Source organism: Ornithorhynchus anatinus, chromosome 1 (assembly GCF_004115215.2).
Source record: "Ornithorhynchus anatinus isolate Pmale09 chromosome 1, mOrnAna1.pri.v4, whole genome shotgun sequence".
Classification (NCBI taxonomy): Eukaryota; Metazoa; Chordata; class Mammalia; order Monotremata; family Ornithorhynchidae; genus Ornithorhynchus; species Ornithorhynchus anatinus.
In genome coordinates, this window is record NC_041728.1 from 86632311 (window position 1) to 86893237 (window position 260927).

The following is a 260927-nucleotide window of genomic DNA, read 5'->3' on the forward strand; positions in this document are numbered from 1 at the left end:
TTATTACAAACTCATGACACAGACACCCAAAGATGCAACATCAGACAAGCACATGTGGTAGATATTAGAAACCAGGGGATAGCTTTTGATTGTCTCAAACCAAATATCATCAACAGGCAGCTGTACTGGACCCTTTGTTAGTTCAAAGCTTATAGTGAAATTCTCAGGAATGGATTCACATTATCTCTAGGATCAGAATGTGGAAAATGATCCCCAAGCAGGAAAATGATTAAGGTCCCCCATTGGATATGCCCATCATTTGTGTTAAAGATCACTCTATCGTTGTCATAACCTCATGCATATTTGATCATACATGGCCCCTCAGGGCATTTCATGGCTTATGTTCATTCGTTAGGGTCTCCCCCAGCACCCATTCCAGCTCCCTACCATTTAACTACCACAGGAAGAAGACCAGATGGCAGAGGAGCCCACAACCAGCCAAACCCCCTGCTTCAAAAGAGAAGATCCTGAGCCTTGTGGGAGAAGTTTTCATTGGGATTTCTCTTCTGCAGGTTGGATGGAGGGGTCACCTTCCCTTAGGAGAAAAACCCGGGAGGCTGGGACTAATCCAAACAAAAGTCATATTCCTAGTTTTCCCTTGTCCAAGGCTAAAATGCCGGGGCCCCAACAGAAATCGGGCCAGTGTGCCCCTAAGTGGAGTCAACTCTCAACTGTACCCCAAGTACCACTTCTAGGGGGACAAACTGTATCTCCTTCCAACTGTCAGTGGGTACTTACTGTATGCAGAGCACTGTACTAAGTGCTTGGAATGTACAGTTCGACAACAGAGACAATCCCTGCCCAACAACGGGCTCACACTCTAAAAGGGGGAGACAGACGGCACAACAAAACAAGTAATAAGACATCAATACCATCAAAATAGATAAACAGAATCATAGATATATACGCATCATTAATAAAAGAGAGTAATAAATGATATATACAAATATACACAAGTGCTTTGGGTAGGGAGTAGGGGGAATGGGGAGGGAGGAGGAGCAGAGGGAAAGGGAGGGCTCAGTCTGGGAAGGCCTCCTGGAGGAGGTGAGCTCTCAGTAGGGCTTTGAAGAGGGGAAGAGAGTTAGTTTGGCAGTTGTGAGGAGGGAAGGCATTCCAGGACAGTGGCAGGACGTGGGCCAGGGGTCGACGGTGGGACAGGCACCAACGGGGGACCATGAAGAGGATAGTGGCAGAGAAGCAGAGTGTAGGGGATGGTCTGTAGAAGGAGAGAAGGGAGATGAGGTAGGTGGCAAGGTGATGGAGAGCTTTGAAGCCAAGAGTAAGGAGTTGGGACTAAGCACTTGGGAGAGTTCACTATAACAGAGTTGGTAGACATATTCCCCCTGCCCACGAGAAGCTTACAGTGCTCTGCACACAGTAAGTGATTAATTAATACCATTGATTGACTTTCTTGATGTTTGATTTTTTTGTGGGTTTATTACAGGATGTACCCAAAGCAGACTCAGAATAAAGTGGTTTCTCCCTCAGTTTGCCATATACCTATTTGTCAGATCAGAAAGCCTAAAATAATGTTAATAATAATAATAATGTTGGTATTTGTTAAGCGCTTACTATGTGCAGAGCACTGTTCTAAGCACTGGGGTAGATACAGGGTAATCAGGTTGTCCCACGTGAGGCTCACAGTTAATACCCATTTTACAGATGAGGTAACAGTCACAGAGAAGTTAAGTGACTTGCCCACAGTCAAACAGCTGACAAGTGGCAGAGCCAGGAGTCGAACCCATTACCTCTGACTCCGAAGCCCAGGCTCTTTCCACTGAGCCACGCTGGCTCACTCCAGTCTGTAAACTGTAGTTCAATTTTTAATAGGGGTTGAGGGTGATAAAAATGAGGAACTCAATCTATTTGCTCTTCCAAACAACCAGATATACCTTTCTAAATTGTTTTGCAGCCCATTCTTGAATTTCAGGAAATGGTCTTGTTTTCATTTTGAGTTGAGATGAATACAAAAGAGTAAATAGGAATCTGGCCCAAAAGTCAAGTAATTACTCATTTCTAATTATTTTATCATCTAAAATATTTATATATTGGGCCTGTTTGTTTTTCTACCTGTTTGGGGGAAAACAAAAGTCTCCCAAGTGATTTATCCACTGCATTTCAGTATACTCAGTCTGCTCTCCCAAATAGACCACAATGCAGGCTCGATGGCACAAAAATGTATATATCTGCTTCTAAACCCTATCATTCAGTTCTCTTCTGGACTAATTCATGTTACATTCAGAGAGATCTTTATTAAAGCAACAGTGTTTTCATTTTTTGCTCACAGACTGTATACGGTATTCAGCATATCTCACTGGGGCTTCAGCTTCCCCTACTACATTTTGTTATGGTAGTTAAGTGCTTTATTATGTGCCAGGCACTGTACTAAGCACTTAGGCAGATACAAGTCAATCATATTTATTGAGTGCTTACTATGTGCAGAGCACATACTAAGCACTTGGGAGAATATAATACAACAGAATCAACAGACATGTTCTCTGCCCAGGACGAGTTTACAATCTAGAGGGGGACACAGACATTAATGTGAATAAATAATTTATAATATTTAATTTAACGACATGCACATAAATGCTGTGGAGTTGAGGGTGGGGCAAATATCAAATGTCCAAAGATCACAGATTGAAGTACATAGATGACCCAGAAGGAAGAGCAAGCTGGGGAGAAAGGGGACTTAATCGGGGAAGGCCTCTTGGAGGAGATCAATCAATCAATTGTATCTGAGTGCTTACTATGTGCAGAGAGCACTGTTTTAACCATTTGGGAGAGTACAAAACAACAGAATTAGCAGACATGTTCCTTGCCCATAATGAGCTTATGCTCTAGAGATGAGCTTACAGTCTAGAGATGTGACCTTAGTAATACTTTGAAGGTGGAGAGAATGGTGGTCTGGCATATATGAAGAGGGAAGAGAGTTCCAAGATAGGGGCCAGGACATGGGAAAGGTGTTGGAGACAAGATAGATGACCCTGGGGAACAGTGACTAAGCTGGTGCTAAGGGAGTGGAGTCTGCAGGCTTGCCTGTAGCAGGAGAAAATTAGCGAGGTGAGGTAGGATGGGGCAAGCTGATTGAGTGCTTAAAGCCAATGGTGAGGGTTTCTGTTTGATGTTCATTCATTCATTCATTCAATCGTATTTACTGAGTGCTTGCAGAGCGTTCTAAGTGCTTGGAAATACAATGCAGCAAAAAAGAGAGACAATCCCCACCCAAAGTGGGGCGGATGGGCAGCCATTGGAGGTCATTGAAGAGTGGAGAGAAATGAACTGAGCATTTTTGTTTATAAATTATTTGTTCAGTAGAGAGAAGTATAGATTGGAGTGAGAAGAGACAGGAGGCTCGGAGGTCAGCGAAGAGACAGATGCAATAGTCAACATGGGCTAGGATAAGTGCTTGGATCAGCATGGTAGCAGTTAGGATGGAGAGGAAAGGGAGGATTTTAGTAGTGTTGTGAAGGTAGAACTGACAGGATTTGGTGACAGATTGGGTGGAATGATAGAGATGAGTTGAGAACAACACCAAGGTTACAGACCTGTGAGGTAGAGAGGATATGGGTGTTGTCTACAGTAATGGAAAGCTATGGGTCAGACAGGACTCAATGGCATAAGACAAAACAAGATAGTGATGGGAAAGACAGCAGGAGGATGGTTTGTGTAGAGAGATAAGGAGACAGGGTTTGTGTGGAGAGATAAGGAGTTCAGTTTGGGGCATGTTTAATTTGAGGTGTCAGCAGGACATTCAAATAGGTATGTCTTGAAGGCAGGAGGAAACAGGAGTTTGCAGAGAAGGAGAAAGGTCAGAACTGGAGTTGTAGATTTGGTAGTCGTCTGCATAGAGATGATAATTGAAGCTGTGGGAGCAAATGAGTTCTCCAAGGGAGTAGGTGTAGAAGGAGAATAGAAGGGGACCTAGAACTGTGCCTTGAGGAACCCCTACTGCCATAGCGTGGGAGGGAGAGGAGGTGCCAGCAAAAGAGACTGAGGAGTGTCAGAGAAGGTAGAGAACCAAGAGAGAACAGGGCTGGATAGAGTTTCAAGGAGAAGGGGCTGGTGTACAGTGTCAAAGGTGACAGAGGTCTAGGAGGATTAGGATGAAGAAAAGGCCAACAAATTTGGCTAGAAGTAGGTCACTGGTTACCTTAGAGTAGGCTATTTCTGTTGGGGCAGAAGTCAGATTGGAGGAGTTGTAGGAGAGAATTGGAGAATAGGAAGTGGAGATGGGATTTAAATAACTCTCTCAAGAAATTTGGAGAGAAATAGTAGGAGGGAGATGGGGTAATAATTAGGGGGAGCCAAGGGGCCGGGGGGTTTAGGATATGGGTTACATAAGCATGTTTGAAAGCAGTGTGGGAAAGAAGCCATTAGAAAGTGAACAGTTGAAGATGGCAGTCAAGGAGGGAAGAAGGGAAGGGGAGACTGTTTTAAAAGGGTACGAAGGGATAAAAAAAATTGAAGTGACTTGCCCAAGGTCACATAAAGAGACAAGTGGTAGAGCTGGGATTAGAACCGAACTCCTCTAATTGCCACAACTGTGCTCCTTCCACTAGGCCATGCTGCTTCCAGTTTTCTGTATACTCATCAAACCCTCCTCTGCAGGATGTGCTCTGAAATTGAGAAGCAGTGCTGCCTAATGGAAACAGAATAGGCCTGGGTGTCAGAAAGACTTGGGTTATAATCCTGGCACTACCACTTACCTGCTGTGAGACCTTGGGCAAGTCATTCAACTTCTCTGTGCCTGTTACCTCATCTGTAAAATTGAGATAAAGTCTGTGACCCCATGTGGGACATGAACTGTGTCGAACCTGACTAGCTTGTATCTACTCCACTGCACAGTACAGTGCTTGGCATATAGTAAGTACTTAAATACCATTTGAAAAATAAAAAAACAAGATAAGCAGCTGAAAATGTAGGGAAATGAGCAATTGAAAAGTATGAGATTGGGTACCAACCAAATCTTAATAAAACTGACAAAAACAAAGATCAGTGTACTCCCTTCTACTCACATCTTTCCTCCCTAGCTTCATCAATATCTTCTACTTTTGTTTCTTTATAGCAATTTCACAAGTTTTAAAATTTCCATTTGCTTCTTAAGTTTCCCCAATTATAGACAAGAAGAGTGATAAGTACCCGACTAAAATAGACATTTCTGCTTAGATTTTTCCATGTTTCTCTTCTTTGAGTTCTCTTTTCTGTCGACTCTGCCATCCTCACCACCTACACCTTTAATTCCAAAAATTGAGGCACCCATTTTGATGTTTTCCAATTCTTCTTTAAAATGTGAATTTTTAAATGAGCTTCCCACACAGATGTTCCCCCCAAATATTTTCCTTTCCCCCTAATTTCATGATCTACCAATTTAGGGAGGGCTTACTGCCAACTTAATTCCTTAATAAACAAAAAGTTACATGAAAATTCTGAGTCTCTGTGTTTGCATTTATTCCCAGAACTTTAGAGCTGAAAATTGGTGGGCTTTTTACCAAATCCTATCACTAAACCTTATTAATTTCAGTAGAACAAATTTCACTTCTCCCACAACAACTTTCCTTGTATGGAAGTTTTACTTCCTTATTATGAAAATAACTCTATGCTTGCATATTATGAAGAACAAAAGTTTGTAAACTGGATAGAATAAAGCTTGAATTATGATTAGAAACATACTGCAGTGCCAGACTCTTATTTCTTAGATTAGCCTCGCTCAATAAAAGCCCTAATGGAAGATGGGACAAGGTGAAAGCAAAATGGTAGGACGGACAAGTGGGTATGCAAAATAAAGGTATATAGCAATCAAAGTCTTCTAGAATTAAACACTCATTATGGCTCCCACATTCAACAACATGGTCTCCTATTCTACTCTGATTACTAAATCAGCCTCCTTCCTGATCTACCTCCTGTCTCTGCCCACTCCAGTCCATTCTTCACTCTGCTACACAGATCATTTTTCAAGGTAACTGTTCAGTCCATGTTTCTCCAGGCCTCAAGAATCTCCAGTGGTTGTCCATCCACCTCCACATCTAACAGAAACTCCTTAGTATTGGCTTTAATCCTCTTACCTTACTTCCCTGATTTTTTACTACAACCCAGCCTGCACACATCGCTCCTCCAATACCAACCTACTGACTGGATCATGATCTTGTCTTTATCTCCGCTGAACCCTAGCCGACAACCTGCCTCTGGTCTAGAACATCCTCCCACTTCACACCCCACAGATAATTACTCTCCCCACTTCATAACCCTATTAAGAGCACATCTCCTCCAGGAAGCCTTCCCCAATTAAGTCCTCATTTCCTCTTCTCCCACTCCTTTCTGCATCACCCTTGCACTTGGATTTTCATGCTTTATTCACCCTCTCCCTCAGCCCCATGCCTAGAGGAAAGAGCATGGGCCTGGGAGGCAGGGAACATGAGTTCTAATCCCTGTTCTGCCACTTGCCTGCTGTGTGACCTTGGGCACTTAAATTTTCTATGCCTCAGTTCCCTCATCTGCAAAATGGGGATTTAATACATGTTTTCCCTCCCTGTTAGACTGTGAACCCCTTGTGAGACAGGGACTGGTTCCAGCCTGATTATCTTGGATCTAAACCAGTGCTTGGCACATAGAATACATTTAGCAAATGCCATCCTCATCATCATCCTGCCCTGTATTTTTTTTTCTCCCCACATTCTTTCTTTTGGGTTACCAGGGATCTGGGAGGGAAATGCAATAGCTATGGTCCAATTAGGTGTGGGGATGAGGCAGGACTACCCCTCGAGAAATACTGCAGTTTTCTGCAAAAGGCCCTTTTTTTAAAAAAAAAAAGGTATTTGGTTAGTGCTTACTATGTGCCAGGGAAGCAGCGTAGCTCAGTGGAAAGAGCCTGGGCTTCGGAGTCAGAGGTCATGGGTTCGACTCCTGGCTCTGCCACTTGTCAGCTGTGTGACAAGTCACTTAACTTCTCTGGGCCTCAGTTACCTCATCTGTAAAATGGGGATTAACTGTGAGCCTCACGTGGGACGACCTGATTACCCTGTATCTACCCCAGCGCTTAGAACAGTGCTCTGCCCATAGTAAGCGCTTAACAAATACCAACATTATTATTATTAGAAGCTAATCAGGTTGGACACCATCCATTTCCCATATGGAATTCACAGTCTTCATCTCTATTATACAAAGGAGGTAAATGAGTCACAGAAGAGTTAAGTGACTTGCCCAAGGTCACACAGAAGACAAATGGCAGAGTCTGGATTAGAACCCAGGTCCTTCTTACTCTCGGACCCATGCTCTATCCACTAGACCACACCGCTTTCCCAAGCTCTGTATGATGTTATATTTTTTACTTAACCAGCATAACATGTGCTCACATTTAGCTCTCCTCCTCCCACCTGACCTCACTGATCTACTGCAACCAAGCCAGCACACTTTCCTTCTCTAGTTCCAACTTACTCACCATACCATGATCTTGCCTGTCTCGTCACCACCACCCCTTGCCCACACCCTCCCTCTGACCTAAAATTCCCTTCCCTTTAATACACCAAACCACTGCTCTGCTCCACTTCAAGGCCATCCTAAAATCATGTGTCCTCCAAGAGGCCTTCCTTGACAAACCCTTCATTTTCCCACCCTATTTGTTCTCCCCTCTACATTACCTATGCACTTGGGTCTGTACCCCCCCCCCCCCAAGTAATTTGATACTCACTTCACTTTCATTCAATAGTATTTATTGAGCACTTACTGTGTGCAGAACACTGTACTAAGCGCTTGGAATGACCAAGTCGGCAACAGATACAGACAGTCCCTGCCATTTGACGGGCTTACAGTCTAATTGGGGGAGACAGACAGACAAGAACAATAAATAGAGTCAAGGGGAAGAACATCTTGTAAAAACAATGGCAACTAAAGAGAATCAAGGCAACCCCACAGCACTTATGCATGTATCCTTATTACTCTCCTGCTTCCCCTTTCTACACTGTATTTCAGTGTTTATCTCCCTTACTAGATATAAATTCTTTTAGGGCTGGGATCATGACCGCTAATTATATTAAACTCCCCCATGTGCTTAGTACAATCATCTGGCCACAATAAGCACTCAATAAATACCTCTGATTGACTGACATGTAATATAATTACTTCCAATGCAGCCAAGAAGCAACTGGTTATATTGTACTCTCCCCACACCTAGTACAGTGCTCTGCACACAGTAAGTGCTCAATAAATACAACTGACTGACTGTTTTTCTCAACTACCAGTTACCATCCTAGAGGTGGATGCATGACAAAGTATAATCACCAATGATTTACAGTCAAGCTTGGGTGACATATTAAATGGTTTCCCACAGACACAGGCATCAGGACTGCTTCTATTTGATCTCTTTACTGACAACTGAAACAAAGACTCTGCTCACCAACTATGGGGCAAGCCCAAACCAATCAATACTTTGGAAGAAAGGAATAAGTTCAAAGCGATATAAACAAGTAAGTCTATAAGCAAGTTGTAGATTGGGAATGTGTCTGCCATCTCTGTTGTATTGTACTCTCCCAAGTGCTTAGTACAGTGTGCTCTGCAAATACGAAGCCCTTAATAAATACTCTTGATGAAGATGATGGTGAAGTGATTGTACCAAATAGTAATGGCTGTAATCTGAGTTCCTGATGTAAAGAGAAAAGTGAAATTTTCCTGGACATAAAGAAAATACCCCAAATAGTTCCCAGAAAAACACCTCTTAAACTCACCACAATAACACTGGCCAAAGCAGGTGTAGTTTAAAACATCTAAAGGACATTTTCCTCAGAACTGTACAACTGGTTAGTGTTGGTTGGTCTTGGAGGAGGCCTTTATCTATCCATGCTTTCATGTAGTATAAACTGCCTGTCCTTTGGACTGAGCAAAAAGTAAAGGTAATACAACTGTAATATACAGATCACCTGATCACTAATTGCTTCAGGTTAGTCCACATCACCTGTTCACTAATCACTACAGGGAATTTCTCTGGGCTTGCAGGACCAAACTCGCAAACCCCCAAATTTCATTTTCTCCCAATTTTGAGGCATTTAAATTGCATAAATTTTCCAGGAGTGTTAGTTTTTGCCAACAAGTGACATTGCGGATTGGGCTGTTGTATGCCCACAAGCAGTGTTTTTAGCTGCACTCGTTAGAGGATGACTGAAGAATCCCCGCTGAACAGGCAAACAGCAGCACCGGTTGCTGACTCAGTTGAGTTCTGTTTGATAGCATTCCTGAGTATGGTGGTTAGTTACCACCTCAGAACATGCTTTCAATCAATTGCATTTATTAAGCTCTTACTGTGTGCAGAGCACTGTACTAACCGCTTGGGAGAGTACAACAATATAAGGGATACTTTCCCTGCCAACGATGAGCTCACAGTCTGGGAAAATGGGGTACAGTGGGCAGGGTTTGTGAGGGCTAGTGAAGGGGAAGGATCCAACAGATCATCTGGCAGTCCATCTGAACCCTTTAACTTATTTTTCCAGGAAAACAGGACCAGCCTTAATCCTGGCTAGTCCATGAGTTCCACCCCGTGGGCTGTATGACACATGCAGAGCACAACATGATGATGTAAGGTAGTACTCATCATGTGACTTCATCTCATCGTGGTGCCCACCCTCACTGGGCACCTCCAACCCCCTCTCTCAGCTCTGTGGCCACTTAGTTCAGCCCCAGACCTCACCGACTCTGCACCGTCCACCGCTCTACTGGTCTTTCCCCGTTGGGGTCCAGTTCCCCCCTCCACCCCCACTGCAATGTTCAGCCTTCCCCTGCCCCCTCGGCACTGCCCAGCCCCCTCAACTCCTGCCATTGTCTACTTCCTGGTCAACTCCTGCTGCAGTCCACCTCCCAGGGCTGCCAGTGCCTACCCCACCCCTGTGGGTCCACCATGGGTCTCCTGCTTCAGACCCCCACTATTAAGCTGCTCTGCCCGGAGCTGAAAGGTTGGAAATCCATGATGGCTCCCACAGCCCTTAAGTAAATAAGGGAACAAATAAACAAGCCCTTGTAGAGGTAGAGAGAATGTAGACTGTCAGATATAAAGGAGGAGGAAGATCCAGACCTGAGGGGTGGCAGTGGAATAGATGAGATTGAGGTATGGTGAGTAGGCAGGCATTAAAGAAGCAAAGTTTGTGGGCTGGGTTGAAGAAATAGGTCAGTGAGGTTAGGCAGGAAAGAGCTGATTGACTGCCTTAAAGATGGTAAGGTGTTTCTATTTGATGCAGAGGTGGATGGACTACACTTGGGGGTTTTTAAGGAGAGGGAAGACATGGGTTGAGATTTTTGTAAAAAAATGATTCATCTTAGAATGTGCCATGCAGTGGCTGCCTCTTCATGGATCAGCAGACACTGCACCCGCCCCCCCCCCCCCCACCATGAGGCAATGGTTTCTCTCACTTGACGTCTGATGCCTGCCCTGCAGGAACCACCCCTAACCCCTTCCTCTTTTTTTAAATTGGTATTTTAAAATCATACAATCAATAGTATTTACTGAGAACTTACTCTATGCAGAGCACTGTACTAAACGCTTGGGAGAGTACAACCAACAAAATGAGAAGTCACGTTCCCTGCCTAAAATGTGCCAGTCACTGTACTAAGCACTGGAGTAAATACAAGTTAATCGGGTTGGAACTAGTCCATGTCATACAGGGGGCTCACAGTTTTAATCCCTATTTTACAGATAAGATAACTGAGGCACAGAGAAGTAAAGTGGATTCCCCAAGGTCACACAAAAGCTTCACACACAAGGTGGAAGCTGGGATTACAACCCAGGTCCTTCTGACACCCAGGTCCTAGCTCTACCCACTAGGCCAAGCCACTTCTCATTACTCCCTGTTTTCACAAATGGCACCAATCCTGCTTCCACCAATTCCCATGCTCCATACGGAGGCAATTGCTTACTTGATTACCCTCTGAAACCAGCCCTGTTTGCCACAGATGTAGAGTATATATTTGAAGCTGCTTCAGAAAGGCTGAGAAGGTAATATGAAACTCTTTTAAGGGCTATATACTGTAATGATAAAAATAACTACTGCTTGTTAATCTCTAAAGTCAGTCAAAACATGACAATATCAAATTAATTGTAATGCCTCTTTAAGAGTCTGCAGAAGTAGAAGCTTGTTCTGTTGACTGCTTTGGTGATTTTTCTACATCGTGAAGTAACTGTTCACCCGTCAGGCAGCTCTTGTCTGCATCTTGTAACAAGCTATCACCTAAACATATCTATACACCTTTGAACTCTATCTCCTTGATCACATTTATAAGTTCATCCACTTCCTCGAAAATATATGCAAGACTTCTAAATCCCAAGGTTTTAGCTGGTGGTTAGAAAAATGCCATCTGTTTCAGAATCTTGCACGGATCAATGGTATTTATTGAGAGCTTCCTGTGTGCAAAGCACTGTACTAAATTTGCTGAACTGGATGATTTTCCTGAGGTACAATTTAATGCATCGACCTCTGCATCATCCATTTCAAAATTAAGTTCCCTTCCCCCAGTTCAACAACCTCTTTGGTTATCAGCTCTGAAATCTCTTCAAGGCCTTGAACATCTGATTCACTGTGTCCTTGGGATTCCTCTAAGATCCATTCACTGTTGTTGACTCTTTAACCTCACCCGGTGAAAGCAGGGTAGGGAAGAATTTGCATTCCTGTTAACACTTAGTTGGAAGTCCGTCCCTGTTAGGTGTATGCATAGGGCAAGCTACCAAACGATGCAGATTATATCCTGCCTCCATGGGGTAAAGCATCAAACAAGACCAATTTTATCTTCCAGGTTCTATCTCCCAGAATTTGTCTTGTGGAGTGGCTGTTACCTGCACAAATTATATTGTAGAAGAAATATTTGCCTGCTGAATGTATGCAAAGATTCCAGCTGGCTGTCGTTGAAAGGAAATTATGGCTAATAAAGGAAAGCTAGCACCATACGCCTCATCTGGTAGGTAGACATTCAATAGTACCTCTTCTTCCACTAAGAGTGTAAGCCCAATGTGGGACAGGAGCTGTGTCAGTCAGTTATCAGTGGTATTTATTGAGTGCTTATTGTTATGTAGAGCACTGTACTAAGTGCTCAGGAGAGTACAGTAAAACAAAATTTGGTAAACACATGCCCTGTCCACACGAGCTTTCAGTCTAGAAGGGGAGGCAGACATTCATATAAGCAATTTATAGATATGATTATCTTGAAACTACCCCAGGGTTTAGCTCAGAGCTTGCCACTTAGTAAACACTAAACAAATAATAATGTTGGTATTTGTTAAGCGCTTACTATGTGCCGAGCACTGTTCTAAGCGCTGGGGTAGACACAAGGGAATCAGGATGTCCCACGTGGGGCTCACAGTCTTAATCCCCATTTTACAGATGAGGTAACTGAGGCACAGAGAAGTTAAGTAACTTGCCCACAGTCACACAGCTGACAACTGGCAGAGCTGGGATTTGAACTCATGACCTCTTTCTTCAAAGCCCGTGCTCTTTCCACTGAGTCATGCAGTTATTTGTTGGGTACTAATAGATTATTATCTGCTTTCTGGTAAACCTAATATTCTTTTTTAATTATGTTGGAATTGTACATGGATGAACATCATCCATCTGTTAAACTATAACAACTCAAGTGCCTGGCTTTTCTTGAATGGAGCTAAAATAATTAATCTCATCCTGTTTCAGTCATGCATAATAAGATGAAGCTTTTGGGGTATAGTGGCTGATTTTTCATTAGTTTAGAGTCTCCCCTGATCACTACCTTCAAATATTCACTCTGAGATGGCTCCTTCTCCACTGCCTTGAAACCTGCCCACATCTCTCATCTATAAAAAACAAAACCTACTCTGGATCTCATAATCCCCTCCACCATTTTCCCAACTCTCTCCCACTGCTCTTGTACAAACTCCTCAAATGGGTTATTTACACCCATTGCCTCCTCTTATTCTTCTCCAGTTCCCTTCTTGTCCTTCTACAAAATGGTTTCTTGGGTCACTCTCTTCTTTGCCCTTCTAGACTGTAAGCTTCTCCCTTTAGACTGTGAAGTCCTTGTGGTTAGGGAACATGTCTACCAACTCTCCCAAGCACTTAGTATGGTACTCTGAATACAGTAATCACTCAGTAAATACAATGTATTGACAAATCATACAGACTTTACCCTCATCCTGCTTGACCTCTCAGCTGCTTTGGGCTGTGTCCAACACGATTACCTTGTAACTACCCCAGTACTTAGTACAGTGCCTGGCACACAGTAAGCACTTTACGAATACCACCATTATTATTATTGTGGAACCACTTTTTTCTCTTAGCTGTCCTTCTCAGTCTCTTTCACTGGTTCTTCTTTGGCCTCTCTCACCCAAACTGTGAATGTCCCTCAGGGCTCTCTTTTTTAGGTCTTCTCTCATCACTTTACACTCACTTCCTTGGTCTCAGCAACCCCACCTCTGTGAATGATCCCAAGCCTACCTCACCATCCCTGACCTCTCTCCTTCTCTACAGTCTTGCATTTTCTCCAACCTTCAGAACATCAATGAATGATTGTTCCACTGATGCCTCAAGCTCATTATACTCAGAGTGAATTCTTTAACTTTGTCCCCAAATCATCCTCCACTTTACTGTCCAACATAGTTGACCACGTCACCAATCTACTTGTCTGAAACCCACAACCAGGGCACTGTCCTTACACCAGACACTTGTCTTAGCTCAGCTTGACTCCTGCATCAGCCTCCTCACAAGTAACCCTGCCCCCAGTCTCTCCAACCTCCAGCCCACACTGTACTACCCAGATCATTTTTCTAAAACATCTTTCTGAGGAGGAAGAAGGGGGGAGGAGGAAGACAGAGAATGAGCCACCTGCTGAGGTGAGCCCTGGCTTGCCCAAGTCTCTTGTTCGTTGTTGCTTTGGTGGAGGAGGTGAACCCCGGATCTCAAGCTGTGGTTAGGAAGCTGCAAGGATCAGGACCAGGCAGGTGGTAGAGGAAGTGAGATAAGCCACCCCAGCCTGTGGCCTTTCCTGGAGAGCAGGGGGAGGGGAAGAGAGCGGATGTCCTCCCGTCACCTCAAACGTATCATGTCTAAAACAGAACTCCTTATCTTTCCACCCACACCCTGTCCTTCCCCTTTCATTCATTCATTCAATCGTATTTATTGAAGGCTGACTGTGTGCGGAGCACTGTACGAAGCTCTTGGGAGATTACAATACCACAATCAACGGACACATTCCCTGCCCACGATGAGCTTACAGTCTAGAGGTGGGGAGACAGACATCAATATGGCTAAATAAAATTACAGATATTTACATAAGTGTTGTGGGGCTGGGAGGAGGTGAGAGCAAAGGGAGCAAGTCAAGATGACACAGATAGAAGTGGGAGAGGAGGAAAAGTGGGACTGAATCTGGGAAAGCCTCTTGGAGGAGATGTGCTTTCATTAAGGCTTTGAAGAGGGGGAGAGTAATCATCTGTCAGATTCGAGGAAGGAGAGCATTTCAGGACAGAGGCAGGATGTGGGCTACGGGTCGGCGGTGAGACAGGTGAGATCGAGGTATAGTGAGAAGGTTAGCTCTAGAAGAGTTAAGTATGGGGGCTGGGTTGTAGGAGAGAAGAGAGAGGTGAGATAGGAGGGGGCAAGGTGGTGGAGAGCTTTACAGCCAATGGTGAGGAGGTTTTGTTTGATGCGGAGGTGGATGAGCAATGGCTGGAGTTTTCTGAGGAACAGTGTGACGTGTCCTGAACGTTTGTGTCAAGAAATTATCTGGGCAGCACAGTGAAGTATGGACTGGAGCGGGGAGAGGCAGGAGGCTGGGAGGTCAGCAAGGAGGCTGATGCAGTAATCCAGGGGAGATAGTATGAGTGATTGTATTAACCTGGTAGCAGTTTGGATGGAGAGGAAAAGTCAGATTTTCACCATGTTGTGAAAGTGGCATCGACAGGATTTAGTGACGGATTGAATATGGGGAACGAATGAGAGAGAAGAGCCAAAGATGATGCCAAGGTTACGGGCTTGTGAGACAGGAAGGATGGTGTTGATGGGAAAGTCAGGGGGAGGACAGGGTTCGGTAGGAAGACCAGGAGCTCTGTTTTGGACATGTTAAGTTCGAGGACATTCAAGTAGAGATGTCTCGAAGGCAGGAGGAGAAGGGAAACTGGGGAGAGGGAGAGAGATCAGGTATCAGCCTTCTTACTGACCTCCCTGCCTCCTGTCTTTCTTCACTCCAGTACAGTCCATACTTTTTTTTGGTATTTGTTAAGCGCTTACTATGTGCTGAGCACTGTTCTAAGCGCTGGGGTAGATAGGGGGCAATCAAGTTGTCCCACCTGAGGCTCACAGTCTTCATCCCCATTTTACAGATGAGGCAACTGAGGCACTGAGAAGTCAAGTGACTTGCCCAAAGTCACACAGCTGACAGGTGGTGGAGCCGGGATTAGAACCCATGACCTCTGACTCCTAAGCCCGGGCTCTTTCCTCTGAGCCACACTGCCTCTCTAAGCATACTTCACTCTTATACCTCGATCACTTTTCTACAGAAACATTCAGGACAAGTTTCCCCACTCTTCAAGAACCTCCACTGACTGCCCTCCCACCTCCACATCAAACAGAAACTCCTTACCATCGGCTTGAAAGCACTCCATCGCCTTGCCCCCTCCTGCTTCACCTCGCTACTCTTCATTCATTCAATCGTATTTACTGAGCGCTTACTGTGTGCCGAGCACTGTACTAAGCGCTTGGGAAGTACAGTTCAGCAACAAGTAGAGATAATCCCTGCCCACAGCAGGCTCACAGTCCACTAGTCTACTCTTCTACTACAACCCAGCCCACACACGTCTTCCATCTAACACCCACCTTCTCACTGTACCTCGATCTCGTCTCTCTCCCCATCGACGCTTGGCCCAAGTCCTGCCTCTGACCTGGAAACGCTCTTTTTCCTCATATTGACAGACAATTAATCTCCCAACTTTCAAAGCCTTACTGAAGGGACATCTCCTCCAAGAGGCCTTCCCTGACTAAGCCCCACTTTTCCTCACTCCCACTCCCTAATGCGTCGCCCCAACTTCCTTCCTTTGCTCTTCCCCCACTCCCAGCCCCACAGTACTTATGTAATAATAATAATAATAATAATGATATCGGTTAAGTGTTTACTATGTCTGAGGTCTGGGGTAGATACAAGGCAATCAGGTCGTCCCCCATGGGGCTTACAGTCTTAATCCCCATTTTACAGATGAGGTAACTGAGGCACAAAGAAGTGAAGTGGCTTGCCCAAGGTCACACAGCAGAGGCGAAATTAGAACCCACGTCCTCTGACTCCCAAGCCAGGCTCTTTCCACTCAGCCATACTATTTCTCTACATATCCACATATTCTCTATGATTTTATTTAACTTGATGATTTTATTTTGCTTTGTTTTGTTCTGTTAGGCTTTGCTGTCTGTCTCCCCCATTTAGACCGTGAGCCCGTTACTGAGCAAGGATTGTCTCTGTTGCCGAATTTTACATTCCAAATGCTTAGTACAGCGTCCTGCACATAGTAAGCGCTCAATAAATACTATTGAATGAATATGTGCTTATGTGTAATTTGATTTACTTCTATTAACGTCTGTCTCCCCCTCTATTCATTCATTAGTATTTATTGAGCGCTTACTATGTGCAGAGCACTGTACTAAGCGCTTGGAATGTACAAATTGGTAACAGATAGAGACAGTCCCTGCCCTTTGACGGGCTTACAGTCTAATTGGGGGAGACGGACAGACAAGAACAAAAGCAATAAATAGAATCAAGGGGGTGAACATCTCATTGAAACAATAGCAAATAAATGTAATCAAGGCGATGTTCATTTCATTAACAAAATAGTTCTGTTCTACTAGAATCATATGTTTTTACAGTTAGTGCAGAAAACACCTTTTTACTTAAAATAAGGTACAGTCTTCTCCCTTGACACAGTCTTTGTCCACCAGTTTTCACTTGCAAAATTTTATTTTGAACATTAAGAATTCAAAAATCTCAAGAGGCACTTCCTAAATTGAGAGTTCCCATTAAGAACCTGGGTTCTAATCCCAGATCTGCCACTTGCCTGCTGTGTGACCTTGGGCATGTCACTTCACCTCTCTGTGCCTCAGTTACCATATCTGTAAAATGGGGATTAAGACAGAGAGCCCCATGTGGGACATGGACTGTGTCCAATCTGATTAGCTTGTATTGACCCCAGTGCTTAGTACAGTTTCTGGCACATAAGCAGTGTAGCTCAGTGGAAAGAGCCTGGGCTTCAGAGTCAGAGGTCATGGGTTCGACTCCCGGCTCCGCCACTTGTCAGCTGTGTGACTGTGGGCACGTCACTTCACTTCTCTGTGCCTCAGTTACCTCATCTGTAAAATGGGGATTAACTGTGAGCCTCACGTGGGACAACCTGATTACCCTGTATCTACCCCAGCGCTTAGAACAGTCCTCTGCACATAGTAAGTGCTTAACAAATACCAACATTATTGTTATTATTATTATTAAGCAGCACTTAAATACCATTAAAAAAATGGAATTACCTCCACTACCTCCTCAAATTAAGTATACTGCAATCTTCCCCACATTCAAGCCTTCTCTGACTCATTCTTTACTTTCCTGATCGCATCACTTGCATACATATGTTTAGTTTTGTAACTCTCCAACTGCTTACTTTTGCTCTTATCTTATCTACGCTCTTACTCTTTCATCTATTTCATATCTGGCAATTTTTATCTGCTTAGCTCCCTAGATGTAAGTTCGTTGTGGGCAGGGAATATGCCTGTTCTATTGTCTATTGTAGTCTTCCAAAGTGCTTAGTACAGTGGTCTGCACAGAGTAATCGCTCAGTATGTAGGGTTGGCTGATCAAGAGGAAGGTGAACGGCCGCTCCCGTGTGTGCTGCGTGTCCCGACCCCAGCTGGCCGCTTCTCCTGGGTCCCCGGAGCGGTGCGAGGTGTCCGGCGGGCCCGGGGCATTGCGGGGACTGGGGAGGGGAGGGTTGCAGGAACCGGCCGGCGGAGGAGAGCAGAAGGTCATGGAGCTGCATGGCTCAGTGGCAAGCGCTCAGGCTTGGGAGCCAGAGGTCATGGGTTCTAATCCCTGCTCCGCCAATTGTCAGCTGTGTGACTGTGGGCAAATCACTTTAATAATAATAATGTTGTAATTTGTTAAATGCTTACTATGTGCAGATCACCGTTCTAAGCGCTGGGGGAAATAGAGGGTCATCAGGTTGTCCCACATGAGGCTCACAGTGAATCCCCATTTTACAGATGAGGTAACTGAGGCACAGAGAAGTGACTTGCCCACAGTCACCCAGCTGACAAGTGGCAGAGCCGGGATTCAAACCCATGACCTCTGACTCCCAAGTCCGGGCTCTTTCCACTGAGCCACACTGGTTCTCTTGGCCTTCATTTCTTCAACTGTAAAATGGAGATTAAGACTGTGAGCTCCACGTGGGACAACCTCATTACCTTGTATTCATTCATTCATTCAATAGTATTTACTGAACACTTACTCTGTGCAGAGCACTGTACTAAGTGCTTGGAATGTACAGATAGAGACAATCCCTGCCTCAATGATGGGCTCCCAGTGTAATCGATGACCCGCCCTAGGTCACACAGCAGACAAGTGGCAGAGCAGAGATTAGAACCCATGGCCTCTGACTCCCAGGCTAGGTCAGCCGCTTCCCTGATCTATAAAATGCAGATAATGCCTGCTGCTACTTACTTCCCCACATCTTTGGGGAAAGAAAGCACTAGGGAAAAATACAAGAAGCTCACCTCAAACATGTGCACCTTGTTGGACAGAAAAAGAGATAAGATTCCACTCTAAGAAAAAAGGTTCAGAGAAGTAAGACAGAGACTGTTGTATCCCCCCCCCCAGCGTTGAGAACAGTGCTTGGCACATAGTCAGCGCTTAACAAATACCAACATTGTTATTATTTGAAAGCTCACCTCCTGCAAGAGGCCTTCCCAGACTGAGCTACCCCCTTTCCCTTCTGCTCCCCCTCCACCCCCTGCTCCTCCCCTCAGCACTGTGCTCATTGGTATATATTATTTGTTACCCTATTTATTTTGTTAATGAGGTGTACATCCCCTTGATTCTATTTATCATGATAGCGTTGTCTTGTTTTTGTTTAATTCTGTTATACTTTGCCGTCTGTCTCCCCCGATTAGACTGTGAGCTCATCACGGGGGAAGGATTGTCTCTATCTGTTGCCGAATTGTCCATTCCAAGCGCTTAGTACAGTGCTCTGCACACAGTAAGCGTTCAATAAATGTGATTGAATGAATAACGGGGAGGGGCGGGGTGCAGTGCAGTCATCTGAGAAGCAGTGTGGATCAGTGGAAAGAGCCCGGGCTTGGGAGTCAGGAGTCATGGGTTTGAATCCCGGCTCTGCCACTTGTCAGCTGTGTGACTGTGGTTAAGTCACTTCACTTTTCTGGGCCTCAGTGACCTCATCTGTAAAATGGGGATGAAGACTGTGAGCCTCATGTGAGACAACCTGATGACCCTGTATCTCCCCAGGCGCTTAGAACAGTGCTCAGCACATAGTAAGTGCTTGTTAAATGCCATAATTATCATTATTATTAAAATGGGGATTAACTGGGAGCCTCACGTGGAACAACCTGATTCCCCTGTATCTCCCCCAGCGCTTAGCACAGTGCTCTGCACATAGTAAACGCTTAACAAATACCAATATTATTATTATTATCATTATTATCATTATTAAAATGGGGGATGAAGACTGTGAGCCCCACGTGGGACAACCTGATCCCCCTGTATCTCCCGCAGCGCTTAGAACAGTGCTCTGCACATAGCAAGCGCTTAACAAATACCAACATTATTATTATTATCATTATTATTATTATTAAAATGGGGGATGAAGACAGTGTGCCCCACGTGGGACAACCTGATCCCCCTGTATCTCCCGCAGCGCTTAGAACAGTGCTCTGCACATAGCAAGCGCTTAACAAATACCAACATTATTATTATCATCATCATTGTTATTATTATTAAAATGGGGGATGAAAACAGTGAGCCCCACGTGGGACAACCTGATTCCCCTGTATCTCCCCCAGCGCTTAGCACAGTGCTCTGCACAGAGTAAGCGCTTAATACCAACATTATTATTATTATTAAAATGGGGATAAACTGGGAGCCCCACGTGGGCCAACCTGATGCCCCTGGATCTCCCCCAGTGCTTAGAACAGTGCTCTGCACAGAGTAAGCGCTTAACAAACACCAACATTATTATTATTATTATTATTGTTATTATTATTATTATTAAAATGGGGGATGAAGACTGTGAGCCCCAGGTGGGACAACCTGATTCCCCTGTATCTCCCCAGCGCTTAGAGCAATGGTCTGCACACAGTAAGCGCTTAACAAATACCAACATTGTTATTATTATGGGTCGGGGCGGAGAGGAGTAAAATGTGGGGCGGATCGGGGCGAGGGCGCGGAGTGGAATGAGGGGCGAGGGCGCGGAGCGGGGTAAAGTGTGGAGCGGAATCCAGCGACGGAGCGGACTGGAAATGGAGGGGGCGAGGGAGCGGAGCGGAGGGGGCGGGCTAAAGTGTGGGGTGGATTCTGGCCATGGCGCGGAGTGGAATGGGAGGAGGGGCGGGGGCGCGGGGTAAAGTGTGGGGTGGATTAAGGCCATGGCGCGGAGTGGAATGCGGGCCGAGGCGGACTGGATGGGCCGGGGCGAGGGCGCTGAGCGGGGCAAATAATGATAATAATAATAATGAGGGTATTTGTGAAGCGGGGAATGTATCCAGCTCAGTTACCTTGTATGCACCCCAGTGTCTGGCACATAGTAAGTGCTTAACAAATAACACCCTTATTATTAGAGAAGCAGCGTGGTGCAGTGGAAAGAGCACATGCTTTGGAGTCAGGGCTCATGAGTTCGAATCCCAGCTCTGCCACTTGTTAGCTGTGTGACTGTGGGCAAGTCACTTAACTTCTCTGTGCCTCAGTTCCCTCATCTGTAAAATGGGGATTAAGACTGTGAGCCCCAAGTGGGACAACCTGATTCCCCTGTGTCTACCCCAGCGCTTAGAACAGTGCTCGGCACATAGTAAGCGCTTAACAAATACCAACATTATTATTATTCTATTTATTTGCTCTTGATTCTATTTATTTGCTACTGTTTTACTGAGATGGTCATCCCCTTGATTCTATTTATGGCTATTGTTCTTGTCTGTCCCTCTCCCCCGATTAGACTGTAAGCCCGTCAAAGGGCAGGGACTGTCTCTATCTGTTGCCGATTTGTCCATTCCAAGCGCTTAGTACAGTGCTCTGCGCATAGTAAGCACTCAATAAATACTATTGAATGAATGAAGCGCTTACTATGTGTCAAGCACTGTTCTAAGCGCTGGGGGAATACAAGGTGATCAGGTTGCCCCACGTGGGGCTCACGGTCTTCATCATCCCCATTTGACCGATGAGGTCACAGGCCCCGAGAAGTGAAGTGACTTGCCCAAAGTCACCCAGCTGGCAAGTAATAATAATAATAATGTTCATTCATTCATTCAATAGTATTTATTGAGCGCTTACTATGTGCAGAGCACTGGACTAAGCACTTGGAATGGACAAAACGGTAACAGATACAGTCCCTGCCCTTTGACGGGTAATGTTGGTATTCGTTAAGCACTTACTATGTGCAGAGCACTGTTCTAAGTGCTGGGGGAGCTACAGGGTCATCAGGTTGTCCCCATTTTACAGATGAGGTAACTGAGGCACAGAGAATAATAATGTTGGTATTTGTTAAGCATTTACTCTGTGCAGAGCACTGTTCTAAGTGCTGGGGGAGATATAGGGTCATCAGGTTGTCCCACGTGGGGCTCATAGTCTTCATCCCCCAGTTTAATAATAATAATGCTGGTATTTGTTAAGCGCTTACTATGTGCAGAGCACTGTGCTAAGCACCAGGGGAGATACAGGGTCATCAGATTGGCCCATGTGAGCCTCACAGTTAATCCCCATTTTACAGATGAGGGAACTGAGGCCCAGAGAAGGGAAGTGACTTGCCCACAGTCACCCAGCTGACAAGTGGCAGAGCTGGAATTCGAACCTATGACCCCTGACTTCCAAGCCCGGGCTCTTGCCACTGAGCCACTTTGATGACCCTGTATCTCCCCCACCGCTTAGCACAGTGCTCTGGGGAAGCAGCGTGGCTCAGTGGAAAGAGCCCGGGCTTCGGAGTCAGAAGTAACGAGTTCGGATCCCGGCTCGGCCACTTGTCAGCTGGGTGACTGTGGGCAAGTCACTTCACTTCCCTGGGCCTCAGTGACCTCACCTGTAAAATGGGAATTAACTGGGAGCCTCCCTTGGGACCACCTGATGACCCTGTATCTCCCCCAGCACTCAGAACAGTGCTCTGCACATAGTAAGCGCTTAACAAATACCAACATTATTATTATTATGGCTCTGCACATAGTAAGCCCTTAACAAAAGACCACCCTTATTAAGAGAAGCAGCGGGGCTCAGTGGAAAGAGCACGGGCTTTGGAGTCAGAGGTCATGAGTTCGAATCCCAGCTCTGCCACTTGTCAGCTGTGTGACTGTGGGCAAGTCACTTCACTTCTCTGGGCCTCAGTTACCTCATCTGTAAAATGGAGATGAAGACTGTGAGCCCCACGTGGGACAACCTGATTCCCCTGTGTCTACCCCAGCGCTTAGAACAGTGCTCGGCACATAGTAAGCGCTTAACAAATACCAACACTCTGTTCCTCCCCCTCTCCCTTCCCATCCCCTCAGCACTGTACTGGTCCGCTCAACTGTATATATTTTCATTACCCTATTTATTTTGTTAATGAAATGTACATCGCCTTGATTCTATTTAGTTGCCATTGTTTTTAGGAGATGTTCTTCCCCTCGACTCTATTTAGTGCCATTGTTCTTGTCTGTCCGTCTCCCCCGATTAGACTGGAAGCCCGTCCAAGGGCAGGGACTGTCTCTATCTGTTGCCGACTTGTTCATCCCAAGCGCTTAGTCCAGTGCTCTGCACATAGTAAGCGCTCCATAAATACTATTGAATGAATAGGATTAGAACCCACGACCTTTGACCCCCTCCCGGGCTCTTGCCCCTGAGCCACGCTGGCAAAATGAGGGGCGGATCAGGGAGAGGAGTGGAAAGGGGGGGCGGGGCAGAGTAGGGGGGCGGGGTGAGGGTGAAGAAGAGGAGGAGGAGGAGGAGGATGATGATGGAGGCAGTCCTGTTGCAATGGGCCAACTGGAGCACGCTGCTGCTGTGTCTGCTCATCAAGGTCCCGCAGATCCTCGCCCTGCGGGCGGCGAGGTCCTCCGAAGGCCTCAGCAGAAAAAGTTTACTCCTGGAGCTGTGCGGGTAAGGAGGCGGGGTTGGGGGGCGGGGGGCTTGCAGCTGCACCGCGACGACACCCCCTTTTTGCAGGGGCGGGGTGGGGGGGGGGTCTTGCTGGCTGCGGAGAGGATAATCATCATAATAATGGTGGTATTTGTTAAGCGCTTACTCTGTGCAGAGCACTGTTCTGAGCGCCGGGGGAGATCCAGGGGCATCAGGTGGGCCCACGTGGGGCTCCCAGTTAATCCCCATTTTAATCATCATCATAATAATGTTGGTATTAAGTGCTTACTCTGTGCAGAGCACTGTACTGAGCGCCGGGGGAGATCCAGGGGCATCAGGTGGGCCCACGTGGGCCTCCCAGTTAGTCCCCATTTTAATCCTAATAATAATGTTGGTAGTTGTTAAGCGCTTAGTATGGGCAGAGCACTGTGCTAAGCGCCGGGGGAGATACAGGGGAATCAGGTTGTTCCACGTGAGGCTCCCAGTTAATCCCCATTTTAATCATAATGATAATGTTGGTATTTGTTAAGCGCTTGCTATTTGTTAAGCGCTTACTGTGTGCAGAGCACTGTTCTGAGCGCCGGGGGAGATCCAGGGGCATCAGATTGGCCTACGTGGGGCTCACAGTTAATACCCATTTTAATAATAATAATAATGTTGGTATTAAGCGCTTACTCTATGCAGAGCACTGTTCTAAGCGCCGGGGGAGATACAGGGGCATCAGATTGTCCCACGTGAGGCTCACAGTTAATCCCCATTTTAATAATAATTCATTCATTCAATAGTATTTATTAAGCGCTTACTATGTGCAGAGCACTATACTAAGCGTTTGGAATGGACAGATCGGTAACAGATGGAGACAGTCCCTGCCCTTTGACGGGCTTACAGTCTAATAGGGGGAGACAGACAAAAACAATAACAATAAAGAGAATCAAGTAATGTTGGTATTTGTTAAGCGCTTACTCTGTGCAGAGCACTGTTCTGAGCGCCGGGGGAGATACAGGGGCATCAGCTTGGCCCACGTGAGGCTCACAGTCTTCATTCCCATTTGACAGATGAGGTCACTGAGGCCTAGTGAAGTGACTTGCCCACAGTCACACAACTGCCAAGTGGCACAGGGGAGATTCGAACCCATGACCTCTGACTCCCTCTTTCCACTGAGCCAAGCTGCAGGATGCAAGGTCGGCGCAGCCCCGAACCTCGGTGTCCCATACCCCTCACCCCCATCCATTCATTCAATCATCATAATAATGTTGGTATTTCTTAAGCGTTTAATATCTGCCGAGCACTTTATCACCCTATTTATTTTGTTAATGAGGTGTCCAGCCCCTTGATTTTATTTATCGTCATTAAATTGTCTTGTTTTTGTCCATCTGTCTCCTCCTATTAATAATAATAATGTTGATATTTGTTAAGTGCTTACATGTGCCGAGCACTTTATTACCCTGTTTATTTTGTTAATGAGGTGTCCATCCCCTTGATTCTATTCATCGTCATTAAGTTGTCTTATTTTTGTCCATCTGTCTCCCCCGATTAATAATAATAATAATGTTGGTATTTGTTAAGCGCTTACTATGTGAAGAGCGCTGTGCTAAGCGCTGGGGTAGGTACAGGGTCATCAGGTTGTCCCCATTTTACAGATGAGGTAACTGAGGCACAGAGAATAATAATGTTGGTATTTGTTAAGCACTTCCTATGTGCAGAGCACTGTTCTAAGCGCTTGGAATGTACAATTGGGCAACAGATAGAGACCATCCCTGCCCAATGACGGGCTCACAGTCTAAACTGGGGAGACAGCAAAGCCAAACAAAACCAAACCAATACAAGACAGCAAGATAAACAGAATCAAGGAGATGTACATTTACAAAATTAATAGGGTAATAAATAATATATACAAATTCATTCATTCAGTAGTATTGATTGAGTGCTTACTCTGTGCAGAGCGCTGTATTATGCGCTTGGAATGTACAGTTAGGCAACAGAGACAGACAATCCCTGCCCAATGACAGGCTCACAGTCTAATCACAGTCTAATGAGAAGCAGCGTGGCTCAGTGGAAAGAGCCCAGGCTTGTGAGTCAGAGGTCATGAGTTCGAATCCTGGCTCCGCCCCGTGTCAGCTGGGTGACTTTGGGGCAGTCACTTCACTTCTCTGGGCCTCAGTTCCTTTATCTGTAAAATGGGAATTAGTAAGCACTTAAGAAATATCATTATTATGTCCCGAACACTGTTCTAAGTGCTGGGAGAGATAGAGGCTAATTGGGTTGTCCCACGTGGGGCTCACAGTCTTCATCCCCATTTTACAGATGAGGTAACTGAGGCACAGAGAAGTGAAGTGACTTGCCCAAAGTCATACAGCAGACAAGTGGCGAACTGGGGATTAGAACCCCCGACCTGTGACTCCCAAGCCCGGGCCCTTTCCACTAAGCCACGCTTCTTCTCAAGACGGTGAGCCCCACAAGGGACAACCTGATCACCTTGTATCACTGCGCCCACCCCACCCCCCAGTGCTTAGAACAGTGCTTTGCACACAGTAAGCGCATAACAAATACCATCATCATCATCACTGTACTAAGCGCTTGGAATGTACGATTCGGCAACAGAGACCGGCCCGGGGAGACAGACTGCAAAGCAAAACAGAACAACATCATCAAGATAAATAGAATCATGGAGATATACACCTCATTAATAAAATAAATAGGGTAATGAATAATATATACAAATGATCACAGTGCTGAAGGGAGGGGAAAGGGAAAGAGCAGAGATGAGGAGGGAGGGGAGGAGGAGCAGAGGGAAAGGGAGGGCTCAATCTGGGAAGGCCTCCTGGAGGAGGGGAGCTGTCACCAGCGGAGGTGGGACCAGCCCAGGGCGGCTTGGAGACCGTGGCCTAGTCGAAAGAGCCCGGGCTTGGGAGTCCGAGGTCGTGGGTTCTAATTCCGCCTCCACCACTGATCATCTGGGTGACTTTGAGCAAGTCACTTCACTTCCCTGGGCCTCAGTTACCTCATCTGGAAAATGGGGATTAATAATAATAATTATGGTATTTGTTAAGCGCTTACTATGTGCCAAGCACTGTTCTAAGCACTAGGGTAGATAGAGGGTAATCAGATTGTCCCACGTGGGGCTCAGATTTTTTAAATCCCCATTTTTACAGATGAGGTAACTGAGGCACAGAGAAGTAAAGTGACTTGCCCAAGGTCACACAGCAGACAAGTGGCAGAGCCTGGATTAGAACCCATGACCTCTGACTCCCAAGCCTGTGCTCTTTCCGCTAAGCCACGCTGCTTAAGACTGAGCCCCATGTCGGACAACCTGATGACCTTGTATCTACTCCAGCGCTTAGAACAGTGCTCAGCACATTGTAAGCGCTTAACAAATATCATTATCATTATTATTATTATTATTATTATTATTAGGTGCGTAGTACAGTGCTCTGCACACAGTAAGCATGTGCACTTGCCTGTTTGTTTTGTTTTGTTGTCTGTCTACCCCATTCTAGACTGTGAGCCCGTTGTTGGGTAGGGATCATCTCTTTGTTGCTGAATTGTACTTTCCAAGCGCTTAGTACAGTGCTCTGCACACAGTAAATGCTCAATAAATATGAATGATTGAACGACTAAGCGCTCAATAAATACGACTGAACGAATGAATGTGGGCAGGGATTGTCTCTTTGTTGCTGAATTGTACTTTCCCAGCGCTTAGTAGAGTGCTTTGCACGCAGCAAGCGCTCAATAAATACGATTGGATGAATGAATGACTATTATTCTTATTATTTTCCTGTTGTCCTCGTTGCTAGTCTCCCGCAGCCACTCAGAAAAGTTCTCCGATCCAGACAGGGAGGCTGAGCGGAGGAGAAGGTAGCAGCGGGAAGGGCTTGGGCTGATTAGGTCAGATTAGAGAAGCAGGGTGGCTCAGTAAATAGAGCACGGGCTTGGGAGTCAGAGGATGTGGGTTCTAATTCCGCCTCCACCACTTGTCTGCTCTGTGACCTTGGGCAAGCCACTTCTCTGTGTCTCAGTGACCTCATCTGTAAAATGGGGATGAAGACTGTGAGCCCCACGTGGGACAACCTGATTACCTTGTATCTACCCCAGTACTTAGAACAGTGCTTAACAGCACTTAAAAAGCGCTTAACAAATACCGAAATTGTTGTTATTATTATTCTTATCCCCAACCCAGGAGATCGCAAAAGTGGGGCTGGCCACTCCAGTGGGTCAAGCACTTAGAACAGTGCTTGGCACATAGTAAGAGCTTAACAAATACCGTCATTATTATTATTGAGGGTGGGGAAACTGAGGTTCTTCCAGGTGGTAAAGCACCATGTGCTCTGGGTGGTGGCCCTTGCAGCTTCCAGTACTGGTTGTCTGTTCATTCATTCAGTTGCGTTTATTGAGCGCTTACTGTGTGCAGAGCATTGTACTAAGCTCTTGGAAAGTATAATTCAGTAGCAAATAGAGACAGCCGTTCCCCACAATGAGCAGCGTGGCTGCGTGGAAAGGGCCCGGGCTTGGGAGTCAGAGGACATGGGTTCTAATTCTGTCTCTGCCACTCGTCTGTTGTGTGACCTTGGGCAAGCCACTTAACTTCTCTGTGCCTCAGTTACCTCATCAGGAAGCTGGGGATTAAGACTGTGAGCCCCACATGGGACAACCTGATGACCTTGTACCTACACCTGTGTTTAGAACAGTGCTTGGCACATAGTAAGCGTTGGTATTGATGCTTGTTTACTTGTTTTGATGTCTGTCTCCCCACTTCTGGACTGTAAACCCACTGTGGGCAGAGATCATCTCTGTTGCTGAATTGCACTTTCCAAGCGCTTAGTACAGTGCTCTGCACACAGCACTCAAGAAATACGATTGAATGAACTAATACCACTATTATTATTATTCATTCATTCAGTTGTATTTATTGAACACTTACTGTGTGCAAAGCACTGTACCAAGCACTTGGGAGAATATAATATAACAAGAAGTAGACGCATTCCTACCCACAACGAGCTCAGAAGCGATGTCGTAACGGTGTAGGCGCCAATTCATTCATCCTGAACGATGGCCGCGAGATATCTCTCTTTATTGCTGTATTGTACTTTCCAAGCGCTTAGTACAGTGTGCCGCACACAGTAAGTGTCCATTAAATACGATTGAATGAATGAATGAACCCTATTTTATGGCTCGAAGAACAGAACACTCCTGCTCTGGTCCCTGCTCTCCGGAGGATACTCACACATCCCAAGCTAGGGCCCCCTGACTGGTTTTAGAAGCCCTGGGCACTTTTCCCCCCCTCTGTCTTAGCCCCCTTGCTGTGGGGTGGCCACAGGGCCGACTTGGTGGTTTTACAGGTAAAGCCCAAAATGAACCGAAATACTGTAACCCCCTGATAGCCACAGGTCCCGGCACAGGCCACATTCTTTTCCTTATAAGAACAACCAGTCCATCTGCCCTCATTTCTCTTGGCCTGGTTCTAGCTCTGGAACTGCCTAGTTGCAGGGTTTAGTGGTACTTCCTGGAACTGAAGAAACCCAAGGGAATAAATAAATTCTTAATGGTGGGGGGAAAAGCAGTTTGTCTGATCCCATGGCTCCAGCAGCCAGCAGGGAAACAGAATTTGTCTATCAGCCCTGCCGTGTACGAAGGGCATTGGAAACCTGACCTCGGTACCGAACATCTGGGGTCCTTTTGCAGAAGCCTTGCAAGGTGTAAACCAGAGGTCCTAGTCTGAACCACAACCAAGGTCTCCTGGGCCCGGAGGCAGGCTTTTAAAAGGAAAGGTGGTGCTTGGATGCTTCTGCTTTGCCCAGGCACAGCTGGCATCTGTGGTTCCAAAGAGTGAACACATGTTCCTGTACACATGCAGCCCGCCACCAGTGTACTGCTATTTTACCAGAAATAAGAGTTTGCCCTGGCCAAGGCAAAAGAGGGGCAGATTTTGGTCACTGTGAGCCAAGCCTAGCTAGACTCATCAGGGCTCCAGAGTCTCAATGTTCTGAGTTACCTTGTTCAAAAAATTAAGTCGTTTTGCCCTACCTTAGTCCAGAAGAATACTCTGGCCATTTTTTTCCCCTCAAAAAGGTTCTGGGTGTCTGTGCACGTACGCGCATCTGTATGTGTGCGAATCCAGAAGTTTACATATCTGAAATGTTTGGGCAGAAGACCAAGTGTTGGGGAATAACTAAAGGAGCAGAGGTACCTCTATCCATTTGGATTCAGAGTGAAGTTTTAGGGGTGTTCCTTAAACTGTACCCCTCACTCTCTCTTGTGGGATGCTAAAAATAACCCATGTGCCACGTGGAGGCTGAGACTACAGAACAGGTTTGGGACCATTTCTGTCTCTGAGGTGAGGATGAAATGGGTAAGGCCAATTTGTGATGGATGAACCAATCTGTGTGGTATAGATAAAGATCACTCTTTGTGATGCAGTGGCATTTGCATCTTGCAGCTCCACAAGAGCCACCCTGTGCCTGATTGCTGGCCCACTCCTGCCGTCTCCTAACTAGGTCTTTACCCCTGTGGCTGGACATTAGCAGTGAACTCACCCAATACTTTGTTGTTACCCGTGTTTCACCCAGAGAGAGGTGAGATACAAAGTAGATTTCAGTGCACTCAGAGGAAAGAAACATAGTGCTTATTTGATCTATCTTTTTTTCCCCAAAATTTGGTTGGTTATAGAGATGAAAGATTTCAAGTCCTTCCGCAAGGTTTTTAAAGTTTTTTGAGGGCAGCAGACCGGCATTTTTCTTCTATTGTACTCTTTCCGAGCACATACTATCAATCAGTCAATCAGTCAGCGGTATTTATGTATTTTTTAGTTCTATTTTTTATGGCATTTTTTAAACACTTACTATGTGCCAGGAACTGTACTAAGCGCTGAGGTAGAGCAGATTGGACACAGTCTATGCCCCACATGGGACTCACAGTCTTCATTTCCACTGAGGCACAGGGAAGTAAAGTGGCTTAATAATGGTTATGGTCTTTGTTAAGCAGTTGCCAGGCACTGTACTAAACACTGGGGTGGATACAAGCAATTTGGGTTGGACACAGTCCCTGTTCCATGTGGCGCTCACAGTCTCAATCCCCATTTTACAGATGAGTTAACTGAGGCACGGAGAGGTGAAGTGACTTGCCCGTGGTCACACAGCAGACAAGTGGCGGAGCCGGGATTAGAAGCCAAGTCCTTCTGACTCCCAGGCCCATGCTCTCTCCACAAACCCATGTTCCTTCTCAGGGTTTATTAAGCACTTACTGTGTACAGAGCACCATACTAAGTGCTTGAGAGGGTACAGTACAACAGAATTAGTAGACATGTTTCCTGCCCACGGCGAGTTTACAGTTTAATATCAAATCAAATAAGGCCCGTGCATAGGATCCTGCTAAGGGAAGACATAAGTCCTGTAGCAAGGAGAAGGGATCTAGCCAACAGCTGTTCCCTCCTTCCCTTACCCTCCTGCTGCATTACCATTTTCATCTCATCTCATCCCAACTCTGACCCTGAGACTCATTGCTTGTAGCATCAGAGGCCAACAGCCATTTGTTTTGTTGTTTCTTTGTTGGCCCAAGAATCTCGGCTTGTCCTCATCTCAGGGAATCCTAGGAATCAGTCAGTTGGTTCCTCTCTCCTCCTCCTCCCTCCTTGCCTTTGTTAGAGTTAAATAAAAATAACCCAGGGTCTGGAAGATCTTAGTTAATCCACCATTTAGAAAAGGTTGGATCAAGATTAAGGCCTGAGACGCTTTTTCTCTTTCCAGTTATAGTTATCCAATTTTGAAGTGTCAGGTATTTTTAACCGAAACTGCCGATAGCGGGCTCTTAGCGTAACCCGCCCAGATTTCTTTTATTTGATTTTTGGGGCCGTATTTGGTCTGTGAATGAGAACTTCGGAATCTTAACTTCCAAGAGTTATTCAACCCAATTATGTGAGTGGGCCTACTTGGTAAACATGTTTATGAAACATTTATAGAAAAAGAAAAAAAAAACAACTTCCAGCTTCTGCCACAAAACATTTTTACATGAAAGGAGTTGGTCATTTTGTAAGTTATTCCTTAAATGTTACACACAATCATAGTTTTGCAACAGCTGCTTACAGAATTCCAGTTCTAAATATGGCCACTGAGGAATGCAAATAGTTTTACTATAAAGCAAATTGAATTAACTTTTTATGCTCAGTTTGTCCTTGCCTCCTAATTATTTCCTATCCTTCAGTCAGGAACACATTCTTGGAATCGTGCAGGCTTTTAAGCTCTTCGATAGGCAACGTATGGCCGCCTACCACAGCAGCAGACATGATGTCCGCAGGCAGTTATACTCACTTTTCACGATCCTCCTCCTCCTCCTACCCAGCCTCATCTCCCACTTCCTTCTTCATTGCCCTGACTTGCTCCCTTTGCTCCTCCCCCCACTCAGCCCCTCAGCACTTTTGTATATATCTGTAATTTTATTTATTTGTATTAATGTCCGTTTATTTGTATTGATGTCTGTCCCCTCACCTCTAGATTGTGAGCTTATTTTGGACAGGGAATGCCACTCTTTATTGTTGTACTGTACTTTCCCAAGGGCTTAGTACAGTGCTCTGCACAAAGTAATTGCTTAATAAATATGATTGAATGAATGAATGAATGAATTTAGCCAGGGGGGGAAAAAAACAGGAAGAAAGGGGAGATTCACTGCCAAAAGTCTGAGACTTTGGCTTTTAGCCAGGTGTCTTTTTCAGCTCCCATCTATTGCTTTCAGTGAAGAGAAGGGACAGTGATGATCATTTCTGACTTCACTGGATCCACCTTTCAAAATGTCCTCTCATTAAAAATCAATCTGACTTGGTCTGCCCCTCCTCCCTACCTCCCCCCTCCCCTTTAAGAGTGCATCCCTCCACTGGAGGCTGGCTAGTGTGGCTAGTAGCCTGTCCCAGGCCCCTTTGCTACTATCCAACTTCACGTTTCCGGTCTGCCCACCCATTTACTTCGACAGTTTCCACAGTCTTGCACCCTATCTATCTTTCTGGATTATTTCCCACTCTCCCGCTCTGCCTAGCAGTGTGGTCTTGTGGAAGGATCTCAGGCCTGAGAATCAGGGGACTTGGCTTCTATTCCCGACTCTGACACTTGCCTCCTGTGTGACCTTGGGCAAGTCACTCAACTTCTTGGTGCCTGTTTCCTCGTCTGTAAATTGGGGACTCTCTGTCCTCCCACTTCCTTCTATGTCACCATGACTTGCTCCCTTTGCTCTTCCCACCCCCTCCCCTCCAACCAGCCCCTCAGCACTTATGTGTATATATATATCTGTTTATTTATTTGTATTGCTGTCTGTCCCACACGCCGCCCTCCCTCCTTCCTTCCCCCCAGGCTGTGAGCTCATTGTAAGTGGGGATTGTCACTGTTTATTGTTGTACTTTCCCAAGCGCTTAGTACAGTGCCCTGCACACAGTAAGTGCTTAATAAATACGATTGAATGAATGAACGAATTAGATTGTAGCCCAGTGTGGGACAGGGACTGACTCCAACCCAATCTTGTACTTATCCCAGCATTTAGTACAGAAGTGCCCATCTTCATCATCTTCTTCAAATGCCATCAAGTTGTTTCTGACCCATAGTGATTCCATGGATACACCCTCTTCAGAACATCCGTCTTCTGTCATAAAGTCTTTCTGGTATGTGTATCCACAGAGTTTTCACTTGGTCCATAGCAGGTGCTCAATAAAACTAATTATTATTATTATTTTTATTTTTATTAGCTTTTGTGCTTTTGGGATCAACTGTTGGAGCCTGGGGATCATGTGTTTGTGCAAGAAGCTGGTGAGGGAGAGAGTTTCATTTTTGAGATGGGTCACTCATAGTTGTTTACTAACACAGGCTGCTTTGCTGGAGAGAGCAGCCTTCACTTTCCTACCTTAGGCATCAGACCCAACCAATGGGTAATTCTGAGACAGTGGTTTACAGATGGAGTTTAGGGCCATATTTGTTCCTGTCACCGTCTACGTGAACAATCGTATATACTTTCCTTGCACTTTGAGGGAGTATAGGGTCATTATCTGTCTAGGATCACTGTCAATCAATGGAATTTCTCGAGCGCTTACTGAGTGCAGAGCACCATATTAAATCCTTCGGAGAGTACAGTATAACAGTTGGTGGACAACTATCCCTACCCTCAAGGGTCATTAAACAGCTGTTTTGCAGGTGGCACCATAAGTGCAGTAAAACAGATTAAAATGTTGACCCCCAAATAGTATCTAAATTATTATAGAGAAACCCAGAGAGAGAGCTGAAATAGGAGGAGAAAACAGAGCACTTCTGGGTTAGAAGGGAAGAAGAGCAAGAACCAAGAAGGAGAAAAGGTGTAGGTAAGGTGAAAGGAAGAGCTGTTAGGAATAGGTGAGAAAAATCACATTTCATTTAATAAGGTTGGTATTTGTTAAGCACTTACTATGTGCCAACCACTGAGCACTGTTCGAAGTGCTTCCCCTCTAGACTGTAAGCTTTTCACCTAAGTGTAGAAGGAAGAGCCTTGTTTTTTCCTCATTTAGTTACTTAGTGACTATCTTCAAGGATGTGTGGGATTTTCAATGAGGAAAATACTGCCAAGTTATTCTCCCTCAGCACAGTGGATTAAACCTGTTCACATACCCCAACTCAAACTCTTGCCTCTCGCAGGCTAACCTTACTGTACCTCGCTGTCCTCTCCGAGCCATTGCTCACATCCTTCCTCCTTCTTGGAACTCCCCTCCCCGCACGCCTACTTCTGCCTCTGTAAAATCTAGTTGTTCACAGCATTTCCTGTGGGTGGGCTGGGAATGTGCAGTTGGATAGAGGAAAGAGGCCCAGGACAAGCTGCTGGCCGGATTCCAGGAGAGAAGGAATGCCCTCAAGGAATAACTTCAAGGCCCTGCCCAAAAAAACCTCTTTCAGGAGGCTCTGCCCAACTAATTTCCACCACCCCTGGTTGTGTCATAATCAGTCAGTCTTAGCATTTATTTATCAATTGATTTACATACTCCATTTATTCATTCATTTTTCCATACTTTGGTTATTGCCAGTGGTATCTATTTTTCCTCACACTCCCATTGTACCTAAACAATTTGCCAGTCTCCCGCATGAGAGTATAAATTCCTTGAAGGCAGAGAACTAAACACTTCTTAAGCACCCAGTACATGCCCTGCAAACAATCAATGATATTTATTAAGTGCCAACTGTGTGCAGGTGCACTGTATTGGGTGCTTGGGAGAATACCCTGTTACAGAGATGTTAGACATGTTAGCTGCCCACAGTGAACTCACAGTCTAGAGAGCACTGTCTGCAGTGTCCAATTATATGAATAAATATGAACGAATGAAACCAGAAAATAGGAACATTGGAACAGTATAAATTTTGACTGGAAAAATGGAAGGACTTCTTGGTTGTCAGCACAACCAAGCTCATAGGTTGTGAGGAAGGAGGTGGAATCTCTCTCTGAAGAGTTTTAAAAAGAGGAACACATTGGTCCTAGGTGGTTTTGTCAGTTCTCTGTGTGAGGCAGGGGGCTAGACCAGTTGGCCTTTGGGGAGAGATTAAAAAGAAGTGAGTGTAATCAAAAAAGAATTTGAATTCCCTGGAGCTTGCATGTTACAGCAAAAATGAAGACAAGAAGGGACCTGTAGATTCACTAGGCTGAATTCTGCATTTCTCAGTGAGTTTATATTAGCATGTAAGACGCGGGTGTGCCTGGTAGCCCTCCTAAATCAATGAAACTCTTAAATTCAGGCTATCAATCCATGCCAGTTTATCTTAATTAGGAAAGTGGACTCTAAGAAGTAATTTCCAGTAGCACACTACGAGGCTTTTCTTTCCTTTACATTTTCCCAGGGGCTGGACATTGTATGTTGTTTAAAAATGATCAGCCCAGGCCCTCTGTGCAAATTTACCTTCTTTAATCTAATTCTGTCCCTAACCCTGGAAACAAAGGGTGTTCACTAATCCTTCTGTTTAAAAATTGGGTCTCAAGTTTTCACATCCCCCTGCACCTTCCCTTTTCCCTTCCCACTCCCTCCCCAAACCCACTGTATGTATACTTCTGAACTATCAGTCTATTATATACACACACACACACATCCCATTCTCCCCACCCCCTCCCTTCAGGGCCCTGAGAACCTGTTTCCTCTTGTAGGACTACTTGGAGGTCACTTCTTGCTATATTTGTGGCAGAGGCATGAGTTCTGGGGAGTTGAGTGGCAGTGGCAGGAGCAAGAATGATTTCTTGCCTGCTCCGGCTGCTCTGTCCCTTACTGAGCTCTCTGAAGTTTTTTTTTTTATTCCATTGAATTGCATTTATTGAGTGCTTATTGTGTGCAAACTACTGTACTAAGCACCAGGGAGAGTACAAGAATAATAATAAACAGGCACATTTCCTGCCCACAACAAGCTTACAGTCTACAGTTTATGTCAGGAAGCCCAGCCAAAAGCAGCTCAGTAGTGTCAGAAAGTAACTCTGCTTCCATAACACCCTTAGAATATTTCATTATTGGTAAACACAGCTGCACTGGACTCCCAGGGGGTTGTGTCGCTAATTGACGGATTATTGGGGTCGCTGCCCAGAGGGGAAGTTTTATCCTGGCTCAAAATCTCTGGATTAAGTATTTAAAGGAAATTTGCATAGTTAATATTCTCTTGACAGGAGAGGGCTGAGGGTTTGTATTTTACATTCTGAGATCAAGGGTATAGAAAACATCTGTGCAAGGGGTCATGGAAATGAGATTGACACTGAACTTGGGTTTTTATTATATTTTAGGGCAGTGATATTTCTTTTAAAGGCAGCTGATGAACAGCCTAATTGCCATCCATTATTTTCCTGATTGATTTTTTTTTCATTTTACTTATCAAGTATGATTTCTACAGCCCTACTCCATTTGGTCCTAAAGACAATGGGTTTTTGATGTAATTTGCTTAGCTAAAATTTGGTACAATTAATAATATTGTCAAAGTCATACTCATCAAACCAATTTTGTAAAAGCTTAAAGACCTCATGTCAAGAGGACTTTGTTCACCAGCAGAGAAGTCCCTGGTTCTTTGAGAAAGTGGAATTGTACAACAGGATATGCAAAAACGATTCTGTGAACAGTCGGTATTTTATAACCAGTAACCAGGAAAAACCATAGATATGAAGAATACAGATCTTGATGATTCATTAAGGGCAACTCAATCCAGAAAAGTGGTTTTCAGTTCTATACTCAAGCAATAACTCACTTCTGACCTGTAAGTCCCTCATTTGGCCGTGCTGTCAGTTCACCAAAAGGGAATTTTTCCTTAATGCATTAGGAAAAGACTCTAATCATTCCAGGGTATCACCCTCTTCATCAGGTAGGCGAAGTCACTGGGGATTGTAGGAGTTCATTCAATAGTATTTATTGAGCACTTACTATGTGCAGAGCACTGTACTAAGCGCTTGGAATGTACAAATTGGTAACAGATAGAGACAGTCCCTGCCCTTTGACTTGACGGGTTTACAGTCTAATCGGGGGAGACAGACAGACAAGAACGATGGCAATAAATAGAAGCAAGGGGAAGAACATCTCATTAAAACAATAGCAAATAAATAGAATCAAGGTGATGTGCCTCTCATTAACAAAATAAGTTGCGGGAGTGTCTCACCTCTAAGGGCTATGTATTAAACCATGGTTTCCCTTGAGCTAGAGAAAGAGTCTTTAAGACCTGTGGGATACTCCCATAAAAATGTTTTTATTTGTATGGAATCCTAGCCTAACAATAAGATTTTCTTTTAAATGAGGATGCCCTGCAAGAGAAAAACCCAAACATTCTCAGCCTCAAACAACCAAGTTCAAAAGACAAATGCAACAGCCCTTAGAGCACTTGATGGAATAGTTGTAACAAAAATGTAGAACTTTACCTCTTCCTTCTCCCCTTACAAGCAAAACCTAAAACAGTTATGGTGACTCTAAATGTAAAGCATTATGTGTCTGGGATCTTTTCAAAGGTCCTGGCATGAATAAGGGCCTAGTCAGTGACATGATTCTAGGAATGGTTGACCCATACAGTGTTGTTCAAAATCCCCTTATCTGTGCTGATCAGGAAAGATGGGGCCTCAGTTGACCTGTGCTGTGGGACCTTGGGCAAGTGACTTCAATTCTCTGTGCTTCAGTTTCCTCGTCTGGAAAATGGGGACTAAATCCTACTCCCTCCTACTTAGACTGTGAGCCTCATGTGGAACAGGGACTGCATCCAACCTGATTAGCTTGTATCTATCCCCGGGTCCTTGACATTTAGTAAGTGCTTAACAAGTGCCATTATATCATCATTATTATTGTTTTTGTTGTTATTATGAAGAAGAGACGAGGCGACAGTGAAACAGGGCCCTGGCCTCAGACTTCTTTGACTGTAAGCCTCACTCTAGATAGGGACTATATCTGATTTTATTGCATTGCTTCTACCCCAGTGCTGAGCACGGTGCTTGGTATAGAGTAAAAGCTTAACGAATACCACCCTTATTTTTATTCTAGTGCACCCTGAAGTGGCCATATGTCACCCTTTGACCAGCTGGTGTGTAAGGATTATAACCACCACCTGCTCCTTCCCCTCCTTCTAGGGACATCCAGGGACCTTCGGGACATCTCTGTCTCTTTCTCTGGACTTGGTGGTCACCTTATGCTTCAGTTGAGCTTTCCTGGGGAGCAGCTGCCTTCTCCAAGGCCACCCTAGTCAGATCTGCCTGATGTCAGAGTACACTCAGTTCTGCCAGTAATAGTAACGATGGTATTTGTTAAGCGCTTACTATGTGCCAAGCACTGTTCTAAGTGCTGGGGTTAATATAAGGTAGTCAGGTTGTCCAACATGGGGCTTACAATAATAATGTTGGTATTTGTTAAGCGCTTACTATGTGCCGAGCACTGTCCTAAGCGCTGGGGTAGATACAGGGTAATCGGCTTGTCCCACGTGAGGCTCACAGTTAATCCCCATTTTACAGATGAGGTAACTGAGGCACAGAGAAGTTAAGTGACTTGCCCAAAGTCACACAGCTGACAAGTGGCAGAGCCGGGATTCGAACTCATGACTTCTGACTCCCAAGCCCGGGCTCTTTCCACTGAGCCACGCTGCTTCTCAATCTCAGTCTCCATTTTACAGATGAGGTAACTGAATCACAGAGAAGTTACCAAGGTCACACAGCAGACAAGTGGCAGAACTGGGATTAGAACCCACGACCTCTGACTCCCAAGCCATGCTCTTGCCACTAGGCCATGCTTTTGGCTATGATACAATGGTGGGATTAAAAAGGGTTCTTCCAACTGCACTCATCTGTCTGGGTGCAGCACGGTGCAGTTTCAGAAGAAATGGCTTTGCGCAGGAAAGCAGCATTGGACCGGGGGAGAGCATTACAACACAAACTGTAACGGAGAAATAGCCTGGCCAGTGGAAAGAGCACAGGCCTGGGGTTAGAAGGTCCCGGATTCTAATTCTGGCTCAGCCGCTTATCTGCTGTGAGACTTTGGGCAAGTCATTTCACTTCTCTGGGTCCGAGTTACCTCATCTTTAAAACGGGGATTAAGACTGTACGCCCATGAACTGTGTCCAACAAATAGCCTGTATCTACCCCAGCACTTAGTACAGTGCCTGGCACATAATAGGCACTTAACAAATACCATACAAAACAATTTTCCTTTAACGTGCCTTCCTGAAGGACACAGCCCCTGGATCATAGGAAGGACCTGGGTGTGCTTAGGAGAGCTGACAAGAACCAAGACTCCAGCAGTCCTGTGTAGAAGGGGGAAGACGCTTGAGAGATAGGGATGGCTCAGAGCAGATTACCCAGGGTCCCCTGCTCTCACAAATTCCTCTCTCAAAAACTTCAGTTCTTGTCACACGTCCACTGAAACCCATTACCGTTACTACAACTGGTTAATAAAAAAGGTCGAAGATTCAATTACCTTGCATTTCCGCCTCACTGCTGATCTTTTCTGTGTTACTGGTCGCTGAATCTAATACTGATGTAACCTAGTGAAGCTCCTAAGGTAATTGGAAGCCCAGTCAGAAGCAAGAGATGAGGGGAGAACAACTTGACTGAATCGGCTTGCATTTCCGCCTCACTGCTTATCTTTTCTGTGTTACTGGTCGCTGAATCTAATACTGATGTAACCTAGTGAAGCTCCTAAGGTAATTGGAAGCCCAGTCAGAAGCAAGAGATGAGGGGAGAACAACTTGACTGAATCGGCTTATTTCCAGCTTGCAAAAGCATAATTTCTAATTTCTGCTCCCTATTTATAGCCTGGGAGCCTACAGATGGTTATTGTAAAGTTAATGAGCTCAAAACTCCAAAGTCACCCCAGGGAATGCAACGGAAGCCTCCTAGCTGGAATTTGAAGACTTTGAGACCCAATTCTCCAGTTCAACTATTCCCACATTGTTTATGCCTCCGAGGGCACTTTGGCTGCTGGGAGTCAACTGTGTGGACTCCATTGACTTGTCCCATCCCTTGCCTGGGTCACTGAAGCCTGCGAGCAAAGATCGGATGTTGTCGATACATGGTCTTCCTTATGACACAGAGTCCCCTCCCTCCTAATTAACCTCTGTGAACTGGAGGCCTAGACTGGGAGGTGCTGATAGTCAGTGAAATGGCTGATCTCCTTCCTGCCCTCATTTGGTTATTCAGTCATTTCTGCTGTAACATGTGTTCAGATTTCACAATTTGGCTGGAATGTGAAGAAAGAATTAGGGAATGTTGTTTTGGCAACAACGGGAATCGTGTTACACCAGAACAACTTAGTAGATTTAGTGTAGGAAGAAATGGACAAGTCCATCATGTCAGTCAAGGTGTGATGCTGCTATGCTCCCAGCCCGTGTCTCAGTCTTACTGAACTGAATTTTGTCTTTCTTTGGGTACCAGCAACTTTGAGGGAAAATAACAATGAGTGGCATGAGGGTAATGCATTCTGCTAGTGGTGAGTGTAACAATAGTATAGGAATTAGTAAAGGAAAGTGTTGGTCATGAAGAAATCTTCCAAATACAATATCCTACTTTCTTAACCCATTAATTTATTTTCAGTCAAAAGGTGAGCCACCTCACTGCAATGGAGTGAAACAGTAGGAAATCAGGTAGTATCTGCTGGGTCTATGCCAGTAGTGATGATGGTTTCCCACCGAAGAAACACCTAGGGTGGTTTTTAGGAGGAATCTTGAAAAAGCTGTCTAATGAGGCTGGTGAGAATTGCTGTGGCTATTTACATGGCCACCCTGGCAACTGTTTATTTGGCTACGGGCCTGTGGCCCAGCTTCAGTACTATGCCACACTCACTTTGTGTGAAAATTTCGTGTGGGCCCTTCACAATGTGCAGTGCTCATGTGTTAGACCCACTGCTCCAGTGGGAACACAACAGTTCAAAACCACCCACCCCAGAATCATTTCCTTTGTGCAGGCTTTCCCTCTCTAGAGTCTTCATGACTGGACTGGGGCTCATCTGTCGATAAGACTCCCCATTATCAGTAAAATGTGACTTTCCCACTATCAGTAAAATGTGACTTTCCCACAACCGGAGGCTCTTTAAGAACACAGCCATTGTAAGCATGCAGAAATGAATGTTTCTGAAGTGCCTCTTCTTTTTTTTTTTAATGGTATTTGTTAAGCGCTGGAGTAATTACACAAGATAGGTTGGGCACAATCCCTGTCGCACATGTGGTTTACTGTCTTAAATCCCTTTTTACAGATGGGGTAGCTGAGGCCCAGAGAAGTGAAGTGACTTGTCCAAGGTCACACAGCAGACAGTGAAGCCAGGATTAGAGCCCAGGTCCTTCTGACTCCCACAACCATGCTCTAACCACTAGACCATGCTGCTTCTCTTCCTCCTGCATCTATGTGGTTTATTAGACACAATGTTGTATGCTATTAGAGGAAGGGGTGAGGGAATTCAGATTGAGCTGCTCCTCCTCATCCTCCATTCAGCTGCCCGCACAATTCCTGTCATTCTGTGGAATGTAGACTAGAACACAGCATCCTGCAGCTGTATCCTGAAGTCAGGTCAATCGGAAGCAGCATGGCCTCGTGGAAAGAGCATGGGCCTGGGAGTCAGAAAACCTGGTTTCTAATCTTGGCTCTGCCACTTGCCTGCTATGTGACCTTGGACAAGTCATTTCACTTATCTGGTTCAGTTTCCTCATCTGTAAAATGGGGATTCAATGCCAGTTCTCCCTCCTACTTAGACTGTTTGCCCCATGTGGATAGGGACTCTTTCTGAGCTGTATATACTATGTATACTGCTGTACTTACTACAGTGCTTAACACATAGTAAGCACTTAACAAACATAATTGTTATTATGTCTGTTTTCAGCCAGCTCTGGGGATAGGATCTGGACCAAGGGAGCACCAAGTGATTGGCCTAGTCTTGGATTATCCGTGTCTAAAGGGTCATTAGAAACTAAATTGGCCAAACCATTGTGGCGCACTGGAAGGAGCCAGGGGTGGGGAGCCAGGGAACCCAGGTTCTAGTCCCAACTCTGGCCCCTGACCTGCTGTGTGACCTTAGACCTGATGTGTAATCTTTGTGCCTCAGTCTGTCATCTTTAAAATGAGAATAAGATAACTTCTCTACTTACCTTTTACGTGGGAGCCCCACATGGCACAGGACCTGTCTGAACTGATTGTTTTATATCAACCCAGGCCTTGGGGCAGTGCTGGGATGCATAGTAAGCACCCAATATACGCTGATAAGACTCCATTATCAGTAAAATGTGACGTCCGCATAACCCGAGGTTCTTTAAGAAAAAGCTACTCTGAGCATGCAGAAATGAATGTTTCTGAAGTGCTTCTCCTTTTTTTTAATTTTTGCTAAGCGCAGGGGTTTACACAAGATAATCGCCCCCCGCCCAGACTGTGAGCTCATTGTGGGCAGAGATTGTCTCTCTCTATTGCTGTTTTGTACTTTCCCAATTGCTTAGTACAGTGCTCTGAACATAGTAAGCACTCGATAAATATGAATGAGTGAATGAACTGAATGAATGAATCTAAGGTTGAAGCCTCAGGTGGCTGTCCTGAAAATCCAGATTTACGTGATTACTTCTGGGTCCCATTTACCAACATTTCTGGAGTCTCTGAGCAGGGATTTCAACTGTGCCTTTACCCAAGAACCCTACCCCTTCTCAAGGAACCTCTGTTGACCCACAGTGAGGACTTGTCCCACACTTATAGGAAGAAGTACTCTCCTACTCTCCTACTACAACCCAGCCCACACACTTTGCTCCTCTAATGCTAATCTTCTCACTGTACCTTGATCTGGTATATTTTGCCACCAACCTCTTGCTCAGCATCCTGCCCCTGGCCTGGAATGCCCTACCTCCTCTTATCTGACAGACAATTATTCTCTCCCACTTCAAAGTCTTAATGAAGGCACATCTCCTCCAAGAGGCCTTCCCTGTTTAAGCCCTCCTTTCTTCTTCTCCCACTACCTTCTGTGCAGCCCTGACTCGTTCCCTTTATTTATCCCCCATCCCAGCCCCAGGACATTTATGTATATAGCTGTAATTTATACATATAATTTATTCACATGAGTAAATACATTCATATGAATGTCTGTCTCCCACTCTAGACTGTAAGCTCACTGTGGGCAGAGAATGTGTCTGTTTATTGTTATATTGTATTCTCCTAAGCACTTCCTTTATGGAAGCTTCCTTATGAACAGTAAGCACTCAATAAATACGACTGACTGAAGTAGTAGTATTTATTGAGCACCTACTGGAGACAATACACTGTACTAAATGCTTGGGAAGCACAAAACAAGCAAGTGATCCATCCCCCGCTTTCCAAGGAGCATATATACGCTAATGAGGGACACAGTAATCAAAACAACTAATGGAATGTATATTTGAATAAATGTCTATACGTAAGTGCTGAGGATGAGCACTAGAGAAGCAGCATGGCCGTGACTTTGAGCAGGACACTTCACTTCTCTGTGCCTCAGTTCCCTCATCTGCAAAATGGGGATTTGGTACCTGTTCTCCTGCCTAATTAGACTGTGAGCTCCATGTGGGACCTGATTAACTTATCTCTACCCCAGCGCAGAGTGCAGTGATTGGAGCATAGCACTTAAAAATACCACAATTACTATTATTAAGCATGAAAGTCAGTACCTAAAAGCTCAGAAATCAGGACTTGGTCTCCAGCACCAGTATCTTCCACAGTTTAGGCTTGAACCTATAGAGGAGGTGGTGCTTGTAACAGAGGGGCTGGCTGTAAAATAGCCTGTGTCTTAGGAAGAATTTTGTAGGACTGAACTGGGTGATGGAGGCCATCTCTGTGGTCACAAAATGGACTTTCTAGGCTCTGCTATAGTAGCCATAGCAAGAATGGACTTTCTGGTCTCTGCCAGAGTGGGGAGGGCCTTTCTGGGCTCCCTCATTGTGGTTGCAGTGAAAATGGACTGTCTGGTCCTTCCCATAATGGCTCCCCACTGTGGCAGAGACCAAAAAGTCCATTCTTGCTAAGGCCACTAAAGGAGAGCCCAGAAAGTCCATATTCTTAATAATCCCAGTAAGGCACGACTCACCACAGCTAACGAACTTGCATTTTTGATCATCGGGATGAACTTTCCCATTCTATCTCAGAGGTTCTCTGGCTGTGGGCTGGGGTCTTTCCTCTTTGGGATAGTTGTTTTTTCTGTCTCCATAAGTTCCACTCAAGTTCATTCCGATGCTCAAAAATGGAAGTTTGTTGGCTGCGGTGAGTGGTGACTTAATGGGATTATTATAAAGAAATTGAACTAGAGCATTTTTTTTCTGTTGTGTGAGCCAATCATACCCATGCACTTAAAGTGATGTTGGAACTGGTGGGGGAATCAGGGGAAGAGAAAGGTAAGTAATGAGAACAGTATCTTGGGATGCCTCTGAGGTGGTGGACGGCCCATTCCAGAGAAAGCAGAACACCCTCTAGAGCTTTGCTCTGAGACTTTGAGTCACAGCCACTGCCAAACCATTTGCGTTAGTGGCCTGCATCCTCTCCCTGTTGGTACCTTTCCAAAGAGGTCCGTCATCATTGAAAATAAAACTTTTGCTTTGTTCCTCTTTCAGATTCCTTGTGTTTTTAAGGTACCAGAGTTATTATGATTACCCTTTGATAACGTATCTGGAATACCCAATCCTTATCACACAAGGTAAGTTTTCCCTTCCAATCGGCATGTTCCCCCCGGCCTGGTTTCCTCCTCCCCCTAATTTTAGACTCTGTTTCAGATATCATTGTGTTGCTGTGTGTGTTCCACTTCGATGGACATGTGAACCAAGCAGTGCCGTACCTAGCTGGGTATCCTTTGGGGGTCTGGAAGGATTTGTGTGATGCCCATGAAACCCATACCATGGTGCTTTGCTGATTATCACCTCAGGAAATGAAGTAATCCTGGGCTCTGTTAGACATTGTCGGGCATTTTTCCCCAGAACTGTAGTATTTATTGAGTGCTTACTGTGTGTAGAACATTGTACTAAGCATTCGAGAGAGTACACTAAAACAGTATAAAAAACACATTCCCTGCCCACAGTGAGCTTTCAGTCTAGAGGAAACAGACATTAATGTAAATTACAAATATGTACATAAGTGCTGTGGGACATGGAGGGGGTAGTAAATAAAGGGAGCAAGTCAGAATGATGCAGAAGGAAGTGGGGAAAAAAGAAAGGAGGGCTTAGTCAGGAAGCCTTCCCGAAGATGTGCCTTCAATGAGACTTTGGTCTTTACTGCTATGGCCTTGCTGAAAAGACTTATATTTTGGCTGCCTGCTCGATTCAAACTCATTATCAGCACTCCATAATGAGCACTTCTCGTTAAAGTGCAGCTTTCAAGAGTCAAATACATCCCAAAGAAGAAGTAGCCTATGTGAATAATTTAGTAGCTGCAGCTGGGAAAGTAGACTCACCCCTTAATGGGTGACATGCCTACAGAGGAGACTAGGGATTTTGCAGACCTTCTAGCTTGGGTCCCTTCATATTTCCCTCCTCTTGGATGGAATGGAATAATCTCCACTGCCAGCTTCAGCAGCATTATCCATCTGTGGGGAAATCAGTGCCTAAAAAGCCCAGAACTGGAAGTCACAGACCCTGACAGTTCATAGCCTTTAGTCAGCCTCAGCTCTCCATTTAATATTGATAGTAATAATAATGATAATGATATTTGTTAAGTGCTTACGATGTGACAAGAACTCTTCTAAGTTCTGGGGTAGATACAAGGTAATCAGGTTGTTTCACGTGGGGCTCATAGTCTCAATCCCTATTTTACACATAAGATAACTGAAGCACAGAAAAGTTAAGTGACTTGCCCAAGGTCACACAGCAGAAAAGTGATGGAGCCGGCATTAGAACCCACGACCTCTGGCTCCCAGGCCTGTGCTCTTGCCCCTAGGCCATGCTGCTTCTCCATTTTTGCCTCAATGAAGAGAACATGGCCAGTAAAGCTCACCTCAGAAAATTAGCTACTATGGTCAAAGCACTTTGAAGAAGAGTCTTATGTAATTACTACATTGAATTTTTTTAAAAACAACTCTTCTTTCATGCAGTGGTACAGCTGCAAATTAAAATCAAACTCCAAGTTGTCTTAGAATGTCACTAACTTACCCACTCAAGTGTGGGGGCAACTGACAGCCGCTTTGGTTTTAGTGAGAGTTAGTTATTCACAGTGTGACAGAGTAGGTCGCTTTCCTTAGGCTGGCTGAGGAACCGTTATACCAGAGAATATCCCTGCAGCAAATATCACTAGTAGTAGCGGTCCTCCCTAAACTAAAAGCTCATTGTAGGCAGGAAACATTTATACCAAGCCCTGTTATATTATTCTCTCCCAAGCGCTTAGTACAGTGCTCTGCACATAGCATGTGGTCAATAAATATTATTGAGAGTGGTAGTAGGCAGCATGGCTGATGATCTGATAGCCTGGCTCTTCTGAGCCTTGCTTCCTTTTTGGGTCTCAGCAAGCCGGTTCTACCCTTCCTGTTTCTAAATTTCTATAATGGAAAGAATTCAATGAAATGACCATTCCTTGTCTCTAATGAAAAAAGTTAACCCTATCAAATCCTCAGCCAGAAATGGGCCAGCCTATTCAAATAGCTTAAGAAGAATCCATTGAAATGCAAAACAGATGTTGTGAACAAAAGGGCTAGGATATCTTACTGAAAATTGAAATGTCCAACTTCCCACAGCTCTGAATTGAGAGGTGTTAATTAGTTTTCATTGGATGCTTGTATGTATTAACTTCTTAAAGTAGCTATGAAGTTTTTCCTGTGTTCCATTGATGACTTACGAGCCTTATAGTGATGTGATGTTGTATTCTAGGGTCATAAATGTGTTGACCTTCTAAAGAGAACAAATTTTGGTTTGATTGCTTCATTTCCTCTCTTGTAAAAAGGGGATAATACTGTGGCAGCTCAGCACTATGATAGAGGCAAAGCAAACAAGAACAGTTACAGAATTTTCAGTCTGTAAACTGCTCTCAATTGAATTTAAAGGTGAGCAGATGTTCATAAAATCTGCTTTTTATCAAAAACAAGCAGTGTAATTGGAATCTTTCAGAGGAAGTGTCTTTTATGTAAGGCTTGCTTTTTTGTGTCCTTGAGTGAGGAGAAATTGGGTCTTTTAAGTCCCCAGTTCTGGGTGGAGGGGCCCCCTCAAGCACACTAGTATTTTTTTTTCCTTATGCAACTTAACACTTGTAGATTTTTGGTTGGCTGGTATCTACTAACTGTTCAGAAATGGATAATAGACTTGGCAATGGTAAGTTTCAAAACTGAGGAATGATTGAAATTGTAGTTTATCATACTGTTTGATTCTGTCTATGGAAAACTTTTCTCCTTTAAATATTCCCTGGAATATTGCTTTGTAGTCAGTTTTCCAGTACAATGGGTGACTTCAGATCCAAAAGGGCTACTTGTACAGTTACCCGTGACATTTGGAAATTCTTTTAAAATTCAGAATTGGTTCTTGACACTCCATGCCTATCACCTTGCTCCGGTTTGCTTTTCTTCACTAAATCTGTATGGTGTTCTAGCTACGATATCCAACCACTGAATGAAGGTGTAAACTAGACAGAAACTGTCCAAATTGGTTTCCAATTAATTTGACTTTGGGTTTCTGCCCCAAAGTACTTGTAGGGGAGTATGTGGGTTTTGGAAACTGCAGCTTAAACTAAAAAGATTTGCTGTAATAGTCTGGGTACCTCTAAATTAAGTGAAATTGAAATGTTATTGGTTGTGCGATATTAATGAAAATCAAAGCTACATAACCAGTGTCATTTATTGAATGCTTGATGTGTGCAGGGATTGTACTAAGTGCTTAAAAGGGAACACAAAAGTTATGTAGACATTAATACAGATTTGGAAGTGAAACCACGAACAATAGTAATGATGGATTTGGGGATTAATCCAACAGTCAATTAATGGTATTTAATGAGTGCTTAGTGTGTGCAGAACACTGTACTAAGTGCTTAGAAGCGTATAATACAACAGAGTTGGTAGATATGTTCCCCACCCTTTCTTCTCCCTCCAAACTGGAGGTCATGGCTGTACTTTAAGTAGTCACATACATGCTCAGGATGGACAGCCTTTCCAAACCCTTGTTAGAAGCCATTTCTCCCCATTTTAATCTGTTTATATGTTTATGATGCCTGTTTAATTTCAAAATGAAATAGAAATGTGGCACATACTTTCAGCTGCACTGGTTTGGTTCCCTGACACTGGAGTAGTCTTAAATGATGATAATAATAATAATGACAATAATAATTGTTATTTATTAAACACTTACCATGTGCTAGGCTCTATACTAAGTGCGGAGGATACCCTTTCTAAGGAAGAACCTTTCCAGTGATTGAGTTCTACAGTGAATCTTGCTATGACTACTACAGGGCTCCAGTCACCTAAAATGGGTAATTCTAAGCATCTGGGCTAGATGAGACAAAAAGAAGACTTTTTCCAGGGGAGTAATACTCTTCCTTCAATAGGGTGCTTCACCCTGAATTCTGATCCAGATGGTGGTATCAGATACGTACTATGTGCCAAGCACTCTGCTAAACATTAGGGCACAGTCATGATCATCAGAATGGACACAGCCTCTATTCCACATGGTTCAGCAGTCTAAGAAGGAGGGAGAGCAGGTATTTTACCCTATTTTTTTTGATGAAAAACTGGCACAGCAGAAAGTTAAGTGACTTGCCCAAGCTCACACAGCAGGCAAGTGGCAGAACTGGGAATAGATCTGAGTCTCCTGACTCACAGAACCCTGGGCATGTGTTAGGTTGTACAAGGGTCCATTGTAGGCAATTGGCTAATTCTCAAGGTAACCATTCATTCATTCATTCAGTCGTATTTATTGAGCACTTACTGGGTGCAGAGCACTGTACTAAGTGCTTGGAAAGTATGGTACAGAGGAGAGGGTTGTCCTGCTTTTATGGATGATGGATGCTACAAGTTGGGTCCAGCCTAAAGGAACTAAATTCTTCCTTCTCTGGGAAGATCCAAAGGCCACCAAGCTACTAGCTGTCCTGGGATGAAATATGAGGGAAAAGGGCTGAGATGGGATGTAAAGTATATAACTAATTTAATCTCCCCGTGTCACTGGCTAAATCATCTAATCCTGATTTCTCCTATAGTGGATAGTTTTTAATGTTCAATATTCTTCATTTCTTGACTTTAACTTCTGTTGCCAGGTAACTACTCGGTTCGTTGCCATGCATTGCTCAATTTGTTAGTTCACAGAGTAAAGGGATTTAGAGTGAACAGATTTGAACAGCCCTGATTGAATCCCTGAAAAACTCAGAAATCTGATCCCCAAAGGGATTCAGGGGAATGCCCCTAATTCCAGAAAATTTTCCCCTTCCCATTTTTCCTCCATCTGTCAAATGGAGAAAATCCTCTGACAGACAGCACTCTCTCTCAGTAAGTCTTCCTCTGACCAGTTGTAGCCAGAGGCTGGGATTTACCCAGGCTGATCAATTAGTCCCTTAACTTTATGCTCCAAAGTGGAACCCACTTTCACATGCTTGAGCTTCCTTGGTTGCTGTGAATAAAAGTAAATGATCTTTTCCCTTTGAACTTAGAACCTTTGCACTTTCATCAGTGCCGCCAGTAAATTTGCTCAGCTGCAGTGTCTGTGGGAGACCAGAGATTCCGGTGCAGTGAGTGCCCTGACCTGGGGCATGTCTGCATACACCTGTGCAAGTAAGAGAAACCTTCTCTTCTCACCCAAACCCTGTCCTCCCCCAACTTTTCTGTCACTGTAGATGGCATCATCATCCTTCCTGTCTCACAAGTCCGTAACCTTGGTGTTTTCCTTGACTCCTCTCTCTCATTCAACCCATATAGTCATCATTAAATCCTGCCAGTTCGACTTTCACAACATTGCTAAAATCTGCCCTTTTGTCCTTAGCCAAACTACTACCATGTTAATCCAAGCATTTGATCACCTTGATCACTGTATCAGCCTCCTTGCTGACCTCCCTACCTCCTGTCTCTCCCCACTCCAGTCCATACTTCACTATGCTGTCCGGATCATTTTTCTACAAAAATGCTCAGACCATGTTTCACCACTCTTCAAGTACCTCCAGTAGTTGCCCATCCACCTCTTCATCAAACAGAAACTCCTCACCATTGGCTTTAAAACACTCGATTACCTTGCCTCCCTCCTCCCACACCTCACTACTGTCCTACTACAACCCAGTCTGCAAACTTCGCTCCCCTAGTGCAAATCTCACTGTACCTGGAGCTCATCTATCTCACCATCTTCTCGCCCATATCCTGTCTCTTTCTTCTCACAAAGGACAATTACTTTCCCCCACTTCAAAGCCTTATTGAAGGCACATCTCCTCCAAGAGACCTTCCTTGACTTAAGCTCTCTTCCTTTTCTTCAGCTCCCTTCTGCATCGCCCTGACTTGCTCCCTTTATTCATCCCTCCTCTCAGCCCCACAGCACTTATGGACATATCTGTAATATATTTATATTAATGTCTTTATCCCCCTTTAGACTTTAAGCTCATTGTGGGCAGGGAATGCGTCTATTATATTATACCTCTGTTATATTGTACTCTACCAAGTGTTTAGTACAGTGCTGTGCACACAGTAAGTGCTCAGTAAATATGATTGACTTGCTGACTGACATTGTGATCATGCTCACTACATGGTGTCCAACACTTTCTCCAGATAAAGTTCAATCAGTCAGTAGTCTTTACTCAGGGCTTATTCTGTGCAGAGCACTTTACTAAGCATCTGGGAAAATAGAGTAGACACAAATACAGCCTTCAAGGTACTTGCAAATCTGACAGACTAATCTAAAATTACAGGTATGGGGGGAGCAACAGTTTAACAATGTGGACTGAACTGCTCTTGGAGGATGGGGAAGAAAGTTGTCAGTTTGCTTCACTTGACGCATTACCATGTCTGGCTGGAGTAACTTAACATTAGCTCAGCACTTCATTTATAATTTATAGTTCTTTTCAAGTATTTTGGCCTAAAACATTCTTTGCCTCCCCCCAAATCATTATTTAATCATTTTGAGTTGTAGGGATCTTAGTTTTTAGGAGTATTTGTCCACCTTGATAAACTTGCATCTGGACATCAGGAATTGAGAGCTTAGGGGCCTGGTTAAATATTTATTTATTGAGCACTTACTGTATGCAGAACACTTTTCTAAGCGCTTGGGAGAGTACAATATAACGAAATCAATCTTCATCTTACTCGTAACCACAGTCATAATTTGATCTAAGCTGTGATCAATTAGTGCCTTATCACTAAGTTTTAAAATAGATGTAGACATCCAAGTTCTGTCTACACAATTTGTTACCAAATTCAGTGGTAGAAGAGCCTTGTGTACTGTAAGTTTAGTTCTCTAAAACAACTATGAAACCGCAATATTCTAGCCATCTTTTAAATCCGGCCATTCCGCCTCTATCAAATCATGATTTTTTTCCCTGTAGTAGGAAGTGTTTAATGCTCAAGTCATCTTTACTTCTTGACTCCAACATCTGTTGTACAGTTGCTTCTCAGTTCAAGTGGCCACCTTCTGTTCAATCTGTTAATTCATAAGGAAAAGGGATTTAGAGTAAACAAATTGGAACAGCCCAGATTGAATCCCTGAAAAACTAGGATGGGGGGGCACGTCTCCCTGTCTCCCTATAAGTTGTGGTGTGGCAAATATTCACGCGAAGACATGCCATTTATGGAGTTGAGTGTGGAAGGAAAACTAGTCCTTTGCTTTCTGGTTGGGCAGGAATTTTATATAAGAATATCTTAAGCATTGGTTTTTTGTTCAGTAAATATCTGGTGATAGTTGGTATTTGTTAAGCGCTTACTATGAGCAGACCACTGGTCTAAGCGCTGGGGTAGATACAGGGTAATCAGGTTGTCCCATGTGAGGCTCACAGTTAATCCCCATTTTACAGATGAGGTAACTGAGGCACAGAGAAGTTAAGTGACTTGCCCATAGTCACACAGTTGACAAGTGGTAGAGCCGGGATAGTAGAGGTCAGGGTCCCATGTGGCAAAAGCAAAATTGAGGTGTGGTTAATAAAGAGGCAGAGAAGGTTTGGGGCTGACTGACTACTAGCCTCTCTTCCCCCATAACAAAGTGGTGTCCTACTGGATAAGGTAAGGGACTAAATCGAAGTTTTGATCTGGAGCAAACGAACAGCCCCTAGTCTCTGAGGTGAAAGCTGAGTAGACAGGATGGGCAGGGTGTTTAAGGTCACCAAATTGTGTACTTTAGAGGGGCTGGTAACCACACTTCCAGGAGAAGAGTGCCAGTGGCCATGGGGTTGTTTTTCTGAGAACTTAGACGAGTGAGAGGGAGTCATGTTTGTAGGGCGAGGGCAGAGCTGAGCTTCAGAACAGTACGATGTGGCCCTAACCTCACTGGCAGAATCCCTGAGTGAGGGGACCATGCATACTTGATATATTTGCATGCCAGTGGCAGTACCCTGCCAATTACTCTGCCCTCTTCCCGCAATAAAGTCGAAAACAAGGTCGGAGAGGAGTCCAATACTTCTGCGGATAGGAAGGGGAAGAGGAACCCTTAGCCCCAAATTCCTCCTAGCCCAACAGAGACTTGGGGGCTGGCTTGAGGCCGTTTGGGCTCTAGTTGGAAGTATTGAATATTTAAAAATTATACATGGTTTTTCCTATATTTTTTAAAAATCTCATCGACAGTGCTCGTGCAGTGCTCTGTGCTTAGTACAGGGCACTGTACTATGCTTCGGAGAATTCAGTGCAATAGCATTGACATGTTTCCTGCCCACAAGGAGCTTAGAGTATTAATTCACATTTTCTTTTACATTTGCAGCAAGAATAGTAACAACTTTAATGACCACAAAAGATTTGATGGGTAAGTGAAATGTAAACTTTGGTTTTGTTCCTTAGTAGCCTGCCATTTTCTGAAGTCTGTAATCTCCTGGAATGGGTTTTTGTCCTGATTTCTCAGTGTTTAACAACACATGATTGATCAGGTGGAGTTACACAGACTCCACATCCCATTTCAGGGTTGGAATGATGTGTCCCACCCAGACTCACTGGGGACAAACCCGTAGCGAGTTCCCTACCCAAATAGCATTCCAGTTGGAACCGTGGTCGGTTTAAACTCTAGACGACAATTCACGACTTGCACCATTTATTTTAACTTGCAAACTTAATAGGGCAGAAACAGTTCTTTTGCTCAATAACACCTTATCTGAACCTGAAATAGCACTGAATTCATGTCCAAAGGCTCAATTGTATTTTTTACATGCCCAATTTTCAATGATGCTGATGCTGGCAGAGGGATGTGTATAAGTTTTATAACAAGGAATTTAGTACTTTGTGGAAATAAGGCAACTATTAAATGAAATGCTTCTGTTTGGGAGCTCCGGAAAAGGCCATTTTTGAAGGTGATTATAGCTTGGCCAGATGTAGCAATTCCCAGCTTTTACATTTGGAAAACATTTTCTAATCACATTAGTTTTATATAACTAATAGAAGGCTAAATTGTCATTGCACTCAGGTGAATGAGGCTTTATATTTTAATTGGAGATTGTGACTAATAAAAATCAAGTAACAATTTATTATTCAGCTATCTTATATGTAAAGTAAATGAAAAATTGGCTGAGGGTGAGCTCTGTTAAAAACCAGCCTTTAAAAGGTATTAACTCTTATGGATGAAAAATAGGACAAGCAGAGCTTTAAAAGATGCTCTATGACTTCTAAATAAAATAGTAAAGGACAATTAAATTCAATAGTATGAACTGTTCCTTTAAACCACACCAAGTGCCGTTTCCTGAAACATTAGCTAGAAGCAAAGTGTAGAACAAGTAACTGGGAATGTGCTTGAAGGTAAATGGAGTGTTTTGCCATTTGATTTTTCTGTTTCAGGCCTCAGGTGACTTTGCTTTCTGACCGGAAATCATTTGATTATTAATATTTAACTTGTTTTTCCAATTTTAGTTCTTGTCCGGTTTGTAATCATGTTGGTTTTAAATATATGGGTGACTGCTACGGTCGTACGCTACAGGAAGACTACAACAAAAGCTGATTAAGACTGGTCAGCTCTCAATGAGATGCGATCAACCACCTGTCAAAGAAAACTCCAAACCTCTTCATATCTCTCTTAGCTGTACTAAGAATGTATGAATTAATTCTTGCAAGACTAAGGCAAAGTTGGAACATGTGTGGAATTATCAAGTTGGCCTGTAGCCTCATGTATATCATTACACATTTATCTACTAAGTCCTTAGATGACTAATTCTCATAACGTGACTAAAGCATAGGCCGACCCCCACCTCCTTGACTCATTTTATATAGAGGAACTGGTCTGGACTGCGGGATTTTGTCAGTCACAAAAGGAAGTAGGGGTAGAGCAGAGATTTAAACCAAAGGCTTGCTTCCTTTTAACCCCGATTCAAATGCACTCACCAAGTTGGCAGGGATCAACGCCCAGGCTAATCCCTCTTATACAGCCTTTGACTTTCACCCCCACATACCCATTCAAGACTGAAATAATGCATTTTAGCCATTTGCTACAAGGGATGAAATTGTCTGATATACCTTTAAATGTATAATCCTAACCTAGTCAGAGGCGGAACAAAGTGCCCACCATTAAAAGGACCCTGCCTGCCTGCCTGCCTGCAGTTACCTCAAGGAAAATTCATTGGAACCAGGTTTAATTTACCTGCTGAACAAGCTTTGCCACTTTATATTCAGGACTTAAATAAAATGAATGTATATTTCAATCTTATTTTTCCAGTTTAATGCCTTTTCTTCTTAGCTCAGCATCTTACTGTGGAAAAATGTTGTGGTGCAAAAAATGTTTTGTTTATTTTTATAACCAAAATAAATATTCAGATTTTTGAACCCTAATGGCAGCCTAGAACTTCTATTTATATTATATAGCCTTTATGTTCCAAACTGGTAACCCTTTTAGGATTTTATGGAGTCACTTAACAAAGAAGATTACAATACATTGGCAAAAATGGTGGCGGGAGATAGAGTTACTCATAAAAATGACAAACCCTTGTTTCTGTCCTTCCAAGGATTGCCATTTGTTGCAGTTCAGACCTCTGGGGTTAGGATATGTGTAGACAGAAAGTATTTGCCTTAACACGGTTTCCCTGGATGGCTCTCGCCTGACCCATTACTCTGCTGTTGGTGAGGAGTTAACAGTCCTGAGCATCTCTCCTTGGTCCCCCTGCCTGCCTGACAATAGCATGATGGGAGTAGTAAGCGGTTGGAAAGGGGAGGCAGAGCAGAGGAACTGGAGAAGCATGAAATTAATCCTTGTATATGCTGACCATCAGTGGTCTTTAATGTGTGTGAGGAGGAAGTCCAGGAGTACACAACTCCCTAATGTTTCCTATGGTCAACTTGATTTTCATTAGAGTGCTAGCGGTGCCAGATTTTTGTGACTTGCACTCAGGACAACTTGTCAAAAGAATGCATCCTTCTCAGAGACACATTCATAAAACTGATTTCCCATAATTGGAAGGGTAAGTTCTGCTCCATGGGGGTTGGGGGGGCACAGAGTTGTTCTGACTTTTGCAATGCCAATGGTTTCTATTTTACAAGTGACTGACCCTGTGTGACCAAAACTGAACATATTAATTCTAATGACAGTTTTCATTTTTACTCTAATAGATGTTTGTGTCTGTCACAAAACTATTGTTCTGGGGGGTGGTATCGTTTCTGTGCAGAGGTGCCAAACAAAAGTCTGAGCAGTTGGTGCACAAAGAGTCATTCGCAAAATTTAAGTCACATTCACATTACTTCATGGTCAATCTAATCATTTTAATTGCTTTATTCTCCACCCTTTCATATCAATCCCCTTCACTCAGAGCCAAGGGCAACTCTGTTTTACAATGCCCCCGTAAAGAAAACACAAGATGTCACATTGCACATGTAGTGATATCATTTGCAGGAGCTGTTTCTGTCAGTAGGGAAGGGAAGAGGAAAAGAAAGGAAGGGAATCACTCAGTGGTGTTTATTGAGCAGTTACTGTGTGACATGCACTGTTCTCAGTGCTTGGGAGAGTTCGATACAAGAGAAGGGAAGTGGTTTCAAACGCTTTGTATCCTTGAGTCATATTTGAGCCCAAGGAGGGCCAGATATGGCTTCCAAGTCACAAGGTGTGTAGCTTTAAAAAAAACAACTGATCCATGAACCAGTGCTAATGAAATTTTTCTTTGAAACAATTTACCCACCTTTGTTTCAGGACTGTGTCTAGCAGCGTGGCTCAGTGGAAAGAGCACAGGCTTAGGAGTCAGAGGTCAGGGTTCTAATCCTGGCTCCACCACCTGGCAGCCGTGTGACTTTGAGCAAGTCACTTAACTTCTCGGTGCCTCAGTTACCTCATCTGTAAAATTGGGATTAAGACGGTGAGCCTCACGTAGGACAACCTGAATACCCTGTATATACCCCAACGCTTAGAACAGTGCTCGGCACATAGTAAGCGCTTAATAAATATCAACATTATTATTATCAATCAATGAAAGAAACCCAGATTAGTGCAACCGGATACCATATATCCTACTACTAAAATGTCCTTGAGAGAACAAATAGAATTTGCTCTAGAAAGATTAAGACATCAGGAGATGATGGGATCTCAAAATTTCAAAAATTGAACGGCAAAATTATACTTGGTAAAAGTATTGAAAAAAAATGTAATTTTACTACACCAAGCATAGAAGGACCTTCCAGGAGGGAATGAAGAGGAGAACCTCCAGAGGGAGGGAAAAAAAGAATAGAATGGTTTTGGAAAATAAATAGAAATCCTATCCTTGAGTGGGTTTGCTATTTGGGGTAACACCAATGGATATTGTAGTATTTCATTGTCAGATTGCTTTCTAGGTGCCTGGCCCCAGCATATCTGTAATTTTATTTCTTTGTATTGATGTCTGAGTCCCCGCCCCTAGACTGTAAGCTCGTTGTGGGCATGGAATGTCACTGTTTGTTGTATTGTACTTAACCAAGTGCTTAGTACAGTGCTCTGCACACAGTAAGAGCTCAGTAAATACAATTGAATGAATTCAAGACAAAAAGATCTCTTCCTAGTAGCATATTGGATTAACTGAAAAATATTTAGGTGAGCAGTGAGAAGACTGTTGGTTAACACTTCATGTTGTGACTTCCCAGGCAACTGTCCTCTGGGTAAAGCCTTACCAAAGTTGAAAACATGGTTTTTATATCCATCTTTAAGGGGATAGATGGGGGGGAGGAAGGGGGAGACTCCTGTGGTGAACTTTAAAAAATCTGAATCCTATGGCATTCCAGAACCCTATTTTCACAGGAAAAGTATGAAAGGTGCATACTTATCAATTCATTTTATTTAGTTTTCTTGTCAAAAGCAGGCGTATGGTACAGTCACATTGCTACAGATATGCAACAAAATTTTAAAAAGGAAAATCAGGGAAATATTTTTTTCAAGGCATCTGATCAAATAATAATGTAATGATACTTAAGTCATGCAATTCATAATTCAGAACAATTCAAAACAAAATTTATAATTGGGTGGGAGAAATCTAGATGGGACTCCCACTAAGAAAATGACAAGACTGTTTTACAGTGCTTTGTCTTCAAAGTGTTTTATAAACATTGACTACAACATTTCTTCAGCACAACCTGGGGGAACTGAGGCCCAGAGACTTTGAGAGACTATCGCAAGGCATTAGGGAGTCGGCATGCCCAGCTCCCGCTGTATTCCCAACCACTACACAGTGCCTTTTTCTCATGAGAATCGTGCAAAAAGACAAGAATCTTATAATTGCTTTTAAAGCGCATACCAATAATAAAACAATGCAATATTTTAGATGTTTAATCTCTTTTCCCTCCAAACTACCAAGAGCAACATTGCCTTAAATGAGATTTTGGCTCTCCAAGAATTTGGCCATATTATAGGTTTTAGAAACAAGGGAGACATGGGTGGCTCATCTGAAGATGGATTCATTTCAATTATAGGATCAGACTGGATTGGTTTTTTTGGGGGGGTGGTGGGGGGGGTGGGGGTGTGTGTGTGTGTGTGTGTGTGTGTGTGTGTGTGTGTGTGGTGTCAGAGAGAGAAACATCCTGCTTAATGTCGACTTTTCGAAAGAAGCATAGAAAATGCTGTTTACTCATAAGTAGTATGGTCTGTTTCAATTTAAACCAACTTTCTTAAATCTTTAAAAAATTCTTCTTTGTGGATTTTTAAATACCTAACTCTGCTCTCCCAAAACAGTCCTCATGCTACTAGTTCCAAAGGAGGCTTGATGATTCCGGGAGAGAGAGGGAGGGAGGTAAAAAGGGAGAGCTATCCACCCAGCACCATGGAGAAGCAAATTTGATCATATAAATGTTTCACAGTCTGAAGAATGTAAAAGTGAGCATTCAAGAGGCCACTCTGCCAGGTCTGCAGGAAAAGGGAACTGGCACATTATCAGGTTGGTAAGCCAAGTCAACGTCACAACCAGTCAGGGCTTGGGGGGAAAGTGGGTACAATACACACGCTGCAAAGGGACAAACAGTAAACCTCTTAACCTATTTCGAAAGGGACAAAAAATAGTCCTCATTATTTGAGACATCGACCACAAAAATGTCAACCCCTCCCTAGCCAAATGTGGACGAGTTTGTTGCAAGGAGGTTTTCTCTCATACTAGCCAACTGCCTAATTTTCCACCATTTTCACAGTAATTTTTTCCTGTACGGGGAGATGCTGGGATTCTTCAATTTATTAATACCACGTTCTCTTAATTATACACAACATATGCCAAAATAATGTATACACCCACCTTTGCCTTCTGTATGCAAATATCTCATTTACCAATGTGTAAACGTCAAACTACTTCACCTTAATAAAGTTTATTAAAAATATATTTACTCTCCAATTCAGAATAATAGAACTTCCCACAATGTAACAAAATCTTTATATAAAATATTTATGCATTCAGTTATTTAAACGAGTTTAATGAATGGAAATATTTACTATATATAAATTTTACTTTTTTCCATTTTTTATGCTACTTAAAAATGGTGTGCTTCAAAACTAGAGCAGCACTGGGCAAATACCTCAAGTGAAGTGACATGCATATTCTAGTTTGAAGGGTGCACAGGAAACAGGGATACGGGCAAATTCAATAAATCACGCATTTAGAGAAAATTCAGTTTCAATGCATCCATGGGCCAAAAGCCAGTCTTTAAATTCCATGATAGTGTTCTACAATTATGGGGCTAACTTTCCAAACTGTCTCCAAACTGTCACTAAAGAGGGGATCAATGAAATGTCTACTTCCTTCACTGAAATGTTAGATCATATATTTTAATCATTACACTACCACACAATATATATGTGAATATATAAAGAGAGAGACCAGTAAGAGGCTACATAACTTTTTTTTTTACTGTCAATATGTTTAACATTTTAGCATACTGTAGCTGTCTAAAACATGCATTTTCTGGGATAATGATGAAAACAGCATGAATGAGCCCACATAAATTATACTTTTGTACAAAATCAGGTCAAACACAAAAATTACATTAAGTTCCCCAGAGGCCCTTTCTTCCCAGGTACACATTACTGGAACAACTTTCTGGATCTTCAGCATTGTGCTAGAGAACTGGATTTCAAAATGTAAAATTCACTGGCAGTATGTTTTACTTTTTTTTTTCCGAAAATTTGTAATGATCTTTGACATATTATATGTGAAAATGTAAAAACAGTCATGGAGGCTTTATTCCAGAAACAAAAACGTATCTAGGAAAGTACTCAAAAAACAAGGCAAAACAAAGTTTCATAGCACTTAATATGGGTAATATAAAATCTCTGACTAATACTGAGGTCTGTAAAAAGGCCTGGATGGAGAATTACAAATACACAAAGATATATTAGTTCCAATACTATCCAATATTGTTTCTGTAACCAACACTTTTTTCCAAACCATTTATTTGCTATACATTCAAAATAGGCTGACTCTGATATTAATTATTATGTGTAAAAATAGTGCACTCATTATTCTTCCACAAAGCAAATTTTCATCCTAAGAGCTGGTAAACACCTTTTTTCCTTTTTTTCCCCTAGAAAATGGGCAGAAACCTTGGAAAAAAATTAAATTAAGGCAAACAGGTAAAATTGCCTTGCCCATTATGAAGCAATATGAAACTGATATGATATACTTCCAACTTTTTATTACATTAGCTGCTGAATACTGACAGGCAGCTTCTGAAACAAGAATGGGTGAGACAAACTTCAACATTATGGCTTTATACAAGTGCATAGTTGCCACTGCAATAAGTAATGGTATCCGATTGATGTGTATAAAAAAATAAAGTGGAAAGTTTAAAAAACCCTCTTGCAGTATTACAGTACAATATATTATATACACAGTATAATGGTCACTTCTTAAAGATGCAGTCTAAACCACTTGTGGTACGCCTTTCCCACTCCCAAACGCTTCTCTGAGAACGTGCTGGTGACACTTCTGCTGCAGCTGAAAGACAATTTCTTCTGTGGCAGCTCTTACTCTTCTCACTCCTTTTGCGAAATGTAGTGTGTCTGCTGAGAGCTTTGTGGACCAACAGTTTAAAGGGGTTCGCGCAGTATCCATTTTCTATTAGCAATTACTCTTGGTTTCATCAGTCACCTGAAAGGACCGTTAAACATTCCCTCCCTCCGAGATTAGTAATTTATATTGCAGCAAAAAACATTGTAAACCTCTGATATCTATAACTCAGTCTCTCATGAAAATATAACTTTTTTAAATAAATTTGGGGATATCATAATTTTCAGTCTTGGTTTAAACAGGAAGAAAATGATCACCTTGGATACGGACTGCATTCACAGAAAGCAGTTAGCTGAAAAAGAAAAGGAAAGATTTGTTAGGATCTGCATGCAGTGACGAGGGCTTTTTAAAGACTCGAAACCATTTCTGAATTCTGTCACATCTTTAAAAAACATTATGCAACATAGGCCCCAATCCCAGCATTTACATAAAGCTAAAAGGAACAGAATGTATTTTATCATCATTCTCCTGCTTCACAAGTGTCATGACCCTCTTGCCCCAAAACTATACCTTACTTTCAGTTGCTTTTCATTAAATCGACAGATATACTTACTAACGTTATACAAATTTCGTCGCATCTGTTGTGCCTTTCTCAAACCTGCTTAGAGATATTAAATTCAGACAAGGCTCCCCATCAACCCTTTATTAATTAACTAATACTTGGCTAAATAGGCACATGAGCTGGGATCAAATTATGCTGGTCACCTATAGCATTAAACCGTAACCGATTCCAATTAGATACATTTTCCCTGCAAAATGTGTTAGGTTTAACCGATTAAAAAATGACATTTAGTGTAGAAACGCATTTTAAAGGTCTTAACTGTAGGTAACACATAGAGCAGGCTGACAACTTGAAATTGACACATTCCTCCAACAATTCCTCCAACACATGCAGATGCCTTAAACTTTAAATTATTTTACCCCAATGGGCATACTGTCTTTAAAAACAATCTGCCCAAACCCAACTCTTTCACATACTATAGCTGTGGTTCAACAAATACCTTCCGTGATTTGTCTCGAATTTGATCAGTATGATTAGTCAGCCCCACTGCACCTCTCGCTGACTCCACAAGCCTCTGCCTTTCCCAATCACACTGGAGGAAGATCATTAAATTTGCCTGAGAAAGAGCAGGCAGCGGCGGTGGCTGCTGCTGTTGTGCAAGTGAGTATATCTGAGCATGTTGTTCAGCAATCCATAACTGTAAAATCTGGGGATTATCAAGGGTTCTCTGTAAATCGATCCCTCTTGCCCAATTACAGTCTGTTCTCCTAGATTGCAAATGTAAGTGAAGGGAGCCCAAGTTCTTTGCCATTCTTAACTCCTTCAGAAGGCCACTTTAGGGATTCCCCTACATAAAACCACTAAAGGGGGTTAGAAACATTTGCTTATACTGAAAATGCACTGCCATCAAAACAAAACACAAAAAAACCCCAAGGGAGAGGGAGAGAGTCAAAGAGATAACTCAGACTTGTGAAAGCCTCAGGATGGCTGGGAAAAGTGAGCGGTGATTGGTATTTCTGAGTGGTGAAGGTAAAATTTGTTGAGCCCACACAATAGTATTCAGGACCTTTGCAACATTTAACTTGCATTCTTCTGCAAGTGCAGTTACATACTTAACACACAGCACTTCTCACACCACTGCAAAGAAGCCAAGTCACAAATGTATTCACAGCACCACTAAGAAATGCAAAACTCTTTCAACTCTTAAAGAGTAAACAGGAGTGGGGCACCGATTTTCTGAGATAAATGCAGTAGCAAATAGGAGAACACACCAACACACCAAACTGTCATTATCTTCTTTGAAAATAATAAAAGCAAGTCTGGCTCTACCGAATGTAAAGGAACAAATTCTGAAGAGGAGCAATCTGAGCAGGGCTTTTTTGGAGAAGCTTAAAAGTTAAATGCTTAATGAAAATAACTTTTGAAAATTCATTTGTCAAATCTTAGGTAACTTTAAAAAATGAACTTTCCAAGTTACTAAGGTATAGAGGAGATCAAATCCAAGCCACATGCTTTACTTAGAAATAAAACAATCCATTTCTCATATGAATTACCCCATTTCTTCAGAAATCAAAAACATCGTCATCACCATCATCATCCTCAATATCATCAAATGACCAATCCCAGTCTTTAAATGCCAAATCAAGCAATCTGTAATAGGAGGTTTGCATATTTAAATTCTACTATGCTCTTAAAACAATCCTGTCTGTGCCTTATAAACAGTTTCTTCAGAATTTGCCTTTCCCTAAAAAGGAGACAGTCAAAAAGATAATTATAAAAGAGAGTGCTGTTCTTACTTACAGCAATACACAATTTCTCTCTCCCTTTTAGGCTGTGAGGCCTATATGAGACTGTGTCATCGGATTATCCTGTATCTACCCCAGTGTTCAGTACAGTGCTTGGCACATAGAAGCAGCATGGCCTAGTGTATAGAGCATGGTTCTGGAAGTCTAAAGGACGTGGGTTCTAATCCCGATTCCGTGACTTGTCTGCTGTGTGTCCTTAGGCAAATCACTTAACTTCTCTGTGCTTCAGTTACCTCGTCTGCAACTGGGATGAAGACAGTGAGCTCCATTTGGGACATGAACTGTGTCCAACCAGCTTATGTTGTATCTACTTCAGCACCTAGTACAGTGCCTGGCATATACTAAGTGCTTCCCAAATATGACAAGGAAAAAAAGGCTCAGCCAATACCACAATTACTATGGAGCGGCACAATACAAACCATTCTCTTTAATTCCTATAACAAATGGAATTGACTGAACCATGGTGCAGAATAGCTGCAGGTACTACACGAACCACCAGTTAGTGAAACCTACTTAGAACCAACAACCAGTGCTCACGAAAAAGAGTCTTTCACTGCTTAAAATATTAAAATGTAGAGACTGCTAGTTATGCATATCCTATACAGTTTTGTGGTGAAATGAAGATGAAGTAAGCCTACTAAGCACACTTACTAAGGACACCCAGAGAAGCATCGTGGCTTAGTGGACAGAGCACAGGCCTGATAATCAGAAGGACCTGGGTTCTAATTCCGCCTCTACCACTTGTCTGCTTTGTAACCTTGGTCAAGTCACTTCACTTCTCTGGGCCTCAGATATTTCATCTGTTAAATGGCAATTTAAGAGTGTGAGCCCATGTGGGACAGGGACTGTGTCCAACCTTATTAACTTGTATCTACTTAGAACAGTGCTCGGCACATAGTGAATGCTTAACAAGTACCATAATTAATTATTTTTATCATACTTCAACGGGATGAATATGGGTGACTGAGCCCCATGGACTGGAGAGTCACAAATCTAAAGCATGAAATGACCGAGAGCCTGAGAACGTCAAACAGGCATTCTGGGTGGGAGGGACGGGAGAGGAGGCCAATAGCAACCACAAGAAGGCAACAAACAGCCTGGGCCGGGGCCAGGCCTGGAGGTGGGACCAGGGGGTGGGACCAGGGGCCACGTCCCTCCCAGATCGGGCCCGTGTGGGCGGGGACACACACACCCACATTGCCACCACCCACCGTGGCTGATGTGAACCCCAACCAAGCTTTCTGTCTTCACTATACACAGCATTCCTAGAAAAATGATACATGCAGCAGAGTAAAGTACACATTGGACAGGAGGTAGGGAGGCTGGCGAGGAGGCAAATGTAGTAATCAAGGTGGGGGAGGATAAGTGCTTGGATCAGCATGGTAGCAGTTTGGATGAAGTGGAAAGGGTGGATTTTATCAATATTGTGAAGATAAAACAGAGAGGATTTGGTGATAGATTGAATATGTAGATTGACTGAGACTGATGAGTCAAGGAGAACGCCAAGGTTATGGATTTGTGAGATTAGGATAGTGGCACTGTATAATCCTAAAAGAATAGACTGGGGCGAGGCAGTCCACTTTCTCCAAGCATCACTATTAAACAATCAAGTTTTTTTGTTAGCAGTTCAATTTAACCCCCCTAAAAAAGGATGCCCAAGCCCTACAAAATCCAGAAAAAAGTGAATACTGCACATCCCGTCATCATGTCATGGAAGAGTATAGACATCAAGAGCTTCCAAGGTATATAATAGTTCAACCAAGCTTTATGTCTTTGCTATATACAACATGCCTAGAAATTCTGAGTTACCAGCTCTCTTCTGGCACTGAAAAGATCCAAATTGCTGACAAAAAATAACCCCTCCTCTTTTAATAATGCCTATCTCTGGTGCTGTTGTTGCTGCTTTCCTAGCAGGACCTGAGGAAGGAAGACAACTAAAACCTACAGAAGGAGGTGGAGGTGTTGAACAACATCTAACTCCCCTAGGACAAAGGAAGGAGAAGTTAAAGTGCTGTGGATTCACCTTGAAAAATTCTGAGCCTTACAGCTGAGCTCATGTTTTTTTTTTAATGGAATTTGTTGAGCGTTATGTGCCAGGCACTGTGCTGGGAATAGATTACAAGCTAATCAGGTTGGACACAGTCCCCATCTAACATAGGGCTCACAGTCTTAATCCCCATTTTACAGATGAGGTAACTAAGGCACAGAGAAATGATTTGCCTACAGTCACACAGCAGACGAGTGGCAGAGCCAGAATTAGAACCTGATTCCTCCTGACTCCCAAGCCTGTGCTCCTTCGACTGTCACACTGCTTCCCTAATTTATGTACATAGCCTCACATGACCTTTTTTTTTTTTTTCAATGATTTGTATGGGTTACTCTTATTTGTGTGACTCATAATTCTAGAGGCTAAATCCAGGGGATCAACAGACCACTGTCTAACTCAGTTTAGAACAAGTACGATAATATGGAAGCCAAGCAAAATTATATGACTCTAGCAACTTAAGTTAATAAGGAATAAAGCCAAAAATATGCTTGAGGGGAAAAAGGAAACCAACCTAAGGTTGAAACAGAAAGGCAACAATCATAATGTGGACAAAAACCATGAAGAATGATTTCCTAAACGAAGTAAACAAAGTAACAGTTTGGAATTATCAGGAGGAAAAGGACAACTAAAATGTAGTTTAGAGACAGTAGACATTAGTGGATTCAAATGGAAGCCTAAGAAACAGAAAAATAATTTTATTAGCAACTCAAAAAACCTACAAAAATTGTAAGTTGGTTATTCATATAGGCTTAATATAGGTATGCTCTACAACTCTAAAGCAAGGATGTCAAATTATGATCTGGGCATGCACATGGCGGTGCCCAGTACACTCTGCCAGAGCAGAGAAGCACAACATAAGGTAGTTTGTTTCAGTTCAATCATATTTACTGAGCGCTTACTGTGTGCAAAACACTGTGCTAACTGCTCGGGAGAGTATAATATAATCAAAAACAGAACAATTCCCTACCCCAAAGAGCTCACAGTCTAGAGTGGGAGACAGGCATTAGGACATAAGATGGCTGAGGTGTCCCTTCCCTGCCATTTGCTCTGTTTTATTTAATCAAGCTAGGTTGTAAACTCAGGGCAACAATCACGAATCTACTAAATTCTACTGTTTTCTCCCTAGTGTTTACTAAAAAAAATTAAAAAAAAAAAATGTTGGTATTTGTTAAGCGCTTAATATGTGCCAAGCCAAGGGTAGATACAAGGTAATCAGCTTGTGCCACGTAGGGCTCACAGTCTTCATCCCCATTTTATAGATGAGATAACTGAGGCACAGAGAAGTGAAGTGACTTGTCCACAGTCACACAGCTGACAAGTGGCGGAGGCGAGATTAGAACCCATGACCTCTGACTCCCAAGCTCGGGGTCTTTCCACTAAGCCATGCTGCTTGTGCTCCTCACTCAGGAGGCATTCAGTGAGTACTTTTGACTGACTGATGGTCCTGGGATGGAGGGGTGAATGCATGGAGAGGTGAATACTGCTGTTCTTCAAGGTTCACACACTGGAAAATTAAGACTACAGCAGCAGCAGCAGCAGCAGCAGCAGCAGCATTGTTGTCCTTCCAGCCGCTGTTTGGCAGATGTTGGGAGGGGCCCCTCTCCATCTAGCCACTGTTACTGTCTGACCCTGCCCTCTCTGTCTAGGAGGAAACATCTGTGTGGATGTGTGGGTGGGTGTGGGGTCAGCTATCTCATGCTTGCGTCTCATCCTGCCTGACTCTCTCAACTATCTTCTCTGCTTTACTTTCTCTCCCTTTCCTGATCTCTCCCCCTCCTAATCATGGACCACTGATCCCACCTCCATGGAGGCCTGCCACATTAACACTACAGCTTTAAGAAAATAAAAATAATTCTACTCTCCAAGTTCACTGCTTTATTTAATGATAAAGTGGTAGGTTGCTTGCTTTTTTTTACAAATAATTCAGAGCTTTTTAAAAAATGCAACCTGAGGGATAACTGTTTATGTTGTGCACTTACCAAATTGAGTAGGCTTATATTTTTCACAGGCTTTCTTTACAATTGAACAATTTTTCAACTGTGATCTCCTTTCTCTCACACTACATAGGGCAAATCTTTGAAAATTTAATGTTTTACCTCTGAAAAACTATCACTGACAAGACATTTGCTTTATAAAGATGAGGTTGAAAACACATTTACTGAAGTAACTAGGCACTCCAAATTGTAACCGTATTTGTTACTTAAAACTTCAGAAATCTTAAAAAAGTGCCTGCTGACAACCTGTAGTCTTATTTAATGAAAAATACAAAACTACAGAAATCGGATACATTGATGATCCAACCACATCTCATTTGAATCCAGTTAAAAAAGAAAGGTTTTATAACTAGAAAACGGGAAGTGGCTCCAAGTAGTTTGTACCAAATATGATACAATTTCCTTGGAACAAAAATAAAACACCACAATTAAAAGCAACAGAAATATGCTTTCCGTTTTTTTTTAAAACAATTAAAACTTCTAATTCTTTTCTGGAGTATAGAAAAGAAAGAACTCAGTAGCTGCTATTTTCTTCAATGAAGAGGCAAGTTTGGGGAGGTTTCTTAACTTATTATGAAGCTACATTATTTTAAATGATAACAAGGTGCATGTGAGTAGAACTTTTGCTTACTACACATTAAGCTGTAACAAAGGTATTAGTTGAAGAAAAATGCATTCCATTGAAAGATATGTAAATCTACAGCATGTGAAATGAAAGCTAGTTTGCTAGGGATTCACTGGATTTTTAAAATAAGACCCCTCTTGGACAACAAACATAATAAGTTTTTGGAAGCAACTTAGTTAGCCATTCTCTGCTGAGGCTTTCATAATTTTAAAATCTAATATAAAGCTAACTCAGAATTATAGCTGAATCTCTCTCTCTCTAAGTTGCATTATTAGATCTACATTTTAGAGAACACAATTCTACCAAGATGTGGAATTCTCTTAACCCATTGCTTTGGACGAGAAAATGTCCGAGTGAATTATTTACAAATACAAATGTGTGAGTAAAACTAAGCTAGTAATGAAGAAAAGTTATGTTAAGAAATTAAACCAAGAATGCATGAACCTATAAAATCCAGAGAGACAAATACTTTAATGTATCTAATCTTCATCTGTAAAACTCATTTTGAGGATTTTGGATTTTTTTCCACATTTACATTAAAGAGTCACCCCAGGGATTTTACAGGTAGCTTGTGATGATTAGTTTTGTCAACATGCAATGCTGGATGGGAAGCCGATCCCTATTACTTACTGTTGCTATGATAAATGGTACAGAAAAATCAGTGAAGAATGATTCGAAGGGCAGGGCCAGAACTAAAAAAAAAATTAGTAATAGAAATGAAAAGTAAATGTGGTGTTAAAAATGTAATGGTGGTGCTGGATTTTTCTGTAAGTGTAGCAAAAGTACTGTTTAATCATGTAAAAGCACATGTAAAAAGAGTGCTAAAATTAGGAAGGAAAGCTTTGCTTGTGAAAATAAGAGAGAGAGAAGAGTTTTTATGTTTTAATGCTAACATTTACTGCCATATAGCTGAACGGAAGACAGTCATACAATGAGTATCAACAAAAGTGTTGTCACTTGATGAACATATCCCTAAGCCAAAAATCTTCTCTTTACTTTATGATGTGCTAAACCTGGAATATTCCAAATTTTGATTCTATTTAATGGCAATTCTAATTTGACTACAGGCTTTCAATTTTATTTTTCCTTTGGAAAATTGTTTTGAAGCTTCTCTTCATATTTGTTTTTTTATGGCTAGAATGGGAACTGATTGTGACACCAGCAAGACTGTATATAGTAAGGCGTAAACTCTTAAACTGATGTTCTGACTCAATGAACAAAATGGCTTCCTGAAATGAAGATAACTATCTAACATAAGAGTTATATTTCCCTTTCAGTTGAAGCCTAATATTTATTTTTTAAAAATTCCATATCTACTAACTCTCCCAATACATAGCAAGAACATAACAGGATGTGACCTAACACAAACTGAGTCCAGCAGAAGGAAATTTTCCAATGTAAAATGCTCTTTAGGAGAGACACAGACTTCAACAGTGAAAGAAATGACAGTTCTTCTGGATCCTGAAAAACTGTCAATGTAAGTTTTTAAAACCCCCTCTACTTTGAAGCGGGTAAATCCAAATAAAGTCAATACCAGAAATGCTTAGCTTTATAATGTCCTACAAACAAGTGCTCTGCAGATATCCAACTTCCTCAACCTCTCCATGATATCCCGCTTTGATTATGTAACTATACTGATGATTATATATAATATTTTCAAAAACTTGGATGATCCAAAATATAATGGAGCCAAAAGCTGCCCCTAAAGAACATTCAAAGACACACATATTAGCAATACAAATTACTTTAAAATTTAGTTTCAAAAATGACAAAATTGCCAGGATACATCACGTTCCTTTTGTGAATACAGATTCTTAATTGTAAAAAAGGAATTTCTAATAGCTAATTAGCTAACTCAATGTTCTTAAATCATTTTCTGAAGATTTTATATTCAAAACTGTCCCTTGGAAAAGCAAAATTCAAAAGAAAACTATCTAAAATATTGTTGCAATACAAGATGTCCCCCAACCACGCCTTAAAGACTTTGGTGTGGTCTCTTTATGAGTTACCTTGGTTTGTTTGGAGGAAGCTGTCGACTTGGCCGTCGAATAGACTGGTTTGGCTGTACCTTCATGGAAGTTCTAGGAGATGATCGAGCAAAAGGGTCTGGTGCTGGAGGTTTTTTGGGTATCTTTTTCACCAACCGACTAACCCACTTCTGCTGTTCTTCTGTAGAATTGGCTAATAGTAGTAGATTCTTTGCCGTTGAAATATCATAATATACTAAAATTAATATAGGAAAATGAAACCCAATTAACATAAGCAAACCTGCTTAACTGAACACATTCAATTGTACAAGGGGGACAACAAAATCAACAAATTGTGTGTCCGAGCTCTATAAAACTCAACTGTGTCCTGTAATTAATGGGTGAACGTGAACATACTCAGTATTTTTACCTTTGCAAGGTGCTATAATCTCTTCCTTCTTATCCATGTGATCTTTATGACATTTGATATGGCAGCGACGGCACTCTAGAGCAGGAGGAGGTTTAAACATGTGCCAGAGCGGCTTCATACAAGCCTCACAGTTAGTTGGAAAATGATACAGAGTGGGTATAAATTCATGTCCTTTGTGGCAAATACAGTTAGACTTTTCGCCCACTGGTTCCACAGGAAATTCTTGCTCCTTCTTGCTTTCCCCTTCATTAGCATATAATATCTAGAAGTGCCAAAATAGACTTAATTAGTTAGACTTTTTCAAACATACAGTATCTACTTAATTAAAAGCAGCCATAATTTTTCTACAACAAGCAAAATTCTATCAGTAAAGCTCTGGAATCGAAAAGAAAAACACATCTAAGTCATTTTATAGAGGGTCATATGAGAAATGTTATTAGCTGAATGTTATTATTATGGAAAGAAGCTGGAAAGGGTCTAGAGAAGAGCCGCAGAAATGAATAAAGAAATGAAACATTGGAGTCCAAATAGGAAAGGTTAAAGGAATCGTTTAGCGTGAGAAGAAAAGACTAAGATTGCCTTAACTGTCTTGAACTATATGTAGAGATTTTTATGGGGAGGAAGCTGACCAGTTCTTAATATTCCTGAGCAAGGAACAAGAGGAAATGGACCTTAATTAAAGCAGGGAAAAAATACTGGAAGAGACAACCAAACGACACTGGGTAGTTTCATTCCCAGGAGATTTTTATAGAAAGAATAGATGCTCATACTTTCAGAATGGTTTTAATCATTCAGCTGCCTACTGGAGTGAGACAATATGATTCTAGGATTATTGACATCTAGCCCAATTCAAAAACTGAAGGAAGCCATAAACATTAGCATCGTCCTCTTCCTCCCAGTAGTGTATTTTGCAGACCCTTGGTTTCTCCCTCTAATTTAGCCTCTTACCTCTTGCTTTTGGGACATTTCACTACCCATTAACAAAAAGTGAACAGAGAGGTTGTGACACAAATTCTTTATGCCTACTGATACCTAAGACAAAGATGCATGGCCTAATGGAAAAAGTAGGGGCCTGGAGTCAGAGGACCTGGGTTCTAATCCCAGGTCTGTCACTTGCCTGTTTGAACTTGGGCAAGTCACTTCACTTCTCTGGGCCTCAGTTTCCTCATCTGTGAAATGGGGATTCAATACCTCTTCTCCATCCTACTTAGACTGTGAGTCGTACATGGGGTAGGGACTGGGTTCGACCTGATTATCGTCTATCTAACCCAGCACTTGATTCAGTGCTTGGCACATAGTAAGCGTTTAATAAGTACCACTGTTTTTGTTATAAACAAAACAAAATATGTATACAATAGTGCATTCAAAATATATAAAATAATCTTTGTGGAATGTTCATTGAACTGAGATTTGACTGTAGACATGGCCTCTGTTGGGTGGACTTAAATTCTGAACAGATAGATGGCTAATTAAAAAAGGCATGGGTAGAAAAATACTTAGAGGATAGTGGGATAGAAGTCAAACAGGTACTGATGAAGGGGAAGGCAGTGGCCTTGGGGTTAAAGAAGGATAATGTAGAAACCTCTGAAAGGTGAGCAGTAACATGATCACGGAAGTAGGCTATGAAGATGATTTTTAAATTGACACTTGGAGCTTCCTAGGCGAAGCTAAGGTGGGAGCCAGGAAAGCCAGAAATAGTTTTGGGTTGCTTTTTTATTTGTTTCTTTTTTTAGTAACCACCCCATTAGACTGTAAACTATTTGAGGGAAGGGATTGTGGCTCTTCCCTCTGTTGTACACTGTCAAGGCCTTAGTACAGGGATCTGTACCAATATGTGTTCAATAAACACTCCTGATTGATCTCCCATAAGCAGACTGGTAGTAAAGAAGAAGTGAGCAGATTTAAAAGAGTTTAATAAAGGGGTAAGAAATTGGGGTTCAGCAGAAAGGAGGAAGAATCACAAGCCTGAAAACACTAGAGCAACAGTAATACTTCAAAAATGCAAATGAAAAATGGGGAGAGTGACTGGAATATCACGGAGCATCAAATTACTTCATTCTTACCTGAAATATCCTTGGAATCTCTTTGGAATCTGCTCTATATACATCTGTCTGTGTGACCGGACGGACATGGAACAATTTGCTGCAAAAGGCAACAGTTTTAATTAAGGATTAGGGCAGTTCAAATAAGTAAAAACAATTTCTGCTTTTAAAAGTCAGGAATAAATTAGATGAATCTGATATTCTAAGACATAAAAATATATTAAGAACTTACTTTCAAACATATAAATTGTTTAACCTCCATCTATGGCTTTTAGAAACTCCCCAAACAAAATTCTCAACATTCTTTTACTTTTTACTCATCAGTTTAGTTTCAAAACACAACACATAAACTGATTAATGGCTGATTCATTTGGTCTGCACCCTTTAATCTGTGTAGCAAACTCCTCCAAAATGTAACAGAAAACTAAAGAATGCCTGCATTTTGCAGTGTGCAATGCTGTATTTTTCATGAGTCCTTAAGATACTTATGCTAGCCAATTACTGGTATATATTTTCATCAACAGCCATAAAAATAGTTTTAAGAAAGTCTAGCAATCTGTTTATCTAAAAAGTCACAATGGTGACTACTCCCATCCATAATATTTACCAAACACACAATTGAAAATACTTACTCTATATCTAATACCATATAAGGATTAGATTGTTCTTTATCTTGTTCACTGTCATAGAAAAGAATCTTCTTACTGCTTACGATCACATACTGTTAAAAAACATGAATTCAAATATTGAAGTCCATGTTATTACAGGCTTAGTTACAGTTGCTTTGTTTGCACCATAAACACGTTTTATGGCAATACAATTCAGCATCAATAAATACAATAAAAATGAAATAACAAGGAGTCAGAGAGAAGAGAGTTTAGTGATTCTATGACTAAGTGCAGTATTATGCTTTGATTTAGAAATATTTTTATAGTTTTAATTCACTCATTCATTCAATCATACTTATTGAGTGCTTACTGTGTGCAGAGCACTGTACTAAGCACTTGGGAGAGTACAATACCAGAATAAACAGACACATTCCCTGCCCACAACAAGCTTAGTCTAGAGGGATTAAGTAGCCTGGAACTATCATTTTGACTGAAATCAACTGGAACTCTTAGAAGGCAGTAAGGAATTTCGTGAAATGAGTCCAGCTTCTAGTGATGGGTCCACTAAACCAAAACTACTCTACCAGAGGCTGAAGACTGAATTATGCTAACCTTCTCACTGTACCTCGATCCCATCTATCTCGCCACAGACCTTTCGCCCACATCCTACCTCTGACCTGGAATACCTTCCCTCCTCAAAGCAGACAGATAATTGCTCTCCCCTACTTCAGAGCCTTATTGAAGGCACAGCTCCTTCAAGAAGTCTTTCCTGACTAAACCCTCCTCTCCTCTTCTCTCACTCCCTTCTGCGCCACTCTTACTTGCTCCTTCATTCACATTTCCTCCCATCCCTACAGAACATATGTATGTATCTGCAATTTATTTATTTAATTAAATTAATGTCTGCCTCCCCCTCTACACTGTGAGCTTGTTGTGGGCAGGGAATGTGTCTGTTTTTATATGTACTCTCCCCAGAGCTTAGTACAGTGCTTTGCACATACTAAACGCTCCATAAACGCAAGTGAATGAATGAATGAGCCAAGAATAAAGACCAGCTAACTACCAAGTCAAGAACACTGCTGTCCTGTGGTCAGGCAACATTACTTTCCAAAGGTGTCTGGACACCCCATTATGTAGATTCAAGAGTACTGACTGTACTCACATGCGTTTTGGTTATATGCCTCCCAAAACAATTATGTGTTTATGTAATAGGAACCTGTCAAAATTACGGCATCTCCAGTCAAGAACGATGGATTAGCCTCTGTCCTGAAACTTCAGGACTGAGAACTTGCACAGGGAAAAGGATAATAGTGACAGTACTCACACTTTTCTCTGCTCACCATGTTTCCACCAGACTACAGAGTGCAGTGAGGAAACAGGCACACAGGGAAGCAACACCTAGCGAAATGCATGCAGATGTTCTAACATGCAGAACCCATTTCCAGTCAGCTTGACATTACCACAATGCCGCTGCTAGCCAGCTATTTTTTACTAGTCAACTCATAGAATGCCACAGGTGGTTCTTTGGCCAGAAACTTAACTGATGGCCTAGCCCCAGCAGGCAAAACCTTAACTAGAACTCTGATCCCCTTTTTCCCAGAACCTGGTGCTCTTTTCAATGGCCCACCATCAGGGCTTTACCAACAAAATAGGGTAACAGTATAGCAACAAATTAAAGCCACATGTCAGAAAAAGGCCAAAGGGATGCTTCTGCTAAACTGATATTTAATTCAAGCCAATTGATTTATTATTTATAATGAAAAATAATGTTTTAAAAACCTACATGGACAAATCAAAATATTATATGTTGGTTTTTAATATTTCAAGCCAGGATAGTCCAGCCTAATTTTAAAATAGGCTGGTTTATTAAGTAGACAGTTCATTCAAGTTTTCCTTGAGTTGAATTACGGTCAGTTAAGATCAGTTTCCTACTCTATTACCTGGAAACCATCTAAATGTTATGAAGAAGTCAGTCCCAAAGAGATTACAACCCTGGAGAAAAAACTTAATTGAACTCTAACCATATTCTGGATACAAGCGAGTTTAATTTATCCAAGAGGGTTTTCTTACCTTTTTAACCCATCCAAACTTTTTAGTGTTATTTCGTACAGGTAATGAAAGCCATCCCTCTAATCTTGATTCTACAATTAACACACAGAAAGTCATCAATGTAGGAAATAATTTTCTGAAACCATCATGCAGTTATATTTTGGTCTATCATTATTAAGAATACACTTAAAAATATCTCAACAAAATATACACTAGCTGATTATGAAGGATCTACCTGCAGTGAACATCCAATCTGAGACACTACTCTAGTGCAAAAAAAATTAAAAGCACTCTGTAAACATTGATAATTTCCATTTTCTGTGATATTTTACTCTGGCAAAAATCCCATTCATTTCACTTGAGTATATCATATTTTGGCAGTTCTACAAGGAACAAACCAAAGAGCAGTTTACGACTTATCCTGTGATTCTGCTTGGGAATAGACTGCAAAATGTGGCCAAATAGATAAATACCTCATTATGGGGACCATACAAAACTCTCCTCCAGAGAAAACTTATGTTTTAACAAAATATGGCAGTTTGGGAGAATATAATTTTGAACTTAAATGACTCCACTACAATGTAATTCAATTCTTTATAAAAATTATCCAGATCAAGAAAAAAATTGAAATGAGGCACTTAAACCAAATTATCCAAAGTTTTTTTTAAATTTATATACTTAATAAAGACTCATTTTATGAAAAAATATACTTTTTTCCAGTCTCATGTGTCTGGAATGGTTTAAATGTGATCGTATCTGAAGGACATGATAACCTCTTGAGGTTCCTTACAATCCTGTTATTCTAAAATTTGTCATTGTTGCATCATGCATTTCTTGTAGAGCAGTGGGCTTAGAAAAAATGAACCACCATGAGGAGTCTAACTTGGCCATACTTTTAGACCACCACCCTGACTATACCAGTGCACCTATTTTGACTCCAGTGAATTTCCCGCTGGGCACAAGCAATTTTCTCTCAGTTACAATGTTCCATGCTAAACTGTCAACATTCTCTACAATGTAAAAATAATAGTGCTAAACCAATCAACCCTGACATGTCAAAAAACTCCATTATATTGTAGTTTTCAAGAGCTTGTTAATCTCCCCAGAGCTTGGTACAGTGCTCTGCTCACAGTAAATGCTCAAATAAATATGATTACGTGACTTGCCCAAGGTCACCCAGCATACATACAAGTGGCAGAGCCAGGATTAAGACTCAGGTACTCTGACTCCCAGACCCAGGTTCTTTATAAACCACTTTCAGTTTTCAAAATTCCATTGAATTTTTTGATCTAAATAACTTTTAGGCTTAGTGAACCCAAGGGGTATGGGTGGGAGGTGGGAGCTGGAAGAAACCAGGTAAAAAAACCCCAAAACTCCAAAACATCAAGTCATAAAAGCAAACCCACTACCACCTTAGGGGTTTCCCCTCTTCAAGACAATTAACTTTCAATACAACTTGCTGGTCATGACACTAGGTTTCGTTATTCTGATATCCTCACATGGGCAACATTTCTCAAAAAGGCAGGTCAGTTCACCAGAGAAGAGATTTTGTTGAACACAAATTCTATTTTCTCAGGTCAAGGCACAGTTTGAAGTTCTGTAGTTGCAATAGGCTACTGGTTAAAAGAAAATTTGTGGTAATAAACATAGTAGCACTCTTATCTGGTTATTATTACATGCTCCTGTTTGAACAAAATTCATCTAGAGTCACCTCCTCATCTTGGTGTCTTGAGTGCCACTACAAGTTATTAGGCACTGGTGTTTTGAGGAATAACAAATAGCAAAAAAATGCTTTTTTAGTTTATCTAAGTTCCCACAGAAATCCTACGAAACACCATACATACACTCTTCTATTTCTTCCTTCATTCTGGCAAGTGTTAATGGAGATAAAGCTAACTAGCAAAATAGCCAAAAAACAAAATCATTCTAGATAAAAGTTGAGTTCACATAAGTTCAAGTTGCAGAATACTTCCACATTCACATAAACTTTGTACTTCCAGCTCAATTTTACTACATCTCCAATTACGATTTTTTTTTACATGGCTAAGCGTTAAAAATCATCCATTTGTAAAACAAAACACCTGATTGCCACAGCAATGCAGTTTTCCTAAAAGAGTGAGCTTGCATGAGTAGTTCTGTTTTTAAAAATCACAAGATAATTCTTTCCATGTGCATGCGGCAAGTTAGTGAAAAACAGTAGGATGTTATTAGTATCATGGAAACACTGCAAAAGTCCCGAAGTTAGGAAGATAGGGAGAGCATTTTTGAAATGGTTTTCAGGATGTCACCTGCACTATCAGATTCCGAAGAAAAGGGTGCGCAAGACAAGAATTCTTCCTCTGAGTCAGAATCAGAGTCGAGAAGCATGTGAGAACCAGAAGGCTTAGTGGCAATATTGAGAGAGGTGGAAGAGCGCTGGTAGGTGAAAGACATGGACTCCATAGTATGTGACTGAGTAATATGAACTAAAGATGCGATGCAAAAGGAGGGAAGAGTGTAGAAAGAGAAATTAACAGAAAATCAGACTGAGGAAAGTCAAAATAAAATTAGTTCCTACATTTGTCACACAATGGACTACTAAAAACAAAAATAAAAGGCAACTTTGGGATCAGTTGAAGTTGAATTAGATTTACCAATTGCCAAGTAACACTAGCCCACCACGGTCCCCAGTTTCCCCAGATAAATTTTTTTAAAAAGTATTCTGCAGTGAATTCTGGAAATGGCTCAAAGGATTTGAAAGCAATGAACTTTAGGATTTCATTTCTACTGCCAAAGCCCTCTCGCTGAGGTGATTCAAAGCCCTGCCCACAGACGTACCTGGGAAGCCATCATCCGCCTCTGCCTCTCCTGGTCCGCTGCCAATACTGGAGCTATCCAGGCCAATGTGTATGGTCTGAAGCTGGGAGCGCAGCTGTTCGATGTCACTGTCCTTGCTGTCCAGGGTCATCTGCAACTCGATCCGGATCTGGCTTTCTTCGGCTATTTGCTATAAAAAGGAAATGTTGCATGTGAAGATCAGATGTTGTGGAATGGACAGAATTTACTTATTTATGTTCTTTTTAAGCCCGATGCTCCAAGGACAGCTTCAGCAACAGATGAAAACATAAATATTAGTCATGGGACAGTGAAGGGAGAGACATGCTACTCTCTGAGAAAACAGAAACCAAAATGTTATTTCATTCTGCATGTTGGGAGCAAATTTTTTCCACACAAAAATACTGAAAATGAGCAATCTACTTCCCAAAAATCAATTGCTAAGGAAAATATCATCCATTTAATTTCTGCAAAAGGGTCCTTACGGCCTGCATTTCATTCATCTCCTTCTGATATTTGATCATCATCTGAGTTAACTTTTCACGTTCAGATTTAAGTTCCATGTGCAGCTTTCTATTCTCCTTCTCTTTCCTCCTCACATCAGTGTCAGCACCACGTTTGACAGGATCCTTCCGATTCATGATCTCAGCCAATTTATTCACAGCCTAAAAATGAAAAAAATTAAAATATATCACGTTGAGTTTTTCTGCAACCTATCCCTAAGGGGACCCTACTCCAAACACCCCCATCTCAGCCCCCAGCAAATAACAGCGTTCTTCAGCCATTTCAAGTATGATGTGTTTACTGCCATTGCCTGGCACTCCTTGCCTATGTCCTGCTAAATTCTCACCTTTTCAAATTTGAAACCCACAAAGGAGAACACTGTCTGAAGGCTACTTCTCACTACTTCCCCAAAATTGCATGGGCAGGGGATTGAGGGGAACAACAGAGGCAGGGTTGAGAAAATAATAATAATAATAATAATAATAATAATGGTATTTGTTAAGCACTTACTATGTGCCAGGCACTGTACTAAGTGCTGGGGTAGATACAGGATGAATGACTTTGGAATCTTTCTTTGCCATTTTCTTAGCTTCACTGTGTTACACAATAAGTGTACATGATATAACTAACTTTTCAAACCCACAAACTTCAGTGTATGGAGCCTGCACTGTAGTTTCTGTTTTGAAAAGTTGGCTTTGGGGTGTCCGCTAGGATTGGGGAAAGAGGAGATACAAACATCATCTAGTTACTTGCCTTTATGTTCCCTGTTTTGGAGGGGTTTAGCATACCACCAATGCTCTTCTAAAGACAGAGCACAAAATATGCTCCAGAAGGGTGGGCAGAGTTGGGGCAGAGAAAACTGGATAGGTACCTCCAGCAGCTCCTGGTGCAGCTAATTCAGCTCAAAGAAATCCGTAAATGGAGAAAGCACCAGTGCGGCTAGCCTTGACCAATCTATTTTTTTAAGATATTTGTCCAGTGCTTACTATGTGTCGAGCACTCCTCTAAGCACTGGGGAAGGTACATGTTAATTAGATTGTACACAGTCCCTGTACAGGATGAGGTTCACAGTCTAAATAGAAGGGAGAAGAGGCTATTGAATTCCCATTTTACAGTTGAAGAGGCTGAGGCAAAGAAGTGAAGTGACTTGCCTGAGGTCACATAGTAAGCAACTGGAAGAAATGGGATTAGAACTCAAGTCCTCTAACTCCCATGGCCAGATTCTTTCCACTCCATCATGATGCTTCCCTATTTCTGCCCCTGCTGCCCCAAAAGAGACAATTGATATACTTCACCCTACCCGACCTATCAATAATTCACACACAAAAGAAAGCTGAATTCCAGTTGAGGGTCTGTCAAGTTTACAGTGGAAAAATTTCCTCGAGGTGAGCACATAATCTGTACGTCAAAATTAACTTTTGTGACTCTGACCTGGTCCTCACAAAGAACTACAAAGAAGGGCCTAGATATAACCTACCTGTGTTTTCAATGTTCTTTCATTTAGCAGTTGCTTCTCATATTGTGCCTTAATAATGGATACACTTGTTTCTTCATCTTTCAATCTTGAAATTTCTGTAATATAAAAATGCATCTATAAAAGCTGCTTAGGGCAAAGACAGCTTAAAGCATAAGATACATATTAACAGAAAGATTTTAAGTGATTACATACGTTCCTGGATTTCTTTCGCTTTGTTATTCAATTCTTCTTTCTCATTTGCCAGATTAGCCACATCACTAGTTAGTGTTCTATTGGCTTCTTCAAGCTACAAAAATAAGAAAATCAATAAACAGAATACTGATTAACACCACAGGATTGATCATTTTTAGACTGTTGCCAAAATCACATTTTTTCTTCCTGTAAGTTCTTAACTGTGTGCAGAGCACTATACTAAGTGCTCCAACTATTGTTGCTTTTGATTACCTTATCAAACAAGAGAAATAGCAAGTGGCTCATGGCACATGCGGTGCTTAGCATTTACTTTTTTCCTCCATCCCTCTTACTACTTGCAAAAATTGTTATCTCATTCTTTCAAGCAAGGCTCACATGCCCTTTCAAATCACACTGCAAAACTTTGTTTCCTTTGATGTTTTTGGGTGTCCACTGATAACTATTACTTTCTTGCTTCATTTTTTTCAACTGAGCTTTTGAAAAATATACAGAGGCTGCCTTCTCCATATCCATTATCGACCACTGTCTTCTCAAAGTATCTCAGATCCCTCAAATCTCGAATCTGGGTTCCTAGCTCTTATTAGTCAAATTTACCTCTCCAGCCCTGACCTGCTTTCCTCCTGGTTTCAGGACATAACTACTTGGATGGGTCCCAATGACACCTCAAACTTTAACATGTCCAAAACAGAAGTCATCTTCCCATCCAAACCCCGTCCTCCTTGTCTTTCCTATTACTGTAGACAACATCATCCTGTTTCATAAGCCTGTATCGTTGGCATTATCCTCGACTCATTGCTTTCATTCAACCAGCACATTCAATCTGTCGGTTCTACTTTTGCAAACCCCTGCTAAAATTCACCTTCTCTTCTCTATCCAAACTGCTACTATGCTGATCCAAGCACTTATATCTTCCCTTGATTACTATACCAGCCTCCTCACTGACCTCCCCTTCCTTCAGACTCCCTCTACTCCAGTCATTACTGGATCAGTTTTCTGAAGAAAAATGTTCAGTTCATGACTCCCCACTACTCAAAAACCTCTAACAATTGGTCATCCACCTCCACATTAAACGGAAGCTCCTTACTATTAGTTTTAAATCACTCAACCAGCTCACCCTCTCCTTTTTACCTCACCGATTTCCTGCTACAAGCCAGCCTGCACACTTTGCTTCTCTAATGCCAACCTACTTAATGTACCTCCATCTTGTCTATCTCACTGATGACATCGTGACCTCATTCTCCCTCTGGCCTAGAAGTCCTTTCCCTTTCATATCCGACAGACCACCACTCTCCCCACCTTCCAAACCTTAATAAAATCTCACGTCCTCCAAGAGGCCTTCCCCGACTAAGTCCTCCTTATTTCCCCTATTCCTTCTCCTTTTGCATTACCTAAGCACTTGGATTTAAGTATTTGATAATCCCTGTACCCTCAGCCCCACAGCTCTTAGGTACATATCCATAATTTAATGTCTGTCTCACCCTCTAGACTGTAAGCTCCTGGTGAGCAGGGAAGATGTCTACCAACATATTGTATTGTACTCTCTCAAATGCTTTAGTAGTGTGCTCTGCACACAGTATGTGCTTAATAAACTACTGACTGATTGATTCACTCTTCTTTCTGCTCACATAGATTTCAATCTACATCTCCAAGAGCTCCCTTCCTTCCCATCCTTCTCATCTCAATTTTTTCCTGTCTCCAGGGCATCTCCTCTTCGATTTTCCATTAATACCTCAAGCTTAATATCTCCAAACAATCTCTCCAGCTCCATATGCTAAACGGAATATGTTTATACTTGCTGTTGAATATTTGTTTCCCCATTAAAGTGTTAACTCAAGACGTTAATTTTCTTACCCACCCCCTGAAAATAGCCTCAGGTTCTTAACGGAAGACAAAAACCGAAACTGCTACTAAACAAATACAGCCAACATATTTAAGATGTAGGTAATGCTAGGTGAATAAATATCAGTAATACACAAGTATTCTTGAAAAGCAGGCCCTAAAATAAATATTTGACAGCAAAAGATTTCAAGAGTTCTTTACACAAATACTACTGCTGGTTTGATCAGGCTCGTAGAACTTTTCTGAGTATTAATAATAGAAAGGGTATATTGCCAAAAATAGCTTCACATCAGTTTTTTTTTTTTTTTAAATTCAATACACATTGCCCTCATATTGATTTCAGTAAGTAAGGCCAAGATAGCAAGTCTTTTTGGTTTAACAGCAATAGGGCCATGGACAGATTGAATCAGCAATCACTCTATTCTGTATCCTGAAGAATGTCTACTAAATTTTCCTTTCCTAGTTCCCGTCAGTTCAAAGTTGAATCCATTTTTTAAATGGTATTTGTTAAGCACTTACTATACGTAGAAACAAGCTAATCAGGCTGGACATAGTCCATGTCCCACGTTCGGTTCACAGTCTTTAATACCCATTTTCAGATGAGGAAACTGAGTCACAGAGAAGTAAAATGACTTGCCCACAGACACAGAGCAAATGAGTGGGTGGTTCAGGATTAGAACCCAGGCCCTCCGACTCCCAGGCCCATGCTCTTTGCCCACACTGCTTCCCTACCTTGTTACCCAGCATCGTCTTAACCGCCCCCTCTCTCTCATGCACAAAGCATCACTATAGTGGAGGCAGAGTTGCCTTAAAGGTGCAAACCCAGTAAAGAAATACAAATCATTAGTATTCTTAGTTTTTATTTTCAATGCCATGTCTCCTCCTACCTGAGCCCTTAACTTTTACTTTAAGTTGCTCTTCCTGGAGCTTTGACTGACCATTGCTGGGGAGCCCTCATAAGGTGAGTTCTAGGTCTCAGTCCTAACTTCAGTTGAGCAACTTGACACCGAGCCACTGGAGCTCTGGGCCACTGAGACCCTTCCCTCTTGGCTACAAATATAAGAGTAGGGTAGAGTGGAAGTGCTTAAACCTTCAAATGCTCTCAGGAGTTGCAATCCCAGTCTTTCGTAAAACAAACACACAGGAGCTACACAAATTTTGAACTCCCCAAACACAAAAGATTCACGGTTTGTTATCAAATGAGCTTGAGGAAAGGGCTCTGAAAATCCATTGTTCCTAAAAATAATAATAATAATAATAATAACAGAGGTATTTGTTAAGCACTTACTATGTGCCAAGCACTGTGCTAACGGCGGGGTAGATGCAAGTTAATCAGGTCCCACATAGGGCTCACAGTCTAAGCAGGAGGGAGAACAGGCACTGAATTCCATTTTGCAGATGAGGGAACTGAAGTCAAGTGACTTGTCCAGGGTCACACAGCAGGTATGTGGAGGAGCTGGGATTAGAACCCAGTAAGAAAAAGAGTGGCCTAGTGGAAAGAGCACAGACCTGGGAGGAACCTGGGTTCTAATTCTAGGTCCACCACTTGTCTGCTGTGTGACCGACGACAAGTCGTTTAACTTCTCTGGACCTTAGACAGCTCATCTGGAAAATGGTGATTAAGACTGAGGGCCCCATGTGGGACAAGAACTGTGTCAAACCTAATTATCTTATACCTACCCCAGTACTTAGTAAAGCATGCGGAATAAAGTAAGTGCTCAATTACCACAAAAAAAAAATGAGTTCTCTGACTCCCAGGCCCATGCTCTTTCCTCTAGGCCACAGGGAGAAGCAGGTTGGCTTAGTCAGTAGAGCAGAGCCTGGGAGTCAGACGGTCATGGGTTCTAATCCCAGATCCACCACAAGTCTGCTTTATGACTGGGACAAGTCATTTCAGTTCTCTGTGTTTCAGTTGCCTCATCTGTAAAATGGATTAAGAGTGTGAGCCCAGTGTGGGACAGGGACTGTTACCAACCGGATTAACTTGTATCTACCCCAGAGTTTAGATAGTAAGTGCTTAACAAGTACCATAATTATTTTATTATTATTCTTATTCAAGGGCTGTGACTTGGAGCAGTCAGGCTCCTAAGGAATCCCTCTCCAAGAGTTGTTTTCCCATGTAACGTTCTTCAACACTGAATTCTGTGTTTCTTAATAGCTCCCCCATTTAAAACTTTTCCTTTTTCAGACTGAGCAGACTAGTTGTACTTTCTCCAGAGCTTACCACAGTACTCACCCCAGTAAGTGCTAAATGTAGAAAGTTATTCATAATAATAATATTTGTTACATATTAACTACATTCCATGCTCTGTATTAAGCACTGGGGGATAATCAGGTCAGATAGACCCTGTCCCACATTAGGTTTACAGTCTTAGTAGGAGGGAGAGCCTCTTACTGGCACAATCATCACCATCACTAAGTCCTTACACTCTGAATAGCCCCTAAAACCTCTACCTTATCCTTGCCTTAGAATCATATTTCACACTTGTCTGGCAACACAATTCATTAAAAAGCAACTGAATTACTAGCTTATAAAACTGTCTCTTACAGATCCTATGGTGGCATCTTTCTCAGTAAGCTCCTGCTTGTGTCTTGCCATCATCTCTTTGATCTCCAGCTCTTTCATGATCTTCTCCTTTTCCAAATCGGAGTACTGTTCTTCAGCAATGGAACGAGCCAGCTGCTCTGAATCAGCTTTGGTCAGGGTGATCTCAAGCTGTGCAGCCAAGGAGTCCCTAGAATTCAGAGACAAAGATATGTTCAAGAGGCAGTGCCCTATACACACTATGTCTTCTGTGCCTTAATTTTGTCTACGTCTGCTTTTCTACCTGATTTCGTAAACCGAAAATAACAATAATTATTAATTCATCTCACTTCTCATCTTGCAATTCCTGAATCTTCTGCTGCATCTCTTTACAAAGCTTGATCTTCTCTTCACATTCTTCTTTAAGTTCCCGAACTTGTGTTTTGTATAGAGTCTAAAGTAAACACAGGAGGACGAAATATTAAGGGGGGGAAAAACACAGGAATAATCTATTCCTGAATTAAATCTTTCTTCACATTTAAGACTAGTCAGGGTGACAACCTGAAATATTTTATTTACCTGGGGTTTCTGAACTACTGATAATTTCTTTGCCATAAACTCAGACCCTATTATATTCCTCAGGAAAGCCTTTTTAGTAATTTGGAAATGCTGCAGTTTCCTAAATGAGAAAGGCATGTTCTACCCATTCCAAATCATTACTATTCAAATTAAATGATCTATTACTTACCGAAAAATATTGCTCAGCTTCAAGTTGATCTTGGAGCTCTTTCATCTGCCCATCCGCATCTTGCCGTTCTCTACAATGATATTAAGACAATAATTTTGTAGTCAAAGCTAAAACATCATTAGCATCATTAGGAAATTACACTGGTCACTCTTACCCATGTGCAAAGCAGTTGAACAATGCCTCTTACTGGTCTGAAATTAAGCGATTATGCTTTTAGCTCTGGAAAACAAAAGCCTTCTTAACCAATCAGTGGTATTTATTGAGCACTTACTGAGGGCAGAACACTGTACTAAATGCTTGGGAGAGTATAATAGAGTTGGTGAACACATTCCCTAAGGAACTTACAGTCTAAAACTGTGATCAAAGTCGAGTTAACTCTTGTAATGATGTGGGCTTGAAGGACAAGACCACATCAGGAGTTCAGGTTTACTTTAAGCAAGTCCTAAGGTCCCCAGAAAGCCAACTCCTGTCCATAGTAGCCCAGGTTCAATTCCATTTATCAGCTGCATCTTGGTGCTTAGAGATCCTCTGCCCAGCTTTCACAGGAAAGATTTGTTTAGCAGGTCTCAAGATCATACAGAAGAGTTAGAATAGGCCAAATCAGGCTGGGCTCCAAAAGCTTAGTTCAGGCTCAATACAGTGATGGTTCATCAGACTACAAAGGAGTGTGAACCAAAAATGCATGTGGCTCGGACCTTACTTCTGCCAGGACATCACATGCACGTGCAGTAGTCTCTTCGGCTGCTGAACTATAATCCCACCAAGCCAGAGAGGCAACTAGGCACACCGTGAAGTACATAATAATGTTGGTATTTGTTAAGCGCTTACTATGTGCCGAGCACTGTTCTAAGCGCTGGGGTAGACATAGGGGAATCAGGTTGTCCCACGTGGGGCTCACAGTTTCAATCCCCATTTTACAGATGAGGGAACTGAGGCACAGAGAAGTTAAGTGACTTGCCCACAGTCACACAGCCGACAAGTGGCAGAGCTGGGATTCGAACTCATGAGCCCTGACTCCAAAGCCCGTGCTTTTTCCACTGAGCCACGCAAGACCAAGCCTACGTCCGGTTCAGCTTGTTTCTCAGATCCTTGATACAAAACCAAGGCTGAACTGAACACAAGGTAGAATGAACCTAACGCTAACCTCCTGGAATCTCCAAGGTCACCCTGTTATTCTCCAAGGGCGGAGAACTAAGTGAACCACCGGCTGATTGGAGAGCCTGACAATGTCACGGTATTATCTGATTACATGATTAGAGATAAAGGAAGTAAGTCAGAACACATTTTAAATTTGACTTTTCGTTAAAAATGCCAAACAGCCTGAAGGTTGTTTCCCCAATCTGAGGGGATAAAATGGAATGATTCTAATAACAAGGTTTCAGGCAAACTAAAATTTACTTACTTGCGAAGCTCGCCATTTTGCTTTTCCAAGCTCAATTTTATTTCAATCAGATGGTTATTTTCTTGTTTTATCTGTTTCTCTGACATTTTCAACGTGTTGACCTGCTGCGTTTGCATTTTCAGGTCATTTTGTGTAAGACAACGCTTCTGTGTTTCTTGCTCTATTTTTAATGTCAAGTTCTTAACCTGATAAACAAATGATTTCCTCAGCATATTGAAAGAATGAAACAAAACCACTTCTCACACCACACTGACAGCAATAACACTCATGACATATCAAGAGAAACAACAAAGATTTTTCCTTTCGATTGTGCATAACTTCACATTCCACAGTAGAAGCTATTTTTGTATTTGTGAGAACGTAGGAAAAAAATTCAGAAAAATGTCATCCTGAAGCCAACTAATGAAACAAAAAAACCCTCCAAAAAGATCAGCCTGAAATGCCAACAGTATTCAGAAAGTTTTACGAGATATTTCACTTGTCAGTGGTCCTATCTTTGAACATGAAATACACTTCTCTAAACAGATTAGATAAAATTGCAAGTGTTATTGCCTGGTATACCAACTCAGTTCATTTGGTCCAGAGATTGCTCAATCAGTGGTATTTATTGAGTGCTTATTGTGTGCACAGTGCTGTACTAAGTGCTTGGGAGAATGCAATATAGCAGAGTTGGTAGATATGTTCCCTGCCCACAATGAGCTTACAGTCTAGAGGGGGAGACGGACATTAATATAAATTATGGATATGCACATAAGTGCTGTGGGGTTGAGGAGGGGTGAATAAATGGAGCAAATCCAGGTGCAAAGGTGATGCAGAAGGGAGTGGGAGATGAGGAAATTATGACTAAGTTGGAGAAGGCCTGTTGGAGGAGATGAGCTTTTAAGAAGGCTTCAAAGACAGGGAGAGTGATTGTCGGATATATCTGTAACTCAGGAGGCAATTAGAAAGGCATGAGAGGAAAAGGCACACATACATCTGTCAGATTCCTCCACTGCCCAAATGCTGCTCCATAACTGCTTCAAGCTTGCCTTCTGGAAGAGTGGGACTGCTGGCAAAATGGCCCTAAAGTGGGGGACTGGTTAACTGGGTTTCTTCTTGTTTCCTATACAAGCATCACATACTTAAGCCTACAGAGGGACAGAGGGCTGATCACAGGACTTCTCTGCTCAAAGTGCAGCTGCAGCCGAAGTAACACTCAGAAGGAATCATATATTTGTCAACACCAAAGTTGAAGAAATGGGGAAAAGCAGCAGGAGAAGGTAAGTGAAACAACAGCCAAGTGCCCCAGTCGCTGAGTGCCTCATTTCCTGCCTTTGTTGGTTCTTTTGGGTCTCATGCCAGAAATTCCAGGCATCCAACTGAGATGGCTGCACCCAGCTGCTGTTTTAATTACCTTCTTTTGCCTCTGCTGTTGGGTGTAGAGATCAGTCTCTGTGTGTCAATGCATCTGATTGAGTGTTTGGTTATGTATCTGAGTTGTGTGAGTCCTTGACTACTCTTTTTTTATGGTACTTGTTAAGCCCTTAGTATGTGCCAGGCACTGTACTAGTGCTGGGGTAGATGCAAGTTAATCAGGTTGGACACAGTCCACAGCCCTCACAGGGCTCACAGTCGTAATCTTTCTCTTCTCATCTACATCTTTTTCACACCCAAACCAGCACAGGTCCTTCTGCTAGCATGACATAGTTCATTAGAAGGCAAAAATAGAGGGCATTTTTAAATGATTTACATTCCCGATTCAGATTGCTTATAAAAGTTCTACTTACATCCTCATTTAGTTTATCCTTCTGCTTAAGAAGCTCATTTATTTTCTGTTGTGACTGTTTGAGATCACAGTCCAACATAGAACATCTTTTTTCAGCTTCCAACAAAAGGTTTTCAACTTTCTGTTTTAAAGTTCTTTCTTCCAAGAGTTTCTTCTCCATTTCTATAAAAATAAACACCCACCACTGATTAAAACAATAGGCCAATTGAATTTTAATAAGCTAACCATCTCTGTTCTTACAACTAATTGAGCCTTCTGAGTGCTCAAGGCCTGAAAGAATGGATGCTTCTTCCAGAGTGCTTATGAGGTAAGGGTGCCAGTTCCACAGAGACAAGGTGGGGCTCGCCCCTATGGGACTGGAACCAAGAAAACAAATCAATTAGCTTCACCTCCACAGCTCCCAGGGCAGGGTGGGAAGCCTTGGTAGCCTGTCCCTTTGCATCATTTTGGCACGGAGTTGAAGTGTGGACTCCACTTTTCAACCCCTGGTCAGTCAATTTGATTCCAGCACTAGTGGGTTTGCCTTGCCCTTGGGAAAGCCCTGTCACCACCAGCCTGGAGCCCACTGCGGGAGTGAGTCGGCATCCCAGCCCACTCAAACAGCTGGCATAGTGGGGCTCTGCAGCCACTATGGCACCTGTTCAATCTGCATGGGCCTAGTAAGCTCAGTAGTCATGCTGCTTCCAAGTTCAGTGCCACCTGTCCCCTGCAGACCATTTCTACACTACACCAGACAAACTGAGTTGTTGGGGCATCTGAGGCAGCACAAAGCAAGGCAGTGGACAGTAAGTACCCTCTTCTGATTCGTTCTTTTCCCCCCTTTTTTCCCCACTCCCTCATTTCTTCCCCTCCCTTCTTTCACCTTCCGCTCTTCTTTTCATCTTGTCTTGTCTTATGCTGTTGAGTCTTTTCATCTACCTCCCTTATTTTTCTCCAATACAAGGTCACCTCTGCAAGCAAAAATTGCACCTCTGTTCCTGGTGACTAAAGGCATACCTTTAGGCAGTGGAAGAACTGGGCTCATGATAAAGGCATTAACAACCCATTAGAACTCAAGTGCTATCTCTTTCAAAGTTTTGCCCATCAGTAACAACCAAAGCCAATTTATTAATTGCCATTACCCTTTAACATATAAAAACTGGGCCAAATATTTTGCTGCTGAGAACTATATCCCAAAACTGAGAAACTCTAGGGTGCTTTTATAAATAAATCAATACTATTACTACTACTCCTGAGAGCCTACTGTGCACATAGCACTTTAGTATGTACTGGGGAGAGGTCAATAGAGAAAAAGACAATCCCTGTCCTCAAGGCATTTATACTATGAGCTGCACTGGAAAGTTAAGGAACATATTTTTTTCATTATTCAAACACTGTATTCACTTAGCCACAAGCAAGACACATGGTGAGACATTATGCCACATCCGGTCAAAATTTCATGTAATGATTGTCTTGTTTCCTTAGCAGCAGGATGATTATTCCAATTTAAGGGTTCTAAAAATAGAATTTTACATTTAGCATTAATAGAAAAAATTCCCAGCTTACTGTTTATTCAAATGAAAACAATCTCTCCTCTCCTGCTCCTAACTGCAGAGTGTCACAAAGCTGAATGCTCAACAATTTTTCACCCAAGGTACTCTTACCATTCTTTTACTACCCATCTCACTTTCAGATGCTCTCTGTCCACCAGAACCTGGAGATAAACTATACAGAGTACTCATATTTCAGAATCATGGCACAGGGACGGACCTTGGTGAAATATATGGTGCAACTCCACTAACCAGGCAGGCGAATGCCCAAACCATCCAAACAGATTTTTGTCTAGCTAAACTTTTCAAAAATCACTAGGGACAGATGTTTCAAGATCTCTCTTGGTCCAGGTGTCTTTTCAGTTCATTTTGGCAAGATTTTAACATATACTCTTTTTCATTTTAACTTTAGGTTTTGAGTGGTCCACAGCTCTTCAGACAGTTGAAAATCGACTCATTTATCATTACACACTATAAAATGTATACCTTTCATGGCTTCTGACTTGGCCTCCTCAATAGATTCATAGATCTTATTCTTATCTGCTAACCGGGCTTTTGTGGCTTTATGTTCAGCTTCTTCCTGTTCCAGGCTCTGCTGTATAACTTTCAATTTGTATGTCATGTCTATCTCCATATTGCTCTTTTCCTATTAAAAACATTTGAAAAATAAATGTCAAAAAACCCAACAAACCAAACAACCCCAAGGGGGCCTACATTTCACATATTTTAAAAAAATCAAAACTGTTCACTGCTTTATGATAATCATACTAATACAGACTTACAAATTTAAAGTCATGTTCTGTGTTGTACAAATAAAAGGTTTAATAATCTAACCCCCTACATCGTGTCAAAGATTTAATGTTCAATGCTCACAATACCAAATTTGTGTTATAACTTTTTATGGACAATTTTGGAAAGAAGGTAATACCTGAAACCACACAAAATTAGAATTCTACTGCAAGAGACAGTGATTATTAAAACCAAGACATAATACTTGTGACTGTCAGCTGTCTGGGCACATCACCAGTACAGTGTATCTGGTGATGTCACACACGTTTCCCACAAAATACTTTTCCAATAATTTATAAGCAATTGGACTATTGTTATCAGTAATTTTATAAGTATGTCCTGCCACATGAAAATAACAGAGAAAACTTCTTATTAAGCACTTACTTTTTCCAAATCTGTAAATCTCTCCTGTAGTTGCCTCTTCTCCATTTCCAATTTTGCTACAGAGCTTTTCCCAGTTTTTACTTCTTCCTCCAGACAAGATATTCTACCTATTCAAATACATTTTTAAAAAACCGTAAGCATACCAGAGGTTATTAGGTACACTATCAAATAGGACATTAAATTTGAAATACATTCAATTTTAGGCATCAACTCTCATACAATGCAAGGGGGACGTGGGTGACCTTGTAAAGCCCCACAGGAAGCAAACTCACATTATAATATTCACTCAAGGACATGCACTAGTATCCTAAGTCCCTAACACTGTTCTACACAAAACACAGTGAAAACACAGAATTGAGTGTATATTACCATATGAAAACTAAATTCTAATGAAATTTAAATGAAATTTAAATTTAAATTGAATTTTAATGAAATGTAATATATACAGCAATTTAAAATAATCAACGTTCAGTTACAAAAGGTAGAAAACAACCCAATAATTCCCTTTGATAAAATAGCCAATTTAGAGGCAAGGGTTCTACTGCTGTGGTAAGAAGCTATAATCTGTAATATTTCTGATTTGTGAAAATCCAGAATTTTTAAATTTTAAATTCCCTACTTTAATACCTTGTAAATCACTAATCATCTCCGACCCATGAGTACGGTCTCTCTTTTCCGATTCTAGAGCTGACTGAAGATTGATGAAGTCTTTTTCAAGCTTAAGTTTTGCATTCTCCAGCAAGCAGTTTTTGTCTTGTAGTTCCCTGTTGTTAACTTCCAGTTGCTGAATCTGCTTTGAACTTTCTGTTTGATTCTTCCTTAATCTGGCTGCAGTATCTGACTCTGTTCTCAGTAAAGCATTGGCTTCATCCAGCTGTTAGACCACGGAAGAAAAGCAAAAGTGCATGATTAAAAATTATTCCCATTTGTAAAAAAAAAAAAAAAAAGACATAAATCTCAATAAGATGGAATAAAAAAACAAGGGAAAACATGAAATTTCAACTAACTGGGGAATAATTAGTTCATATATACATCTTACTTGTCTCTGAAGCTGAATGACTTTCTCATTGGATATCTGAGAGCTTTGATTTCTTTTTTTCAAATCTTCAAGCTGATCTTTCAAGCTGTTAACTGTAAGAAAGTGTTTTAGTGTTAATAAATGAAAGCAATTCCATTTTGTTTTAGGGACAGGTCAACATTTAACATTCTTCCACACAAACCATCATTTTCCAGATTCCTTTTTTTATCTGCTTCATGTTCTGCTTTCCGCTGGTACTCCGCATTCTTATGCTGAAGAAGTGCCTTCTCTCTTTCCAACTGTCTCAAAGCAGATTCCACATTTTTCCTTGAAGTAACCTAAAACATTGGAAAAACATAATCATTCAAAATAAACATAATTTGCAGAGACTCAAAGAGATTTCTTAGATATACAGATGAGATTACAGAACCCAAAAGATATACAAAATAAATTGCTTTAATGCCTGCTGACAGTTTTTCAAACCCAAACCAAATAAAGACCACAAAAACATATCCCCACATATTGATAACCAAAGAAAGTCGCCTTCCTGCTATTAAACCCAAATCATTATGGGGAATTCAATCTATGCATATGGCAGCAATGTGGCCAAATATACAGAACAAGGTACTAGGGAGTCAGGAGTCCAGGGTTCTAGTCTCAGCTCTGACTCTTTCATCCTGTATGGATTTAAGCAAGTCACTTAACTTCTCTGTACCTCAATTTCCTCATCTGTAAAATGGGAATCAAACCCCTTTTCTCTCAACCACCGGGTCTTGTGGGAGACAGGGACTGTTTCTGATCTGATTATTTTGCATCTACCCCAGGAGTGCAGACAATGTTTGGCACAGAGTAAATGCAAAATATCATTACTATTATTATATACACATACACATAGTAAAAGGAAGCATTTTAAATGATATTATCAAGCACATGACACCTATTTTCCTAACACATCAATTTTGTTTAAGGGCAGGCAAAACTACAATACCTGAAAGCACATATGATATCAAGTTGTAACAAATAACAATATAGGATAGTTTTACCTCATCTTCCAGCTCCTTTGTCACCTTCTCCAGTCGAGTGGTAACAGATCTGAAAAAACAGAAGATACAATCCTCTTTGCCTTAATTTCAGTGAAACTAAATTGTTTCTGATTTTTCATTTTTCTCCTCCTGCTATAAAAATATTTGCTTTCTATATATACTAAATAAAAATGGAAAATGTAGTAATTCATAAAACATACTTGTACTTCTGTTCTACTTCATCTTTGGCTTGGATCTCACTGTTGAGGTGTTGTTCTAACATGAATATTTTTTTTTGAATCTGTACAGACTTTCAGGAAAGAAGAGAGTTATTTTCAAAGGTAAGTGTCATGTAGTCAAATAATCAAGATGAACTATAAAATTTTTCAGATTGAAGAAAATATTTCTTGAGTATTTCTCCAAATAAATCACTATCATTTAATCTATTAGAGAAACTACATTTACAAGAAAACACAGGTAATGAAAACAGGTTCTGATTCAAGACTTCTAGTCAAAATGCTGATTCAAAGCTTATTAAAAACCAATGTTTTCTCTTGAGCACATAATTTGTATGTACAGAGCACTGTACTAAGTGCTTTGGGGGAGTAAAGTGGGCAAAAGAGTAAATTTATCACATGACTGCGAGACAGCAATTATTACATTTTTTTCCCATTTCTCAAAATAAGGAGAACTTACCTCTTGAATATCCTACAACAAAGAAAAGAATAAACTTTTACTTATGAGCAGATTTTGAGCATATACCCAAAGAAGTTTATTAAAAATGTTCAGGAACTTTTTTCAATTTCAAACAACTGAAATTATTTCTCATTATCTGTAAACCAAGGTAGTTTTAAAATTTACAATGGTTAAGTTAGCAACAGTGATTGTTACATAATTTAACATCTGTTTACATATATAAAAAAATTATATTTTCTACAATACTACACAGATAACAAAAAAAGTTCCTGCTGCAAATTGGAAGGACAAATTCTTAGTAAATTTTTATAACTAAAATCAATTCTACATATTAATTTACTTTTAAATACTATGTATTCTTAGATGTTTGGCATTTGGTTCCACTCTGAAACTAATTTCAATGCCATTGCAAGATTATTTTGCCATTTAAACTCATTTGACTATTAAAAAGTATATATTTTAGACTTAAATGAAAAATCTGCCTGTAGGCACTCCTAAGACAATTTTCACATTATCAACATCTTAAAAACATATGTATTTACCTCTTTTTTCCTTGACTGTATTGAATCGTTTTCTCTACAGGATGGAGGAAAGTCACTGAGCAACCTGTGAGGGAAGAAATCCAAAATTTTTATTAAAGCTTTCAGCCACTTCCGGAGCCATACTAATCAACTAATCTTGCTTAGTTCTTTGATACATTTATCTGTGCTGTTCTCCAAACACATCCAATCTAATTCAGGATTATTTTATTCATTTGTTTAAATGCTTTTCTAAAGGAGTGATTAAACTTCTAATTCAAAATATGTTACTTGCATTTTAATAGTATTGTTTTATATGATATTTAATTATGAGAATTATTTTGATGCACTAAGTGCTGGGGGTAGATACAAGGTAATCAGATCCCACATGGGGCTCACAGTCTAAGTAGGAGGTAGAAGAGGCAATGAACCTCCATTCTGTTGATGAGGGAAGTGAGGTACAGAGAAGTGAAATGACTTGCCCAAGGTCATACAGCAGACAGGTGGTGGAATCAGGATTAGAACCAGGTTTCCCCTTCTGCATCATCTATGTATTTAGATCTGTAACCTCTGGGACCCCAAACCCACAGGATTTATGTACAAATATTTAAATTATATATTATACATTACTTATTTCTCAGTCAATAGTATTTACATTAATATCTGTCTATACCTCGAGACTGTAAGCTTTTTATGGGCAGGGAACATGTCCGCTAGTTTTGTTATAGTGTATTCCCCTAAGCGCTTAGTACAATGCTCTGCATATAGTAAGCACTCAATAAATCTAAGAGAAGCAGCGTGGCTCAGTGGAAAGAGCATGGGCTTTGGAGTCAGGGCTCATGAGTTCGAATCCCAGCTCTGCCACTTGTCGGCTGTGTGACTGTGGGCAAGTCACTTAACTTCCCTGTGCCTCAGTTCCCTCATCTGTAAAATGGGGATTAAGACTGTGAGCCCCACGTGGGACAACCTGATTCCCCTATGTCTACCCCAGCGCTTAGAACAGTGCTCGGCACATAGTAAGCGCTTAACAAATACCAACATTATTAAATACCATTGATTGAATGATTGATTAAGGTTTCCTGACTCCCAGGCTCAGACTCTTTCCACTAGGCCATGTTGCTTCTGAGAGTGCTTCTCTTCTTCTTATCTGTTCAACAGCCCAACACTAGCCCCTAGCCCTACCCAATTTTCATATACAGCAAAGCTAAAACTAGCTATCTTGTACAACTGCAGAGTTTAGAACATTTAAAACAGCAGCAGAGTTGCAACATATGTAGATATAAATTCATTTTAAATCTCTTTAAGGGGTCAAAAACAAAATCGGAATGGGTAAATTCCAACATCCTAAAATTAACTATTCGTTTCACACTCTTGAAGGCTAGACATAAAAAGCACACTCGATTCCTTGCATATTTTAAAGGGTAAAAAAAAAGATAAGCATCTTCAGTGTCTCACATACAGATTTTCTCTGTAGTACGTAAATCCTATAAAAGGCAGTTGATTTCCCACAAAGGCTTTGGGAATTGGAAAGGTTTCTACATCTCCTTTATCATCTTCAATGTCATCAAAATTGCTGCTGTCAATATCACTGCTGAGTTCAGGTACAACAGGAGCAGCAGCTTAAAAGAGAAAACAATCATTTCAAGAACACTGAAAAATAGATTTAAGTTATGGTTCCTGATGCATTCGTCCATTGGTCAATACAAACAAAATAAATAATAGCCCACTCTCAATTGCTTTCTTCCTTAATTTTACTTCAGCTGCATTTTTCATATCAGGATTTCAAAATATGAAACAAGCTAACAACTTTGTAAACCATTTTGATACCTACTAGATGGAGGTAAACCAAGTGAAACATGGTTTCTACAGTTACAGAAAAAATAACAAATGCCAAGATATGATTCAGTACACCTGACTCTCTCATTCTGCTCACTTCATTTTACACTGAACTACCTTACACACACTTACCTTCGGTATGTTTACCTTAACATTACATTAACAATGAAGACATTTACCTTTCTAACCTATATCTGACCAAAGTATTTATTTTTCTAAAATCATTTTTGGAAAGGTTAATGGTAGAAGAGAAATATTTTTGTGCTGAAGCAGAGAAATATAACCTTCAGATTTCTTCTGAATTTACACAAACATCTCATTTGACAAGCACATTCACAGCAAATGCCATAATGAATCCACTAGCAGATCAATATTTAAATTAAAATTTCAATGTATTTCATAAATGATCAAGATCAACAAATCGTTTACTACACAAGTCAGAAAATATAGATAGTCTGAACTAAAGACTTCCCTCATCTGCATGGCTCTGAAACATTTCTTAGAAACAGACTGTACTTATAGCATTTAGGTACACAACTATAATTGATTTATATATATATTAACAATAGTCTCCCCCTCTAAACTATAAACTCTTTGTGGGCAGGGAACATTCTACCAACTCTGTCGCACTGTACTCTACCAAGCGCTTAGTACAGTGCTCTGCACAGTAAACACTCAATAAGTACAACTGATTGATTGATTAAAATACTGCCCTAGTTATAATGAATATGTATTTGAATGCTGAAGTATCAAAAATAGATGCCTGCTTTCAACTAAATATGCAAAATATTAAATGTACACTACATAACATTAGCAGTGAAATGTAAGATCAAAAATTACATATTTTGACTTTGACCTTTTAAACCTAAAAATCAGAAATTACAAATTTCCAGTGGAATCTCTGAATGCACAGAATGAAAATGAATTAATTTCAACTAATTCCGTCAAGAAAGATTTAAATTTACTGATTTTCAAATTTCAAAACATGATAGGTGAAAAAAATTAAACAGAATGTTACTTACTTTCTCGTATGCTATCCCAATTCCATTGATCGCTCTTAAAGAAAGAATGCTGCTTGATTTCTTCTACCCCATTTCTCCCAAGTCGCACTTCTCTAAACATAGCAATTAAATCAAAGTTCTGTTAGAAGAAAATGATTTTGATTTTGCTCAAATAAATTTCAACTCATGCCTACTGTAATCCTGACTATCTTTAAATGTTAAATCCAAGACAGGGCTAGATAAGAGTCGAGAATAACATATAAAAATAAATGTATCTGAAATACGTAGGAAGTTTAGACACTGTATAATGTACCCAATTTCAAAACATACTTCTGCCTAGAAGAACTAAAATGTCTTGGATAGTGGCTATGCCAAGTGCAGAGTAAAACATTTTTCCACCTAGATTTTGTGTAGAAAGAGTGAATACAGGCACAAGGCTTTTAAATAATATAGATGTAGATATTAAAAAAAAATCAAACTGCAAACTTAGCAACTGCCAAACCACATGACAAACCTTAGTACATAAATGAAAGGAGGTCTGGCTTAGGACACAGAAGTTATTCATAATATCACTAATACAAATGTTACAAAATTTCTTTCCCTTTTCTTTAAACAGTAATCTTACTTTTCTCAAATATTTAATATTCACCAACTATTTATTAAATGGAAAGTACTCCATCTACATCTCTGACCAAAATAATTTTATATTGATGCTATCACTGAAAATAACCAAGTGAAAAGAAGATAAATCACATGACAGAAGTTCATTTCTTCTTGGTACTTTAAGGGCTTCTGTAGTGACCATGTATACATAAAGAGGGCATCTGTTTTAAATAAACCCCTTGAAACTGAGTTTAATATAAACAGGAAGACCTACACACATGGAGGAAGTGCTTCTGGCTACATTTACAGCATTAAAACCCTTCTCATATATCTGTTCTCCACCCTCCAGTCATTCCTTAGACTGAAGTAGGAAAAGCAGCTCTTTCATGAATGGTCCCCCTGTAGTTGACACCCTCCCTTACCCAACAGGCTATACAATCTCTCTTTTACAACATAAACCTAGTACATACATCAGACTTACAAAGAGCATAACAAAAAATCCACCGTTCTAAAGGAACGCTTTTATGTGTCAAAACGGTAGTTAAATGAAGACACTAGGTAACCTCCGGCCAGGCACAAATGCCAAATGAACTTACTCTTCCTACAATCAAATGAATTCTGGATTTCTTTTTTTCAGGTTATAAATCATCAACTGGGTGTGGTTGCAAGGATGGCCGCAAAGAAGCAACAGCCGAAATCACTTACCTGACGCCATTAGAGAGCTCAAGCACAGCAAGATGAAGGCGGGAGGTTATTTTAAGGTATTACATTCTTGATTATTCAAGGAACAATTATTCAGATTTTGGTTCTTCCATGAGCTTTCCTTTTCCCTCTTGCCTGGCTAGGGGCAGAACTAAGAGTCCCTGTGATACCCAATCACTTTTGGATCATCCCACCACCCTTTAACCCCTCCAAAGGTTCACAGGGCACTGGGGGGAGCTGGCTGACATTTTAGCACGTCTGCTTCCTAATTATTCCTCATCACAGGCCCCGCTTGCTACTGCTCAATAACTTTGTGCAGTGAAAGTTTATAGAATCAAAGCCCTTATTGTGTGCACATCTCCACTTTCATTTAGCACTCAGAAATGGAACTTTATGAAACTGCTTCAGCTGATCATAATGTGGTTCCACCCCATTTTTGAATAATGCTATATTGTGCATTATTAGGGCATTGGAAGGATGTCGAAGGAAGTTAACTCAAACCTGTAGCTTAGTACAAAATGCGGAGGGGGTGAGGTTCAAGCTACTGGCTACATGAAATTTGGAGATTAGTTATCCCTAACCATATAATCTAGATTTGATCCTAATTTCTAGGATTAGACATACAAAAATTGCCTATCTTTAGATTGCATTAATGCCTACCTGTCAGTTAAGAAAGCACAGATGAGGTTCTTTGCATGCTTGGAGATTTCTGCATCTTCAGGAAAGCTAAGTGAGTTTTTGTGATCCATGATTTTGCTGTATGTTCCTACTAGCGAGTCTGCATAAAATGGAGTATCCCCTAAATATCAAAGTGAGTAAACAAAGTATATATATTATAATTTAATTGAAAGTACATAAAAATACATTTCCCTTCTAGACTGTAAGCTCCTTGTGTCCATCAACCCTGTTACACTGTACTCTCCCAAATGCTTACTGCAGTGCTCTGTACACAGTAAGCATTTGATAAATACAACATTGATAAAAATGCATGCGTCAAATAAAGAAGCTGAAGTTCAGTAATTTAATGAGAACAACCACAGAGTCAGATAAAAACCTATTCCAATTCTAGTGTCCTAGGTTTCATCCACCGCAGCTATTCAATCAATCAATCAATCAATTGTATTTGAGTGCTTACAGCACGCAAAGCACTGTACTCAGCATTCGGGAGAAGACAACACAACAATATATCAGACACATTCCCTGCCCACAACGACCTTGCAATCTCTGGCCACTGCTTTGGAAATTAAAAGATCTGGGCTCTGGTGACAGTTACGGCTCTTAGAGAGATGCTATTTGTGGTGACGATTTCTAACCTCCTAACATGACATTAGTCAGTCAACCTCGAAATCACAAATAAAAGTTGAATTTTCCTTTGGAATGTTAAAGAGTTACTTTTGGGTAAAGACAGAGTGGAACACTTTATCACTTTCAGGACTTCCTAATGAGGCAGGGGATGACAAGTGTCCTCAAATGTCCAGCATCCAACTTTGCCCCGCAGTGACTTTGAGTACCTATTAAGAACCTGGGGGTAGTACAGTTGAGTTACTCGATGCAATTCCTGTGCTCAACAAGCTTACAATCTAGCCAAGGAAAGTGACAGAGGGGAGGAAATAGAGTGGAGAGGTGACATGTCGTGGGTTCTAATCCCAGCTCTGCCACTTGTCAGCTGTGTGACTTTGGGCAAGTCACTTAACTTCTCTGTGCCTCAACTCCTCATCTGTAAAATGGGGGTTAAGACTGTGAGCCCCACGTGGGACAACCTGATTACCTTGTATGTACTCCGGCGCTTAGAACAATGTTTGGCACATAGTAAGCGCTTAACAAATACCATCATCATCATCAGTCAGGGAAGACTACCTGGAGATATGATTTTTAAAGGGCTTTGATGACTGGGGGAAGAGTAGTGATCCTTGGGATATACAGAGGGAGGGAGTTTCAGGCAGGAGAGAGGGCAAGAACAAGAGGTTGGGAGCGAAGCACAGTTGGCATTCAAGGAACAAAGCATGGGAGGCGAGTTGTAATGGAAAAGGAGTGAGGGGGTGCATAAGGAAGACATGAAGAGCCTGTGCATCCCAATCACTTTTCCTCAGAAAGTGGGGGTGGGAGACTCAGGAAGGAGGCTAGAAATGATACCTGGGTACAGAAGAAGAGAAGGAATCAGGGAATGCAAATGCCCCACTGAAAATAGGCCCTAAATGAAAATAGATATTTTAATGAAAACGAATCATTCCCCTCTCAAGATCACACGTGGAGAGTTTCCAGTACTCTACCAGTCTTGGCTACGGGAGGAAGAGTCAAGCAGAGGCCTACCCATTCCGTTCCATTCCTAGCTTGAGCAGTGGAAGGCAATCTGCTACAAGTTGAAACTCACTTGTACTGTGCAGCAGAGGCATAGGAGAGAGTCAAGGGCAGAGACTCAAGTTTACTGAGTGGAAGAAGGCAATGACAAACCACTTCCGTATTTTTACCAAGAAAGCTCTATGGATACACTACAAGAATGACTGCAGAGGGAGAGTGGTGGATTTTAGGAGAGATGTGTCCGTGGAGTCACTATGGAGAAGAGACAACTCAACAGCATAAGACAATTAACCATTACTGTTTTTCTGGACAGGGACAAATTAGAGGTAAATGCATTTTCTCCTAAGGTTAAAGACTTCGTTCCTTAGCCAAAACTATTCTGGCAGATCTTACTACACCTTCCCTATCTGAACTTCTCATACATCTTAGCTGAAGAGGAAAAAAAAATAAGTGAATATATTTGAATATATTTACTTACCAACAAGCATCTCAAAAAGGAAAACTCCTACAGACCACCAGTCACACTCTCGCCCATAGTAGCCATCACCTCCTTGAGATTTCAGTACTTCAGGTGATATGTAATCAGGTGTCCCAACAGCCGTATCGCAGTGTACCATGCCTGTCTGTGTAAATAGCCCAAGTAAGTAATATGTTTCCCAAAAAAACCAAAACAAAACAAAAAACCAAACATTTCCATGTACTTAAAGGGCATATAATTGAATTAATATAATTAGCATTACTCCATGATACTATTCTGGAGGGCAGTATAAAATGTGGTAAATATGACTACAGACCCTGCTTAGAATATATAATCTTAACACAGGATCGAGCCCCACAAGATGGGTTAGAAGCACGAATAACATGATCAGCAAAGGTGGCACTGAACAATTTTATTTCAGAGAAGTAGAGAAGACTGGGGAACAGAGAGGAAATGTGTCAAGTGGCCCTGAATGGCAGTAAGATACACTTAATTCTGCCATAATGTGTTTTCCCTTCACATTTAGCAAGAATGCAACTGCTGAATCAGGGAAGATTCTTTCGACAATATGTGTCTAAATGGAGTGCTACGTGGTGTTGAAGGAAATGGTTGCATGTTGTACAGTGCTCCGCAAACAGTAAGCGCTCAATAAATACGACAATGAATGAATGTTGTGCCTGGCAGCAGACGTTGGGTGAAGATTACAGAGCAAGTTCTCAACATAGGATTCCTCACGAGTAAAACTAATCAATTTTACTGAGAGCTTGCTGTGTGCAGAGCACGGTACTACACGCTTGGGAGAGTACAAAATAAGAGACTTAGTAAACGCATCACCAACAAGCTCAGAGTCTAGAGGGCCAACCTCCATTTGACATGCGACCTGGGTGTATTTGGTCAAAAACTGTGCTGCTGTGGGTTTAGCCAGTAGACGAGAACATGAGTTTGAGACAGAAGATGAGGCTGGAAGAAACAAACAGATAAAACACCCAAAATAGCTACAGTGAAATGGGACATGGTAAAAGCTGTTCTTCATTTGCTAAAACCAAATGGGGAAGCAAACAGGTAGGGGGTTTTAATGGCTATTTGAAGGTCTTTTGGATATTTTGAAACCTGCACGGCCAGGGGAATAAATGTCCTTCTTTATCTTATCTGGTGGGACCAATGTGATTGCATTTTCATTCTCAGGAGAGATAGGCCTTCTACTCTATCCTTCCTGTGAAGACATTATCTCTACAGAGTTACATGAATAAAGATTTGGTGATAATCTCTGATAAATAATTACCTGGAGTTTGGTTGCTGACATTCTGTTACCTTTGGGGAGCAATGAACTTGGGAAAGGGAGAAGGAAGGATGGCAGTTGGAAGATTTGGGTTGGGGAAAGGGGCAAGAAAAAGGAGGGAGGGAGTGAAATGATAGCTTTCTGCATTTCTTTTTTTATAAATTCAAACTTAATTCTCAAGGACAAACCACACAACGGGGACAAGTGATCAACACTGTCAGTACCGGATCTGTTTTTTCAGCCACACTGGTGTCCAAAGGTAAAGAACCATTAGCGGTGTCACCTTCTAATATATACATTCTCCTAGATTCCCCCCCACATACCACCTCCTGGTGGAACATATCCCTTACAGAAATTGGTCCAGAGGGGAAAAGTTTGTAATAAAACAGCAAGGCCTGGTGGAAAGAGCATGGGACCGAGAGTCAAGAGGACCTGCATTCTGATTCTGGCTCTGTCATATGTCTACTGTGTGATCTTGGGCAAGCCGCTTAACTTCTCTGTGTCTCAATTACCCCATCTGTACAATGGGGATTAAATCCTCCTCCCTCCTACCTAAGACTGTGAACCCCATGTGGGACAGGGACTGTGTCCAATCTGATTAATTTGTATCTAGCGCAGCGCTTACAGCAGTGCTTGGCACCGAGTCAGCACTTAACAAGCACCAAAATTGCTATAAATCATAGCAAGTCAAAGCCATGGTTCCTCTGTCCTCCATTTTCTCCTCTCCCACAATGAGTTTACCATCGCTTCTACTCACAGTGCAATCATTTGGCTCTCGAAGTTCTGATATAGCTCCTTTGGGGACACATTAAAACGTGATTACAGCCATCCCTTAATCTTGTTTAACCTGTTTTCAATTATTTGAGGCTACATTAGACTTTTATACTATTTCTAACTGCAAAATCCCTAAATGATAGAGAAAATACCAATTTAACATCATCCTAAAATAGGCTGATTTCTATGTTTCTGGTGTTCTCATAAACATAGCTTCTCTTAACTATTCTTTGTTCTCCCAGGGAGTGATTTTATGAAATGTTTTCAAAAAAGCCTACTTTATAACCTTTTTTTTTTGAATCAGCAATAATGTATTATGCAGGACAAATGACACAACAAAAAAGAACACAATGTTTCAGAGACAACCAAGACAGGGGTGCTCTGACTTGAAGAACCCAGGATCCACTTTCTGTTCCACTTTCTGCTCACCTTACCAGAAAGTGACCTACTTAGAAAATGTCATCCAGGCCAAGAGGGATGGCCTAATAGTCTCCTACTTTCTCACTTCCCTTCCTACTTCTGATTTTCTCATAAATTCTCTGCAGTTGGGTCCAGGACTTTTTCTGCTGTCTTCTTGCAATTGTGTGTGTTTCTGTGAGGGACAGATTATAGTCCATCTGGCGAAGAAAAGTCATGTTGGGAGATGAGCAAAGAAAAAGTGCAAGGCATGCACAACAATGATGTCCTCACAAGTGGAAAGGAGAGAAATACATGTAGTGCACATTTATTTTGGGGCCATACATTCCTTGGTAGGATGTTCTTCATCCCAAAAGAAATGGCCAGGAGTGTTGAGGTCTCATCTCACAAACAATTTGAAAACGCCAGTCCAATGAACAAGCAAATCACAGAGTTGGGAAATACATTCAGGCTAAAGGTATGCACCAATGTGGCATAGGTCAGGAATGCATGATGAACGCACTCCTCAAACACACATCCTAATGAGGTAAGTCAGGTGGCAAGGACCACACTCAATTAACACACACAGATGAGAGATTAAAAGCCTTACCCAAAGTCACATAATGAGTCAATCTGGCCTCCCAGCCTACTTCTATATACACTTTCTTCTATTCTAATGAAATTAAGTGATCTCACCACAGTAACTGCAAATGGGCAGTTTCCAAATTTTGTCTTGTCAATGTCCACTTCCTCCTCTGTGGGGGTTTAACCAGGAAATCTAACATATGAGTTAGCTGATAACATTTCCCCACAGTCCAACCTTCTGTTTACTCATTTAAGACACATTAGAGAAGAGAGGTAAGTTTGTGTCTCTTTTCCTTTGGTTCAAGACGCGATCTTTTCTATAAAGGTTCTCTACTTCCCACCTCAGGCAATGATGTGTTTGTGCACAGGCTGACTAAGCCCAGGTCTAGACACCAACTGTGGGGCGTGGGAGTGACGGAGGCTATAACTCTCCTAGAATTTAGACTGCAGGGGACTGTTTGGGTAAGGCAGGTAACTGAGGCTAGCCAACCCCAGCTGCCACAAGCTGGCTGCTCCACTTTCCCTTAGGTACCTAGCTCGGATGTGGTGCTTAGCTTAACTTGCTTTTTCTGGGTGGACTCCAGGGTTGGGCCATCACTTCTCAAGTGCCCAAGGCCAGTCAGGGGCTAAATTCCCTAGGATCTGTGGCCAAGCCAAGCCCTGGACTAAAGCTCCTGCAGGACACTCCTCATCCTCCCTTTACCAAGAAAAACCCAATGGGAAGCATGTTATCCTCCAAAACTGTGCCACCCTGGAACACCTCTCCCAAGCTTCCCCAAGCCAGCAAGGTCTCTGAGGGATGCAAGCTGAGACAGGGAGACCCACACATATTTTCTTGTGTTGGGAGAGCTCCCATTTTGACAGAACTCTGGATGATCTGGGCAGCAGCACCACACGGTCCAAGTGTGGGACCTTACCCCTTACCCCAGGACCTGCTGGATTCTAAGCTCTGCCTTAAGATGCTATCTTTTTCTTTTCATTTTTCTGTAGGTGATGGGTGTTTATGACAGATCTATGAAAGAAGCACCAGTTCACCAACTTGAGCTGCTACAGTTTTCACCCCTGCCAAAAGTCACCCTCAAGTGCAGTCAGACAGAGCAAGGCTTCTCCCCTCATTTCCTCCCCATTGAATAGCAGAACTCCCTTCCCTCCCTACATTTCTGGCCTGTTGCCGGGGACTGCAGGCAGGAGCTGCACAGGAGCTACAGCCCTGATCAAGCGGCAAGAGGAAAGAACCCCAAACCTGCAGGGAAAGAATTGAGAGCAGAGGATCACTTCCTCACCTGTCCTATCCTCCCCTTCTGTTCCCCAAACCCTCTGAGAGGGAGCTAACCCAAGCAGCGTGGCTTAGTGGAAAGAGCCTGGGCTTTGGAGTCAGAGCTCATGAGTTCAAATCCCAGCTCTGCCACCTGTCAGCTGTATGACTGTAGGCAAGTAACTTAACTTCTCTGTGCCTCAGTTACCTCATCTGTAAAATGAGGATGAAGACTGTGAGCCCCACGTGGGACAACCTGATTCCCCTGTGTCTACCCCAGCGCTTAGAACAGTGCTCTGCACATAGTAAGCGCTTAACAAATACCAACATTATTATTATTATTATTGTTGCTCCAAGGAAGCTTTGGCTCCAGTAGCCAACGGGGGAAGTGATCCCATTAACGACTGTCCCTGGGAGGCGCCCTGGCCTATAAAGAGTTTTTGGAGCCAGCGTAGAGATGGGGAAGCTCCTTGACTGGCCTGAGTTAGTGTAGCTGGGGAGATGCCCCCAATGTCCTTAGATGCAGCGACATATAAGGGCAGCCCCCACCCCCAGATTCATCAGCTTCGGGCCCATGTTGGGCAAGGGCCCAATCTGCCACTGCCCAGGGAATCAGCCCCACTGCTGGCAGAAAAAGCCGAAGCTGGCCCTACTAGCTGATGGGACCTTTGGGACATTGGCAAGCTGAGGTGAGAACAGGGACAGAACTCCACAGGAGACCCACTCCATCAGCCCTTTCCCCACGTCGAGCCTTAATTTGCTTCTTAACCAGCTAAAAATAATAATAATAATAATAATAGTGATATTTGTTTAATGCTTACTATGTGCCAGGCTCAGAACTAACTGCTGGAGTAGGGACAAGATAATCAGGTCCTACATGGGGAATGCACCCTAAATAGCAGGGAGAACAAATACTGAGACCCCATTTTGCAGAGGAGGCAACCGATGCACAGGAATGTAAATTGACTTGCCCAGGGTCACCCAGCAGATAAGTGGTGGATCTGGGATTAGAACCCAGGTTTTCTGACTCCCAGGCCCAGGTTCTTAGGCCAGAATGCTTCCCGAAGCTTCCGGTGCTTATCTAAAATCTTTCTTTTTCCCAAGTGTTTGCCCTTCCCCACTTGTCTGTGAGCCCCTTGGGATCCCAGCACTGTGTCTAAACTGTTTATTTGTATTTTCCTCAGTGCTTAGCTTAGTGGTAAACATAAAGCCCCTTAATAAATGCTATGTAGAGGTCTTGACATTGTTCCTGACACTTGTCCTCTGGCAGCAGAGGTCATGTCCCTTAGGCCCAAATGGGAACTACACTGCAATTCGAGGTAAGTGTGATTAACAATAATCTCCAGTTCTGGTGGACTCGGGCTAGAATCTCACCAGCGTGGGGAACAATGAGATCCCATGAATGTTTCTTCAGGGTTGAAGATGGTATTCTTGGTAGTGTCAATGAAATCCTAAATAATAATTGTGGTATTGGTTAAACACTTACTATGTGCCAGACACTGTTCTAAGCGCCAGGATGGATAACAGCAAATCAGATTGGACAGTCCCAACCCCATATGGGGCTCACAATCTCAATCCCCATTTTATAGACGAGGTAACTGAAGCGTGGAGAAGTGAAGTGACTTGCCCAAGGTCACAGAGCAAAGTGGCAGAGCCAGGATTACAACCCATGTCCTTCTGAGTCTCAGTTCTGTGCTCTATCCGCTATACCCACCATTTCTTCAGTATTCCAGATGTTCAGGGACAGCCTGTGTAAGCACCTGAACAGACCTTCTACATGACTTGTAGTTCTCAGCAAATATACCATCATATCTATAGCATGGCTGGAGCAGCACTGGCGACATCATTAAGACTCCTTCCATGTTCACAGACTAGTTATTCTTCATAGAGTTGCATCCCCAAAAAACAGAGCCTGGGCCTAGAAGTCGGAAGGACTTGGGTTCTAATACCAGCTCCTTGTCACAGTGTGACCTTGGGCAAGCCGCTTCACTTTTTTGGGACTCAGTTACCTCATCTGCAAAATGGGGGCTATGAGCCCCATGTGGGACAGGGACTGTGTCCAACCCGATTAACCAGTATCTATTCCAGCTATTATTACAGTGCCTGGCAGATGGTAAACACTTAACAAATACCATAAAAAAACCCAAATGGTGCAAAATGTTGCTGCCACCTGCTACGATTCCCTCAAGGTCTGTGAGTCCATGAAACTAGCTGCACCATTCAGTGGTTCTGTAATGGGGGTGGGCAGTGCATCCATAAACCCTCTTCGGCCTTGGCATCCCATCACTTTCCAAACATGCTCTTCAGCTTCTTTCTGCACTCTTCTAGACAGAACGTTCATTGTAGACATGGAATGTGTTTGTTATATTGTTGCCCTATACTCTCCCAAGCGCTTAGTACAGTGACTGGCACCCAGTAACTGCTCAATAATCACGAATGACTGACTACTCCCCAAGGAAGGCTTCAATATCATTCTCCACAACAAGAGGCTTAAGGATTTCTAACCCAATTCCTAATGATGCCCAGAATTTTCTTGGGTTTTCTGAAAGCAATCTATCATATGGCAATGCTTTGATGATTCTCTGTTCCCTCTCCTGAGTCGTGACTGAGAGCACAGATCCAATCCATGTGAGCTTTAGTTGGATGATTTCTCCCTAATTCATTAATTTGCACTTGATCACTCAGAGACGCTCTGCCACTTTTCTTCCCACTCAGCTTTTGAGATTTTCTTGTACTTTCCCCCCATCTGCCCAGCATGTCACCATCTGGAAGAGTTTAGTGAAATCTGTAAACTTGGAGATTTCACTCTATTGAGTTGGAATTTGAGGACAAATTTTCATTTCTTAAATGCCATTCTGACTAACCACATTTAGCATATATGTTTATCACCTTGCAGTTAACTATTTTTTCGTGCTGATATACTCACTTGTGGTAAAAGTATATTAAGATGCTACTAATTACATTTCCCAAGTACCATTTAACCATTTTTTTCCCTAAGACCTTTATTGGCTTCTCTTTAGAATGCTTTCTTAGTGATTTCACCCATTATATCAGTGTTATGAAGACTATTCTAATAGCATTTCCTCGTTTCATATTTAAAAGTTTACTGTCAATTTCTAATAGCTTCTTACAAAAAAGTCCTTGTTAAATTATGTTGTTTCTCTTTTCTACTCCATGATGCCAGATATTTGCTATGACTTGGCATGCTACAAACTGTAGGAAGGCTCATTTTTCATAAACATTTCTCTCTGATGCCACAAAGGATTTGATCGGGCCTTAAAAATAAAGTAAAAAATACTTGATTTATGCTGACAGGGAAACCAAATAATTATCACAGTTAATGTTCCAGAGTTTGGAGTTCTAAAATGTACCAGGAATCTAACAGGGAGAAGAGAGTGCCCCACCATTTTGTTAATTCTGTGCTACTGCTTTTGCAGAAATGCCAAAGAAATGAAATGTTACTGTTGTTAAAATGAATAAGTACGATGAAGGAGGAGAAATTGTTTTGATAAAGGAGATCTTTCCAAAAGCAACATCAGAATACCTACAGCAAGGACACCATTATATGCTGAAATTTCTAAAGGAACTGGAAATGTTTCACAAATATCTCACTAAGGATCTCTCGGGTACTGCCTGCACAAGGCTCATTGTGCAAGGCTTCGTGCTTTCGAAAATTAACTTGAATCATAATTTCTTTAGAGCTTCTGTTTATTTTATTTAGGACACATTTAGATACTTAACTGACAGGCCTCAGAGATTAACATCATCCATAGGAGTTACACCAAAGCAAAGCAAGGTACATCAAAGTCAAGCTAAAAATCTGCTCAGTGAGCCTGAGCCTGGGATGAGAGAAGCCCCAGTAAATCCTAAGGGTAACTGCTGGTCCTCGCCACCATCTTGACTATTCATGACATTTCTCTCTTTTTTTTTAATAGTATTTGTTAAGCACCTACTATGTGCCAGACACTGTACTAAACACTGGGGTAGATAGAAGCTAATCAGGTTGGACACAGTCCATGTCTCATCGTGTTACTCTCCATTTTACAGGTGAGGTAATGGAGGCACTGACAAGTGAAGTGATTTGCCAAAGGTCACACAGCAGGCAAGTGGGGGAACTAGGATTAGAACCCAGCTCCGTCTGACTCGCGGGCCTGGACTCTGTCTACCAGACCAAGCTGCTTCTCATTATACAGAATCAAGTTAAACAGAAATAATTTCAAGTCATCAGGGTATAATTACTCACTGTAGCCCCTTCATATTTTGCATTCCTCTCAATCTAACTATATGGACCAGGCCTATATCTTCTAAACGTAGGAATGGATAGACAGTGGACCGATAATAGATACCCAGATAATAAATGGAAAATGGCCAAAGTTTCCTTCCCATTCAATGAGTCCTTCTAATTAAAGTGGGTCAATATGATGATGAATTTTGGTACAAAATGTGGCACAGAAGTAACCTACTCAAGAAAAAGGAGGGAGTAATTATCAACAAATCTTTTGGGTTTCTGTAAAAATATCTAACAAGAATAATGTATGAGAAACCCCTCTAGCACTAATCCCTGGGAAGTAATGCCTCTGTGGTTGGTAGACCAGGGTTAAAAGTCATTTAGACAATATGTGCCTCTTGAAATCTGCCCTTCAGTTTTAAAATGAAAAGCACTGTGTCCTAATGAAAAGAGCAGAGGCCTGGGAATCAGAAGACCTGGGCTCTAATCCTAGATCTGCCACCTGTCTGATGTGTGATCTTGGGCAAGTCACTTCACTTTTCTAAGCCTCATTTGTAAAATATGAATTAAGACTAAGCCCTATGTGGGACAGGGACTGTGCTCAACTCAATTATCTTGAGTCTACCCCAACACTTAATACAATGCCTGGCACATACATAGGAAGCGCTTTACAAATACCATTAAAAAATACGGACAAGCACTCCTAAGAATTAGTCCCAATTATTATTTTTTTAAATTTATTCCACTTTACGTGGTCTGAGAAACAGCATGGCCCACTGGAAAAAGCACAGGAATGAGAATGAGAGGGCCTGGATTCTGATGCCAACTCTGCCAACTGATTGCTGTGTGACCCTGGGCAAGTCACTTTACTCTTCTGTGTCTCAGTTTCTTCAACTGTAAAATAGGGATCCAATGCCTGTTCTCACCTACAACGTAGACTGTGAGCCACGTGTGCAACAGGGACTGTGTCCACCCTGATTAACTTGTATCTATCCCAGCGTTTAGAACAGAGTAAGCATGGAAAAAATACCATTAAATTTAAAAAGTACAGTATCACCTAATTTGACTATTATTGATTAAACTGTAAGCCCATCAAACGGCAGGGACTGTCTCTATCTGTTGCCGATTTGTTCATCCCAAGCGCTTAGTACAGTGCTCTGCACATAGTAAGCGCTCAATAAATACTATTGAATGAATATTATTGATCTGGGAGTTTCCTGCAACTGTATTCATAGTCCTCGTGCCATACTATTTCCCTATTGTTATAGATACTGTCATTTAATAACATGTTTTATAGCCTTCTAAGGAAATATATTTTTTATAATGAGCAATATCCCTTACTTATATTAAAGTAAATAATACTAAATACCAAACCTCAATGCACAAACATGCTTAATATTAGATGGATCACACATCATTTCACTGCATTTTTCTTTAATTTTCTGCACTACTTAATAGCTCTAAAGAGCAAACACTTTAGCCATTTCCCATTTAATTTATCCTAAGGTGTTTCTACATTTCAAATACTAGTAGTTGGGCTACAGAAAGCACCACAAGAGGGAGCTACGAGTGTAAGAATATACATAGAACATATAGAGTGTTTGAAACACTGCAATATACATGTCATAAAGATAAGATTAACTGTAATGAATATCCAAACTGTTTTACAGACTGGTCAGACATATTTATTGAGTAGATTTTGAAGCAGCTCATAACCTTAATTATTTGTTAAGCACTTACTATGCGTCAACCACTTTTCTAAGCAGTGGGGTAGATGCCAGCTAATCAGAATAGATAGGGGCCAGGTTCCACAGAGGAGGGAAAACAGGTATTTAAGCCTTCCCTAGTAAGATTTTTTGAAAAAACAAAAAGTCTACTTCCACTTTCTTTACTCCACTGTAAAAGATTCGCATTCTGAAATCAACTATCTAGCTGATGAGGATCTTCGACCAAAAGTAGAGAGGACTGAAACATTCAGATACAGAATGCCTCAATTCACTGAAACTCTTCATCCCTTTATGAAATGAAATACAAACGTGGAAATAGAAAATTCCCACAAAACTTTGGGGACAGCAGTTTAAAAGGTACTACTTACTTTCCAACTGACAACGGATTATTTTAATAGCATGCTTACCTCATCCATTTTCATACAAGTGCCAAAATCTGCTAATTTCAGATGTCCATGCTTATCCAAAAGCATGTTGTCAGGCTTCACATCCCTATGGATTAAGCCCATGGAGTGAATTGCATCAAGAGCAAGGACGACTTCAGCTGTGTAGAATTTGGCCCATTTTTCAGGCACATCGTAGTTACTCATAAGGTTCACAAGGTCTCCACCAGGCATATACTCCATTACCATATACAGGTATCGATCATCTTGAAAGGCACAAAAAAGCTGCAAGGGAGAGAGAAAGGATTATTACTTTTGAAAACGAAAAACACTTTGTTCTACAGGAAGTAACAGTATTTACTGAGCGTCTACTGTGTGTAGAATGCTGTACCAAGTGCTGAGGGAAAATATATAGGTGAGAATTAGGCACTATCTCCAACGCTCCTGGCGCTCACAATCTAAGAATGTGGTCCAGAGGATTTGGTGACAAACATATTAAGATAAAATTATGTAAAGAAAAAAGATAACGTATAAGAAAAGCAAAGCTCAAAGTCCAAAAACCAAGAACTGTGTGCAGAGTATCATGAAACTGTGAGCCCGTTACTGGGCAGGGATTGTCTCTATCTGTTGCTAAATTGTAGATTCCAAACGCTTACTACAGTGCTCTGCACATAGCAAGCACTCAATAAATACTATTGAATGAATGAATGAAACAGTGGAGGGGGGTACCTATTTCCTATCATTTGAATTGGCATGGAAAATGTTTTTCAGTTTCTTTTAAGTGGTATTTGTTAAATGCTATGTGCCAGGCACTGGTTTAAGTGCTGGAACAGATACAAGATAATTAGGTTGGACACAATCCCTGTCCCACATGGGGCTCACAATCTTAATTCCAATTTTACAGATGAGGTAACGGAGGCACAGAGAAGAGACTTTCCCAAGGTCACACAACAGACACATGGCACAGCTGGGATTAGAAACCAGTTCTTTCTGACTCCCAGGTCCATGCTCTGTGTTTCAAATATGTATTCCTCCAGCATGGAAGTTTCCTGTTTGTCCCATTCTCAGAAGTGTATTATCAATCAGTGGTATTTATTAAGTGCTTATTGTGAGCACAGCACCATATAAGTGACTGGGAAAGTAGAGTACAACAGAGTAGGCAGGCATGATCCTTGCCCACCAAGAACCTAAAGTCTACAGGTGGAGACAGACATTAAAACAGATTAGGGATGGGGGACATTTTTTACATAAGTATTGTGGGACTGAAGTGACTATCAAAGTGCTTGACGGATACACAGCCAAGTGAATAGTCGACACAGAGGGAAGAGTAGATATGGGAAATAGAGGCTAAGTTTGGGAAAGTCTTTTGGAGGAGATGATGATGATGGTATTTCTTAAGTGCTTACTATGTGCCAAGCACTGTTCTAAGCGCTGGGGTAGATACAAGGTAATCAGGTTGTCCACGTGGGGCTCACAGTATTCATCCCCATTTAGCAGATGAGGTAACTGAAGCACAAAGAAGTGACTTGACCAAAGTCACACAGCTGACAAGTGGAGACGTCGGGATTAGAACCCACGACCTCTGAATCCCAATCCCGAGCTCTTTCCACTAAACCACAGTGCTTCTTGTAGGAGATGTGATTTGAGGGTTTTTAAGGTGGGAGATTGAGGTCAGAGGTGGGTCAGAAAAGGGGTGAGGCTACTAGAGGTGAGGGACAGAGCTAAATGAGTGCCTCAAAGACAACAGTAAGGAGTTTCTGATTGATGAGGGGATGGATGGACAACCCCTGGAGGTTTTTGAGGAGTGGGGAGAGGTGAACTGGGCTCTTTTTTGGAAAAATGACCCAGGCAGCAAAGTGAAGTAAGGACTGGAGAGTGGAAAGACAGGATGGAGCAAGGAGGCTGATGCATTACTCATGGTGGGAAATGAATCTTTGTGGTAGCCATTTCGATGGCAAAGAAAGGGCAGATTCCAGAGGTTTTGTGAAGGTAGAACCATTACGAATTTGTGACAGATTGAACATGTGCAATGAATGAATTGAAGATACTGCCATGACAACAAGCTTGTGAGATAGAAGGGAAGGTGGTGGTGTCCACGGGAATAGGTAAACCGTGTCCACGGGAATAGGTAAAACGGAAGAGCAGGGTTTGGACTGGAATATGTTTTGGAAATGTTAAAGTTTAGGCGTCAGGACATTCAGGTAGAGATGTCCTGAAGACAGGAGGAAATACGAGAATGCAGAGAAGGAGATCAGAGATGAGGAGGCAGATTTGGGCATAGAGGTGGTAGTTCATTTCAGTTGTATTTATTGAGCACTTTCTATGTGAAAAGTACAGTACTAAGTTCTTGGGAGAGTACAATATAACAATAAATAGATATATTCCCTGCCCACAAATAACTTACATTGTAGTGGGGGAGACAAGACATTCACAATCCTGCCTCTGGTCTGGACCTCCATCCCCGTCAGATCCAACAGACCACCACTTTCCCCATCTTCAAAGCCTTATCAAAGCACATCTCCTCCAAGAGGCCTTTCCCAATTAAGGTCTCATTTCATCATCTCCCACTTCCTTGTGTCACCCTTGCACTTGGACTTGTACCCTTTATCCTCCTCATCCTCAGGTCCACAACATTTGTGTACATATCTGTAATTTATTTAGAGCAATGTCTTCCCCTTCATGGAAAGGAACATGTCCACCAACTCTCTTATACTGTATTCTCCCAAATGCTTAGTATAGTGTTCTGCACATAGTAAGCACTCAAATATGATTGACTGATGGATCCCCTTCTAATTCTGCACTGGGGCTTTATTTTGGGAGGGAAAGAGGAGGACTGAAGTAAGCTGTTTGACATTAGGATAGACAGGGCTAAGGAAATCTAGCCTCCCACTTGCTTTTAACCAAAATGAGTTTCGTGGAAGAAATGGGAATTGAGATGAACTTTGAAAAAATGACAGAAGGAAGCAAAGTAGTCACGGAACACACAGCCACCCAGTTCATTACAGGCATCTTCTCCCACTCCTCTAGAGGCCCTGGGAAAGGGGAAGGAGTTGGCTTCCTTCTTGCTCCCCAGTGCCATTTTTACATCGTCCCACCTCCCCTCTCTTTCCCTTTCTTTAAAACTCATATAATCCACCTTTTACCACTCACTCAGATTACTAGTCAGGTTACTCTGCCACCTGTCAGGCCCCTCCTCCAACTTTCTGAACCATTTTGATCCCTTTCTCACCCTCCTTCTCTCATTCACCATTCCTAATTGATACCTGGGGACTTCAATATTCATGTGGATGTCCCTGATGAGCCTTCCACTGTCCACCTCGTCTCACTCCTCAACTCCAATGACCTCCTGCTCCACCCCACTTCCCACACTCACCAATTTGGGCACACCCTTGATTTTACAATCTCTAGTCACTGTACAGTCTTTACCCTCACCAATTCTGAAATTCCTCTACCAAACTACAACATCCTCACCAGAGACCTCCAATCATTTGAACCCCTCCAATATTCTAAAGCCATCCTACCCCAATTCATCTTCATACCCACACTACCTTCTCTTGACACGCAAATCAATACCCTAAACACCACCCTCTCCATTGAATTTAACTCCCTTGCTCCCCTGCCCTTCCACTGGTATTGTACCACTACCCCACAACCCTGAATCACTTCCACAGTCCGCTTCCTCCGCTCCTGTGCCGGAGCTGTAGAACACCGCTGGTGGAAATCCAGATGTCTTTCTGACTTCCAAGACCTTAAAATCATTCCTTTTCTTTTATGGTATATGTTAAGTGCTTACTATATGTCAAATGCTATTCTATGTGGTGTTAATTATTTTCTTCAATTCAACCCTGTGCTCTACCCAACAACAATAATTCTCCTTCCTAATTAACTTCCATACCCACTGCCCCCACCACCTGTTCCAGACAATCAACTCCCTCTTCAAACAACCTGTCCCCTCACCCTCACCATCTCCTTCCCCTTGTGACCTGGCAATATACCTCATCTCCAAAATTGAAGCCATTAGGCTTGATCTCCCTAAAATCTCCCCTGCAGCTCTCAAAACCCTGCCTCCTCCACCATTTTCTTTGGCTCTCCCTATATTCCCTGCAGTAACTCAAGAAGAGATCTCTTCTGACCCCATCCCTTCACACCTTTTTTTTAAAAAAACACTTGTCTCCTTCTTCCCTCCTCAACTGCTATCTTCAACTGTTCACTTTCCAATGGCTTCTCCCCCACTGGTTTCAAACATGCTTACATATTTCCTATCCTACAAAAACCCTCCCATGACCCCAAAGCTGCCTCCAGTTATTTCTCCATCTCACTCCTACCAATCTTCTCCAAAATTCTTGAGAACTGTTTATACCCACTGTCTCTACTTCCTCTCTTGCAATCCCCTCCAATCAGGTTCCTCTCTAACCTCTCTCTAAGGTAATAAATGACCTTCTTGTCAAATCTGATGACCTCTAGTCTACGTTAATCCTCCAAAACTCTCAGCTGCCTTCGACACTGTAGACCACCCCCTCCTTCTCCTTGAAACTTTATCCAATCTTGGCTTCACTGACACTGTCCTCTCTTGGTTCTTCTCCTATCTAACTACTCCTAGTCTCTTTTGCAGTTTCCTCCTCCTGTCTCCTACCCCATGGGTTCGACTCCTGGCTTGTCAGCTGTGTGACTGTGGGCAAGTCACTTCACTTCTCTGTGCCTCAGTTACCTCATCTGTAAAATGGGGATTAACTGTGAGCCTCACGTGGGACAACCTGATTACCCTGTATCTACTCCAGTGCTTAGAACAGTGCCCTGCACATAGTAAGCGCTTAACAAATACCAACATTATTATCGATTAGACTGTAAGCCCGTCGATTAGACTGTAAGCCTAAGGGCAGGGACTGTCTCTATCTGTTGCTGACTTGTTCATTCCAAGCGCTTAGTACAGTGCTCTGCACATAGTAAGCGCTCAATAAATACTATTGAATGAATGAGTCTCTAAAGATTCAGTTCTAGGTCCCCTTCTAGCTTCCATCTACACCCACTCCCTTGGAGAATTCATTCACTCCCATGGCTTCAACTACCATCTCTATGCAGATGATTCTCAAATCTATCTCTCCAGCTCTGACCTCCCCACTTCTCTGCATATCTCACATTTCCTCCTGCCTTCACAATATTTCTACCTGGATATGCCACCGACACCTCAAACTTAATATGCCCAAAATAGAACTCATTTTATTATGGTATATGTTAAGCATTTACTATGTGTCAAGCACTGTTCTAGGCACTGGGGTAGATACAAGTTTATAAGTTGGATGCAGTCCCTGTCCCATACAGGGATCACAGACTAAGTAAGAGGGAGTAGGACTTAAGTGAGGAAAATGAGGCACAGAGAAGGGAATCAACCAATCATATTTATTGAGCACTTATCTTTTATGGTATTTTTTAAGTGCAGAGTACTGTACCAAGCGCTTGGGAGAGTACAATATATTACAGTTGTTAGGCACAGTCCCTACTCCCAACAGTTTAAAAAGGGAGACAGATATTAATATAAATCAATTACAAATATGTACATAAGTGCTGTGGGATGAGGGAGGGGCAAATAAAGGGAACAAATCCAAGTGCAAGGCCAACGCAGAAGGGAGTGGGAGAAGAGGGGAAATGAAATGGGTTGCCCAAGGTCACCCAGCAAGCAACTGGCAGACCCATGCTCATTCCACTAGGCCAAGTTTCTCCTTATCTGCCCACCCAAACCCTGTCCTCCCACAGCCTTTGCCAACATTGTAGACAACACCATTATTCTTCCTATCTCACAAGCCCGTAACCTTGGTGTTGTCCTTGAATCATCTTTCTGATTCCACCCACACATTCCTTCTGCCACCAAATCCTGTCAGTTCTAACTTTATAACATTTCTAAAATCTGCCCTTTCCTTTCCATCCAAACTGTGTCCACGTGGATCTGAGCACTGGATTTCAAGCACTCAATCAACTCACCCCCTCTGACCTCATGTCAATGGTCTCCAATTACAGCCCAGTCTGTACCCTTCAGTTCACTAGCACCAGCTTACTCACTTTGCCCCTATCTCTTCAATCTCGTCTCTGACCCCTTTCCCACACCCTCCCCCAGCCTGAAACTGTCTCCCTCTATATACCCCCGACCAACACTCTCCCCACTATCAAAGCATTATTAAGGTCACACTTCCTCCAAGAGGTCTTCCCAGATTAAACCCTCCTTTCCCTTACTCCTTCTCCCTCCTGTGTCATCGATGCAGTTGGATCTCTGACATCTGGCCATTTGATATTCACTCCAACCTCAACCCCACAGCACTTATGTACATATCTCTTATGGTAACTGACCATGGCTAGTAATTAGAGCGGGCAGTAAATGTGGGTGATATGGGCTTCAAAGGAAGGGAAAGAGAAGTGCAAATGCAAAAATAAAATCAAGGGAAATAAAACATCCAAAGGAGCTGATCTGCCTTACTGCTATCCTCAGCCTATAGCTAATAATGTTGGTATTTGTTAAACGCTTACAATGTTCAAAGCACTGTTCTAAGCACTGGGGTAGATACAGGGTAATCAGGTTGTCCCACGTGAGGCTCACAGTCTTCATCCCCATTTTACAGATGAGGTAACTGAGGCACAGAGAAGTTAAGTGACTTGCCCACAGTCACACAGCTGACAAGTGGCAGAATCAGGATTCAAACTCATGACCTCTGACTCCCAAGCCTGGGCTCTTTCCACTGAGCCACGCTGCTTCTCTGCATAGCTAGCTCTGCATAGGCAGTGAGAGACATGGTGCCATGGAAGGTGGAACAGTAAGGGGCATGGGAGGGGTTGGCAGTACAAGCAGCACAAAAATCAGAGCCTTCGGACATATACTAGGGCTTAGATAAACCTCAGTACCTCCCCGCTCTTCTCTCTGGACTTGTATATAATATAGAAGAGTTGTTGAACTGGGTAAAAAAGGAGGAAAGAAGAGAGACATGATGTAGGTAGAGGAGGACCACAAAGGACTTTCAAGATAAAAATGAATCACTCAGGGATTAATGAGGAAGTGAAAAAGAGATCCAGTAAAAATTCTGTAGAAGCGCCAAGACTAGGTACCACAAAGAGAGTTTAGCAAATACTCTGAATTAGTTGGAAGGTAGAGTGAATGAACCATAAAAGGTTACAGAGTAATAGGTATTAGATGATCCCAGAATCAGAGGTAAAATGAGCTGAGTTCATGCAAGTGGGATAGATACTAAAGCAAGAATTACTAATAATTCTAATGTTACTAATGCTGTTTTAATCTCAGCCCTAAATGAAGTCACTAAAAGGGTGATACACCAAGTGGTAATGTTTTATCTCAAGTACAATAGAGGAATTGATTTACCTATCAGGAGACAAATTCTGGTCCTGGGTTGTTGGATCTGTCATCCTCACATTATATGAGCTCTGGGTACTTAGGTTATTTGGGGTAGGAAAAAGGCAAACTTCTCATCTCTCACTTTAATTCTCATTCTCCTTACTACACTACCCGTCTTCTTCAAATTCTGTCCTTTTATAGACCCAAATAGTCTACTAGTCTCCTATTCTTGGAAAGAAGAATTCAAACATAGAAAGTTCCTTTGGTTCCAGAGTGAAGCCAAATATGATCAGGTATCACATGTTGCAAGCTTGAGGATACCATCTCTTCTCCAACACCCAAAAACAGAAAAATTACACTAAACCTTTAAAAGACTTAAAAAAAAATTTATGGAGTTACTACACTTGAACATGGCAGGGCTTCCAGTAGTTGCTAAAATGTTCTTGAAAGGACATTCCTAAAGACTTCAGACAGCACAGCTTCTGTGTTTAGCATATCTCTCAAAAAGAAAATGCTACAGAATACTATATGTTGTTGAAATACAAATGTTTTAATATGAAATAAAACTAGAAATAACAATTTTTTTTTGTTAATGCAAGCTGGACAATTCTGGACAATTTGTTACTGGGTTTTAATTTCCCCAAGAGACCTAATTTCTTTCCAATCAAGTACTTTAAATGATAGATATATATTATGGCATTTGTTAAGCACTTACTGTGTGCCAGGCACTTTAACAAGTTAGTCGGCTTGGACACAGTCCCTGTCCCACAAGGGGCTCACATTCTTAATCCCCACTTTAGAGATGAGGTAATTTAGGAACAAAGAAGTGATTTGCCCCAGGTCACACAGCAGACAAGTGGCGGAGCTGGGACTAGAACCCAGGTCCTTCTGACTCACAGGCCCTTGCTATATCCACTAGGCCACGCTGCTCTCAGAGAAATCACTACACTGCAAGTTTCTTGGGGGTAGGGATCATATCTACCAATCTCTATTGTACTATAGTCTTCCACGCATTTACTACAGTGTTCTGCATGCAGTAAGCGCTCAACAAATACCATCAGTGAATTGATGGAAATGATTTGACTTGGTTCATAAAATATGATAACTTTTTAAAAAGCAATTTGTCTCTATAGAAGTCCTACTTCTCAAGGACTTTCCTAGAGGGTATTTGCCTCTCATTCGAAACCAAAGTGCCATCTTATCCCTGCCGCCTAATAGTTCAAGAATGCAAATGTTCAAATTTAGTCGGAAATGAAACCCACAAACTTGGAGTTGAAGATGTCTTCATCTTTCACATAAGAAATGCCTCAGAGTAACAGCATGAGAAAGTGTGAAACCAATATTCTGTCTGTGCTTTTTGGGAAAACTGACACCTAATACATGACTGGAACTATCCCAACCTTCGGGAGAATCATTTGGTCTGACTACAGATCAGAGAAGGTCTCTTGGGTCCTGTCCCAAAACTTAGGAGCAACACTCTCAGCTTCAGAGCCAAACTAAAAATCAATATTGGTTGGAATTAAAAGTCACCTGCTGACCTCACAGGGCCTTCCAGCTGCCATATTCTTTGGTCCTGCATACGTATGGACATCAGGTTACAAAAAGGTCTCAAGCATGCACATATACTATAAAATATACTATAAAAAGATGAAGCGCACATAAAGTTCTTTCCTCCTTACCTGAACCACCCAAGGACTATTGGCAAAGGCCATTATGTCTCTTTCTTCCCAGAAGAAGGCAGAATCTGATCTTTTTATCATTTCAAATTTACTCAGGAGCTTCATGGCATAAACTTTTTGCGATGCTTTATGGCGAACCTGTCGATCAAAATGGTAAAGAGTTACTGCTTGTCATGAATTCTTTGATGTTATAGGATACTCTGTGGGTAGTTGGACTGATCTGATGATTTGGTCTGAAATTCTATTTATGAATTTCAATTCTCTGACTTCATGATTCTTAGCAAATGATGAAAAAGAGAAATAGTTGTTAGAAGTATTTTCAAAGGAACTAAAATATTTGACAGATCCACAGGAAAACATTCCAAGTCAAATTCTAAAATTCACTCAATAAATCACCCCACATCTCAGGAATGTAAAACAAATTAACATCCTTTCTACATAAGGAAAGGGGTTCTGTAAACCGCTTCTTTAAGACATCCCATCTCATTAATGCTATTTATGAGCTAGAAACAATTTTGGATGGACAGAAGAGTAAACCACTCATTACAAAAGAAATCATGAGCTATGACTAGTTTTCTTACTTAGAAAGTGGTTTGGACTGGATTTACAGTCTAATTTTTTTTAACGTCTGCCGTTGTTTTTATGAGATGTTCTTCCCCAAGACTCTATTTATTACTTTTGTTCTTGTCTGTCTGTCTCCCCCGATTAAACTGTAAGCCCCTCAAACGGCAGGGACTGCCTCTATCTGTTGCCGACTTGTTCATTCCAAGTGCTTAGTACAGTGCTCTGCACATAGTAAACGCTCAATAAATACTATTGAATGAATGACAGGAAATATAATTGGTTTATGATGACTAAAGAGTTCCTTTCAGCTGTCATTTTTCACATCTCCCAAAAGCAACATTTGTGAACACCTTTACATCATTTCCAAAAGGGAAGGATTGTTAACAATAATACTGATTTGCGGATAAATGCTAACCTTTAGACCATCGCCCTACACTTTTCACTAGTTTTCCTGTATGCATCATCATTTATTTTAAAAGCAGTGGCAACCATTTGTGATTGTGCAGGTGCAGCAGGCTACGTAGGACTATATTATAAGTCCTAAACAGGAATTAAAAAAAAGGGGGGGAGAGGAAGGGGAAGGGAAAAAAAAAAACAAGCTTCAACTAACCAAGCGCTGAAATATTGCTCTTCTGGGTGCCTCCATAAATAAGTACCAAAATGTATTTTTATTGGGCAGTATTAGGAAGGGAGGAAGAGATTCCTGGGAAGTGTTGATTTCTGCAATAGGAGCACAGGAGAAAATGTCTAATCTGTGCAGAATGCTCTGTCCCAGCAAATTATTAGAAATAGGGAAGACAGAATTACTGCCCCGCCCACAAAAAGAGAGCAATATGAGTGGCTGCTTTTCCTCAGGAGAGAGAGCCCGGGTTTCTCTCTGATAAAACTCCTGGGAATAAATCTTGGCTCGACTAGATCCACCACTTTAACTGCAAACTACATTTCTCATTACTAGAATGCAGTCTCAATGTTCTGCCTTTTTTTTTTCCAAATTGAAAAGCTGGGCTTGCCTTATTTGGTTCAGGAGATAGTGGAAAGCAAGTTAGGATGACAATCTCCTAATTGGAATTCAGGACTTAAATTATTCAAGGATAATTGCTGAACCCTCTGTTTTCACAGAGCAAAATACTGCAACAGTTTACTCTGCCATACATGCATTCACAGGTTAACTTCACTGTATGTGGTGTCTTCTTCAAATACAAAGACTAAATATGTATACATGAAGGGGCCCTTGCAAATTACAATCCTATATACCTCTCTAAATATACATATACATGTACATATATATATCTATATCAATAAACACTGCAAGGGCTTCCTTAAGCCCACAGAGGAAATTACTGTCCTCATTTAAAAGGGAAGTAGCTGCTTCTTTCAGCCATGCCTCAACTTTAAGTAAAATTTTCACCCCTGGCTACATTACTATCAATCAAATGGATTGGGACAAAAGTTCTGGGCAAATGTTTGTGTAATATTGAAATTCCCTTCACCAGTACAGTATTTGCAACTTCCCAGGAAACCATTTCATGAACAATTGAGAGATAACCTTGCATCTCCAATAGAAAAAAAAGAATTCAAAATTGCTTTCTCACTTCACAATAAAAAAAAAACAACTTTGCATGGTTATTTGACATCTTTTCTCTGCCAACCCTGATGGGTCTGCATTAACCACATTTAGTTCAAGGTTTAAAATGTGTTAAAAGAAAAACAAAACTTAGCTCCTGTTCATTATTCTCATCTTTATTTTAAATAGCTGCTCTGCCTATAACAGCAGAGCCAGAATTCAAAGCCAAATCAAACATACTGGAAATGATCATTGCTCAGGTAAAATAATCAAGATTAATGGAATGCAAAAAACATTCTTCTGTCTTCTGAAATATGCTAACTAATTTCTGTGAGATATGTGAAAATAAAGCATGAAATAAATACAATTTTAAAATACAAAAGTAATAGCAATATAATCTTATTGAAATATTTTATATAACTGCAGCATTTGTTAAACATTAACTACATGCTGAGCACTGGGATAGATACAAGATAATCAAGTCAAACACAATCCCTGTTCCATATAGAGCCCTCAGTCTCATGGGGAAATAGAACAGACATTTAATCACTATTTTACAGAAAAAGAAACTGAAGCACAACAGATTTGAGTGATTTACCTAAGATCACAAGCAGGAAGCGTAACCTAGTGGATAGAGCACAGCTCTGGGAGTCAGAAGCACCTGGGTTCCAATCCTAACTCTGTCATTGTGTGACCTTATTTATATTGATGCCTGCTTACTTGTTTTGATGTCTATCTTTCCGCTTCTAGACTGTAAGCCCTCTGTGGGCAGGGACTATCTCTCTTTATTGCTGAATTGTACATTCCAAGCGCTTAGTACAGTGCTCTGCACACAGTAAGCGCTCAATAAATACGATTGAATGAATGAATAAATCACTTAACTTCTCTGTGTCTCAGTTACTGCATTTGTAAAATGGGGATTAAAACTATGAACCTCATATGACACGTGGACTGTGTCCAAAATGATTAGCTTCCATCTACCCCAATTCTTAGAAGAGTTCCTGGCACATACTAAGCAATTAATTAATACCCTTCAAATAAAATGGCAGATCCAGGATTAGAACTCAGGCCCACAATTTTTCCCCTAGACCACAGAAAAAGTAAATGCAAACTGAAATACAATTCTTAAATTCTTAAATTACATTACTAAATGCAGGCTAAAAATTGTTCCTGTGAACAAGCATTTAGCAAGTGTGGGAAATACTTCAAGCTCTCTACTCATTTCATGCTCAGAGATACAATGCCATATTATAATGCCAGTTCCTTAATTAACAGAGTCAAAATAATATCTTTTATCAATGTGTCACCTTTCTGTCAGTCAAATTGGAGGATAGGGAGGATCAAAGTGAATATAATATTTAGCTTTTTCTTTTAACCATGTTAATCAAACCAAACATAGATAACTAACTCCTGAACAAAATTCTATTATTAATGAACCAAGCTATTGGCTGTCTTATCTTTCTAGTCAGATTCACTTCTTCATGAATTTTATATTCAAAATATTGACCTGTACTATATTTCACACATGCATATGATCTTCACATTCAAGGCTGAATTTAAAATATAGCAGCAACTAATTTGATTTGGCAACTTTTTTCTTGGCCTTTCTAATGTATGAATTTGAGGTGTAACACAAAGTTATAGGATTAAGAAAAATTAATTCATCCTTCTTAATACAAATGGGCAATATTTGAATTTATTTTTGAAGTTACTGAAAAACTAGAACTGATAAAGCAATCAGCCAATTTGGCCATTACTCATAATGAGTCATAAAAAAGCAGAAGAAAAAACACTTACCAGCTGAACTTCACCAAAAGCACCACGACCGATCACTTTAACAACATCATAGTCTTCTGCCTTAGTTTGTAGGCCTCTAATCTTTTCCACAATCTTTTCATCTACATTGAATTAAAAAAGAATGCTTTGATTTAGTACCACATTATGGTGTTTCAGGAATAAATGTTATCAATATTGGTCCAAAAGCAGTTCATTTCTTTGTGTCAGGGTCTCAAAATCTGTGCTGCAGTTGTAGAGACCTTTTCAAAATCTTGGGTAAGAAACTTAAAAATTACCTTTCAATGTGTTTACATTGAAACACATCATTTTGTGGTTCCAACTATACTTCTGTAAATGTTTTAGAATACAATGGATCACTTGGCTTGTAAGAAAGCAAGACATACAATTGAAAATTTTAACACTCATAAGTATCACTCATTTTACATTATGTCGCTATAGTAATCCTACCTAGATGCTCATGGTGTTATACCAGGAGCTGTGATATTTTTATTTAAGAATCTTATGCTAGAATATTAAAATCAATATTAAATAAGTATTTCCTATATGTACTTACAAGAAATGTGTATTTTTTAATTAGAGCAGATTTCTTACAGCTCTTTGGATTATTAGTTCTAAAATCATAAAAAAATAAGGTTTTATTGCTTATAGTGTTTTAAAATTTCATACTCCCCAACTACAAATAGGGTGTAGACTTATTTGAAATTAATGCTATGCTGAAGAGGTGAAGTTTAAAAAAGTTGTTAGAAGTTAAAATCTGCAACACGTTCTTAACCGAATTCAAAGAATTACCTCAGAAGTATAATCACTTGCAATCAGTGCTTAGAACAGTGCTTGCCACATAGTAAGTGCTTAACAAATACCATAGTTATTATTATTATATAGATTGAGGTGAAACTTACATCTATTTAAGAAATTATCTATATTCTTGTTTTTCCTTAGAGCGGGAAAATTCAGATCAAGGACCAAGGAATTCAAACCATCCTGTAAAGGAAAAAAAAAATGTGATTGAAGTGATGATCTCAAATTTCTAAAACAATATTGACAGTAATCTTTAAATTTTGGTGAGCACTGCATCTGGACTGTGTTTACTTTAGGATCTGACAAATGCCCCAAAACAGAGGGAAACTGCTAAAAGTTGAACCATCATTTTATCGAAGTATATGCTAAAACAATCAATGGTATTTATTGAGTTTTTACTATGTTAGGAGCACTGTACTAAGTGCTTGGGAGAGTTCAATACAACAGAGTTGGTAGACGCATTATCTGCCCACAAGGGGCTTAAAGACTATAGGAGACACACATAAATAAATTACAGATACCTTTGTAAGTGGTGTGGGTGAATAACAAATGCTTAAAGGATACATATCCAAGTGCATAGACAACACAGAGGGAGAGGGAGTAGGGGAAAAGCAGGCTTAATCGGGAAAGGCCTCTTGGAGAAGTGATTTCACTAAGGATTTGAAGGTAGGGTGATCTGTCCTATATGAAGGCAAAGGGAGTTCCAGTTCAGAGGGAGCACGTGGGCAAGAAGTCAGTGGCAAAATAGACGAGATCGAGGTATAGTGGGTAAAGTGGTGTGAGAAGAGCAAAGTGTGAGGGCTGGGATGTAGTAGGAAATCAGCAAGGTAAAGTAGGAAGGGGCAAGCTGAATGAGTACTTTAAAACCAATGGTAAGGAGTTTCGGGTCCATGTGGAAGTGGATGGGCAACACTGGAGGTCCTTGAGGAGTGGGGAAACATGGACAAAACGTTTTTTAGAAAAATGATCTGGGCAGCAGAGAAAAATATACACTGGAGTGGGGAAAGACAGGATGAAGCAGAGAGGTCAGTGAGGAGGCTGATGCGGGAATCAGGGCGGGATATGATTAGTGTAGTAGCAGTTCAGATGAAGAGGAAAAGGGTGGATTTCAGTGACGTTGTGAAGGCAGAACCAACGGAGTTTGGTGACAGATTGACTACATGGTTGAAAGTTGCCAGAATCCAATCTTTGCAAAACAGGAAATACTAAGATGAGTGATGTTCATTCACTCATTCAATCGTATTCAATGCTTACTGTGTGCAAAGCACTGTATTAACCGTTTGGAAGAGTACAACAGACACATCCCTGCCCACAACGAGCTCATAGTATCAATTATGATTGGTAAAGTGTGTGAACAAATGTGCTCCCTGCCCCCAGCTTGTCATGGACAGAAAATCTGTCTACCACCTCTGCTATATTGTACTCTACCAAGTACTCTGCACAAAGCAAGTGCTCAGTAAACTCAATTGCTTGATTCCATTACCTATCACTCACACATCTTCCTTTAACTTAAGAAAAAGGAGCCTCAGTAGAAGATTTGCTCTGCCATTTGGGGAAAAACTATATTTTACAAACTGGGCTTTTATATTCTTTTATGAGTTGCTCAAGGTGATCCAAACAAATATTTTTTGTGCAGTTATTCCTCTCTAAATTGGTATTTGAGTGCTACTGTTTCTGCAGAAAAAAAAGGAAGTGTTTTCAAGCTCCTCCAAACTCCCTCTTTCATTCAATTATTAATGTATATGTCTTTGTTGCCAAAAAAATCAGAACCATCACATTCTATTTTCATGGTCCTCCTAAAATTATCTCTCTTCCAGGAAACTTTCCTTTACCTTAGTAATGTATTTGCCAAGCCTGCAATAGAAGCATTATCAGACACCAATACAGTAATCCCTCAAAAACAATTGGAGCAAACAATGTATATGGCTCAATACCTCGATTCTTAGTGATTTTCAATTATTTCATTCTTTTGCTTTACCCACAACCTTTGAATATTTTCAATATCTGTGAAAATGTTCATATTCAAAAGAAAACAGTCTATGAGGTTAACAAAAAACAAGACAGGCTTTAGAGAGGGATACCTATATAGCAAATTCAAACGTTTTACACACACACACACACACACACACAGAACAAGTAAGTATTATTACATCAGTCCATTTCTGCAATATTGTCCCTGCCTCTTGGCATCACTGACCAAATACTCCTCTTTCATACTTCTTACTTTACCTAAATACTTTGCCTTACAATGATTTCCAAAAATTGGTGTCATGCAGATATCAGTGAATACCGTTGGTATTTCATTTAAAAATTACCAAAAGTCCCACTCTGAAAATATCAACACAAGTGCCACTCTAAATGTACATCTTTACAAGCAAAATGGCCAATAAAATGAATTCCTAATACAGTTACTGAATGCATAGTACATGCTAAAAATTGGGGTAGTTGCAGGATTTCATTCCCCTTTTACAGATAAGGAAATTGAGGCCCAGAGAGGTAAAGTGAGCTGGTTGTGGGCAGGGAATGTGTCTTACATTGTTCTCTCTCAAGGGCTCAGTACAGTGCTCTGCACCCAGTAAGCACTCAATAAATAAGATTGACTGACTGACTTGGCCAAGGTCAGGCCAGGAGCAGAGCTGGGGCTTGAATCTGGGCTTTGATTCCCAGTCTTAAACTCTTTCCATTAGGTGGCCAACTCCCAAAATCCTACTTGCTAGGTGGATTTCACACCTAAAAAACCATCTGCTTTCCCCCAAACACTCAAGAGCTAAGCAAATAGTTCATCTCTGACATGTGCACTGAATCTTGCTGGAATTTCTTACATTTATCTTAATCCCTAGGAAATTCCACATTACCAAGCCACAAAATGCAATTTGAATCAGCATGATTCAGTGTCTGGGCTGGAGACACCCTGGATAGAGAAAGCAAGAGCAGCATATTACTGCTCTTATTTGTTATCACAAGTGACTGCACTAGCAATATACGAAAAAACAAGGCAACCTAGAGTTGGCACATATGGTACATATCCATCTTTAGTAATAATAACTGTGGTATTTGTTAAGTGCTTACTATTTGTCAGGCACACCTTCACAACAAGAATGATATTCCTCACAGAAATGCCCCCAAATCTGGAGCATTCTACTCCTGGTATCCGCCAAGACAAACTACACCTGTGGTCCACCACAAATGTTTAACATCTGCACTTCGTCAACTGGACAGGCAAAAGAAAAAATAGCTACTAAACAAAAAAACAACAGGACTCGTGAAAAATTGCTGCATACCAATGCAAGTAAAGCATGGTTCACTGAATAAGACACTTTCTAAATCCAAAGGGATCATTCATTCAATTTTATTTTTTGAATGCTTAGTGAGTGCGGAGTACTGTATTAAGCGCTTAGGAGAGTACAATAGAACAATAAAAAGACACATTCCTTGCCCAAAACCAGCTGACAGTCTAGGGGCAAGGAGACAGACATTAACATAAAAAAATACATTACAGATATGTACATAAGTGCTGTGAAGGGAGCAGGGAGCAGGGAAGAACAAGGGAAGCAAATCAGGGTGATGCCAAAGGGAGTGTGAAAAGAAGAAAGGGGGGCTTAGTCTGGGACTTCAATAAGGCTTTGAAAGGGGGGAGAGTAATTGTCCGTCAGATATGAGGAGGGAGGGTGTTCCAGGCCAGAGGCAGGACATGGGTTGGGGTCGGCGGTGAGATATGTGAGATTGAGGCACAGCAAGAAGGTCAGCATTAGAGAAGCAAAGCATGCGGGCTGGGTTGTAGTAGGAGAGGAGTGAGGTGATGGTGTTTTAAAGCCAATGGTGAAGAGTTTTTGTTTGGAGTGGGGTGACCTGTCCTAAACAAAACTCCAGTGATTGCCTATCAACCTCTGCATGAAGCAAAAACTCCTAACTATTGGCTTCGAAGCTTTCCATCACCTTGCCCCCTCCTACCTCACCTCCCTTCTCTCTGTCTACAGTCCAACCCACATACTCTGCTCCTCCGCCGCTAACCTCCTCATTGTGACTCGTTCTCGCCTGTCCCACCATCGACCCCTGGCCCACGTCCTACATCTGGTCTGGAATGCCCTCCCTCCTCACATCTGCCAAACTAGCTCTCTTCCTCTCTTCAAAGCCCTACTGAGAGCTCACCTCCTCCAGTAAGCCTTCCCAGACTGAGCCCCCTCCTTTTTCCTCTGCTCCTCCTCGCCTCCCCATTGCCCCTACTCCCTCCCTCTGCTTTACCCCCTTCCCCTCCCCACAGTACTTTGGTATATTTTTACATATTTATTACTTTTTGATTAATGATGTGTATATATCTATAATTCTATTTGCCTATTTTTATGGTATTGATGTCTGTCTACTTGTTTTGTTTTGCTCCCCCCTTCTAGACTCTGAGCCCATTATTGGGTAGGGATTGTCACTATCTGTTGCCAAATTGTACTTTCCAAGTGTTTAGTACAGTGCTCTGAACACAGTAAGCACTCAATAAATACAACTGAAGTATGGACTGGAGTGGGGAGAGGCAGAAGGCTGGGGGGTCAGCAAGGAGGTTGAGGCAGTAATTCAGGCAGGATAGGGGTGAGTGATTGGATTAACATGGTAGCAGTTTGAATGGAGCAAAAAGGGTGAATTCTGGTGATGCTGTGAAGGTGGGACCAATGTATTTTAATGATGAATTGAATATGTGGGTTGAATGAGAGAGAGGAGTCAAGAATAATGCCAATTTATGGGCTTGTGAGACAGGAAGGATGGTGGTGCCATCTACAGTGATGGGAAAGTCACAGAGAGGACAGGGTTTGGGTGGGAAGATAAGGTGTTCTGATTTGGATTTGCTAAGTTTGAAGTGATGGAAGGACATACAAGTAGAGGTGTCTTGAGGCCAGGAGAAGATGCGAGACTGGAGAGAAGGATAATCATCAGGGCTGGAGATGTAGATTTGGGTATCATCTGCATAAAGGTGGTAGCTGAATCCATGGGAGCAAATGAGTTCTCCAAGGGAGTGGGTGACAGTGGACAACAGAAAGAGACACAGAACTGAACCTTGAGGGACCCCCACAGTTAGGGAGTAAGAGGCAGAGGACAAGCCCATGAAGGAGACTGAGAATGAATGGCCCAAGAGATAAGAGGAGAACCAGGAGAGGACCATCAGTGAAGCTGAGGTTGGATAATGTTTCCAGAAGGGGTGGTTGACAGTGCCTAAGGCAGCTCAGAGTTTGCGGAGGATTACGATGGAATAGAAGCCGTTGAATTTGGCAAGAAGGAGATAATTGGTGACCTTAGAGAGGGCAGTTTTTGTGGAGTGAACGGGATGGAGGCCAGATTGGAGGGGGTCAAGGATCAGAGGATAGGAATTTGAGACAACGGGTGTACACAACTCACTAGAGTTTGGAGAGGAATGGTAGGAGGGAGCCAGGTCAATAAATTGAGGGAGCCATGGGGTCAAGGGAGGGGCTTTTTTAGGATAGGGGAAAGATGGGCATGTTTGAAAGCAGTGGGGAAAAATCCATTGGAGAGCAAAAAGTTGAAGATGGCTGTTTAGAAGGGAAAAATGGAGGGGGCAAGAGTTTGGATTAGGTGCGAAGGAACAGGGTCAAGTGTGTAGGTGGGGGGGGTGGCTTTTGAGAGGAGGCAGGAGATTTCCTCTAGAGATACAGCTGGGAAGGATGGGAGAGTTGAAGAGGGGGCTGGAAGGGGGAGGCACTGAGGAGGGGTAGGGGAAATTTTAGGGAGCTCACGCCTGACAGTATCAATTTTCTTAATAAAGTAGGTGGCCAGGTCAATGGGGGAAAGTGATAGGGGGACAGGGGGCCTGAGGGGGGCGTTAAATGTCTGGAACAACTGGCAAGGGCGATGGGCATGGGTGTCAATAAGGGTGGTAAAATAATTTTGCCAAGCAGGAGAGGGAAGAGTTAAACTGTGCAAGCGTAAACTTGAAGTGGATGAAGTCAGCCTGATATTTAGATTTCAGAAAGCAGCACTTTAGAGTTCAAGCACAAAAGCAAAGAAGGGAGACTGTATAGGTGATCCAAGGCTGTGGGTTAGTGGCACGAGTCAACAAAGGGATGGGGAGCAAGTGAATTGAGTTCAATACAGAGTGTTAATAGAATCTCTTTGGTCATTTAGGGGTGTAGTTTGGGAATGGAGGCTAAGTGGGGCATGATGAGTTGAGAAAATTGGATGGAGACAAAAGATCAGAGGTCTCTGGGGGAATGGTACAGATTTAGGGGGAGGAGGTATGTGGGAGAGGAGGCAAGGGAGGAGGTTGTGGTCAGATAGAGGGATTTCAGAGTAGGTGAGGGATTTCAGAGATTGTGCACTTCTTAGAGATGATGAGAGTGTGTGCGTCCAGGTTGGTGAGTGGGCGAAGTGGTGTGGAGCAGGAAGTCAGTGGAGTTCAGGAGTGACAGAAGACGGTCAGCAGAAGGGTCATCAGGAACATCTATGTGGATCCTGTGTGCTCCTTTGAAAACATGTAATGGAATTTTTTTTTAAATATTTGTTAAGCGCTGTACTAAGGGCTGGGATATAATCAAGATAATCTAGATAATATAAGATCATCATCTTTCTTGCTGTCAACTGCTTGCCCATATGCTGCGTCTGGCCTGGAATGCCCTCTCTCCTCATATCAGACAGATAATTGCTCTCCTCCACTTAATGTCTTATTGAAGACACATCTCCTCCAAGAGCCTTCCTTGACTAAACCTTCCTCTCCTCTTCTCCCACTCCCTTCTGCATCACTTAGTGTAGTGCTTTGCAATGCTCAATAAATACAATAAGATAATGTAATGTAATGTTGGCATTTGTTAAGCACTTACTATGTGCAGAGCACTGTTCTAAGTGCTGGGGTAGATACAGGGTAATCAGGTTGTCCCACATGAGGCTCTCAGTCTTAATCCCCATTTTACAGATGAGGTAACTGAGACACAGAGAAGTTGAGTGACTTGCCCACAGTCACACAGCTGACAAGTGGCAGAGGGGGGATAAATCAGGTCAGACACAGTCCCTGTCCCACATGGGGATCCCAGTCTAAGTAGGCTTTAACATCAAATCCTGATGGCTGTGAAGGTGCCTGTGGTAGAGTAGAATTTAAAGTATACAGAACTTCAATCATTTCTCCTTATAAAATTGCAAAGAAATATAAAACACCTCATTAAAACCCACCCTATGGTACATAAAGCAATATTGTATTTCATGACAAAACTGAGTTGAAATTCTCTCCATCCTCCCTCTATGAAAAGCTGCCATACACCAACCTAATTCTCAAATCAAACTAACCCTTCAAATTGCTTGAGGAGCAAAATGGGGGAAAACGTTTTTCTATAGTGGGCATCCACTCCACATATTTATTTTAAAACACCCAGCTAAAGAAAATCTGGGGCTTATAAGACACAAATTCCAGAGAGCGATTTTGATGATCTTGCAAAACACAACAGCCATCTTCAGTGAGAAGGGAAAAAAAAGAGAAAATTGTTTTAAACTGAAGAATGGGGATTTTTTTTTTGAGTCAGATACAATGATCTTCTTCCAATGGAGACTGTTCAAACATGGGGAAGGCTGCCAAAGGGGGATTGTGGAATCCTTCTCTCCCACAAGTCTTGGTCTTTAAAAAGATGTTAGAGTATCAGCTGCCTGAGATGGTTTAGGAGCAAGCTCACTTAGGGATAAGATCTAATTTAACTCTCTACGATCCTCAAAGAGTATTTGGTTCTAGCCATCAGAACATTTCTATGGCTACATTTTTTTTCTACATTTGGTTCATTCTGATAAATGGCTTACATTTTACGGTGTCTAAACAAAGTACAATTTTGGGGGGGAGGGTGTACTCTGTGATACAATCAATCAATGGTATTTACTGAGGGCTTCCTCTGTGCAGAACACTGTACCGAATGCTGGGAGGGTACCGTACAACTGACTTGTTTGGCTTGTTCCCTGCCCACAGCAAGCTCGCAGTCTAAGCTCGCAGAGAAGCAGCGTGGCTCAGTGGAAAGAGCATGGGCTTTGGAGTCAGGGCTCATGAGTTTGAAACTTGTCGGCTGTGTGACTGTGGGCAAGTCACTTAACTTCTCTGTGCCTCAGTTCCCTCATCTGTAAAATGGGGATTAAGACTGTGAGCCCCACGTGGGACAACCTGATTCCCCTATGTCTACCCCAGCGCTTAGAACAGTGCTCGGCACATAGTAAGCGCTTAACAAATACCAACATTATTATTATTATTATTATTAAAGGAGGACACAGATATTCAAGTACATTACAGGTATATGCTTAAAGGGTAAGGATCCAAAAAGGGAAAGTAAGGGAAATGAAGGCTTAATCAGGCAAAACACTTCTTGGAAGAGATGTGATTTTAGGATGGCTTGAAAGGTGGAGAGAGTGATGGTGTGTCATAAATGATAGGGGAGGAAATTACAGACCAGCAGGAAGATCTGGACAAGGAGTCAGGAGTGAGACGAGATCAAGGTACAGTGACTAGGCTGGCAAGAAAGGAGCGAAGGGTGAGAGATGAGTTGTAGTAGAAAATTATGATGTGTTCTATGAAAGCATGAATGTGTCCTGAATGGTTGTATTAAGTTGTTCCTCTTCCATAGACGTACATGTAATTTGTTAGGTTATGTTCCACAACCTGCTCTAAATGACAACAGTCACACTATTAATGCCTCCCCACTGCCAATGGCTTCCTCATTCCCCTGCACCTCTTAACTCAGCTGCCTACAGTTCTGCCTCCCCACCCCCAAGCTTCAGTAGGTTGCTTTTTTGTTGTTACCCCATCTCATCTCCCAGCCCTAGCCTCATCCTCAGCCAGGAAAGAGCAGGAAAGGGAAAGAGGAAATGGAGAAGTAGATACAAGCTAATCAGGTTGGACCCAGTCCCTGTCCCACACGAGGCTCACAGACTTAATTCCAATTTTATAGATGAGATAACTGAGACATAGAAAAGTTACTTACCCAAGGTCACAGAGACAAGTGGCAGAGTCGAAATTAGAACTCAGGGCTTCTAACTCCCAGTCAATCATATTCATTGATTACTTACTGTGTGGAGAGCACTGTATTAAGCGCTTAGGAGAATACAATATAACAATATAATAAACATGTTCACCACCCACACAAGCTTACAGTCTAGAGTGGGAGACAGACATTAATATATGTAAATAAAATTGCAGCTACGTACATATGTGCTGTGGGGCTGAGGAGGGGGCAGGAATAAAGGGATCATGTCAGAGCGACTTAATAGAGAGTGAAGGGGGAAGGAGGGCTTAGACCGGAAAGGCCTCTTGGAGGAGACGTGCCCTCAGTAAGGCTTTGAAGATGAAGAGAGTAATTGTCTGCAGTACACAAAGAGGGAAGGCGTTCCAGGCCAGAGGCAAAAGGTGGGCGAGAGGTCGGTGGCAAGAGAGACAAGATCAAGGTACAGTGGGAAGGTTAGCATTAGAGGTGCAAAGTGTGTAGGCTGGGTCCTTTTTATCTTGTATTCTCATTCCAAACTGGAGGTACCCATGTATATGAGAAGGCATATTTGCCTTATAATTTTGGTACAGCTAGCAAAAATCAAAAAGTAAGAATTCTAAGATGGACACACTTGAGAAACCCTGCTCTAATTATATGATACATATAATGTATGCTTTCCAAGGGGGAAAATAAAACATTATATTTTAAAATTTGTGCACATTGGATAGGTGGAAAAATCAATTACTTCAATGATTCCTGGGTATATCTTTGTTTTTCTACAGCTCTGAATAAGGTTTCTTTTCCAAGTTTCCTTGTTTCCTGCCTATGGTTGGGAGGTAAAAATGTATTAAGATCGTAGGGGCTAGCTATCATGCTTTAGACTGTGAAATTCTGGACCAATGAAGTCCGTGTTGCAGCTCTTGTCTTCAGAAAATGCTAATAGAGATAACCAGTCCTTTCTACATATCTAGTCCTTTCTATAGCCTACTACTTTTCTTGCTCTTTTCGTAGGGATCTTCCTACCATTTTCTCCATATACTGAGACTCCCATCACACTCTCTGGCTAAATATATTAATAATAATAAATCATTAAATACTACATACTAAGTGTTTTAGTAAGTGCTGGAGTAGATACAGGAAAATCAGATTGAATACACAGTCCCTAACCCATATGGGGGCTCAATTTAAGTAGGAGGAAAACAGGATTGAACCCTCATTTTACAGAAGGGGAAACTGAGGCACAGAGCAGTTTAGTTACTTAACCAGGGCCACACAGGAGACAAGTGAGAAACTAGGATTAGAATCCAGATCCTCTGACTCCCAGACCCATGCTTTCCACTAGGCCATGTTGTATACCACATTGCCTACGTCCTGTGATTTTCAGTTTGTGTGCCTATATATTCATGTTCTTATTGACTGCTTCCTTGTTGAGTGCATGAACATTCCCAGGAGAAGACGCTGACCATCTCTGTCTGTGGGCATCCGTTTCTATGTCCATGTACCACGGAGTGTGATGAATGTGTGAGTATGGGGTCATGGAGCCTTGGTCACAGTCCTGACTTGGCCAGACCAGCAAGAAGAGACTGTGGGAGAAAAGAAACATCAGGGACATCACTTTGTGGGGCTTATTCTTTACATTCTAACTAAAATAACTTACGAATGAAATTAAATCTCTCACAAAAAACAGCGATTTTCCTTTCAACCTCTACTACTCTCTGCTATGTTTAAGAGAATGTTGTAGTTAGTTATGAGAATTCTGATAAACATTCCAAAAGCAGCATGGTTTAATGGAAAGAGCACGGGGCTGGGAATCAGAGGACCTGGGTTCTAATCCCAGCTCTGCCATTCATCTGCTGTTTGACCTTGGGCATGTCAGTTAACTTCTCCGTGTCTCTGTTTTCTCAACTGTAAAATGGGGATGAAATACCTGTTCTCCCTCTTATTCGGACTACAAGTTCTGTGTCCAGAGACTATGTCCAAACTGATTAACTTGGATCTACCTCAGCGCTTACCACTGAAAAAGAATCAAATTTTGTTGCAGAAACGAAATACTTTTAGTTAGCCTGGGTTGAAAGAAATGACATTCTCGTGTCTCTATTTCACAAATAAGGCATTATAACTAGGAAATATGTTATTAAAATGATTTCACTGTTCACTTCCTTTGTGTGATATTACAAAAGCATAAATAGCAATCTCAAAAAGCTAAATATAGAAGACCCCAAATCAACACAGCATTAGCAAACACAAAGCTTATTCCTTCAGTAGCTGCAATAAGAATACACTTTTGCCTTTGAAAAAAAAAGACTAGAGTTTATCATCTAGTCTCAAAACTATATTTTTATAACTAAACTCTTAAAACTAAATTTATAATTCTTAAAGCTAGTTGGAAAGAAATCCTCCAAAGTTTACCTATTGTGACTAAATCTACAGCAGTAACAACTAACAGTTTGCTATGGCTTTAAAGCTTAATTTTGGGTAACCGGGCTGACTTTGAAATCTAAACGTGAGTTCACCGGAGAAGCTCCAACCGCCTAACGTGGCATAAGATAACTAAGCAACTATATAATATTCAGAGCTCACCAAATACATTCCTCTAGGATTGAAAAATCAAGTTTGACCAGGAGCACTTTATGTGTAATTAGCAAACACAGCAGTGAGAACAGAGGTATTGAGATAACACATCAAACAAACTAAAACAAACAGGATAGTTAAAGGAAAGATAGCCCACACTAGTAAAGGCTGAGAGCATCTGTTAGAGGTATTTTTCTTGACAGGTGAATTAAGGCAACATTTACTGAAGTCCTGTCTCCAACTCCTCTAGACTCTACAGAAAAGAGTAACTGAGAAATAGGAACGGGATTCTTTCCTTGCAGTTTCCAGAGGCTCAACAACTCATCCCCAGGAACTATGAAAGGGAGGGCTGCTTCCGTTCACCCCCATCCCCTAGCTATGGCTGGTAGCCAAGTTCATATGTCGTTGCAGCCATAGAACTGCTTGGCTATGTATTGTATTGCAAGGCGATTCTTTCCACTGTAAGGCAACGGACAATGGCCAAGAGCTCCAGCCTTTCACACACATCTGGTGAAGCAGCAAAATTAATCAATCGTATTCATCGATCGATCAGTCGTATTCAGTGAAGCACTGGACATTCATTCATTCATTCAATAGTATTTATTGAGAGTTTATTATGTGCAGAGCACTGTACTAAGCACTTGGAATGTACCATTCGGCAACAGATAGGGACAATCCCTGCCCAATGACGGGCTTACAGTCTAATCGGGGGAGACAGACGGACAAAAACAAGGGAACATAATAGCTGGCTGGCAGGGAAACCCTGGGAATGGATCAACCAACCAATCACATTCAATGAAGCACTAAGCGGCTGCATAGGGTACCAGAGAGGACACCGGGCTGCATATTTGCCAGCCCCGTCCTCTGAGGTAAACCAGGGGTGGTCTCATGTTGAGGGAGCCCTGTGGCTCCACTTGTGGTTCTGCAAGTCCTCCTACACAGAGCTGTCTCGCAGAAGCTCTCTACAGTGGCGGGAGGGTGGAGGTATTTTTCTCCCTGCATACCTCTCACCCAATAAAGCCGAGGAGGGATATTTAGGCATTTCCTGTGGCTTTACTACTTCCAGAACTCCCCATCCACGCAGGAGAACCTGGTCCAGGACCAAAAAAAAAGAAAAAAAAAGACATAGCAAGCTGTTTGTATTTCATTTGTTACAGAGAAAGAAATTCTGTCTCTAAGAAGCAATCTTTTGCCATGCTGGAACTCTATTCAGTTTTAATCAACAATACTATTTTCAGTTTTAACCTCCACAAAACTAGAAGGCTCTCTGAAAGGGAATTTTTTAAGAATTAACTAAACAATGTGAAAAATAAATTAGCAGTCCACATATATTTCTAAAGTAAAGAATTATGATTATTCAGAACCTCTACCAAAAGTATAAAGCAATATGCCCCATAGTTTACACATCTTCTTGGTGCTTTAAAAACAGATATTAAAACACTGAAGAAATTTATAGCCTTCAAGTCATTGGCAATAGAACAATATTTTAAATGTATTATAATGTATCAGAGAAGCAGCGTGGCTCAGTGGAAAGAGCACGGGCTTGGGAGTCAGAGGTCATGGGTTCAAGTTCCAGCTCAGCCACTTGTCAGCCACTTTGGGCAAGTCACTTAACTTCTCTGTGCCTCAGTTACCCCATCAGTAAAATGGGGATCAAGACTGTGAGCCCCACGTGGGACAACCTGATCACCTTGTATCCTCTGCAGTGCTTAGAATAGTGCTTTGCACATATTAAGCGCTTAACAAATGCCATCATTTCTTTCTTTCTTTATAAAAGATCAGTGTGAACGAGTATTATTTTAGAATGCAAACTTGAATTATCACTTTTAGGGAAACACTGCTCTTATCTACAAGGGTTTCTCCCTTTGTCTCTTTCTTACTGTCAGATCTTAGCTCAAACACATACACCTCCTTAAACATACGCAATATACACACAAAGAAATTTTCTCCTCCTCATCCAGCCCTTCCTCCTAGAGTTTGAGACTAATAGGAACTTTGGGGCCTATACAATCAAGCTTAGATTTTTTTTTCTCCCACTTTCCCCTTCTAAGAAAGAGAAAGCAGAGGCTTTCTGTATGAAGTCTGAAAACTCCAACCAGATTGTTCTGTGTTTCTGCCTTTTCTTCATCCCCTATCTGCATTGCTATTTCATTTGCCTCTCTTCCCACTGAACATCCCTAACTTTCCTTCCTCATTCAAACTTTCCTCTCCAATGCAGCTTTGTTAAAAAAAAAGTCTCATAAATCTTAATTTAATGGATTTCAAATGATCATGTAGGGGCTATAAAATGCACCTCTTCATTTTAGCCTAAAGGACCACTCACTCAAAATTAATAACAAATTTATGCCATACAAGTACCACAGAATACCAATTCCATTCATTTTTACTGCCCAGTTCACAAGCTGAATACCTAGAATACATGACAGGTTTCTGAAAGGTGTATTCTGAACCTGGTCTAACCTCACTTCTTGGAAAAGCGGGGGAAATAAGGTTCCACCTATGCAATTGGCTCAGAGGGCTGCTGGGACTTCTGATCAATCAGTGAATAGAACCTATTGAGCAGTTACTGTGTGCAGAGCACTGAACTACACAACCAATCAGTAGTACTTATTGATCACTTACTCTGTTTTAAGCACTTGAGAGTATAATGAAGCAAAATTAGCAGTCACGTTTCCTGCCCGTACTGAGCTAAGCACTGAGTATGACGAATTCTTTGTGCATCTCTGGTGGTTACAGAACTTATGGGCTCTTTCTGCCGGAAAAGGGGGGTGATATTGGTGGGGTGCAAGGAGGAGAGAGTGGAGTTCGGGGGGTGGGGAACTGAAGAGAGGGAATTATATTCCAAATATCGCAAAAATGTAGCAGAAGTAATAGGATCTAAAAGCAATTAATCAGTGGTATTTCTTAAGTTATTCCTGTGCACAGAACACTGTACAAAGCATTTGGGAGAGTACAGTACAAAAGAGTTGGTAGATACGCTCCCTGCTCACAGTAAGCTTACAGCCTAGAGGAGCACAGTTGACTACTTCCTCACAGGGAAAGGATGCTGGCATCTCAGCTTCTTTCTTAAAGCTCCGGGCATAAAGTCACCTGCATGAGATTTAATGGAAATGTAACACAATTATGTGTTAATTGTGCCTAAGTCTGGTTACAGCTATCACTAGTCAGTTGAACCAAACTCATTCCACTACCCTAACTTTATCGAGAAAACAAATGAAGTGTAGGATGGTTTTACGGATGCAACAGGTGACATTTCACTTAACGGCTGAGCAGGAAAACTCAATTACCACTGCAGTTCTGGTCTGCTTCCTGGCTAGCTGGCACTGACTGCCTGCTTATATGCTCCAAAGATAGTGTGTGTCAATCAGTCAATCATATCTGTTGAGCACATATTATGTGCAGAGCACTGTACTAAATGCTTGGGAGAGCACAATGCAACAGAATTAGCAGACATGTTCCCTGTCCATAGCAAGTCTATATGGCTTATCATACTCAAATGATTTGTGAGAAGGAAACCGACTTGCTGGCTTCCACTGGACTAGTGTAACAATATTAAACATACTGTATCCAAAACACTCCAAAGGGAAAAGTAGGTAGGGAGTGTGACCAGGATGTGGATGCTGTTAGCCCACCTCCTCACCGTCCCTCGGTCTCGCCTATCCCGCCGTCGACCCCTGGGTCACGTCCTCCCGCGGTCCTGGAACGCCCTCCCTCCTCACCTCCGCCAAACTGATTCTCTTTCCCTCTTCAAAACCTTACTGAAAAATCACCTCCTCCAAGAGGCCTTCCCAGACTGAGCTCCTCTTCCCCCTCTACTCCCTCTGCCATCCCCCCTTTACCTCTCCGCAGCTAAAGCCTCATTTTCCCCTTTTCCCTCTGCTCCTCCACCTCTCCCTTCCCATCCCCACAGCACTGTACTCGTCCGCTCAACTGTATATATTTTCGTTACCCTATTTATTTTGTTAATGAATTGTACATCGCCTTGATTCTATTTAGTTGCCATTGTTTTTACGAGATGTTCTTCCCCTTGACGCTGTTTAGTGCCATCGTTCTTGTCTGTCCGTCTCCCCCGATTAGACTGTAAGCCCGTCAAACGGCAGGGACTGTCTCTATCTGTTGCCGACTTGTTCATCCCAAGCGCTTAGTACAGTGCTCTGCACATAGTAAGCGCTCAATAAATACTATTGAATGAATGAATAAAAAGCACTGATATCCACATTTAAAATGATCTTCCAGACAGAATGATGACCAGCAATCAATCAGTGGTTTTCACTGAGCATTTATTGTGTGTAGAACACTGTATTATGTGCTTGGGAGAGTACTACACAATTAATGCTTAAATTTTTTTTTTAGTGGTATTAGTTAACCACTTTCCATTTGTGGGATGCTGTAGTAAGTGCTGGCATAAATTTAAGCTAATCAGATTGGAAAAATCCATGTCCCACATGGGGCTCACAGTCTTAATCCCCATTTTACAGATGAGGTAATTGAGGCACACAGAAGTCAAGTGACTTGTCCAAGGTCACACAGCAGAAAAGTGTCAAGGCGGGGATTAGAACCCAAGTCTTTCTGACTCCCAGGTGTGTGCTCTACCCACTAGGCCATCCTGCTTAATATTATGATGGAAAATAACTAAAAATGAAGATGCCAGATTGAAATCTGCAACTGTAAACCCAAGGATTAATGAAGAGAAAAACCACTTTTCCTGTGCTCAGGTTAAGGAGCTCAAAACACATGGGATTTCTACTCTATGGCTTTTGCTGGGAAAATGGGATGGAATCACAAATTCCTAAAGTATTTGTGTCTCTGGCTTATTTTACTACCGTTATTGGTTAAGCAGAGAGAGAAAAATTTACCACATGTCATTGCAAAGCAGGGACATTTCTTCCTGGCAGGCAGCGGCAAAGAGCAGCCAGCTGAGAATATAAAACTCAGCTCTCCCTGATAATGGTGTAGGTCTGCTGCCTTGGAGGTGGCAAGGCAAACTCTTCCCACAAAACCCAGTGGCCTCTGAGAACTGTAAGCAACCAGCCCCTTTGCTTCCTGGGTCAAGTAGATGTTTTTTTTTTCCTTTCTTTCCCTGAAATTGCCTCACCAGTCCTGAAAACAGAGTTTGAAATCACACCTCTGCTCACAAAGACTGACAGTGATCCAAGCCATCAAATGCTTACAAATTCCAAAATTCTCAACAAGGTCCTGATAACAGAGTTTGAAATCACACCTCTGCCCACAAAGACTGACAGTGACCCAAGCCATCAAAAACTTTCAAATTCCAAAATTCTCAACAAGGAAAATCATTCCTTCAAAACTGCAATCAAGCTGCTGAGCTGGTACATGCACCTGATACTACATTTGTCATTCTAAATTCCTTAAGGAGCCTAATGTTTGTCATTACACATCAATAAGGGAAAAATAGGTGTAGCTATTTGTTAAATAGTATAAGTAAAGTCTGTATGAAGAGCTATGAAACTAACAGATGGTGGAGTCTACTGCAGAGCTTCCCAACTAATGCACCTGCAGGAAGTCTCCAATATGGTCCCAAGTTTTCAGTGATGGGCCATCTTCGACTCGTTTTACGAGCAAGAACGCATACCCAAGCTAGAGAGCCTTCCTATGTCTGAATGATATCCCAGACAATGATGCCCCAAACAAGGTCTCTTCATCTCTATGGTCAATAAGACTATTTTGGATTTTGACATCACAGAGGGGTGAAACATCTCACAGAATGACATCAAAACCAAGTAATACATGCTCAAAACCTAGTGTGCCTTCAACTGAAGATGACTGGGAAGAATGAACCTGGTCTAGAGTAATGAGTGAAAAGATGGGACTCATTTATTCTGTGCACTATTACTCCCAACTCATTTTAGGAGAGTAGAGTAGGAGAGTAGCAGGATCTCATTTTATCCATCTACTTAACAGGAACAAGGACAACCCACAATTAAACAATATGGCTATTGTGACAATTAATTAAATGCCAAATAAAAAGAACCTTAGATTACAAGGTATCCACTACTGCATCTTAAGTTGTTGAGTCATTTCCAACCCATAGCAACTCCATGGACACAGCTCTCCCAGAAGGCGCCACCTCCATCTGAAATCATTCTGATAGTATATCCATAGAGTTTAAAATATGGAAGTGGTTTACCATTGTCTTCTTCCATATAATAAACTTTGAGTCTCCATCCTTGACTCCCTCCCACGCCACTGCTGCCCAGCACAGGTAAGTTTTGACTCGTGGCAGATCGCCTTCCACTTGCTTGTCACTGCCCAAGCTAGGAATGGAATGGGCATGTCTCTGCTTGACCCTCCCTCCTGTAGCCGAGACTGGTAGAGTACTGGTAACTCTCCAAGTGCGATACTGAGAGGGTACTACTGTATCTAGTAGCTTCTAATCTAAAATTAGTACATTTACTCTGAAAAAATTAATCAAATGCTATATTTTACTCCCCACTGCCTTTACCTATTTTGCTTTGGTCCAAATATTTCATTATTTGATGAACAATCTCAAAATTATGTCACAAATCTAAGTTATTCATCATTTTTTTCAAAGATGACTCATATTCTCTAAGTACAGTATTTTAGCTGAAGGGGAAATCTATTTTAATTTCATCTAAAGTTTACCATTTGTCTCCTCCTACAATTCATATGTTGTTTTTCTCTCCTTGGGCTCCATTAAAAGTTGAAAGCACTATTTTTTACATCCTTATACTAGATGAATATTGTTTCGAACTTTAGTCAAAAACTTTCATTGTCTGTACATGTTCTCACTAGAATGTTCATATACATCGGAGTTTAGTTTATGGTTATTTTAAACTTTGAATAATCACATTTTTACAAAGATTGTAAGCTGGTTGTGGGCAGGGAATGTGTCCGTTTATTGTTATAGTGTACTCTATATTAATTGACTGATTGACTAAGCATTTGGGTACTCTCATACTCCTCTTGCCCCTGCAACATATAGGTATATATCTTTATACTCTTATTACTTCCCTCCTTTTGTAATTATTTTTTTATCTGTTTCCCTCAAGAATGTCAACTTATATTTATACTCTTTTGAGTGCTTAGTACAGTGCTCTGCACACTGATGTTCAATAAATGATATAAAAATATAGAGATTTAAGTAGGCCTTAATGTCATTTCTGTGTTAACAAGCAGGAAGTGAAAAATTCCACAGCCAACTGAAACTGCAAGAATTAAGCAAACAAATCACTAAAATTGAAATTTAGCCAAAAACTATAGTTAACACCATTAGCGAAAACTATGACCAAAATTTTTAATAATCAAAAGAAAGTTCCACAATGTTACTCCTCATTTCTGTTAAATGTCACTCTTTGAAATAAATGTATTCTTGCTTTGAATCTCTGCAGCAACCACAAGACATATTTCTTTGGAGGGGAAGGGCGGGGAGAGTTGAGTCAAAGGAGAAGGGAAAAAAGAGGATGTCTTTACCTCAAGTAGCAATTTAACCAAACTCTGCTTAGCATGTGAAATAAACCCACTCAGTTAAACAAAGAAAATATCATACCCAAAAGGGCATGAAAATGTAGGCTGTAAGCTCGACAAGACTATGAGCTTCTTGTGGGTAGGTATGGAGTCTACCAACTCTGCATTCTAGGTAGTTGCCCAATAAATACCATTAATTGTTTGACTATATCACGATTAAAGAAATTTTTCAACACTCCATTTTCATCATCCACAGCATTTATCGAATGACTACTGTGTGCAGAGGATTGTACTGAGTGCTTACCAACATGCACCTAAAGTAAAATACATGAAACTCACCTTCATTCAGTACTTACTGGGCACTTCCTGAAAGTTTGGGATTGTACAACAGACATGTAAACATAATCTCTGCCTTCAAGGAGCTTTCGATCTAACTGAGAATTCAAGCGCACAAAGAACACAAACTACCTAGTATACAGAAGGTAAAAAATAATTTGAGCAAAGACACAGGTGATATAAAAGTAAAGAATTGATCGTATAATGAAGAGAGAGATGAATGGGTGCTAAGGTTGAAGAAATGGCATGATCAAGCAGGTGGGCATTGACACAATATGCCGCGTGAAACAGGTAGCTTTTCAGCAAGGCTTTGTAGATGGGACATGATATTACTTTGTGGATATGGAGAATTATCCGTAAACAATAGGTCAGAGATTGGAGTCTCTTGAGCAAGGTACAATCTAAAGTTTACCTTAAAAGGATCAAAGAGTATAAGCTGGGAGAGTTTTGGAAAAACAGTGGAAAAGAGGCAGGTGGATTGGTGAAGAACCCTAAGACCAATGTTAGAAATTTTTGTTTACTTGAAGGGAGATGAGTATCCATTTTTACCTTATTTCATATGTTGTAGACACAAATGGAAGAAAGCGAGATTTAATATAGTCATTTTTGCTAAGGGCAGGGAATGTGCTGCCAACTCTCATATTCTCCCAACTGCTTAGTACAGTGCTCTGCACACAGTAAGCAATCAATAAATACTAATGATTAAGTGGAACAGTAGTGATTTCATCTTGTTTACTTAATGGCTACAAAAAATGGCTTGAAGCCAATTCACCCTAATCTAACTACAAATTAGATAAATAATCCTTGGATATGGCCCTAGGAAATCAAAACTAAAAGAATATCCTCCACACTCTGCACCTAGCTACACAGGTGAATTCATTTCAGGTATACACCTAAACGGTGATCACCAAATGAAATAAATTGTTGCCTCAAAAGTGAATTGTCAAAAGCAGGGATCTACCAAAGTATCTAGAGGATCCCCCTCTAGACTGTGAGCTCATTGTGGGCAGGAAATATGTCTATTTTTTGTTGTACTGTACTCTCCCAAGCACTTAAGAGTGCTTTGCACACAGTAATCCTCACTGAATGAATGACAGTTATATTACAATAGGTCTCCTTGTCTTCTGTTGAAAGAATTTGGGGAACTCCTTAAAATGAAAATGGTCATCATGCAGGAAAAACATGGACCATTTCTCATTTCCTGTTCCCAGTAGATAGGAGCCCCCTTAGTGAGCTATTCTAAAGATTTCCATCATCACAGATGTGCTTCCTCTACAGGACAAAACAATACATGCACACCATTAGTCTACACTCATTCTCTGGAATGGTGACAAGACAAAGGAACCCTTTGTCTTGAGAAGCAGCATGGCCTAGTGGAAAGAGCATAGGCCTGGGGGTCAGAGGACCTGGGTTCTAATCCCAGCTCTGCTACTTGTCTGCTGTGTGACCCTGGGCAAGTCACTTCATTTCTCTGGGCCTCAATTACCTAATCTGTAAAAAGGGGAATAAGACTGGGAGCCCCACGAGGGACAGGGACTGTGTGTCCAATCTGATTAGTTTTTACCTATCCTAGTGCTTAATACACATAGGAAGCCTTTAAATACCATTTAAAAATAATAATAATGATGGTATTTGTTAAGCACTTACTATGTGCCAACCACTGTTCTAAGCACTGGGATAGATTCAAGGTTATCAGGTTGTCTCACTTGGGGTTCACAGTATTGATCCCCATTTTATAGATGAAGTAACTGTGGCACAGAGAAGTTAAGTGACTTGCCCAAAGTCAGACAGCTGACAAGTGGCGGAGCCAGGATTAGAACCCACCACCTCTGACACCCAAGCCCAGCTCTTTCCACCATGCCACACTGCTTCTCTAAAAAGGCCATGATGCTGTGAGCCATAAAACGGTTTCACTACTTTGGGCCAGATAACAGGCTGTGGCACAAGAAATCCAGCCCAACTGTCATGAGTATGCCCAGGCTGCCTGAGACTGTCGGAAAGGGGTGAGGCAGGAGCAGGATTCCTCCTCACGGGAGGTGCAGCTGGGGCCAAGAGGCAGAGGAAACACTTGCAACAGTTCACTGTGCTTAGAACAGTGCTTGGCATATAGTAAGCGTTTAATAAATACCATCATCTTCACCCAGCTCCCAAGTCACAAAACGTGAAGAAAAGCAGTGGCAGCTAGTGCCTCAGCCTTCCTCTTCCAAACCCGCCTCTCTCCTTTACCTCTTGTTCCTACCCTGCCCCCTCAAAACCTCACACCTTTTACCTCCACTATGAAAATGAAGTTGTCACCCTGCTTTTAATCCTACTAGCAGCAAGAAAATACCTTCCCTTCCCTCTCTTCTACTCCCTCTCCACCAAAAAAAAAAGCCTGCCTGTAGAAAAGCAGGTTGGTCCCTATTGGTAATCGTAATTTTCATTTTCCATGATAAATAGAATTGGATGCAACTGGATTACTCTGCTTCTCAAGCCCCTGCCTTTGGCCATTCTAAACTTGGAAACCCAGAAGCTTGATTGTATTGATTCTGGCTCTGCATTCTACTCAGTCAATTGTATTATAAGCATATGTGTATAATTCAGGCCATTTATAGTTGCCTCATTTGACAAATGAAGATTTATTCTCACTCTCTTTTAAAGCTACATTTCAGAGGCTAAGAGTCCAAGTTACCTGTTAATAAAGCTCTGAAACTGTAAAAAATCAGTCCAGTGCTGCAAATCAAGACAAATATAAGCAAAATCTCTGGGGTTGTTTTTGCACCATTTCCCTGGTAAAGTCATGAAGCTATAATTAGGCAAACCATTATGGTCTAAAACAATTAGCTTACAGTGTTATGAATAAACGCCCACAAATTCATTTTACAAGAAGCAAAGAGTATAATTTAAACAAAAGGGAAGAGTGCAACCTATCATCTTAAGCCTTTTAAATATAAATGTCGTGATCAGTAACATCAAGAAATGAGCTGTTTTTTTTCCTTGTACCAATATGCAAGTACTATCAGCTGGAAAACAGAGCTTCCTTTACTCTATAACCTTCACAGGAACTACTAAAAAAGCATATGTGACTTGAAAGAAATCCAGATGGAATTTTAATATCTCTGCTTGTAATGAATCCTGAGAAAAAGTATTGTACATTAAAGACACAATAGACAGCTCATGCCTGCATGAATTTGGATGTTTTGATTCATGTCTTCCCTCAAAAAATAGCCATCTACTAGCTTTAAATTCTAGGTGGTGCTTCTAAAAAAAATAAAGCTACTATTAGTGTTCTCAGGGTGTCTACAAACGATGGAGTGCACAATCCCTAAGCAAGCATATGATATAATCCCATAGATCTGTCTGTTTATTGGTATACTGTATTCTCCCAAGTGCTTAATAGAGTGTTTTGTACACACTAAGCAATAAATAAATGATCGAACCGCTTATGTTTATCCATTTGCTTGTCTGGGAGATTCCTCCATGAGATGGATTTTTAGACTCCAACCAGACCTAGTGTTCCCATATTTGCTCCGGTTCCAAGCCAACAGATTAAAGATGGCACAACTCGTTTAAATGAATACAATGGCCCTGGTTCAATTCATGGCACCACACGCTGCAGGGACCAGAGGTCCCCATAGCAGCAGCAATACAAGCAGGCACACTAAGTGGGAATAATCATTTTTTTTTTTAGCTTTGTCTGTTGCCGAGAGCCAAAATAAAGATGAACGTTTAAGTGCGCATTTAGTCCCTATCCTTCTCATTAGTCCAACAATGGGACCCATGTGAGGGAAAGCAGGGAATACCCACCCAAATCAACTGGCTAGTAATAGCAATGGCCAAGCACTGTATGAAGCACTGGGGTGAGTACAAAATCAACACCACTGAGTGAATTCAGACATGGCCCCTGTGTTCCATACCTATTTATTTATCAGCCCGAACTACTTCGCTAGGCTGGGCCCACCCATGCAGGGCTTTAATGGTCTGGAACTAAGATGAGGTGGGAATTAGTTTATTGTTTTCTTTGCTATTTTTGGCATCACACAAAGCTTCGACTTCAAACAGCCAAGTCAAAATTGCATATAAATGCTTTCTGGGAAATGTGTTCTCAGAGCTGTGGCATTTTACTTTGCCCCACTCTTCCTCTGGCTCCATCGCGGAGCACAACATCAGAAGATCAAAGGCTTAAGAACTCCACTTCTTCCTCTTTCCTTCTCACATGCAGCTGCTGGGAAGAAGGGCCAGTGAATTTTCAAGACTAGACAAAAAGCAAGAAGGGGGTATTTATGGTCATCTCTTTTCTTTCACCCCTAGCTATACCGCTGACTGACTCCGTCAACTCTATGAACATGCTTAAAAATTATAGTGTTTGCTAAGCACTTACTATGTGCCAAGCACTGTACTAAGCACTGGAGTCAAAACAAGATAAATGATTCAGACACAGTCTCTATCCCACTTGGGGCTCACAGTCTAAGTAGGAGGGAGAGCAGGTATTCTACCACTTTGTCTCAAAGTCTGACTAATCAATCAATGGTATTTACTGAGTGTTTACTATGTGCACAGCATTGTTCTAAGCACTTAATACCCAGTACTTCCTCTCTCAGCTTCCTATCATAATAATTATTATAATTATAATTATGGTATTTGTTAAGCGCTTACTATGTGCAGAGCACTGTTCTAAGCGCTGGGGTAGATACAGGGTAATCAGACTGTCCCTCGTGGGGCTCACATTTTTTAATCCCCATTTTTACAGATGAGGTAACTGAGGCACAGAGAAGTTAAGTGACTTGCCTATCATGACTACTACTACTACACACACAAAAAAAAGTACACCAAAAAAAGTGGTGGGGGATTTGAGGGAATAGGGAGGAAATGACTGAAGGGATGCATGACTTTTCCATTCCAGAGTTCTAGGAATTCCTCTTAAATCCAGGGTTATCTTAGTTTTGGAACAACCGTAGAAAGTCACAAATTTTCCTACATGAGGTTTTTAACCAATATCTTCTTTTTCTTGTTTGTTAGGTTCATAGTAAAGTTTTAGAAAATATAATCAGTAGACTTCAGCATTTCACCCTTAGGCAAAGCAAAAACTTTAAGAGGATTTTCTGAAAGGTGACTGCAATACCCAAATATAGACTCCTCTAAAAGAATAACACGAAACAATTATAACATTATTTGACTGAAAATTTAATATGAAAAACTTTTTTTATTTTTTAATGGCAATTGACGTAAAAAAAACTTTTCAATTCTCTTTTAATCTTATCAATCCACAACCTAAAATAAGAAAGTAACAACATTTTATCTCTCAATCTCAGGTAATATTTAGCCAGAGTGCTTTCAGTATCTTAGATTGCTATAATCAACCATCTTTGTTTACACAAAAGTAATTTTAGTCAGATTCTTAATCTTGTGATGATATACTAATTAAGTGGTTAATATAATTTAAAAGATATTAACATCTATGAGGGGAAAAATAATTAGGAAGGCACTTAAACCAGAACCAACTTCCACAAGCTGTCTACCTTAAAACCTGCCTCAGTTATTTCCAGTTCAGTAGTTGCTAATATTTTCTTAGTTCACTTACTGTGTATTTCAATATTAGTGTAAAAAATCCTAATAATTATTTAGAATCTAAATAATCAGAAGCCCTGAGTCTTTCCTTATAAGAAGAGGAACACAAAGGCAGAAAAGTGAATGAGGATGGGGAGTTGAAGGTTAAGGAATCTGTTAATCTGAACACTCCTTCCTGCAGTAATACATGCAAAACTATACATTTATTACCAGGGGTAAAAGGCATCATTTTACAAACAGAAAACTTAGCACAGATAACACAGCTCTTTATTTGTAAAACGATGTGTTTTAAACTACCTTCTTTCTCCCTTTGTTTTCCCTTTCTCAGCTCTTATTTTCTCACCATCACTTTCCTTTTCTTCTGACTGTACTCCTGTTGCTCGCTATCTCACAGCATGGTTGATATCCTTTGGAATGACGAAGACTAGCTTCCTTATGACAAATTTTCATATTAACATTTGTATTAACTATGTATGCAATTGTCCTTCATATTCAAAGATGAAAATACTCACTGTAATATCTTCTCTATTTGTGCAGATGTAACCAAAATAAAACACCTCTGCATGACTTACATGCTGCGTGCCCATGAGAATTGTCCTTTAAATGCTGATGCTTTTGTCTATTGTAACATTGAGTGTTGCTCCCGAATCTACCTTTTCCCAATACTTATGCTCAAGAGGAACATCTCCTCTTTGGATAGATGTGTGCCAGGTTAATTGATTAACTTGTATCTACCCCAGCTCTTGGTAGAGTGCTTGGCACATAGTAAATGCTTAATAAGTGTCATTGTGATTCTTCTTCTTCTCATTTACCAATGGCTCACTACTATGTCAAACTGTTTGACTCACTGAACATTTCAAATGCTTTATCAGGTATTCCTGTTCTGCAAATCTGCATCAGCTCTCTGATGGATTTTTCTCCTCTGCCTTCAAACACGTCCGCATCTCCCATACCCTAAAAAAAATCTTTCAGAACTCATTACAATCAACCAGTGGTATTATTGAGTGCTTACTATATGCAGATAATTGTACTAAGTACTTGAGAGAGTGTCATGAAACAGAGTTGGTAGATACATTCCCTGTCCGCAAGGAGTTTGCAGTCTAGATGGGGAGAGAGGCAGACAGACTCCACGGTGGCAACCAGATAGCAACTCACCTCCTTTCCTTATTCCTGTTCAAGCTCCTCCAACAGGCTCTATACACCTGCTGCCATTACTTCTGCCATCACTTCTCTCCCACTCTCTTCCTGACTGGCTACAATTTGGCTTCTTTACATGCACTCCAGAGACTACTCTCTATCAAATAGCCTTGACTAACCAGAATCCTCCTTGACTTCTAGGCTGGCTTCGATACTGTTGACAACTCACTTCTCCTGTGAATACCATCTAATCTTGATTTAACTGACACCTCTTCTGGTTCTCCTCTTACCTCTCTGGCTGATCCATCTCAGGTCTTTCAAATGCCTCCTCCTTTGCCTCCTTCTTCACTATGGTTGTCCTTCAAGGCTCTGTTCTAGGTCTCCTCTTCTCAATTTCCAACACTCCCTTAGAGTTAAAATTCACTCTCACAGCTTCAACTACCAACTAAAAACAAATGACTTCCAAAACTACCTCAATAGCTCTGACCTCTCCCTTTCTCCGCAATCTCACGTTTGCTCCTACGTGCAGGACATCTCAACATAGATGTTCCACCAGCACCTCAAGCTAAACATGTCCACACGGCCTTCTAACTCTGCCATCACAGTTGATAATACCACAATGCTCGCCCCTCTTAAGCCAATAACCTTGGTATTATCCTAGATTCCTCCCTCTATTTCAACTCCCATATTTAGTCAATGTTAAATCATGTCAGTTCTTCCTCCCCAACGTTTCCAGAATCCATCCCTTCCAAAACATCATCATGCTGGCCCAGGCACGTGTCATTCTTGACTCTGCTCTCTCATTCACCCCTCACAACCAATCCATCACCAAAACCTGCCAGTCTCACCTTCACAACATCGCCAAGATCCGCCCCTTCCTGTCCACCCAAACTGCTACCTTGCTGGTACAACCTCTCATAGTATCCCGACTGGACTACTGCATCAGCCTCCTTTCTGATCTCCTATCCTCCTGTCTCTCCCCCCTTCAGTCTATATTTCACTCCATTGCCCGATTATCTTTCTGCATTATCTTTCTGCAGAGATGCTCTGGGCATGTCACTCCCCTCCTCAAAACTCTCTAGTGGTTGCCTATCAACCTTCACATGAAGCAAAAACTCCTCACTATTGGCTTCAAAGCACTCCATCACCTTGCTCCCTACCTCACCTCCCTTCTATCCTCCTACAGCCCAGCCCACATACTCTGCTCTTCTGCCACTAACCTCCTCACAGTCCCTCGTTCCCACCTGTCCTGCTGTCGACCCCTGGCCCACGTCCTACCTCTGACCTGGAATGCCCTCCCCCCTCACATCTACCAAACTCTCTTACCCTCTTCAAAGCCCTGAGAGCTCACCTCCTCCAGGAGGCTTTCCCAGACTGAGCCCTCCCTTTACCTCTGCTCATCCTCCCCTCCCCACCGTCCCTACTCCCTCCCTCTGTTCTATGCCCTTCCCCTCCCCACAGCACTTGTATAAATTTGTACATATTTATTGTTCTATTTATTTTATTAATGATGTGCATTTATCTATGGTTCTATTTATCTACTTTGATGGGAGTGATGCCTGTCTACTTGTTTTTTTTTTGTTGTCTGTCTCTCCCTTCTAGACTGTGAGCCCGTTGTTGGGTAGGGATTGTCTCTATCTGTTACCGAACTGTACTTCCCAAGTGCTTAGAACAGTGCTCTGCAAACAGTAAGCGCTCAATAAATATGAGTGAAAAAATGAATATCCCTGTCTGACTACTGCATCAGTTCCACACTGATCTCTTGGCCTTCACTCTCTCCCTACAGCTCACGTTTGACTCTGCTGCCTGGATCTTTTTTTCTGAAACAGCGTTCTGCATATAATAATAATAATGGTAATGGTATTTGTACGCACTAACTTTGTGCCAGGCACTGTTCTAAGCGCTGGGGTGAACACAAGCAAATTGGGTTGGACACAGTCCCTGTTCCACATGGGGCTCACAGACTCAATCTCCATTTTATAGATGAGTCCCAGAGAAGTGAAGTGACTTTCCCAAGATCACACAGCAGACAAGTGGGGGAGCCAGGATTAGAACCCATGACTTTCTGACTCCCAGGCCCGTGCTCTAGCCACTATGCCATGCTGCTTCTCTATGCATATGTCTCCGCACTCCTCAAAAACCCAGGGGTTGTGTTACTCTGTTGTTCCTAACCTACTTGTTGTTCCTCATTCTCATCTCTTGGGCTGCAAACCTCTTGCCACATCCTCCTTTACTCCTGGAACTGCCATATTCAGTCTGTCACCAAATCCTCATGGTCTTTCCTCCACAATACTTCCAGAATCTACTCCTTCCTCTGCAACCTAACAGCCACCACCCTGATCCAGCCATTTGTCATTTCCAAGTTCAAGAACACCAACAACTTCCTCACTGGTCTCCCAGCCTCCAGTATCTTCCCTCCCAAATTCATGCTTGCACCATCTCTTTAAAACATTATTGCTGCACACTTATCCATATCCATATCAAGCAGAATGTCAGCTGTAAGGCACTCAATGAGCTCTCTCCCTCCTACTCATCTGCTCTCTTCTTCCCAGGTTGCACAACTTGTTCCTCTCAAGCCACCCTGCTCACTGTACCTCATTCACATCCGTCCCGCTGACAACTCAATCACACCCCCCTCCTATGGAACTTCTCCACTCTTCATACATCTGGCAGGCCAACGGTCTCCCCATCTTCAAAGCTCCTCTGAAACCACATCTCCTCCAGGAAGATATCCTAGGTTGATTTCTAATCTCCCCACTTATGTCCCCAAGTGCCATTTCAGCATTTCCACACCACCTAAGCATGCAACTACACACAATCTCCCTTAGCTCTCATAAACATATCTTTATATTCTAAAACTTCCTCCTACCTAATTTAGTTTAATGGCTGTCTCCCCGACTGAATTACAAGCTTCTTGAGGGCAGGGATCGTATCTACTTCTTCTACTGTATTCTCTCAAGTGCTTATTACAGTGCTCTGCATGTAGTAGGTGCTCAATAAATGCTACAGATTGACTGCTTAGGTTTTGGGCTTTCATTCATTCTCTTCACTGTCTCATCCAGAAATGCTGTGTTGGTAATGAGCACTGCCTTAAAAGCTGGTGAAATAATTGTGCTCCAGGACTTCACTTCTGATGTGCCTGCTACCAACTCTAATAATAATAATAATAATGTTGGTATTTGTTAAGCGCTTACTATGTGCCGAGCACTGTTCTAAGCACTGGGGTAGACATAGGGGAATCAGGTTGTCCCACGTGGGGCTCACAGTCTTAATCCCCATTTTACAGATGAGGGAACTGAGGCACAGAGAAGTTAAGTGACTTGCCCACAGTCACACAGCCGACAAGTGGCAGAGCTGGGATTCGAACTCATGAGCCCTGACTCCAAAGCCCATGCTCTTTCCACTGAGCCACGCTGCTTCTCCAACTCCAACTCTCCAACTCTGTCACACTATACTCTCTCAAGCACTTAGTACAGTGTTCTGCATAGAATAAGCTCCCAGTGAATCTTGGGATAACACATCATTTGGGTAACAGAATTTGACAATAGCATTGACCTCTAGTAACCCCTTAAAATCTGAGTTTTCTGGTGCGGCTGGTACCAAGCTTCAAATTTATTATCAGAGTATAGAACTGAGCTGGTTCTACCAATTAGTCTTCTTGTTTTTGAGCCTCTAGTGCATAATCATAGCACAGGAGCTTCTGAATGAGCTTCTCGAAGACTTTCGATGACACTTGAGTTGAAGTTTCCAATTGATCAGAATAACATAGTAGTGATAGTCTACTTATTTCTACAAACATGACAAAATAAGGTAGCTTGAAAGGTCTAACTACACAAATATATATTACTCACTGATGAAGGGGAAAAGTACCACACTCAGTAAGGTTAAATATCAAAAATAGTTTGGAATCTTGGCAGAGTTCTCCACTATTAATACCAGACACCACCACCCCGCCAAAAAATGAACAAGATCAGCTTTGTATAGAATTAGAGACTGCACTATCCATTTGATATTAGCACCACAGCACGCAAAGGTCCAAGGCTAATTTGAATCCCAGCTCTGCCACTTGTCAGCTGTGTGACTGTGGGCAAGTCACTTCTCTTCTCTGTGACTCAGTTACCTCACCTGTTAAATGGGGATTGAGACTGTGAGCCTCACATGTGACAACCTGATTACCCTGTATCTACCTCAGTGCTTAGAACAGTGCTCTGTACATAGTAAGCGCTTAACAAATACCAACATTATTAATTCATGAGTGGAGTTTACATTCCAACCTAATGATCCCACCACAAATGGAACAGTGTTTAAGGCCAGGCTGGACTCTCAGAAGAAAAATGCCCCCTAGTGAATCACATAACTATTTCTTACAGCTCCCAACAGCTGTCCAACTGACCAAATTATAAGCAAATCTTTTTTTAAAAGGCTTCTATCATAATGCTATAAACAATCCGGGAAAAGTTTGAGATGATTCCTACCTTTAGTAATTTATCCAGTTTCAAGGCTTCATCTGTAGCTAAGTAATGTGTTGAAAGATTGGGTTTCTTCCTGACTGCTTTTTTTTTTAAAACCAGTCAATAAAATTTGTGCCAGATCCTTCCAAACTTACCAAAGTGATGGGGCATCTAACGACACTGATAATTCACAGCCAAATTAGGAAATGCCAATGTATTTACAATTTATATTAAAATCTTTACTTGCCTAAGCCTGTGAATTGCATTTTGTTATTAAAGAAAAAATAATTCACTCAATAATACTGCCCATGCCCATTTGTGCTGACCTTTCTGGTGATTTTTCACTGAGAGAATATGGTACTTCGTGAGAGATTAGAGATTCAAAAACGTTTTACAGAGTAACCCCTCCATAATAAGAAATCTTACACAGATGGCCCTAATTGGCCTATACAAATCTGTAATGAAACAAAGCAAAGAAAAAAAATCTCTACACTAAAACCCAAACATACCATCTAGAACCTCAACACATTCAACTAATGACTCTGCATATACTTGCAATCCATTTAGGTAGGTAAGGTGAGCAGATACTTTTAATTCAAGCCGTAAAAATAACTAGAAGCAACTATACTGTATCTTTCAGTTAAAAAGGAAGGTATTCATAAGTTCTTCCTCTGCGGTAAGCACTGACGCAGATACAAGAAAATCAGACAATTGAAATTAAACTTTAAATTGAAGATATTTTTATAAACCATCCGTCCTTGGAATTCAAAAACAACACTCCTGATAAGATTGTAGCATACAGTACCAATCGATGATCTACAATCTGTTCGTCACTGTGCGTGAAAAGTGCCCCTTGCTACATTGTTGAATTTATTACCCACAGGGGCTGGTGACATTTTCGTATTCCATTCTTAGTGTTAGGATCATCCTAAAGCCTCTATTCTACAACAGTCATTCCTTATCCACTTGCAGTATGTCAAGCTGATCTGTTTTTTTATGCCTCATAGTTAGAAGTTTTGCTTCATCATCTCTCTAATGCTTTCTTTAGTATGAACAGTGGCACACATTCACACTAATGAAATTCCCTTTTTTGCCTTTTGATATTACCTTGCCCTCCACCTAAAATCAGTGCTACATTTAAAATGACATCTATTCATCCACTGAACTACTCAGTGGAAAAAAACATGAACACATTTCATTCGTAACTTAAAAATGCCCCGTCAAGAAGTATTAATTAATTAATTCATTCATTCAATAGTATTTGAGCGCTTACTATGTGCAGAGCACTGCACTAAGCGCTTGGAATGTACAAATCGGTAACAGACAGAGACAGTCCCTGCCCTTTGACGGGGTTACAGTCTAATCGGGGGAGACGGACAGACAAGAACAATAGCAATAAATAGAATCAAAGGGATGAGCATCTCATTAAAACAATAGCAAATAAATAGAATTAAGGTGATGTACATTTCATTAACAAAATTAACAAAATAAATAGGGTAATGGGTATTAATCTTTTCTCTAAATGAAATGTCTGACCAATACAAAGCAAGATACATTTCTTCAAAGGGCCACCAATGTATTGCGAACATGAAACTATATATACATATTTTTATGACCGGAATTCCCCTGTAAAAAAAAAAAGTATGTGTGAATGTGTGTTTGCTCTGTGTGTGTGTGCAAGTGCAAATTATGAACCAAGAAAGGGCACTTCCGACATTTGACTTTGAGAGACCCCCCACACCCCACTCCCTGTGCCCCACGCTATGGGTGTGCCCACCTTGCACCCGCTTCTCCGGCCCCCTGCACCCCACTCCAAGGGCTTGCTCACCCCACCTCCCGCACTTGTCTGCTGTGTGACCTTGGGCAAGTCACTTAACTTCTCCGGGCTTCAGTTACCTCAGCTAGAAAGTGGGGATTAAGACTGTGAGCCCCACGTGGGACAACCTGATTATCTTGTATCTACCACAGCACTTAGAATAGTGCTTGGCACATAGTAAGCACTTAAATACCATAATTATTATTAATTATTATTATCTCTACAAAGCTGCTCAATGCAATGTAATACTGTTATTTCCTATATTTCTTGGAAGTGTTTTCATAATCTAGTTAACTCCAGAAATAATGCAGGCTTCAGACAATAGTATCACTTCCTCCTCAGTAAAAAAAGTGATGAACTCCAAGGGCCAGTCACCAACTCAAGCACCCAGAACCTTGTCTCCAGAGCTCTATGTGGCACTGCCAACCAGGAACAGCTGTGGAAATTCCAGAGACTTTTGCCTCTGGCCTACACATTTCCTAACATTCTCTTCTGCCAGCAGGAGCAGCATGGGGAGCGATGCAGGCCCTGATTTCCTCAGAGCCTCTCAATTTTGATGGTGCTGAGGGCACGGACCATGAGACAGAGAAGAGTGCTGGGGAATGATGGTGCAGCCTTTGGCTTTCCCATGCCACTGTGCACCCAGAAGCTATGCAGCAGGAGCTCCAAGCAGTACTCAGATTACCCATGAAACCCACTTCCCCTTCAGCAGACAGAACTGACTCTACACTATATCTGAATGTAATATCGTTTGCCTCCACTTACTATACAAGGAAATCACCGAATGCAAGAAGTTGTATGTAACTCATTCTATTTGTTGCCCTTCCTCCTCGTGGGGATTACTTAATAATTTCTTTAACAAACTTTTAATGGAACTGTATTAAAATGTGCGGTGATCCCAAAGTTTCACTTTGCTCATTTAAAAAGAAAGGAGAAGTCGGCAGGAAAAGTATAGAGCTTTATCTAACAAATAAATGATAAAATTGCTCCTTCATGAAGGATCGACATCATTAAGTAAATAAATTCCACTTGTCTGGAGGAGAGGAAATGCAAGGCAAATAGACCAAGAAATTTCTCCTCCTAAAAGGGTAAGGACTCTCCTCTGGAAACAATCATATGTTCACGACAATGGAGAATATAGTCCAAGTCTACTTTATCTTTAGGAGTGAAGGGCTGCAGATTCAAAAGGGATAGAGAAAATCCACAAAACAGGTTATGCAAGATTATGCCTAATCCCTAAACACACTTTATTTGTTGCTTAACCATCAAATAGTCTGAGCCATTGTTACCTTAGATATTTTATCTCTTACATTACACACCTAAAGGGAAACCAAAAGCTGCTTTAATCTGCCTTCCGGAAATCAGTGAATTTAGTAAGCTGAGGGGAAAGTCTGGAATTGGTTTTGGGATTCAACTCTCTAACACACACTCTGAAAATGAGTTCCATTTACAACACAACAAAACTTAAGTTTGTTGCCACTATGATAAAAAGATGTCTCCAGTTAAGCCAGTGCATGAACAATATACTTTAACAGACAACATTGCTCAAGATTTTTCAAAAGCTCCTTGTTATCAAAAATGGCTGCTGAGCAAATGACAGAGCACCAAAACCACTTCACCTATTACCCCTCTTGTTAGCTCAACTAGCCACAAAGTCATAGCCTGTACTGGTCTGAGTCTTTCTTTTCTATTAGATGGTGAAGTTAGATTCTGCTAGCAACACAGAACTGAAAGGAAAACAGATCTCTTGTTTTCATGCCATTCAACTCCTACAAGTCCTGATCAGTTTTGACAGAGAGCCAGGATGCTTTCACATCAATAGAGAACAAAAATGAGATGCATGCTAAATGAAAGGGGGGGACAGACAATGCATAAAGTATGTCTTTCTCTTTGCAAGGGACTTTACTGCAGGGATTATTTTTTTCCAAGAGGTATAAAGCTAAAACTGGCTACAGGATTATCCACAGCCTTGAGTTTTACCTGAGTGGTCCACTTCTAGTAAGGATGCATGAAGTGTAGTACAGGTAGCTGAGCCATATGTACTCTTAAAATCTCCCTTCCCAACCACTGCTGCCAATAACCTGACCAATGAGAATGCCCACGAGTTAATCCAGAAAAGTAAAAATGATTTTGGCTAGCAGTGGCCAACTGAAGCTCAAAATAATAATAATAATAATTATAATGGTATTTGTTAAGTGCTTACTATGTGCCAAGCACTGTTCTAAGCAATGGGAGAGATACAAGGTAATCGGGCTGTCCTACATGGGGCTCACAATCTTAATCCCCACTTTACAGATGAGGTAAATGAGGCACAGAGAAGTTAAGTGGCTTGCCCGAGGTCACACAGCAGACAAGTGGCAGAGCCAGGATTATAACCCACATCCTGTGACTCCCAAGACTGTGCTCTTGCCACTGGGCCATGCTGACTGCCATTTCAATTTTAAAAAATGATTTTGGTCGGTGGTTCTTGGACAGGTTGTGTTTCTGGTTTGCAGTTTTTCAGTCCATGAGGCCTGAGCCACCCCTGAGAAGCTACAAAGCAAGGTCCTTCTGTTTGCTTCCTGCACAGACTTATTTTTGATCACCAAAGGACCCAAGTCCCAAAAACAAAGAATTCTTTTAAAGAGACTCCAGCTCAGAGGAGGCATTTTTATCAGATGGTAGGGAATATTACCCACTACAGAAAGTGCTGGTAACAGGTGGTAACCCCTACCTTCAATAAAACCCAAAATAGCCAAGAATTCCCCATAGCCAGCAATGAATCCAGGCAGTGGGATCCTCTCTACCTGTGGCAGAGATTTGACTGCCCATCTCAGAAATCAGAGTCTAATATGGGGCCCAACTTGTGAAGTGTTAGCATTTATAACGCAATGATCAATTTGACAGGATATTTCCCAAACTATAATGAGATTTTCTGAAATTGATAATGAATAACAGAACACCATTATAATAACTGTGAAATTTGTTGAGTGCTTACTATGTGCCAAGTACTGTATGAAGCACTGGGGTAGATATAAGATCATTAGGTTCCAGTAAGGCTTACAGTCTAAGTAAGTGGGAGAACAGAGAATAAAGCCCCATTTTGCAGATGAGGGAACTGAAGTAAAGATAAATTAAGTGACATTTTTTAAATGGCATTTGTTAAAGCACTTACTATATGGCAAGCATTGTACTAAGTCCTGGGAGAGATGAAAGCTAATAGGACTGCACACAGTCCATGTTCCACATGGGGCTCAGTCTTAATTCCCATTTTATAGATGAAGTAACTGAGGCACAAAGAAGTTAAATGACTTACCCAAGGACACACAGCAAACAGGTGGTGGAGCCAGGATTAGAAACCAGGTCCTGCGGACTCCCAGGCCCATGATCTACTCTTTAGGCCATGCTGCTTTTCAACACAATGGTTTAGAAAATTTGTGAACAGAAATTCATTCTTTTAGCTTTTAGGTGCTTACATGGCATGTTTGAATATTCTAATTTATTCTTGTTGTGTAGGTTTTTGTAGTAATGAGTAACCATCACTCATGAAACATACAAAATGAATCCCTTTGCAATTATCTAATAAGAAAAAAAGGCTTAACTTTCCAAACAACCTTTGCATGCAGGCTACATCCAGTGATTCCTAATTATATGCATTTACCTACCAAATCACAGGTAAATTTTACAATATCCTCCTAAGGAAAGGACAGCTGTTGGTTGCTATATCAAGGGAAATGTTTTCCCACTTCTCCAGCCCTCTTTATCTTCCCCCTCCCTCCTCATATTTTTACCTTCATCTCTCCCACCCTCCACTCTGTGCTTTTGCAAGAGTTCAATGGAAAGGGCAAGGACAAGAGCTTGTGTGAGACTGTGTGAATGGAAGAAGAAGGTGGGGAGTGAGAGCAGAAAGTAAGAACACCCACAACGCAAGTGAAAGTCCATACGCAAGTGAGAAAGCAGGGCAGAAGGAGGAAAACATTTAAGGAAAAAAGTTCCCCGTTCAAATCAGAGCTCTGGAATTGGACACATGGGATCAAGAACTAGGATAAATACAAGGTAAATGCAGCCTTATGAGCAGAACTACTGGTTACCCACTTCAGAAAACACTTCCCCTCTCTATTCGGCATGATGCCTACCAACATTAAATCAGGTTTACCCTTCAGAGATTGAACATTTTTTTTTAAATCCTCAAAATAAATTTTACAATGAACAAGTGTAAATTGTGATGGGTAGCATGGCTTATTGGATAGAGCACGGGCTTGGGAGTCAGAAAGAACTGGGTTCTAATCCCAGCTCTACCACATGTCTGCTGTGTGACCATGGGCATTCATTATACTTCTCCGGACCTCATCTGGAAAATGAGGATTAAGAGTGTGAGCCCCACATGGGACTGTGTCCTGATTAACTTTTATCTACCTCAGTGCTTAGAACAGTGCTTGGCACATAGTAAGAGCTTAACAAGTTCCATTCTTTTAAATACAAATTTTGATACAGTTCCTTCATAAACAACTTTTATAGTTGCAGAAGGAAAACATCCATTCATTATTTTAACTGTGCAAGATTTAATACACTTAATTTTGACTTCAATTTGTTCTGCAATAGAGAAATGGGCTGTTAAAATCCAATGGGGCAACAAATTACTGCAAATGCATGCAGACATTGCCTTCAGTAATATTAATAAAAGCAATCTTTAAGTTTTCCTGGAGAAACTTTGAAATAATCATGCCAGATTTATATGGGTAAATATGACATTTATAAGTTCTATAGCATGGAACATTTCAGCAGCTGAGGAAGGCAAATTCTTTTACAGTACTTCATTTCCTGTGCCCCAAAGAAGGAAAGACTCAACAAATCTAAAAAGGTTACATAAACACTGCTTTATTTTAAGTAAGCTCAGCATTTGTCTTGTCCACTCTGTGAACTTCTCTTTCAAGTGTGCGACAGGACCTTTTGCTCATATCCCTTACTCAGGAAGTATCAGGCCAAATGGGTTCTAGATCACTTGGACCTCTTAAAAATATTACTGAATTGTAACTTTGCCAAAATGCCTAATTAGCTCCAAAATATATTTCATGTATTTAATAACTGAGAGTAATTCCTCTAACACTGTAGTTGAAGCATATTTTGGCACTTTCAGGCTCCTAGGATGTGAGCTGCATGTCCTGTGGCTGCAACTAGATTATGTCATTCTTAGAACAATAAGGGGAGGAGGTTAACGTGAAATTATTTAGAAATAGAACGAAAAACTGGAAATGCATCATTTCAGACTCTGAGCAGCTGTGAGTCTGCTTTTCTTGCCACCTTTTTCCACTTTTAAGACCCCCGTACTCTAGGACAGTGACTCTCCTCCTCCATTGATTGAGAACTACCCTTATCTTCTCTTGAATATATTGATCAGTCAAGTCTTCCAGTGGCCTCCATGCCTAGCTTGAGACTGCCTTCCCTTATTTGTATTATTTTTATTTCATCTACCCTACTTCTCTGCACCATGAACACGATCAAGACACATTTATCCATACCTCACTGGTTACTGGTTAAAAAAGCAGACAATGTAATTGCTTTTAAAATACCTGAGAAATTTTAGTAAATTGCCTCTTAACTGTGAAGCATGAGTTTAAACAGGATCCTGAACTTAACATTCTTAAGGCATCTCAAAACCTAAGAGAATCATGTAAATGGTTGAAACCTATAATAATAATCTTTATGGTACTTGTTAAGCACTTACTATGTGCCGAGCACCGTACTAAACTCTGGGTTGGACACAAGCAAATCGGGTTGGGCACAATAAGAATCTTATGTGTATATATATTGCAAAATCTGTGAGAATCATTTATTTCAAAATCTACCAGCTCATCTATATACATATACTCACACTCCTACAAGAATTTCATATACACACACATACGTATATATTTCTGAAAGGACTTTAAGGCAGAATTACACCCAGTTTTCTTATAACATCTGGACTTGCAAAACCTCTTAATAAAGAGGTTGTAGTACTCCTCCATTCTGACGCTGCCCATACCCAGACATACAAATCACAGTACTGTGTTCTGCACACAATAAGCACTCAATAAATACGACTGAATGACTGTACAAACCAATCAGACTGTAAGCTATTTGAGGGCAGGGATCGTGTCAACCATATGTATTGTGCTCTCACAAAAACTTAGTAGAGTGCTCTGCACAGAGTAAGCTCTCAATAAATATCACTAACTGATTTCCTCCATCACCAGAGCAAGTCAAATCCAAACAAGCTCATGTCAGATAAATATCACCTAATTCCCAAAATGCATTCTAGTGTTGACAGAAGTGACTACACCATTAAAAGAGTCCCATCTATGAAACTGTGAAACTCATTCTTTTCATTTAATGACAAAATCCTATTCAAATACATTTGAAATTAAATCAGAATAACAGCTTGGCTTTCTAACTACTGAACAGAATGAGATTTCAAGATGCTGTGTCTTTTAATACCAGTATGACTAGTACCTTGGTTGTATGACTTCTGGGGAATTCCTTTAGAATCACTACGGTTCCCTTATATAGAATGGAAGTTATTTTAACAAGGTAATTTCGACATATGAACCATCTCCTCTGTGGCAAAAAACAGCACTAGTGACTGGGTGAACTTTTAAAAATAGAATAACTAATAATGAATTATTTTTCACCAATATTCTTTTTTTGAAAGTTGCCACCTGCTCATTAGCCTATGCCATATGTTAACGATCAACTGGTTAACCTAAAATACAACCCAATCAACTGAATGGAAGGAATGAATGGAAGCTACAGGAGGCTCCTCTTGTTAGGAAATCTGGAGGTTGGTTCCATCCCACCATCCTAGTCCCAGTCCCAAACCATCGTAATCCCAGGTCCAGCCCTGCCTCCAACTTCCAGCATCTAAAAATCAAATTGGACCCAAGAAGTATGACTGATTGATTGAAGAAGCAGATGCAGCTGCCTATGGAGTTACAACTTTCTGTCTTAGGCACAGGGCACACTTCAGGCTGAGTTTACAGGGAGAGACTTCTGGGATCAGAGCAGAGAAATCAATAATATTTATTGAGTGCTTACTGAATGCAAAGGTTTGGGAGAGCTGCCACCAGAGCCTAAAACACAATATTCAGAGCTCGAGGAGACTAAAACGCACACCAAAGAATCACCTATGCAAAGCAGGGGAAGGGCAAAACAAGTGAAACAGTCACCAGCAAGCCTCCATTCAGTTCCAAAGAAGCAGCGTGGCGCAGTGGAAAGAGCACGGGCTTTGGAGTCAGGGCTCATGAGTTCGAATCCCAGCTCTGCCACTTGTCAGCTGTGTGACTGTGGGCAAGTCACTTAACTTCTCTGTACCTCAGTTTCCTCATCTGTAAAATGGGGATTAAGACTGTGAGCCCCACGTGGGATGACCTGATTCCCCTGTGTCTACCCCAGCGCTTAGAACAGTGCTCTGCACATAGTAAGCGCTTAACAAATACCAAATACCAACATTATTATTATTAACTGGCTGACAGTAATGGCTGCTCATCCTAACAAAACCCACAACAACTAAAACCAAAAAACCCCACAACCTATGGGTAAGCAAAGCCATTAGCTTTACCCTAGAGTTCCAAATCTCAGGGGATCCACAGAGTTAGTGCCTGTGCTTCTGGGAATCAGCTTGACAGCCAAGGGGACAACCACACATTTTTGAGCCACTAAACAAATGTGCGGTGGTGTTGCAGCAACTATTGCTGCTTTCCAACCCGAAACACTTTAAGGGGAAGGGAGTCTCAGGCTAAAGGGAGGGGAGCAGGGATTGGAAAGAGACCAAGGACAAAAGGGAAAGTGCATGTCCAGACTTAATTCTACACAACTGGGTTCTGTCTAAACTCTGAATTCAGGATCAGTGAACCAATTCCAGCCCATGCAAACCTTTTTAACAAAACTCCCATAATCTCCATGCTTTTTTCACCCAACTCCACAACTCAGCAAAGATGAAGCCTAGCTACCCACCTCTAGGTCCAACAACTCTCAGAACAGCAGCTGCAGCTATCCCCACTAGTAAGATGTCCACAAAGTTTGGTAGAGGGTGCTAACATCTTTTTCAGTCAGAAGTGATGCTCCTTTAGCTCATATAGGGCAAAGGGGAAATAATGATAGACTTTTTTCCCCTTAAACTCCTAACACCAAACAAGAACTGGAGCCACATCAACCACTACTGAGAAGGCAGGGAAGGAAAAATAACGGTTTAACTCCACACTCCTATCTTCATCACCACACCCACTGGTCTAGAAATCAAGGGAAAAGGAAGGGGAAAAAAAGCAGTGATTGGCTGCTGGGAATGGAAAAAAAAGCTTACCATCATAGGGATTAGTCACTTTCTACTCTCTTCTCAAATACCAGATTGCTATTTAAAGTATCAGAAATTTATCGTTCTTCCTCAACTTAAATTTCTTTTAACGTAATGAAATAATTTAAGGACACTTTTGGTATCTAGATTACCTCCTTTCCCCCATAATCCGTGATTGTAATTCTTCATAAAATTCATTATTATTTTGCATTTTTCTAAAACTGCATAATCACAGTTACTTATAATCATTTAATTTTCATCATGGCACTAAAGAAGCTCAGTAAAATAACATCTTCTTTCTGCATACCCAGTTATCCCTCAAGTACCTAAGTTCAAAAAAAACAAAACTCATTGCATTTTGTTATTTCGAGCACTTTGATTTTCTGACTTTTCCAACAGATTTTTACCACCTGAATGTGTTCCTTAATCAAGTGAAGCAGCAAGAACCAGTCTATCTAGGGCTCTAGTATACTTTTCTACATCAAAACAGATGGTGAGGATAACAGCCAGTTTTAGAGCACGTATTTACAAGAGGCTAAAGTTCCTTAGGCTTGGAAATATCTTTAAATATGGTTGTTCTTTGCATGTGGCAGAGAATTTGATTCTCGTAGCTTCGTCACTTTCTTCCACATAACAGGATTAGTTACACAGGAGTACGTAGCATTTATTAAAGGGAGTCAAACAAAAATATTTACAATTTAGAGAGATCAAAATAAAATGGAAATCCACAGATGAGTGCTAAAAAGGGTTTAAATACATTCATGGGTGCTAGAGTTGGGTGAAGAGCCGATCAGGCCCAGGGTGCTGGGAAATTAATCAGGGAAAGCTGGTTGGAGAAGGTGAGATTTGAACATAGGTAAAGCTGTGGTCTCTCTGATGTGGAAAGGAACAGGGTTCGGAGGGGAAAAAGAGCATGAGTCAGGAGACGGAGGCGTGAGAGTCGAGAGAGAGATACTGCTAGAAACTTGGTTGGGAGGAACAAAGACAGCAAGCTGAGGAATAGTGGGAGAAGAGAGCATATGTGGGAGGTGGAGGCAGACGGTGGAGAACCTGGTGAGGAGTTTTTGTCTGATGCAAAGAAATACAGGGAGCCAGTGGGTGGAGGAGAAGAGTGAAATGGACCGAGGGATACAGCAGGAAGGGGATCCGTGCAGCAGCCTGTAGGATAGACTGGAGGGCAGAGAGGCTGGAGACTGGGAGACCAGCAAGGAGGCTGATGCAATCATCTAGTTGTGGCAAGACCAGAACTTGTTCCAGGGTGCCAGCCGTTTGAGTGGATAGGAAGGGATGGATTCTATGATGAACAGGAAAAACCAGCAGGATCTGTCAGTGGTCGAGTGAATGAGAGAGAAGAGCCGAAGACGACACTAAGGTTGACAGTAGGACAGTGAGGATGGTTGTGCTCTCTCTCGACTTTTGCCAGGGTAAAAAGCTTCACAAAATGGATCCTAGAGATGATGGATTTTGGAGGCTTGGGCTTAGGTGGAAGAAACTGTAGTATATGTCTCTAATGATATGAAGGAGAAGATCTAAAAATTCCAGTTTCTTGAGGCATTATTGCTATACCACCAGCAGAATTCTAATAAGTTTTTTCTTATAATATACTGCTACATATGTAATAATAATGATGGTATTTGTTAAGGCTTACTATGCACTTTTCTAAGCACTGAGCACTGTTCTAAGCGCTGACTTATTTGCATGCTCATTTATGGTTAAACTATTCTCCAAGAAACGTTATATGGTCATTGCCCCAAAAATCTTTTCCTAAGATTAATCTTATCATAGCCATAATGTATTTATCTGTCTGCCTCCCCCTCTAGCCTGAGAGCTCCTTGTGGGCACAGAATATGACTATGAACCCTTATACACTGTACTCCCCCCAGTGCTTAGCACTGTGCTCTGCACACATTAATTGATCAATAAATACCATCGATTAATTAAAGCAAATGAATTCATATTTTCAGCTCTCAACAGTAGAAATCCTGTAACTGGAATCTGTATATCTGGAGAATTCATTTAATCACAAGTATGAGAAAATAAACAAATAAATCATATACATACAGAGAATGTGTACTTAAGTTCTAAGGGCAGCTACACGTACATAACTGCTAAAGGCACACCACACCTTGTCATCACTGGGGAGTTGGATCATGACCTCGACTGATCCCCAAATCCCTGCCACAGCAAAACAAAAACCTCACTTCAGTGTGAGTATTTTCAAAAGTTTAGATTTCTTCCAAAATTTCATAACAAGTTGTTTGATTACTGTATTGTAGTCTAATATTTCTGATACTGAAAGTTTGTATGACAAACCAAGCAACTATAAACAGAAAGGACTTCAAATGCTTATCCAAAAAACAAGGAGTAAATTTGTCATTCCAATAGAGTATAATACATTTAATTAGCATCTACTGAATATGACACAAAAAAATTTTGATTACCTTATTTCATGCTAGCCTTTTTAGCCATTAATTCTGGAAGAAATCTATTTCATAAACTGAAGGAAACCATATAGTATGATGTAAGCATCCAAAGGAGAGAAGATATTTCTGTGGTGGTTGTGTTGGGCTATTAGCATAATGCGGGGAAGGGGAGAAAAAAGGGGGAGGGGGTTCAAAATTAACAAAAATTAATCACGTTAGATTATGGTACTCAAATTTGTAATCAATTTTAAAAGATCATTAACTCAATCAGTGGCATTTACTGAACACTTACTATGTGCAGAGCACCGTTTAAGTGCTTGGGAGAGTACAAGGGAATAAGCAGACATGTTCCCTGCTCATAATGAACTTATAGTTTATAGGGGGAGACAGACATTAATATGAATAAGTAACTTATAATTAATAATAATGATGGTGTTTGTTAAGTGTTTATACATACATAAGTTCTGTGGGGATGAAGGTAGGGTGAATATCAAATGTCCTAAGGTCACAGATCCAAGTGCATAGATGATACAGAAGGGAGCACGAGCCAGGGAAATGTCAGCTTAATCAGGGAAGGCTTCATCGAGAAGATGTGACCTTAACTGAGCTTTGAAGGTGGAGAGAGTGGTGGTCTGGTGTAAATGGGAGGGAGGGGAGAGTTCCAAATCAGGGGGAGGATATGGGAAAGGGGTCTGTGGCAAGATAGATGAAATCAAGGAACAATGAGTAAGATGGCACCAGAGGAACAGAAGTGCGAGCTGGGCTGTAGCAGTTCATGAAATGTTAGGAAGCAGTGTGTCCTAGGGGAAAGAGCATGGGCGTCAGAAGGACCTGGGTTCTAATCTGGGCTTCAGCACATCTGCTTTGTGACCTTAGACAAGTCTTTTAACTTCTCTGTGCCTTCCACATTTGTAAAATGAAGATATAATACCCATATCCCTCCCAGTTAGGAGAAGTACCATGGCCTAGTGGACAAAGCACAGGGCTGGGAGTCAGAAGGACCTGAGTTCTAATCTTAGTTCTACCACCTGTCTGCTATGTGACCCTGACAAGTCACTTAACTTCTGTCCCTGTTACCTCATTTGTAAAATGGAGATTAAGACTGGGAGCCTCATATGGGAAATGGACCGTGTCCAACCTGATTAGCTTTTATCTTCCTCAGTGTTTAGTATAGTGTCTGGCACATAGTAAGTGCTTAAACACCATTTAAAAAAAAAAAAACAACAAAAAAACCATCTTAGACTGTGAGCCCTATGTGAACGAGGGACTACGTCCATCCTGATTTTCTTCTATCAGCCCCAGTCTTTAGTACAGTGTTTGGCACATGGTAAGCCCTTATCAAATAACAATTACTATTTTATTATCTTCTTGATATCAGTTTTTCCGAATCAGAATTTTTTCCACTACTTTTCAAAGTTAATTTTTCTTGACAATTGAAAGACATTACTTCATCTGTCAACAGGCACATTCATCCTTCATTCAAACTTTTACCATTTTAAAACTGATAGAGATCAACCACTAAATAGGGTAAAAACGTGTTCTACTCCCAGCCACAATTGTACTGAGATCTTTGGCTTTTTTTAAGGATTTTATTATCACTACTCTCTGTATCTTGATCTTATCTATCCCACCATCAACCCCTTGTCCATGTTCTCTCTGTAGCCTGGAACTCCTTCCCCTTTATATCCAACAGTCCCCCACTCTCTCCCCACTTCAAATTGCACATCCTCCAAGAGGCCTTCCCAAACTAAGCCCTTTATTTACTCGATCTACCTTCAGATTCATTTATTCAATCGTATTTACTGAGCGCTTACTGTATGCAAAGCACTGTAATAATAATAATGATGGTATTTAAGCACCTACTATGTGCCAGGCACTGTTCTAAGCACTAAGCACTGTTCTAAGCGCTACTAAGTGGGTGAGTGGACTATAACAACAGACACATAGCTCAGAGCCTAGAGGGGAGGGGGAGACAGACATTAATATAAATAAATACAAAAATAAATAAACAAATAAACAAATAAACAAATAAATAAATAAATAAATAGCAAATATGTACATATGTGCTGTGGGGGTGGGAGGGAGGATAAATGAAGGAGTAAGTAAGAGAGGCACAGAAGGCAGTGGGAGAAGAGAGGAAGGCTTAGTCAGGGAAGGCATCTTGGAGGAGATGTGCCTTCAATAAGGCTTTGAAGTAGGAGAGGGCAATTATTTGTCTGATATGAGGAAGGAGAGCATTCCAGGACAGAGGAAGAAGGTGGGAGAGAAGTCGACCATGAGATAGACAAGGTCAAGGTACAGTGAGAAGGTCAGCACCAGAGGAACGAAGTGTGAGGGGTGGGTTGTAGTAGGAGAGTAGTAGGATGAGGTAGGAGGGGCCAAGGTGATTAAGTGCTATAAAATCAATGGTGAGAAGTTTTTGTTTGATGCGGAGGTAAATGGGCAACCACTGGAGTTTCTTGAGGAGTAGGGAAACATGGCCTGAACGTTTTTGAAGTAAAATGATCCGGACAGCAGAAGGGAGTATGGATTGACAGGAAGTAAGTAAGTCAGCAAGGAGGCTGATACAATAATCAATGTGTGATAGGATAAGTGCTTGCATTAATGTGGTATCGGCAGGGGCAGATTTTGGCAATGCTGTGAAGGTAGAACTGGCAGGATTTAGTGATGGCTTGAATATGTGGGTGGAACAAAAGAGAGGAATCAAGGAAAATGCCAAGGTTATGGGCTTGTGAGTCAGGAAGGATGGTGGTGCAGTCAACAGTCATGGGAAAGTGTGGGGGGGGGGGGGGGGAAGCAGGGTTTGGGTGGGAAGATAAGCAGTTCAGTTTTAGCCACATTAAGTTTGAGGTGACGGGAGGACACCCAATTAGAGATATCCTGAAGGCAAGAGGAAATGCGAGACTGCAGAGAGAGAGAGAGAGAGAGAGAGAGAGAGAGAGAGAGAGAGATCAGGGCTGGAGATATAGATTTGGGTGTCATTAGCATAGAGTTTTCCAAGGGAGTGGGTCAAGATGAAGAAAAGAAGGGGACCCAGAACTGAACCTTGAGAGACCCGCAAAGTTAGAGTATGGGAGGCAGAGGAGTAACCCTTAAACGTGTTGATACACAGGGCAGCCCCATAGGATTTATAAAAATAGTCTGCTCCTTCCCCTACCCCAATCTGTTTTAATGTGTGTCATCCCTTGCAGACTATAGATTTCTTGTAGGTAAGGAACATGTCTACTAACTCTGATGTACTGTACTTCCCCAAGCACTTAGTACAGTGCTGTGCACAGAGTAAGGGTTCTATATATACACCATTAATTCTTAACTTTTTATGTTTGATTAAATCAATTTAAGAGTAAGAATCCCGAAAAATCTAATGGCCTTTTCTATTCTGACCGTAATTATCCAAAAATAAATGCCCACCTTAATAAAAATACCCAATGAACATCATTTCTCTCTGGGTATCTCTCCCGCTTTCACCTTCCTCTGGGCTCTCCACTCCCCAGTCTCATGCAGAGAGAGGGTCCATACAGTGAAGGCCCCTCCACTGACAAGTTATCCCAGCACACCAAGCTCCTGGGGGAGTTTGGCTGGCTCAGGCCTGGGACCAGGCTGGCTGATGCGATTCTGCCGGACCTCCCCCACCAGCTTCCTTATGCCACTTTTGAAGCAGCAAAAGGATGTTATGTTGCCAGCAGTCAGCGAGAACACTGGCTCAAGGACAGTTTTCTCCTCGGGCTGTGCTATTACTAGCATAAATAGAGAAATCTGTGAAGGCATTAGAAAGCAGGAATTTCTTCCCTGTGCTTGATGCATCTTTCCAAGGGAAAAGGAAAAAAAAAATCAGCAAACCAAACAGCTGTTAGTCAGTCATTTGCCTCCCTGAGGTCCTGAAACCTGCCCACTTACACCCCTCTCTGGTCTTAGCGAAGCAGCATGGCCTAGTGGCAAAAAGATGCACTTGGGAGTCAGAGGACATGGGTTCTAAACCTAACTCCACCACTTATCTGTGTGACTTGGGCAAGTTATTTAAAACCTCTGTGCCTCAGTTACCTCATCTGTAAAATGGGAATTAAGACTGTGGGACAACCTGATTACTTTGTACCTACTCCAGCGCTTAGAACAGTGCTCAGAACATAGTAAGCACTTAAATATCATAATAATTATTACTACTACTATTTACAGTTTCTCTCCACAGAATTCCTTTCTTACCACTCAGTCTTCCTCTTCATTCATTCATTTGCATTTATTGAGTAGTTACTGTGTGTAGAACACTGTACTAAGTGCTTGGGAGAGTTCAATACAACAATAAACAGACACATTCTAATTCTCTTCCCTCTTAGAATGGCTTCTCTCACTTGCTTTACTTTTCTTTTATCACACAATCTAATTGCATGACCAAAACTAGTTTATGAAGCCCTCATAAGAGAAGAAAGGAGAGATAGAGGAGTGGCAGAGAATTAAAATATCTGAGAGCTCACCTCCTCCAGGACGCCTTCCCAGATTTAGCCCTCCCTTTCTTCTGCTCCTCCTCCCCTCTGCATTGCCCCTACTCCCTCCCTCTGCTCGACCTCCTATTCCTTCCCCTCCCCAAAGCACTTGTGGATATTTGTACATATTTATTACTTTATTTTATTAATGATGTGTATAAATCTATGATACTATTTATCTATTTTGATAGTATTGATGCCTACTTGTTTCGTTTTGTTGTCTGTCTCCCCCTTCTAGGCTGTGAGCCCGTTGTTGGGTAGGGATTGACTCTTATCTGTTGCGAAACTGTACTTTCCAAGCGCTTAGTACAGTGCTCTGAATGAATGAATGAAAGGAATGCCCCCATTAGGGTGAGGCAGTACCCACGGAGGAAAGGCACAAGGAGAAATTAGGAAGCAGCAACAGTTCAGGAAAACACAGACACAGAAGCAGGCATATTACCTTTTCCCCTCATTTTCCAATGTCATTACACTTATGCAGCTATGTGACTTTGGGCAAATCAACTTCCCTGTGCCTCAGTTTCCTCATCTGAGAATGGGGATTCAGTACGCGAAACGGGGACTGTGTCTCCCCCCCGCGATTAATACAGTGCGTGGTACATAAGTTCTTAATACCCCAATTCGCATCATTATGACATTCTTGCCAGAAACAGAGCATCCCTTTAACAATCTACCTGCATTCACTATAAGAAATTGCTACTCCACGAGTTCAAGCACCTATAATATCCCATTTTGACTACTTCATTGAATTTCTCCTGCTTAGACTGTGAGCCCGTCATTGGGCAGGGACTGTCTCTATCTGTTGCTGAATTGTACATTCCAAGTGTTTAGTACAGTGCTCTGCACATAGTAAGTGCTCTATAAATACTATTGAATGAATGAATGAATGACAGGGACTATAATAATGTTGGTATTTGCCCAACCTAATTAATTTGCACCTTCCCCATTGCTTAGAGCAGTGTTTGACACATAGTAAGCACTTAACAAATACCACAAAAATATTTAATCAGCTCTCTCCCCCCTTAATTATCATGGTTTCCCTTCCACTACAACCCAGTCCCGACATATCACTCCTCTAATAATACCAACATACTCACTATCCCTCATTCTTGCCTCACCTGCCTTGCTCACATGCCCCCTCCTGCCTGGAATTCCTTCCCACTATATATCCAACAAACTAGCATTTTCCCCAACTCCAAAACCCTGCTAAAGATTCTACTTCCTCCAGAAAGTCTTCCCTGACTAAGCTATCATCCCTTTGCCCTACTTACCCTACCTATTGCATCTCTTCTGCATTCAACCCCACCCACAAGCACTTAGGTACTACCCTCCCCCCATCTCCACTCCCACAGCACTTATGTAGATATATTTATACTTGGTTGCTTCTCTTACCTGTAATTTATTTTAATGTTTCCTTGAGGGCAGGGATTGTGTCACCAACTGCATTGTACTCTCCCAAGCACTTAGTAAAAGTACTCTGTATAAAATAAACACTCACTAAATAACACAGATTGATTAATCAAGAAACAAATTTAATTCACCCGGGGCCAATTAAATAAGGTTATGCTAAAAATTGACAAAACAAAATAGACAAAAAAGAAGTTACCATGACACCAAAAAGACTCTAAACCTAAGACAAAGCCTTCAGTTTCCTTTACTGAGATCCTATATGTTTGTGGCACCAAAGTACAAGATTCTTCATCTGTAGCAGATGGAGAGAAATGGAATCCTGCTGACTGAAGTCACAAGTCAGCAAGAGTGGAAGGCCTTCAATCTGGACAAAAAGCTCTGGTCTCATTTGTTCCAGCCATAAGGGGTGTCAGTTATACAGATTGCAGAAATTAGTAGCTAGGGCAGAGCTCATCTCAAGGTCTTGGGGTCACCCACTTTTGCAGAATCCTGAATTAAAAAAGAAGCTGTGTTTTCACACCAATGCAGAAACTTTCGTGGAAAACCAAAATGCTAGATGTTTATCATTATTCATCTTGACTGTATTAGGCATCTTCCCTATTTATTCACATATAGATATATACTCTTAGAGAAGCAGCGTGGCTTAGTGGAAAGAGCATCAGCTTGGGAGTCGGAGGTCATGGGTTCGAATCCCAGCTCTGCCACTTGTCAGCTGTGTGACTGTGGGCAAGTCACTTAACCTCTCTGTGCCTGAGCTACCTCATCTGTAAAATGGGGGTGAAGACTGTGAGCCTCACGTGGGGCAACCTGATTACCCTGTGTCTACCCCAGCTCTTAGAACAGTGCTCTGCATATAGTAGGTGCTTAACAAATACCAACATTATTATTATTATTACTCTAATTTTATGCACAATTAATAGCCTAAACAATACTACTGCATGTGCAAAGCTCAATAAATACCACTAACTGACTGTAGCTTATGGGGGCCTCTGTGGGGATTACAACATAATAATGTCACATTTACTCAATCACATTTCAGAAAGCTAATTGGAGAAAACCTGATCGTATATTGTCTGATGGCTTTTTTATTATTTTATTTTTAAAAAAACTAAAGTTCTTCTGACAACAGAATCGGTATCTGGGGATTGCATGTCACTCCTCTCAACCAGTCAATGCTACTGGACTGCATACTGTTTGCACAGCACTGTACTAAGCACTTTGGGAGAGTACAATACAACAAAGTTGTGTGACATACTGCCTGCCCATCAGGAGTTCACAACCTAGACTGGAGAGGGGAGAAGGGGGAGGCGGGGATGACAGAAATTAAAATAAATTACAGATTCATACACAAAGTGCTGTAGGGCTGAGGGTGGGGTGAATATTAAGTACTTATTGGGTACAGGTCCAGGTCTATAGGTGATACCTAGAGGGAAGGGAGTAGGGGAAAATGAGGGCTAGGTTGTGGAAGACCTCTTGGAGAAGATTTTAATAAGGTTTTAAAGGTGGGCAGAGCAATGGTCTGTCATATTTGAAGGGAGGGAGAGTTCCAGACCAGAGGGAAGATCTAGGAAAGTGGTCAGCGGCAAGACAAGATGGGATTATGGTACAGTAAGTAGGTTGACGTTAGAGGAATAGAGTGTGCCGACTGAGCTGTAGTAGGAAATCAGCAAGTTAAGGTAGGAGGAATGGTGCTGATTTAGTGTTTTTAACACTCCTCAAAGAACAGATTGCTCTTTAGATTTTTAGTAAGAGAAAACACTGAAAAACACACAGAGTTGGAAGTTGCTCTGTCAAACTGCAAATGGGAAAGGATAAGTTTCATTCATTTCTACTGATTTAACAGGCATATGACTATTCAGGAAGAAAACACGTCCTTGGTTATTTTCTTTGCTACCTGACCTCACCTCTAAACCCAAAGCAACCGCGTTGTCATGAGTTCCTGAGCAAGCACCCTGCTCAACTATGAGAATGCCCCCAATTTTGTTATATGTATATATTTATAGGATATCTGAATGTGTCTCAACCCTAACTAGTGTGGATGATTCAGCTTTTATATTTAAAAAAAACCCAACTACTGAAGTTAGGACTTAAGTTTGGGCAGATTCCAATCTGAATTTATTAAAGTGAAAAGTTTCTCCCTCACATTATAACAGTAATTCATAAGGAACATTAGAATGAGTGTCAGATACTATTTTCATCATTTAAGTATTCTATCTACCCAAGGCAGGCTAAATACTACTTCATCCTTGGGGTCAGGGAGCAGGAAATGATACATGATGTTATTTTGAATTTCAGTAACATTTTTCAGGGCTCTCCCAGGCTGGGAGGGGAAAAAAGAGAGGTTTTACTTCACCGCTATTGTAACTCCAAAAAGAACGGGCCTACAGATAACTTTATAGGCTTGGAACTTTTTGTGCTTGGGGAAATGGAAATTTAAACATACCCTCGGTTCTGCCAACGCTTGTTGTTTTCACTACTCATTTAGGCTAGAACATAGGGACAAGATCGGAGAACTTGCTTCCCACAACACACACTTTTCTGATAAAGCCTGACAAGGTGTTGGAAGAAACGATCGTATGTACGTACAGCATCAGACACCAGGAGTACTGTAACAAGTTTTCCTGAACACAGGGTTCTGCCAAAACACAGGCTCCACATTACAGAATTGGCAGTATCTGATTCCCAATAACTTGGCTTTATGTGGGCCTAGCCCTTAATACCCTCCCAATCGCCCAAAATGAGTTACTATAGATGGTACATCCCTAACCATTAGGACATATGTCAAGGAATGCAGTCTTCACACAGTTTTTCTACGCATCCTGTTGAAGACCGTAATGGAATGTAGAAATTCTCCTTCTCATCCAGTAACGCTCTCAATGTTAACCCAATTGGGAATTCTTTCGAATACCTCTGTCATTCATTTATAGGAAATTACTCTAAGAGCTGAAAAAGTTTACTGAGAATTTTGATGACCGTAATAGTTTGGAAATGCATAACTCCTGCCCTAATCCTTTTGTTATTTAGGGGTCTGCTGCCCATTATCTTCTACAAACATATGCATTATGAAAAATAATCAAAGGTGCCAGATTTTTGTTTTTAAAATTTTTAAATGACTCATCTTCATGTTTATATTTTTATTCAAAAAACTTCAAAAAAGTTGTGTTTCCAAAAACATTAAAGAGAAAGAATCTCAAGTACACACTGCAGTTGTGAAATATGAGTTTAAAAGTTCACAAGGATTGAAATTCCTAACTCCTTACAAGTGACCTGTTTACATTTTAATGATAAGCATTAGTAATTCTAAGAACACTAGAAAAGTTATTAATGGAAAAAATTAGTCAACCTATTTTTAAGATCTAACAGCAGAATTGTGCTTCTTGACCACTTCCAGAAGGGAATTTCATGCACTAGCATTTCCTTTTATCTGATCTAAATTTAGTTTTAGTGTATCATCCTTTGTTCTCCTAATATGGAAATGAGTGAAAAGTGAGTGACTGATCAGTTTTTACTAATGCCTTCAGAATTTTAAATATTTCAATAAAGTCTTTGCTCTTTCATGTTTTAACTGGAATGTGCAACTGAAAAAATGGTTTCAGTTTTTTTCCACTTATAAGGCATTCCCTTTTGACATAAAGACACTGTAGCTGAATAGATTAAAGATTAAATGAACTTCAGTTCCATTTAAGCCTAGAAATCATTCCTTGCTTCTACATCTCTGAGCCAGTCAAGGACTACAGCTTAATTTTATTTTTTAAGTCATAACAAAATAATAAGCCCTAAAATTAGTTGTTTTTTTTGGTTGTTGTTGCTTTTTTTAAAAAAAAAAAACTTTGGAAGTACTAGGACATCTTAGACAGTCTACCTTCTCAAGCTTCCTCTTTATTTTCAGTTATCTTGACCAACCTCACTTTAACAATTACTTATGGTATAAAGTTCCTTGACCAACAACACATGCATGAACGGAACCATTTTTTCCCAACGTTCTCCCCAGGTACACACCCAGTGTTGGAAGAACATTCCCTGATTATCTACCTACACTGTATCCAAAACATGAAACAAAACCCACACAAAGTTTGAAAGAATTCGCTGTTTATTCTTTCTACAAATTCATTGATTTCTCCCTTCGGTTGTTCGCTTTGATGACTAGTCATGATATTTCCCTTTTGAGATGCTAAGTTAATAGAAAGCTCTATTTAAACATTTGCCTCTTAATTTTTAAGTGCCCTATACCCAGATTTTGCCACTACTTTAGTAAAATTTAAGTGTAATGGTAATTTCATTGATTTTTTTAATGACTGCTTCAACAACACCCAGACAGCATTACAAGGCAGTCTTATATCTTTACATTTTATACCTAAAATTCAAATCTGCTTTCCTATTAATAGGATTTTCATTAGTTTTAACTGTCCTGAACTGAGTTGTGTCTACAATATCAAAAAACAATTTGACCATTCCAAATACTAGGTATTCTGATCTAATTGTCTTAAAAGATTTGCTTCTTTTAGAAATAGAATATATTTTAATTACAGTTTATACAAAATTTTAGACATTATACTCTTAAATAGCTTTTGCTCTCAAAGCCTAAATCTAAGATGCCAAAATCCAAGAAAAGTTTTATTAGTAATCCCGTGATTCCAAACAATAAAATAACTGTCTATTTTAGGTGAGTCTGCAGAGCTAAGCATTTTCTAGGAGAAAATAATAATTGCTAGGTTAGAAAGTATCTTTGACTGAACGATATTAGTTTTGAATGGAGAAAAATATTTGAACATGATAATTATTTTCCTGTTTTTTTACACCAAAAAAATTCAGGTTTGGGATTATCCTTAAGAAAAAATTTTAAGACATTTATATTGTTGCTATTATGCAAAGAAAAAAGGAAAAAACCAAGCTATAGAAAAAAGAAGAGTCACATTTTGGTGCAAAATGTACAACTAAGGCCTACTCCTCACAGAATCATAGGCTCAAATGTAACATTTTACCTTGGATAAAGTCCAATGGCTCGCAAATTAGGTAACTGCAAAAGTCAGTAAATGCTGAATAAAATTTAGAGACGGGAAAAAAAAATTTGAATTAATGGCATCCTACATTGGGATACAGAAAAAAAGGCCAACGATATAGTTAATCAAAGTGTCTTCAGCAACTAGATTTATTACTTAAAGCAATTCACCAAAATCTGCACAAGCGAAGGAGTATCCCTTTAGACTGTAATCTCATTAGAGAGAGAGAGAACATGTCTATCAACTCTGTTGTACTGTACCGTACAGCTGTATAAACTGTAAGTGTTTAGTACTGTGCTCTTCACATAGTAAGCTCTCAATAAATACCACTGACTGATTGACCACACTAGAGAAAAGTGGAGAAAACAATTAAAAGCTCAAACCTCTATGCCTGATAAAAACGTATTTATGTTGACTGAAGATAAACAAAGTCTGGCACTCCAATGAAGCGGTAGAAAGATAGCCTTTAGTTCAGAGTAACGCAACGTTTTTGTAAGCTAGTATACATTCTCATACATTTCAGTTGAAAAGTATCTACAGATGACAGACACTGTTTTCGCTTTGAGGAAAAGGATGTGGCCATTTGTCCAGAAGCAAAAAATCGAAGCCACGGTCAAGAGGCAAAACATCCAGCCCATTTAGGTGTAAAGCAGCAATATAAATCAGATTGTCAATTTGACATACGGGTCAGGCCCAGATCACTTAATATTTTATTATATTTTTAAAGTGCTTACCATGTGTCAAGCACTGTTTTTAAGTGCCGGGGTAGACACAACTTACTCAGGCCAGAGATAGGTCTGTCCAACATGTGACTCACAGTCAAGGAGGAGGGAGAACAGGTATTAAATCCCCCTTTTACAATTGAGGAAACAGGCACAGAGAAGTTTAAGTGATTTACCCAAAGTCACACAGCAGGCAAGTTGCTGAGCTGGAATTAGAACCGGTGTCCTCTGACTGGCAGGCTCGTGCTTTATCCACTAGGCTGCACTGCTATTCCATGCACTAATTTTTCACTCAATTACATTTATTGAGTGCTTATTGTGTGCACAGCACTGTACTAAGCGCTTGGGGGAGTAAAATAAAACAATAAACAGACACATTACCTGTCCATAGTAAGATTGAAAACAATACCTTACCAGGAGCGAACTGATTCCAGAAATTAATTTGCAGGGTTACTCAACATGATCGATATCTACTAAAAAAATGAGTAAATATGATGCTGCTAGTACTTAACACAAATCAAACTGCCACCTTGGAGAGAGTACCATCTTCCAGTGTGTGTTCAAGAGGCACCTGTGGACTTGAGCTAAGTCCCTCTAGGTGATTTCCTTCTCCTAGGTCCCTCTATCTCTAGGTTCCTCCATCACATCCCACTCCCTAGAAAAGCTATTAGGAGTTTTCCCCCGGCCAGTTCCTGCAGAACAGGAAGCCACCATGGCACTGAGAAGCCTGGAGTCTGCAGCGGGCTACTGCTGTTCAGAGCAGTGTGACTCCGTGAGATGACTCCGTGGGGTCGCAGACCACCCGCTGGTCCACCAAAGCCAAGGGACAGCAGTGAGGCCTAGTGAACAGAGCCCGGCCCTGGGAGTCACAAAGACCTGTGCTCTAATCCCGGCTCTGATACTTGTCTGCCGTGGGACCTTGGGCAACTCGCTTTGTTCCCCTGTGCCTCAGTTCCCTCATTTGTAAAATGGGGAGCCCCATGTGGGACAGGGACTGTGTCCAACCCAATTAGCTTGTATCTACTCCAGCACTTAGTAGAGTGCCTGGCACATAGGAGAGTACTGAAACGAGCACTTGGGAGAGTGACTGAGAGCACTTGGGCAAATACATTTCAACAGAGTTGGTATACATCCTCCTTGTCCACAACAAGCTTACTTGTTCATTCATATGTATTTATTGAGCGTTAACTGTGTGCAGAGTACTGTACTAAGCACTTGGGTGAGCACAATATAACAATAAACTGACAAATTCCCTGCACAGTGTAGAGGGGCTGACAGGTCTTAATGTAAATATATCAATTACCAATATGTATGTACATGCAGTGGGGCTGAGGAGGGGGTGAACACCAAATGCCCAAAGGTCAGAGATCCAAGTACACAGAGGATGCAGTAGGGAGAGGGAGTCGGGGAAAGAGGGCTTAAATGGGAGAAGGCTTCTTGGAGGAAATATGACCTCAATAAGGAGGCTTTGAAGGTGGGAAGAGTGGTGGCCCGGCGTATATGAAGGGGGAGGGAGTTCCAGGCTAGAGGGAGGATGTGCGAAAGGGGTTTGCTGTAAGATAGACAAGATGGGGGCACAGGGAGCAAGCTGCCGCTAGAGGAGAAAGTTTTGTGGGCTGGGTTGTAGTAGATCAGTGAGGTGAGGTAGGAGGGGTTGAGCTGATTGAATGCTTTAAAGCCACTGATCCTTCAAATCCTTCAAGAAGACCAAAGGAGACATGCACATGATTGTGAAACGTTTTACCAAATCAGTCAGCAAAGCAGGCTGAGGATAAGTCTAAAGAAAACGTAGGCAATGTATACTCTGCGCAAGGAAATAGCACAGAAAACTAAGAATTCTACTGACATCTAAACACAGTCAGTATGACAGTGACAGAATCCTGATATCTAGGCAAGACACTGATGAACAATACAGTGATAGATAAGGAAGTAGATAATCAAATCAAGAAAGCCAACACATAGCTTTGGGAGACTGTCAAACGGCATGTGGCAGTCATGTGTTATTAGGCTAGAGACCAAACTAAATCTCGACAGAGTTACAGTGCTACCCATCCTTCTTTAAGACTGAGATCAGGATTCCTACCTGCAGACCACATCTGACTCCTTGGGCAGCTCCATCAACACCTATTGTGGGAAATGACAAACGGCAAGACAGAACCCCGAAAAACCATGATCTAGAGCAAAGTTCACAGCTCAGGTTCGCACCTAGAGTTGCCAATACTCTACCAGTCTCTACTTATGGGAGGGAGAGTCAAGCAGAGGCATATCCATGCCATTCATTCCTAGCTTGGGCAGTGGCTAGCGAGTGGCAGATAATCTGTTAAAAGTCAGAACTCACCTGTGCTGAGCAGCAGCAGGATGGGAGAGAATCGAGAGAGGAGACTCAGGTTTACTGCATGGAAGGAAGGCAATGGTAAACGCCTTTCGCAGTTTTACCAAGAAAACTCTATGGTTACACTACCAGAACGATTGCAGATGGAGGTGGGGCATGCTGGGAGAGACGTGTCCATGGAGTCGCTATGCAGGTGGCTCAGTGGAAAGAGCATGGGCTTGGGAGTCAGAGGTTGTGGGTTCGAATCTCGGCTCTGTCACTTGTCAGCTGTGTGACCTTGGGCAAGTCACTTAACTTCTCTGTGCCCCAGTTACCTTATCTGTAAAATGGGGATTAAGACTGTGAGCTTCACGTGGGACAACCTGTTTACCCTGTATGTACCCCAGTGCTTAGAACAGTGCTCTGCACACAGTAAGCGCTTAATAAATACCAACATTATTATTATGGGTCGGACACAACTCGACGGCATAAGACAACAACAGAGCAAAGTTAGCCTCTGGCAGCGGCTCTATGCTCACCTCAACACAACGCTCTGGGTTGGTCACATTAAGAAGAATGAGGGAGGTCGCATAGCCTAGTGGAAGGAGCTTGGGACTGGGAGTCATGGGTCATGTCCCAGCTCTGACATTGCTGTGGACACTCGGGCAAGTCAGTTGACCTCTCTGGGCCTCAGTTTTCTCATCTGCAAAGTGGGGGAGGATTTTTTGAGCCCCGTGTGGGATAAGGACTATGCCTGATTTAATAACCTTGTTTCTACCCCAGGTTTAGCATATAGTAAGCATTTAACAAATGCCATTTTCACATTATCGTCATTATGAATGGATGACACTAGGATATTTAATTTTGGGTAAACTGAAACTGGGAACCAAAAGTTAGGAGGGTAGAAGGAATGATTTTATGGACACACAGACGTGCGCGTGTGTACACATATACACACGCACATGCGCAAAACTGTCATACAATTATGCATATCAGCCCAAAACTGGAAGCCAATTACCACAGATAAATTAGCATGGCCCACTGCAAACAGGAAAGGATCAGCTCCTTTCAAGCAGAAGTTTCATGAGACAGAGAGGCAAAGGTGAAAATAGCTGCAGGTGCTGCAAACATAAAGCCATATAGTGTTGTGCATGTACAGTGCAATCTATAATAAGTTTCTGCTTTCTAGGTGTCTGCCGTCCTTCCCTAAGTTTGTACGTTTGTGGGACAGGGGCCAAGTCTGAATTATTCCCCCAACTGCCACCCTGACAACTTTTCATTCAAGCCATAGCGAAGTCCATACTTTGCTCCCAGGGTGAATAAAAGCAAACATTTTTCAGCCTTGAGGCCATAAGCGCTTAGTATAGTACTCTGCACACAATAAGTGTTCAATAAATTTGACTGAATAAGCAAAGTCTGTCCCCTAAATGCCCATTCACTAATCTGATGGCTCCTCACTTAAGTTGAGCATTATGACCTTTCCATTTTGCCTCAGATGAACTCTTCTGCAGCTCCAATTTTTGGAAGGGAAGTTGCTACCTTTCCAAGTCCGCCATCTGGTCACTCTCCCCCAGGCTGCTTGGGAAGTTTCTGCATTCAATATCCACACTACAGTACTTGGGACTAGATCTGTGGCTAAAAAGCTATAGATCAGGAAACGGCCAGTGCTACTGGCATTCTTGACAAGGAGAAATACAGATCCACCTTCCCTGGTGACCTGTGCCTGGAAGAAGCTATTTGAAAACTCGACTGCAAGCTCACTGTGGACATGGAATATTGTCGTATTGTACACTCCCAAGAGTTTAGAACAGTACTCAAACACAGTAGGTGCTCAATAAATACAACTGAAATACGATTGAATGAAACTTCATCAATCACCTAAAGATAGTACTCTCACTATAAAGAATTGCACTGATTCAGAAATACTAAAAAATACCTTTCACACATGCTACATAGTGATACCACTCTCTGCAAACGCAGTTCCCTGTTCACTCTCACTCTGGCTATGATTCTCTTTTTTCTTTTAAATGGTATTTGCTAAGTGCTTACTATGTGCCAGGCACTGTAGTAAGCGCTGGGATGGATACAAGCAAATCTAGTTGGACACAGTCCCTGTCCCATGTGAGGCTCACAGTCTCAATCCCCATTTTACGGATGAGGTAACTGAGGCCTAGAGAAGACAAGTGCCTTGCCCAAGATCATCCGGCAGACAAGCGGTGGAGTCGGGATTAGAACCCATGACTTTCTGACTCCCAGGCCCCGTGCTTTATCCACTACACCACTGGCTTCTCAGGTGCTTAGTACAGTGCTTCTGTACCAAGTGCTGAAGAAGATACAAGGTAATCATGTTGGATACTGTTCAGGTACCACATGGGGCTCACAGTCTTAATCCTCATTTTATACTTGAAGGCACAGAGAAGTGAAATGACTTGCCCAAGGTCACACAGAGGACGGATGGTGGAGCCGGAATTAGAACCCAGGTTCATCTGACTCCCAGGCCCATGCTCTATCCACTAGGTCATGCTGCTTCTCTATGAGATTCTAAATGAGAATCATTCTGCTAAATATCAACACAACTGGCAACCATGTATCTTCCTCCTTCCTTTGTTTCCCAGCAGAGTTCACAAGCTTCCATTGTCTCTGCCTGGGCAGTGGGGGGACCTGTCCAGGTAGGGAAAACTAGAGCTTCCCAGTCCTTGACTGGAAAGCAGCACAGAAAATGGGAGTTTCAAGGAGAAGAAGGCAGCAGGAAGGAAAGGAACTTCCCTGCAGTGACGGTGGGTGGGGTCTACAAATCCTGGGCTATGTCACCAATTAGCGTAGGAGGTGTCTCCGGGTTTGACCCAATGGGATCATTTGGAACCAGAGGTCTAGCTTCTATTGTTGTCCTTCATTCATATTCAAAGATGATACCAATGACAGTAAAGTTTACTGATGGAACCGCCCAAAAGGTCAATGCATAGCTAACATCATACCAACAACATAAGAAGGGCATCCCTTGTTTCCTGCATCTAACGTATTTCTCCTTTTCACCCCTGGGTCAAAATCTTCCTGGAGCTTGACTTGTGAAGTAGCTCCTTTCTTGTTTGCAATGGGCAAAGGTGGCTGCATATCCGGCTCCGCTCTCATCTGCAATGCTGCATTGTCCAAGGTTACTCTTTCCTACTTTCTTTAAGCATTTCTTCTTTCCCACTTGCTCCGGTTGACCTATTTTGGTTCATCATACCGCAGTTCTCTCAGTGTTCTACTTTTATCCACCCTCCTGGCATGTCCCCCATCAGTGAAGCTGCGTTCAGGTAAACCTTACTTCAATGCAGGTTTGTGGACAGCAGCTGATAGGGGATTAAAAGCAATCCCACTAGGCCCATTTATGACTAGGACAAAGAAGGAAAGCCCATTATCCTCTCCCACCTTGACTACTGCATCAGTCTCCTTGCTACCTTTCCTGGCCTCCTGTCTCTCCCCATGCTAGTCCAGAGTTCGCTCTGCTGCGTGCATCATTTTTCTACCAAAACATTCAGTCCACACTTACCCATCCCAATGGTGGCCCATCCACCTCCACATCCAACAGAAATCCCTTAGCACTGGCTTTAAAGTCTTCAAGCACCTTGCCACGGATCTTACCTGGCTATTGTGATTTTGTCTATTTCAACACCGAACCCACAGGCAAGTCTTACCTCTGGCCTGGAACACCCTCCCTCCTCAATCCCAAGAGACCACTCTCCCAAACTTCAAAACCCTACTAAAGTCACATCTCCCCCAAAAAGCCTTTCCTGAAACCTCATTTCCCCTACTCCCTCCCACATCACCTATGCACTTGGATCTAATCCTTTAAGCATTTGATAGTCTCCCCATCGTCAGCCCCACAACATTTATGGACATATCCATAATTTATTTTAAATGTCTGTCTTCCCCGCTAAACTGTAAGCTCTTTGTGGACAAGAAACATCTACCATCTCTTAGATTGTACTTGTCCATGTGCTTAACACTATGCTCTGTAACCACGAAGTGTTCAATAAATATGACTGATGGATTAATTGAGGGTGATGGAACTGTGAACTTATTCTGCCTTCCTCCTCTCTGTTTTTCTCATTCACATACCCTCTCTCCCTTTCAGCAAAAGAGCACTCAGGACTGATTGGATTGTAAAATCCTCGAAGACAGGGATCATGTCACTTTTATTGTGCTTTCTACAGAGTGAGTGCTCAATAAATACTATAGATTGATTGAACTATCCCTAGTGCCTAGTCCAATGCGCTGTAATCATTATTGAGTGAGTGAAATGAGCAGCCACAGGACCCATTCAGCAAAATGTACACCGCAAAATCATTTTTGGATTTGGAGCAAGAAAAGGAACTCCTCTACAGTCCATTATCCAGAGATGCCAAACTCAGCTTTGATTGGTGGAATTAAACCACGGAACAAAAATCTTGCGAGTAAGATCCTTGGGACAGCTTCACTGAAGGAAATAAAAAATTCAGGAGCCCTCACTAACAGCCATCTCTGAAATTTGCTTAAACCCCTTCAATCTCTTTATAAGGGGCATAAAGGGAAATTAAGAGGGAGAAAGAGTAAACAGGATCACTCCAAACTAAGGAAATTCAGGACCACATTAGGTCATCCTGCCCGAAGCTAAAGCAGGAGGAACATGTGCTACCACAACCTAAATACACAAGGCATTCTGATAAATTAATCATTCAATAGTATGCACATACTGTGTTCACATTTTGGTACAGTTTAAGTGCTTGGTGCAATATACCAGAAGTAGAATATGCAATCCCTGTCTTCAAAGATGGTATAATCTAAAAGAAGAGACAGACAAAAAAGTGTATTTTCAATAATAATAACGATAATAATAATAATAATTGGGGTATTTGTTAAGCCCTTACTATGTGCCAGGTCCTGTAGTAAGCACTGGATGAATACCAGCAAATTGGGTTGGACACAGTCCGTGTCCCACGTGGGGCTCACAGTCTTAATCTCCATTTTACAGATGAGGGACTGAGAGGCTCAGAGAAGGGAAGTGACTTGCCCAAGGTCCCACAGCAGACAAGTGGGAGATCAGGGATTAGAACGCAGATCCTTCTAACTCCCAGGCCCGTGTTCTATCCACTGGGCCATGCTGCAAATCAATATGCACACAAGTACCATGAAAGGCCTGCAAAAGTGTTGAGGTGACAGTTGATAAAGTCATGACCTGAGTCAAAGAAAAGTTATTCAGGGAAAGCCTCCTGAAGGAGGTGGGATTTCTGAAAGGAGATGAAGGGAGAGGGAGTTTCAGAAAGGAGGAAGAACACGAGTGCATCCAAAAAGTTAGGATCCACAAAAAACAAAAAATGATTTGCAAACATTTTGTGGGGTGTGTATGTGACCAACTGACAGCAAGACATAGGAATGTAATTTGTAGGAATGAATATTTGTTCTCTGATATACAAAATGAACAAAATTCAACCACAAATACTTGACTGGTTATTTTCTCCCAGCTGCACAGAGTAAATGCTTAATAAATACTATCACTACTTCGACATCAATACATTTGAAAACGGATGTAAGGAATTTTAAGTGGGAAAATAACTATAACATTTAAATGATTCTCATTACTCCGGTGAAAACCTTTGTATCATTGGATTTTCCACAGCCACCTGCCCCAGTTCTGCAGGAGCAGATGGAAGTCTGATCCATTTTGAATAGATTTTTGGAAGCAGACACCCTCCCCTGTGGATGTGGATCAAATGCACTTATGAAGTGAAACGCGGGCCAGGTTCAGCTGCGTGAACTGAGGCACGGCTCTCTCCCGCCCCTTCTCTCCCACACCGGCAGAACAGCTCAGGAAAATTCTGGCGAAGACAGAAATGTGCTTTTGATTTATTCCTGAACCCCTGGTAGCTACCATTACTGGCCGACCCCCGATCCTGCTCCAAATGAACAGGAATCCAACTACTGGGGTCCTTCCCAATAACACCCAGTCACCGCTAGGCATCCGCTGGCACCTCGCTCCCCACCAGCCTATGGCATGACTCCTCCGGGTGCCCGCCTGCCTCTCCGCTTTCCTCATCACGACTCCCTCGGCCCTCAGCGTCCTCTTCTAGCGGGGCATCCATCAACAGGCCTCCTCGGGATCCCACACCGGGCTCTCCTCTGCACCACTGAGGAACCTCCCCCCTGGCTGTGTGGTACCAGTCCCGTGAGCTGGAGAGAAGCAGCCGAAGCCTGGGGTCACCTCCACAAACCCTGGGAAGACTGTAGAAGTTGCTGAGGCAGCGATCCCTGTAGCGGCGGATGTGACTGGACTCTGAACCACGGGGAGCCTCAATTTCTGCACCTCTAGCTGCAGTATCTTACAGCTGTTTGGAGCTCTATGCTGTCAGTGTTTTGTTTCATCCAACGCTACGTGTCCATCGCCAGACCCCTCTCCCCATTTTTACTTTCAGATTGAGCCCGCCTCGCCCCCGACCCTTATTCCCAAGGGGCGGGGACGACGTCCAAGTCCCACCTTTGGATTCCTTCCTAGACCTTAGAAGAGCAAGCGCTTAATAAATGAATAATTCAGCCAAAGAACACAGAAAATAAGTACTGCTATATTTCTGTGTCAGACCCAACCATCCAACCGAAGTCCATCCAACCCCACTGCTCTGCCTAAAGCAATAGCAACAAGGAGTCTGGAGGATCCTTGGGATGTCTACCTGCTGAAACGTCCACGCTAGAGTTTAGGTATGGGCCATGAATCAGCACAACTTCCTTTTCACTGTCACCCCTCAAAATATCCCTTTAGTACCCCATTATGAACTGTGAGTCCATGAATTTATCCAAATCCTTTTTGGACTTGTGTTTTCTGCCTGAACGACTACTTGTGGAAACACTTTCTCCTCTCCCCCCCCCCCCCCCCACAAGCTTTTGTGCCTAAGCTTTTTTTTTTCCCTCCTCAATGACGGTATTGGATTCAAGAGGCAGTACAGAACATATAGTCTCATGTTAATACAATACTGAAAAGGATCATTTTTTTTTACATTGTTTTCCCCAATGAGGCAGATTTTCCTAATACTTAAGTTTTATTGCTGATCATCAATTAGGCACTCTGGGAGGAGCATTCATTCTTTCAAGCCATAAGGGGGCAATTTAGCACATTGTAAGCAGCATCTTATTTTTGCAGCAACGCAATAAATAGTCCTCTGCTTGACTGAAAGAGTTTTTGTTCTTCCCAAACCACCTAACTTGCTACCGGGGAATAAACAGACATTTGAAAGCTCCAGCTCAATGTAAGGATTTTGTGTTCTGAAGACAGTGGGTGAAATAACAGGTGTTTACATAAAAGCTTGCCCTAAAGGGTACAAATTACTCAAAGCTATCTCAAATCTGCAAATGAAGAGTCTAAATTTTTCAAAGTTATTTCATATCATATTTTCCACATTTCAGCCTACCGGTGATCCATCTATAATAACAACGCAAAGCAAAGAACATCATCTTACCAATAGAGCCCTGCTATAAAGCAACTGATATTATTCCTGTTATTGTCTATATCTCCCGCTCTAGACTGTAAGCATATTATGGGCAGGGAACACGGATGCCAATTCTGTTGTACTGTACTCTCCCCAGAGCAGAGTACAGTGCTCTGCACATAGTAAGTGCTCAAATACCATTGATTGATGGACTGAACTGACCTCTCTATGGCGAAAGGATAATTTGGTAGTGACATTAGTTTATTCCTGGAACTCACCAAAATATGGTCTGCCAACTTCATTAAAAAGGTTTCTGATGGTTTTCTGATGAGAACTCAAATCAGTTGACCAACAGTGTCCATTCAAATTCACACAGCAAGAAATATATACCAAGAAGTCAACTTTGTTCTCAAAAGAAAAATAAGAACCCAGTCAAACTTTTTATATGGTGAGCAAAACTAGAATAAAGCTGATTCCTATATGAGTCAACAGGGATTGCTTCAGATCTCACTCAATATAAATACCTTAAGTCATATCTTACCCAAGCTCTTATGGCTAATTCTTACTTTGATTCACCACCTCACTGAGAAGCCGCCCGGTGTAGTGGCTAGAGCACGGGCCTGGATGTTGGAGGGTCGTGGGTTCTAATCCCGGCTCCGCCACCTGCCTGCTGTGTGACCTTGGCTAAGTCACTTCACTTCTCTGTGCCTGAGTTACCTCATCTGTAAAATGGGGATCGAGACTGTGACAGGGACTGTGTCCAACCCGATTTGTTTCTAACCATTCCAGTGCTTAGTACAGTGCCCGGCAGAGAGTAAGCGCTTAACAAATAGCATAATCATTATCACTACGTAAGTCCAAGAAGGGTCCTAGTTGGGCTTCAGACCTATTCCGGTACATATGTAACATCACAAAGCATCTGCAGTTTGTTCTTCCTTAGTTCTGTTTGTTCATTTATGGAGCAAAATGCCTCAGCGAGTCTATTGGGTCGTCCTCAACTAGCCCACCGAAGGACAGAAGCAGTGTCACGTACTGGACCAACCAAGATCTCCCCAGCCCAACCGCTCCTTGTGAACAGGGAAAGTGTCAACCGACGCTGGTGTGCTGGACTCTCCCAAGAGCTTAGTACAGTGCTCTGTCCAGAGTAAGCCCTCAATAAATTCCAAATTGATTGATATTTTGCGGCAACCACTGACCCTTGGTGACCTACAGCATCATTAGTCCCGCTCCCCAGCCCAGAACAGACGGCACGTGGTTAAAGACAGACCATCTACGATCCCTAACCTTTTCCTCTAATAACCTACAACGGAGCTGTCATCCTTAAACGTATCCACGCTCCCCTTGAACCTCATCGTCTGTAGACTCTATCTGCCCTTCGGCTCCGATTTAGACCCCACTCACTAGAACGGGCATCCGCAGCGTTTTGGGGGGATGGCTCGAGTGATCCGCAGGGAAGCGTAGAGGAAGTGAGTGGAACGCCCGTCGATCTCCCCAAAGGGGGCCGAGGTCACAACCAGCCTTCGGTGTGATCTCTGAGTTCAATTTCGTGTCGGCTGTCCCTCCCTACTAATCTCCACTCCCGTTTCACCGCAGCACCAGAAGCAGGGCTATCAGAGAGCAATCTGGAGAGGGTGGTGAGGTGATGAACGGCGAGAACAGGGGTCGGGTCAGAAACATAGACGTGCAGAATCCTAAAGTGGCTGCAAAAGTGCTGCCGGACCTGGCTCCGAGTCAGTACCCACGCAACGGCAGGAGGCTGGCACACTAGCCAAGAAAGCTTGGCATTGCACCCTCAAACCAGCTAGCTGGAAGTTGATGACGCCTGCACTGGAAGTTTCTTCTTTCACGGTTTACTGAATCCTACCGCCTACTTTAAAATTTAACTGTCATTCATAGGGAGCTTCATATATGTTTTCAGATTTTCACCATCTGCTACAAAAAAAAAAAAGGGCAGAATTTCTCTTAAAAGAAGAGATAGTCTTGAGCAACCAAAAAAGAATAGTCTCATATGTATGGGATTACAAATAGACTGACTCCAATTGGGGTCACATTCCACGTTTAGACTGTGAGCCCGTTACTGGGCAGGGATGGACTGTCTCTGTGGCCGAACTGTACATTCCAAGAGCTTAGTACAGTGCTCTGCACCTAGTAAGCGCTCAATAAATACTACTAAATGAATGAATATTTTAGGATTTCAGCCATTTAAAATCATGAACCAAAGGGAAAAATCCTATCCTGGACAAAACTGTCTTTTTTAAGATTAAGCCGTGTTTGACTCCCGAATCGACACTTTTTGCTTTAATATACTCAGTTGTTTGATCTACCTATGAATTAGGAAAAGCAATGGAGATGGCTTATCCCTGTTTAGATATGACCCGAAGTAATCATGTACTGAGAAAAACGCTAGCATTGAAAGAATTTATGTATTTTGGTCCTATTGTCCCTGAATAGATCTCTTTATTCACAGCTTGCATTAATTCCCAATGTCACAGTTACCGGGAGCCGTGATTTGAGTCTGATCCTCTTTTCGTCTGAATGACGAATTTTAAAAACGTCAATTTATGCTATACATATCAACGCATAGTCTTAGGGGTAAATTTTGGGGTTCTCAAGCTTAACAACACACTTAAGGCTCGTCGAGCTCTAATAAGCATCATTTGAGGTAAAAATAGGAAAATATGAAGTGTGAAAAGATTTCAGCCAGGGTTAAATATTAACCTGACTAATGGTTCAGATTTGCTGTACTATTTTTAACTGCTCTTTCTGGCCATAGGTCAAAATTTTCCTAGCAAAATACCAAAGTGAAAATGCTGGGAGCAAAGCCAAAGGCAGCTCTCTCTCCTTCAGTCTAAGCTGCAATTCCCTCCAGCCAAAAACCAAGTGAAATCACGACTTGAAAAGCAGTATGGCCTAGTGGAAAGAGTGGATGTTCAGGGGGGTGGGGAGAAGATGAAAGCTGGGAGTCACAGACCCTGGAGTCATTCATTCATCCAATCGTATTTATTAAGCACTTACTGTGTGCAAAGCACAACTATAAGCATTTGGTAGAGTACAATACAACAAGAGACACTTTCCCTGCCCACATGAGCTCAGAGTCTGGGGGGTGGGGGCACCCAATCCTGAGCTCTTGTCACTTGCCTGCTGTTTGACCTTGGGGACCTCACACTTCTTCGGTGCCTCAGCTTCCTCATCTGTAAAATGAGGATTCAATACCTCCTCTTTCTCCTAGCGGGACGGTGAGCCACACAGAAGCTAGAGACTGTGTCTGACTTTATAACCACATAGCTAACAACGGTACCGGAAGAACCATTAGAAGGTTTCAGTTCATGGCAGAGGACAGGACGTTCTGGAGAAAGTATAGCCACGGAGTCGCTCTGAATCAGAAACGACTCGAGGGCACTTTATAATAATAATAACAATCTACCCCAGCACATGCTCTGGTGTTTGCACACTGTAGAGACTTAAATACTCCAAGTGCTCTTGCCTGGAGGCAATACAATCTTCCACAATCCCAAACAAGACGCATTCTCCAAACTCTCTCCCACGCCCACCATAGGTGTCCACATTTCCTGAATGTCCAGCAAAATGAAAAGATCACTTGAAATACTTCCAAGTGCTTAGTACAGTGCTCTGCACACAGCAAGCGCTCCATAAATACGACTCAATGAGGAATGACAGACTTCGCTGCAGCTCCCCAGTGCAGACTTACTGTGCAATCAGTTCCTGCATTTTGGCCAAACAGAATTGAGTCATTCTGCAAATGAGTCCAGCAGCCTAAAGAATAACTTGCCTGCAATGAGAAGTCAGCCATAGGGAAGGATAAGGGAAGTGAACACACACACACACACACACACAGAGCATAGGGAAAGAAAACACACAAACAGCACCGGAAAAGAAAAGAGATACAGAGACGGCACAGGGAAGGGTAGGGGATGTGAACACACAAACACACAACACACACACACAGCATAGGGAAAGAAAACACACAAACAGCACAGGAAAAGAAAGACACAGAGACGGCATAGGGAAGGGTAGGGGAACAGAGCACATACAGACACACACAGACACAGACATACAGGGACATACAGACACACAAACAGACTCTCTTCCCTCAAGATTTAGTCACTGGGCTTTCTCCTGACTCGGAAATACATTCTGATTTTAGGCCATAGGAGCCTAGGAAACCACTAGAGAATCCTCCTTCTCCACTCCTGCCCCAATAGAATTAATTGAATCCTGAGAGATTTATTTTCCCTTCCTTCCTCCCCGAGTATAAATCCACACCCTTCCTCTTAAATGAAGCGCCATTTCACATCAAACCGATTCCTCCCAAACGCAGTCTTTTCGCCCCGACACCAGAGGACCAACAAAAATGTTACAATCTTCGGAGACCCTTCTCATTTTTCAAGACCATTCCTTTTTTCAAAAAAAATCTTTCCCAGGAGCCAACTACGGGGCTAACTTTAATTGTACATTAACTTGGGTTTGGAGAGATTTCCAGGGGAGGGGAACAAAAAACATAATAAAAGGCGAGACTTTATCTAATTTATGCTTCAGGCGATCTGTATTCAGGCCTGACTCTGAATTTTTCCCATTTTTGTGGGGGGGGGGTGGGGGGGAGCATCTGCAACAGGCTAGTAAATGGAAGATGCTTGGAAAACCGAACCAACTTGTCGCTTTCCTCCGTTTTAGATTTTCTTTTCCCCCTTCTCTACCGTACAAAGCCACTTTGGGTGGAGAGAGGGAGTAAACAGGATGGAATGGGAGAGGGAGGGGTGCATATTATCATCCCAACTCTCCAGACCCCTGGGCACGCATCTCCCTGCCCCGGGTGCCCAGAGAGGGCAAGGGGCGTGCAATTTGGCTGGCCCCCCTCCCCACCCAAAGGAAAAAACGAAAAAAAAGGGGGTGGGCGCCCCAAGCCGGGGCAGGGCTCTGCCGTTCTTCTTTCAATAGTATTTATGGAGCGCATACTATACAATAATGTCAGTATTTGTTGAGGGCTTACTATGTGCAGAGCACTGTTCTAAGCGCTGGGGTAGATACAGGGTAATCGGGTTGTCCCACGTGAGGCTCACAGTTAATCCCCAATTTACGGATGAGGTAACTCAGGCCCAGGGAAGGGAACTGACTTGCCCACAGTCACCCAGCTGACAAGTGGCAGAGTAGGGACTCGAACCCATGACCTCTGACTCCCAAGCCCAGGCTCCTTCCACTCAGATGCAGAAAGGCCATGGCCTAGTGGGTAGAGCCCAGGCCTGGCGGTTGGAAGGTCGTGGGTTCTAATCCCCGCTCCGCCACTCGTCCGCTATGTGACCTTGGGCAAGTCGCTTCCCTTCTCTGGGCCTCAGTGTCCTCATCGGTCAAACGGGGGATGGAGGCTGGGAGCCCCAGGAGGGACAGGTGCTGCATCCAATCCGGTTTAACTGGAGCCACCCCAGCGCTTAATACAGTGCCTGGCTTGCTGTCTCCCCTGTTGAGACTGTGAGCCCGTCATGGGGCAGGGGTAGTCTCTCTCTGTTGCCAAATTGTACATTCCCAGCGCTTAGTACAGCGCCCTGAACATCGTAGAGAGAGACGAAAGAGCCCGGGCTTGGGAGTCAGAGGTCATGGGGTTCTAATCCCGACTCCACCGCTTGCCAACTGGGTGACTTTGGGCAAGTCACCTCACTTCTCTGGGCCTCAGTTCCCTCATCTGTTAAATTGAGATGAAGACTGTGAGCCCCACGTGGGACAACCTGATCGTCTTGTATCTCCCCCAGCGCTTAGAACTGGGCGCTTAACAAATACCACCATTATTATTATAGTAAGCGCTCAATGAATACTATTGAATGAATGGCACATAGTAAGCGCTTAACAAATGCCATCATCATCATAAGCGCTCAATAAGTAGTACTAAATGAACAAATGCCATCATCATCACCACCACCACTGTACTAAGCAGCTGGGATGGGGAGGGAGGGCACATAGTAAGTGTTCAATAAATACTACTGAATAAACAAACACCATTAGCACCGTACTAAGAGGCCAGGGGTGGGCGGGGCATAGTAAGCAGTCAATAAATACTAGCGAATGAACAAGTGCCATCATCACTGTACTAAGCGGCCGGGGTGGGGGGAGGGGGGGGCATGGTAAGTGGTCAATAAATACTACTGAATGAACAGATACCATCATCACTGTACTCTGTACTAAGCGGCCGGGGGGAGAGAGATAGTAAGCGCTCAATAAATACTAGCGAATGAACAAATGCCATCACCACTGTACTAAGCGGCCGGGGGGGGGGGGGCATAGTAAGCGGTCAATAAATACTACTGAATGAACAGATACCATCATCACTGTACTCTGTACTAAGCGGCCGGGGGGAGAGAGATAGTAAGCGCTCAATAAATACTACTGAATGAACAGATACCATCATCACTGTACTAAGCGGCCGGGGGAGAGGCCATAGTAAGCGCTCAATAAATACTATCGAATGAACAGATGCCAGCAGCAGCACTGTACTAAACGGCCGGGGGGCGGGGGAGGGGCATAGTAAGCGTTCAATAAATACTAATGAATGAACCGATGCCATCAGCAGCAGTAGCGGCACTGTACTAAACGTCCGGGGGGGCGGGGGGGGTATAGTAAGCGCTCAATAAATACTAATGATGAACCGATGCCATCAGGAGCAGTAGCAGCACTGTCCTAAACGGCCGGGGGGAGGGGGCATAGTAAGCGCTCAATCAATACTATTGAATGAACAGATGCCAGCAGCAGCAGCAGCAGCAGCAGCAGCACTGTACTGAGCGGCCGGGGGTGGGGGGGGGGGGAGATGGCGCTGGGGAGGGGCGGGCGTCCGAGGCACGTGTTCCATCCTCCCGGAGAAGTCACTGAATCGAACGTACTGAGCGCCGACTCCGTGCGGAGCCCTGCACTAAGCGCTTGGAGTGGAGCCTTCGGCAGGAGAGGGAGGCGGGCTGGGGGCGGTGGGAGGGAGACAAAGCCCAGGCCGCCGCCGCCCTCCCTTCCTTCCTTCCCCCGGCCGGTCCCGGCGGCCCTGTCCGGTCCTGTCCTCCGGGCCGGTCCTGTCCCCCCCGGCCGGTCCTGTGTCCCCCTGCCCCCAGGGCCGGTCCTGTCCCCCCCCCGTCCCCCAGGGCCGGTCCTGGTCCCTCCCTGTCCCCCCGGCCGGTCCTGATCCCTCCCTGTCCCCCCGGCCGGTCCTGTCCCCCCCTGTCCCCCCGGGCCGGTCCTGTTCCCCCCCCCCGTCCCCCCGGCCGGTCCTGTCCCCTCCTTGTCCCCCCGCGCCCCCCGGGGGTCCCCGTGACTGACCAGGAGGGTCTCCACGTTGACGGGCGACCGTGGGTCGCGGATCATGGCCTCCAGCTGCCTCTGCCGGCCCGCCGCCGCCCCGTCCCCCGCCGACAACGACGGCGGCGCCCCCACCGACATTTTCCCGGCCGCGGCCGCGGAGGCGGAGGACGAGGAGGAGGCGGAGGAGGAGGAAAGAAAGAAAGATAGATATAGATAGAGGAGGGAGAAAGAAAGAGGAAAGAGGAGAAAGAGGAGGAGAAAGAGAAGAGCAGCTCCTGTCCCCGCTGCCGCTGCCCGCCCAGCCGGGGCCTAGCGGGACGGGACGGGACGCAGCCCGCAGCCCCCGGCCCGCAGCCCGCACGGCTCTCGGCTCCCGCTCCTCCTCCTCCTCCTCCTCCTCCGCCTCCCCGGCCCCGGCCCCGGCCCCCTCCCGGGCGGTCGGTGGGCCGCTCGGGCAGCCACCTTGCCCCGCCTCCCGCCCCCTGCTCCCGCCCCCCTTTCCCACAACCCTCCGCGCCCGCACCGCCCCGCACCTCCCCCCCCCCCCCCCCCCCCGCAACCCGCACAGCCCGCACCACCCTGCGCGGCCCCGCAATCCGCACTCGGCACAGCCCGCACCACCCTGCACGGCCCCGCACCCTGTACCGCCCCGCCCAGCCCCGCAACCCGCACTCTGCACAGCCCCGCACTCTGCACAATCCCGCACCGCCCCGCATCCCGCACAGTTCCGCACCCCATCCCGCACAGTTCCGCACAGCCCCGCACCCCGCACCGCCCCGCATCCCGCACAGTTCCGCCCCGCCCCGCATCCTGTACAGTTCCGCACAGCCCCGCACAGTTCCGCACAGCCTTGCACCCCGCCCCGCCCCGCATCCCGCACAGTTCCGCACAGCCTCGCACAGTTCCACCCATCCCCACACCCTGCACAGCCCCACACGGCGTGGCTCGGTGGAAAGAGAGCATGGATTTAGGAGTCAGGAGTCCTGGGTTCGAATCCCGGCTCCGCCACCTGTCAGCTGGGTGACGTCGGGACAGACACTTCTCGGTGCCTCGGTTTCCTCATCTGTCAAATGGGGATGAGGACCGTGAGCCTCATGTGGGACAGCCCGATCATCCTGTAGCCCCCACAGAGCTTAGAACAGTGCTCGGCACATTAGTAAGCGCTTACAAATACCAACGTCATCATCATCCTCATCTGTACAATGGGGGTGAAGACTGTGAGCCTCAAGTGGGACAGTCTGATCACCCTCTGTCACCCCCAGCGCTTAGAACAGTGCTTGGCACGTAGTAAGCGCTTAACAAATGCCAACATTTTATTATTATTGTTATTATTATTACAGGCCCGCACCCTGCACCCCACACCCCGAAGCGGGCCAGCGCCTGCCGTCCAGTCACCACCCCAGTTCACCCAACCCCGGGTGGGGACCGGCCGACGGACAAGGGTGCGGGGGCCGTCCCAATAATCGTAACAATCACGGTATTTCCTAAGCGCCGACTAGGCACCAGACACTCTACTAAGCGCTGGGGTGGGTAAGTGAAGGGACTGGCCTAGGGCCACCCAAGCAGACACAGTAGAGGGGGTGGGATCAGAACCCATGACCTCTGACTCCCAGGCCCGGGCTCTATCCCGAATGTGCCAAGGGGAATCGCTGCCTCTCCTTCCTGACCCTGAGAAGCGGCGTGGCTCAGTGGACAGAGCCCGGGCTGGGGTGTCAAAGGTCGTGGGTTCTAATCCCTCCTCCACCACTTGCCAGCTGTGTGACTTTGGGCAAGTCACTTCACTTCTCTGGGCCTCAGTGACCTCATCTGTAAAATGGAGATTAAAACCGTGAGCCCCACAGGGTACAACCTGATCACCTTGTATTCCCCCCAGCGCTTAGAACAGTGCTTTGTACATAGTAAGCACTTGACAAATGCCATCATTATTATTACAAGCAAATCGGTTTGGATGCGTCCCCTGTCCTTCATTCATTCAATCGCATTTAAGAAGCAGCGTGGCTTAGTGGCAACAGCCGGGACATGGGAGTCAGAGGTCGTGGGTTCTAATTCCGACTCCGCCACTTTTCAGCTGGGTGACCTTGGGCAAGTCGCTTCATTTCTCGGGGCCTCAGTTACCTCATCTGTCAAATGGGGATGAAGCCTGTGACCCCTACATGGGACCATCTGATTACCCTGTATCTACCCCAGCGCTTAGAACGGTGCTTGACACATAGTAAGCGCTTAACAAATAACAAACAAATGCCAACAGTATTATTCTTAAATGGAGCGCCAACTGTGTGCAGAGCACCTGTACTGCGTGGGGACATGTATCCCCTGTTCCCCATGGGGCTCATGATCTTAATTCCCCTTTTACTCTCCAAGCCCTTAGTCCAGTGGTCTGCATACAGTAAGCGCTCAATAAATACGATTGAATGAAAGATTGAATTTTACGGAGGCACAGAGAAGTGAAGGGACTGGCCTAGGCCACCCAGCAGACAAGTGGAGGGGGTGGGATTAGAACCCATGACCTTCTGACTCCCAGGCCCAGGTTCTATCCTGGATGCGCCAAGGGGAATCGCTGCCTCTCCTTCCTGACCCCGAAACCCTCCCTTGGCCCTGGCCCGGCTGCTGCTGACCGCCTGGAGACCGCCAACCCTGGAGGCTGGGGGTGGGCCACAGAGGCAGCCCTCCATTTACCAGTCCCGCGGGCACCGCAAAACTCTCCTTGCAGAAATAGATGCCTTTGAGAGAGGGAGTATGTGCAGAAGTGCACTAGTGTTGGCGGTCGGGGGGTGCGAGCCAGCAGACTTGTTGCAAAGACCGCTTATCGGGGGGGGGGGGGGCAGGGGCAGTGATAAAGAGGGGAAGGAGAGTTGAAGAGGGGATGGATCCTGGAAATTAGGGTCACAGTGGGCTTGGGACAAGGGTAAGCAGAGCAGGTGGAGGAGAGAGAGCTGCGGAGCCCAGGCGGGTTTGCCTCCCTCCCCGGCCTACCAGGCGGCGGAAACCCACCCACCCATCCATATCCATCCACCCACCCATCCGTATCCATCCACCCACCCATCTGCCCACCCACCCATCCATCCACCCATCCATATCCATCCATCCACCCACCCATCTGCCCACCCACCCATCCATCCACCCATCCACCTATCCATATCTATCCACCCACCCACCTAGCCATCCATCCACCCACCTAGACATCCATCCATCCATCCACCTATCCACCCATCCATCCAACCATCCACCCACCCATCCATCCATCCACCCCCCTACCCATCCATCCATCCACCCATCCACCCACTCATCCATCGAACCAACCACCCCCACCCGACACACACACACATACACACACAGGGCTGCCCGCCCGCTCCCCCAGAATCACGGAGCACTCTCAGACCCAAAGGCATGGGCTGACTAACTGCGCAGCTATGCGGGGCTTGCATCACCCACATTAAAGTAATAACGACGAAAAAATAAATTGCATTCACGAAGCAAAGCACTTAGTTGGCAACAAGCTTCCCGGAGAAGGGAGATTTTTAATTGCAGGGGTTGAGATGTAAGGGCTTTCAGGGAGGGGTCTGGGAGCCGGGGACGGGGGAAGGGGGGAGGGGTGCTAATGTCTAACTTGGTAAAAGGTCCATTTGATCTTTCATTCATCCACTCTTATTTATTGAGTGCTTACTATGTGTGAGAAAATGCACTTGAGAGAGTACGATGTAACAACAAGCAGACGCATTCCTGCCCACGACGAGCTCACTGTCTAGAGGGGGAGACAGACATTAATATAAATAAATAGGTAAATAAATTACATAAATTACAAATATATTCATGTGTGCTCTGGGGATGGAAAGGAGGATGAACGAAGGAGCAAGTAAGAGGGGCGCAGAACGGGATGGAAGAGGAGAGGAGGGCTCAGTCAGGGGCCCTGCATAGAAAACTGCCTTATTACGTGGGGCCTATATTTAAACCATCCTGTTTTGTGGATTAAAAATTGTGTTCATTATGATTTACCATTTTTATTAGTTTATGCAATAGGGTTGTGCCGTATTAAGCTTGACTTTTATGTTTTCCTTTTTTCATTAGTTGATTAATGTACGGATTTTCAAATCCCATTTGGAGACGTGGCAGACTTAAAACGCAAAATTAAAATTTCTGGATTTTCATCTTAGGTCAGATGGAACATTGTCTGGGGGCAGAATCCTGTCTATCCCGGTAGGAAGAGTGAATTCATTCATTCATTCAATAGTATCTATTGAGTGCTTATTATGTGCAGAGCACTGTACTAAGCGCTGGGAATGTACAGTTCGGCAACAGATAGAGACAATCCCTGCCCAGTGACAGGCTCAGTTTAAATGGGGGAGACAGACAGCAAAGCAGAACAAAACAAAAACAAGACAACATCATCAAGATGAATAGAATCAAGGAGAGATACATCTTATTAACAAAATAAATACATTTAATAGTATTTATTGAGCACTTATTATGTGCAGAGCACTGTGCTAAGCGCTTGGAATGTACAAATCGGTAACAGATACAGTCCCTGCCTTTTGATGGGCTTACAGTCTAATCGTAATGTTGGTATCTGTTAAGCGCTTACTATGTGCAGAGCCTATGTTCTAAGCGCTGGGGTAGACACGATAATCAGGTTGTCCCACGTGAGGCTCAGAGTTAATCTCCATTTTACAGATGAGGTAACTGAGGTACAGAGAAGTTAAGTGACTTGCCCACAGTCACACAGCTGACAAGTGGCAGAGGCAGGATACGAACCCATGACCTCTGACTCCCAAGCCCGGGCTCTTTCCACTGAGAGCACAGTGCTGAGGGGAGGGGAAGGGGGAAGGGCAGAGGGCTGGGGGAGGGGGAAGGAGAGGGGAGGAGGAGCAGAGGGAAAGAGGGAAAGGGAGGGGGTCAGTCTGGGAAGGCCTCCTGGAGGAGGTGAGCTCTCAGTAGAGCTTTGAAGAGGGGAGGAGAGTTAGTTTGGTGGATGTGAGGAGGGAGGGCATTCCAAGTCAGTGGTAGGACGTGGGCCAGGGGTCAATGGCGGGGCAGGCATGAACAGGGGACCGTGAGAAGGTGAGCGGCAGAGCAGCAGAGTGTACGATGTGGGCAGTAGAAAGAGAGAAGGGAGGTGAGGTAGTAGGGGGCAAGGTGATGGAGAGCTTTGAAGCCAAGAGTGAAGAGTTTTTGTTTCGTGCGGAGGTGGATAGGTGAATCCATCTTTTCCATCCTTAACAATACTAACGACTAGCTCCGCGTCATGTATGATGATGCTCAGCATTTCTCTTAGTCATGCATGTTAGTGACTATGGAAGTGTTTTTATTATTTGCCCTCTATACACATCAACTGGTAGAGCAAACCAAAGTGGACACTATGGTGATTTAGGAATGGAGAGGAATAGCGATTGCACTTTCTTTACTCCTGGGGAAAATAGGAGGGGTAAAAAGAAGAGAGATCGATTTTCAGGTAATAAAAATAATGAATAACTGTGGTATTAGTTTAGCGCTTACTATGTTGCCAGGCACTGAACTAAGCACTGGGGTGATTACAGGCAAATCGGGTTGGCCACAGTCCCTGTCCCACGTGGGGCTCACATTCTCAAACCCCATTTTACAGATGAGGGAACGTCTCTGAGGCACAGAGAAGTGAAGTCACTTGATCAGCCGACAAGTGGCAGAACCGGGATTAGAAACCAAGACCTTCTAATAATGTTGGTATTTGTTAAGGGCTTACTATGTGCAGAGCACTGTTGTAAGCGCTAGGGTAGATACAGGGTAATCAGGTTGTCCCACGTGAGGCTCACAGTCTTAATCCCCATTTTACAGATGAAAACTCCCAGGCCCGTGCTCTCTCCACTACCCCACACTGCCTCTTCAGATCCCAGTTTGAGTCTGTATTAGTATATGTTTCTTCTTTTCTGAGCTGTAGGCTAACTAATACAGGTCAACTAGATTCCCCAGTAACAGTCCAAATCTCTTCTCATCAAAAATGTGACAAGCCCTACAGTGTCTATCGGTCTTATCGTTTCGTCCAAAATTATCTTTCCAGCTTATTTACGACGGCTCCATTTACTGAACAGAAATTTGACCCGTAATTCTGGGTATTCCAGCCTTGGAGAGCACCGATCATGTTGATTCGGCGAACTGTGGGACTTCTGTGCTAAGCAAGTTTTACGTAGAAAATGGAGTACTGCTGCACCTCACAGTGATATTTTTACCAAGTTACTTCAAAGAAAACAAAACTCATCATATGACGGCCGCTAAAGTCCAGCTGCATTCGGGGTAGGCAAGCCAGCACCCGGGCTTTTGCCGGCTCTTTGAAGAAACGATTAGAAGCAACATGGCCAAGTGCGTAGACCATGGGCCTGAGCGTCAAAAGGACTTGGGTTCTAAACCCGGCTCTGCCGCTTATCTGCTGTATGACTTTGGGCAAGTCATGTAATTTACCTGTACCTCGTGGCACAGGGGAAACAACCTGGGCTTCAGAGTCAGTGGTCATGGGTTCAACTCCCGGCTCTGCCACTTGTCAGCTGTGTGACTGTGAGCAAGTCACTTAACCTCTCTATGCCTCAGTTCCCTCATCTGTAAAATGGGGATTAACTGTGAGCCTCACGTGGGGCAATCTGATTACCCTGTATCTACCCCAGCGCTTAGAACAGTGCTCTGCACATAGTAAGCGCTTAACAAATACCAACATTATTATTACCTCAGTTCACTCATCTGCAAAATGGGGATTAATACTGCGAGCCCTATGTAGGGCATGGACTGCGCCCAGCATGATTAGCTTGTATCTACCCCCCGTGCATAGGAAACTGCCTGGCATGTAGTAAGCGCTTAACATGCCATAAAGAAAAAGTTGGTATTTCCCTGCAGAGGCCAAAATCAAAGTGGAAAGCAGGGAGCAATTAACCTGCATACTCCTCAGAGTGAGGAACCAAATGGAGTTATAATAAACTGAAGAGCAATCTATAAATGGTTGTGGAACAAGCTGAAACCTTTCTCTGGTATCACTGTGTATCATAGCATCACATAAACAGCCCTCTCTGAGTCTGGTGTAGGATGCTCAATTCCTAGTAATAAGCAAAGATTTATTAGCAGTATCAAGGAGTGACCTCTCATGACTAAGGAGGCATGAATTTCTACACTCTCCTCCATTAAAGGGAAGGCTGTTTTAATAGTTTGTGAAAAAGAAGTTCATCGAGAGTTTCATTCAGGGCTCTGCGGGACTTGGAGCAAATCACTTAACTTTCCTGTGAGTCATTTCCCCCACATGCCAAATAGAAATAACGATGTTGCTCGTCATTAAAACTTGAAAAACCTCAGATGAAAGATGGGGGGTAAATCCCACCCTTTGGTGAGGTCATGCAGGAATTCATCAGGAGCCTTGCCCTTTAGAGCGCCACCTAGTGGCGGGGCAATCAGCTCGTTGGGAGCCCCAGGCCTCCCTCCGTACCCTGCCTCCTTCCCATCATCGATGGTATTTACTGAGTGCTTACTATGTGCAGAGCACTCTGCTAAGTACTTGGGAGAGGACAGTACAACAGAGTTGGCGAGCCTGTTTCCTGCCCACAACAAGCTTACTGTCAAGAGATCCTGCATGCTCCGGGGGAGGGGAAGCTCTGCCATGGCAAATGGTGGTCTTGCTCCAGCACTTGGTATGTGCCGAGCATGGGGGTAAATGCAAGATCCTCAGCTCAGAACAAGCCCTTGTCCTACATGGGCTCCCAATCTAAGAGAAGCAGCGGGGTTCAGTGGAAAGAGCATGGGCTTGGGAGTCAGAGGTCATGGGTTCAAATCCCGGATCAGCCCCTTATCATCTGTGTGACTTTGGGTAAGTCATTTAACTTCTCTGGGCCTCAGTGACCGCTTCTGTAAAATGGGGATTAAGACTGTGAGTCCCACGTGGGACAACCTGATCACCTTGTATTCATTCATTCATTCAATAGTATTTATTGAGCACTTACTATGTGCAGAGCACTGTACTAAGCGCTTGGAATGTACAATTTGGCAACAGATAGAGACAATCCCTGCCCAATGACAGGTTCCCCAGCACTTAGAACAGTTCTTTCACATAGAAAGCGCTTAAAAAATGGCATCATTATTATTATTATTAAGAGCTAAGGAAGTGCAGGAATCTTTTCCCTGTTTTATAGTTGAGGAACCACAGTCAGTCGCTCAATCTGTTGTATTTATTGAGTCAGAGAGAGGTTAAGTGAATATTCTAAGATCATAGAGTAGGCCAGTGGCAGAGCTGGGATTAGAACCCAGTTCTCTTGACTCTCACTGCCATGCTCAGGGTGGGCTTGAGTGTCAAGGGGTCTTTGTATTTTACTGTCCCAGCTGCTAAGCACTCAATAAATACAATTGATTGAATGAATGAATGAATGAATGAATGAATGGAAATTTTGCTGTCTCCTGCCTGCTGCCTGTCCAGGCATATGGATAGGTTTTCAACTCTGAGATCAGTTAATCAGTGGCATTTATTGAGTGCTGACTGTGTGCAGAGCACTCTATCAAGTGCTTGGAAGAGTATAATTCAAAAGAGTTGGTATAGATGATCCCTGCCTACAACAAGTTTACAGTCCAGAGGGGAAGACAGGCATTAATATAAATAAACTGCGGGTATGTATCTAAGTGCTGTGGGGCTGGGGACTGGGGTGGTGAATCAAAAGGGAGCAAGTCAGGGTGACGCTGAAGGGAGTGGGGAAATAGGAAATGAGGGCTTAGTCAGGGAAGGCCTCTTGGAGGAGATGTGCTTTGAGTAAGGCTCTGAAGGTGAGAAGAGGAGTTGTTTGTCAGATATGAAGAGGGAGAGCGTTCCAGGCCAGAGGCAAGATAAAGGCGAGAGAGATGAAATTGAGGTACAGTGAATAGGTTGGCATTAGAGGACTAAACTGAGCAAGCTGGGTTGTAGTAGAAGAGCAGCAAGGTGAGGTATGACGGGGCAAGGTGATTGAGTGGTTTAAAGCCGATGGTGGATGGGGTTCTTGAGGCATGGGGAAACGTGGACTGAATGTTTTGGTAGAAAAGTGATCTGGGCTGCAGAGTGAAGTACGGACTGGAGTGGAGAGAGACAGGAGGCAGGTAGGTCAGCAAGGAGGCTGATCCTGTAGTCAAGGCAGGATAGGAAAAGTGCCTTGGATTAACATGGTAGCATTTTGGTGGGGGAGGAAAGGGCAGATTTTAGCAAAGTTGTGAAGGTTGAGCAGATAGGATTTAGTGGTAGATAGAATATGTGGGTTGAATGAGAGAGATGAGTCAAGGATAATGCCAAGGTCATGGGCTTGTGAGACAGGAAGGATGGTGGTGCTGTCTACTGTGATGGGAAAATCACAGGGAGAACAGGGTTTGGGTGGCAAGATAAAGAGTTCTGTTTTGGACATATTCTGCTGCCACGTTAAATCCAAGCACTTACTCTGTCCTGCTTTGAATCCTGTATCAACCTCCTTGCTGACTTCCCTGCCTTTTGTCTCTCCCCATTCCAATTCAAACTTCACTCTGCTGCCCAGATCATTTTTCTACAAGACTCTTCAGTGCATGTTTCCCCACACCTGAAAAACCTCCAGTGGTTGCCCATCCACTTCCACATCAAACAGAAACTTCTTACCATCAGCTTTAAAACACTCAATCACCTTGCCGTCTCCTACCTTACCTCCCTGATTTCTTGTTACAACCCATCCCACATATTTTGGTCCTCTAATGCCACCCTACTTACGGTACCTCATTCTCATTGCTGTCCTCTAGCTTACTTACTGCCTCTGGCCTGGAATGCCTTCCATCTTCATATCTGACAGATGATCAGTCTCCCCACCTTCAAAGCCTTATTAAAAGCACATCTTCTCCAAGAGCCCTTCCCCAACTAAGTCTTTTTCCAGCCTCATGTCCTCTTTTGTGTCTGCCCTTGCGCTTGGATTTGCATCCTTTATTCAGCTCCACTCAGCCCCACAGCACTTATGTACACATCTGTAATTAATTTATGTATATTAATGTCTGTCTCCAGACTGTACGCTCGCTGTGGGCAGGGATGTTTCTACCAACTTTGTTATATTGTACTCGCCCAAGCATTTAGTGCAGTGCTCTGCATATAATAAGTGCTTATTACATATGATTGATTGATCTGAATTCAAATCAAAGGTGTGTCTGACTCCACCCGCAACCCTACTAGCATTGAAACCACCACCTCAGAATAAATCAGACCGAACGGATGGAGAATCCTCAGACCAGGAATATTGTAGATATTTGCATAGGGCAAATATAACCTGTGGAGATATGTGCTCAGAAGAAAATTGCATTTTTGCCCCAAATCAGAACGAGCCTCACACCAAGCACCTACCTAACTTTACTATGGATTGAGTTGGGATGACAAAATCATCTGAGGGTTAGCAAAGCTTCACTTTCAACCCCCGCTCAGAAGGCTGACATCAGTTCATCTGCCTGGTGGGCAGAATGAATTTCAGCCTCTTCCACTTCCCACCCCTGCTCCCACTCTGTTTTCAGCCTGGATTACCTCAAGGCTGTTTGAAGGCTTTCCTGTTTCCAGGCAAGATGAAGGCGGGGGGGGGGGGGGGGACAAGTCAGGGGGGAGGGGGAGGCTTCCCAGTAATTTGTACAGCAGTTATCAACCCATCAGTCATACTTATTGAGTCCTTTCTCTGTGCAGAGCACTGTTCTAAGCACTTAGGATCAATCAGTCAGTCGTTTATTCAACACTTACAATGTGCAGAACACTACTGAACACTTATGAGAGTACAGTATAAGTGAACTGATAGATGTGATCTGTGCTCTTTAGGAGTTTTCCATCTAGCTGGGTAGACAGACATTAAAATAAATTACAAATGGGGAAAGCAGCAGAGTATTTGAATAAGGACATAAACGTTGTGGGACTGAGGGTGGGGTGAGGAATAAATAATAATAATAATGTTGGTATTTGTTAAGCGCTTACTATGTGCCGAGCACTGTTCTAAGCGCTGGGGTAGACACAGGGGAATCAGGATGTCCCACATGGGGCTCACAGTCTTAATCCCCATTTTACAGATGAGGTAACTGAGGCACAGAGAAGTGAAGTGACTTGCCCACGGTCACACAGCTGACAAGTGGCAGAGCTGGGATTCAAACTCATGACCTCTGACTCCAAAGCCCGTCCTCTTTCCACTGAGCCATGCTGCTTCTCTAAAGTGACCAAGGGGATTGCAGATAGAAGGATGAATGGAAAATGGGGTACTGGGTTAGTTAGGAAAGGCCTCTTGGAGGAGATGTGATTTTAGGACATGGGGAGAGTGCTGGTCTGTCAGATGTGAGCGGGGAGGGAGTTCCATGTCAGAGAGAGGACATGTGCAAGAGGTTGGTGGTGAGACAGATGAGATCGAGGAACAGAGAGTAAGTTGGTATTAGAGGAGCAAAGTAAGAAGATTTGAGTTGTAGTAGGAGATCAGACAGGTCAGGTAGGAGCGGGAGAGCTGATTGAATACCTTAAAGCCAATGGTAAGGAGTTTCTACCTGATGGGAGTGGTTGGGCAACCATGAAGTTTTGGAGGAGTAGGGAGATGTGTAGAGAGCACTCTTTTAGAAAAATGATCCAGGCAGCAAAGTGAACTAGGCCCTGAAATGGGGACAGAATGGAGGCAGGGAGGTCAGGAGGAGGCTGATGCAATAGTCAAAGTGGAATATAATAAGTATATTATATTGTTGGAGAATGTAGCAGAGTTAGTGGACCTGATTCCTGCCCACAAAAAGCTTACAATCTATTGGTTGAGACAGACACTAATATAAATTCCAGATAGGAGAAGCAACAGAATTTAAAAATATGTACAGAAATGTTACAGGCAGGTGAGGGGGTACTTTGGTGACGTGGAGGTGTTAGAGAGGCAGTAGAGGAGGAAAGCAGAGTGAGGAAATGAAAGATTAATCACTGAAGGCCTCCTGGAGGTGATATGGTTTTTGAAAGACCCAACTTACGGGCAGGGAACGTGTCTGCTAATTTTGTTGTATTGCACTCTCCCAAGTGCTTAGTACAGTGCTCTGCATTTAGCACTCAGTAAATACCACTGACAGTGATGCTACCAGTTTAATCAATGTTATTTATTGAGTGCTTCCTGTGTGCAGAGCACTCTTCTAAGTTCTTGGGAGAGTACTATACAACAGAGTTTAGGTTTATTCATTCATTCATTCAATCATATTTATTGAGTGCCTACTGCATGCAAAGCACTGTACTTCCCAGCTCACAGGGAGGTTATAGGCCAGAGGGAAAAACCGACTTTTTTTAAAATTACACTCATGTGTTTATTACGTGCCAGACACTGTACTAAATGCTGGGGAAGATACAAAATAATCTGGTTGGACACAATCCCGGTTCCACAAAGGGCTCACAGTCTTAATCCCCATTTTACAGATGAGGTTACTGAGGCCCAGAGAAGTTGAGTGACTTGCCCCAGGTCACACAGCAGACAAGTGATAGAGCGAGAATTAGAACCCAGTTTCCTCTGACTCCCAGGCCTGTGCCCTATCCACTAGGCAATGCTGCTTCATTAAAATGAATGATGGGTAAGTACATAAGTGTTGGAGGCCTGAGGATGGGGTGAACATCAAGTACTTGAAGGGGACCGATCCAAGTGCATGGGCCACCCAGAGGGAGCTGAGAAGTGGCCAGAGAGATAGGAGGAGAACCGGAGGAGGATAATGTCAGTGAAACCAAAGATTAGATCAATCAACGGTATTTATCGAGCATTTGCTATGTCCCGCATAATGTTTCAAGGAGAAAGAGATGGTCCACTTCTATAATTCTTCTCTTTAATACTGTCTTCTCCACAGTTGGAGCAGAGGAAGGAGTTGGTCCCTGGATCTAAAGTCTCTCAGACTCAAAGCAGGAAGGTGACAGTTCAAGGAGTGTAAACTTCTGGAGCTGTCTGGAGTTTCCCTCTTTAAAACCACCCTTCACCCCACCCAGTGCTCGTTCGCATGGGGCCATCATGTTCTTCAATCTAGAGTCCTATAAATATATAGGTCAACAGCCTTAAATAGGGTAATCCTATCAGTGGTATTTATTGAGCGCTTACCGTACACAGAGCAGTGTACTTACTGCTCAGGAGAGTACAATACACCAGAGTTGGCAGACAAGTTCCCTGCCCACCACAAACTTGTTTGCAAATGATAACTTTCCATCGAGAATAGAAACCCAGAGTCCAGAAGAGTGTGTGATAATAATACTTATAATTCTGGTATTTATTAAGCACTTACTCTGGGACAGGGACTGTACTAAGCCCTGGGTGTATATAAGCAAATGAAGTTGGACACAGTCCCTGTCCCACATGGAGCTCACAGTCTTAATCCTTTTTACAGATGAGGGAGCTGAGGCACAGAGAAGTCAAGTGATTTGCCCAACGTCACAGAGCAGACAAGTGAAGTAGCCGGGGTTAGAACCCACAACCATCTGACTCCCAGGTCCCTCCTCTATCCACTATGCTATGCTACTTCTATCACATATGCTGCTTCTATGACATATCACACATGCTTCTGCGTGATGTGATCGGGGGGAAGAGAGAGATAGATGTACCATTTACTGGAAAGAATATTAGAATGGCAGGCAGGACTGTTTAATTTCCATCCATCCATCAATCAATAGTATTTATTGAATGCTTACTGTGTGCAGAGCACTGTACTAAGCACTTGGGAGAGTATAACAGAATTAGCAGACATGTAGCTCCTCTTCTCTCTGAGTCTCAGTTCTTCAGAGAGAAGTGAGAGCCCATTTTGCCAAGTGGCCTAGTGGAAAGACTATGAGACTGGGGGTCAGAAGGATCTAGGTTCTGCTGTGTAACCTTGGCCAAGTCACTTGACTTCTCTGTGCCTCAGTTACCTCATCTGTAAAATGGGGATTAAGACCGTGAGCCCTACGTGGGACGTGGACTGTGTCCGACCTGATTAGCTGTATCTTCCCCAGCAATTAGTACAGTGCCTGGCATATGGTAAGGGCTTAACAAATAATAAAAAAAAAAGAACAATGGAATGACAGGCAGGAGCTGTTTTGTTTCCTAGTCCAGTGGTCCTTTGGATAGCTTCTCCTCTCTTTCTCTGAGCCTTGGTTCTTCAGAGAGAGAAAGAGATGCCATCTATCTATTTTTAGAAATCGACCCAAGTGGGAGCAGGGCTCAGGACAATTGACCAATACAGGCCCTTCCAGGCCTATGAGTCCTGCTCAGTGAGGAGGAAGAGAAGAAATGGGAGGAGAGACATTGCCTGAGTCTCCTCTACCAAGGGTGGGTCCATTCATTCATTCACTCATTCATTCATTCAAGAGTATTTATTGAGCGCTTACTGTGTGCCGAGCACTGTACTAAGTTCATTCATTCATTCAATAGTATTTATTGAGCGCTTACTATGTGCAGAGCACTGTACTAAGAGCTTGGAATGAACAAGTCGGCAATAGATAGAGACAGTCCCTGCCGTTTGACGGACTTACAGTCTAATCGGGGGAGACGGACGGACAAGAACAATGGCAATAAATAGAGTCGAGGGGAAGAACATCTCGTAAAAACAATGGCAACTAAATAGAATCGAGGCGATGTACATTTTATTAACAAAATAAATAGGGTAATGAAAATATATACAGTTGAGCGGACGAGTACAGTGCTGAGGGGATGGGAAGGGAGGGGGGAGGAGCAGAAGGAAATGGGGGGAAAAGAGGGTTAAGCTGCGGAGAGGTGAAAGGGGGGTGGTAGAGGGAGTAGAAGGAGAAGGGGAGCTCAGTCTGGGAAGGCCTCTTGGAGGAGGTGAGTTTTAAGTAGGGTTTTGAAGAGGGGAAGAGAATTAGTTTGTTGGAGGTGAGGAGGGAGAGCGTTCCAGGACCGCGGGAGGACGTGGCCCAGGGGTCGATGGAGGGATAGGCGAGACCGCGGGACGGTGAGGAGGTGGGCGGCAGAGGAGCGGAGCGTGCAGGGTGGGCGGTAGAAAAAGAGAAGGGAGGAGAGGTAGGAAGGGGCAAGGTGACGTAGAGCCTTGAAGCCTAGAGTGAGGAGTTTTTGTTTGGAGCGGAGGTCGATAGGCAACCACTGGAGGTGTTTAAGAAGGGGAGTGACATGCCTAGATCATTTCTGCAGGAAGATGAGCCGGGCAGCGGAGTGAAGAATAGACTGGAGCGGGTCGAGCTTGGAATGTACAATTCGGCAACAGATAGAAACAATCCCTGCCCATCGACAGGCTTACAGTCTAATCCGGGGAGGGAGACGGACAAAAACAAGACAATTTAATAGCAATAAATAGAAGTGAAAGGGAAGAGGTTAGTTAGGGTGGAGGAAGAGGAGTCAGGGATAAGAGGATGTACGGTGGTTAAGAATAGCTAGCCAAAGGGTGGGACCCCAGAAATTGGGGATCCAGGACAGTGGCCCCCATTCACCTAAGGGAAGCCCTACCTACCTTTCAGGACTGCTATAAAAATTCATGTATTTGAAAGTCTCTTAAATAGTGCATTATTATTTTAAAAGTTCATCACTTCGGACCCAACGCGCGTTCTACAATACGAAGAGTGCGGTCACACGGCTTGATACTTAGAATATCAGGGGCAACATTTGGTTTCCATTAAAGGTTGACTTCTTGTGAAATGTCATTTGGCTTGGAACTTCATTCCTTGTAAAGTTGCACGTTTAATTCAAATGTCTCCTAATAATGTTCCACTTGCTACCATAGAATTCAAACAATGTCGGGGCCTTCGTGCAGCTAATTTAACAAATACAAATGGCCACACTCACTGTGCAAATCTGTGTTGCCTGATGAGTCACAGCTTTGTCAGAGTGTGACAGAACCACATTTCACATCTTTTCTACTTTGTATTAATTAAGGACTTACCTTTTGCAGTATTGCAAATTTGAAGAAAAGCTGTTTATCCTGCAATCACAAGTATGATCATAAGTAATTTGCACCATAATTTGTTACAGGGAGAACATACCTGAAAGTCCTCAAGTACCTGTCTAGTGTTTAGAAAGTCTTTCTCATTTGTACCAGCGCAATTCAAGTTAGTATTACAAATGTTTGTTCTTTTTGCTTTTTAATGGCATTTCTTAAGCACTTACAGTGTAACCAGGCACTATGTACCAAGCGCTGGGGTAGATATAAAATAATCAGGTTGTACTCAATGTCCCATCTGGGCCTCCCAGTCTTAATCCCCATTTTACAGGTGAGGTAACTGAGCCCCAGAGATGTGAAGTGACTTGTCCAAGGTCATAGAGAAGACAAGTTGTCTTACACAGGAGCAGTAAAAGCTGGCTCGACAATTATCAGTCATTAATGCTTTGCCCATAGTAAGCATTCAGTAAATACCATTGACTGATTGATGGATCGATTGATTGAATAGAATTTATTGGATTCCCGTTGCTTAAAGAGAAGCAGCCTGGTATAGCGGGTAGAGCAAGGATCTGGGAGTGAGAAGGCCGTGTTCTGCTTCTATAACTCATGAAAGAACCACTACAGTGTGTTGTAATAATAATTGTAGTATTTGTTAAGTGCCGGCCACTGTATTAAGCGCTAGGTTGGATACAAGTAAATCAGGTTGAACACAGCTCCTGTCCCACATGGAGCTCGCAGTCTCAATCTCCATTTTAAAGATGAGGTAACTGAGGCACAGAGAAGTGAAGTGACTTGCCCAAGGTCTCACAGCAGACATATGGCATAGCCAGGACTAGAACCCATGACCTTCTAATTAGGCTTCAGAATAGATGTACTGACAGTGCCCTAGTACTTCATTACTGGTAGCCAGGAGATTGTAACCAATAATGAAGACTGGGCCACTGTCAGTACATCCACTCTGTAGCCTAGTTAGACTCATCCTCAGACTATCATGCTATCCCTCCTGGATTACTGTATCAGCCTCCATGCTGACCTCCCAGCCTCCTGTCTCTCTCCACTCCAGTCCATACTTCACTCCGCTGCTCGGGTCCTTTATTTACAGAAACATTCTGTAATGGAAACGTGTTACCCCTCTCCTCGAAAAGCTCCAGTGGTTGCCCATCCACCTCCATAGCAAACAAAAACTCCTCACCACTGGCTTTAAAGCACTCCATCACTTTACCCCTCCTACCTCACCTCATTTCTCTCCTTCTACAACACAGCCCGCACATTTCGCTCCCCTAGTGCTAACCTTCTCACTGGGCCTCGATCTCATCTGTCTTGTCTCCAACCCCTAGTCCATGTCATTCATTCATTCAATAGTATTTATTGACTGCTTACTATGTGCAGAGCACTGTACTAAGCGCTTGGAGTGTACAATTCAGCAACAGATAGAGACAATCCCTGCCCATTGACGGACTTACAGTCTAATGTCCTGCTTCTGGCCTGGAATGCCTTCCCTCCTCAAATCTGACAGAATAATTACTCTCCCCTCTTTCAGAAGACTTACTGAAGGTACATCTCCTCCAAGCAGGCCTTCCCAGACTAAGCCCCACTTTTCCGCATCTCCCATTCCCTTCTGCATTGTCCTGACTTGCTCCCTTTGTTCTTCCCCTCTCCCAGCCCCACAGCACTTAATTTTATTTATTTGTATTGATGTCTGAATCCCACCGCCACCCACCCCCATCCCTCACTAGACCATAAGCTTGCTGTAGGCAGGAAACGTCACTCTTTGTTGTTGTGTTGTACTTTCCCAAGCATTTAGGTCAGTGCTCTACACTCAGTAAGCACTCAATAAATACAATTGAATGAATGAATGAACTGTAAGCCCTGTGCGAGATGGGACTGTGTCCAACCTAAGTAACTTGTAATAATAATAATAATAATGATAATTATGGTATTTTCTAAGCGCTTACTATGTGCCTAGCTCTGTTCTAAGCCCTGGGGTGGAAACAAGCAAATTGGGTTGGGCAAAGCCCCTGTCTCACATGGGGTTCACAGTTTCAATCCTCATTTTACAGATGAGGGAACTGAGGCACAGGGAACAAAAGTGGCTTGCCCAAGGCCACACAACAGACAAGTGAAGTAGCCAGGATCAGAACTCATGACCTTCTGACTCCCAGGCTCATACTCTGCTCACTACGCCCTCCTACCCCAAACCTTAAAACAGTGTCTGACAGATAGTAAGTGCATACAAAGTACCATAAAAGTAATAATAGAAAAAAAACACACTCCTTACAACTCAGCTCCACTAAGTAGGACAGATATGGGGATAATGGGTGAGCATTCATTAATGAGCCTGTCTTAGATACCTGCACTGTTGATCTGGAATAGGGCAGCTTGCAGTAATCAAGTCATTCTTTATTGCTGGAGGCTGACTACAGAAGATGTTGAAGTGCAGGTCTACTGCAAACCATCAGAGATGGTTGGCAAACTGATGCATGGGGCAGTATATCCTAGTAGATAGAGCACGAACTCCACCACATGTCCGCTGTGTGAACCTGGGCAAGTCACTTCTCTGTGCCTCAGTTACCTCATCTGCAAAATGTGGATTAAGCGAGTGAGCCCCATATGGGACAGGGACTATGTCCACTTTGATTAGCTTGTATCTACCCTAGCACTTAGAAGAGTGCTTGGCACTTAACACATACCATTATTATTATAATTATTGTTATTTTATTATTATTAAGCAAACCACAAGTCTCCTCAGAGCATGGCTTCAGCCACTGACTAGTCAATCCAAAAATCAATCATATTTATTGAGCACTTACTGTGTGCAGAGCACCTACTAAGGTCTTGGGAGAGTACAATATAACACAGTTGAGAGACACGTTCTCTAATCAACAGTTTTCGTTGAGCATTCACACTGTATAGAGCACAGTACTAAACACAGCACTAGAGAATTAGTAGACATGATCTCTGTCCTCAAGGAGTTTATAACCTGGCAGGGGACCTTGCGAGCAAATCTACTACCCACTAATTCACCCGGAGACGATTGCCGGTCATTTTGGCTCATGTTACAGCAGTCAGATGCCGCGTCTTTGAAAATCAAAGTGACAATTCAGAATAGAATGTTAGACGCACCTTGTATCCCCCCAGTGCTTAGAACAGTGCTTTGCACATAGTAAGCGCTTAACAAATACCATCATTATTATTAATCAAATATTTGCCCAAGGTCATTCAGCAATTCAGTGGAAAGACAAGGTTATCTCTTATCCCCTCAATCTCTCACACACTCTCAGCCCACTGGAGCAATGAGATAGGAGGGGGTGAGGTAATGGAGTGCTTTAAAGCCAAAGGTGAGGAGTTTTTGTTTGATATGAGTGGATAGGCAATCAGTGGAGATTTTTGAGGAGGGTGGGTGAGGTATCCTGAATGTTTCTGTAGAAAGATAATCCGGGCAGGGGAGTGAAGTATAGATTCGAGTGGGGAGAGGCAGGAGTTTGGGAGGTCAGAAAGAGGCTGATTCAGTAATGCAGTCGAGGTAGGATGAGTGACTGTATTAACATGGAAGTAGTTTGGATGGAGAGGAAAGGGCAGATTTCAGTGATGTTGTGAAGGTGAGACTGACAGGATTTGGTGACGGATTGCCTATGTGGATCGAATGAGAGAGCGGAGTCGAGGATAACAGCACTCGGCTCCTCGCCCCTTCCTACCTCACCTTGCTTCTCTCCTTCTACAACCCAGCTGTCACGCTTGGCTCCTCTGGTGCTAACCTTCTCACTGTGCCTCCATCTCTCCTACCTCGCCACCAGTCCCTGACCTACATCCTACCTCTTGCCTGGAACACCCTCCATCCTCAAATCCACAAAACAATTTCTCTCCCCCACCTTCTAAGTCTTACTGAGGCACATCTCCTCCAAGAGGCCTTCCCAGACAAAGCCCCACTTTTCCTCATCTCCCACTCCCTCTACATCACCCTTTGCTCTTCCCCCCTCTCCCTGCCTCACAGCACTTATGTATATATCTGTAATCTTACTTATTTATATTGATGTCTGTTCATTTGTATTGATGTCTGTCTCTTCACCTCCAGACTGTGAGCTCCCTGTGGGCAGGGATTGTCTCTCATTATTGCTGTACTGTACTTTCCCAAGCACTTAGTACTGTGCTCTGCACAGAGTAAACGCTCAATAAATACAAGTGAATGAATGAACTAATGAAGTATATGCCTCTGACTGATTATGCTCATGTCACAGTGGCGGTGGTTAGAACATTTTGTTTTCTTTAGTAGGTCATAAGTGGAGTCACAGCGATTTGGGGAAAATTTATTGGGTGAATAACAATATTTTAAAGTATATTTTTTGCATTATTCTGATTCTGGTGATGATTAAATCCAGTTGTTATCCTGCCCACAGTTTAAGAAACTATTTCTGTCACAAGTAAAGTTGAGTTCAAGGCAATTGAAAATTATTCACTTAAAAAACTTTCCCTAAGAAAAAAGGGAGAGGAAGATGGAAATGTATATGCAATCAATCAGACATTTACTGACTGCTTACTATGTACAAGCACTGTGCTAGGCACTTGGGAGAGTACAATACAACAGAATTAGCGGCAACGTTCTCTGTCCATAATGAGCTTACGGTCCAGAGGAGGAGACAGACAATATGAATAAATAAGTCATTTATAATATATAAAGATATGTACTTAGATTCTGTGGGGTTGAGAGCACGGCGAAATGAATATCAAGTGCCCAAAAGTCACAGATTGAAGTACAAAGACGACGCAGAAGGGAGAGCGAGCCAGTGAAAAGAGGGCTTAATCGGGGAAGGCCTCTTGGAGGAGATGTGAACTTAGTAATGTTTGGAAGGTGGAAAGAGTGATGGACTGGCATATATGGAGGGGGAAGGAGTTCCAGGCTAGAGGGAGGAGTGTGACAGCTGGGCTGTAATAGAAGATGAGTGAGGTGAGGACAGGGCAAGCTAAATTGAGTGCTTTAAAGCCAATAGTAAGGGGTCTTTGTTTGATGTGCAGGTGGATGGGCAGAGATTGGAGGTTCTTGAGGAGTGGGGAGGCATGGACTGAACTTTTTTGTTGATAAATGATTTGTTCAGCAGAGTGAAATATGGATTGGAGTGGGAAGAGACAGGAGACCGGCAGATTAGTGAGGAGGCAGATGCAGTATTCAAGGAGGGATAGGAGAAGTGCTCCGGATTAGTTTCGATGAAGAGTAAAGTGTAGATTTTAGCAATGTTGCAAGAATCCAGGTGGCTGAAGCCCTGTTCTGCTGGTCTCATTCTGCCCATTTAAGAAATGCATTCCAAAGTGCCCACAAAAGACCCACAGATAAGGTGTGCACAGAAGACTCACAGGTACTTTGTTTTCGTCCAGCTTATTTTTAAATGGTGAACTCCCCAAGGGACAGGGACTGAGTCTAATTCCCACCAGGATAGTCATTCCCAATGCCTAGTACAGTGGTCCACACACACCAAGCACTTGAGAAATACTATTTCTACTATGTCCTGAAAGCATTCTCAGTGGAGCGTGAAGACTGCTGGTCTGAAGACTAAGGGAAATAGGATAGTCTAGTGGATAGATCACAGACCTGGGAGTCAGAAGGACCTGGGTTCTAATCCTAACTCTGCCACTTGTCTGCTGTGTGACCTTGAGCAAAGTCACTTCACTTCTCCGAGTCTCAATTACCTCATCTGTAAAATGGAGATTAATTCCGTGAGCCCCATGTGGGATAGGGACAGGCTTCAACCTGATTAGCTTGTATTTGTCCCAGAGTTTAGCACAGTGTCTGGCACATAGTAAGCATTTAAATACTATTTTTTTTTGAAGTAGGATAGTTGCTTCATGGGGAGATCCCATGTCCACTGGTTAACGGCTAGACTGGCTTTTGAGCTTGAGAAAAAACATCAGCAATATTGCTGGTGAAGAAGGAATTCCGGATAAAATTGGATCTTCCTGAGTCCAGCAGTTTTTCCATTTCCCACCTGTCTTCCTGATTTTTTTCACACATACCCATGTGATAGTGTGGAAATAACAGCGATTTTAATCTGATTATCTTGATTGCTAATATTAACTAGTTCTTTTGACAAAGGGAAGCAATGGGGTCTAGTGGAAAGTTCATGAGTCTGGTAGTCAAAGCATCTGGATTCTGATCCCAGCTCTACCTCTTGTCTGCTGTGTGACTTCAGGCAAGACACTTAACCTCTCTGTTTCGTCAACTGTAAAAATGGAGGTTCAACCTGTTGTCCCTCCTACTTAGACTGTGAACCCCACGTGGGACAGGGTCTGTGTGTCTGCTATAATTGATTTGTATCTACCCCAGTGTTCAGAGCAGTGCTTGACACATAGTAAACTCTTAACGAATACCATTAAAAAAAGAATGCCTTATATCATCAATTCAAAGCAAGTTAATTTGAGTTTTGTCCATTAATTTTGGATTATGCAAATGTTTCAAATTGAATTTATTTTAACAAAAACTAACCTGCAGCATAGCATCCTTTATATCTGGCCAGTTTGACTGCAGCGTATTCTTGCACCAATGAATCCAAACACAACCGATTCCTTTTAGTTCATCTGAAACCTCATCAAATTTTTATGCCGAGCAAGAACTCTGATCTTTGTCCTGGAAGGAAGATTCTTAGAAGTAGGAAGTAGTGATATTGATTAGAAACTTTAGTTATCCTCCTGAGTCAGTCTAAAATCTGTAAATGATGTTTGAGAATGAAATGCTGCAGTTGATCCAGTTACAGAGCCAGAGTCCTGATCTCTATTGGCCTATGAAGTGAATGCTTGTTAACTGTAGGATCCTACCCAAATTTGTAATTATGCAATTCCGTTTTCCAGAGCTGATGTTTCTTTGTTACTGTCACTGGCTTCCTCGCTAAGGATGGCACAAAGCATTTCTGTCACAGTGTTTCTGTGTGCTCTTCTGAGCTTCCCAGCTGTTGTTTTTTTTGCTCCTGGGAATGATGAAATCATACCTTTTCATTTAGCATATTTGGGTCAAATGTATTCATGGAATTGTAACTATCTTTCAAGTTGGACTACAATCTATTTTACATCTTCTAGAGGTCACTGGCCTGGTGGAAAGAGCAGGAACCTGGAAGTCAGAAGACCTGGGTTCTAATTCTGGCTCCCCATTTCCCTGCTGTATGGCCTGGGGCAAGTCATTTAACTTTTTTTATGTTTTTGTTTTTGAACAAACAAACACTGTTCTAAGCGCTGGGGTATGTAGACCCATTGTTGGGTAGGGATTGTCTCTATCTGTTGCAGAATTGTACTTTCCAAGTGTTTAGTACAGTGCTCTGCACACAGTAAGTGCTCAATAAATACAATTGAATGAATGAATGAATGAATGAATGAATGAATGAATTAGGTGGGACACAGTCCCTGTCCCTCATAGGGTTCCCAGTCTAAGTAAGAGCGAGAAAACAGGTATCCTTAATTGAGGCACAGAAAAGTTAAGTGACTTGCCCAAAGTCATACGGCAAACAATTAGCAGAGCTGGGAATAGAACCCAGGTCCTCTGACTTCCAGGCCTGTGCTCCTCCACTAAGCTTGACTGATTCTCTGTTCCTCAATTTTCTCACCTGCAAAATGGGGATTCAACACCTGTTCTCCCTCCAACTTAGATTTTGAGCCCCATTAAGGACAGGAACTGTGTTTGACCTGCATTTAGTACAGTGCCTGGCACAGAGTAAGCATCTAACAAGTGCCACATTTATTTTAATATCCAGCATATTCATTCATTCAATCATATTTATTGAGCACTTACTGTGTGCAGAGCACTGTACTCAGTGCTTGGGAAAGTACAATACAACAATAAACAGTGACATTCCCATTCCCTGCCCACAATGAGCTCAGGAATGTTGTGAAAGTTAATGATTAGTAAATGTTTCGGAAAGCAAAATTACATGCAAATACTAAATGATAACATTATTCATTCATTCATTCAATCGTATTTATCGAGCGTTTAGTGTGTGCAGAGCACCATACTAAGCACTTGGAAAGACCGATTAGACTGTAAGCCCGTCAAACAGCAGGGACTGTCTCTATCTGTTGCCGACTTGTTCATTCCAAGCGCTTAGTACAGTGCTCTGCACATAGTAAGCGCTCAATAAATACTATTGAAAGTACAATTTGGCAACAGATAGAGACAATAATAATAATGTTGGTATTTGTTAAGTGCTTACTATGTGCAGAGCACTGTTCTAAGTGCTGGGGTAGATACAGAGTAATTAGCTTGTCCCATATAAGGCTCACAGTCTAAATCCCCATTTTACAGATGAGGTAACTGAGGCACAGAGAAGTTAAGTGACTTGCCCATAGTCACACAGCTGACAAGTGACGGAGTCGAAATTCTAACCCATGACCTCTGACTCCCAAGCCCGGGCTCTTTCCATTGAGCCACGCTGCTTCTCTATCCCTACCCAACAACGGGCTTACAGTCTTGAAGCGGGGAGACAGACAACAGAACAAAACAAGTAGCCAGACATCAATAGTAATAATAGTAGTATATGTCATATTGAACCTAATGTTATGGAAAGCCAGGATAAGCAAAATAGACCCAGTTCTCCTATGACACAGAGGTTACATTCTTGCCAAACCTCACATCCACAAAAATTTTTACTATAGTAACCACTTGTTTTCCTCTCAGGGTCGCACCTGGAGAGTTTCCAGTACTCTACCACTCATAACTACAGGAGGGAGAGTCAAGCAGAGGCATAACCATTTTATTCCTAGCTTGGCCAGTGACTAGCGAGTGAAAGGCAATCTGCCAGAAGCCAAAACTCACCTGTTCTGGGCAGCAGCGGCATGGGAGAGAGTCAAGGGCAGAGACTCAGGTTTACCGTGCAGAAGGACACAATGGTAAAGCGCTTCTGTATTTTTAAGAAGAAAACTCTATGGCTACATTACCAGAACGATAGCAGATGGAAGTGGGGTGTTCTGGTAGAGATGTAGCTATGGCATCACTGGGGGTCGGAGACGACTCGACAGCATAAGGCAACAACCACTCGTTTTAATGTTGCATGCATTCACATGACAGCATGCTGTATCTAAAAAGGTCCACGTTGTTGAACAAAAGTTTCCCAGTGAAATGCCTTGTGAAGGCACATGTTCAATCGGAACTGAGTGCATAGAGAAAATTCTGCATTTGTCAATTACAAGCTACATCCGGTTCTCCTGGAATGGATGGTCAAGTTCTTCCAAAGCCCTGCATTAAGGGAAACTAACTAGATTGCTACACTTGTTCCCGCTCCAGATGTACACAGACAAATTCATTCAAACATAGTTATTGAGCTCTTACTGTGCACAAAGCACTGTGCTTTTTATTGAGCTCTTACTATGCACAAAGCACTGTGCTTTCTTTCAGCATTCTGGTGTGCCTTATCAAGGCAGGGTCACACTGTAGAAAGAACATTCCTTAAATCCGTAACAAGGTTTTTGGGGTTTTTTTATGGTATCTGTTCAGTGCTTTACTATGTGCCAGGCACTCCTCTAAGCTCTGGGGTAGATATAAGTTAATCAGATTGGACACTGTCCATGTGCCTTCTGGGGTTTACAGTCTCAATCCTCACTTTACAGATGAGGTACCTGAGGCACAGAGAAGTTAAGTGACTTACCCAGGGTTACACAACAGACAAGTGGCAGAGCTGGGATTAGGACCCAGGCTCTTATGACTTCCAGGCCTGTGCACTATCCACTAGGCCATACTGCTTCAGAATGTATATTGGAAAAACCCAACCTGACAGAACTGAGTGTATTCACTCATGGGGGGTAAATTAACTCCATGTGGTGCCACTGTAACACTGAGGAGTCTGCCCTTCGACAGATGTATCTTTGTCCTCTTGGATAATGGCTAATAAGACTAGAATGGTTCATACCCACTGCCTGCAGGAGGCTGGTAGGGATAAGGAGCAGAGTGGCTTAATGGAAAGAGAGAGAGGCTGAGGCTAAGAGACTTGTGTTCTAATCCCAATTCCACCACTTGTCTGTCTCATGATCTCTGTATCTCAGTTTCCTCTTCTGGAAAATGGGGACTCAATATCTGTTCTCCCTCCTACTTAGACTGTGAGCCTCATGATGGGCAAGGACTGTGTCCAACCTGATTAACTTGTAACAACCCCATTGCTTGGAACAAAGAAAACACTTCAATATTACTATTGTTACTATTATTATTATGTTGCGGACCAAGGAAGTTCAATCACTTGATCCTTTCAGAAGTGTCTGTCCCAAGTCTTGGCATTGACTTGCTGTTAAGCTCCTGGCAAGAGTCTCACCTTAGTTTTCCAACTTTTAAAATGGAAGGAAATACCGTTCTATAGCAAAGGGATTCAGAGGAAGGTTATATCCCATAAATCATGGTAAAATACTTTCTAATGCACCCAGTTCTGCTAAGTCATGTTTTCACACATTTTGGCTAGAACATTAGTAGGGAATCAGAGATTGTAAGTCCAATAATGTGAGCCTGTTACAAAACAATCAGTGTCCTGTGATGCCAGAGGAGGTGGTTTATGCATAGGCAATTGGGAGTTATTATGGATGCATGCAAAGTCAAATTTTGGTGAGTACTACAGCTCAAAGTTTCTGGACCGGGGGATTTTGCAAGGACTGTACCTCCATAATATAGGAGAATTGAATGTCCTGAAAAGGGTTATGAAGAATGCTAGGTAGATTCTATTATTGAAGCCCATCAGGGACATAGACTCAGCTGAACTGAGCTCTATCTCTCAAATCATTACCATATCCTGAAGTTATGTCACCTCATCTTTCATTCATTTATTTAATTGTATTTATTAAGCACTGACTCTATGGAAAGCAGTGTACAAAGCCCTTAGGAGAGTACTATATAATAATAAATAGACACTCTCTGCCCACAAGGAGCTCAGCACTTATGGACTTACACCCATCCTCAGCCCTTACGTTTACACTAACATGTAGTTCAGTGGTACGTGTTCTTCTACACGTGCTACTTATTTGTTTATCTATTACAAATTCAATAGCCATACTCTTCCAGTTTTATCCTTGCTCATCATGGCCGCCACTGTTCCCCATTAGATTATAAGAACAGGGCCTGCATCTTCTAGTTTGTTTTGTGTTGTTTTTTGTGATATTTGTTAAGCGCTTAAATGTTCTAAGCACTGGGGTAGATACAAGCTAATCAGGTGGGACACAGTCCCTGTTCCACATAGGGCTCACAGTTCAAGTAAGAGGGAGTATGAGGGAGTAGGATTTGATGATGATGGTATTTGTTAAGCACTTACTATGTGCCAAGCACTGTTCTAAGTGCTGGGCACTGTTCTAAGCACTGGGGTATTTGTTAAGTGCTTAGTGTGTGCCAGGAACTGTCTAAGCGCTGGGGTGAATACAAGCAAATTGGGTTGGATACAGTTTGTCCCACGTGGGAGTCAATGTCAATCACCATCTCAATCCCCATTTTACAGATGAGATAACTGAGGTTCAGAAAAGTAAAGTGACTTGCCCAAGGTCACACAGCAGACAAGTGGCAGAGCTGAGAAATCCCCATTTTATAGATGAGGGAACAGGGTTTGACACATACTAAGCAGTTAGCAAATACTATTATTATTATTAGTAATAATAATATAGTTTTGTACTCAAAAAAAGAAATCTGTGGTTGTCAGAAGCAAGAGGAAGAACAAGGAAAAAGAAGAAATCAAAATCAGTAAAGTTGATTGTGCTCAGTAGGACAAACATATATATGTTTTGTCATGTAAATATCAACTAAAAATTGTGGCTGGTGTGAAAATCTTCATGCTTTTAATTACACCTTGTTAAATATAGCATTGTTAATACTTATTCAATAAATTCTATGTTGCAAAGCATGTTTTTTGTAAGACAGAGATTATCTGATTAAAGTAAATTAGAAACTGCTTCCTTCTGTTCTGAGCAAACATTAACCTGAGAATTAAATTAAAAAAGGATGTACTCTTCTTTGTCTTCCCCTTTATGGAATCTAGAATTTCTAAACCACTATAACAAGTCAACAGACTTCATCCATCATTAATGAGTTACTTTTTACTATCAGTTTGTTTACATACCCAAGTCTTAAAACACAAACAAATGAGTTCTATTGTAAGGCAGACCATCTTGGCTGAGAGCATCATTAAGGAACATGGCAGGCTTGAAAGAGATTAGTTACTCTGCTGGAAGGCAACTCAATTACAGAAGATTTTGAACTATCATTATTATCATTATTATTATTATATTTGTTAAGTGCCTACTTAGGTATCAAGCTCTGTTGCTAGTGCTGGGGTAGATAAAAGTCAATCAAACTGTCCCACCTGGGTCTCCCAGTCTAAGTAGGAGGGAAAGAAAGCATCAAATCCCCATTTTACAAAGGAGAAAACAGGTCCTTGTCTTATGCTGTCTTGCTGCCTCTGAACCATAGCGACGCCATGGACACATCTCTCCCCAAATGCCCCATCTCCAACTGCAATCGTTCTGGTAGTGGATCCAAAATGTTTACTTGTTAAAAAATATGGACGTGGTTTACCACCGCCTCCTCCCTCATAGTAAACTTAAGTCTCTGCCCTCGACTCTCTCCCATGCCGCTGCTGCCCAACAAAGCGGAATATTGACTTGTAGCAGATTGCCTGCCAGTCACTAGCCACTGCCCAAGCTAGGAATGGAATGGGTAGGCCTCTGCTTGACTCTCCCTCCCTTAGTCGGGACTGGTAGACTACTGGAATCTCTCCAAGTGCGACCCTGAGAGGGGGAGAAAACAGGTACAGGGAAATTAAGTGACTTGCCCAAGATCACAGAGAAGGAAACTGGAGGAGCTGTGATTAGAACATAGGTCCTCTGACTCCCAGGCCCCTGCTCTTTCCATTAGATCACACTGCTTCTTGGCCCTTGTGCTGTATTAGTGTGTTAAGGTTAATCAAACTTGATTCTTAGGGGTTACAAGTGCCTTTTGGGGCATCTTTTAGTGTTGTTCCAAGGGATTTATCTAAACCTGTAATTTTATTTGTATTCATGTCTGTCTCTCCTCCTCTAGACTGTAAACTCATTGTGGGCAGGGAATGTGTCTGTTTATTGTTGTATTGTACCCTCCCAAGCACTTAATACAGTGCTCTGCACACAGTAAGTGCTCAATAAATATGAATGAATGAGCAAAACAAAAATCATCATTTTTCCACTATAAAAAACCTTTCCTATCAGTGCCTGAGATAGAATACTGGGCTGGCTTGTGTGGACAGGGAATGTGTCTGTTGTTAGGCTGCATTCTCCCAAGTGCTTAGTACAGTGCTCTGCACACAGTAAATGCTCAATAAATATAAATGAAAGAATGAAGGAATGACTGGGTGAAACATTAGTTCATTCAATAGTATTTCAATAGTATTTATTGAGCGCTTACTATGTGCAGAGCACTGTACTAAGCGCTTGGAATGTACAATTCGGCAACAGATAGAGACAATCCCTGCCCATTGACGGGCTTACAGTCTAATCGGGGGAGACAGACACACAAAATCAATAGCAATAAACGGAATCAAGGGGATGTACATCTCATTAACAAAATAAATAGGGTAATAAAAATATATACAAATGAGCAAATGAGCACAGTGTTGAGGGGAGGGGAAGGGAGAGGGAGAGGAGCAGAGGGAAAGGGAGAAGGGGGTTTAGCTGAGGGGAGGTGAATGGGGGGCAGAGAGGCAGCAGAGGGAGCAGGGGGAAAAGGGGAAGCTAAGTCTAGGAAGGCCTCTTGGAGGAGGTGAGCTCTCAGTTAGGGCTTTGAAGAGGGGAAGAGAATTCAGCAGAAAAGACAGATAATGACCACCTACAATGGGCTCACAAATGATCCTTGGTGTAGTGTTCTTCCAGGGTCTACCAACTCTATTATATCATACTGTACCAAGTGTTTAGTACAGTGTTCTACATACAGTAAGAGCTCAGTAATATGATTGACAAATTCAATGATTGATCTTTTTGGCCTTCCATTCTTTTAGCCTTCCATGAGGTGGAGTTTTCAGCTGAGGCTTGTTGTGGACAGGAAATGTGTCTAGCAACTCTCAGCTCTGCAGTGTACTACAACCCATTAAGCAATCAATAAATAATAATAATGTTGGTATTTGTTAAGCGCTTACTATGTGCAGAGCACTGTTCTAAGCGCTGGGGTAAACACAGGGGAATCAGGTTGTCCCACGTGGGGCTCACAGTCTTAATCCCCATTTTACAGATGAGGGAACTGAGGCACAGAGAAGTTAAGTGACTTGCCCACAGTCACACAGCTGACAAGTGGCAGAGCTGAGATTCGAACTCATGAGCCCTGACTCCAAAGCCCATGCTCTTTCCACTGCGCCACGCTGCTTCTCACCATTTATGATGGTATTCTGGCTAAGAAGGTTGTAAAGAAGGAAGAAATGACACAAGTGATAGCAGCAGAAGCAGCCTGGCCTGATGTGGAAAGACTGCATTCCTGGGAAATGGAGGACCTGGGTTTTAAGTCCACTTTCATTCAATTGTATTTATTGAGTGCTTACTGTGTGCAGAGCACACTTTGCAACTTGTCCTCTACCTTGGGCCAGTTTGATAGCCTATCTTACGTTTCAGCACAGTAATATGCACCAACAATAAATCTGAAGAAAACCCAGGATTACATACCTAGTTGTAAGAGAAATCTGATATGTAACCAAGTTTTCATTTGCAACATAAAACCTAATACTGTCACCAAACTCTGCTAGCTAGTTAGTACACTATCCCTTATTGTATGTATGTATCCCTTATTGTATTGTATGGTACTTTTTAAGCACCAGCTATGTGCAGAGCAGTGAACTAAGTTCTGGGCAATAGGAAAAGGAAGACAAATTCATGATCAATGGTACGTATTGAGCGTTTACTGTGAGCAGAGCAAAGTACTAAGCGCTTGGGAGAATACAATCAAAAAAGTGATTATATCTCTTGGAAAGGTGACAGAGCTTGACTGTGCAGTGTCTCCATTCCTCAAGAACCTCCAGTGGTTGCCCATCCACCTCCCCATCAAACTAAAACTCCTTACCATCGACCTTAAAGCAGTCAGTCAGCTTGCCCCATCCTACCTCACCTCACTAATCTCCTACTACAGCCCAGACTGCACACACTGCTTCTCCCGCACCAGCTTACTCACTGTGCTCCAATCTCATCTACTTCACTGCCAACACCTTTTCCTCCCCCTAGTCTGGAACTCCTTCTTCCTCCATATATGCCGGACTACCACTCTCTCCACCTTCAAAGCACTATTAAGGTCTCATCTCCTCTAAGAGACTTTACCTGATTAAGCCCTTTTTTTTGCAGCTCGCTCTCCCTTCTGTGTCGGCCATGCACTTGTTCGGTGACCTTTGAACATTTGATACTTTCCCCACCTCCAACCCCACAGCACTTATAGGCTATCTTCAACTTATATATTATTAAATTGCTAATTTATTCATATTAATATATGTCTTCCCCTCTAAACTGTAAGCTCATTGTGGACAGGGAACATGTCTGCTAATTCTGTTGAATTGCACTCTCCCAAGTGCTTAGAACAGTGTTCTGGACATAGAAAGTGCTCAATAAATACCATTGATTGATTGATGGACTGATTATGAAGGACAAGCAAATGCAATACCAAACGTAAATTTTACAAAATTGTAGAGGGATCCACATTTCTATTTGTGAGACCTGGATCTCATACAAAATACCCTACCTGGTGTCTCAAGCATTTTCATCATCTATGTTAAATGGTAAAGAGGGTTGATTATCCCTATTAATGTCTCTATTCCCATCTAGACTGTAAGCCTATTGTGGACAGGAAACACATTTCCCAACTCTGTTGTATTGTTTTCTCCAAAGCGCTTAGTATAATGCTCTGCATACAATAACTGCTCAATAAATACCACTGATGATGGAGGTTCTGGAAGGCAATCTGTCTCTTTTTGTCTCATGATAATAACTGTGGTATTTGTTAAGCGCTTACTATATGCCAGGTAATGTCCTAAGTGCTGGGGGAGAATACAAGCAAATCGGGTTGGACATAGTCCCTGCCCCACAGACTCACAGTCTTAATACCAGTTTTACAGATGAGGTAATTGAGGCCCAGAGAAGTGAAGTGATTTGCCCAAGGTCCCCCAACAGACAAGTTGCAGAGCCAGGATTAGACTCCAGGTCCTTCTGACCTTCTGACTCCCAGGCCTGTACTCTATCCACTAGACCATGCTGTTCTCTTATGGTATTAGTTAAGTGCTTACTATGCATCAAGCACTGTTCTAAGCGCTGGGTTAGATACAAGTTTATTAGGTTGGATTCCATCCCTGTCCCACATGGGGCTCACAGTCTAAGTAGAGGAATATTGAGATACAGATAAGAGGAATAGAGGAAACTGAGGTACAGATAAGTTAACTCACTTGCCCAAGGTCACACAGCAAGCAATTGGCAGAGCCAGGATTAGAACCTTGGTCCTCTCAGGCCCATGTTCTTTCCCCAAGGCCATGCTATTGTCCAAGAGTGTCGAGACAATGTCCATAATGGGAGGGCCAAATGAGGATAGAAAATCAGGTGCCATGTGGTCAATCAGTCAATCAATGATATTTATTAAGTCCTTACTATGTGCAGAGCACTGTATTAAGCACCTGGGGCAGAATGCAACAGAATCTGAAGACATTCCTGCCCATAATGAGCTTACAGTATAGAGAGAGAGACAGACGTTAATACATCATTTAAAAATATGTACATAACTGCCGTGGAGTCGGAAGTGGGGTGAATGTGGTGAACTGAAAGGGTTATTTACAAGCAGGGAGGATGGAAACAGAGTTAATGGGCCACCACTCTCCCCACCTTCAAAGTCTTATTAAAATCACAACTCCAAGAGGCCTTCCCCAACTAATCCCTCATTTCCCCTACTCCCTCTCCCTTCTGCGTCAGTCTTGTGCTTGGATTTCTACCTTTACCATTCACCCAACGCTTAGACCCACAGCACTTAAGTATATATTCGTCATTTCTTTAAATCCTGCCTCCACTTCTAGACTGTGAGCTCCCTATGGGCAAAGAACATATCTACAAGCTCTGTTGTATTGAACTCTCCCAAGCACTTAATACAGTGCCCTGCACCTGGTAAGGGCTCAATAAATACCAACGATCGAATGAATGATTACTATTTATTGAACACTTTTGCCTCAAGCAATGTGTTTTAGCAGCAGAGTGCAAGGGACAACACCAGGATGTAGACAAGCCTGGGAACCAGGAGAGGGATTATTTAAGCAAGGACTTGGGGAAGACCAGGATTTCAAGCGGCAAATTCTAAAACAATGAGAGATGCTTCCTGTAGATGATCTTCAGGGTCCCACTGAGTTTATGCATTTTTCATCATCATTAATGTCATCTTTGAATGGGAATCAATGGGAAAGTACATTTTCTTATAGCTTAGGCAGGGGAGTCGGAGGGTGAGAATGAAGGACCTCTACATTAGAAACTACTTCAAAAAATTGAGTTCAAAATCTTGCATAATGTGAATCTTCCCACCAGGGTCAGAGAGCAATAGTGAGTATCTTAAGAGGAAAGATTAGAGAAAGTTTGTTTCATTTACCAGCTGCACCATTAACAAATAAGCTGATTATGGAAACCATTAGGGAATCTCCCTGCCCTCTGTTGCTAGTGAAATCCTAGACAGAATCATTCTGGCCCCATTTGAAAGAATATCATTAATTAAAAGAACATCATTAATTATGTGCTCCTGGAATTGCAATATGGCTTTACACCATAACATGGCCCAGAAAACAAGTTCTGAAGCTTCATGTCAGATGCAGGAAAAATATAAGGAACAACATGAAAGCTTACATTTTTAGACAATGCACAAGATCATGTTTCTGACAGCAGCCTAGTGGAAAGAGTTTGGGCCTGGTAGTTGGGAATCTGGGTTCTAATCTTGGCTCTCCCAAAAGATTGCTCTGTGATCTTGGGCAAGTTGCTTAACTACCCTGTGCCTCAGTTCTCCTGTTTTCCATCCTACTTAGACTGAGAACACCATCTGGGACAGGGACTATGTTCAACCTAATTTACTTGTCTCTATCTCAGCGCTTAGAACAGTGCTTGACAAATAGTAAATGGTTAACAAATACCATTAAAAAAAGTTCTGCCACTTTAACAGTTTGCCAAGATCCTAAAGCCATTCCATAATGGAATGGCCAGTTGCGCTATTCCTGTGAATGACAGAAGCAGGACATGCACTCCAAAATGGCCTTATAAAGGGCTGGGATCATTCTAGGAGCTAAAAAGCATTTTTAGGAATAGTCACCCAAAGCATTGTGTTCTGACTCAGCTCTAGGAACAGTGGTGACAGACAAATGTCACAGCCAGGACAAACATAATCATGATAGGGCAAGAGGAAAGACTATAAATACTGCGTTTAAAACTTGGAAAGAAGTTGTGTAAGCTGAGAGATTGAAATGAATTTGTTCCAAAATAGGAAGTACATAGTGGAAAAAAATCCATCTTCCTTTTCATCTGGTTTCTGAAAGTATGAATGAGAGCACAAAATGTGAAATTAAAAGAAAACAATTTTTAAAACAAAAGAAGAATGCATCTCTACAAAAACTTTGAAATTCTTAGCTGCAGTAGGTTATCTGCACACACATTGCAGCAAGATTTAATAAAAACTGGATGTTATGACCATTAATATTTGATTCTTCACAAGCCAAATAACGCCACACTTCAGGGTGAAAGCTGGTGGCCTGAGTCGACAAAGGGAAAGTAATTTCCCTCATGATTAGCTCTTCAACCTTGTCTACGTTTATTCAGAGTACATTATTTCTTGCCTCTGGTGTGATAAATGTGAGCCAGTGAGGGACAGGATAACCATATTGGTATACTATGATATGGCATTTTCTACTCTGGGATATCCTGTGGTAAGCTCTTTGTGACCAGAGTTCGTGTCAATCAACTCTGTTGCATTTCCTCTCCCAAGCACTTAGTACAGTGCTGTGTACACAGTAAGTGCTCAGTAAATACCACTGATTGATTAATTTCCTGATTGTAAGAACATGCCATGCACAGAGTCTGGGATTAGCAGACCTGAAGGTTCAGATCTTTTGTCTAGTAATAGGATGAGCATAGCGTAAGCAGCCCCAACTCAAATCTCTTCACCACGGGCCTCCCATTTTGACTTGGAGGAACTCCCTGAGTGGCATCCAAAAATCTATTTTCTGGTATATTTTAGCCTTTTACTTCTCTGATGAAACTGCAAACAGCTAGAATTAGACCCTTTGTTCTCTGGAAGACTCTGGGAATAAAAATATCCATTCACTGAAAGCCACTTGAAGGATGATTGGGGTGGGGTGGGGTTGGTGGAGGGTAGCTATGGTTTAGTCTTCCCATACAATTCCTCATGGATATTTGGGTTCTCTAAACTCAGGACTCTCTTGGCAAGATTTTCTCCAAGGTTTATCTCTCTTCCTCTACCCACTTTGGGAGACAATAACTAAAGAGTTCCATCAAGAGCCATTTAAATTCAAGTGGGAGGAGAAGCCCCAAATTCTTATATGCATTGTTTCTCCCTGATGGGTGGCTTGCCTGTTGTGACTTGTATCTAATCTGAACCTTGAAAACAAGAGTTCCACTGACTGGGGAATGCTGGGTTTTTCCAGCAATTACTAGAGAGTGGCACTAAATTATGCTTTCATCTGTACAATGTTAAAGCCTGCTTGGTAATAGAGTTAACCTTTGAAATGTAATTCAATATATCATTTTCTCATCGAGTCTTCACTGGGGTAGGTTGACATGATAGCTCCAAGAGGAGGAGATTCAACTTCTTCTTTCATCCTAATCAGAGTTTAAACTTGAAGCTCAATAGAGTATGCTTGCATTTGATTTCCTTCTCAATTAACTACAAACTACTGAAGGTTATAACACTAAATTAGGTCTTGATTGATAACTTAATTAAAAGAGCAATCACCTTTCCTTCCTGTCTTCCCTCCGTGAATATTAAATTATTGAAAATTTGAAAAGGAATTTTACACTCTCCCCTCTCTTCCTTGAAGTCCAATGGGTAAGACTTCTGTTTGGACTGCAGAGCAATAGCTAAAACTTCATCTCACTTTTGACGATAACCACTAGGAGCAATTAGAAAATGCCAGAAAGATGGTGGGGAAAGGGGGTTCGGAGCAGCAGGGTCTCGGCCAAGTTGTATTTCTGATTGGCTGAGACTTCCAAGCCGCTGTTTCTGGTCAGAGTGTTCAGTGCCTAGGTCCCTCCTGATATCTACCCTTTCTCTCCTTTCCTTGATTCCCAATTCCATGGTTTGCAGTCCACCAACATGAGTAATAGTTATGGTATTTGTTAAGCACTTATATGCCAAGCACTGTTTCAAGAGCTGGGATAGATACAAAGTAATTAGTTTGTCCCACTTGGGCTTCACAGTCTTAATCCCCATTTTACAGATGAGGTAACTGAGACACAGAGAAGTTAAGTGACTTGCTCAGGGTCACACAGTTAGACTAGTGATGGAGTCAGGATTAGAACACACGTCCTCTGACTCTCAAGCCCGTGCTCTTTCCATTAAGCCACAACATCCTCTCTAATAATTATTAATAATAATGGTACTTGCTAAGTGCTTATATGTGCCAAGAACTAATCATCTTAAGTGTTTGGGTAGATACAAGTCAATCAGGATGGACACAGCCCCTGTCCCACATGGGGCTCACATTCTTAATCCCCATTTTGCAGATGAGGTAACTGAGGCCCAGAGAAGTTAAAATGACTTGCCCAAGGTCACACAGCAGAAACGTGGCGGAGCCAGGATTAGAACCCAGGTTCTTCTGAATGCCAGGTCCATGTTCTATCTAGTAAGTCATGGTGTTCATCAGATTTCGGGCCCCTTGTGCCTTCCCTTCCCAGGGACTTTAGGAGGGAGGGTGGTAGCAGATGGGAAGACAGCTTTGCCTGATACAGTTTCACCAACTTCACCTCATGCTGGCTCCATCCCTTGCACAGCTCCCATTCTCTAGTCACCTCAGAGGCAGGGAGTAGGAGGAGGGAAGGGAAAGCCTCCAGCGCTTTTGCCTGTCTCCAAGCTTGGAGAAGCCTCCAAAAGAATCACTCCCACCTCTGCCACCTTCTCCTAACCCACAATGGCCTGAAATCAAGACATGCTTTAGATGGCAAAGTGAGGCAATTGCCTCAGGGTATTCCACTGGAGCTATAGCAGTGGGGCGATACTGATTACAATTTTGAAAACACCCAACCCAAGCTGGAAAGGACACTTGTGTTAATCAAGAAGTCAGTCGATGATTTTTTTTAGTGCTTATGCTGTGCCAAGCAATCAACCAATCAGTTCATGGTTCAGAGCACTATATTAAGTTCAATCATATGTACTGAACACGTACCGTGTGTAAAGCACTGTATGGGAGAGTTCAATATAATGGAGTAGGAGAAATTATTCATTCATTCATTCAATAGTATTTATTGAGTGCTTACTATATGCAGAGCACTGTACTAAGCGCTTGGAATGTACAAATCGGCAACAGATAGAGACAATCCCTGCCCATTGATGGGCTTACAGTCTAATCGGGGGAGACAGATAGACAAAAACAGTAGCAATAAATAGAATCAAGGGGATGTACATCTCATTAAAACAATAGCAATAAATAGAATCAAGGTGATGTACATCTCATTAACAAAATAAATAGGGTAATAAAAATATATACAAACGAGCGGACGAGCACAGTGCTGAGGGGAGGGGAAGGGAGAGGGGGAGGAGCAGAGGGAAAGGGGGGGAAAAGGGGCTTAGCTGAGGGGAGGTGAAGGGGGAGGAAGAGAGGCAGCAGAGGGAGCAGAGGGAAAAGGGGAAGCTCAGTCTGGGAAGGCCTCTTGGAGGAGGTGAACTCTCAGTAGGGCTTTGAAGAGGGGAAGAGAGTTAGTTTGGCGGAGGTGAGGAGGGAGGGCATTCCAGAACAGCAGGAGGACGTGGGCCAGGCATCAACGGCGGGATAGGCGAGAACGGGGGATGATGAGGAGGTGGGCGGCAGAAATTAAGCACTCCCCCCACCCCCGACCACCATCTTCAACTGTTCACTTTCCAATGGCATTTTCCCACTGCTTTCTAACGTGCTCATGTCTCCCCTATCCTAAAAAAACCCCTCTCTTGACCCCACGGGTCCTTCCAGTTATCACTCCATCACTCTCCTACCATTCCTCTCCTAATTCCTTGCGCAAGTTGTCTACACCTGCTGTCTTCTGTTCCTTTCCTCCAATTCTCTCCTTGACCCCTTCCAATCTAGCCTCTGTCCCCTTCATGCCACAGAAGGCACTCTCTCAAAGGTCACAAATGACCTCGTTCTTGGCAAATCCCACGGTCTCTACTCCATCCTAATCCTCCTCTACTTCTTAGCTGCTTTCAATACACTCGACCACTCCCGTCTCCTGGAAACATTATCCAAACCTGGTGTCACTGACACTGTCCTCTCCTCTTCGCCTCCTATCTCTCTGGCCGCTCAGAATCAGTCTCTTCCGTGGGTTCTTCCTTTGCTTATCTGCCTTGACCGTGGGAATCTCTCAAGGTTCAGTTATGGGTCTCCTATTCTCCATCTACCTCCACTCCCCTGAAGAACTCATTTGATTCCATGACTTCAACTACTATCTCTACATGGATGATTCCCAAATCTACATCTCCAACCCAGATCTCTCTCCTTCTCTGCAGTCTCGTACTTCCTCCTGTCTTCAAGAAATCTCTATTTGGATGTCCCACAGACACCTCAAACTTAACATGTCCAAAACAGAACTCCTTATCTTCCCACCCAAACCCTGTCCTCCCACTGACTTTCCCATCACTGTAGACAGGACCACCATGCTTCCTTATCTCACAAGCCTGTAATCTTGGTGTTATCCTCAAGTTATCTCTCTCATTCAACTCACATATTCAAGCTATCACTAAATCTTGTCAGTTCAACCTTTACAACATTGCTAGAATCCACCCTTTCTGCTCCATCCAAACTGCTACCACATTAATGCAAGCACTTTTCCTCTCCTGCCTTGATTACTGTATCGGCCTCCTTGCTGACTTCCCAGCCTCCTGTCCCTCCCCAGTCCAGTAATAATAATAATGTTGGTATTTGTTAAGCGCTTACTAAGTGCAGAGCACTGTTCTAAGCTCTGGGGTAGATACAGGGTAATCAGGTTGTCCCATGTGAGGCTTCCAGTCTTAATCCCCATTTTACAGATGAGGGAACTGAAGTACAGAGAAGTGAAGTGACTTGCCCACAGTCACACAGCTGACAAGTGGCAGAGCAGGGATTTGAACCTGTGACCTCTGACTCCCAAGCCCATGCTCGTTCCACTGAGCCACGCTAGTTCACTCTGCTATCTGGATCATTTTTCTACAAAAATATTCAGTCCATGTTTTCCCGCACCTCAGGAACCTCCAGTGGCTGCTCATCCACCTCCACAACAAACAGAAGCTCCTCACTATTGGCTTTGAAGCATCCAGTCACCTTGCCCACTTCTACCTTACCTCACCGCTCTCCCACTAGAACCCAGCTCACACACTTTGCTCCTCTAATTCCAGCCTATTCACTGTACCTCAGTTTTGTCTATCTCACCACCAACTTCTCACCCACAGCCTTCCACTGGCCTGGAATGCCCTTGCTCTTCATATCTGACAATTACTTTCCCTATATTCAAAGCTTTACTGAAAGCACATCTCCTCCAAGAGGTCTTCTCTGACTAAACCCCTATTTTCTCTTCTCCTACTCCCTTCTGCATTGCCTTTGCACTTGGATTTGCTCCCTTTTATCACCTCTCCCTCAGTCCCATAAAATTTTTGTACATACCCATAATTTATTTATATTAATATCCGTCTCCGTTTCTAGACTGTAAACTGACTGAGGGCAGGGAACATGTCTTCCAACTCTATTATACTGTACTTTCCCAAGCTCTTAGTACAGTGCTCTGCACACAGGAAATGTTCAATAAATACGATTGATTGATAGTGGAGCTGGCAGTGGAACACAAAGTCTGGAGAGGAAGAGATGAAGTCATGGATACCCCTCTAAAAACACTCTAGGTTTGGGGGTTCGAACAGAGAAAATACTTTCAGTGGCATTTTCTCTTGAACCCAGAGAAGGCCAGGACATTATGATCTTTGCCAGGATAGGTTGGAATCAAGATGAAAGCTTCCATTCTGAGCAGTTAGGATTTTTGGCTACCTGCCTTCCAGTTACCTCAAGATCTGCCCCATTCACCTCAGCTAGCCTGTCTGGACTCTAGTGACTGCCATGAGGAGGCTCCTCAGGATGGCAGTGGGGCGATGGGAGGGGAAGGCCCGGACTGTTGGCAGTAAATCACGTGAGTGTGTTCTCCTCAGGGCTCCTGGGGTAGGTCGGGGTAAGGACCAGTGGTCTTGGGCTCAGAAAGCATTGACTCCAGCTAACTCAGAGCTCTTGGAGGTGTTTGTTTGACATCGAGGGTTATATGTGCTTGGTGCAGATTCAGGTTGCAACAGGAATTTTCTACTAAGAAAAAAATGCATCCTGTCTGTGCAGATATCCCCTCTTCAAGGTCTCTCTAAGAAGGAGGATGTTGACAGAGTCATTCTGCCAACGTTTTCTCACTCTGCTTAAACACTTCCAGTGGTTGCCAATTCCTCTCCACAACAAGCAGAAACTCCGAACCATTGGCTTCAAGGCAGTCCATCAGCTCTCTCTCACCCACTTATCCATTTTATTCTCCCACTACACCCGAGGAGACTCTCTCCATTCCCTCTACCTCTCCAAGTACTTCAGTTGTTTCTCTCAAAGAATGTGTTTTGTCCCAATCTCAACATGAGCCTCACCATGAGTCATTTTCTGTACTTTTCCTTAAACTTCAAGGGATTGGACTATTGTAGTTAGAACATCTGGGTTTATCTAGACTTTGAGCCCATTGTGGGCAGGGGCTTTCTCTCCTTGTTGCTGAATTGTACTTTCCAAGCACTTCACATAGTGCTCTGCCCACAGCAAGTGCTCAATAAATACGATTGAATTAATGAATTAATTAATACCTCAAAGACCCTATTTCAGAGGTAAAAAAATGTATGTATATAAAAAGGTGCATTTATCTCAAGCAAGCAAAATAACAATAAAACAATTGGGCATTTGTTCTCTTGGATTGAAAGGGTTCCCAAGTATGTTATTCTGAATAGTCATTTCAAATCTATAATTTAGATCAACAATTATATTATTTTATTTGTAATAATAATAATAATACTATTTGTGAAGTACATACTATGTGCCAGGCACTGTACTAAGTGTTGGGGTAGATACCCATGAGAAGCAGCGTGGCTCAGTGGAAAGAGCATAGGCTTAGGAGTCAGGGGCCATGGGTTCTAATCCCGGCTCCACCACCCGCCAGATGTGTGACTTTGGGCAAATCACTTAACTGCTCGGTGCCTCAGTCACCTCATCTGTAAAATGGGGATTAAGACTGTTAGCCTCATATGGGACAACCTGATTACCCTGTATCTATACCAGTGCTTAGAACAGTGCTCAGCACAAAGTAAGTGCTTAACAAATACCAACATTAATTTTTTTTTGAGACGCAGCGTGGCTCAGTGGAAAGAGCATGGGCTTGGGAGTCAGAGGTCGTAGGTTCTAATCCCGGCTCTGCCATTTATCATCTGTGTGACTTTGGGCAAGTCACTTAACTTCTCTGTGCCTCAGTTACCTCATCTGGAAAATGAGATTAAGACTGTGAGCCCCACCTAATTACCTTGCATCTACCCAGAGCTTAGAACAGTGTTTGGCACATAGTAAGCGCTTAACAAATACCGAAATTATTATTATTATTATTACAAGCAAATCGGGTTGGACACAGTCCCTGTCCAATGTGGGGCTCAGAGTCTCAACCCCCATTTTACAGATGAGGTAACTGAGGCCCAGAAAAGTGAAGTGATTTGCCCCCAGGCCACACAGCAGACAAGTGGTAGAGCTGGGATTAGAACCCAAGACCTTCTGACTCCCAGGCCCATGTTCTATCCACGACATCATGCTGCTTCTCAATTTGGCATAAAGATTATTAAGTGGGCAAACTCTGATCTCAGTAGAATAGCTGGTTAATATGTGGGTGGTTCTATTCCCCCACTCACCCCGACCCCCCACACATTATCTACAAGTTTTTCACATTTCCCCTGCCAACAATGGAGCTAGAGGGTTCTCCTATCACTACCAGTTCACTCTTGCTTGGCAGTTTGGGAAATGGAAAGTGTTCCTTATTCAGTGAGATAGAGCCAGCAGAGAGGCCAAAAATTTTTGCTAGTCCCATGTAAACAGTGCCTATTGTTTACTTGTTTGCATTTCTAGGCAACAGATTTTTAGGAAAAAATATTTTTAGAATACAAAGGTTATCTCTTTTTCCTTACAAGATCAGTTTTAAGGGGTCATTGGACAAATGAAGGTCTTACATTTGTTATTCTATAACCACTGTGGCATAAATCTGAAATCAGAAACCACCCTTTGAGATTTATTGATGACGAAGACTTAGTTTTGCTGGAAATTAATCATTGCACGCCTCATACTTTTTTCCTCAGCCAACTCAAACTTTTTTGGAAGGGAATAGTTTCCATTTTAGGAACCTTGGAATGGCATCAAATTCCCAGCCAGTTCCTTAATCACACAAGATGGACTTTCATGCTAAAGCAAATGAATTTACATTGAAGTCTTCTCTTTGCCTTGCCGAGGTAGCATGATTTAGTGGAAAGACCATAAGACTGGGAGTCACGAGACTGGGTTCTAGTCCCAGCTCTACCAATTGCCTGCCAAGTGATCTTTGGCAAGTCACTTTGTTTCTGTGCCTCTATTTCCTCAACTGAAAATGAAAATAAAATGTCTGCTTTCCTGCCTTCTATATAGTTCATTAAATCGTACTTGAGTGCTTATTGTGTGCAGAGCACTGTACTAAACACTTGGAAAGTGCAATTGGGCAACTGGACAATGTCCAATAAGATTAGATTGTATTAAGATTATATTGTATCACTGAATCTACCTCCGTATTTGGTGCAGAGTAAGGGAGAATAATATCAACATTATTGCGAATGTTCTCCTTCATGTTAATCATGGTATTTCTGTAGAAACTCCTTTTTCTACTACTCTTTCTTTCTCTTAGGTAAGCAACTGAGTATCATAGACCTCAAAGGAATCTCAATAGGTCAGTTAGTCCAGTACCCTGCCTCCAGAAGAAGTGGAAGTGAGAAGCAGTATGGCCTACTGGAAGGAGCACAGGACTGGGAGGCAGAGGAACTGAGTTCTAATCCCGGCTCCTCCACATGTCTGCTGTGTAATGGGCAAGTCACTTATCTTCTCTCTGCCTCCGTTCCCTCATCTGTAAAATGGGGGTTAAGACTGTAAGCCCCAAGTCGCAATGGACTGTGTTCAAACTGATCAGTTTGTATCTCCCCAGAGCTTAGTACAGTGCCTGGCACGTAGTAAGTACTGAACAAACCCATTAAAAAAAAAAGTGGTAGCACCCAAGATTTCTGGGCAATTTTCCATCCAAGTAGAAGCTAGGCCCAGACCTTCCTAGTGGCCAAAAGATGTCAAGATTTGGCTCATTAAAGTCAGTTGTGCTTATCGTGGCTGGCAAATAGGGGCCAGGACCATTCATAAAGGACATTGTTATATCACTCTTACAATGTTTTGAGGTTCCAAAGCAACCTGTGTTCAGAAGTTGTTTGTTTTGGGAAGTACTCCTGATCAAAAGTAGTTAGCAAGGTAGAATAGGGAACTATGAGCCATAAATCAATGCTCGGCCCACAGTAAGCACTCAATAAAGTAGCATGAGAAATAGTGTGGCCTAGTGCAAAGAGCATGGGCCTGGGAGTCAGAGGACCTGTGTTCTAATCCTGCCTCTTCCAATTGCTTGCCGGGTGACCTTGGGCAAGTCACTACATTTCTCTCTGCCTCATTTACCTCATCTGTAAAATAGGGATTCAATTCTCTTCCCTCCTATTGAGGTTGTGAACCTCATGTGGAATAGGGACTATGTCCCAGCTGATAAACTTGTATCTGCCTCCGGGCTTAGAACAGTGTCGACACATAGTAAGCGCTTAACAAATACCGTAAAAAAATGTAATTGATCAATTCTCTTTCACTTCCAAGTTTTAGGAAATAACTTTTGGAATTTGAGGTTCAGCCTTTTTTAATAATGTTCTTGCTTAACAATTTATGGACCACTATTTCTCCTCAAGCATGTATCTTACTTTTTCTAATAAAGATTCAATTAAAAGAGGAAGAAACTCAAAAACTGAACCATCCTCCACTGGGGGAAAATACAATGAATTTCTATTATTATTATTATTATTGTTATTATGATTAATTCAACTCAACATGTCCAAGACTGAGCTCCTTATCTTTCCTCCCAAACCTGTCTTTTCCCTGACTTCCCTGTCACTGTGGACGGCACTACCATCCTTCCCATCTCACAAGCCCACAGCCCTGGTGTCATCCTTGACTCTGTTCTCTCATTCACCCCACACAACCAATCCATCACCAGCACCTGCTAGTCTCACCTTCACAACATCACCAAGATCTGCCCTTTCCTCTCCATCTTAACTGACCTTGGTGGTACAAGCTCTCATAATATCCTGGCTGTATTATTGTGTCAGCCTCCTCTCTGATCTTCCTTCCTCCTGTCTCTCCCCACTCTAGTCTATTCTTCATTCCCCTGCCCAGATTATCTTTCTCCAGAAACACTCTGGGCATGTCACTCCCCTCCTCAAAAACCTCCAGTGGTTGCCTATTGACCTCCACATGAAACAAAAACTCCTCATTCTTGGCTTCAAAGCTCTCCATCAGCTTGCCCCCTCCTACCTCACCTCCATTCTCTTTCTACTGCCCAGCCCGTACACTCTGCTCCTCTGCTGCTCACCTCCTCACTGTCTCTCATTCACACCTATCCCGCCGTTGACCCCTGGCCCACGGCCTACCGCTGGCCTGGAATGCCCTCCCTCCTCACATCTGCCAAACTAACTCTCTTCCCCTCTTCAAAGCCCTACTGAGAGCTCATCTTCTCCAGGAGGCCTTCCCAGACTGAGCCCTCCCTTTCCCTCTGCCCCTCTTCCTCTCCCGATTCCCCCTACTCCCTGCCTTTACTCTACCCCCTTTCCCTCCTCACAGCACTTGTGCATATTTGTATATATTACTTATTACTCTATTTATTTTATTAATGTTGTGTAGATATCTATGATTCTATTTATCTTGATGGTACTAATGACTGACTACTTGTTTTGTTTTGTTGTCTGTCTCCCCCTTTTAGACTCTGAGCCCATTGTTGGTCAGCAATTGTCTCTATCTGTTGCTGAATTGTACATTCCAATCACTTAGTACCGTGCTCTGCACACAGTAAGTGCTCAGTAAAGATGATTGAATGAATGAATCATTATCATTGCTATTATTATTGTATTTGTTAAGTGCTTACTCTATGTCAAGCACTATTTTAAGAATTGAGGTAGATACAAGTTAATCAGGTCAAACACAGTCCATCATCATCATCATCATTGGTACTTATTGAGCGCTTACTGTGTGCAGAGCATTGTACTAAGTGCTTGGGAGAGTACAGTACAACATAGTTGGTAGACACATTCCCTGCTCACAACAAGCTTACAGTCTAGAAGGGGAGACAAATTCTAATATAAAAAAATTATACAGATATGCATCTAGGTGCTGTGGGGTGAATATCAAATGCCTAAAGGTGTCAGATCCAATTGTGTAGATGACGCATATGAGTGAAGGAGATGGGGAAAAGGAGGCTTGATCGAGGAAGGCCTCTTGGAGAATATATGAGCTTCTATGTAGGAGGGAAAACAGGTATTGAATCCCCATTTTTCAGTTGAGGAAATTGAAGCACAGAGAAGTTAAGTGATTAGCCCAAGGTCATGCACAAGCAATTGGCAGAGCAGGAATTAATAACAATAACAATAATAATAATAATAATAATGGTATTTGTTAAGCACTTACTATGTGTGAAGCACTGTTCTAAGTGCTGGGGGGCTACAAGGTGATCAGGTTGTCCCACATGGGGCTCACAGTCTTAATCCCCATTTTACAGAAAATAATAATAATTATGGTATTTGTTAAGTGCTTACTATGTGCCAAGCACTGATGAGGTGACTGAGGTTCAGAGAGGTTAAAAGACTTGCCCAAAGTCACACAGCTGACAAGTGGCAGTACCAGGATTAGAACCCATGACCTCTGACTCCCAAGCCCATGCACTTTCCACTGAGCTATGCTGCTTCTCTTAGATGCCAGCTCCTCTGAATCCCAGGCCTAGGGTCTTTCCACAAAGACATGCTGCTCCTATTCCTTTGAGATATATAGAAATAGTCTCAGGTGTGGAATCAAACTAAATAAAATGGAAAATTGGAGTGAATATATATATATATATATATGAATGTGCTGAGGATGAGCATGAGTAAATGAATAGATATATACAGAGTGCAAGAGGAGGCTAAAAGTATGAATGAGAGTACTGATAATTTGTCAGAAGAGATTTCTTGGTTGAGATGAGAGTTTGATGGAGGATAGGGCTGAGGTCTAGTGGAAAAGACAGAGAAAGGAGTTTCATGACCTGAGGACAACATGGAAAAGGGGCTGGTGGTGGGAAAAACAAGAGTAAAGTCATGGTAGTAAGAGGATTTATTAAATGCCTGCTATGCGCAAAGCACTGTACCAAGAACTGGGAAAAAATACATGGGTGAAAATTACACAGGAGATGGGCTTGGTAGGAGCAAAGAGTGACCATCCATTTTTATCCAACACTGACATCAAGTGAAAAATCTTGTCCATTGGCTTCAAGTCTCTCCCTTGGCATTCTCTCATTATATAAATACCATTGATTGATTGATTGATTGATTGATTTTCTGTTCTCTTTGCCCACCACTCCCCAGCCTATGCTCTACACTCCTCTCAAGTGAAGTTTCTTGTTGTCCATCCCCTTTACTTCAAGTGCATGCAGCCCCTTATTCCCTCCTTCACCTCTTTTTGGAAAGTTGTCCCCCTTCAAATCTGCCAGACCACATCTCCCTGCCTTCAAAGCCTTCAGGAAATATTTCCTGGTCTCCAGGAGGTATTCCTGACTAATTTTTGTCTCCCAGGTCATTCCCCCAACTTATTTATGTACCTATCAATTAATGTACAAGTAGATTCCCATGTTCCAAGCACCTCAAAATCAGAGATGCATGTTCTACTCATTGTTGACAAACTCCAGAACACAGAACCTCTGCCCCCAGGAAATATAATAATGGTAATAATAACAATAATAATTGCGGTATTTGTTAAGCACCTACGTACCTGCCAAGCACTATGGTAGATAAAAGGTAATCAGGTCCTACATTCTAAGTAGGATGGAGAATAGGGATTGAATCCCCATTTTGCAGGTGAGGGAACTGAGGCACAGAGAAATTAAGTAACTTGCCCAAGGTCACACAACAGGTAAGTGGCAGAGCTGGGATTAGAACCCAGGTCTTTATATATAGTGGTATTTAAGCACTTACTATGTGCCAGGCACTATATTAAATGCAGGAGTAGATACAAGCTAATCAAGTTGGACATAGTCCATGTCCCACATGGGGCTCTAAGTCTTTATCCCCATTTTCAAGATGAGATGACGGAGGTACAGACAAGTGAATGACATCCAAGGTCACAGAACAGATAAGTTGCAGAGCAGGAATTAAAACCCAGGTCTTCTGACTTCCAGGCCTGTGCTCTTTCCAATAGGCCATGCTGCTTACCCTCAAATGTTGGGAGGTAAATCCATACCTTTCCTAACCATTTCTCTCCTTGCCTCACCTTTCCTGTTCCCAGCCATGTTTAAAGTCTGGGTCAAGTTTAGGGTCATGAATCTCTGCTTTCGTTGTTTATAGTTTCATGTTTTGCATTTTAATGTTTTTAGTGGATTTCTTTTTAGAGCCTGTAAGGGAAAAATGCAGTGTTACAGTAATATTAGGTTTTGAGTTATTTTACCAATAATTTTGTGATGTTTAACATTGCAGTATCACAGCATGTAAAGGAATTTCATATTATTTTTCCAGAGACTCTGGAATGGGTCCTAAATTATCATATGAATAATTTAGGAAAGATTACTCCATGATATAACTGTGTACTATTCAACCACATTTTCAGGAACACAACTCCTAGTACTTCTGAATTCTACTACAGAAACACTTATGTATGCATTTATCTAACTTCCCTTATGTTTTTCTTCCTAATGGCAAATAATTTGCAAGGTTCATGAGGGCAGGGTTCACAATATTATTATTATCTTTTACCTTCAGAGTACTTGACCAAGCCATTAGTGAAGTGTTCTGCACACTGCAGGTGCTCAATAAATGCTACTGATTGATAGACTGTAAGTTCATCGTGGGCAGGGAACGTGTCTACCAACTCTGTTACACTGTACTTTCCCAAAGCTTAATTCATTCAATAGCGTTTACTGAGAGCTTACTCTGTGCAGAGCACTGTACTAAAGCGCTTGGAATGTTCAAATCGGTAACAGATAAGAGACAGTCCCTGCCCTTTGATGGGCTTACAGTCTAATCATACAGTGCTCTGCACAGAGTAAGTGCTCAATAAATACTACTGATTGATTGATCTGTTGATTGATTTGCCCCCTCCTACCTCACCTCACTACTCTCCTACTATAACCCAGCCCACATACTTCTCTCTTCTAATGCTAACCTTCTTATTGTGCCTCGATCTCATCTATCTCACTGACGACCCCTTGCCCATGTCCTGCCTCTGGCCTGAAATGCCCTCCCACCTCAAATCCGAAAGCAATAACTTTCCCCTCCTTCAAAGCTTTATTGAAGGTACATCTCCTCCAAGAGGCCTTCCTTGACTTAGCCCCTCCTTTCCTCTTTTCCCACTCTCTTCTGTGTCACTCTGACTTGCTCCCTTTATTCACCCCCCATCCCTACAGCACTTATGTACATACCCGTATTTTATTTATTTATATTAATGTTTTTCTTCTCCTCTAAACTGTAAGCTTGTGTGGGCAGGGAATGTATCTGTTTATTGTTTTATTGTATTCTTCCAGGCATTTAGTACAGTAATCTGCACCTGGTAAGTGCTCTATAAATATGACTGCATGAATGATTGAATGAATGAAGAATAATAGAGAATTTTAGGGTGCTCAAGATTTTTGAACCTATTGACTACAGTTCAGGATAATGGATTTTTTTTTCTATAGGCATTTTCACTTCCCTTTGACATTATTGGCATCATCCACTTCTCTAGACATAGAGGGGTCACACAGTAGAGGAAGTTAATGAAAACCTGACCTCTAGTAGCTCCTAGAAAACTTGAGTGCCCACTGGAACACATTATCCAGTTTTATATTCCAGAGAAATGCCTAGTGGGGCTTCCCCAAAACTGACTGAATTATAAATTGGAGTTAAAAAATACATTTTTATGTCCTTCACATTTTCAGCAGTAAAATCAGTGGCTTACTAACTTTACCATTTGCTGTTGCAGGAAGGGTGATGGAGTTTATGTAGCTCTTGGCAACCACACTCTTCTTTCAATCTTGCCTTGCCTTAAAGACATAAAGGGGCAGCAGAAATAAGCCTATGTGCAAATGAGGTATTGTCTCATGCCACTGAGACTACTTATACCGTGAGCCCCATGTACAACCTGATTATCTTGTATTTACCCCAGCCTTTAGTAAAACGTTTGGCACATAGTAGGGGCTTAACAGTTATCATAATTCAACATTATTAGATTAAATGCCGCTTTGCCAATGAAGACAAATACTGGAGCAGATTCCCCTGGAGATTTTAGTGCTCCTTTGGGTTCATTACCAGTTGCCAACTTTTATGATCCTCTAAAGATGGTGGACAAAAAAAATTAAGAAAGACTCTCCAGCAACTCCAACCCAATCATCCTAAGGCCTCTTGCAATGGATTTTATTGCTCCGAGTTCCGTCCCAGCCACAGATAAGTAATTTGTCCGGCTCCCCTGCAAAGTGATTCCTCTCATTTTTGTTATGTTGCCCATAAAACATGCAAAAGCCATCTGAGATTTAGGCCTCCATTAGAAAGAGTTCCTGAGCTGGGTGATTAAAAAGCCAAAGCATTTCCTTTTCCATGCTTTTCTGAACTTGTCACGATATTTAATGGCCATCGCTCTTTCATAAAAATAAACAGAATCCCAAGTAAGCTCCCTCCTTTCAAGGGAAGGAACATCTAAAATAGTTGTATTTGTTGTAGCAGCACATGGTAACATTGTCAGGTCTGATAAATGTGTCCTTACATAAAATGGCAGGTTCACCTTGCAAAAGTATTCCTAGCAGTGAAAAGGCTTTTCAGGTCTCTGCAATGAGGGAGGGCGGCAGTCATCATGGGTTTGCCTTTCTGGAACAGAACAAAACTGTCATCCTAGGAATCCGATTTGCAACACACAGGCAGCGCCTCTGCAGCGTTCTTCTCAGTTGAGGGTATCAATGAGCAAGGTTTAATGTATCAAATTCCCTGCTCTCATGCTAAAGGCATTCCTCTAGGCTCTTCTCCCCTTACCACCTCCCAAATGGTACTGCATCTCCATCTTTGCTCCACTTTTCCTTTCCCTCTATCCCTGCTCTCTTGGATCTTGATCCTCCCAATTTAAGCGTCCTCAAGCCCCTCACCCTCTGGTGAAAAAAAGAAAGAAAGAAATATATGGAATTTGTATATGGTATGGTATTTGTAAAACAAGTGCTTGCTTCTTACAGGATTCACTTCCTCCAGGTTCTCCCCTCACCAATCCATAGTTCACAAAGCAGCATGGTGTAGTGGATAGAGCATGGGCCTGGGAGTCAGTACGTCCTGGGTTCTGATCCCGGCTCTGCCACTTGTCTATGTGACCTTGGGCAAGTCGATGCACTTCTCTGTGCCTCAGTTACCTCATCTATAAAATGGGGATTGAGAATGTGAGCCCATGAGGGACAGGAACTGGTCCCACCCTGATTTGCTTGATCCACCCCAGCGCTTATTATAGTACCTGGCACATAGTAAACACTTAACAAGTACCATAATTATTACTATTATTATTATGAAACCTAGGTGATTTTCCTAAAACAGTCTGGCCACTTCTCCCCACTTAATTGCTACCCATTTCCCTCCACATCAAATAGAAACTCCTGATCACTGATTATTGCCACAACATTCTTTCTTCCACTTTCTTCTGCCTACTTATCCACTCTTCTCTCACTGTTCCCCCAAATCGCCCTCTTTCATTCTTCTCCAGTTAAGCACTCACTGTGCCTCTGACCCCTTGTTCACAGCCATCCTTCTGCCTGGGATTCCCTCTTCTTTCCTCTCCAACAGATTACAGCTCTCCCGGTCTGCAAAACCCTTAGGAGAACACTTCTCCTCCAGAAGGCATCCCCTAATTAATTTCTCCTCTCACACAGTCTTATCTCTCAACTATTTCGTCAGCCCTTCTGGGCTAATTACATACTTGGGCCTCATTAACAACCGTAACACTTTTGTTCATAACCCAGTACTTCAGCACTGATCCATTCATCTTTTCACTCCTTCTATCGAATAATTATTTTCAGGTACATCTGCCCTATTAGATGGTAAATACCTCTAAGGCAGGGATCATTCATGCCTATACAATCTACTGAACTTTCTCAAGCAAGTTCAATGCACAGCAAGCCGCATAGCAAGCACTCAGTAACTACTATAGGTTTATTTACGGGATTGCAAGCTCCTTGTAGGCAGTCAGTCCAGTCAGTCAATCACACTTACTGAGCGTTGACTGTGTGCAGAGCACTGTACTAAGCACTTGGAAGAGTACAATATAATAATAAACAAGCACATTCCCTTCCCATAATGAGCTTACAGTCTAGAGGGAAGACAGATTTTGAGTTCCTCTAGAAGGTAAACTACTTGTTGGCAGGGAATGTGTCTACCAAAACTGTTATATTGTACTCCCCGAAGTGCTGACTACATGTTCTGTACACAGTAAGTGTTCAGTAAATTTATTTGATTTATTGATTGAGTCTCTGCCTTTTAAGAACTCAGAGCCCAAGCAGCCCAGACTGATCAAAGTTCACACTACAAATTGCACTAAGGCTTTAAATCCCCAGGTTTCAAGGACCCAGGACAGTATGTTCTAGATGACTACTGCATCCATATGCCCTTGAAGTCATGTGGCCTAGGAGGAAGAGCCCCGGTCTGGGAGTCAGAGGACCTGGGTTCTAATCTCAACTCTGCCATTTCTTTGCTGTGCAACCCTGGGCAAATCACTTCACTTTTCTGTGCCTATGTTAACCTTATTCTGTAAAATGGGGTATGACTCCTACTTAGAGTATGAGCCCTGTGTGGAACATGGACTATTTCCAATCTGAGTATCCTATATCTACCCCAGTGCTTGGCACATAATAAGCACTTAACAAGTACCATAAGGAAATAAAACAAACCAACTGCATGACCCAGAAGACTGCATTCAACCCCTACCCACCCTGCCAAATGTTTCCTTAGGAATCTCTCAGACAGAACCAATACTCCTCTCTGGATAAGGAGCTGGTTGGTTTTTTTTTGTTTGCTTGTTTGTTTTGTTTTTTTAATGGCATGTGTTAAATGCTCACTATGTTCCAGGCACTTTACTGAGCGCTGAGGTAGATACAAGCTAATCAGGGTGGACACAGTCCATTAGGTTGGTCACAGTCCATGTCCCACATGGTGCTCACAGTCTCAACCCTCATTTTTACATATGAGGTAACCGAGCCACAGAGAAGTTAAGTGATTTACCCAAAGTCACAAAGCAGACAAGTTATGGAGCAGGGATTAGAACCCAAGTCCTCCTCTCCCTCAGGCCCATGTTCTATCCAGTAGGCCACACTCATGTTGAGGTAAAAACTACCTTAGAAAGAGAAAGGGACCCCCAAACCCTGACCAGAGTCATGCAGAAGGAAATACAAAAGGGACCCCCAAACCCTGACCAGAGTTATACAGAAGGAAAAAGGTCCTTGGAGATATTGACCATTTTTATTATATATCAGCCATGGGGAACTGCAGTGACAAAGTGTAAATGCCTTCCCTGAATTCTGAGATCAGCAATGACCTCAGTTGCATTTTCCACATGCCTTGTTGGGCTGAGCTCTTGCCAACTGACTTCGATCCCAATTCCTAAAGAGGGAATCAGGTAACCTCTATGAAGTCAAAGTCAGATGCCACATTGGCATTTTGGGTGTTCAACTGAGGCACCTGTCCCAGCCGAAAATTAGAGCAAGACCACCCATCAATCCATTGCATTTTTCAGCTACTTGGGTAGGCGTACTTTCATTCCTTCATGATGTTGGATCTAAAGCATGATCTCAAAATACAGAAACCTCCACAGCGATGAGTGGTAAAAATCAATAGGCCAGGAGGAATCGCCATGTTTCCAAAAAATTTGTTGATTTTGTCTCCATAAATCTCATGTTGGCATTTAGCCTTTCACCTAGAAATAAAAACAGGGTTGAAGGTCCTTCTGATAGGGAAGTGAGCCTTTTGCAAAGGCACTTTACATTGCTTCCTAAGTTTGGAACTCTCTCCCTCCTCAAATCCAGCAGACTTCATCTCTCCTCATATTCAAAGTCCTCCTGAAATTCCACCTCCTCTAACAAGCCTTCCAAGACTGATTCCCAGCACCTTAAGTTGTATAGAACCAACCTGGTTTCTAATCCTGGCTCTGCCAATTGTCGGCTGTGTGACTTTGGGCAAATTACTTAACTTACTAAACTTCTCTGTACCTCAGTTCCCTCATCTGTAAAATGGGGATTAAGACTGAAAGTCCCATATGGGACAGGGATTGTATCCATCCTGATTATCTTGTATCTACCCCAATGCTTAGAACAGTGCCTGGCACATAATAAGTGCTTAACAATACTATTATTAATATTATTATTAGACTTTGGTGTGACCCCAGAGCTTGTAGGGAAGTCCTGGGACTGAGGGTCCCAAGAGGCCCCAAGAACCACTCTGAGGGACACTCTGAACTTTGGTGAGCTCCCAGTTTGGAGGCTCCGCCCCACCACGACCAACATTGGCAGGTCTGACTCTGGAGATTATGTTAGAAATGCTTGTTCCAGCGTTGCCTTGGCGATGGAGAACCAGGCAGTTGAGAACAGCTTGAAGGCCCTATTCACAGTTACTGAACATGATGCAATTGCCTTGTATTCCATCAGACAAAACTTGGTCACGGAGCCTGGGCTCCTACTGATGTACAGTTATGTTCTTGTCACATCCTTATTCTGCTATGCAATAGTTTGAGGTGTTTTTTTTTTCATCAGATGAACACAGAAATGAATCTAATGTACTCCCCATTGTTCCAATCAAATAAAATGATTAAATAGATCTGACTACTGGGTCAGAATAAAACTCAGAATAGAGGCAAGGGTGTAGGAAGCCCAATTGAGCACATTTATAAAACAGAACTTTATGGCTAGGATTCTGGACAGATGGGCAGTGTAGGCAGATGGTCTCTTATGCTTATACTTTATGATATTATTAGGATGTTCTTGTCCATATTAAATTGTTTCTTGAAAATACCCCCAATTCTCTTATAGTATATGTTCTTGCAAAGTCTTGCATCCAGGAAAGTTCACAATGCATATGTACCCTTTCCTGCTCTGTGTAATGCACACATGCACACATAGGTATATACACGTGCAGTTTCTTCTGGTAACACAGCATGGTGAGGCCCAACGATTAGACTGTGAGCCCATCATTGGGCAGGGATTGTCTCTATCTGTTGCCGAATTGTACATTCCAAGTGCTTAGTACAGTGCTCTGCACATAGTAAGAGCTCAATAAATACTATTGAATGAATGAACAGGATTACATTAATGAAATGATAACTGTGGTATTTGTAAGTAACAATAATAATAATTATGGTTCTCATTAAGCACTTAATATGTGTCAAGCACTGTTCTAAGGGTTGGGGTAGGCACAAGTTAATCAGATCGGTCACAGTCCCTGTCTCACATAAGCTTACACACATAATCCCAATTTTACAGACAAGGTAACTGAGGCCAGAGAAGTGAAGTGACTTGCCCAAGGTCACACAGCAGACCAGTGACAGATCTGAGATTAGAACTCAGGCCCTTCTGATTCCCAGGCCCGTGCTCTCTCTACTAAGCCACGATTATGTGCCCAGCATTGGGATAGATACAACACGATTGGATCAGATATAGTCCCTGTCCCACATGGGACTCACAGTCTAAGGGGGAGAGAGATCAGGTATTGAATTCCCATTTTACAGATAAGGAAACTGAGGCCTAGCAGTTAAATGCCCTAGGTCACAAAGCCGGCAACTAACAGAGCTGAGATTGGAACCTGGGTCTCCTGATTAGTTCATTAAGAATTCTCACTAATTTCCTGACTGCCTTATAACCAAAATACATTTTGAACACACATGTTATGGCAATCAATCAATCAATTGTATTTATCAAGTGGTTGTATCTTTAACTTATATATTATAAACTTGCTCCCTCTGTTCTTCATACTGCCCAACCCCACAGCACTTAGGTATGTCTGTATTTTTTTTTCTCTTATAATTTCTGTCTCCCTTGCTTTAGACTATGAGCCTGTTATGGGCAGGGAATCTGTCTGTTTATTGTTGTATTGTACTTTTCGAGGCACTTAGTACAGTGTTCTACACACAGTAAGCACTCAATAAATATGATTGAATGAATTAATTAATTAATGAATATATTGTCTGACTCCCCTTCAAGATCTTAAGCTTGTTATGGGCAGGGAACGTGTTTGCCAACTCTGTTGTACTTAGTCTACCAAAAGCTTAATACAGTGCTCTGCACATAGTAAGCATTCAATAAATACCACTGAGTGATTGATGCAGAGTCCTGTGCTAAGCACTGTGCTATGGGAGTGTTCTGTTATTATGCTGCTGTTACTGCCTGGATTCCACAGCCAGAGGCAGAAATGGATGAAGAAGAAAAGCAGGGCCTGGCTTTCCTCCTATTGTCTGCATTCCTGATAATGGTGATGATTCTCTTAACCTCGAGACTGTAAGCTCACCGTAGGCAGAAAATGTGTTATATTGTTGTATTGTACTCTCCCAAGGACTTAGTGCACAGCTCTGCGCACAATAAGTACTCAATAAATACAACTGAAGGACTGACTGACTGACTGTCTGACTTAACCACTGCTTTTTCTTCATCCATTCCCCTTAGGGAAGCAGTGTGGCCAAGTGTAAAGAGCATGGGCCTGGGAGTCAGAGGACCTGGGTTCTAATCCTAGCTCCACCGCTTGTCTGCCTTGTGCCCTTGGGCAAGTCACTTCATTTCTTTGTGCCTCAGTTCCTTCATCTATAAAATGGGGATTCAGTACATGGTCCCCGTCCTACTTAGACCACGAACCCCATATGGGATCTTATTATCTTTATATCTATCCCAGCTCTCAGGACAATGCTTGACACATAGTGTTTCATAAATATCACAATTAATAATTATTATTATCATTATTAGCCTTCAGGGATGGCCACATGATCAGCCACACAGTCTGCCACACTTGTTGGATTCCCTCAGCATCCCGATCTCTGTACTAAAAAGTAGAGTGTGTGTATGTAGAGAGCCACCCTTCATTTTTGAAGATGACATTATGATGGTGAAATCTACCCCTGCTCGTGGGTGTGGGCAAAGAATCTATACATGACCGTCAATCCATTCCTCATGGTGGACATGTTTCCATACTAGGAGCGGTGTCTGGGGCTATAAATATCGACACATCTCCATTGCTCCAGGCCGGGAGCTGGGCATAGCTCAGAGGCTTTGGGAAAATGAGGCTATGAAGATGCAAGACTGGCCAAAAGAGCTTATTCTGCCTGCTGCACGCCAGGCCAGCCTATTGGCTGCTCTCATCTCCCATCATTTGAGACTGCGCTTCACACGGTATTTGAAACATTTCTCCAGCTCACTCTGCTCAGGGGTCCTCCATTTTAGTTTTCCTTCTGAATATGCTGCCTTCACCTGTGTCTGTGAACCATCCTGCCCTGTTGTCAGGGCAACAAGCACTGCCCTGCAGCAGGGCCTAGTGGATAGAGCCCAGGCCTGGAAGTCAGAAGGACCTGGGTTCTAATCCCGCCTCTGCCACTTGTCTATGTGACTTTGGGTAAGTCACTTCATGACTTTGGGTAAGTCACTTCACTTCTCTGGGCCTCAGTTACCTCAACCGTAAAATGGGGATTAAGACTGTGAGCCCCACATGAGACTGATTTGCTTGTAGTCACTCCAGTGCTTAGAACAGTGCCTGGCACATAGTAAGTGCTTAGCAAAGACTGTAGTTATTATTATTATTCCTTCTGAAGGAAAACTGAGGTCATGGCCTCTTTGCATTACAATGATGGTCCTTATTGCAATTGGGAAATCTTTGAATTTGTTAGCTTTCTATAGGTTAGAGCACTGGGGTGACTGCTCACAAGATGCATAATCTGTTTTCAGTGAGGAATTTGGGCCAGCCATTGCAAGGGCTCAGTGGTTCCCAGATTGGGCTGTTCAGATTCTCCAGCCACCTCAGAATGCTGTTGTCTCTAGACTGTAAATCTTTCTATTATAAACTCAGTGTGGGCAGGGAACGTAACTACCAACTCTGTTGTATTGAACTCTCCCAAGCACTCAGTACAGTTCTCTGCACACAGTAAATGCTCAGTAAATACCAATCACTGATTGCCTGCTGCTGCTGCTACTTCTTTACTGATGGAATAACCAACCTCCTAAATTCTCTACTCTAGTATAAGATAGAGGGCATACTACCACTAGCAAGAGGTAGGTTTCCTTTGTTTTTCCAGCAGCAGTGATGGATTGGCTAAGCCATCCACATTTTCTTGCCCAGACACCAGTTAGCAAAAGCTGAGGATGCAAAACAAACTGGGTGGGAATTAGGGTGAATTAAATACATTATAAACTTTGGCACCCAAATAACAAGGGAATAATCATCTGACATCCTTTCTCCCTGTCTAGATTGTAAATTCATTATGTGCAGGGAACGTGTCTTCCAACTACGCTGTACTCTCTCAAGCACTTAATACAGTGCTCTGCACACAGTAAATGCTCAGTAAATACAATTGATTGCTCTGTTCTCCCCCTTTAGACTGTAATCTCGTTGTGGGCAGGAAATGTGTCTGTTTATTATTAGATTGTACTCTCTTAAGAGCTTAGTACAGTGCTCTGCACACAGTAAACGCTCAATAAATGCCACTAGTGATGATGATCCATTCGATAAGTGAACACTCCGAGGGTCCCCGAGTACTTTAAAACACAGTTCCTCTGGGCCCTCTCAGTGAAGTAGGGGGTGTAAATTTGGGGCTATTACTTTAGATCTGGGAAATGATTTTGACTAGAGCCCAGGGCCACCTGGCAAACCTTGAAGCCTGTGGAAGGCCACCCACAGATTCCTCCTGGCTGTCTGGGTGAGACGGCGAGGAAAAGCTTTTCATGTGGAGTTTCTAACAGGGCCTGAGACAGATTGAGAGCCAGGCAGGAGCCTCTCTGGGCAGAAGGGCAGCCACTTCTCCAAAAGACTGGCAGCCCAGACCAGGCCCCAAGGGCGGCATTTACTCGCCCCCGTAATATATCTCTAATGAAGTGTGTCCAGATAAATGACTGTGTAAGTCATTCCATTCATTGCCCTCTAAGCTGGCCCCCAAAGCATTATCCTTCACAACTTAGATCACCAGAAACAGCCCATTAAACATTCCTTTCATCATAAATGGTTTGCATAAGTATGGGAAAAATAAATATTGTATTGTATTTCCTGCATGCAGGGGCTTTCTTCAAGAAGTTCAAAGTATTTGAGGAACATGCTGCTTTCTCACGATACAGGACTCAGAGCAGGTATTCATTCCAACCAGAAATACTTGCAGGGATCCTCATCCTAGAACCTGGGAGCCTTGATAATTCTGCTACTCCCTCCAGCACATTTAACAGATGGAAAAACTGAGTTACTGGAAGTTCATTCATTCATTCAATAGTATTTATTGAGCGCTTACTATGTGCAGAGCACTGTACTAAGCGCTTGGGATGAACAAGTCGGCAACAGATAGAGACAGTCCCTGCCGTTTGACGGGCTTACAGTCTAATCAGGGGAGATGGACAGACGAGAACAATGGCACTAAACAGCGTCAAGGGGAAGAACATCTCGTAAAAACAATGGCAACTAAATAGAATCAAGGCGATGTACAATTCATTAACAAAATAAATAGGGTAACGAAAATATATACAGTTGAGCGGACGGGTACAGTGCTGTGGGGATGGGAAGGGAGAGGTGGAGGAGCAGAGGGAAAAGGGGAAAATGAGGCTTTAGCTGCGGAGAGGTAAAGGGGGGATGGCAGAGGGAGTAGAGGGGGAAGAGGAGCTCAGTCTGGGAAGGCCTCTTGGAGGAGGTGATTTTTAAGTAAGGTTTTGAAGAGGGAAAGAGAATCAGTTTGGCGGAGGTGAGGAGGGAGGGCGTTCCAGGACCGCGGGAGGACGTGACCCGGGGGTCGACGGCGGGATAGGCGAGACCGAGGGACGGCGAGGAGGTGGGCAGCAGAGGAGCGGAGCGTGCGGGGTGGGCGGTAGAAAGAGAGAAGGGAGGAGAGGTAGGAAGGGGCAAGGTGATGGAGAGCCTTGAAGCCTAGAGTGAGGAGTTTTTGTTTGGAGCGGAGGTCGATAGGCAACCACTGGAGTTGTTTAAGAAGGGGAGTGACATGCCCAGATCGTTTCTGCAGGAAGATGAGCCGGGCAGCGGAGTGAAGAATAGACCGGAGCGGGGCGAGAGAGGAGGAAGGGAGGTCAGAGAGAAGGCTGACACAGTAGTCTAGCCGGGATATAACGAGAGCCCGTAATAGTAAGGTAGCCGTTTGGGTGGAGAGGAAAGGGCGGATCTTGGCGATGTTGTAGAGGTGAAACCGGCAGGTCTTGGTAACGGATAGGATGTGTGGGGTGAACGAGAGGGACGAGTCAAGGATGACACCGAGATTGCGGGCCTGCGGGACGGGAAGGATGGTCGTGCCATCCACGGTGATAGAGAAGTCTGGGAGCGCACCGGGTTTGGGAGGGAAGATGAGGAGCTCAGTCTTGCTCATGTTGAGTTTTAGGTGGCGGGCTGACATCCAGGTGGAGACGTCCCGGAGGCAGAAGGAGATGCGAGCCTGAAGGGAGGGGGAGAGGACAGGGGCGGAGATGTAGATCTGCGTGTCATCTGCGTAGAGATGGTAGTCAAAGCCGTGAGAGCGGATGAGTTCACCGAGGGAGTGAGTGTAAATGGAGAACAGAAGAGGGCCAAGAACTGACCCTTGAGGAACTCCAACAGTTAAAGGATGGGAGGGGGAGGAGGCTCCAGCGTAGGAGACCGAGAATGATCGGCCAGAGAGGTAAGAGGAGAACCAGGAGAGGACAGAGTCCGTGAAGCCAAGGTGAGATAAGGTATGGAGGAGGAGGGGATGGTCGACAGTGTCAAAGGCAGCAGAGAGGTCAAGGAGGATCAGAATGGAGTAGGAGCCATTGGATTTGGCAAGAAGGAGGTCATGGGTGACCTTAGAGAGAGCAGTCTCGGTAGAGTGGAGGGGACGGAAGCCAGATTGGAGGGGGTCTAGGAGAGAATGGGAGTTAAGGAATTCTAGGCATCGATTGTAGACGACTCGTTCTAGGATTTTGGAAAGGAAGGGTAGTAGGGAGATAGGACGATAACTGGAGGGGGAAGTGGGGTCAAGAGCGGGTTTTTTTAGGATGGGGGAGACGTGGGCATGTTTGAAGGCAGAGGGGAAGGAGCCCTTGGAGATTGAGTGGTTAAAAATAGAAGTTAAGGAAGGGAGGAGGGCAGGGGCGATGGTTTTAAGAAGGTGAGAGGGAATGGGAGTTGAGGGTCAGCTGTTCAGGGATGGAGCCGGGATGAGAGACCTGATTTCCAGGTTCCCTCACATTGCCGCCTAAATGTTGAGGCACTCTGGCACCCCTCATCTCCAGACAGGGGTACAAGACTCCCAATCTCCAGAATGAGATTTCACTAAACAGTGAACAAGTCACGGATAAGATCACCTGACTGGCAGAAAGGCTAATGTGGAGCAGGGAGATGTATGGGTCTGGCTTTAAAGCCCCATTAGGGGCTTTTATTAAAAGGTGAAGCCATAATCAAAGCCACCGAAACACTGGGAATGCGCCCTGATGCATCTATCACCCCATCTTCCCTAGCCATGATGACAACCTCTCTTCTTATTGCCATAGAGACAATCTCTTCCTTGCCATTGCCATGGAGACAGTCAGTCCCTTTAGAGGTGGGGGGCAGGGGTTCACAGAGGTACATGCAAACAAAATCTGCTAATGTGTGTGCATATCCTTGTTGCTTTGGTTGCCGGAGAGACCGGGAGTAGGAATAGGAAATTCCCATTAAGTGGAAGGATAAAAAGACATGGCTGAAAGTATACAGAAGAACATTATCAAAACAAAGACAGCCTTAAAAATATGAAGATAAAAAGGATCATTTTAAAAATTTATTTTACCAGGCTCCTTTATTAGCTATAAATAGAGGAAATTCCCAGATAGACAGTCTTCCAGATACTGAATATCATCCAGGCCCCCATCTTCATCTCTCTCTCCGGCACTTCCTAATAACTCTCCCAGTCAGGGCCACCCACAGGGGAGAGCCAATTTTAATGATAGAATCCTCCTATAGACTGTAAGCTCCTGGTGGGCAGAGATCCAATCTACCAACTCTATTATAGTACATTTTCCCAAGTGGTTAGCACAGTGCTCTGCATACAGTAAGTACTCAATAAGAAACAGCGTGGCCTAATAGAGTACAGGCCTAGGAGTCAGAAGGACCTGAGTTCTAATCCTGGTTCCACCACTTGTCTGCTGTGTGACCTTGGGCAAGTCATTTAACTTCTCTGTGCCTCAGTTACATTATCTGTCAAATGGATCAAGATTGTGAGCCCCACATGGGATATGGACTGTGTCCAACCTGATCATCTTGCATTTACCCTGGCACTTAGTACATAGTCTGGCACAGAGTAAGCGCTCAACAAGCACCGTAAAAAAATACCATTGATGAATTGATTGGAGAGTAGAACCCTGAAGCTCTACCTTCATGTTGGGTGGGTATGTGGGGAAGGTGGAAGCAGTCATCTACTACTAGTACTCTATATTCAGCTCTTACTTTGTGCCAAGCACTTCGCTAAACTCTGGGGTAGCTCCAACATGATCAGGTTGGACACAGTCCCTGTGCCACGTGGGACCCACAGTCTTAGGGGCAGGGAGAACACATATTGAATCTCCACTTTACAGATGAAGAAACTGAGGGACAGAGAAATGACTTGCCCAAGGTCACTCTGCAGGCAAGTGGTGGATTCAGGATTAGACTCCAGGTCCTCTGACTCCCAGGCCTGTACCAGCTTGAGTCACTGGTGCATACTGAGTTACTGTCCCCCTTCCTCCTCACATTTCCCTTGTGGTGGGACATCTCCAAAGTCCTACCTTTTGGGAGTTTCAATTTAAGCCGAAGTAGGGAGCAGAGGTGCAGGAGGAAGGGCCAGTTACCCTGGCATCTGTGCCACCCTGGGGATGGCCCTGACTGCCCAGAATCTGTCCCAACTCACGGCTCAACACTACCACCTGCAACTCATCCTATCCTGGATCCGTAATTTATTTATATTCATGTCTGTCTCCCCCTCTAGACCGTACGGTCATTGTGGGCAGGGAGTGTGTCTACCAACTCTGTTATATTATACTCTTCTAAGTGCTTCGTACTGTGGTCTGCAAATAGTGAATACTCAATAAATGCAATTGACTGACTGATTGAGGGAGGCCAGGCATTTCATCCCTATTTTAAAGTTGAGGAAATTGAGGCACAGGAATGTGAAATTATTTGCCCAAATTCACACAGCAGGGTGGCAAAGATGGATTAGAACCCAGGTCCTCTGACTTTCAGGTGTCTCTAGATTGTAAGCTCATTATGGGAAGGGAATGTACCTGTTCATTGTTATAGGGTCCTCTCCCAAGTGCTTAGTACAATGTTCTACACACAGTACATGCTCATTACATAAGATTGAATGAACCAGGCTTTTCCCTCTAGGCCAGGCTGTTTCCCATTGCTAGAGTGCAGTTTTCCACTCACCCACATGTCGAGGTGTCTGAAGACACAGTCAGCTTCCCTTTGTCTAAAGCTCAGTGCCTTTAGGGCTTCCACCCTGAGCTCAATTCTAACCCTATGATGGGTCACTTCAGGTGTCTGGCCCTTGTCCTGTGGCCTATCCTGAAGTGGAGCTGGTCCAGCAACTCCTGGTGTGATGGTTTCATGACTCTGAGCCAGTAATCTATCAAAAATCATTTTTATTGAGTGCTTATTGTGTGCAGAGCACTATACTATGCGTTGTACTAACCAGTAATAACCTAGGACAGCATCTAAGTCAGCATCTTCTGAAAAGATTTCTGGTTGCCAAAAGGCCCATGACAAAGGATTCCCAGTCCTTGGCATCAAACATATCCTCTGCTGCCTTACTCTCTCCAGTGGAAATGAGCTCAGTATTTCTGTTCTGTTCTAATTGGCATAACCATTGCCCCTTCCTGTCACCTCCACGGGCACAGTCCTTGGTAAAACAAAAGTGGAGCCACCTGGCTGGGCTAGCCTTATTGAGAATGCAGTTTCACCAGCTGGCAACTAAGAGAGGGTGCTGGGTGGGTCAAAACTGCTTGGTGCTAAAACTGATGCAGGGCAAGAGATATTACTATGGGTCCCTTTGCTGCCAGAGTGACTATCCTAGAGCATTTGAGTCAATCCATCAATCACTTGTATTTATTGAGCACTGACTGTGTGCAGAGCAGTGTAACTAAGCATTTTGGAGAGTACAACACAATATAGCAAACACATTCCCTACCCACAGCAAGCTTACAGTCTAGAGGGGGAGACAGACATTAATATGAATAATTAAATTACGGATATATACATAAGTATTGTGGGGCTCAGAGGTGGGGATGGTGAATGAAGGGAGAAAGTCAGGGCGATGTAGAAGGGAGTGGGAAAAGGGGAAATGAGGGATCAGTCAGGGCAGGCCTCTTGGAGGAGATGTGCCTTCAATAAGGCTTTGAAGCCAGGGAGAGTAATTGTTGGATATGAAAAAGGAGGGGTGTTCTGATACATTGGGGGGCATAAGCAACCTTTTTCCACCTTCCTGGTAGACTCCTGGCAGAGGAAGGGGAGACTGGGGGACTCACGTGACCTCTCTGAGGCTTCAAGCACCCACTGCCAGGATTCTGCCATTAGAGTGGAGGTGTGTGAAGAAGGGGCAAAGATCCAATGGTGTTTCTGGTAGCTTAGGAGTGGTGGGCTAAAAGCTGGAGCATTGATAATATCAATAACTTGGCTGGGACTTTATTTTTTCCAAAGGGCTAAATTAGTGTGCCTGAGACTGCAAATCGTAAATTCACTCTTCACTCCTCAAACTCCAACATACTCACTGGGCCTTGCTCTTGTCCTCCCTCTTCCTACATAGCCGACAGACACCATTCTCCCCATCTGTAAAGCCATTCTAAAATCACATCTCCTTCAGGAAGCCTTCCCTGATTAAGTGTTCATCTCTTCACCTTATTTCAGTCTCTACTGCATCACCTATGCACTTGGGTCCGTAGGTATACTCACCCTCTCCCACTCCCCCAGCAATTCCATAATATGCTTATACTAGATTGTTTCCTCTTCCTGTAATAATTTTAATATATGTTTCCCCAGGTACATGCAAGCTCTTTAG

At 42.6% G+C, this 260927-nt stretch overlaps 2 protein-coding genes and 1 non-coding gene across 3 annotated transcripts; 1 reads left to right on the forward strand and 2 right to left on the reverse strand.

The window, feature by feature from the left end:
* Positions 1-23133: 23133 nt before the first annotated feature.
* On the forward strand, positions 23134-54574 carry SLC66A3 (solute carrier family 66 member 3). The gene is made up of 7 exons (XM_029076474.2): positions 23134-23307; positions 44304-44386; positions 44463-44532; positions 46922-46979; positions 49297-49417; positions 52530-52571; positions 53663-54574. Exons 1-7 carry the CDS (start codon positions 23159-23161, stop codon positions 53752-53754), a joined length of 615 nt encoding a protein of 204 aa, XP_028932307.1. The 5' UTR covers positions 23134-23158; the 3' UTR covers positions 53755-54574.
* Positions 54575-57015: 2441 nt separating this feature from the next.
* Positions 57016-196615, reverse strand: ROCK2 (Rho associated coiled-coil containing protein kinase 2). Its single transcript, XM_029081096.2, has 33 exons — positions 196453-196615; positions 124912-124993; positions 124013-124113; positions 120088-120225; positions 111100-111360; positions 100449-100593; positions 98333-98471; positions 96389-96480; positions 94990-95149; positions 93555-93618; positions 93013-93024; positions 92538-92626; positions 92338-92386; positions 91497-91632; positions 91316-91407; positions 90904-91150; positions 90277-90383; positions 89590-89749; positions 87576-87736; positions 85810-85994; positions 84408-84477; positions 84010-84113; positions 83684-83870; positions 79297-79390; positions 79105-79199; positions 77609-77788; positions 77127-77295; positions 74331-74401; positions 72285-72373; positions 71674-71752; positions 69611-69872; positions 69223-69436; positions 57016-60532 (listed from the first exon to the last, which is right to left on the reverse strand). The coding sequence occupies exons 1-33, from the start codon at positions 196570-196572 to the stop codon at positions 60529-60531; spliced, it is 4158 nt and encodes a 1385-aa protein (XP_028936929.1). The 5' UTR covers positions 196573-196615; the 3' UTR covers positions 57016-60528.
* Positions 196616-224836: 28221 nt separating this feature from the next.
* LOC114816197 lies at positions 224837-224974 on the reverse strand. The gene has a single exon (XR_003763968.1). It is a non-coding gene; the product is annotated as a small nucleolar RNA SNORA7 (small nucleolar RNA).
* Between the last annotated feature and the right edge of the window lie 35953 nt (positions 224975-260927).

What these genes read in the sequence shown, in the direction of transcription:
- SLC66A3 (XM_029076474.2), top strand. Translation starts at nt 23,159, where the DNA reads ATGATGATGGAGGCAGTCCTGTTGCAATGGGCCAACTGGAGCACGCTG. An exon ending in GGATAATAGACTTGGCAATG is followed by an intron (nt 46,980 to 49,296) that starts GTAAGTTTCAAA and finishes CTTTGAACTTAG; the next exon opens with AACCTTTGCACTTTCATCAG. An exon ending in GTCTGCATACACCTGTGCAA is followed by an intron (nt 49,418 to 52,529) that starts GTAAGAGAAACC and finishes TTACATTTGCAG; the next exon opens with CAAGAATAGTAACAACTTTA.
- ROCK2 (XM_029081096.2), bottom strand. Translation starts at nt 196,572, where the DNA reads ATGTCGGTGGGGGCGCCGCCGTCGTTGTCGGCGGGGGACGGGGCGGCG. An exon ending in ATAGTCCTTGGGTGGTTCAG is followed by an intron (nt 111,361 to 120,087) that starts GTAAGGAGGAAA and finishes TCTCCCTTGCAG; the next exon opens with CTTTTTTGTGCCTTTCAAGA. An exon ending in CAAGTCAGAAGCCATGAAAG is followed by an intron (nt 87,737 to 89,589) that starts GTATACATTTTA and finishes TTATTTTTATAG; the next exon opens with AAATGGAGAAGAAACTCTTG.